Source organism: Camelus dromedarius, chromosome X, assembly GCF_036321535.1.
Source record: "Camelus dromedarius isolate mCamDro1 chromosome X, mCamDro1.pat, whole genome shotgun sequence".
Lineage (NCBI taxonomy): Eukaryota > Metazoa > Chordata > Mammalia > Artiodactyla > Camelidae > Camelus > Camelus dromedarius.
In genome coordinates, this window is record NC_087472.1 from 33,468,137 (window position 1) to 33,726,612 (window position 258,476).

Genomic DNA, 258,476 nt, shown 5'->3' on the forward strand with positions numbered 1-258,476 from the left:
GGCGACCAACGCTTTTCCCGCTTCCTTTTCCCTGGCAATCCGGCGGGCACCAAGTTAGAGGACCCACTATGTAACCACTCGTATACTGCCTAGTAACAGTGCCTGGGCGAGGAAAGCGCGCCAAGCGAGGGGGCGGGGCCAGAGAGCAGACGCGCCCTCGCGTAACGGCTTTGTAGCGTCCTGACTGGGCGGAGCCTTACCAGTCGGCACGGGCAGAGTAGCGATCGGCGCACAAGCGCGCGGTTTCTTACTCTCCACCTCAGACAGGGCAAACTAGCTTTTGCGAGCGAAGAGAGTACGCAGGTATCCCGCAATGGCCGGTGAGTTAGGTCAGCCGCAGGCCGGCCCGTCACATGCTGGGCTCGATTGGCCGAACCCTGAGAGAAATCGGGCTGGGGTCCCGGGAGGTGTGATCCGTAAGGTCGGTTCCCCAGGGCGCAGGTCCTGGATCCAAAAGATTCTTGAGCAAATAACGGACTCACCTCGTCAGTGGGTCACCCCCTCGGAGGTGGTGCCTGTCGCGGTTTTGGCCGTCCAGAGGTACCTGTTAGAGGATGAGCCACGCGACGTGGAACCTAAACCTCCGCTTTACTGCTATGATGTGACGATCTCGGACGGGGTGTACCAGGAGAAGTGCTACCTGGACCCCAGCCTGAATTTTCTCGTATATAAAAATATTCTCAAAGTTGGCATAGAAATGAGAATTTCCAGAGTCTCGTGTATTTACAACGAGAGAAGATTAGGCCAGGGGATCCTGTGCATAGATGACGTCCACTGTGGGGAGTCCCTAGACGCTATTTCTTTAGAAACTCCCTTCAGAAATAGTGCGCACCGGGAGATACCGGAGAGGCCTTTAAGGGGCGGGAAGAGTCATTACCTGGCCCTCTGGAATAACGAAGATCCGTATGGAGATATCTGGTTAAACAACAAGTACCCTGAGGAGCACAACTTCAACAGTAAGTAATTGGAGGGGACGACGGAGGGGTTAAAAAGTAGTTTTCAGGACCTTATTTTAATGGAAAAGGAAACGAAGGGGCTTTGGTAGTGTTAATTATAAGCCGGGAGTGGTAGTAGACAAGTTTTGATGAATGACGGCGAGATTCTCGCTTAAAGAAATTTACACAGCTCGTGTCTTGGTTTGATTGTAAAAGTGGCCATTCAGGAAGTGTCTGAATACATCTTAAACTTAATCTGGCGAATGTAGTGATGTTGCGGTCAGTATTCCTCGTGTGTTCGTTATAGGCTTGACTATAGTGGAATTAATCTTAGTTTTATTCCCATTCCAGTCATGGAAGTAGTACTTTCTGTGTTGGTTGGAGAGAGTATAGATTTGAATTCGGCATAAAAGTTGTAACTATTTGTGGTTTTGCCTGTTTTAACCTTCATTCAAAAAAGGATGTTCTGTGATTTATTCCTTAGTAATTTACATTTAATGAAACTCCGTTTTGTATATATTTGAGTGAAGATGTTATGTAAATATCGTTTTTCGAATGTGTAATTTTGTGGGAAGGCTTCGAATTCTCATTTTTGTGTTTCTTATTACGTACCACGGACAATACTGATATGAGAAGTTCGATTCTTCTGTGTCAGAAGTAGGAAGTTAACCCGAAAATGCTAACTCGTTTGTCAGCAACTGCTCTAAAATATATTTTATCTATAAGAGGTGAAAGTAAAGGGAATGATAGTACTATAGGTATATACGTGTGTGGAATGGGAAATAAATAAAGTGCAAAAAAGAAAATAAAAGTCCTCGAGCGAGAAAGATGATGATTTTCTACATTTACTGCTTTTCAGGTTTTTTTTTTTTTAAAGTTTCAGTCATAGTGCTAGATCGTAGGTCATCTTACTATGACGTGTAACAGCAACAAACTTGAAAGTGAAAAGATAACTGGGACGAAAACATGCAATTAAAGCAATATCCAATTATAAGGGAAAGATGTAGAAATGTGTCGCCAAGGATGATTTAAATAACTTAAGCTTTAAAAGCAAGATACTCATTTCAGGGACGAAAAAAATGGAATTTTTTTTATCTCAAGCATGGAATAAGGCAGTGGTGCATTACTACTCTAAGTGTTGATCATTTTTTTAGAACTGAATATACAAATGAAAAATTGGTGCTCTAGAAGAATTGAGAGGAATAATAATTTGTAAAAGTATATTTCATTTTTCTGATTATGAAAGTAATATCTATTCATTATGGAAACCATATTTTTATTACAAAAGACAGTATCCATGTGCTAAAAAATTCAAACTATATTTTAAAGTATATTGTATTAAAAGTGTAAGTCCCAAGTATAGTAAAGTGCTGATGACAAAGTCTAGAAGAGGGTATATTGGTATTCTTTCAGATTTGCTGTATGTTTGAAATTTTTAATAATAAAATGTTGAGGTGGAGTAAAAAAACCCTTTTTACTCCTCATATGACTTCAGCTTTCCTCTCAAAACTCCAAACTGTCAGCATTTTGTTGTGTAATTTTGGAGAAAAAATGAATTTTGTTAAATTGCATTGTTTGCCACTTGCACTTCTCTCAAGCATTTTTAAGTACATATATTTATACACTCCATGGTATAGTTGTGCCATGATTTATATAATCATGCCCATGTGAATGGGTAATTTATAATTTTAGGCAGTTGCTGTTTTTTTCTCTTTTAGATACAGTGCTGAACATCATTAGGATATACCCATATTTGTTCACTATGTTCAAATATTTCTGTTGAATGGATGGATAGAAGTGAAATTGCTGGGTTAAAGAGTTATTTGAATTTTTAAATTAAATGGATCTTGACAAAGCAGCTCTTGAAAAGTTTGTACTAATTTACATTCACACCAGCATATATACGAGAGTGCCCGTTTCGTGCTATTATTTTTAAATTATATCTTTAGACTTTTTCTAATTAATTTGTGGTAATATATTACTACTCTAAGTGTTGGCTTTCTTTGCTGATGGGTTTTAAGTTTTTGTCTGTTGTATACTGCAAATTATTTTCTCCCACTCGGTCCCTTTTCGCTTCACTTTGTGGTGCTATTTTGTGCTTTTAAAACTTTTCTATCAGGTATAATGTACACACAGTACAATAGAAAAGTCTTCAAAATACCGAGAGATATAGATATAGATATATCTGTGTAACCGTCCTTTCAGATCAAGTTATAGAGCATTTCAAGCACCCTAAAAGTTTCCCTCTCCTGGTTCAATACTCTACTCCAATAGTATCTCAGAGACAGCTTTTTAAAATGGAAGTTAGATCGTGCCACTCTCGTGCTTAAATCCCTCCGGTGGCTCCCCCATTGCACGTGGAGGAAAATCCAGACCTCCTAGGGGCGTCCACGTGGCCCTGGAGCGGTTGGCAAACTCTTTCCGTGAAGAGCCAGAGAGCTAGTAAATCTTTTTGTTTGCCAAGCCTAGGGCTTCTGCCGCAGCTATTCAACTTTTCCTTTGTATATGGAAAGCAGCCACAGAAAACATGTAAATGAATGGGTTTTGTTGTGTTCAAAATAGAACTTTATTTACAAAAACAGGCAGCAGGCCGCATTTGGCGCAAGGGCCATAGTTTGCGGACCCCTGTCCTGCAGGATCCGCTTCCGCGCATCCCTAACCGCTCTCCTCTAACCGCTCTCCTTCGCCTTTTCTTTTCAGTGATACCAGCCACTTGTTTAGTTGTTAAACCTCCAAGCTCTGTCCTGCCCCAGGTCCTTTGCTCCTGCTTTTTCTTCTTTATGGAAAGTTCCTTCTCATCCTCAGATTTCAGTTCAAATATATAAAAATATTAGAAAAGGAATATTTAAATATGTATTCCCTCCCCATTTCTTATTACCTCACCGTGCAAATTCCTTTCTTAGAATTTGTAACACTCTGAAATTGTTTTTTCTCGTCTCATTAGTTTATAAGATCCACATCCACGAGGGCAAGCACTTTTTTTTTTCATTGCTGTGGGCCATTTCCCCTATACTCAGAACAGTGCCTGGCACATAGAAAGCATTCAATCAGTGTTTATTGAATAAAGTAATGAATGAAATAAATTATATTGATGCATTTCCTAATATTGAACCACTTTTGTTTCTACTGGGTCATGCTTGTTATTTTTACATCTGTATATTCAAGTGAATTTGGTCTGTAAGTTTTGTTGTTTTTTAGGAGGGTACTATTTCAGTTCAATTTTGATATCAGGTTAATTAATATTAGCCTAGTAAGATGAGTTAGGAAGCTTGCTTACATATTTTTCTGTACTTACAGAAATCACGTGTTCACTGAAGGTTTGGAAGAATTTACCCCCTAAAACTATTTGAACCTGAGGCCTTGGGCCAGGACTGGGAGTTGGGAGTATGATTCCTTTTCAGTTTCTTGAAAAAGTGCTGAAAGTTCTTGAGTCCATTTATGAGAGTTGATATTTCACTAGGAAATCTCATTTCACCTAGATCTCAAAGTTGTGCATAATAGTCTATATTTTTGAATCTCTGTCTTTTACACTTCTAATGTTTGTGTCATCATCCTTTTTCATGATCAGCCTTGCTAGAGGTTTGTCTACTTTTTTTGGTATTTACTTTTAGGAAGTCTGTATGGGGGAGAAGTTTTTACTTTATTTCTGCTGTCATCTTTACCTCCTTTTACTTCCTTTGTTCATATATATATATATATTTTTTGGTACTGCCTTCTTGAGTGGACTGTTTGGTTCATGTGTTTCCTTGTTAATTTCTTCCAAAAGCTTTAAAAACTCTGAAATATCCCATGGGTACTGCTTTGGCTATATCTCCTAGGTTTTGAAGTGTAGAGATTTCATTGTTACTCATATTTTCTGATTTTGAATTTGAGTTCCTCTTTACCCCCAAGAGTTTAGAAAAAGCTTACTTATTAGATATGAAGTTCCTTATTATACTAAGTTTTTAAATTTTAATTAAAAATTTTAAATCTATTTTTTTGCCTATTTCTCTGCCGGGAATATTGGCTTCTCTTTATGGTGGTTTTGTTCATTTCTCCTTATATTTCTAAAAGTTTTTGATTTAGATGCTTCTATAATGTGTAAAGTTTCATAACTTCTTAATATCTTGCTGATAGATTTTACTCTATCAATATGGAATTTATCTCTTTGTCCCTTTTTGCCTCAAATTGTACTTTGATAGTACTATTTACCACTTCCACTGTCTTTTACTTATGATTTAGGGCAATGATTCTCAAAGGTGAGTGGGCATCCATATCACCTCAAAAGTGTTTCAAAATGCAGATTGCTGGTCCCCATCACCATTTTCTGATTCAGTACATACGTAGTAGGGCCCTAGAATGTGCATTTCTGATATATTTCACTGGTGGTAATTGATGCTACTGATTTGAAGGCCACACTTTGAGAATCACTGGCCTGGTGCGTGTATCTTTGTTCATCACTTTATTTCCATTTTGTTTTAGATTTGTTTCTATAGCTAAGATTTTGCTTTTTGACCCAAACCAATTCATTGTCTTTTGAGAGATTAATATAATTAAATTAAATTTAATATAATTAATGATGTTTGTACCTGTTCTTGCAATCCTATTTTATGTTTGTAATATGCCATGCTTTTTTTTCACTTTTTTTTACTTCTGAAGGATTAAACTTTTTTCTAGTGCTTTAGAAGTTATGTTATTGTATTTTAATTCTCCTTTTTTTTTTTCTGTTGGGGAGAGCTAATCAGGCTTATTTATTTATTTATTTATTTATTTATTTATTTATTTATTTATTTATTTATTTATTTAATGGAGGTACTGGGGATTGAACTCAGGACTTCGTGCATGCTAGGCATGCACTCTACCACTGAGCTATAACTCCCCCCCCCTTAATGTTTTAACAAAATTTAAACTTACCTTTTTATGTCAATCTCCAGGGTTTTTAAGAATTTATAATCTCCTCCTGAACAAGACAAGACGTTTAGGAATCTACTTGGTCATGATGCAATTTGGCAAACTGCTATATTGGATTTGAAAGTATTTGGTTTAGGATTTTTGCTATCAAATGTTTTGGATTTATAGTTTTCTCTTTTGTACTATTTCTGTCATAATTTTTAAGGATTTATCTAAGTTTATAAAATGTATACGTACAATTTCTATATTTTTACTGAGCTCTAGAACAACTTAATAGTTAAGAGAAAGAGCTATTCTTTGAAAATTGTCAAAATTTTCTTATAAAACCATGTGAACCTGGTGCAGTTTTGGGAAGTCTTCATTTGTGAATTTTTCATTTTCTTTCATGGCTATTGACCTATTCCAGTTTTCTTCTGGTTTTTTTTTTTTATGGCAAAGCTGGAAATTCATATGTTTCTAGATGATTTATCTATTTCACTGATATTTTCACATTTAGTGATATGTAATCATATATAATAATGTTTTAAATGTTTTTCTCTATGTTTATAGTTGATCACATTCCAAACATTATATTTTTGTTTTCTTTCTTCATGATTGCACTTATCAAAGATTTACTTTATTAACTTTTCCAGGGAATTGGATTTACCAGTTATACTGTTTTCTAATTCATTATTTTCAGTTTTTATCATTATTCCTTTCTGTATTCCTTAGATTTATTCTTTTTCAGTGTATGGTCCTGGGACCCCTAGGTGTGTTTCTCCAAGATCTTTTCAGGGGATTCACAACATGAAAACTATTTTTCATAATAATGATACTAAGGCTTTATTTACCTTTTTCACTCTTATTCTCTCAAAAGTATACAGTGAAGTTTTCCAGAGGCTGCATGACATGTGACATTGAAACAGATTGAATGCCAAGGAAAATATGATTTATCCAGCTGTCTTCTATTAAGCTAGGCAATAAAGAGATTTGCAAAAATTTAAAACAATGCCTCTCTTCTCACTACATTTTTGGTTTTGGAAAATACAGTCATCTTTCCAAAAATATACATTTTTATTATATATAACAAGTTTATTAGTGTTGTTTAAAAGGAATTAATGAATATTTTTATTTCTTAGTTTTACTTTATAATATGGTAAATATTGATGGATATTACCCACATAAACAAAAGCTTTTTAGGTCTTCAATAATTTATAAGAAATGTAAAGGGGTCCTGAGACCAGAAAGTTTGAGAGTTACTATTCCATTATTTGCTCAGTTTTTTACTGAGTATCTAGTTGATTTAGTTTCATTCTTTCTTTTGAAAATGAACACACTTATTTCTGTGAATTTACACAGATTCCTCATTGTCTATGTATAACCTGTAATTTCTTTTTTGCATTTGAGAGGTATGTGTATTCTATCAAGTTTGTGAGTTAAAAACCCAATCTGGGAAAATGTTAACTGGGCAGATGTCTGATCACGGCTGACTCTCTGGACTCAGTTATAGTGGAAACAGTGGCTCTTAGAACTCTGGTTTTATAAAACCATGTAGCTCTTGAATTTATTCTGGCCAGTAAAGGAGATGTATGTACCTTCATTAATCAAGAGTGTTCCACATACATTCTAGGTAATTCAGAAGTGATCTACAATTTGTTTGACCATATTAAAAAGGAAATTACTTAATTATGTCAGGTCAAATATTAAGACTTGTGATCCTGGGCTAATAATGTATTGGGATAATCTGGAGGGAAATTTACACGAGATATCCTAATATTGAAAATAGTGGGGGGTTAATGGTACAGGTATAATTATAAAATATGATTTAAACTCTTATTAAAAAGAAATTAACAAGTATAGTTTCCATGCTAAAGTTGAGTAAGTGATACATTATATAAATAAAAATGGAAGTGGAGGATGCCTCAGCGAAGTAAATATTGGAACACATACAAATTAAAGTTTTAAAAGTTGGGACTGTGGGCTATGAGAGAGTAGAATGTGGAGAGAATTGCAGATGGAACCCTTCTTAACCCAAGGAAGAATAAAATTAGAAATACAAGTTAATCTTTTAAAGATGGTGAATAGCTTTTTAAGCAGTTTTTGAACTTGCCAGCAGGCTTGGAGATTACATTTCAAGATAAATTATATGGTATATGAAAAGGTAATAAGTGCTTTGTAGAAAAATAAAATGAGATGGAGGATAAGTAAGGGGATCCGTTTTCAATAGCATGGTTAGGACTGACATCAATGAGAAAGTGACCTTTGAGCAAAACTTGAAGGAGAAAAGTCACTGGGGTATTGAAGAGGAAGACATTCCAGACTGAGGGAACAGCAAGTGCAAAGGCCCTGATACAGGACCATGTCTGGAATGTTTGAGAAAAATTGAACTCACTCATAGGAATTAAGGTGAGGGCAATACAGAAATATATCATGAACAATTCTATAAATTAAATATATAAATGCTTAATAGTAGGAAAATATTCCATGCCACTGAGTTTTTTCTTAAGGGAGCTGAGTTTCCATCCGAGTCTTCTAGGAAGTAATTACTCAGTTTGACAAGGTACAGGACATTCTAGATAGAACAGTGTGTTAGTTAATATAGGTATTTACCTATGTTCCAGGCACAAAGTAAGTCATATATATATATATATATATATATAGGCTATTATTATTAGAGATAACATCTATTACTAAGTTTTATATGTGAGAAGCATATAGACTGGCTTAGCTGGCAAGAAGGAGTTGCTTTGGGTATGAACTGGCTGGCATTTTTAACCAATAAAATAGACTTTTGAAATTACCACGACATATTAAGTAGGATCTTTTTTTCTTTTTTGTATTCTAGATACCAGAATAATTTCCCTTTCTCATCTTGAAATGATCTGGTCTAACAGAAGGACTTTTCCTGCACTGCTTGTGAGAATCTTGCATAAATCAAAACTGCGATACTATGGAAAACCCGATAAAAAGATGATTGAGCCTTACCAGGTATAAGTAATAAGATATTATATGTTAATTCAGCAGTCATAAATTATAACTTATATACCTGACTCCTAGTTAGAATAGTTTATGTTTAAATAACATTTTATAAGTTCAATTTAATAATTTTAAAAATAAACACAAATATATATTTCAAGGTATTTTTCTATGTAGTTTCTTATACAAAAAGAAATTCTTTCTGTATTAGTGCTCTTTAGTTCCCTTGATCCAGCTTGTCTCCATCACACCTTTTTCTGTATCTTCAACCTTTTCTTCTTTACTGTGCTTTCTACACCAGCATATGAACATAGTCTAGTCTTGCATTTAAAAAAAAGAAAAAATCTTTGACCTCAGGACTCCCCTATTCCCTCTCTCCTTCTTATTGTCAAATCTGATACTTTTATCTTGACTCTCTATGCCATATAATGCTGATTTTTGTCCCATTTTTTTAACTTAACATTTTACTGTATTTCTACATGTTATCAAGACTTATTTTAGGTGTTTTATTAAGCTTTTATGATAAAAGTTACACATACTTTTAGGGAAGTTGGAAAATGTGGAAATATATATAAAGCTGATAAATAATATCAACCCAAATCTTACCACTCAGAGAGAACCACTGTTAATATTAAAATGTGTTTTATTCCCTTTTTTGTATGTGTATATCATATATCTACACACATATATTTCACATATTTGCACATATCTATTATATCATATGTATATCATATATGCCATGTCTGTGCATATGCATATCATATATTGCATATGACCAACTTTGTCACATATCATAGTAAATTGTCTTAAAGATGCAAATTATATTGTATATAAAATTTTGTATAATTTAATATTTTCTTCAGTATTTTCTCATAGCACTAAAAATTCTTCATAACTTTTCATAGTTACGGATTATATCATACTGTATCATGAATTATTCAGTGATTCCCCTATAGTTTTGCTTCCTCATTCTTAAAATTTGAGCACCCTGTAGGTAAAACTAACAAATATGCATGTGCTTTTACTCTTTTTTTCTAGACCTTTTTGGAAGTTGCTGACAGTTCAGGCACGGTGTCAGTGATTATGTGGAATGCCCTGTGTCCTGAATGGTATAAAAGTTTGCGTGTTGGTTTAGTTCTTCTGCTTCAAGATTATTCTGTTAAAAAGAGTTATCCATTCAGGATTCAGCCTCTCCCTGTGGATCCACAGATCAAACTAATTTCTACAATGGGTTAAGTATTCAATGAATTTGTTGGCTATTTGTTGGCTATTTTGTTTGTATAAATTTGCAGAGTACTATGTCAGTCAAAATCCCTTAAAAATTACTGCAGCTGTCAGAACCTGACAAACCTTTAAATTCCTTTATCCATAAAATTTTTTAAGCAATCGCTTAATAAATATATTTGCTTATTATTGCATTTATTAAGAAAAATCATCTGAGATATTTACTGTTGTAAGTGGCAGCCATAGTCAATACTCCTTTACCTCTAAACACTTCAATAATATTTCACTCTATATTTCCTAAGAACCAGAACTTTCTATTACATGATCACAGTACAGTTATCAAAATCAGGAAATTTAAAATTGATACAGTATTGTTATCTAACCTATAGTCAATATTCAAATGTTGCCAATTGCTGTAATCTTGAAAGGGCTTGTCCTAATTAGCGCCTAATTAGTATTGACATCTTGGCATCACCCTAAATATTTTCGGAGCATTAGAATTAACATATTAAGTGATTGCTTTCAGATGTGGACATGATTTTTTTTGCATTTCCATTTTTCAAAATTGTAGGGCACATCACTCAACAATTTTAAGTATTGTTTTGGTTTGTCATAGTTTTGTACTGGACCTGTATTTCTAGGTATTCTAAAGTCCCTAGGTGATCCATTAAGCTTAATTACATAAAGAATGTTCAGATACTGTAGCCTTTGTTCATTATTTCCTTAAGTATATGCTTATTTAGGAAAATCTCATATGATTTTTTATTAAAATCTTAAGCATTTGGTAAATGTCAATTATATCTTGCTGGATGAACAAGTAGTTACTTACATAGTTTGGTATGATTAGTCCATTATCTCATTAGTCTTTATTATAGAAAGGTGAGAAATTAAACTGATATTGGTGCTGGAACTTAATTAAGAAAATGTAGTAAAAGTTAACAAGATGAAGCTGATTTAAAACATGTATTATTATGTCTACCAATTTATAAATTCTTTCCCACAACCAAGTATATCCAGGTGACAAAATTGCTTTAGTAAAAATTGAGACATTCTTTGTCAATAACACATAAGATAAATGATTTTGTTGATGTCACATAATAAATCACTGGCAGAGGAAAAGAAAGAAAAATACCATATGATATCGCTTATATGTGGAGTCTAAATAAAAGGACACAAATGAACTTATGTATAAAACAGAAACAGGCTCGCAGACATAGAGAACAAACCTATGGTTACCAGGGGCTAGCAGAGGTGGGAAAGGGAAAAAAAAGTCACCTGCATAGTGAAAATCGAAGCCTAGTTTTCCTGATACCTAACCTATTGTTCTTTTTACTAAATACACTGTTTTCTGGTATAGCGAGAGTTAATATAAATCACAGTTTTTACATGGCTGTGGACAAATCTAGAAATGTGTCTGTACTAATAGCTGCTTCTAAACCTTAAAAACATATGGAAAGTAGGACAATCGACAGCATGTGGTCAGTAGATAAACAGCCATTAAAACATAATGGTGAAACTGAATTGAGCTCTATGCTACCTCTGCTACATAGAATTACAGGGCCAGATTGTCATAATGGAAACTTTTTAAGATATGAGAGGCTATTTACACTTTCAAGTGAATAATTGCAAATGCAGAAATCATTTTAAAAATGGAAGCCTTGATGAGAAAATATTCAAAATGTACCTTTTAGTCTATAGAGCAATTTTACATATCCATGTTAACATCAGTCTCCATTTTATTTCATACCTTTTCGATAAGTAATAGGATTTTTCCCCCCTTTATCAGGGGTCAGAAAGCTATTTTTATTAAAAGCCAGATAGTAAATATTATAGGATGTGTAGGTAATAGAGTCTCCGTCACAGCCACTCAGCTTTACAGAGTGAAAGCAGCCAGAGATAAAATGTAAACAAATAGGCATGACTGCATTACAGTAAAACTTTATTTGCGAAAAACAGGCAGCCATTTGCAGGCCATGGTCTGTCGAGCCTACGTGTGTAAGTAGATCTCAATCCTGGTTGTACATTAGGATCACTTGGGGAGCTTTAAAGACCCATGAGCACCTCACCCTCAGAGATTCTGAATTAATTACTCTGAGGAGGAGACCAAGACATTGTGTGTCTTTAAAACTCCTCAGGTGACTCTAATGTACAGCCAGGGTTGAAAACTACTGATTAATGATCTTTAAAAATCCCAAAACTGAGTAGTGATCTTTTGAAGGGGAAAAAGACAGTTCTGTAAATCCTGCTAGGCATAAGACATACAAAGATAAGTAATACAGAGTTCTACTCTTTTTAAATATATTTTCATTGAAGTATAGTCAGTTTACAATGTTGTGTCAATTTCTGGTGTACAGCACAATACTTCAGTCGTATAGGAACATACATATATTCGTTTTCATATTCTTTTTCATCATAAGTTACTATAAGATATTGAATATAGTTCCCTGTGCTATACAGTATAAACTTGTTGTTTATCTATTTTATGTACATTAGTTAGTATCTGCAAATCTAGAACTCCCAATTTATCCCTTCCCATCCCCTTAGAGTTCTCTTAAAATCAGTCTAACGGGGTAACAGATATGTAAGATGAACAAACTACAGTAAAATGAAAGACTGTTGACAATAAACAGTAAGAAAAAATGATGAACAGAAGGGGACAGAAAATGAACAGAAATGTGGTTGAGCAAAGAAAGAATGGAGACTAAGAGAATGGGTTGGATGGGAGAAAGTGTGTAAGTAAGAGTTAGGAGTAGTAACAGGGGAGTTTAAATGTTATGAGAGGGTAAACGAGGAAGAGTATGTAGACGGGGCCGGGGTTGTTCAGTAAGAAAATAATTTGATACTATCACTGCCTTGTAGGTATTGATGTTGGAAGGCAAACCAATGAAGTAATTTACCTTGGTTTATTTTTTCATATTTACACATGTAGTTCCAAGTTATAGAAACTAAAATGTAATTTTTTAAAAGACCAAATAAACAGAAGCCTATAAAGATGACAATTCTACTGTAAAACAAAGAACATTATTTGCTGATAATGTATGGCTTTGTATATAGCCATTTTCTATATCATTCTGTCCTTTTACAAAATAGTATTCAGTTGGCATATCCCAAAAATAAACCTTTTAAAGTGTTGAGATTTTCAGACTGTAGTGAATAATACATACTGAGATAAGGATCAAGTGTTTTTGGTTTGGGGGGGAAGGAGGTTTTTAATTAGTTCAAAATCCTAGCATTTTAGAGCTAGAAGGGACGTTGAATATAATAACTATGGCAATGAAAGTGCTTTGTAAAATGCAGACTATTTTCTAGGTGCAAGGTAATATGATACAAACTTTCCTCACTCATATATAAAGCTCATAAAGGTAAAATGGATTTTCTGGTCACCTGGATGATAATAGGCAGGATGAGAAGTCAAATTATCTTCATCCTGGTTTAATCTTTGTTTACTACATAGCAAATTCTTAGAAAAATATTACTTACTGGCATTAAAGGAAATGGAAAGCCCAGATTGTTCTATAATGTAAAGAAATTGAATCAGAGGTTTAAAATCTTCCCACAAAGAAAATACCAGGTACACATCATTTTACAGGCAAGTTCTACCAACGTTCAAGGAATATATCATTCCAAAACTATTCCAGAGATTCTCTGAATAAGAGGGCATACTCTCTCTAACTCATTCTTTGGTACCAATATAACCTCGATAATCAAAACCAAAAAAGAATAGTATGAAAGAGGAAAATTAAAGGCTAACTTCAGCCTTGAACATAGGTACAGATATTCAAAATAGAGTATTAGCAAACTGAATTCAGTTATACGTAAAAAATGATCACACACTGTGACTAAGTTGCATTGTTCTCCAGCAATGCAAAGTTGGTCTTACATATGAAAATCTCGAAGTGTCACTTACCACATTAACAGACTTTAAAGATAATTGTCCTCCTAATAGAGGCACAAAAGGTGCTTACTAAAATTTTACACCCATTCATACATTTAAAAAGGAAAATAGCAAGAGAAGGAAACTTCCATAACTGATGAAGGATATTTACAAAATCAAAACAAAACAACAAGCACAGCTCTTAATAGGGAAAATTTAGAAATATTCCTTTTTAAAATGGGGAACATGCATGCCTCCCACTATTTCTATTTAATGTTGTACTGGCTGTCCTAGCCAGTGTGAGAAGACAAAATGCATTAAAAACGTAAGAATTTTGTAATTGAAATATAGTTGACATACGATATTATGTTAGTTTCAGTGATTTGTGATTTGACATTTGCATAAATCATCACCATGATAAGTCTAGTAACCATCTGTCCCCATACAGAGTTATTAAAATATTGACCATATTCCTTATGGTATATAAGCCATCCCCTTGGCTTATTTATTTTGTAACTGGAGGTTTGTACCTCTTAACCCCCATCACCTATTTTGCTCCCAACCCCCCAGCAACTAGTGTTTTTGTTCTCTGTATCTCTGTTTCATTTCGTTTGATTGTTTTGTGTTTTATATTCCACATGTAAGTGAGATCATATGGTATTTGTCTTTCTCTGTCTGATTTATTTCACTTAATATAATGCCCTCTAGATCCATCCATGTTGTTACAAATAGCAAAATTTCATTTTTTTATGTCCGAGTTATATTCCATTATAAATATACACCACATCTCCTTATCTATTCATCTATTGACAGATACTTAGGTTGCTTCCATATCTTGGCTATTGTAAATAATGCTGCAATGAACATTCGTGTGCATGTATCTTTTCAAATTAGTGTTTTTGTTTTCTTCAGGTAAATACGTAGAAGTCAAATTGCTGGATATATCATATGACAGTTCTATTTTTGATTTTCTGAGAGTCCTCCATACTGTTTTGCATAATGGTTGCACAAATTTACATTCTTACCAATATTGCACAAGGGTTCCCTTTCCTCCACATCCTTGTCAACACTTGTTATTTGTTGTCTTTTTGGTGACAGCCATTCTGAAAGGCGTGAGGTGGTATCTCATTGTGGTTTTGGTTGGCATTTCCCTAATGATTAGTGATGTTGAGCATCTTTTCATGTGCCTCTTGGTCATCTGTATGTCTTCTTTGGGAAACTATCTATTCAGTTCCTCTGCCCATTTTTAAATTTAGTTGTTTGCTTTTTAATATTTGTATGAGTTCTTTGTATACTTTGGATATTAACCCCTTATCAGATATATATCATTTGTGAATATCTTCAACCATTCAGTAGGCTGTGTTTTCATTTTGTTAATAGTTTCTTTTGCTGTGTGAAAGCTTTTAACTTTTTTGTTGTAGTCCCATTTGTTTATTTTTTGTTTCCCTTGCCTGAGGAGACAGATCCAAAAATATATTGCTAAGACTGATGTCAAAGAGTGTATTGCCTATGTTTTCTTCTAGAAGTTTTTCAGTTTCAGGTCTTACATTTAAGTGTTCAATCCATTTTGAGTTTATTTTTGTATATGGTGTGAGAAAGTAGTCCAATGTGATTCTTTTGCATATAGCTGTCCGTTTTCCCAACACCATTTACTGAAGAGGCTGTTTTCCCCTATTGTATTTTCTTGCCTCCTTTGTCATGGATTAATTGACCATGTAAGCATGAGTCACCAGGGCTATATGCTCTCAGGCTGCCCCCTGTGTGAGCAGTGTGGGCCCTCCTGTTGTGACTGACTACTGTGAGTGTGTGGTAGGCAGTGCTGGCCCCCGGCCTGGTTAGCTGCCAGTGCTGTCTTGTGTGGAGGCTGCTGGCTGCTGGTGAGTGGGACCGGGGCCCAGGGCAGCTAGCTGAAGGGCCCAGGTAGTCCTAGACTGGTGCTGGCCACTGGTAGGTGGGGCTGGCCCCTGGGGCAGGTGGGTAGGGGGGCTTTGGGAGAGGGGAAGCACAGCTGATGCCAGCCTACTGGTGGGTGGGGCTAGGTCACCACAGGGCTGGCTGCTTGGTCTGGGAGGTTCCCAGGACTGGTGCCAACCAGCTGGTGAGTAAGCCCCTGAAGCTAATAGACTAGCGGGAGGACTCCAGATTGGCACCAGTGTCCTTGTGTTAGAAGGAGCTCCCCAGAATGGCTGCCGCCAGTGCCTATGTCCCCATGGGGAGTCCCAGTTGCCTCCTGCTTCTCTAGGAGGTTCTCCAAGATTAGAAAGTAGGCCCGAGCCAGTTTCCTCTAAAACTACTGCCTCTATAAAGAAAGAAAGAAACAAACAAACAAACAAATAAATAAATAAAACTACTGCCTCTGTGCTGGAACTAGGGGTATGTGAGATTTTGCATGCGCCCTTTAAGAGTGGACTATGTTTTCTAAAGCCCTCTGGCTCTTCTGAACATAAGCCCTGCTGATTTTCAAAACCAGATTTTCTGGGGGGTCTCATTTTCCCAGTACAAGACCTCTGGACTGAGATGCCCAATGTGGGACTCAGACCCCTCACTCTTTGGGGAGGACCTCTGTGGTTATGATAGCCCTCCTGTTTGTGGGTCACCTACCTGGGGTTGTGGGTGCTGACTATACCACATCTCCGCCCCTCCTACTTGTCTCATTGTGGTTCCTTCTTCATGTCTTTATTTGTGGAAAATCTTTTCTGCTAGTCTTCATGTGTTTCTCTTAGTTGCTCTGTAAGTAGTTGTAATTTTAGTGTGTCTGTGGGAGGAGGTTAGTTCAAGATCTTCCTACTCTGCCATGTTATCCACCCACCAAAGGATTTTAAAGAAAAACACAAAACTGTCACTACTCACAAATTAGATCTTCTATAAAGAAAATCCAGAATAACACACAGTATTAAAGATAATAAGACACTGACAAAGCTAGCTATAAGATCAATATATAAAAAATTGATTTCATAAACAATAACAGAGTTAGAAATTATAATTTTTAGAACTTTAATTACCTTGTTAAAAATAATTATAAGGTATCTAGAAATAAATTTAACAGATGATATGTAAGACCTGTTTGGAGAGGATTATAATAATTTTTGAAAGACATTGAAGAATCCCTAAATAAATGGAGAAATATCCCATGTTCCCAGGTAGGAGATTGGTCTCAATTTCATAAGTATGTCAGCTCCCCCCAAAATGATCTGTAGATTCAGTTCTGTTCATCAGATTTATTTTCCTGGAACCAACAGATTCTAAAGTTTATAAGGAGGCATATAATTATCAAGAATAGTTAAGACACTTCTGAAGAAAAAGAATAAGGGGCTGAAGAGGGAGTGAGGACTTGTCCTACAAATATCAAGGATTATTATAAAGTATAACCATGTAGCATTGGTATAGATACAGACAAACTGACCAGCAAGTCACAATACAAAGTTAAAAAAAAAAACAGCCCTAGACATAAAATTTTGATATGTGGCAGATGTGCTGTGCAGATCATCAAGGAAGGAAGAACCATTCAGTAAATAGTATTGAGACAATTTCATCTATAAGGAAAAAAATGACACTATATCCCTATCTCATACTATATAAAAATCAATTCCAGATATATCAAATACTTAAATGTGAAAGGCAAAACTTTTAGAAGAACTTATAGGAAGTATCTGTTTGACCTTGGGATAGTGTTCAGTCTGTTTTCTGCTGTGTGCTTTATACATGTGTATATTCTTTTGTATGTATTAAATATCATATTAAAGTAATACATTTGTTTTTCAGAAATCTGCCTGAACCTTCGAGATCCTCCAACTAATATAATGATCATTCCAGAAAAGCAGGTGAAACCAGAATGGAGATTGCCAAAATTAAATTACCGCTTTATCACAAGGTAAAATAGCTTCTTGTAAAATATCTCAAATAATAATTTTCAGTGTTAGTCACTGAAACAATATATTATAATTTGCTCAAAATCTACCCCAAATTATGCTGTACCAGTTATATAAATGCAAATGTTCACAGTCATTATTGTAGAATACTTTTTCACTACCTAAAAATACAATATCTATTTAACAATTTTGCTTTTTTAGATCAGAGCTGGATGACATGCCAGAAAATCATATCTGTGATGTTGTTGGCATTTTAGTTTTTGTAGGAAGAGTCCAGCGGTCAAAAAAGAAGGGTAAGCTTTTGAAATTGAAAGTCATAAAAAGTATTTCAGTGAATAATTCTGTGTTCATATGTGCATAATCAGTTACCTTTATTTATTCTAATATTCTATCCATATAGAAAGCCGTGAAGATTTTTGGTCATATCGCTGGATTCACATCGCTGATGGGACTTCAGAACAACCATTTATAGTGGAACTGTTTTCTACATCTCAACCAGAAATCTTTGAAAATATTTACCCAAGTACTCAGTTTCAATATTTTTGTCATTTTAGTTTTTGAAGTGGGGGCATTAACTTAAAAAAAATGATAGACTGACTGTACCTAGTAGACTTCTGTAAACTGACTTACAGAATGGCATGATATTGTGTTAGCAAATTCAAGCAGTCTGACAGCAAGTTTAAATTTTTCTATATTAATATTATAATTGGTATTACAGATATTAACCACCTTCTGGTTTTCTATTCAGAATTAATTTAGAATTGAAACTAGCTTTTCAGAAAACAGGTGCTCTTATCAATTCCCATTGTTAGGATTTCAGACATAAAAGCTTAAGATTCAGTGAAACTAAAACATAGGCAGTCAATTCCCTTCATAGTCATTTGGAAATTGACTTAGTAGACCCCATTAAAGACAATGAAGACTTTACTAATGTAAAATTAAGTGGTAGAGGATTAGAAGACTGTATAATTAAATAATGACAGTGGTAAATAGGCCATTTGAATATTAAATTAATATTAGGTTGGTGGTATTATACTAGCTGGTCAATATTTTACTTACTTTAGTGTTAACTTTCCCCCTTGCATTCATTTATATATATAGGTATTTTTCCCACTATTTTTACTTATTTGAAGACATTTTAGGTATGTCATATATTTTATACAAGTTAGTCCTTAGATCTATTATGATATGAAAAAGTACATTTAATACTTTTTAACAACTTCAGTGATTTTTTTCCTTTTTTTTTGATTTGTAACATAAAGCTACTTTATGAATGGTATTTTACTATTTTGCAAATGATTATATGAATGAAATTCTGATTTTAAATGCTTGCCAACATTGGGAAAGTTCCCAATCTTGACTACGTGTAATTTTTTAAAACCATCAACAAGGTAGAAATTGTAGAACATCAAGAGACCTAGAGACCATCCATATACAGGGCGATTCTGCTACCCCTTTATTCTCTATTGCAAGACAGTATTACACACTATTCAGATATTACTTTGTTAGGGTCCACCCTCTGCTTGTGAGATTAAGCTTTTTAAATATATATGAATGGAATTGAACATCATCCCAACTGTTACTGGGGGAGAGGATAGAGAGTTTTGACCAAAGCCAAGGCATGGCTTCATGTAACTTCTTTGTGTAACTTCTCTCAGGGTATAGATAATTGGTAGTGATGACTCCTGCTGACAATTTAGATGAGTTTTATAGTCAAGTCACTCTCTCTTTGTAGCCACTTTAAATAACAAACTGACGCAAGTTTTGGATAATTATTTTTCATAGAAATGTTGCCAAGCATGCATGTTCTATTTCTTGTGATAATGTGAATTATATATTTCTAAGAAAGGTTTGTATGGACCTTGGTAAGATTTACTCTAGTACAATAGTTGACAACAATCACAATTTATTTTCATCTTTTGACCAAGTGTGAAGGAAAAAAATCATTAAATAAATGATGAGTATTAAGGGGGCTTTAGGCCTTTGAAGAGGAACATGACCAAGGGTCTTCTGGGATAATACCAGAATCCTTTGTTAGTAAGGCAACTTTTTTACTTTTGGTTAAGAAAAGTGAAGGACTCAGGGGAAATACTATTGAGTGTTTACTATATATCAGGTACTCATAGATGTTATCTCATTTTGTACTCCTAGTCACCTTTTAAAGAGTTGATGTTTTTACAAATTTACAGGTGTGGAAACAGGTCCAAAGGGGTTAAGTAGTGTGCGTTGGTGGTATAGTGGTGAGCATAGCTGCCTTCCAAAGGGGTTAAGTAATTTCCTGGATGTCAAACAGCTAGAAGGTCCAAATGTCTGATTTTTAACAACCATGAAATTAGAATTAGAGGTTTCTGTAATATTCCTATACCAACATCTTTAACCATGAATACTCATGTCTGTACAGTTTTTAAAATAAAAGAAAAGCGATGTCAATCTAGAGAATTATTCTTATTTGAAAAGAGTTTCTTCATTTTCATTGCTACAAAATAAAGAACTAGTAAATGTGAGAGATAGGAAATGAATTTATAGATGTTATCATGCTCTAGGGAAATATTTATTCTCAAATGAGAACTTACTGTTATTGTGAGATTACAAGTATTTATATTTATTTCTTCATTTCCTAATTTTTAAGACCATAGCTGTTTTGGTGTGCAATGAGTTGAAATTTTAAAATATTGTTGCATAAGCAAACTTTACCTAAGTAACCTGACAGTCAAAAACATTTGATAGCTTTTGAAAAAGTAGTTGAAATCTGAAGATGTTATAATCTCATTTCCAGGGATGCTTTTTAGTCTATCCAGTTGGTTAGCAAGAGAAACAGAAAAGAATAGGTGATATAAGCCCTGTCATTGAGGCTTAAAGTCTAATTAAGATTAACACAAGTAAAACACTTGCATAAGCAAATTCAAATTAATACTCTGTAGCCCTGTCTGGTGGGAGGAATCAGAGTAATTCAGGGATCCATGTTAGATGGGTTTATCAGTGAAAACATCTTGGAGAAACAGCTTTTTTTCTCTGTAGGAAATAGCTGTTCACACCCAGCTGTGTGCTCAATTAGAAAGACTCTTGCAGTCTTCAACTGTGCAGCAAGCAGTGACTTCAGTTAGGTGCAGCTGTTTTACTTTCTAAAGGACAAGTAAGCATTAGATCCTTTATCTAAAGGAAAAGGTTAAGTGTTGGATCCTTGTTGCTCCAGTTGTGGTCAAAAGATGGCAGCACTGGTATCACCTAGGAGCTCATTAGAAACGGAGAATCTCAAGCCCACACTAAAACTATTGCATCTGAATTTGCATTTTAACAATTGTCCCAGACGATTCCTCTGTTCATTAAAGTTTGAAAAGCACTGTGTTAGATTCTGATCTTGGTATTTCGTCTTTGAAATGCAGAAATAATTTCATAAGTGTTTTCATTTTCTACAGTGACATACTTTGTGTGTACACAGTTGAAAGTTGTCCGAAATGACGCTCAAGTACCTAAACTGCTTTACCTCACCACTACAAATGAAAGCCGAGTGTTTATTAATGGTGAGCAATTTCTTTGTATATAATTTATTGGAAATAGAATGTATCTTCTCTTCATTAAGTTAACTTTTCTATTATAGCATTCAACTACAAGATAGCTTTATTTTGAACTCCTTTATCAATTTAAGAATGGTTTAACAAAGACTGTTTAGCCTATGAAATATACTGCTTCCAGATTATTACAATTAAAGCAATGATTTTGTGACTCTCTGAGGAATTTTATTTATATCCTTTGGTTAACTTTAATTCTTGCTTGATGTAAGGTGGATAATTATACATTGCTTGATAGATTGAAGAATGGTAGACCTTGTATCACAATGTGGATTCAATCAACAATAGTTTTTAAATACTAAATAAAACAAAAATATACATCAAATTTTGGTCCGTGGATCTCACATTTTACCTTTTTTTTAGTGAAGTATAGTCAGTTTACAATGTTGTGTCAGTTTCTGGTGTACAGCACAATGCTTCAGTCATACATGAATATACATATATTTGTTTTCGTATTCTTTTTCACCATAAGCTACTACAAGATATTGAATATAGTTCCCTGTGCTATATGGTATAAACTTGTTTATCAGATTTGTGGCGAATTTTGTCTTTTGAAGAAGGCAATGTTCTGTCAAAGTTCAGCAGGTGTTCTGAGTGGATGGGTGGGTCCGTGGATGTCACTCTTGGTGTATTCATGGGAGAGGGTGAGCTAAGAGTGTCCTTCTACTCTGCCATCTTGGCCACTCTCTCACATTTTACTTATAAAGCAAGAAGAGTCTCACTACTCATCTACAAGTATATTATTTTTCTCTGTTCCCTCTGATAACAGGGCAAAATAATAAAGATAAAAGTTTTCAGATGAGTGAGGGAATAGTGTGGAATGGTGTATTTACTAGAATGCTGCCATTTTGGTTACTAGGAAATTTGTCAAAAGAAGAGTCCTAGGAAGGATGTAACACGCATCTTTGTCCATACTTCATTTTATCATATGAACATCATATCCAGAGTGAACCTTAATTCAAAACGACACATGCACCCCAAAGTGCATAGCAGCACTATTTACAATATCCAAGTCATGGAAACAACCTAAATGTCCATTGACAGATAACTGGATAAAGAAGCTGTGGTATATTTATACAACGGAATACTACTCAGCCATAAAAAAGAATAAAATAATGCCATTTGTAGCAACATGGATGAACCTGGAGATCATCATTCTAAGTGAAGTAAGCCAGAAAGAGAAAGAAAAATACCACATTACATCATTTATATGTGGAATCTAAAAAAAAGATGAACTCATTTACAAAACAGAAACAGACCCACAGACATAGAAAACAAACTTATGGTTACCAGGGGAGGAAGGAGGTGGGAAGGGATAAATTGGAAGTTTGAGATTTGCAGATACTAATATGTATAAAATATATAAACAACAAGTTTATACTGTATAGCACAGGGAACCATATTCAATATCTTACAGTAACTTATGATGAAAAAGAATATAAAAGTGAATATATGTATGTTCCTGTACTACTGAAGTATTGTGCTGTATACCAGAAATTGACACAGCATTGTAAACTGATTATATTTCAATAAATAAATAAATATGAGTATCAGTTGTAATATATACTAATAATATTAGATGTAAATGACACTTTGAAGTATGTTTTAAAAACATGAGTTTAAATGCTGATCTATATTCATAGGCAGTTTAGTTCATACATTCTGCCATACCTTCAGGTTAGTACATAAAAATCAGTTTTTTAAAAAGATGCTAACCATTTGGATAGTTAGAAAAATCCAGATTATTAGTTTTCTTTTCCTTCTGGCTTTTCAGTATCCTGTTGACAGCTACAGTTTAGTCCATGTAAACTCTAACATATGTCTAATTTCCTTTTTGACCTAGGATTTGTTAACTGTCTTTGATAATTTTTGTATTCATATTCAGTATAATTATCTGCTGCATAGTTAGCTTCTTTTCTTGGTGACATAAGACTGATATAATATTAAACTGTTTATATACCAAAAATAGTCCATGTGGTTTATTACAGTGAGTTGTTTTTTGTTTTTGTTTTTTTTTCTCATATTTTTGCACTTTACCCTTCCTGCAAAAAGGTCATAGAGGCCAGCCGTATATCAACGATCCCAAGGTAAAAAACTTCAATCAGTGGGTTAAAGCAAAGACTGATTCTGGAGAACTGAAGAATACTGTTATTGGTGGATATTACCCCTATCCACCAGTGCCAGAGACATTTTCGAAGTACAGTAGTTCCGTTAAAGGTACTGATGTAATCGCTCGTCCTTTATGATATGTTTATATGCTATATATATATATATATACATATATATATGGTTTATGCCATATCTATTAGTTATCTTTATTCTTTTATGGGAGTGAGACAAAGTGTACCAACACTCATTGATAATTTGATCTTTATCAAAACATATGTCATGCCTTGTAAAGGTTAATGTTTTAATTTTATTAGACTACAAGAAAAAAGGAACATAGACTATGACTAGGTAGAGATAATACCTTGATTTAAGGTCATTGGGATCAAATCTGAGTTGGTAGATCCCAACTCCTGTGACATTATTTAGACCAAAGATATCAAAGAAGTCACTGGACAGTTTGCTATCAAGATACTGACAACTGTATTATGCTACTCTTGTGGAATGATATATAGACAGTCCCTTGGTATCTGCAGGGCATTGGTTCCAGCAGCCCCCACAGATACCAAAATCTGGAGACACTCAAGTCCCTTATATAAAATGGCTCAGTAGAGAGAATACCATCGTTGGCCCTTTGTATCCATGGGTTTGCAAAACCTGTGTATATGGAGGGCCGAATGTGTTTTGGATATAACATAATTTAGTTCTCTGCCTTTAAATAAAAATGATAACCCAAATCAATGAGATTCAGAATAAGTACTAATGAGAGGCCTAATATTAATTTATTTTAGTAGAATCAAGATATGACAGTTGGAAAGTTTAACATAAGTATATTCTTTTTGAAAAGCTATGGAATAATTTCATGGTTTTGGAAAAAAAAGAGAAACTTTGAAATACTGACCTATCTAAATATTGGCATCCTCCTGTACTTCATAATGTCAGCAGTATGTAGTATATGCTGTATATAGTATGTAGAATATAGAAAATATCAAAATGTGTGTTTCTATGCAGTGGCTAGGTAACACTTTGTAGTTTCAACATGCAAAATTTCTGCTTCAAATTAAGACTCCAGACTAGAAGACTGTATCACAATTGAACTGATAAATGTGCCTATTTTACAAAAAATACGTAAGGGGGTGCCAAATATAAATACAAAGTCTCACATGTTTAAGTTATTTAGCAAGTTTATAATTTTCATGTTGTAAAATTACTTTGCAAATCTAATTGTTACTTTTGTCATTTCAGTTCTTTAACACAATTTCCTTGGAATTACTCTTTTGCAGTTGAGTCCCTCTTGACAGCTATAAGTGAAGTGAGGAAGGAGGTTGAAGGCCTGCAGTATAGGGAACAAAAGCGCATTGCAATTCAGGGGATAATTACTGGTATAAAGTATGTCCCCCATAACAGTGCAACTGAAAATGCCTCAGCATCTGAAACACTACGGGTATGGTGCCAGAGAAGAGTATAGCTCTGAAAGCACTGAGATTGTAATCACAATTGGTATCTTGTACATTTTATTCAGAACTCAGATGTATTTGACTCAATAATGGAAACCTAAGTGGAAAGAAATCATTTTTATTTATTTTTTGTTTCCTTTTTATGTCATTTATTTGGAGCAGTCTTGAAGATCACAGCCTCTTATACTTCCCTAAGCCCTCAAAACTTGGTATCTTGTTTTGGCCTTCTGTGTAATATAAGCCTATCATGATTGTCTTTTTAAAGTCCCACGTGGTATATGTGATTATATTCTTTTCCTACCTTTTGTCCAGGCCAGAACTATAGGAACACTTCCACTGGAAATTTTTAACTCTGTATCAGGCTTGGCAGTTTTACCCAGGTTCTATAAGAGGTAGCAGTGACTCTTGTAGGATAAATGCTGTAGAAGAGGCCACTTCTGGAATCTGGACAAAATCAAGACAAATAAGTTAATTTTTTCCATGAGTTTATCTTTTAAAAAATTATTTCTAGGATTACTGTTCATATGGAAATAAACATCTAATCCAACTTTACAATTAGACTAATATAAGAACAACTATTGTTTATCTTAACTTTTTAAAATATTTTCATAGCAGATGGATTAACGTAAATCAAATTTATAAAAGTATTGCTATGATTGCAAAGTTTTGTCACAACTCTTAAGATAATGAAAAACAAGTGAACTAAAATTGTAGAGTCTTGTAAGGGAGAAATAGTTTTTGTGAATTAGTTTCAAATGTTTTCTTTAAATTTTTGGTTTTAGAGTGCTAACCAACCCTCAACATCCCAAGCAAATAAAAGAGAAGATCAAAGTCAGGAAAGAGATGGTAGACAGAATCAAGAGGATAGTCCTGTGAGTTCTCAAAGTCTTCAAACTGCAAGTGCAGTTTTTAGCCCTAGCAAGAAGAAAAGAATTCTGCAAGGGCCATGTGCCAAACTGTAAGTCATTTGTATTAAGTATATACATAGAATGTTAATTAAAAATTTTTTTTTATCCTGTAGAATGAACAATTGTACTAAAAGTTGTGTCAGTTCTCTAGGGCTGCCGAAGTCTAAGATACAGATGTAGGCAGAGTAGTTTCCTTCTGTGAACTGTGAGAAAGAGTCTGTTCTGTGCACCTCCCCTAGCTTCTTGCGGTTTACTGTCAATCTGTGGTATTCCTTGGCTTATGTACACATCACCTCAACCTCTGCCTTCATTTTCATATGAGATTCTCTCTGTGCATACATGTCCAAATTTTTCTTTAAGGACACCAGCCATATTGGATTAGGGACCCACTCTGGAGTTACTGGTCTGTTCCAGTATGAACACATCTTAACCAATTACATCTTCAGTGACCATATTTCCAAATAAGGTCATATTGAAGATGTAATTGGTTACATATTGGTAGTCACTGTGGCATTTAGTGGGGACATAACACAACCCATAACAGTCTGCCCTCTAAAAATCTATGTCTGTCTCACATGCAAAATAGATTCACCCCATCACAACATCTCCAAAAATCTTTTTTTTAACATTTTTATTGATTTATAATCATTTTACAATGTTGTGTCAAATTCCAGTGTTCAGCACAATTTTTCAGTCATACATGGACATATACACACTCATTGTCACATTTTCTTCTCTGTGAGCTACCATAACATTTTGTGTATATTTCCCTGTGCTATACAGTATAATCTTGTTTATCTATTCTACAATTTTGAAATCCCAGTCTTAATCTATACCAACATCAACTTTAAGTCCTAAATGTCATATAAATCATGTATGGATGAGTTGCAAGGTGATTTATCCTGGGGCAGAATTCTTTTCCGTCTGTGAATCTGTGAAGCTAGGCATGTTATCTGTCCAAAATACAGTTGTGGAACAGACATAGGATAGGTATGCCCATTTCAAAAGGGAGAAATTGGAAATAAGAGGGGGATCATGGGTCACAGGCAAGTCTGAAATATAGCAAGGATGAATTCCATTTGATTTTAAGGCCCCAGAATTATCCTCTCTGGCAGAATACTGTGTCCTCTGGGCCCACTGGGATGGCTTCCCCATCCCCTTGGCACTGAGTGGTGGCCTGGGACTCTGGAACTGGGAAGGTGGTCCTGGCTTCTGGAATTGAGGAGGTGTCTCTGCTCTCTGGAACTGAGGAAATAGCCTCATCCTCATGGTCATTCTTCCCTTTTCTTGAAGGATAATACTTGACCACAGCTGGATATCTTATCAGCTCATTTCCTGACTATACAATTCCAGAAGTCCAGCAACATTGCTTCATTTCTTCCCACCTATGTTTCCTTCAGTCCAAGCATGCCCACTGAGTTGGCTGATTGGATCCACAAGTCACAATTTCTTGGGCAAATGGTTGTTTAGCAATGCCCTTAGTGTTGTCTCCAGAGCAAGCTTTCTTATTTTTTGCAATATGGATAGGCTGAGAATGTTTCAAGTATTGAAGTTCTGGTTTTTTTTTCTTAACAGCTAATTCCCTTTTCAACTTTTCTCTCCCCTTTCGTATTTTACCATAAGCAGCAAGAAGAAACCAGGCTGTGCCTTCATCACTTTGCTTAGAAATCTCTTCCTTAAATATGCAAGTTCATTGTATACAAGTTTCACTTTCCATCCAACAGAACACAGTTCAGCCAAATCTTCTGCCACTTTATAACAAAGATCATCTTTCATCCAGTTTTCAATAACACATTCCTTATTTCTGTATGAGGTCTCACCAGAAGCACCTTTTACATTCATACTTATAGTTCTGTTCATGACAATGCATGTATTCTCTAAGAGCTGAAACTTTCTGTACAGCTCTCTCCTTTTTCTTCTAAGCCCTCAACAGATTCTCCTTCAAAATTTGTGTTTCTACCAACATTCTCTTCAAGGCTATCTAGGATTTTTCTGTTATGCACCTCAAAACTCTTTCAGCATCCACTTAACACCGAAATACGAAGCCACTTCCGCATTTTTATGTATTTGTTACAGCAGCACACCACTTCCTGGTACCAAAATCTGTATTAGTTTTCTCGGGCTGATGTAACAAAGTACTACAAACTGCCTTAAACAACAGAAATTTATAGTCTCACAGTTCTGTAAGTCCAAGATCAAGGTGTCAGCAGGGTGGGTTCCTTTTGAGGGCTGTGAGGAAGAATCTGTTCTTTGCCTCTCCCCTTGCATCTGGTGGTTTGCTGGCAATCTTTGACATTCATTGGCCTGTGGAAACATCACCCCAATCTGAATGTGTGTCCAAATTTCCCTTTTTGATAAGGATGTCAGTCATATTAGAGTAGGGGCCCACCCTACTCTAGTATGACAGCGTCTTAACTAATTACATCCTTAGTGACTCTGTATCCAAATAAGATCACATTCCAAGGTACTGGGAGTTAGGACTTCAACATGAATTTTGAGGGGACACAGTTCAACTCATAGCAGAAGCTTTCTTATTTGCCATGCTCAGAATAGACTAATTGAACATGAGTTTAAAATAAGGAATTACAAAAAAAGATCCTTTTTGTCTTTTTTTTCCACATGTGAGATCATACAGTATTTGTCTTTCTCTATCTGACTTGTTTCAATTAGTGTAATACCCTCAGGGTCTGTGTTGTCACAAATGGCAAGATTTCATCTTGTTTATGGCTGAGTAACATTCCATTGTGTGTATATACCACATCTTTATTCATCCATCTGTTGATGAACACTTAGGTTGTTTCCGTATCTTGGCTATAGCAAATAATGCTGCTGTGAACATAAGGGTGCATATATCTTTTAAAATTAGTGTTTTCCTGCTCTTTTGGTAAATACCCAGAAGGGGGATAGGTTGATCATATAGTGTAGTTCTATTAATTTTTTGAGGGATCTTCATACCATTTTCCATAGTGCCTATACCAACTTACACTCCTGCCAACAATGTATGAGGGTTTCCTTTTCTCCACATCCTCACCAACACTTTTATTTGTTATCTTTTTGATAGTAGCAATTCTGACAGGTGTGAAGGTGTGAAGTGATACCTCATTGTGGTTTTCATTTGCATTTCCCTGATACTTAGTGATGTTAAGCATCTTTTCAAGTGCCTGTTGGCCATCTGTCTTCTTTGGGAAAATGTCTATTCAGATCCCCTGCTCATTTTAAAAATTGGGTTGTTTGTTTTTTGAGGTGGAGTTGTATAAGTTCTTTGTATATTTTGGATAGTAACCCCTTATTGGGTATGTGATTTACAAATATCTTCTTCCATTTGGTAGGTTGTGTTTTCATTTTATTAATGATTTTTGCTGTGCAGAAGCTTTTTAGTTTGATGTAGTCTCATATGTGTTTTTATTTTGCTTTTGTTTCCCTTGCCTAGGAGACATATCTAAAAAGATATTGCTAAGACTGATGTCAAAGAACATACTGCCTATATTTTCTTCTAGGAGTTGAATGGTTTCAGGGCTTATATTCAAGTTTTTGATCCATTTTGAGTTGAATTTTGTGTATGGTATGAGATAGTGGACCAGTTTCATTTTTTTTTGCATGTGGGTATCTGGTTTTCCCAACACCATTTGTTGAAGAGACTCCTTCTACCATTGTATATTCTTTGCTCCTTTGTTGTAAATTAATTGTTCACATATGCGTGAGTTTATTTCTAGGCTTTCAATTCTGTTTCATTGATTTATGTATGTATCAGGTTTTCTGCAAATACCATGCTGTTTTGATTACTTTAGCTTTGTAATATAGTTTGAAGTTAGGGCATGTGATACTTCCAGCTTTGTTCTTTTTTCTCATGATTGTTTTGGTTATTCAGAGTCTGTTTTGGTTTCATATAAATTTTAGAATTTTTTGTTCTATCTCTGTAAAAATGTCCTTGGGATTTTGATAAGGATTGCAGTGAATCTGTAGATTGCTGTAGGTGATATGGACATTTTATTCTTTCAATCCATGAATACAGAATATTTTTTATTTATTTGTTTATTCAATTTCTTTCGACAATGTGTTATAATGTCTTAAAACTATAATGTCTTATAGTTTTTATCATATAGGTTTTTTACCTCCTCTGTTAAATTTATTTCTAAGTATTTTATTCTTTTTGCTGCAATTGTAAATGAGATTGTTTTCCTAATTTCTCTTTCTCCTAGCTTACTATTAGTATATAGAATTGCAGCAGATTTTGTATGTTGACTTTGTCCTCTGCAACTTTACTGTATTTGTTTATTATTTCTAACCGTTTTTGTAGAGTCATTAGGGTTTTCTATATATAAAATCATGTCATCTACAAATAGTGACAGTTTTACCTCTTTTTCATTTTGATGCTTTTTATTTCTTTTTCTTGCCTAATTTCTCTGGCTAGGACTTCCAATAATATATTGAATAAGAGTGGCAAGGGTGGGCATCCTTGTCTTGTTCCTGATTTTAGAGAGATAGTTTTCAGTTTTTCACCACTGAGTATTATGTTGTAGGTTTGTCATATATGGCCTTTATTATGTTGAGGTATGTTCCTTCTGTACCTATTATATTGAGTTTTTACCACGAATGGGTGTTGAATCTTCTCAAATGCTTTTTCTGCGTTTATGAGATGATCATATGATTTTTAGCTTTGTGTTAAGGTGGTATATCATGCTGATTGATTTGCAGATACTAAATCTTTGCATTTCTGGAATAAATGCCACTTGATCATGGTGTATGATACTTTTAGTGTATTGTTATATTACATTTGCTATTTTTTTCAGGATTTTTACATTTATATTCACCAGAGACACTGGCTCATAATTTTCTTTTTTGTGTGTTGTCTGTGTCTCATGTTGATATTTAGTTTGATGTTGGTTTTTTAAAATGAATTGGGATGTGTTCCCTTCTCTTTAATTTTTTGGAAGAGTTTGATAAGGATAGGTATTAAATCTTCTTTGAATGTTTGGTAGAATTCACCTGTGAAGCTGTCTGGTCCTGGACTTTTGATTTTTGAGGAGGTTTTTTATTACTATTTCAGCCTCTTTACTAATGATCTGTCTATTTAGATTTTCTATTTCTTCATGCTTCAGTCTTGGAAAGTTGTATGATCCTAAGGATTTGTTCATTTCTTCCAGGTTGTCCAATTAGTTGGCATATAATTGTTCATAATATTCTTTTGTAAGCCTTAGTATTTCTGTAGTATCTGTTATTTCTCATCTTCCATTTCTGATTTTATTTCTCAGTCTTCTCTTTTTTTGTTTTTGAGTCTGGCTAAAGGTTTGTCAATTTTATTCATCTTCTCAAAGAAACACCTCTTAGTTGGATTGATTTTTTTCCATTTTTTAAGTCTCTATTTCATTTATTTCCTCCTGGATCTTTATTATTTCCTTCCTTCTACTGACTATGGGCTTTTTGTTCTTTTCTGCTTCCTTTAGATGTAAGGTTAAATTGTTTATTTGAGATGTTTTTTCTTTGTTGAGGTAAGCCTCTATTACTGTAAACTTCCATGTCTATTTATTACCTTACTCAAAGTTTTGTGTACTTTTGCTTTTTTGTTTCTGGTAGAAGAGCTCCATTCAACATTTCTTACAAGGCAGGTCTAGTATTAATGAACTCCCTCAGTTTTTGTTTGTCTGGTAAAGTCTTTATTTCTCCTTCATATCTGAATGATAACTTTGCTGCATAGAGCATTCCCGAGTGACAGTTTTTATCTTTCAGTATTTTGAAAATGTCATTCTACCCTCCTAACCTGTTGAGTTTCTACTGAGAAATCTGCTAATAGTCTAATGTAGGTTCCTTTGTAGGTTACCATCCTCTTTTCCCTGACTGCCTTTAAAATTCTTTCTGTGTCATTGCCTTTTGACAATTTTGATATAAAGTGTCTTAGAGAAGGTCTTTTCGCATTGAGACAGGTATTCTCTTACCTTCATGGACTTGTATAGCTAATTCCTTTCCTAGGTTTGGGAGGTACTTAGCTACTGTTTATTTAAAAAAACTCTCTGCTCCCTTCTCTCTCTTCTTCTTCTTCTAGGATATCCATTACACTAAGATTGCCCTTCCTAACAGAGTCAGATAGCTCTTGTATAATTCACTCAATTAAAAAAAATATTTTAATTCTCTTACCTCTTTTACTTGTATCATTTCTATATTTGTCTTCAAGCTTGCAAATTCTCTCTTCCATATGGTCTCCTCTGTCTCCAGTGCTTTGAAATGCATTCTTAAAATTGTTTGAGCTCATTGAACTACCTTTCTGAGTTTTATTGTAGCTCATTGAGTTTCATGACAGCTATTTTGAATTCTCTATCGGATCACAATATTCTATGATTTTAAGTTTGGTTTCTGGAAAATTGTCATTTTATTTCTCTGGTACAGTGTTACTGTGGTTCTTCATGGTACTTGATGAGTTGCTCCTCTGCCGGCTTATTTCAAGTGGCAAACACCTTTTTTTAGATAAACCTTTTTTTTTTTCTTCACTTAATTCTAACAATTCAACAGAAGTTAAGAGACCTTGCTTTTATTTCCAGTAGGTGGCACTATAGTATAAGTTTTTGATTTACTTAAGCTGCCTCTGGTTATATTTGAGAGTCAGCACTTTCCATTCTCCACCACCTTTGTCAGAGGTGTCACCCAGTGCCTTAGTTATCACAGCTTATTTCTTCAGGGTCTTTGGAGCCTTACTGCTCCTAGTGTGGCTGGTGTCACTGTCTGGGGCACCAGGGTGGTGGACTCTTCTGCCATGTCCAGGATCTCCTGAGTTGCAGGCTCTGCCACCACAGGGTTGGGGGTAGCCCAAGTGGCACAGGAATCTCTGCCCTGTTCAGTGTTGTCAGGTTCAGGGACTCTGCCACTGTAGGCAGAGAGCGGGGAAGGGTGGAGTCATGGGCGCCTCCATGGCTGAAGAGACAGGTCCCAGGCCCTACTGCTACTGCTGCCCAGATAACTGTGGCTGTGGTTACCACTGTGGCCAGGAGGCCAGAGTTGTATATGTCACCTTGCCTGTTGCTACTAGTTTCTCTGGGACTGAGGGTTCAGCTGCCATGGCTGGGGACCAGGATTATAGGCACCACCTCCACTTTTCCCCAAGTTCTATCTCCTCTGTGTGTTCCAGTCTATCCACCTTTAGATGAACAGATATGTGGAACTCTCTGATGTCCTGGTGTGTTGGGCAGAGGCACTTTTGTTGAGGTGTGGATGTTTTACTGATTGTAGATAAGAAAGAGACAAAGAAAACGTGTCCCTCTACCATGATGCTGACATCACTCTCCATTCACTTTTAGTGTAATTAATGATACAGATGGTCCCCAACTTACAATGATTCAACACATAATTTTTCAACTTTATGATGATACTAAAGTAATACACATTCAGTAGAAACCATACTTTAAATTTTGAATTTTGATGTTTTCCTGGGCTAGTGATATGTAGTGCTATACTCTCATGATGTAGGGCAGTGACAGTGAGCCACAGCTCCCAGTCAGCTATGAAATCAGAAGGGTAAACAGTTGATATACTCACAATCATTCTGTACCCATACAGCCATTCTGTTTTTTACTTTCAGTTCAGTATTCAATAAACTACATGAGATATGCAACAGTTTATTATAAAATTGGCTTTATGTTAAATGATTTTGCTCAATTGTAGGCTAATGTAAGTGTTCTGAGCACGTTTAAGGTAGGCTAAGCTAAGCTATGATGTCCAGTAGATTAAGTGTATTAAATTCATATTCAAGGTATGATATTTTCAATTTACAATGGGTTTATCGGGACTTAATCCCATTGTATGCTGAGGAAGATCTATATTTTGGGCTTATATCAATTTTCATACTATTTGCTGAATCAAATAGTTTTAATTACACCCGGTAATCTGTACCTCCCAGTCCCCTACCCCCGTATTGTCCCTCCCTCTTATTTCTAAAGGAGATTTTCACTAGGTTGCAGGGTTTTTTTTAAATATGTCTGATTCTACTGTTGTACTGCTTTCATTGTTTCTGTTAAGAATTAGGTTAATGTCTTGTAATTGCTCCTTCAAAAATATTGCATTCTTTTTCTCTATGTGCTTTTAAGATTTTGTCTTGGATTTTCAGTGGTTTAAATATGATGTGCGAAGTGGTTTTCTTTGTTTTATACTGCTTCTTAAATCTGTGGATTGATGTATTTCATCAGTTTTGGAAAACTATCTGCCACTGTCTCTTCAAATACATTTTCTACCTCATTCATTTCTCTCTTTCTGTGAATTTTATTTCATATGTTAGCACTTCTAACTGTAACCAACAGTTCCTTACACTGTATTGTTTTTCAGTCATATACATATTTCTTTTTTGTTTTTGATTCTGTGCTTCAGTTTGGACCTGTTACTCCATTTACTCTTTTAGTGTGTCCAGTCTGCTATTAAATTATCAGTTGAGTTCACTGAGCTCTTGTTGGGTCTCCAACCCAATTAGCTATACTGTGATTCAATTCCAACACTAACTACCCAGATTTAACATTAGACTCTATAGGTTTAAGAGCTAGTCCTCCACAAGATTGACCTTACTTCAGGTGCTCGCCTCAATTCAGCTGGTCCCCAGATCACCCTCACTTCTAACCAACTGGCTATAAATTCAGGGGTTCCCATGACCCCTTTAGAGTCAATAGCTCACCAGAATGACGCACAGATCTCAGAAAAGCACTATACTCAAAATCACAGTTTTACTATAAAGGATACAGATCAGCAAGAGCCAAATGAAGAGCCATGTAGAGCAAGGTCTGAGAGGGAACATGAAGCTTCCATGCCCTCTCCTTGTAGAATCCATGCATGTCACTCTACTGGTACATCATTGTATTTGAAATCCTGGCTTATTGTCAGGCTCTGTAGCGCAATGGATGGCACACTGCACTTCTATAATATCCTGGCTTGCTAACTCCAATGTCTGTATCACCTGTTGTTCTGCTTCCATTGGTGCAGTAATAGTAAATATGACCATTTAAGAGGTTGTATCAATGAATATATTAATGCAAATGGTAGATAGTGAACCGTGATGCTCTCTGTTAGATAGTAAAATGTAGTCAAAATACACTGACTCATTCAAAAGTTAGCACTGAGGAATAAAATATAATAAATGAGACATTAAAACTTATTCATTGCATTCTGTTGGTAATGTTTACTCTGTAAAGATAGAAAGTAAGCTATACCATGGTTAGATGAATTCTTAAAAATCTTTATCAGCATCTTCTAAGAAAAGCAGAAGGCACAACAGGGAAGACTACAATAACATTAATTATAATATTGTTATGTAAATGTGGGAATGGCATACTATAGAATCTATATGACTTTTTTCTAAGGTCAGTAAGCTGATGAAAAGGGCAGGGTTAGAGTACAGCTTATTGCCTCTGACAATTTTTATAATATTCTGCCACTCTCATCATATGCATCTTTATCTTCTTTTAGCTGTCTTCTCCCTTTCTTGCCTCAGATATCCTTGTATATTTCTTATACTTCCATTTTTCAGCTCTCTTTTTTCAGTTTCTTCAGTTGATACCCCTAGACATTGTCTACCTCCACTTCTGTCATTTATCCCCTCACCTTTAAGACATTTAAGGCATATAAATGAATGATTGTATATTTCAGTCAAAATCTCCTAAGCCACTTTTTAAAAACTCTATGAAATATAATGGTGCTGTTAGAGTTTGGAAAACTATTTTTTCTAATTTATTTCAGATGAAAAAAGTCACTTAATAGCACCATATATTTACAAGTCTATACATACTGTTTAAGGATCTCAAAATACGTACAATCTAACTATTCTTTAGTTATTTAGATTTCTCTCAAAATTGATGTTTTCAGTTGGCTAATTTCTAGAAATACCATGTTTCAATACTTGGGGGAAAAGTTGAAATTACAACTACAAATGTGTTTTTATTTGTTAGAGTTTTATAGTTAAATGGATTCATTCTTTCTTCATGAAAGCTACTTCTTTTAAGATAATTAATAATTCATAAGTAAAATAAACAATGCTATCATAAGAGACAAATCCTTTGATAAAATAAGTTGAGCAATATTATGTCACATTCTACAACAGAACATATCTGTTTTACTGTATGCTTTTAGTTTTGGAAATACAACAATACAAAAAACTCATAGAAATATGCTAAAAGTTCTTAAGAAGGAAATCTTTATTTTAAATGCAAGCTTATAAGTCAATAAAAAGTAAGTTAAATAAAATAAAGTATATATACATATTTTTATGACTGGGACGTTATGCTGTTCACCAGAAACTGACACATTGTAACTGACAAAAAATTCAATAAAAAATTTTAAATAATAAAATAAAATAAATGCAAGCTTCTCTCTGAAGCTTCAAAGTAAGATGCTTCCCTTTTCATCTTTTTAGTTCAATAAACAGTTATTGAGCAGATATTCTGTAGAGATAAAAAATAAATAAAATAACGTTTGTATTTTTGTAGAGCTTATAGTAGAATTTTGTAGAAGAGACAGACTGATAAACCAGTAATTTTAATACAGTGTGATGAGTGCTATGATAAAGTGTATTCATGATGCTGTGACAGAGTATTCAAGGATCAGTGAACCTTAACTGGAGATCAGGGATGGCTTCTTGTGGGAAATAATACCTGAGCTAAATTTTGAAGGAGGAATAGGAGTTAACCAGGTAAAGGAAAGGGGGAATAGGGTTTTTTTCTAGCTGAAAGAAAAGCATGAAGGTTTGAAGGCTTATAGAAAATTCTGAAATGAGGTTGGAGAGTTAAGCTAAATAGTTTTCCAGAATATTTGAACAAAGCAAATATGAAAATAAACTATTGAACAAATTTTTTAATCCCTGTCATAGAAAATGAAATATATATGCCCATCTTGGGTTAATATTTAATAAAGTTGAATACTTCTTTCTGTAGAATATTCCTTAAAAGAACATTTAAATCTGTTGCACTATTTGAATTATATTATTATGGATATTTGTTCATAATTTGAATGTATCTTCTTTAAATTTCTAATGCATTACTTTAAGAAACTATACCTATATATTTTCTAAATTTATTGAATTAGAATAACTTCTGAGTGGAACTAATTGGTTTTTTTCCCATTCAACTCTCTGTTTATAACTATTTGTTATCTTTTTTTCCTCTTTTATAGAATTCCTGTACCTCAGTCAGAACCTCCTGCACAAACAAAAGGAAATAAACTATCCGCGTCAGGCACCTCCCCACGTACGTTGCTTTGATGATGATGATGATGATGATGTTGATGATGATTTATAAAGTCTTTATGGAACACTATTATATGCAGATTACTGTTTGATTTGATTCTGCATTTTGGGGTCATGCCTGCCACTAGCATAGTATAAGTACTTTAAATAGATACATAGCTAGTTATTTTTGTTTCTCTTTTTTATTTATATTAGTTTAAGTCCTTGTCAAAATACTGGTCCCAAATTTAGAACAATTTGGTATCATCACCAAAGTGCAAGTCAGTATAAACAAACTTACTTATTAATTTGTTTCTTTGGTAGTACCTCCCTTCAAATGTACTATTTTTAATTAACAGAAGAATAAATAAAGTAGGAAGCTTAAGTTTTATTTAGTAATAAGTATAGGTAAAGCTTAAAAGATAGTTGTAGTTTCTTTCTTTGCTGTTGGGTTGACTGGTTTGAATTTGGGCAAAAAATTTGAAAGACATTCCCAAAACAGATTTATGAATGGCCAGAAAGGATGTGAACATGTATTCAACATCATTAGTCATCAGAAAAATGCAAATTAGTACCACAGTGAGATACCACTACATGAGTACCAGAATGGCTATCATATTCAAAATCTGATAACACCAAATATTTGTGAGGATGTGGAGCAACTGGAAATCTTGTACACTATTGGTGTGTATGTAAAACGATCCAACCACATTGAACAAAGCTGAAGCTATCAGTCATAAAGCTAAATGTACACCTAACTTATTATCCAGAAATTCCACTCTAAAACAGATTTTACAGACCCCTATATTCACAAAATACTTATAAAGGATGTTAATAGTAGCTTTATTTATAATAGCCCAAACTGGAAATAGCCCAGTTATTCATCCGTGGGAGAGCAGATAAACATGCTGTGGTATATTCATTCAGTGGAATACCACTCATCAGTAGTATTAAATGTACAAAAAAAAAAAACTACTGATAATATGTAACAGAATAGACAAACTCCAAAATATACAGAGTGAAAGAAATATTACACAAGAGAGTATATGCTGTATGCATTCATTTATTTTAAAATCCAGGACAATAAAAACTAATCCGTTGTGGAAAAATCAGAACAGCAGGTGCCTTAGGATAGGGGTTGAAGTAGAGGTGGGGATTGACTGGAAAGGAGCAGAAGGAAAATTTTGAGTGATGGCTTGAGAAGGGTTTCTGTTATCTAACCATTTACCTTTGTCAAGTGCACATAATTAAGATGTGTGCATTTCATTATGAATTTTATACAAACACGTTTGAAACAAATATTAAACTCAACATGCTGAATTGAAGCATTTATCAAAAAGTGAAGAGGTCTGCAATTTATTTGAAAAGAATACAAATAAGATGGATTAACAGATGAACAGAGATATGGACATACCACATGCATTAAAATAGGGGAACCTAGGTGTTGGATATATCATGTTCATTGTAAAATTCTTTTAATTTTGTTGTATGTTTGAAATTTTTCATAATAGATTTATGGAGAAAATACAGTATGAAGGAAATTCTTATACAAAGGGAAAAAAGAAACTCATGGATAGCATACCCATGTTACCCACAGTCAGGTTCCAATAATTATCAACTCTTGACCAATCTTGTTTCATCTATACTTTCATCCACTCATCCCATATTATTTGGACATAGATATTATATGATTTTGTCTGTATAAATTTCAATATATATCTCTAAAAGATAAGGACCATTTAAGTACTACCACAATATCATTATCATACCCAAAAACTTTAGCAATAATTTCTTAATATCATCAAATATTCACTTAGCTTTCCAATTTCCAGTGAGGTCATAAATGTCATCAAAAGCTTTTTTTTTCAGCTTATTTGAATTGGGATCCAAACAAAGTCCTCATATTGCAAGTGACTGATAAATCTCCTATGGATTCTTAATCTCTATCTCTTTTGCTTTTCAATGAAATATATTTGTTAAAGTAACCAGGTCATTTGTCCTATAGACTTTCCCACAGTCTAGATGCTGCTGATTTCATCTTTATAATCTTAATATGTTGCTCTATCTTGTTTATTTCCTGAAATTTGATGGTTGCATCTAGAGACCTGGGGATATTCAGGTTTGATTTGGTGGGGTCATGACTACTGTATAGGTGCTATCTTCTTGCATCAAGAGGCTCATTAAATATTTAAAATATTCTTAAACAGCCACTGGTGAATTCTACCAAACATTTAAAGAATGTTTTAATATTTATTGTGGTATATATATATATATATATATCAGACATTTTGCCATTTTAACCATTTTTAAGTCACGATTCGGTAGCAGTGATTATATTCACCATGTTGTGCAGCCATCACTATCCATTTCCAAAACTTTTTCATCACCCCAAGTACATATTCTGTACCCATTAAGCAATAACTGCTATTCTCTAACCCAGCCGGTGGTAACCTCTAATCTACTTTGTCTGTGAGTATGCCTATTTTAGGTAAATCCATAATATGGAATCATACAGTATCTGTCCTTTTGTGTCTGGCTGTTTTCAGTTAGCCTAATGTTTTCAAGGTTCATCCATGTTGTAGTGTGTATCAGGACTGTACTTCTTCTCATGGCTGAATAATATTCCATTATATATAGGTATAATATATAAACATATATATATATAATATATATATATGTATTATATGTATATGTAATGTGATATATGTATAAATACACAAACAGAATGTGAGATATATAGATAGATAAAATGTGATTTGGAGGTGATTTTTTGTGACATTTTTATTCTGGACATTAAACTGTTAAATGATAAATGTATCATTTTATTTATCTATTCATCTGTTTATTCATCTGTTAATGGGCACTTGAGTTGTTTCCACCTTTTGACTATTATGAATAGTGCTGCTATGAACATTACTAAACAGGCATTTGTTTTGGGTTCCTGTTTTCAGTTCTTTGAGGTATATACCTAGAATTTCTGGGTCATATGACAATTCTATATTTGAATTTTGAGTAACTGCCAAACTGTTTTCCATAGCAGCTGCACCATTTTACATTCTGACCAGAAATGTTTGAGAGTTCCAATTTTTCCACATCTTTGCTACCATTTATTTGCCTTTTTAAAAAAATATAGCTATCCTAGTCATTGTGAAGTGATATATTGTTGTAATTTTGATTTGTATTTCCCTAATGACTAATGATGTTGAGCATCATTTCAAGTGCTTGTTGGGCACTTGTATGTCTTCTTTGAAAAAATGTGTATTTTTTTTTTTTTGCCTGTTGCCTGTTTTTTAATTGAGTTGTTTGTCTTTTTGTTTTGAGGTTTAGGAGTTTTAAAATTATGAATATTAAACCTTTATCAAATGTATGATTTGCAAGTATTTTCTCCAGTTTTACAGGTTGTCTTTTCACTTCCCTGATAATGTTCTTTGATGCACAAAATGTCTCTTTTTTTGCAAAATTAATGTTAACTTATGATGAGGAAGTAATAAAATATTGATGAAATTAAAATTCCTAGGCTTTAGTAATAAGAAGCATTTAAATCACTTCTCCACAGTGGCACCAAAGTGATCTTTCCAAAACACTAATCAGTTTGTGTTTTTTGCTTAAAACACTTTACTAGCTTCCCACCATATATAAAATAAGGTCTAAACTCACTAGCAAGATACAACATATCCTTCTTGGTTGACTCTTGCTTATTTTAATGAAGTAAAATTCATCTTTTTGTTGCTGTTGTTAATGCTTTTGATGTCATATCTAAGAATCCATTGCTAAATCCAAGATCATGAAGATTTATTCCTGTTTTCTTCTATGAGTTTTATGGTTTTAGCTCTTACAAAGATAATATTCTTTCCCCACTGAATTGACTTAGTACCCTTGTTGAAAATCAAATTCTGTTCTACTTGTCTATATGTATGTCCCTATGCCAGTATCACACTGTTGTTTTGATTTACTGTGGCTTTGTATCAAGTTTTGAAATGGGGATATATGAGTCCTCTAGTTTTGTTGTTTGTTCAAGATTGCTTTACCATTCAGGACGCCTTGTAATTCCATATGAATTTGAGAATTAGTTTTACTATTTCTGCAAAATAGGCTTTTGAGATTTTGATAGGGATTTGTAGATCATTTTGGATAGTATTGACATCTTATTAGTATTAAGCCTTCCAGTCCATGAACGTGGGATTTCTTTCCATTTATTTTTAGGTATCTTTAAATTTATTTCAGTAACATTTTGTAGTTTTCAGCATACAAGTCTTTCACCTCCTTGGTTAAATTTATTCCTAGATATTTTATTCTTTTAGTTGTTCTTATAATTGGAGTAGCTTTATTAATTTTCTTTTCAAATAGTTTATTCCTAGTTTATAAAACTCACCTGATTTTTGTGTGTTAATCTTGAAAACCTGAAAATTTGCTGAGTTGGTTTATTAGCTCTAGTTACTTTCTTGAGAATTCTTGCAAATTTTCTATACACAGGATCATGTTATCTGCAAACAGAGGTAGTTTTATTTCTTCCTTTCCAGTTTGGATTTATTTTATTTCTTTATCTTATCTAATTGCTCTAACTGGAATTTGCAGTACAATGTTGAATAGCAGTGGTGAAAGTAGGTATTCTTGTCTTGTTCTTGCTCTTAGGGGGAAAACTCAGTACCTGAGTATTGAGTATTATGTAAGCTGTGGGGTTTTTGCAAATGCCTATTCTCGTTTGGAGGATATTCGCGCCTATTCTTGTTTGGAGGATATTCTCGTCTATTCTTCCTTTTAGCGTCAAAGTTTCTTATGAGAAATCTGTTAATGAGGATCCCTTATTCATGAAGGGTCACTCCTCTCACTTTTCTTTATTCTTTCCTTTCTTTATGCTCCTCAGTCTGGATAATTTCAACTGACCTACCTTCAAGTTTGCTGATTCAGCTTTCTGCCTGCTCAAATCTGCTATTGACTCCTCTAGTGAATTTCTCATTTCAATTGAAATTCTCAGCTCCAAAATTTCTATTTGGTTCATTGCTATTTCTATAGCTTCTTTCTCTTTCTTGATATTCTTATTTTATTCATACAGTTTTTTCCTAATTCCTTTCAGATCTTTGTCCATGTTTTCTTTTAGTTCTTTGAACATATTTTAAGATAGTTGTTTTAAAGTGTTTCAGATGTCCAATGTGCAGGCTTCTTCAGAGACTGTTTCTGTTGATTTATTTTTTCCTTTGAATGAGCCATACTTTCCTGTTTCTTTGTATGCTTTTGATTTCTTATGGAAAACTGGAAATTTGAATATAATAACATGAGAACTCTGGAAGTTAGATTCTCCTCAGGATTTGCTGAGGGTTTTAATTTTTAAAAGTTATAATTTATTTGTCTAGTGACTTTTCTCACATATTTTTTTCCTTAGGCTATTTCTTGTTGTTTGTGGTCACTGAAATCTCTGTTACTTAGCTTATATTCACCTATTGTTTTGGCAGAGATTTCTTGAAACAGCAGGAACTAAAAAATGAAATACTACTCCTTCCAGCCTTTGTAGATCGATTCTGTACTTGGGCCTCCTTCAACACTTGGCTAGATTTGCACTGAGCCTAGGAATCAGCCCAAGGTGAAAACTTAAGGTCATAGGTCTTTTCTGAGTATGCGTCTTGCCCTTGGCATGTACTTGTCTTTTGTCTTTTTCAGTTCCCCAGGATAATAGGGATGCCTTTGAATACTACATTAATTTCCCAACAAAATTTTCTCCCTGGCTTTTCCTTTCTGTTGGATCCCTAGCAGCCTCCAAAGGTCACCAATTAGTTTTTTTGTTTGTTTGTTTTTGGTGTTTTTAATAATGTTCTTAACTCATGGATTTAAACGTACTTGATGTGCTTTATTGCAATTACCATCCTCATTGCTGACTGCACTATCCCATCTTTGGCTAACAAGAAACTCTTCAAATTTGCTTATGAGTCCTTTTGAGATGACCCTAATAGGCTGTTATAGCTTTTTTGATATTGGCTTTGACAAGATATGTCCATGCTCATCTTGAACATTTCTTGCTCCAGCCATTTCTCCACAGAGCTCTGGTATTTGGAGACTATAGATCAGGCATTATGGGTGCTCACTGATACTGCTACTGTTATTATTTCTAGGCCTTTGCAGTGGACAGAGCTAGAAAATGTGCTCAATTGACTGGTTGCTTGGTTAGTTAAGACAAACTATGTCTTGATTTCATTTTTATATTTCCAATTCAAATTTACAAATACAGAATTTTGACTTAGAAGTTAAAGATTGAAGAGGCTTTTATCCACTGCAGGAATCCTGGCTCAGAAAGACCTTGGAGATGATAGAATCAGAATATTACATAGGAATTTGTTTGCTTTAACTCACCACACATAAAAGCAGTTCCAGAATAAGCACTCCAGCATTTCCATCAGCAGTATTACTATACACAGTTAAGATTTATTTTGTTTTTCAATTCTTTTGTCCTTTGAATATACCCTAATAATTTGATGCACAGTCAAATTATTGTAGTTTAAAGCCAATAATAATATTCCTCTCTGTATGGTTATACTACCAACTGGATAGATACTCAGGTTCATTTCTTCTATTTTGATGCTTAAGGATTACTTTATTCAAATAAGCATTTAATTTTTTTTAATTATTTTTATGGCTTGAAAGTCAAATGTACAAAAGAAAATATATTAAAAGAAGTTTAGCTTCTACCCCTGTTCCCTGCATCCTCTTCCTTCTCCCCTATTATAGATAACTTTTAAATTCATTCTGTGGTGTATCCTTCCATTGTTTGTTTTATAATATAAGCGGATATGTGTGTATATCAGAGAGAAAGTCATGCCCTCCCTTTCTTAGATAAATGTGGTACAACTGCCTTTCAGAGTAATTTGATAATACTTAATTTATTGAAAATATTTTATACCTTGTGACCTATATTTTGGGCACACAGGGAGATGTGTTCTAGGATGTGTATTGGAGCATTGTTTACAATAGGAAAATGAGAAGCTAAATGTTAATTAACAGAAGATGTATACATAAAATGTCATGTATTCATATCATATACTGAAATACTATATTTTGGTTTTATTTACTTCTTTGAACAAAGGCAACTCACTCAATCACTCTATGTATCAATTTGTCTACAAAATAGACAAGATCTCTTTATTTGCCTCATGAAATTAGCCTAAGACTAATTAAAAGTGTTTGAAAGCACTTTTTAAACTGTAAGTTTCACAAAGTTGTCATATTTATTGCATACCTCTGTAAAAAAATCTAGAAACTAAATTAAAATAATCAGTTAATTCTTATAGGCTGTATGAGTATAAGCCCTTAGATGTGTTAACTATATGAAGAATTGGTTTAAATTTTTACTTTTGAGTCTAAATGTTTTTCTTAATAAATGATTTTATCCAAGCAATATGGATAACTGCCTTTACATTTCATTTTTCTTTGTATGTTTTTTTCTTGACTATAATCAATATTGAAAATATATTGATAACTTTTAGTTATTTGGCACAAACCTTAAAGAAACTGATAATTAAATTGTCCAAATTATTAAAAAAAAAACTTCTACAGAAATGTAACTAGAGTGCATATTATCTCTGTTGATGAGCAAAGGCCAAAACTTACTCAGTTAATATAGAGTCCTAAGCCCCTAATACGGCATTTCTGTTATAGGGTAGTTTCTCAAGAAGTGGATGATAAATGAAGTTGATAGTGGTTCTTTCTAATTTACAAAGCTCCTTTACATTCATTATTTTTTCTTTTTTTTAAATTGAAGTATACTTAGCATGTAACATTTTAATTCCAGGTATACAACTTAATGATTTGATTTTGTATACATAGTGAAATAATCACCACAATAAGTGTAGTTAATATTCATCACCAAACATAGTTAAAAAATTTTTTTCTTGTGATGAAAACCTTTAAGATCTACTCATTTAGTAAGTTTCAAACATGCAATACAGTGTTAAATATAGTCACCGTGCCATACATTAATAAGTCTCCATGACTTATTTATCTTATAACTGGAAGTCTGTACTTTTTGACTCCCTTCACCCACTTTACCCATCCCCTAACTTTACCCTGCCTCTGGCAACCACCAGTCTGTTCTCTGTATCTATGAGCTTGTTTTTTTGTTTGTTTGAATTTGGTCTTTTTTTTATTCCACATATAAATGAGATCATATGGTATTTGTCTTTCTCTGTCTGACTTATTTAACTTAGCATAATGCCCTCAAGGTTCATCCATGGCAAGATTTCATTCTTTTTGTGGCTGAATAATATTCCACTGTACATACAACACATTTTTTATCTGTTCATTCATGAATGGACACTTACGCTGTTTTCAGGTCTTAGCTACTGTAAATAATGCTACAATGGACATAAGGGTGTATATACCTTTTTAAGTTAGTGTTTTTGATTTCTTTGGATAAATACCCAGAAGGGGAATTGTTGGATCATATGGTAGTTCTATTTTCACTTTTTTTGAGGAACCTCCATATTGTTTTCCATAGTGGCTGCACCAATTTACCTTCCCACCAACAGGATACAAGAGTTCTGTTTTCTCTACATCCTCCACAACACTTGTTATTTCTTGTCTTTTTGATAATAGCCATTCTGGCAGGTACGAGGTGATATCTCTTTGTGGTTTTGATTTGCATTTCCCTAGCAATTAGTGGTGTTAAGCATCTTTTCATGTACCTGTTGGCCATTTGTATGTCTTCTTTAGAAAAATGTCTGTTCAGATCCTCTACCCCTTTTTTAATTGGATTGTTTTCTGTTTATTTGGTTGATTTTTTTTTTTTTTGCTGTTGAATTGAATGACTTCTTTGTATATTTGTGTATTAACCCCTTATCAGATATATGATTTGCATTCATTTTCTCCCATTCACTAGGTTGCATTTTCATTTTGTTGATGGTTTCTTTTGCTGTGCAGAAGCTTTTTAGTTTAATAGAGCTCCTCTTGTGTATTATACTGCAGTTTTAATGAATGAATTGGATCTGTATGTGTTAACATGGTTACTAATGTATTCCCACATGTGTTTCATGATAGCTTTGGAAATTACTATGTCTGTAAATTCAAAAGTCACTTGTTTTTTGAATATATAGTTAATTTGTGTGGTTTGATTGTGCTAGGTATTTTGATGACTAAGTTTGACATCTCATCCTTTATATTTGGTAACTTAGATAAATAGATAAGACATACATTGAAAAGTTAACAGTAAACAATAATGGTGCTACTGAGATCACAAGACATTATAGATGGCTCTGACTTACACAGTCCTTTAAGAAGCCTGTTATATATACTTGCTACCATGTACAGAGCCTGGTCCCTGACTGAAATACCCTGTTCTCTTTCAGCCTTGTAGATCTTACACCAGCGTGGGATCAATGGAGGCAAGGGGGAAGAAGGGAAAGAAAATAGCTCCTCTCCCTCCCCACACCTCCATACACTCCTACCTATCACTCATCCACGTAATGAAATGCTTAGAGTAGATTTTGTGAAGAAACAAAATCACTGTGCCCACATGCGTTTATACTGTCCTTTTTCACCTCGAAACCTAAACTGATCTTCTCTTGAAATTTTTCCTCATTAAGACATAAATCCATTTTCACGAGAAATTAGGGTAAAATGAATCATTAAAATAACAATGATCACTATAATTATAATATATAATGACATATATAAATATAATTTTGCTAGGTAATTAACTGTATCTTAGTTATGCATTAGGCATAAAAATATAATGTGTTTCATATGGTAATTTTAGTAGTAGTCAAGCTAAAAATAAAAGAATTCAAGTGTATAATTTTCCAACTTATTTTTAGAAAAAAACCTGAACTCTAGATGTATTTTGTCTCTCTGCTAATTATTGCCTTTGAAATCTTGCTATTCACAACCAGTGACTGCCAATATCTCTTGTACTGATTTCATACCCATTTGTATTAATTATGAACATATAATTGGGATAGTTAAATTACAGTCCCAAGTTCCTAAATTAAAAAACAATGCATGATTTTTCAGAACTTTTTACATAAACACTACACTTTGCCAGTTCTTAATATTAACACTCAAATAAGAAAACAGGTATAGAAAATATTCTGACCTATTACTGACAGGGTCAATCGTAGGATTTTTTTTTCTATGAGATACATGAAATTACTTAATTTTTAAAAGATTGAAATGTAATATAACTTGTTCTTTGCATGCTATATTTTAGAACACATCAGTCAGGAATTCTCCCTATAACTTGGGTCGTTGTAATAGCTACTTATTGCTAATCTAATTATGTACTTTTATTAGTTGGGGGAGGGAAAATTCATTTCTAGAAGATAGATTAAGTCATTGACCACTCCTTAGTTTAGTCCTATTAATTGACTTTTTCTCTTGGCTTTGACTGATTCCTTTCCTCTTCATGTATGATTAAATTTTTATCCTTTTTGTTGCCAAGCATTATTATAGGAAGTTAAGTGTGTTCATCAACTAAATTTTGAGTTTAAAAAAAAACCTTTTTTTAATACTGCAGTATTTTGAATTCCTGGTAAGAAGTTCAACTTCTTCATCTTCTCTTACAATCCAGTCTAGTATTTTACCTTGTAATAAATGTTCAGTAAGTCTCTGGCTAGGTTTAAGAAACCAAAAAAGTAGTCTGGGAATATGGAATAAAGTTCAGAAAGCAGAAGTGGTATATTAACCACATGAAACCTTACTGTTGAAGCGCCCTTCTGTCTTAGCAAGGTTTTTTATGGCAGGAAAATAATGAACACCAAGGCACAGGCAGCCTGCAAAGAAGCAATTCAGCAGCATGGTTAAACTCTGGAACAGAGTTGCTGTCAGTTTGCCTCAGCTAGCCGAACTGACAACATGAGAAGTTTTAAAATCTATTTTTTCCAATTCTACTATATGTCTTTTCCCAGGGTGTATTACTCAATTAAAATATTATTTTACCAAATTCCTTAACACAGTATCTGGTACATAAGAGTTGCTCAATAATTATTTGCTGAATAAGTGAATGGATGAATGTCATAATATATAAGAAATTATATTCTGCCTTAGAAACTAAATGTGTTAGATAAATTGTACATAAATGATAAATTGGCTTGATGATAGAGAACAATCAAGAATTGAAGGGGTCTTTGAGGAAGGAGGCTATAGCTCAGTGGTAGACTGCATGCTTAGCATGCAGAAGGTCCTGGGTTCAGTCCCTGATACCTCCATTTAAAAAATTAAAAAAAAAAAAGAATTGAAGAGGTCTTTCATGTTACTTTAGTTCTCTCTTTGTATTCCATATGTTATTTACGTCTGAAAGGAATATCATGTAAGATAAATAAATGGTCCATTTATAAGAGAGTTATATCCAAGAAAAAGGCTGTATTTTATATTTGTTCAGGCTACTTTTAGCAAAGAGTAACAAAATTTTATTTTAAGCTTACATTCCATCAATAGTGAGTGGTGATCCAATCTCCAAAGGTTATTATTCTCATGAATTTGACTTAACTTGAATTTGTCACTGAATATAAAAGGAATATTTATTTATTTATTTAAGAGCATTTAGGAAATATAGAAAAAGTATGCAGAAGATAATTACAAATCTCATTAATTCCAGCAACAGAGAAAACAATGTCACTTCTTAATATTTTAGAATAAAAGTTTATTTTGAAAGTGAATTTAGTTCTTTCCTCACTTTAGTAAGAATTATCTTTTCGACATTATTTTGTAGGTGGTTGTTTGATTTTTAAACTTAATTAAACTATTTCTCATTAACCTGTGCTTTTTTTGTAGTGAATAACTTGATTGGTTAGTTTATAGATCAATTGTATTCATCTTATTGTGTCTTTAACAGGTCGTGAAGGTGCAAGCAGTAGTAACCGAGGGAAAGCCAGAAAAACTATAAGCGATAAATGGGAAAGTCAGATGTGGAGAGAGAAAAAGTTTGGCTTAATAGATCACCTACGTTACAGCCGTATTTATCCTGAAAGTATTCCACGGAAATTTGTTTCAGAACACCGAAATTTTCTTGCTCGGCAGTATAATTCTCAGCCTGCAAAATATGTACCACCAGAAGGAAGGCCCCAGAAACTTGATGATTTTAAGAGTGCCCGAAGCCTTGGACATTTTGAGGTAACCATCCTAGGTAAGTCAACTGTTCTTCTCTTTGAATATTATTAATTTGACATACTTTAAATATAGATGATACTATTTTGCTTTAAAAAATTAAGCATTTCCTCCCTCCCCCCCAAAAAAATTAAGCCCAGGGAGAGGAATGGAGGACTAATTCTGGAATACATTAAGCTCTAACTGTGAGCTTTTAAACATTGGCTAGTCCTTGGAAAGTATTTGGGAAGAGAAGAGTGGGGACCAAGGGAACTTTCCTCCCTGACTCTGACTGCTTCTAAAACTAATTTTCTTCTCTTTTAGCCACCAATTTCTTGCTCATATTCTCCGTCTCTTTCTCAGTGCATCTGAACCAATCAAGGGTAAAATGTAGGTTAAAGAGAATGGGATACTAATTGAGAGAAGATCCTGTGAACAGAGGTCTGTTTAGACCCTGGAAAAAATAAAATTCTCAAGTAACTTAGGTTAGAAAGAAGCTATTGAAAAAACTGTCTTGTCTGATAGAGGACAATAAGCTGATTTTCTCAGGTTGTTTTAAACTGACAAGTAGATATAGAACTTACAGAAATTTAAAGAAGTCAACACATTGTTAAACTTATTTTAAATATTTGTTTCTAATGAATGAAAAATGGACACACAGAAGTTAATTATAAAATAACATCTCAGCCAAAAAGAGCTACTTTCTGAGTCAAAGAAATTTTTTGATTTGTATTTGAAAGGAAGGTCTTGTTACCTTAAAATGAAAGAATGACAAATGCCATTAGCAAATTAATTAAATGCCTGAAAGAAAATGCATTTCATGGATTTTTACACCTATAGTAATGTAATGAGTTACCTTGCCCTTTATCAAAATTGCTTTTTACCCTCTACTCTCTCCCACTTCTTCCCTACCTCCTCACACATAAATATATACATATATGTGATTGTGTATATATATATATATATATATATAAAATTATGAAAAGTATGAATTCCCAATGACACTGTTAGACACTCTCATACCTAAGTTTCAAATGCTTCTTTGTGCTAGACTGCATTAGTTAGTCTCTTCAGATAGTCTATCAATCTTAGTTTTATATCAAGGAAACAAAAATTATAGCAGAGATTTCCCATACATCACAAAAAGTAACCATGAAAATCATGAGTTCATCTGGAATCATAGAAATTGAATATTTTCTTCTTTTCAACATGTTATTGATCCTCTAAACATCTTGAGTGTCTTATAATTGTAAACCTTTGTAGCTTTTCTGTGCATCATCTAAAAGCAAGAATCAAATGAGGAAAGCAAATTTGTCATTCTGTACAACCAGCTGTAATCCATGTTAGAATTGTGCTATTTTATATCCTACCATTTTTCAAAGGCTTACTTGGATTTACAGGGATAAAAGACAGTGAAAAATAAGCCACGTATGGATAAAACAAAACAGAACATTTAAAAGGAAACAGAGAAAGTAGGTATTACTAGGTACCTGTAAATAACAAATTACTACTATTCAGTAACAATTTTCTGTGAACTTTCTGGCAGGAAGGAAGAAAGGGGATTTTTCCTGATGAGATATTTAGTTTTAAAGGTAAAAGAAGCTTGGATATCATCTAGTCCTACCCCCTATCTAGGTGGAAGCCAGGCCATGTCTCTTGAGTCTCTAAACATACCTTCTATTGCAGAGAAGACACTCATATATAGGAATCCTGTTTTTCTTTCCTCTAACGAAACTCAAGTCTGAATTTACTATATGAAGTTACTGTATAAATAGTACAGAATAACAAATGGGTTGATATCTTCAAGTTCAGTTTTCTTGTTTAAAGATACGGAAATGCTCTTCAGATAGTTGATTCTTGCATCCATAGATAGATATCTATAGATATTGAGTATAATCTTTAGTCAAATCTTAATGAGGCATTTCTGTAAAGGAATATGTTTTCACCTTAATTATTATTATATGACCCAAGTACTTAGCTCTCTAATGGTTTAACTTCTTTCTTTCCTTTCCTTTCTTTCCTTTCTTTCTTTTCTTTCTTTCTTTCTTTCTTTCTTTCTTTCTTTCTTTCTTTCTTTCTTTCTTTCTTTCTTTCTTTCTTTCTTTCTTTCTTTCTTTCTTTCCTTCCTTCCTTATTTCTTTCTTCCTTCCTTCCTTCCTTCCTTCCTTCCTTCCTTTCTTTTCTTTCTTTTCTTTCTTTCTTTTTCCTTCTCTCTTCCTTTCATGACTTTATTTTTTAGAGCAGTTTCAGGTTCACAGCAGAATTGAGCAGAAAATACAGAGTTCACACATAGCCCTCCCCACCCACACATATATACTCCCCTACCCTCAACATCCTTCATTTGGTGGCATACTTAGTACAATCGATGAACCGGCATGGACACATTATTATCAACCAAAGTCCATAGTTTACATTAGGGTTCACTCTTGATGTTGTACATTCTATGGGTTTTGACAAATGCATAATCACATGTAGTCACCATTATAGTAATTTCATTGCCCTAAAAATCCCTTGTGCTCCATCTATTCATTCCTCCTTCTCTCCCTCTCCCCAAACCCCTGGAAACCACGATCTTTTTTATTGTTTCTATAGCTTTGCCTTTTCCAGAATGTCATTTGGTTGGAATCATACAGTTCGTAACCTTTTCAGACTGGCTTCTTTGATTTAGTAATATGTCTTTTAAGTTTTTTCCATGTCTTTCATGGCTTGATGGCTCATTTCTTTTTTTTTACTTCACATATATTTTTAAATTTACATATATGTACTGTTATTTGTTTCTAAGAATGTTTAGAGCTTTACCTTTTTAAACTTACATAGTTATCAAAGGAATAAAGCCAACGACAAAAGAATTAATTCCAAAAGATACATACATCCTGCTATTAACAACAACATTATTTATAATTGCCAAGATACAGAAGCATCCTAAGTGCACATCAATAGTTGAATAAAGAAGATGCAGCATATATTTATATGTAATGGAATACAACTCACCCATAAAAAAGAAGGATACTTTGCCATTTGTGACCCTTCATTCACTTTTTTTTTCCACTTCAAAAACCAGAATTTTATAACTGGCATAAACATTTTCATTGCATCAATAACAGCAAAATACCTAGAAATAAACTTAACCAAGGAGGTTAACTATACTTTGAAAACCAAAATGACACAAAGAAATGGAAAGATTTCTTGTGCTCTTGGATTGGAAGAATCAACACTGTCAAAATGGCCACACTACCCAAAGCAATCCACAGATCCAATGCAACCCCCATTAAAATACGACATTCCTCACAGAACTAGAACAAACAATTCCAAAATTTATAAGGAACCACAAAAGACCCCGAACAGATAAAGCAATCTTTTGTAATTCTTTTTTTCCCTCTTTCTTCTTTTTGTTCTCTTTTCTTATGGTTTAATGACTAGAGAAGCTCCTTTAACATTTGTTGTAAAGCTGGTTTGGTGGTGCTGAAATCTTTTAGCTTTTGTTTATCTGGGAAGTTTTTGATTTCTCCCTCAAATTTGAATGAGGGCCTTTCTGGATAGAGTATTCTTGGTTGTAAGTTTTCCCCTTTCATCACTTTAAATATGTCGTGCCACTCCCTTCTGGCCTGTAGTTTCTGCTGAAAAATCAGCTAATAACCTTATGAGCGTTCCTTTGTATGTTATTTGTTGCTTTTCTCTTGCTAATTTTAATATTTTCTCCTTATCCTTAATTGTTGTCAATTTGATGACTATGTGCCTTGGTATGTACCTCTTTGGGTTGATCCTGTGTGGTACTCTCTGCGCTTCCTGGACTTGGGTGACTGTTTCCTTTCCCAAGTTAGGGAAGTTTTCAGTGATTATCTCTCCAAAAATTTTCTCAGGCCCTTTCTCTCTCTCTTCTCTTTCTGGGACCTCTATAATGAGAATATTAGTGTACTTAATGTTGTCCCAGAGTTCTCTTAAATTATCCTCATTTCTTTTCATTCTTTTTTCTTTTTTCTGTTCTGCAGTAGTGATTTCCACTAATCTGTCTTCTAGCTCACTGATCCATTCTTCTGCCTCATTTAGTCTATTCTTGGTTCCTTCTAGTGTGTTACTCATTTCAGTGATTTTATTCTTCATCTCTGGGTATTCTTTATATTTTCCAATTCTTTGCTAAAAACTTCGCTCTGTGCATCTATACTCCTCTTGAGTTCTCTGAACATCTTGGCCATCATTACTTTAAACTCTTTCTCAGATAAATTGCCTGTCTCCTCATCACTTATTTCTTCTTCTGGGATTTTATCTTGTGCCTTGGCCTGGGAGATATTCCTCTGCCACTTCATATAGTCTATCTTTCTATTTGTATTTTTAGGTAGGCTAGTTATGTTTCTCGACCTTGAAGAGGTGGCCCTCTGTGGGAGACGTCCTATGCATCCCATCAGTACACTCCTCTCTTGTCACCCAAGGGTCAGGTCCAGCCAGTCCCAGTGTAGAGTCTGGCTTGTGTTTGTGGATTCCTTCCACAGGCTTTGGGATTGTTGTTTTCTTATTTCTAGTATCTGCCCCTGGTGGATGAGGCTGGACTAGAGACTTATGCAGGGTTCCTGGCAGGTGGAGCGGGTGCCTGCCAACTGCTGGTGAAGCTTGGTCCTGGACCTCTGGTGGATAGGGCTGTGTCTAGAGGCCTTTGTGGCTTAAGAAGTCTGCTGATGAGTGGGGCTGTATTCCCACCCTGTATGTTGTTTGGCCTGAGGCTTCCCTACAGGCTGTTGGGTGGGGCTAGGTCTTGGTGCTAATGATCCGACCAAGATGTCAGCCTCCAGGAAAGGTCATGTAGATGAACACTTCTGGAATGTCTGCCACCAGCTTTTATTTCCCTTGAGTGAGCCACAGCCATCCCCCATTTCCCCAGGATACCCTCCAAAACCAGCAGGCAGGCCTGCCTCTGCCCTTAGACCTGGCGCACGTGAGTTTCTGTGTATGCTTCCCAAGCGAATGAAATCTCCCTTTTCCCCAGTCCCACGGGGCTCCCGGAGCCAAGCCCCACTGGCCTTCAAAACCAGATGTCCTGGGGTCTCCTTCTCCTCCCAATGCCGGAACCTGGGCTGGGAAGCCTGACATGGGGCTTAGAGCTCTCACTCCTGTGGGAGGGCCTCTGCGACTTAACTATTCTTCAGCTTGTGGGTTGCCCACCTGGGGGGTATGGAGCCCAATTATATCGCGAGCTCACCCCTCCTACCGTCCTGCTGTGGTTCCCTCTTTATGTTTCCAGTTGCAGAAGATCTTTTTTTGCTAGGGTTGTCTTTTTTTCGATGGTTGTTTCGCATTCAGTTGTGGTTTTGTTGCAGTCACGAGGAGAGGTGAGCTCGTTGTCCTACCACTCTGCCATTTTGCTGGTTTAACTTCTTAATACAGAGAGAAAATCTAGAGAATTAAGATAAATGGTACTGCATCCACTGAGTCTTATAGAACATTGGTGGGAGGCAGTAGCCTATCAAAATCATCTGAGGGAGACCTTCCCACACTCCTTGGAATTCTTGTACACTCTAGAGAAGCAGCCCATTCAATCTCCCTGCTCTTCCTAAGGGAGACTTACTGCCATAGAGAGCCACTGGCAAGACTGTGTCCCATCTGTCAGGCACCTGGGAATAGAATAAAGGTTAAGAACCTCTCCTTTTTTAATAGTACTTACAGTATAGATATTCTCTGATTTTGATTAAGATAAGATTGCATATCGGACATGAAAGTGACAAATTTATCGTATCTTGTGAAAGTATGAATCCAAGTTTTATTATGAAACCAGACAAATGACCTTTATACTTTAAGCTTGGTATGAAGAATGAACTCAAAAGGGAGAAATAAATCTCTTCTTAATGTACTATTTGTTAAAAGATAGAATCCTATAACTGAAAGATTACCTTTTTTACAGGTATGACATCTTACTTCTTATGTTATGTTTTTATGATATATAGTTCTGCTGTAGTGCTTATTTTTTAAATTTATTTTTTATTGAAGTAGTTTGATATATAATGTTATATGCTACAGGTGTACAATATAGTGATTCACAATTTTTAAAGGCTATAATCCACTTATAATTATTATAAAATATTTGCTATATTCCCTGTTATACAATATATCCTTGTAGCTTATTTTATACATAATAGTTTATACCTCTGAATTCCCTACTCCTATCATGTCCTTCCTCCTTCCCTCTCCCCACTGATAACCATTAGTTTGTTCTCTACATCTGTGAGTCTACTTCTTTTTTGTTATACTCACTAGCCTGTTGTTTTTTTTAGATTCCACATATGTGATATCATACAGTATTTGTCTTTCTCTGTCTGACTTATTTCACTTAGCATAATGCCCTCCAAGTCCATCCATGTTTCCACAAATGGCAAAATTTCATTATTTCTATGGCTGAGTAGTATTCAATTATATATATATTCCACATCATCTTTATCCATTCCTCTCTTGATGGACACTTAGGTTGCTTCCATATCTTAGCAATTGTAAATAATGCTGCTGCAAACATTGGGGTGCGTGTATCTTTTGAATTAGTGTTTTGTTTTTTTCAGATACATACCCAGGAGTGGAATTGCTAGGTCATCTGGAGTTCTATTTTTGGTTTTTTGAGAAACCTCCATACTGTTTTCCACAGTAGCTGCACCAATTTACATTCCTACCAACAGTGTGTGAGGGTTCCTTTTTCTCCACATCCTTGCCAATATTTGCTATTTGTGTTCTTTTTGATGATACCCACTCTGACAAGTGTGAAGTGATATCTCATTGTGGTTTTGATTTGCATTTCCCTGATGATTAGCAATGTTGAACATCTTTTCATTTGCCCATTGGTCATCTGCATTTCCTCTTTGGAAAAATGTCTATTCAGTTTTTCTGCCCATTTTTAAACAAGGTGTTTGTTTTTTTGATGTTGAGTTGTATGAGCTGTTTATATATGTTGGATATTAACTCTTTATCAGTCATATCATCTGCAGATATTTTCTCCCATTCCATAGGTTGTCTTTTTGTTTTCTCAATGGTTTTCTTTGCTCTGCAAAAGCTTCTAAGTTTAAGATCTCATTTGTTTATTTTTGCTTTTATTTCTTTTGTCTTAAGAGACAGATCAAAAAAATATATGGCTGTGATTTATGTCAAAAAGCGTTCTGCCTATGTTTCAGGTTTTACATTTAGGTCTAATCTGTTTTGAGTTTATTTTGTATATCATGTTGGAGAATGTTCTAATTTCATTCTTTTACATGTAGCTGTCCAGTTTTCCCAGCACTACTTATTGAAGGGACTGTCTTTTCTCCATTGTATATTCTTGCCTCCTTTGTTGTAGATTAATTGACAATAAGTGCATGGGTTTATTTCTGGGCTCTGTATGCTGTTCCATTGATCTATGTGTCTGTTTTTGTGCCAGTACCACACTGTTTTGATTACTGTAGCTTTGTGGTATAGTCTGAAATGCATGATTCCTCCAGCTCTGTTCTTCTTTTCTCAATATTGTTTTTGCTATTTGGTGTCTTTTGTGTTTCTATACAAATTTTAGAATTATTTGTTCTAGTTCTGTGAAAAATGCCATTGGTATTTTGATAGAGATTACATTGAATCTGTAGAATGCCTTGGATAGTATGGTCATTTTAACAATACTAATTCTTACAACCCAAAAACATGGTATATCTTTCCATCTGTTTGGGTGCTCTTCAATTTTCATCAGTGTCTTACAGTTTTCCAAGTACAGGTCTTTTGCCTCCTTATATAGGTTTATTCCTAGTAGGTATTTTTTCTTTTTGATGTAATGGTAAATGGGATTATTTCCTTAATTTCTCCTTCTGATAGTTCATTGTTAGTATGTAGAAATGCAACAGATTTCTGTACATTAATTTTGACTCCTGAAACTTTACCAGATTCATTGATGTGCTCTAGTAGTTTTCTGGTAGTATCTTTAGGATTTTCTATGTATAGTATCATGTCATTTGCGAAAAATAGACAACATGTACATGAATACGCATGGCTATGTTTGAATAAAATTTTATTTATAGACACAAACTTGAATTGCTTATAATTTTGACATATCACAAAATATTCTCTCAATTTTTTTGAACAATTGAAAATGAAAAAAAAAGTTTCTTAGCTCATGGGTTGTACAAACCCAGGTAGAGACTAGATTTGACACTGCCCCCCAGCTCATAATTTGCTGACCCCTGTTCTATAATCCTGTCTTTAAATAAAACTGACTAAACCAATCAAGGCAGATAAACCTGTAGGATTTTTAAAGTTCTTCCAACATGAAGATTGTCCAGCCTACACTGATTGTACCTTCTAGCAGTTTATTATCTCTCTGCTGTATCTTGCTGACCTTTGGAGGACCTAGTAATTTTAAAGTATCTTATTCTGGGATCCAGAAAGATTATTCAGACCATAACCCTGTTACTTAGTCATTAGCTCTGACTGGTCTAGGGTGAATCATTATTGAGAATATTGAACAGAATTATTGATCTTCCTTTCCACAGTTCTAATGGTTCCCAGTAACCAACTGGGTACTGTGGGGATATCAGAAGCCTACCCTAGAAGTACCAATTCTTGTATTAAAAATTCTTGTTATGCCATCTCACTTGACTCAAATAAATAGTAAGTGGTAAAATCTCAGCCCACTGCCTATTATGTAATAACACACACTTTAAAGAGAAGATATTGGGATGAAGTAACAGACTAAATTTTCAGTGCCTTTAGCCCAGGTGCAAAATTTTAAATCTCTTGATCAATTTTAAGAATTATTTCTCACCTTAAAAATAGGAAGATGCAGGGGAGACTATAGCTCAGTGGTAGAGCACATGCTTAGCATTCATGAAGTCCTGGGTTCAATCCCCAGTACCTCCATTAAAAAAAAATAAATAAATCTAATTACCTTCCCCCCAAAACAAAAACCAAAAATAAGACACCTTTCAAAAGCTTGACTGGAATCATAGGTGGTATTAGTATATCGTTGGCTTTGCTAACACTAATGTAGTTACCCATGAAATGCTATGAGTCAATTAAAGCTTACATTTGCATTGAATTAGACAGTGAGGAACATAATTATTCAGCCAGCCTTTAATAAACCTCTGAAAGCCAACTGTCTCTTGGAAATCAAGAGATACAAACCCCAGTAACAATAGGTATAATTTAAGGAGAGCTGTTAAAATAGTGTTTTATAGATTTTTTTTGTCAAAAAATTTTATATGATTCTTCTCCTTTTCTGCAAAATGCATTTAAATGATAATTTTAAAATGTTAATAGCATTAATTGTAACATCAAAGTAATTTAATACACTGTAGTTACATGGAAAAATAAGGCTTAACTAATCTTGATTTTTTTTTTCTCCTATTAAAGCAACCAAGCAGGCCAACATAATTCCTGCCTTCCTTGGTTGAAGCCTACTTGAACAATTAACTGAGTAGCACTGCATTCACTCACTCTTGGTTCCCTCACTGGCTACATCCTCAAGATATTCTATCCCACCGAGTTACTTCCCATTCTTGTATTTCAAATGGAGCAGCACACTGGATTCTGTGGGTTGCAGAGCTGGTTACTCTTGCCACAGCCTTAATTCTCTCCCTTATTTTATTGCATAATAAAAGTAGTTTAACCCTTAAACCTTAAGTACCCACTATCAAATTTTATCAGCATAAGACACTTTTTTCCTGTGTTTTAACATCTTTGAAAATTGTTATGGATCTCACAGTTGATGCCATGCCTTTGTTTAGTCGGTGCCATTTTTCTTTCTTAGTAGTATATAAAATAATGATTATCTTAAAATCAATGGTATCTTAGATTCCACAAAATATGGTATATGCCAAGTACTATGCTAGGTGCTGGGATTACAAATCATGCTGCCCCCCAACACACTCACACACACACACACACACACACACACACACACACTCTTTTCACTGGAAAAGAAATTCAGTGGTAACAAAGAGTTTTGGAGGAAGATACATACATTGCATATAGTACACTTTACAAAAGAGGAATATGAGCTTATTTATTTGATTTTATATTTCTGTGTAATTTTTAATATAGTCCAGATAAATTATCATTTACCTGGATAGTACGTTGTAAGTTACTTAAGTAACACACAAACAATAAGTCACCATTGAAGTGCATTATTCACTGGGAGGATTATTCGTGGGGAGGATATTTATGTTCATCTCTTCTGCTATTTCAGGAATATAGATGAATTCATATTTGAACACAATGCACAAATGTCTTAAAGTCTAATATTTGAAAATTAGAGGTTAAAAATACACACATATACCTTCATTTCCTCAATTTAACAAATATTTGCTGAGCACCTAAGACGTGCCCAGCACTGCTCTAGGTGCTGAGGTTACATGAGTGAACACAACAGATAAAAAAGCTTATGATAAAATGTGACAGTGGTAAGTGTAGAAGAAAGAGGCTAAAGAGCAATGTACTAGGAAAGGGCTAAATTTTAAACAGAGTGGTCGGGGGAGGTCTCTCTGAGAAAGTAACATTTCACGTGAAAGCTGATGGAGGTGAAAGAGCAAGCCGTGTGGTTATCTGGGGAAAAAAAGAACATTCTACATACAGGAACATCAGGTACAGAGGCCCTAAGGCATGTTTGCTTATACACTTGCACTCTGAACCCTAGTTTTAGCCAAACAACTCAAGACAAATTTTGCTCATATGTTGACGCTAAACTCACAGTATTCTATAATTTAGAAAGCGACTCAAAATACTATCAATGACACTGGTAATAAAGCTACCTTCCTGAAAAATATCATGATTTCCAACTCCTGATATTTTCTCAATTTAAGACATACTTTTTTTTACATTTGCAAGTTGGAATGCATCTTATGGTCCATGGGTACATTTAATGCAGTGTTTCCTTTTCATTAAAAATCTGTCATTAAATTGATGGTGTATCTTTAGACTTAGATTTGGTATTCGAATCAAGGAAATGGGATCCCAGAGTGTGTACATTTACATGAGCTTTACAGCATTGCTAAGAATTATGAAGTAGTTCTAATTCTTATAATACTGAATTGAAATCCACAGTTAATTCTAGATAGTATGACTATTTCAGTTTAAGTAATCCTTAAAAAGCTTTAAGTAGCCCCTAGTTGTATGTTAAGTTAAATCTGTGGAATTTAGTGTCACTTGCCCATAAAAAGCAAAGCATGGACTTGCATTTCTGGATCAGTTTACAGGTTAACTGGAAGGATTTTGTTTACTTATCACCGGCCCATATGCAGTACTTAAGAATTGCTGTAGAGATGAATAAGAGAGATAATTCAGGTCATGGAATCTATAGGACTTGCTGACTAAATATCGGGGAAGAACAGAAGGGAGAGGTTGAGGGTAACTTCTAGGTTTCTGGTTTGGATAACTGAGTGGAATTCATAGTTTTCAGGCTGTGCTCCATGTGTTTACCCTTGCTCCAGCCAATATGGTCTCCCTTACTCTCTTCTATACTTTTGGCTAATCCCTGCCCTGCCTGAAATACCCTTCTCTCTGCGTCTTTAAATGCTACTCATCCTTTAATACCCAAGCTCAAACCCTTGCCCCTAGGAAGTCTTTTTTATCCACATCTAGTAGATACTGACCCACATAAAGAAATGACACAGAGGTCAGGATTTACGTTAGTTGTTCCCCTGTACTGCAAACTTTTATAGCCCTAATGGTGAGGGATTGAAGTTTGTCTTGTATATTTGAGGACAGATGGAACCTTGCTACTACCATCCCTGGCCTTGCCTGAGTCATAGATCCTTAAGTCCAAATGGAAATAAGGGAACCAGTAAGTCATCTCTGAATTCTGCTATCCTGTAGTGGCACCTGTCATGAATGATGAAGAAAACACTTTACATGTCTTCATTTATGTGACCAGGCTGTCCTCTGGATATTAAAATTTAAGCCTTCCATCAATATGTAAAACATTTGGTATTATTATCTCCAGTAGTGATGACAGAGTGCTCTGAAATGTCTCCTCTTTCAACGAATAGCATGTATTCATAAATATCGCACAGCAAAGGGTTTAGTCCCTAGTTTTGAAATAGTTTTTTTTATTACAGTTATGAGGCTATTTGGTGCACGTGAGGATCAAACCGGCAAACCTGGCCTCGTTAGCACTATGTACTAACCCCCTGCACTTCTAATCAGATCTGATTTTTCTCTAACAGGTCTGAACCATGAGATAGCCATCGATGTTGCATTCCTCCCCATGTATTCTCCAGAAGATTTCCGAGCATCTCAAATAGCCACATTATTAAGCTGCACGAATTATAGCTGTGTGTATTCACAGGAAGTAACTGGCAGTGACAGATTGCCAGGTCCAAGAGCACTTGCAGGTAAGACAATCTCAGTATCTTTTTACTCAGAAAATAAAATTAAAACTGCAAAGAGTCCTAACCTTAAGATGTTAGTATAGAAACAGTTCTAGCCTTAACATTTAATACAGTTTAAAGAGTTATTTGGGTAATGTACCCTAAGACTTATAAATGAGAATATATTTTTAAATACAATTGAATAGGTGAATGGTTTCTATTTCAGGCAGGCATTAAGAATGTTCTCTTATAACACATTTACAAATGTAATACACATGTAATATTCATTAGACCTGACTGGTGTGCACATGGAGCAGCGCAACTTCTCCTCTTCTCTCCTTTTCATTCAGGCGAGACAGTTTGTCCTTTCACCTTACGATTGCCTGAAATTTCAATACCGCCACAGTACAGTGCAGTGCAGTTGTTTTCTTTCATAAGTGTGTAGTTATTCAAGTGCTATGCAATAAATTCCTTGAGGACTGCTGGGAGCCTATGCAATCCCAATAGTGAAACTCTTCAACCAACTAATTGTTTAGGCTGCTACATACTCAACCAAACTTTAAATCATTTCTATATAGCTGTAAAATTATGTGTCCAATTATAATTACCCTATTCACTTGCTGTCGTCATTTCTACTTCCTAAGCAGGTGGGAAAGTTTCTAGCCATTTTTGTTGGGCTTATACAAATATTACATTTAAAAGAGCTTTAAAGAAAGCCTTTATTATCTTGGGATTTTGTGGTGGGTCTTTCTAAGCTGATGAAACTCTTGAGTGTATGTTGTTTTTAAACAAGTCTTATTGAGCAGTGCCTGATAATGAAGTAACTTTTGGAAGTAATCGTTACTGCAGACTGAACTTACCTAATTTTGTAAAAGATGAGGTTTTTTTTCTTTCTCCCACAGTCTGTTTTCGAGATGATGTATTTGTTAACTTGCAGTATTACTTCCTACGTTTCAGCTCATGAGACTTCCAGAAATTCCAGATTTCTTCATTAGTGCCCTAATCTGTACTTAAAATATCTGTGCGCTCCAGTTCTTTCTTCACTCAATATCCAATTCTGTCACATTTCTTCTGCTGTATGTATATGTTACTACTGATATAAAATATCAAGGCAAAATTTCCAGCTACCTACTAGTTGCTAGTGCCAGTGTTCTTCCAGCAGTCCCCAACATGGTCACATAACGATACCTGGTTTTTCATGACATAATAATAGTGTCCATTTAGCTCTGTGCAAAGCATTGTGCCTGGACAGTTTTCATAAGTTACAACTAACCGTAACAAGAGCCTTGCAAGGGAAGCATTATCCCCTATTTATGGATGATGAAACTGAAAATCAGAGAGATTCACCAGCATGGGTAACAGCTAGGATTTGAACCCAGAACTATCTGATTCAAAGCGTTTCTATTCCCTCCATAATTGCAAACTGAAAGACAAAAATAGGTACAGTATAATGTAATGCAGTGGCTAATAGCATTGATGTCATCTTTTAAACATTTTTATGCACTAGTTTCTTTTTTATTACAAAAGCTCTACATGTTCATAATTTTAAAATTCAAACAATACAAAAAGGCATAGGGTACAAGTGAAAGTTCTTATCCCTTCTGCCAACCCACTCACCCACTGTCTGGAAATAACCAGTATTCTTCGAATCCTTTAAGAAATTATTTTGCATATAACAGTATATATTCTCTCTCTCTCTCTCAAACACACACATGCACACACACACAAACACTCCTAAATACACACAAATGAAATTATAGTAAACATATGGTTTTATAACCAGCTTTTTCCTGTTAACACTGTATCTTGGATAGCTTTAATATTAGTATATAGAGAGCTACCTCTTTTGTTTTAGTAACTATAAATACTCCACTGTGTAGATATATCAAAATTTACTTAATCAGTATCCTACTGATGGACATTTAGATTGTTTCCAAATGGTTTTGCCATTAGTAAACAGTACTGCAATGAGTATCTCTCTATCTGTCCATCTATATGTATATATAATCTTTGCACACTTATACCTCTGTAAGAGGAATTCTTAGAAGCCACCGACTCAAAAGATTTATGCATTTAAAATTTTGGTAGATATTGTCAAAATATCCTTCAAGAAGGTTATGCCAATTTGCACTTTAACTAAAAGAAAGAGTGCCACTTTACTCACGCCCTGAGAAATACTAGGTGTTGTCAGTCTTATTAATCTTTGGCAGACTGATAGGCAAAGAAGTATTAAATCATTATTTTTATTTCCATTTCTTAATTATTTCTAAGCTTGAACATCTTCATATGTTTGTCGGCCATTTATATTTTTTCTGTGAACTTTCTATGCTATTTTTCTTTCCCATTTTTCTGTAAGAGCTATTTTTATTATTAATTTGTAACTGATCTTTGCATATTAAAAGAAATGAACCCTTTATTGTGTGTTGCAAATACTATTACCCAGTTTGACATTTATTCAATGGGAAGATTGTTTTGACATTTTAAGTAGTTTTATTTTTATGTACTCAAATATATCAATTTTTTTATTTTTGTGGCTGCTGGTTTTTATGTCATACTCAAAAAGGCATCACTCAGTCCAAGATTATTTTTTTAATTCACTGTGGGTTTTTTTCTGATAATTTTATAAGCTTTGCTTTTTTCAGTCATATATACTTTGTATTGTGGTAAAATATATAGAACATAAAATTTACCACTTTAACCATTTTTAGCTGTGCAATTCAGTGACATTAAGTACATTTACAATGTTGTGCAATCATCACCGCTATCCATTTACAGAACATTTTCATCATCCCAAACAGAAACTCTGTACCATTAAACAGTAACTCCCCATTCCTCCCTCTCCCCAGCTCCTGGTAACCTCTCTTACCTTCTGTCTCTATGAATTTGCCTGTTCTAGATTCCTCATATAAGTGAAGTCATACAGTATTTGTCCTTTTATAGCTGGCTTATTTCACTTTATCCTCAAAGCCCATCCATATTGTAATATATACCAGAATCTCACTTCTTTTTATGGCTGAATAATGTTCTGTTGTATGTATCTAGCACATTTTGCTTATCCATTCATCTAGTGATGGACACTTGAGTTATTTCTGTCTCTTGGCTATTGTGAATAATTCTGCCATGAATATTGGTGTGCAAGTACCTGTTTAAGTCACTGCTTTCAGTCCTTTGATTGACAAAGGAGTGGAATTGTTGAGTCATATGCTAATACTATATTTAACTTTTTGAGGAACATCAAACCATTTTCCACAGCAGCTGCACCATTTACATTCCCACCAGCAATGCATGAGGATCCCAATTTCTCCACATCCTCACCAGCACATGTTGTTTTCTGCTTTTTGATAACAGCCCTCTTAGAGTGGTCTCTCATTGTGGTTCTGATTTGTATTTCCATAACTACAAATGACACTGAGCATCTTTTCATGTGCTTATTGGCTATTTGTATATCTTCTTTGGAGAAATGTTGATTTAAGTCCTTTGCCCATTTTTGAATTGGGTTGTTTGGGTTTGTTGTTGTTGTTAATAGGGCTTCATTTTTGTAATTTAAAATTAATCTATTTGGAATTTTATTTTGATATAGGGAGTGACATAGAGATCCAGCTTAATTTTTTCCTAAGGGGCTAGCCATAATTCCCAAATCATTTATTGAATAAGACTGACTGATAGGGTATCCTAATTGGTATTATCTTTAACTATGATGTACAAGGATGTGTGTATGTGTGCGTGTGTCTATGTGTATATATGTGTCTATGTGTATATACACACTTTCCACCTCTTTGAAAGCATGGTTTCCATTGATAAACACTTCAGAAGCATAACATGTTATTGAAGGGTCTTAACACACATAAGGAAATAATTTTATTATTCTGTAGTTAATCAGGGTTTCCCATATTATTTTCGGAGACAGGAATACCACAGTGTATTACAAGATAGGGTGGACTGTGCTGCAGTCCCAAGGCAATTCCAAAGTCTCAGTGATTTAACGCAGTAAAAGTTTATTTCTTGCTCAAGCCCAGTCTGATGCAATCAGTTTTTAGCTTTCTTCCCAGTGGTGATTCAGGAGTCCTGTGTGCTTCCATCCTGTTGCAGCTACAACAGGAACAAATGGTTTCTAGGGTTGTCTAGGCACAGAAAGAAAGAGATGAAGGAGACACTGGCCTTTCATTGTGTCAGGCTGAAAGTGACGCAACATTTCCACTCACATTTTCATTTGCCAGAACTCATTTACATGATCCCAAACTAGCTATGAGGGAGGCCAGGACACTTTGTCTCCCACATGGCCATGGAGAGGAACTGGAGTGGTGAACACGTAGCATTGGCTTTGCCACACTCATCTTGTGCATTTGTGATGTTTCTAAAAATATACAGTTTTTGTAATTCTAACAATTTAAAATGAAATGTAGAGAAGCTCATCGTATAGGTAAAAATCTATAACCCTTTTAAAACAATTCCTTTGTGATGTAAATAATAACATTTTAATTTTATACTAGGTTTTCATAAATAGAAAATGATGGTTGCTGATATTTAATTGAGTGCTTACTATTGTGTCAGCTACCATTGTAAGTGCTCTACATGCATTTAATCCTCACAACAGCCTGTGATGTAGGTACTAGATGAGAAGATTAAGGCACAGAGAGATTGTCATTTGCTCAGAGTATTAGTAGGCAGAGTCATCTATATAGAAGACTTACTTATCCTTTATGCTGCAGGTACTACGTAAGTCATGATTTGTAAAAGTCAGTATATGATTGCACTTGGAGTTTTTAAGATTTGGGTCGCTGCTGTTAGCATCAAATCTGAAGATCTTGAAATCTTTCCAAAGCATCTGGATTAAAGTCTGTCTCACTCAAAGAAGAAGAAAATTATATAGTACCAGCAGTTGTTATTATATTAATTGTGCTTTAGTGAACTTGCACAATTTTAAATCCTTCATCAGACTTTGTGACATGCCTAGCAGAGGTGGCTTTCCCGTGAAGCTAATGAAACCTAAACTTGAGGAGCTCTCACTTGTATCAGTTCCTCCCAAAGCCCTTTTGGTATTCCTTTGTATTTCATACTCTTGTTCGTAAAAAAAGCGCTCCAAATAGCATACGCTTCAGGCTCCAGAAAACCTAGATCCACCACTGGCTGTTAGGCACAATTTTGTAGAGACGTCATTTTAGCACAAAAAGGCTAGGAGCACATGCCTTGATGCCAGACCTTCTGGATTAGAATCACCCTATGACTTTGCTGAAGTTAATTAACTTTTAAGTATTTTAGTTTTTTCGTATATAAAATGAAGTATTTGTCGTGTGTAGCCACTGAAGTCTGTGATGTAGTAGTTTGGTGGCGGTCGGTTAATGTTTTGAAAAAGATTCCTTAAATATGGTTTTAGCCAAGAAAAGGAAGAAAAGAAAAAATGACTCTCCCAGTTTTTGCAGATTGGCTCTGTGCTGTGGCACCCTTTCCGCGCTTAGCCAGGCTGTTTACAACTCTGTCTTAGTTCTCATTTCCTGCTCTGTGGAGACTGATGGTCAGCCAGAGGTAAACAGTGAGAGTTTTCTCAGACCTCTTCTAAGCATGCGTCCAGCATTGAGCATACATGTGGCCTCCTTGATTTCCCTGGATACATAGGAGCTCTTAAAAGCCCTTATTCTCCGATAGATCTCTTTTCCCAACCCTATCTTCCCCAGGCTTTTTGATCTGTCGACTGCTTGTCCCAACTTTTCACCCTGCACCAGCTGCTCTGATCAGTGCTTTTGCCTTTATATGCTTTCAACAAAAGCCGCTTGGAAAGCTACCCTAGTCATGGGGCTGCTCCAAATTGGGTGAAACAAAAGCAAGCCCTTGCATCTGACCTTGAGAGAGCTGCCGGACAGGTCAAAATACACAATCGCATCTTTGAGAATAAAGTCTGCTTTGCTCCCTCTGGAGCTAAAAACCTGCACCAAAAGTGTGAGTGGCCATCTTTATTCTGCTGCCCATCTTGGGAGTAGGCGGGCAATGTCAAACACCACTCTTACTGCAGTGCAGAAGCTTCTTTCTTCATTAATCTTTCCCCTGGTTGTTAAGTTTTTGTCTTGATTCCAGAGTTCTGCAAAAGTTGATCTGAGAGTTTTTGCCAGCTTGTAAGTTGCTTTCAGAGCCTTGAAAGTCCCTGCTCTGCCATTCTCATCACTGTCATGCACCTGATCCATTTTTGATAAAGCTTCTTAAGAGTATCCAAAGCTAAGTGTCAGTTAATAAAGCCACTTCAAAGTAAATATACTTTAGAAGAAGCTTCAATGACATATATTTATGTTGCTTTATGTCTTATAAATTTTGCAAATAATTGACAATTAAATTTCAAGATAGAAAAAAATTATCTTTGTATTTCCTTGAAATGTAACAATAAGTTGTCTACTTGGCACCACATAAATGAGTTTGAAAATATGTAGATTTACTTTGCTCCACTAAACAAACAAACAAACAAACAAATAAATAAATATGGCTTTCACGTTCCAGCCCACATCTTGACATTTTTGGTGACCATATCTGTTTGATGTAGTCACTATTATCAACAGAAATGACTATAACATAGCTTTGATGAAGGTGTGTGATGAATTGGAGGGAAGAGGGAGAAGATGAGGAACAGTGTTAATTATAAGGGAAAAAAATCAGTGTATGTGATACTAAATCCAAGTAAATATTTAACTATTTGCTTTTTACTTTTAGGTGATATTATAAAAGCAGCAAGTAAACTGGATAGAGCGCATATCGTCGCTATCTTGGATATCTGTAGCTTGGGCAACAATAAAGCAGAAGTCTATCTGCATAAAATTTATAGACCAGATAATACATCTTAAAAATTGCCAAATGAAATTATTAAAGATTATATAGAGGGCACAGCTTTAAAGATATTCTGTCATTTTGTTGGTTATTTCAGTAACTGGTTTTTAGCAAGAATATTACATAAACTCTAAAGTTAAGTTGCTTTATGTTCCTCTTGTATTTGGAGCTAACACACTTCATTCTAAATTCATTTTGAAAAGGTCATCAAACCATTTTTATGCATCAAGAAAATTTACCTTAATTCTTTCTATATGACTGTTATCTTGAATTATAGTAATTTGTGTTCACCATTCTATTTGTGAAGCGTACTTTTATTCTAAAGCCTCAGCATAAGGCATCCTGAGTTACAAGAGGCACTTTCCATGGACATTTAACATCCTCTGACTTCTATTCAGTTATAATGGGAAAGTCTGAATTGCTAATTTGAAGATAAAATTCTCCTAAAGTGGTCAACCTGCATTTCTCACAACAAAACAGTTTCTATCATTTTCACAAGCACACATAGATTGTTATGGTCCAGTTGCTTTGGTCTTCAGTTTGGTCATCTGCACAGTGAGCATGCTAAACTAAATTGTCTTAAGGTTTTCCACTCCCTAGTGTAACTTCATATCCTTTGAATTTCTAAATGTTTTGGCCAGTGTGTGATCTTTAAGCCAGAGACTACAGTATGTCTGTATTCTTGTTGTGTTCATTTGTAATTTTGTTACATGTAATGTGAGTTTAAATAGTAAAAATTTATTTCAATTTAACATTTTAAGTGCTCGAGTTGAAAGTATGAAAGAGTACTAAGGGAATTGACTTATTCTGGTTGTCTATTTTACTTCATTGTTAACTTTAATTGGCCATCCCACATTTGCAAGGCTCTGTGGTTACATCTATGTGGTTAGTTACATAAGCCAAAATGACCATGAATTAAAAAGTATTCAGTATTAAGATGAATCTCATTGCAGTTAAGCTACTAACTTGTAGGGCTTCCTTCTAGGCCTGTGATTCTGTGATTTCCCATGCTATACATTTTAAATGTGTTGGGTATCTCACGAACCTCAAGACAGATGCTGGAATTTGTTCATAAATGTGTTCAGTCTTTTGTTCTTTAAAATGAGTTTAAATGTTAATTAAAATAGTGAATCCTTCTTGTGTTAAACTTTTGAGTGTATTATTAAAGAAGTTTAAACAATAACTTTTTTTGGTTTCCTGTTTCATTTTGAATGTATTTGATGTCTTGCCTCCGTATTTTTGGCCTCTGGTAGACCTATATGTACTTGCTAAATGAGCCAGTATGATTCTTCCATATGGGTTGAAAAGTGTTTATCAAACAGAATCTGGGTTTTTGTATTAAGCTATATTAAGCATTAACAGGAAATTCAGTTTTAGGGGGGTAACATCTGGGGTTTTTCTTGATTCAATCAATACACTGGGAATTTAGCAGCAAGTTAATGGAAAGCAGTTACAAAATCTTCTTCTACATTTAAAATAAGTTGTCTTAAACAATCTACAGCAACCTAAAATCACAGGAACACACGTGAATGGCTGAAGCACTTCTGCTATTCTGCCTATGGCAAGTTTATCAGTAATTTTCTAACAAACCTTCTAGTGCAAAGGGCACATAATCATTTGGACCCTCCATTACTGTACTTTGCTCTCATTTTCCCCTATAAATAATTGTGCCTAATGTAAAAATTTGAAGTAAACCTGGGCAAATGTGCCCACAGTCTTGCTTTGAAGCCATCTGGTCCTCTGAACAACTCGAAAACACCTTGAGTTGATTTCAGCCACACCGGCCATCCAGCCTGTTGGTGCCTGTCCTTTAACACCATGCTGCTTTGGAGATAACCAACTTCGATTTTAAACTGGTGCAGACACATGGCAAGGCTCAGCGCTGTTAAAAAGGCTCAGAGCTCGGCATAGTATTGTCTTTTTCCCCTCCTAGCCCCTCATTTTTAGCACTAGAGAGAGCAGCTCTGTGTTTGTGGGATTCAGCGTTGTTAGAGTTTCTTTTGGGTTCTTGGCTGGGCAATGGATTTAGCAGTGCTTTTTGTTGCTGTTCCTTGGCTTGAAGTCACAAGGAGTTTCTCTGATTCTCCCGTGAGTTCAACTGGAAAGAGTCTGCCAGATGTGTAACAATAGGCAATTCAATTTTAACGCCACAGAAATGTTGGGGAAGGGGAAAAGTTAATACTTAAAAAGCTATTGACTAAAAACCTCAGGCTGCGATTTCAAAACTACACACTTCAACAGGTGTAATTTCTGTTCTCATTTTGAATGGGAAACATGAGCTCTTTTTTAAAATTTAGGATCTTTAAAAACAACTCCCATGGTGATGTATTTTATATTTTAGCAATGTTTCTATCCATATTTGGAGTTAAACATCTGTGTCCACATTTCCAGTTATTGCAAAACTGGATAGCTACTGTGGCCATTTCCTAGGAAAAATAGCAAACTACCATCAGAAGAACTTATCTTCAAGTGACAATATGTGCTCATTGATTCCAAAGCAACACAAATACACTACCGTGATGTCACTTCTGTGGTATCAACAAATCAATTCGTAAATTATGAAATATTCCATAGTCTACCACAGGACCACAGTGTCTCACTGAAGTTTCTAATTTTACATGATACATGAAATCTGCACATTTGAAATCCTCTGGTAGGCTATTAAAAGAAGAATCTGAGCACGTGTTCTCTCTGCCACTTTTATTTCTTTTTTGGAATTATCCTGCATTAATTTTATTCATATTAAGAAAAGAACTTTTAAGAAATTAGAAACCCTTATTTGGTGACACTAAGAATATTTGATGTTTATAGCTAGATGCCTTCTGCCAATATGGACTATAGATTATAACCAATTTTATTATTCAAAGCCATTAGTATGGTTTATAATTGAGCTGGTTGCTATTTCACTGTTACCTTTTCAGGTACCTTACTAATGCAGGAGACAAAACAAAATAAGGGGACCAGCTAGATGACAAATGAGAGTCAGATAAGTGGATATAGTCCATATAAATTTTGGAGGTCATATTAAAATACAGATTCAGGCATTTTGCCTGATTCTAATGGTGCAGTTCTTAACAAATTCCTGCTGAAAGGAAAAAAATCTAACAAAAAATTCTTTGCTCCCAAATCACAAAGGCACTATCTTAGGAACCTAATAAAATATGGGTGACTTTCAGTTATCTTTACCGTTGTATGGTCCTAGACATATTTGACTTTGGACGTCAAGAGATGTTGTAATATCAGATCTCAGTCATTTCTTTTATTTGACTTGAGCTAATATTAAAATTATTTTTTATTCCTTTTGAACATACAGCAGGTTAGAGTCACCCAGCCCAGAATTGGAAGTGGCTATGAATAATCAAAGCGTAACCTACATTCAATTAGAAACACAGCCCCATGCTTCCTCATCTTTAAATGATGGGTTTGCCATAGCTGGTGTTCAATCACATGGAAAATTTTGAAGTGTTCTTTGCCTAAGAGATGAGTAATTCCCTTCTCTATGCCTTTATTAATTATGTGCCTTTGCTAAGATACTTAATATTTATTAAGGTTTAAACTCTAAGTAATTGAAAAAATCCAGTAGTATTAAATGTTTGAAACATAGCAGTGGTTCTCAAACTTGGCTTCATATTGGTATCACCTGAGGAGTTTTAAAAATTACTATGCCTATGTGTCACCGTCACCCCCCAAATTTCTGATTGGGGTGTAGCCTGGGCATGAAGGCAGTTAACATCTCCTCAGGTGATTCTAATGTGCAGACAAGTTTGCAAACCACTGGTACATAGTACTGGGTCAAGCCCTTGTTAGTTTTGTTAGAGCTCAAGGTTTACCCAGTACTTTGAACTTACCTTCTGTCTAGATGCTATCGTTTCATCTACTGTCAGTGCAGCTTCATCCTGAATTGTGCTGATAAGAAGGAAAAAATTTTTTAATTGATAGTTTCAAAACAACTTCTATTTTTATAGAGTTCTAGCTTATCAGATCTGGGAAAGACTTGAGAGATCAACTCTAATCCAACTTCTTTCATTGTGTAAATGGAGAAGAAGTCCGGAAGAGGTCTTTATTTTTCTGAGGATCTAACACTAGCTATTGCAGTGTCAGCACTTGCACAACCTTTTGGTTTGTAAGATAACTTCAGAAATGTTCAGAGCACGACCTAAAGCACAAACAAACATCAAACCTTTATAGATTGGAAGTTGAAGCACAGCGAGGTTGACATAAAATGACAACAGCTAATCTGTCGATTCCGTGCTGTTTGTCATGTACAAGTTGTACGATCTAGAGTTCTTAAATTGTAAAGTGCATAAGAATTACTTGGAGAGCTATTTAAAATGGGAATTTCTAGATAGTTCCCTCCGATTTTGATTCAGGTTGACTGGGAGTCGGACCCAGGAATCTTCACTTTTAATCAATATCCAAGTGAGTCTAATGTTGATGTTCCACAGACAAAATTTTTAAAATACTGCATAAGTACTAGACCACTCGCCTTCCAGCAAATTACCTTAAGCATTAACAGGAAAACTGCATTGATGGGTATTTATTGTTCCAGGACTAATTTTACTTAACTGCAAAATTTTAAAAACAATCTAAAACTATCTTTGTAAGTTATGACTCTCTGAAAGCCATAAAAGGAAACATAAAAGCACTTCCACACAAGGCATATAATGCTGGTTACTATATAAAGTCATGCACATCAGCCTTCAGAGCAATTTAAAATAGTTTAACAAAGTTCTCTTTAATACACCAGCACTGCCACAAAGTGTTACAGAAAGTTGTCATTTTAAGAGCACATAGTGATTTTCCTTTAGAAGCAATTTAATAACTGGTAGAAAGGTGAAATCAAATCTCTAGGACTTTACTAATGAATTGCCTATTGAATGCTAATGTTGAATTTATCGCAGATGTCTATTAGCAATCAGCAAACTAATGCTTTTGACGATAACGCTTCTGTTTTCGGTTTGATAATTTTCTTTGTCTAGTGAATACAGACCTTATTATGAGTTTTAACATCAAAGTGGTAGTGCTAATAGTAAAATAAACCATTTGCCTTTACTCTGAAGTAGACCATAAGCTAATACACAAGACCTTTAAACTTTTCAGTTCAATTCCATGAGTAATTGTTAAGTGATTATTATGTGTATGTTGCTACTAATACCAAGTCTGTAGGGGAGGGGTACACTGATGAGGATAGAAAGGTTTATATTTGTATTGTGCATCTACTGGGATTTATTCATCAGGTTCTACTGCAGATTCCCTGAGCTCCCCTCCTCTGGTGTTAACTGTTGGTTCCTACCTTCAGGGTCTGGTCTAACACTAATACCTCAGGTGCCCAAGAACAGGAAGAAGCGAGGCAGGGTGTGGGGAATAGCTTCACTGACCATCTCCTTCAATAGTGTGTCCTATTTTCCTACTTTTTGTTGTCCTCTTGACTCTAGTGGTATTTCTGATTCCAGACTATTTTCCTTGGACTTCAGACTATCATTGTGCCTGCCTTCCTTTTGGCCTAGTGTCTTTCTGCTTCTCTGATAGCCTGATGCCTGTTTATCTAGTTTGCTGACTCTTGGCCCAATGAGACTCCTGATATCTCTGTTTATCTTGCTGTCCATTCATCTGCTCCTTCACTAGCCCTTGGCACACACTTCAATCTCCTTTTCCCAGCAACTTACCCAGACCAGTTGACCCCATAGCAATGTATGTCCAAGTGCAGTGAGTGTCCAAGGTACTCCTGATTAAAAACAGAGCTTGCAATAAAGGAGGCAATGAAATAAACAAATCTGTCTATACATTTGAAAGAACTAGAATTACAAATTCTAAATGTTAAAAAATAAACCTTGAGCTGTCTTTTGTTACAGTATAACACACGGGACATAAAAATTAATGGAATGCATCAACTCAGGTATCAACCAATCAGCAAATATTTGAGTGCCTACCATGGTAAAGGCATATAATTGAAAGGAAAGGATCTCTAGCAACTGGAATATGTTTACTTTTCGATGAATAAACAAGGTAGCAGAAGATACTCCTTGGGGAGCCTGTTAAGAAAAATTCCACAAAGAAAGAAGAGGAAAAAGAGCTGTGAAATAAATCCTACTAATACCGTAGCAATAAAATGATGGCTCTCAACTTACTTCCGGCTGAACTGGTTGATAGCATATTTTAACAGGGCTTGGAAAACCAGTTTGGTGTTTTAGAGATTCTGAGAGAGGTGACTTTCAGTCTTGTCACGTGGGATTCCCAGGAGTCCAGTTCCTCATTCCAGTCCACTCCATGTTTATGAAAGTTCATTAACTGGAACAGTAAGAAGGAAAAAATGTCAGTGCAGGAAGTCACCCAATCCTGAAAAGTTAACACGCAGAATAAAGTTGATGGTGTTATTTATTGCTAAGGTAGTCGTGGTTAAGGGTTACAGGTGTGCACAGTTGGAGGCGGAGCAAAAGGGAACGTAGATAAGTAAAGTGAAATAGAGCTGATGTATTCAGAGCTTACGTTGCTAGAGGTGAGATCAATTACCCACTCGCAACTGAAATTTCAAACTTCTGCTTAGCAGGGACCTGAGTGGACAAATGGTGACTGATAGTTGGAAGTATCAGCAAACATCTTAAATTTTATGCTCAAAGGAATGAGCAATGAGCCAGGAGAATAAGTCTAGTCGCTTTCGGCTGCTGGTAATTTTTACCTTTTTATTTAAAATCACAGCGTCTTTTTCAATGAACGCCTATGTGACTGTGACTTATTACAATGAAACCAGCAACCACACTATAACAGAGACATGTGAATGTGGTGTTTATGGACTAGCCTCACCAGTGGCTAATGCAATGGGGGTGGTGGCCATCCCTAAGAACAATAACTACCAAGCTTGTAACTACAACACTGAGTTTACCAATACAAAGAAGCCCTGGATTGCGCTGATAGAAAGAGGTAATTGTACATTTGCAGAAAAAATTCAAATAGCAGGCAGAAGAAATGCTGATGCTGTTGTGATTTACAATGGTCCAGAGACTGACAACCAGATGTTACAGATGGCAAATTTCGGTAAGTAATAACCGATTCCCAAAGAGGGATAATGTCTTTGTTTACCTTTAAATGATAATTCCATCTAGAATTACTCTAGGATCTGGCAATGAATAAGGTTGTAAAACAAGTGTGCTTTAAATTTTCTTGCCCGGCACAACTCAGAATTACTTTACCATTACTTAATGTTCGTAGTTGATTTGTTCCAAGGGCAAAAGCCATTCCTGAAGTGGTTCCTGTTTTCTTTCACGATATTCTTAGCTCTATTAGTTTTCTCAGCGTGTGTTATATAATTGCTTTTAATAAATGTGCCTTTAACTGTAAACATTAAAGAAAACATAAATATTTTGATTTCATTCTTAATTTGTGCTTTTCAGTTTGATTCAGTTTCTCACACATACAAAAAAAGGTTGTAGGTATTCACAAGTGTGCAGTAACTGCAAAGCCACATTATTATGATGAGACAATAGCATATTGTAAGTGTGTAAAATGTTTATAGAAATGAGAATTCAACTATCTGCTGTATGTATGAGATTTTAATCTGTTTATGGGACTAATACATATGAAACTACTCTGTAAGAAACATTATATGTTGAAAACAGTATGGCTGAAATACAATACCTCTGTAATTCACATCAAAAGTAATCTTCCCCTTAAAATGTATTTTTATGACTTTTTAAGAAAATGTAATCATCTAATTTATTAACTTTGTAAGGGAATTTACTTCTTAGTATTATTTTTATTTTATTCATTTTGTAAAATATGTCACTTTCCAAATAAGTGGTTTTAAGCCAGGGAGGAAGTAGACTTATGACCCAAGTTTTCTATACTGTATGTGGGTATAAGTATTTTTGACCCCAGACTTGACCAGAGTGGGGGAAAATGGTAATTTCAAACAGAGTAAGAGCTGGCAGAACACAGTATCAGGATAACTGGCATTATCATCATGAAATTTGGCTTCCGAGAAAATTAATGTAAGTTAATTCAAACAGATTTCAAAATTGGTAAAGAGAAAATCAAATTTGTGTTAAGAATAGTAGAGTGATTGGAACATCCAGGTTGTATATATACAACATAGTGATTTAGTACTAACGTTGGAAAAACAAGCTGCTTGTTCTTCTGGGTATCAAAAAACCAGGTAAGAAGGTCTTTAGCAGTACAAAATTATTGTAAATGTACAAAACTCTACTTGCTACTTTTTGAAATATATCCGGGACATTGCCAGAACTCAGGCGTACACATTGTTTTGAAGAGCACTCCATAAACATTCCTGGCATGTTCCTATATTTTTACAAGTAACGTTTATTTTTGTAGAAATAAAATGAGGCAGACTTCTGTTGAAAATTAGAAATTAAAACCTGATCTAAGGAACCTACTTCCTTTCTGTTTCAACTTAGAGATTCTGAATATTCTAGGTTTCCTTTTACGGGGAAAATCGCCTTCTGCTGTTCACTCCTCTGCTTTTTGTAAAGTATCAACAGTATCAAACTAGTAGTCATGTTTTCAAAACTTGCTTTACAACATGCAGTAGAGGACAACTGATGGAAAGTAGGTACCTAGACATTGAATTTAGAAGATTTACCAAAGACCAGTTACAGTAAATCTCTCTAAAAGGCATGCACACAGTCATTTGAATATATGTCTATTAGCAGAGCTTAAGAAACAAGGCAATTAAATTTTTCATTGAATATATACTTCCAATATGATCAAGGACATGTAATCAAAAACATTTTTAAAAACTACAGGATTGCCCCTGTTTTAAAATAAGCACACTGCATAATCATAGTAATTGTAGTAGTTAATATTTATTGCCATTTACTATATGTCAGGCACTGTTTTAGGGCCTTTATTTTATTTAATGACTATTGATCTTTAACACTGAATGATCTCAACCCCAAAGAATTAAAATTGTAAGTTAAGTGTTTTGCAGTTATAAGACCTGTCAACTAGTGTGTCATTGGAACTGTTTCCTCACAAAAATTTCCCTTATGTAGAAACTATTATATGATGCAGTTAACAAACACAGGGAAGGAAGTGTGGATACAAAAGCTCTATGATCAGCCTCGACCATTAAAGATTGAGTCATCCTTTTATAATATAAGCGAAGCTTTGTTGGTTTTCACTTTCATTAGTGTTTGGTTTAGGCACAGAGGGTGGGACCACAACTCTTCCTCCTCCTCCAAAAGCTCGTGGCTTTACCTTCCATCACCTCATCTTTTATCATCTCTGAAAACCACCTTTTCAGAAAACCACACTCTAGCCTCGTCAGGGCTGTGGCCCTTCCCTCCTTCGTTGGTTCCCCCAACTTCTAGCCTCTGGGACTACTTACTAGCCTTTCCACCATGTTGTGCCTCTTTACTTTCACTGATGTCAATGCCCTCCAACCAAAGACCACTAGGAACAGATTTGTAGTTGAAGAAGTTGGGTCTATGACTTACTGTGGCAAAGGGAGAATGCACACCCTAGGCAACAATGGGGTGTCTCAATAAGAGGGTGTGATAAAGGATGTACAGGATTCGGGCTGGCTTCAGATGATTTGAGGGAGAGTTTAAAGAAGCAGGTCATTGACCAGCCATCTCAGTTGGCCTGAAACTGAGGGACTTACTGGAACATTAGACTTTCAGTGCTAAAACCAGGAGATTCTTCGGAAAACCAGGTTGAGTTTGTCACTTTAGATGGCTTTGTTCTGGATTTGGATGCTGTCAGAAAATGGGGGTAATTCTGTGACTGGATTTCTAAATACATCTTACGTGCAAGTTGGGAAGATGATCCAGAAGCTACAGCTATAATTGGTGAAGAAGCAACCATCACTCACGTTGGCCAGGATGGGAGGTGCTTGGTCATTTTTGTGGCTTGGGTACTGTTCATATTTTGACTGGGTTCAGACATAATGATGGAGTGGTCTTGTTTTGTCTTGGTCCATCATGGTTACAGAATGGCCTTCTCTACTCTTGATGCTCTGTGAAATTATTTAGGTTCAGCAAGAAAACACCACAGCCTAATGGGTAGTACCAGGCCAGGTCCCAGATGTCATGGGCGACTTGCCTCCTTGTCACTGTAAATACACGATGCCCATGCCCTTACTGTTGTACAAATACATTCTCTCTCCCTTCATTTTACATATTGGTGCCTCGCCATCCCCTAGAGCCCAGCTTCAAGGTCCTCAACAAGCCTAAGGGATGCTTCTATACTCCTTGCCTCCCATGGTTTCATGATGTGGGTACAGAATATCTTTACTCCTGGACCCAGTCCATTCATACCCCTTCTACTAGCAGAATCTGTTTTCTGAAGGGTGCAACTCCAGTCTGAGAAGAGCTCCCACTGAGGAGGAATGGCATGTAGCCTAGTACTTGGAGGTAAACCTTTCATTTTAAGTTTCCCAGTTTGCAATGTGTTTTGATTTGGCATTGTGATGGGGTTGGAAATAGGATATGCTATGTAATTAAGTAATTAGGTAAATTTGTAACAACCCTTTCCAAATGCTTCAGAGACATCCAGTCAGTTCTGTCCCAGCTGTGCAAGGAAAGTCAGGACTCCTCAGTTATTAAAGAAGCAAATTCAGAATATATTAAGTACTTGCTTGCTGACCGAACAGGTTTTGAAAGTTATAGTATTAATAAGTAAATAGCCCTAAGAAACGATTAGATTTGAATGTAGTTTATTTCCACAAAGTCAGTAATTTGAAGGGAATAAAATGGTTCTTACGTTTTGACTGTTTTGATCGCATTCAACGAAATGGGTTTACGGGGTGACGTGTGCAGCATTTCAGAATCCCCCAAACTCACCAATTCCCAAGCAATTAAGTGCATGGAAAGGAAGGGTTTAATCAGAGCAGCAAACTCACATATTTTAGAAAAATGTTTTTCTAGAAATGAGACAGGAAATAAAAGCATAGTATATAAATGATGTGAGAAGATAAAAACTTCAATAAGGTTTAGATTCAGATGTATACATACAGGAAGTGTTGAATTCAAGAAAACTGATCAGTTCCACTTGAAATGAATCTCAAATCTGTCCAGGTGTAGCCATCTACAAGATTTCTTCCTCAGACCTCTGCAATAACCTCCTAAAGCATCTCCTGGCTTCCCTTGCTCCCCTTCCAAGCCTACTCCTCACACCGAAGCCAAAGTGACTTATTAGAAAAAAAAAAAGTCATACCCTGTTTAAAACCCTTCAGGAGCCTCCCAAGGCACTTGGAATAAATTCAGATGCTTTCCATGTCCTTACCCGGCCATGAATCAGCTGGCTCGTGCCTCCCACCCTGACCTCATCTTCTCTCACTTCCCCGCACTCCCCCTCACTGAGCTCTAGCCACACTGGGCTCCTTTCAGTCCCTCAATCCCACTAAACCCTCCCCTGCCTTGAGCCTGAAAGTACCTGAAACCTCCTTCTTCTTCACGCTCCCACATCTCATTAAACCTAGAGTTCAGCTGATTCAATCTCCAAGCATTTTTTTAAATGGAGGGACTGGGGATTGAACCCAGGACCTCGTGCACGCTAAGCATGTGCTCTACCACTGAGCTACTAAGCTATACCCACCACCCCCTCTAAGCATTTCTGAAATCCATCCCTTTTCCCACGTCTGCTGCTTCCATCCAAACCCAGGCCAATATCTCTCACCCATCTCACTGAAATAGCCTCCCTACAGGTCTCCCACCTACTCTGTCCCTCTACAGAGTCTGGTCTCCCACACAGCAGCCAGAGTGATCCCATGAAAAATGTAAGTCAGTTACAATTAGAATAAAATCCAGGCTTCATGCCATGTCCTACAAGGCTCTATGTGATGAGATCTTATTCCACAACCCTCTCTTCCACACGCCTGTGCGTCAGCCAGTCCAGTCTTCCCTCTGTTTGTAAACCAATAGAGAAACATGAGTGAGTTTTTGCACTTGCTGTTCCCTCTCCCTAAGTCATGTCTCTTTCATATTTTCACATAATGCTGCCTCCAAAAATATAACCATGTCACTACCACCAGTCTAGTTCAGGCTACTAGCATCTCTCACGCTGGCTCCTGCAAATGGCTTCCATCATGGGCTCCTTTTTCCACCCTTGCTGTCTACCCTGTGCTTTCTCAACATGACAGCTGGCATGATCCTCTAAAAATAGACGTCTGATCACCTTGCTCCTCTTCTTAAAGCCCCTCACCTAGCGACTTTTCCTTGTTCTTTGAATAAAATCTAAACTTTACCATGCCTAAAAGGACTTGTGTGCTCTGGCCTCTGCCTACCTCTCCAGCCTAACAGGGCCACTCCCCCCTCTCTCTCAGAATGCCCCTTTAGTATTCTCTCCCTCTGTTGTCAGCAATCCTTGGTTCCTAAGTCCTCTTACCCCAGCTACCCCTCTTCCATCACTCAAGACTACCTTCCCTAGACAGGAAGGACTTCATGTAAATAAATTATATCCGTTTCTACATAGACTTGCGGGTCCTACGCCTTACTCATTTAGATAATTCTTAGATATTTCAGAGCTCCTCGGATAAAGTCTCCCAGGGGGAATTTTACTTGTACCTGGAAACAGCATGGTTTAAGCAAACAAACCTGACTTCTAACTGGTGATAATATAAGTTTTTGACAGAACTGTGGAACAGCCAATTGGGAGAAATCATATTTCAGAGCATCCCTTATCACATCAAATAAGCAACAACCTATTCCACCTACGTTCAGAGCCTGCCATGATCAAATAAATGTTTAACAATATAATACTATTAGTTATAAAGTTTTAGATTTTTAGATGTATATCATATTTTTATTTAAATTTTAATAGTGTTTATTATGGTGTGCTCTTTTAACGACTTCACCATGAAATGACAGTGACACCATGTAATTAAATAAACTAGTTTCTGGCAATAATCAATACACTGGCATCTTCACAGTGGAAAGTACAAATAGAGGGAAAGGAATATTTGTTTTATAATTTGTTTGCTTTCAATTTCTATTTTAAGTTACTGTGTCAAGTATCATTATTCCTAATATTGGGGGCTCTTTTTTTTCCTTTCAGCATGGCACTGTTTTACCTTACCCTTTGTGAAGGCAATTGTTGACAATAAATATTCTATCAGCTATGTGCCAAACACTCTTCTAAGTGTAGTTAATCATTTCCACAATCCATGAGATACAAAGTGTTAGTATTCCCATTTTATATATAAGGAAATTGAGGCATAGAAATGTTGGTTAAATCCCCTCATGGCCATACAGCTAGTAGACTGCAGAACTGGGGTTTGAACTCTGATATCCTGACTCCAAAATCTCTGCTTTTAATCAGTACACATTACTACCTTTCTGGTGAGTATACACTATGCAAGGTATTGTATAAAAATGGTACAAAAACAAGATCATTGCCCTCAAGGAAGAAAATGTAGTAGGGATAACTGATATTTCTAAAACTAATAGAGGCAGAATATAAAAAGCACTATTAATGGAAGCATTAAGATGACTGGAGCTGAAGAGATTAAGAAATTATGAGGTCATGGTGTTGGAAGGGTCATCAACATGAATGTTAAAGTTATAGAAGATGATAGCAGAGAACTCAAAGATCAGTACTGAGCTCTAAAACGGACAGCTACAGGGTAGGCAGTCATAAAGTGGGGTATTTCTGTTACAGTTTCAGTAGTTGAGCAGATCAGGATGATAATAACGTCCAGAGTATGGCCACGGCAGTGGGGTGACTCTGATGTAATAGAGACAAAGGTCCCTGAAGTTGAGTCACAATGAGGCCAGATGTTGGACCATGGAAGTGCTTAGAGTGGAGAGAATGACTGCAATCCAAATGACAAAGTCTTCACACACGTGGGGAAATGACTGGGAGGTTGGTCCATGACCAAACAGGGAGGAAAGTGACAAAAGGTGGTAAAACCAAGTGCCATGAGTCTCCTGACTGTCATGAGTCTTCAAGAAATGGGTTTTATTCATGAGGGGGAGGGGGGAAGAGGCCTGGAAATCACTATGTGGGAGTGAGGACACCCCTTGTAGCCCTAAAATATGTGGGGTACAGAAGGATGAGCTGCCTCTACTAAAACTAACTGAGGGAGAAGTGGTGAGATGGGTCAGGGGCCATAAGATTTAGTATAACCCTCAGTGAAGATGAAATGAGGGAATTTTACCAGTTAAGCCTGTGTCATGTAACCAGAAATCTAGAAGACACAGTGGAAAATTTAGGGGGGAAAGCAATGGAAGAAGGTAATGAGCCATATGGAGGGGGAGCACAGAATTGAAGGTTAAACAAACTTGTTTCCATTTGGGGCAATGACTCAGGATGATATGAATGTGAAACCAGGAAGCATTAGTGTGAAGGCTTCAAACTAAATTCAGGAATAAAGTTGTCTCAGATAAACACAGGACTTTGTTCACCAGTTTAGAAGGCTGGCCTTGTATATAAAACATAAGAGAATTACTCGCAAGAGAGCAGGTCGTATTGGAGGAGTTGAGAAGGGCAGAGCTGAATCGGGCAGAGATGAAAATATGAAAAAATTGAGATCAGAAGAGTCGCAGAGCTGTGGCTGCAGATTACAAGGGAGAAAGAGGGGGCATGTTAATGTTTGGGCAGGGACGGAGAGCACACTGAAAGGTCACAGGTGCAGAATGATCCGAGTATAAAACTAACCAGCCCTAAGGGTCCAAATGGAACTTCTTTAAAGCCTTAGATCAGGGGTAAGTTGAGGCTTGAGTTGGGTGTTACATAGATATCTGGAGGATGTTTCATAAAAACATGAAATCCTTATAAAAAGATGAGCACGTGAAAAAAAAAACCTCTTTGGGGCCATTTTAATATATTAAGTGTTCTGGGAAATGATCTGTTTGTTATGACTAATGCTAATTACCTATCTTGGCATTTGAGGAGATTAGGCTTTTAGTAAAAACTGGTAGAAACCTAGTCAAGGCCTTTGGATGTCAAAATTGCAATGATTAAATGCCTGGATGCCCTGCATTTTAGAATTGAATTAAATCCAATCTACATTTACTTGTGTATATTTTTAGCTTTCAAATGGAAATGTAAATTGAGTTCTTTTCCTCAAAGCAGTCAATTCAGTGGAGGAGGCTGAGGAGGAGGAGGAGTGTAGAATCAGTCAAATAGGATGTTTGACATTATTTTAGCTTTAAAAAATGTCTACATGGACCAAAAAACCATTTGTCAAATTAATTTTCCACTGATTATTTTTATTAGCCTCATGTAGGATATAACCAGCATCTAAATGCTCAGTACCTTGTGTATAGTAAGATTAGCTGCAGTTGGAGGCCACAGTGGTTAATTCTGAGAAATTCAGTACCATTCCAACCATACAGGCAAATGTTCTTAGAAAATTAGTCTTGTCAAAAAGCCAGGATATGCAAAAATGCTGTATTTACCAAAGGGCTTTGTGGAGAACTCTTGTAACAGAACTCAGATGGAGAGAGGGGAGTTGCATTTTGGCTAAAGGAAGATGTGTGGTTTCTCTGACCACTTCACACACAAAAAATGTACCCTTTCTCCCCTGAAAACTGCAGCCCTTTGGCTCAACGAGGAAGCATAAAGAAGGCCTAAAGAGAAATACTAGGGCTCTAACCTGATACATATTACCACAAGATACATCACCCACCTGGGATGCAGGGGTGCGGTTAAATGCTAGGGCATAAAGCCCTGGGGTGTTTGTTATTCCTTCTTGTTTACACATCCATAGCCTGGGCCTGGGGAGCCTCTGCAGTGACTAAGAGTTAAGCTCTTAGGGAGACCAAGCTCTGGCTGACAACTGGGAATAAAAGAAGACATTAAAAAATGTTTTTTTCCCCTTTAAAAAGCAAGGGTTTCCTTATTCATTCAAGAAATATTTACTGAGAGCCAACTATTTGTCCCGTCTTCCCAAGTTTTACATTTCATAGTTCTCTCTCTCATCCCTCAACAGGATGACATGGGTATAGGGCATGGGCTTTGCAGGGGGACAGATCCAGATATGAATACCAGATCTACTATTGTTTTCTAGCTGTGTGATCTTGAACAAGTTACTGAACTTCTCTGAATTCCAGTCTTCTCATCTTTGTCCTCTCATCTCTAAAATAGGAATAGTATAGTACTGCCTGAGAGACTGGCTGCGAGGATTAAATGAGCTAACACATGGAAAGAAAGCCCTCAGCATGGTGCCTATTCCACAGTAGACACTCCAGGAGATGGAAGTCATGGGATGATGCTGATGAAGTCAGCCCCCTCTTGGTTTATTTTCCCTCTTCGCCTATCTGTCTCTTTCTCACTTTAAAATCTTGGCCAAAACTTCTGTTCTATCAGAAACCTTTCTTGATTAACAATTTACCCCAGTCTCTCCTTTGCTTGGCACCTAATCAACATTAATAAACATAGTTTAGGTCACATTCATTTGCTTTTTGTCTCTTTTTATGTATTCTTGTGTACTTATTTTTGTCTTTCCTGGATTCCCAATTAACATAGACTAATAGGTTCACAGACTAAACGCAAAAGAATATAAATCTTCCATGGACTCAGAAGTCCCTTCAACTGAAACCCTGTCTGGTGGCCATTCATTTACTGTTTGAGGACTTGCAGTGACAGACAACTCATGTCACAAGGTAGTTCCATGCACTACTGGACAGCTGAAGCTTTGAGAAAGTTATTTTTCAAGTTACACCAAAATATGCCTCCCTCTGACTCTCATACATTGTTCCTAGTTGTGCCCTCTTGAACAATATCAGACATTAGACTGTTCACTAAATGAAGTGGTCTTCTATATACTTTATATCATTCATTCAATTCTTAATCAGTGGTATTGACTTTTTGGTTTGAATTTGTTTCTTACCACTAAAATCTTTTTTTTTAATCTGTTGATGGGGAGGGGGCATTCCCTTTGCTTTTTGAGAATAACTTCACTTTTTGTGTCTTGGAGAAGGCTTTGGAGCCAGTCACCTGTGTAATGTGATTTGTTGGGTCCAAGGACTCCCCCCTGCCCCAAAATATCCTCCACCTTATGATATATTATCTGAAATTTTGTCCATCAATAAAGCAGCATTCCTTTGGGTTTTAAAAGCTATAAGGTCTTTGAGTCTCTGTTTGAAAGGCACATCCTGAAAGAGGTAACATCTTAACCTTAACAACTGATACCATAGTAGGGATGAATTCATTGATAGTGACTTGAATGCAAAATAGCAGACAGGATGAGGTGTGACCTGGAAGCAAAACTAGACTGTTGGAGATCCAGGCACCTCATTTCATTCATCTCAGGATACACAGCACTTAGCATAGTGACTAAATAACACTAGGCCCTCACTGACGAATGAATGTACAAATGAATGAATGAATATGGCTGAAAATGGGAGTATATGCTCTCCCAAACAGATATTACCAACTTCACAATTCTGTCTCCAGCCAACGGAGTGTAGTACCACCAAGAAATGGTGGAGTCCCTCAGCTTAACGACAACCTTGCTGGCTATTCACAGTGTTCTTTGTGTCTCCATCGCCCATCCCTGAAGCTATTTGGTGTCTCAACTCCAGCTGCCACTCGGGGACATGACTTCTTTGTTAGGCTGCTTCTATATATAAAGCTCTGGCAATAGGAACTGCCTAGATTACCACCAGTGATTCACACACCTACACAGAGAGCTTCTGCCCACACGGGGTCATGGAGTGAAGGAACCAGATTCCAGTTCAGGTCTTGTTTCACTGCACACTATTGTGGAATTAAAATTCCTCTCTCACTTATTCATATGAGCTATTGTGGACGTAGTGATCTACATCACACTATGTGAATTTGAGTAGAGTATAAGGAAAACACATTAATTCTCACCAGTGTTTAATCTAAGTTAAAAATGTAGGGTTGGCACTTAGAGGAGTGGGGAGATGATTAACTGCCTTCAGAGAATGGAAACTCTTTTTATGCAGTACATAAAAGCAACGATTTCCCTGCAAACAATCTTTGCCTATTCATTAAAGGATCTCCAGCAGTGCTTCTCTTTGGCATGATTGTAGTACCAATTCATTTGTGTTATTGTATTACTTGCAAAATACTAAAGCTGCATTTTGTATTTGGCTAAATTGTTAACAGAAAGGCCTATCTGACAGGAAATCTCTGAACTATGGAAGGGCATTTTTGAGAATATTTTTTCAGACATTCACAGTAATGTAATCAAAGCTAATGAAATACAGAAATCTGCTTCAAAGAACAATGTAAATGACTGTAATTAATAGTCCAATTGCTTTTATGTAAATGAATACTTTCTAAGGCACGAGAAAAATTGGTTTTCTTGTACAAGGTAACTGTTCCCAGTGCAGAGCTTATATACCCCATAAATTTTCTTTCATCATAGAATGAGTCCTTGTCCTCCTCCAAAATAATGAAATATTACTATATTCTATAATTCCAATTATAGAACTTGCCAACTTCAAGCAAGTCTGATTTAGTAAAGTTTTATTCTAGGTGCAAAATAATGTCATAATGAAAGTAGAGTTCTATTTTCCTTATTCTGTATATTTGCAATGTACCTTTGGCAGTGAAAAAAGTCAAATCTAAAAGGATATCCACATTGTTCATTTGTGAAAATTGTTTAAACTAATGGATAGCCTACTACTGCTTCTCTAAAGAAAGCGATGTCCACAGCCCACTAATCCTCACTCTGTGAATACTTAAAATGTTAGTAAAGTGGTAAATATTGACAAGATGTGTCCCCTTCAAGCAGTAATGCCTTACAAATCTGGTACTTTCGGCTTCCATTTAACAGACCTGTGCCCTTAACCTGTAATTACATTTTGAAAACATGAAGTTGTGGTGTTTTGTGGGGTTTTTGACATTTATTTGGGACATTTTTGTGCTATAACTTCTTATGGGGATATTTCCATTTCCTTACAGTAAGATCTTGGAGATAGTCCATACTTTAAAAAATGTCTTCTCAAATCACAGTCCTTATTTGCACTTTAGAGGAAGAAAATATTCCTCAAAGTGGAAGGGTAATTCAAGACTACTCTGCCTTCAGCCAAACAAAACAGCAAAAGTAAACAAACAAAAACCCTATTGTCCTCAGTTTACATTCAGATAAATTTAATTATGGCATAGATTGCAGTATTCTGATTTCTGAGAGGCTAAACAGTAAAGTATCATGTTCTACTGAAATATGAAAAAAAAATCATCTAAATTCCTTTACTGTATTTGTTTTCCTGTCTCTGAGTCCATTTCACCCTTGTCTTTGACATACCACTAACCTTCATAACAAAAGAAAAGCAGTGAAGACTAATACACACCAAAAGGCAAATTTCTAGTGCTCCAACAATTACTTTTGTACCTGGTATTATTTATTTTGTTAATGGCATAAGTAATTGAGGATGATGTCTCAGAAAACCCAGAGAACAATGATTTCATTGAGGGCATTGACTTAAATGAGTCCAGGAGAATTTTCAGTTTGATAAAAATAAAAACCTTTTGGATTCCTAGGGGTATGAAAACTGATCTTGGTGCCTTAGGGAGAAATTCATAAAGAAAACAACATTATTCTGACCAGTTCTATTTTTTGGAGTGCCAGTTGGGGCCAGGGAGAGCAAAAACAGTAGTCTCTAGATTTTGTCTAGTTTCATGATTTGCTTCTTCTGAAGCTATATGCAGGAACATGTGGCTATGTGTGCAATTTGAACAAGCAAACTGTGTACACCTCTATATGACTGTAAGGAAGTTCTGGGGAAGATACTTGGTGATATTTGTTACTTTTACCACAGAGGATGTTAAAAAATATTTTGATCTGTGAAAAATATAGAAATAATTTTTCCTAAAGAAACCACAGAACCTAAATCCCCATTCTTCTCCAAAAATATTTTGATCCAAGAAAAATATATAAATAATTTTTACTAAAGTAACTACTGAACCTAAATCCCCATTCTTCTCCAAAACATACACTCAATTTACAGGAACAGCTGCTGATTTATAGGATTTGGTCTCAGATAAAACCCTTGGGAGGGGGGCAGGAGGTAGGTGGCAATGCATCTTTGCAAACCCTGAAAAAATCTTGAATTATAATCCACCTTTTCACAGATACCCTCTTGTAGCAGAATTATTTAGTTGGTTTGTATAATAATGTGGTAATTACATAAAATATAATAATTGCAGAGTTATTTAGTTGGCTTACATATCTATGGAGAGACTACCTGACAGTAAGATCGTCTTGCTTCATAAAACACAGGGGAATTCCCAAGCACATACCGAAGTTTTCGTTTCTTTGTATCTAGATAACATTTAAAAATTTCCTTTTGAAACTAGCTAAGTGAGCCAGACTTATCTGTGTCAGAGAGACTCATGAATCTGTATTTAGGGTTAATTCATTGCATGTGATAGTTACAGTGGAATTCGTTTTCTCAACGCACTGTACCACCAGATGACACAGCATTTTTCTGTTCCAACCTTATGAAAGAAAGGCCCAGCAGAGGGCACGTTGAGCACTTATGACTTAATCCAAACACCTTGGTACTTGCCTCAAGCATATTTAAACAGTAACATGCGATATTGGCATCTGAAGTAAAATTTCCAGTGTCTTCTGACATCATGTGGCAACTCTTTCAATTAAGAGGACACGAAGCTACTCAGTCAAGTTCAGCCAAATAGATTAAAATAAAACAAAAATCAATCTGATTGATTACTTTAAAACCAAGCACCTTGAAGATGTGAATAAATTCCCAGAATGAATAAGACTAGTGAGTCCATAGATTCTCTTTAGTGGTTACATGCTCATGGGAGCAAGGTGATATTCAGAATATAAATATGCTAAGTTATGCCATTAATTTAATTATCTGCATGCAGCTAGTCCACTGGCAGTGTTTAAATCTCAGGCTGACTTTCTTTGATCACTCAAGCTACTTCAGAGTCACCTCTTATGGGTCTGAAGGGAATGCCTGCATAAAACATAAGATGAAAATGTGCTGAAAAATGCATTTCAAAGCCAACTCCAAGTGTCTTTGATAATCTGCTCTTTTGTATTATCTACATCACTGCTTCCCATCTAGTATCTGTAATTGAGATCTGACTCAATTCTTTTTTAGAGGCCTAATAAACAATGACCCTGAGGAAACTACATCCTCAATAGAATAATTCAGGTGCGTACCTAGCTTTAGGTGGAAAATGAAATTCAATTCAAAAAATAAAAAAGTTTATTCCAACATTTGAAGGAGAAAGCCAGGAAGGCAAGAATATTGTTTACATTTTAAGAATATAATTCTTCTAATAAGAGAAAGATCATCAGAGCTTTGGTAAATGACTACTACTTTAAGTGTGAATGTCTTCTACTCCTAAATACTTGACAAACTGCAATGAACCAGAAAGCTGCTTATTGCAAGACTCAAGTTCTCTTGTATTTTCTCCACCTTTCTTCTGCCTATACATCTAAGATGATACTCAACTCAGTTATTTATTTTCCCATCACAGCATTTAAAATCTTGCTCTTCCCTCTCTTTCTATTTTAATAACCTGTTGCCACAGTTAGTATCACATATGTTCATATGACACCAAAATAAATAAAAGATACTAGTTGAACAAGGCAACTGAATGTTCCACTTTTAACCAATTGTTTTGCTATTATGTGGAGAAGCCTGACTCTTGAATACCCCATAATATCGATTCATCTGCATCTATGTTCTCTTCCAAAATTACTTTATGTGCTTGAAACAATTCTTCCTATTTGCAAGTGCCACCCCCTGTCTTCTTCTGCCATCGTATATAATAATTGAAACGACAAAAAGTTAGTTTCTATAGCCTACCTAATTTAAAGGGGCTTTAAATTAGTCCCTTGGTTAAACCCAATATAAAATAAGACATTTATGGATAAACTAGAATCTATCTAAAGAGGAGATTCTTAGGCTGGGGTCCTTGGAGATGCACAGATAGGCCACACAAGGTCTTCATGCAGCTGAAGTATTCTATAAATTATCAATACATGGAGTTGACTTTTGAAAAATAAAGTAACTTGTATTCTCAATTTCGAGAGCAATGCTGTCCAATAGAACATTTTGCAGGGATACAAAGTTCTATCTCTGTGCTGTCCAGTACATAGCCACAAGCCTCCGTGGCTGTTGAGCACTTAAAATGTGGCTAATGTGCCTGGAGAACTAAATTTTTAATTTTATTTAATTTTAAATAAATTTAAAAACAAATGAGGTTATTGACTACCATATTGAACAATATAGCAGTAGATGAACATTAACATGGGGTCACTGGATAAGCTTCATGAGGTCTATAAAACACCTTGAAATTGTGCAAATAATTGTGTGTTCATTTATCCTGTACATAGGTTTCATCAAATTTTCAGAAGTAACTCTGACCCCAAAAATGGTGAAGAACAATTACAGCAGAAGCGGAAGTAGTTGCCCCTGTCTGGGCGCTATGCTTCCTGGCAACATAGTCAGAACTAGAAACATGGAGCTTTTTCTTTTAATTTATGTCGTAAGAAAACATCCAAATTCCTGAGCAAAAAACAAACAAAAATAAGTTCCTAGAGTTAAATTCAAGTAATGTGTTATACATTTCTACAACAACACACATTCTTCTTTTTTTAAAAAAAAACTTTGTATTTTGAAAAACTTGTAGATTCGTATGCAGCTATATGAAATAGAGATCCTGTATACCATTTACCCAGTTCCCCCAGTGGTATCACCTTACATTACTATAGTACAACATCACATCCAGGAAATTGACATCAATACAATCCACTCACCTTATTTAGGTTTTCCTAGTTTTACATGCACTCATTTGCATGTTCTACACAATTTGAACACATGTGTAGGTCCATATGATCACCACCACAGTCAAGATTCAGAACAATTTCATCACCACATTGCTCCCTCATGTTGCCTTTTTATAGTCACACATATCTCCGCCCCATACCTTCTCCTTAATTCTGGACAACCACTAATCTGTTCTTAATTACTACAATTTTTCATCTCAAAAATATTATATGAAAGAGATCATACTTTATGTAATTTGGGGGGATTGGCTTTTTTCACTCAGCTTAATTCTCTGGAGAGTCATCCAGATAGTTGCCTATATTCATAATTCATTCCTTTTTACTGCTGAGTAGTATTCTCTGGTATGGAATCTTAAAAATTCACCTATTGAAGAACATTTGGGTTGTTTCCAGACTTTGGCAATAATGAATGAAGCAGCTATAAATATTTGTATACAGGTTTTGGTGAACATAATTTTTCACTTCTCTGATAAAGTCCCGTGACTGACATTGCTGAAGCATTGGTAGTTGTATGTTTAGTTTTATAAGAAACTGCCAGACGGTTTTCCAAATTGCCTGCATTATTTTACATTCTCACCAACAATGGATATATATGTGATCCAGTTTCTCCATATTCTCACCATCATTTGGTGTGATCACTTCTTTTTAGCCATTCTGATAGGTATGAAGTGATACCACATTGTGCTTTTAATTAGCATTTCCCCAATGACTAACAACATTGAACATCTTTTCATGTGCTTATTTGCCATCTGTATATCATCTTTGGTGAAATGTCTGTTCTTGTTTCAGAAAAAAAAAGCATCCCAAATAGGAATGGGTTCTTTCTACATAGGAATTTGAGTAATACCAGTGGATAATACAGTTTTACAAAAGAAAGAAATGCTGTTCAACCAGGACTTTGTAAATTGGCTATCTGCTAAGACAGAAGCCATAACCTTAATTCTTAGTTACCCAGAGAAGCTATTTCTGTGGAGAACTAGGAAAATAGAATCCAGGAACAATACTTCGCTTTTTCATACCTTGACCATAGAGCAAATTGAGAAAACACAAAAGAATGGAGAGACAAGAGAGTCTTTGGTAAGTATCAGATTCAGCCATTTCATGAACACGTTTTCTGCCAAGTATCAGTTGTGCAGATATTTTATATCCTTGGTATGCTTTTGATATATTTATTTATTTTTATTTTAGGGGGGTAATTAGGGGTTTGAACCCAGGACCTCCTGCATGCTAAGCATGTGCTCTGCCACTTGAGCTATGCCCTCCCCTCTTTTGATATATTTAGATGTCATTTGTTGCCTTGTTTTACGAGTCAGAGTTGTGTACTCACCGGGACAGAGAGCAGTCTATATCAGCTCAGACAGGGTGCAGAATTACCTGCAGGCAGAACTGTTACTCTCCTCCCAGAAGTGTTTGAATCAAAAACCTGCAATGAGTATCTAGTGCCTAATAAATCAAGGCCAAATTCCTAGATACATTATTCAAGGTTAAAAAAGCTCTAACCTGCCTTTTCTGCCCTGTCTCCTACTACTCTGCCTCTTGTGCTCTAATTAAACTGAAATAATGTTCCCTAAATTCACTCTGCTCTTTCCTGACCCCGAGTTTTTGCTCCTGCTATATCGTTTGCTGAATTATTTTCTTTCACCATTGGTACCTATAAAAATCCCACCTATCCCTCAAGGCCCTGCTCAAAGAGACATTACTTTCTCCATGAAATCTCCCCTAATTCTTTAAGTCAAGAGCAAACATTCCACCTGTATAGTCACACAGGACTTTGTACTCGCTCCCAGCACGCATCTCTCTGACCACTTTTTTGTTTAAATATCATGCCAATGCGGTAACATGAAAGAATCAAACATGTTTTACTAAATGAAAGAAGTCAGTCACAAAAAGCTACATACTGAGTGATTCCATTTATACAGCATTCTAGAAAAGGCAAAACCATGGGGACAGAAAACAGGCGAAGGGTTGCCAGGGGCTAAAGGTGGTGGAGGCGTTGACTATAAAGGCATAGCTTGTGGAATTTGGGGGTGATGAAACTATTATATATCTTGATTGTGGTAGTGGCTACATGACTACATATTTATCAAAACTTATGGAACGGTACACTAAAAAAAAGAGAAGTTTCTTGTATGTAAATTATGCCTTAACAAAAACAGTGGAGAAAACTCATACCAGCAAACTAAGCAGGCTGCCCTCCAGTTCTTGCCATCAACTAACTCGCTTTTCAAATGTATTCTAATGTGCCAGGCTAAGAGTGGGTACTACGAAGAAGAAAAGTACATGGTTCCTTCTCTCAAGGAACTCAGTCTCTAATGGAAGAGATATGTAAGTAAATAAATGTAGCACAGCGTGGAAGATACTATATGTAATACAAGTATATGTCAGACACAGTGGAGGTATAAATGAGACAGTGGTCAGATGGAGCTAGATTGTTGAGGTTCTAGCCCTCCAAGTTTAGAAATTTCTATTCTATTCAATATACAATGAGAAGTGACATAATCATAGCTATGTTTTAGAAAGTAAAATATGGTAGTGCTATGAAGGATGACTTGGAGTTGGAGAGAGACTAAAAGGAGGGAGATTAATTAGAAGGCTATTTACAACAGTGTAAGAGAAAATTAGTATCACTTCTCTTCTCCACTAGTAAGCAACTGAAATTAGACTAGGCTTTCAACTAAAGCTTGTATTGTAATCTGGAAGCACATAGGCAAAAACAAAGACAGGGCTCAAAATATTTCTCCTGGTACAAATTACCCCTAGTAGACTAAGATACTCAGTGGAAGGATCTTGTTGCAACTAACATAAGACTTTGTTGACATTAGAAGCCCTAAAAAAGTTTATTATTCTAATGAATAAATTAGAGAATGGGCGAAATTTCTTTTCAATCACTGAAACTCCTAAAGAGAAAACTATAAGTCCTCTGTGCACAATGATGGTTATCGCTTACCATTTTGTACGTCAGACAGCCCAGAGGTCAAGGTTAGTAAGAATGTTGTTTTTTCCGAAATCCCTATATTGACTGCAGTGATCAGGTGGGTTAGCTGAGCACATTTTTTCCCGGAAAGTCTGCTTGTCCTTTGCTTGTTCATTGCTACCTAACACAACTTGCAGTGACAGGGCTAAGATTCTGTTAAAAACAAGGCCGGATGACAGCAGGCATTAGAAATCCACTTTGTTCCAGTATACTACTCTTAAGCAATTGACTATTACTACTATCTTGGAACTTGAAAACCTCTGTTGAAAATGCCTTATGTGGATCATAATCGAAAGCACTGATATAAGGTAGCCTGGTTCCTGCAAATTGTGTGCTGAAAAGTTTTCATCCTGCCTTGAGTCCAAACATACAGAAGGTCCTAAAACCAGCAGGGTGCTGTTCCCTAAACCCCTTGTAGGGCCCAAACAGATGCTCTCACTGGGTCTCTCAACACCTCAACCATCACCACCTAAGAAAAACAAAGACATTTAATGAACTGGTGGGATTGTTGAAGGTAAACTTGACGAACCTCTTCTTCAAACAAACAATAGCTTCAGGCTTCCAATTTCTGTGCTCTCTCTCTCTTTTCCCCATCGTTGAGCCACTTCACTGCCTCTGGTAAAAGGCTTTCTGTGGCTCCAGATTTGACAACATCCGGAATATTAAGCAGCCACTGACTTCTGCATTTAGACTAATTTGCTATAAGGAACATAAAGTATACTGATGCTATCTGCACCCAAAGTTGCACAGAGACAACCTAGAAAAAAGTATACGTACCTCCTGCTAATTGTAAGATTGTCAGCTAAAGGAGAGCTGATTTAATGAATTCCTGGGTGTGCTGTAGCTCAGTGGATTGGGGCATTTTTTCCTTTTGATGGTTCCTTTAGCATTTTTCCTCGCTAATGTTCCTATACTTTTTTGACTGCATGATTTGTGGTGAAGTCAAACCAAACTAATTTTTGGAGCTGTAAAATACCCTTTTGGTTGAAGGCCTGCTTATCCCTGGCCTGTTTCCTGCAACCAACATAACCATAACACTTATCTAATTCTGGTGTGACAGAACTTAATTAGCGTGTGAAGCATGAGTGGTAAGCCAGCTGATTTCAGTTGTCTCAACTATGTGCTAGCACCTGGTCACTTATTGCCAGATACTTGTTTACTCCGAGTTATTGATCGATTTTGAGCCCCAGCCAGCTGCAGCTAATCCTAATGCATATAGTTGGCAGCTGTGAATTTTTGACTTTGCCCCTTGGAATACAAAGGCTGCCTTTGCCCACAGTCAGGCTGACTTTAGCTTCTAAAGCGCAAGCCTTGGCCTCCATAGGTGATTGTGATTATGCACTACAATATAACTCTGTTTATTCTTAAAAAGCTTTCCAGAAGCCCCAGCTTTACTAGGAATTATCAAATTAGGCTCATATTAAAAAGGAATCCCATTCTGTCTGTAGGTTAAAAAAAACTTACTACCCATGTGCATTTTTAAGAACTTAACCCCTCCCTAATTTTGTAAACTGATCTTATCCGTGCCTGCCAGGCCCACTCCGTTCTACAATGATTCTGTCGTTTGTCCGAGGCAGTAGCAAAATCACAGATATTTCTTTTGGATACACTATCTGGTTTGGTAGGCTTTAATCTGAAGGAACATTAAGTAGTTCAAAATATATCTACACAACTTTGCATTATTATTATCCCTATTTCGTAGCTGAGAAAGAAGAAACTTCCTCGGTGTCACATAACCAGTAAACGGCAGAGTTAAAAATAACAACAGAGACTGGAATGGGGGAGTTCTGTGGATCGAGCCTACTGAGCAGCACAAATGGACTGAAAGTAAACCTCAAATATCTGTAGGGCACAATTCATTAGACACATTTTTTCCTCCCATTTTCCCCAAGCAATTGTTTTCCTTTCTTTTAATATATATAAATCTCTTGTAGTCACAAATTAAATTCTTTGGAAGTCTTCATCTTACTAGAAACCTGAAAAAAAAAAGAGAGAGAGAGAGAGGGACTACACGAGAACAGATGAGTTTCCCAAGTAGGCTGTCCTGATACTGCAGTGCTGGGTACAAACCACTCACGTCCATTGTTTCCTCCAGAATCTATCCCTGAAGTCATTGCTGCCCCCCTGCCTTGGGCTGTTCCTCACCCTCATCCCTCTTTAGCAATCTGAGATCCCCTCAGTCATCTTCCTAAACTCAAGATAGCTAATCTGATCCCCCAAGAGCGATTAAGTTGGCACAATTCAGCTCAAATTTTCTGTATTGTCCTCCATCAGTACAATTCCTTTCTGTACCAGTTTTTCATCAGTGAACATAAAACACCTTTTTGACACATGTATAGACATTCCCCTCCACACTCATGTGAGCAACTGAAGATGTAGAATTTACAAATCACAAAGCACTTGACTAAATGCACTTTCATAATCTGTGTTATCTAGGATTTCTGGGGCTGCTCCGAAGGAAATCAGGGCACTCTGGTGAGGGGGTTGTTCATAGGTTAAATGTGTTATGGGATCTGGCTGAAAAAATACTGACTCTTTCCACCCTGTAATATCCTCACTACGTATGTGGAGAGGTAGTACAGCAGAGTGAAAATGGCATAGATTTTGGAGTCAAATATACTCCCGTGTGAATTCCAACTCTGTCACTTACTAGCTGTGTGAACTTTGGCAAGATATTTCACCTTGCTGAGCCTCATTTTCCTCATCTGAAAATAATAGGATTTTATTACTTGTAAGAATCAAATGATATAATTAATACATGTAAATTGTCTGGCACATAGTAAGTTCTCAATAAATATAAGTTCCCTTCCTACCTCTACTTTTGGACATAATATTATATAGAGTGGGAAATTGTATAAGAAAAAGAATGTAGTTTTGTACTAAGAGATGGGGTCAAATCTCAATCCTGTCATTGGGTTATTCCCATAGGTGACCTTAGCGAGTTACTTAACCTGAGCCTGCGTCTCTTCTGTCATGTAGCATACAACACTCATCTCATAGGTATAAAGTGCCTGGCCCCTAGCAGGCTCTCGGTGCTAGCTATTACTGTTTCAGATAGGAGAAGACTGCTCTTAGCTTCAGATCTAGCCCACATACTGTTGTAAAGCCCTTCTCTGAAATTCTGTCTTTTATTTGTGTCCATGAAAGCTTTGTTAAAAAAAAATTCCCTGTTTTCTGATGGTTGTATATCCACTTGAGTTGACTGAGCTTTACCTGCATTTGCAAGTGATGGTAGATTATTTGAAGGTATGCTGCAGCATCACATTTTGGGTTTTTTGTTTTGTTTGGCTGCTCGCACTCTCCTCACCACTATCATCTTCTTGCTATCCACAGGGCAACTGCCCAGAGTGGAAATTTGTCGCCATCCATCCTCTACCCCTATATTGTTGAGCTGTGCGGCCACAACATTGCTTTAATGCCCAGACACTAGTTATCCCAGATGGTGTTTTGCCCTTTATTTAATGGTAATAAGCCAGATATGGTGTCTCGTTTCTTGCAGATGTATTAAAGGCTATCGTCCATCTCTGTACCTCTGCAGAAACCCAGTGTGATCAGAAACCTAATTGGCCACAGTGGTACCCTGTTGTTGCTTCTGCAGGATGCTGCTCTGTTTACCAGTTCATCATGAGACAGTGCACTGCTCAGGGCGGCTTTCAATTCAGTGTTGCTGATACATATATTTGGCAGGACTAGCCTCTGTGGTAGGATTTGAGGAATTCAAAAAGGCTCCTGGCCCAAGTCTATCTCCCTCACTGGTCACAGTGCCTGAAACACATACCAGAAACATTTCACATGAACTTTCTTTCTTAGGTGTAAGGCAATGTTAGAATGCAAATGCCACTCTCCAGAGGGAAGATACTGAGTCATTATCAGCTATTAATACTTAAAGCCAGCACAGCACTGGCATCCTGATTCTGTTACTAGCTGTATGAGCTTAGGAATTTGCTAATTCTCTCTGGGCCAGTTTCTTTTTCTGAAAATGGGGACCATAATGAATGGTTGTGAGAATTAAATGAGATAATGCATGTAAAGTAAATGCTCAATGAACAATAGCTGTTACTGGCCTTAGGTACAGGTGGACCCCAATGGAACACATCTAAGACTGGTACATTTGATTGGAGGATCATGAATAGGGTGAAGCCTAGTACAGGGAAACTGCTCAAAGCAAAAGCCATGGTGGAGCAGCGATACAGCCAGGGAACCGCATGGAAACCCTGGGAAGCTGGGGTTGGAAGAGTTGAGTGGGAGGAAGAGGAAGGATTGAAACAAAGTCACACTATTTTTGCATGAACCTTCCAACAGGAAAAGTGTAATGCCACTCAGGATGCAACACTCTGTGAGGTAGTAAGCTCTGACACGGGGAATGTTTAAGCAGAGGCTGGTTGCTGGCTACCCATCAGGAATACTCTAGGCTATCCCAGGGCTTCTCAGATGAATAAAAAATCACCCAGGGATCTTATTAAAATGCAGATTCTGAATCAGCAGGTCTGCGTGGGACCTGAGATTCTTCACTTCCCACAAGCTTGCTGATGATACTGATGCTCCCAATTAACAGATCTCATTCTTAGTAGCAAGTCTCTGTTGCCATTTGAAGATAAATCACAGCGAGACAGAGGGATACCGTCTGGGAAAGCCAGAGAGTTACGCAGACAAGGCTCCATAAAGTGGGAGGCCTTGGATGCAGTTATGATCTACCGTCTGGTTCTTAGCTTTGTAAGCTTTGAAACTTGATTGGTAGCATAACCAGAGACTGGGCTCCTGGGGACTGACTCACACTTAACCAAATTCACAAGAGACCAATATATCAGCCAGAATGCCAATTGATTAATTTATAATGAGAAGTATAACTTCCAAGTGGAACAGATACTAGTGTTTGCTGATCAGCACATAATCTCCCTGTAGGCATATTTACACGAGGAGCTAAATGATAATAAGAACGTTGCTTGGTGAGGATGGACTCACAGCAAGGGGAGTTCAAAGGATAATTTTAATGGTTCATGTCATCAAGCTATGAGAGTCTGATACCTCCATCTCCACTGTTGGGCTAGACCTCCAGAACAGTGCTGAGGATGTCAGCCTCCGTCCCAGTATCTCTGCCTCCTGTCTTGCCCTCATACAATACAGATGATCTATTTAAGCCTAGGTCTGACAATATCATTCATTTGATCCGCTGACTTTAATATAAATTCACAGTCTAGACTCATCGTTACAAAAAGTTTAAAATATGGAGAAAAGTTGAAAAAATAAGACAATGAGCACCTATACACCTATACATCCACCATCTGGATTCAACAGTTGTTATCATTTCGCCACATTTACTTTGTGCATGTGTGTGTGTGTGCACATGTGCACTGAGTCCACACTCTTTAATAGAGTTTTCTAAACTCTTCATGTTCTGGCACAACCTACTTGACCTGCTTCACTCCCCTTGGCTTCCCCTTTGCAACTTACATCCCTGATATACCTAACCACTGAGTGATAGTTCCTTGAATGTTCCCCAGGGTTCTCATGTAATATAGTATTGCATATGCCTGAATATCCTTACTCTCTTTTTTCTTGATTAACTCGATTTGTTCTTCAAGACTCAGCCACGTGCATGTTGCCATAGCACCCTGTACTCTTCTCAGTGATGACATGTATTACACTGTACTGTTATTGTTTATTGACCTCTCTGACCTTCCTAATACACTGCGAACTCATCGAGGCAGGGACTGTTTCATTTGTCTCTGTATACCTGTTAAATTCCTTTAACAAATGTCTTGTGCTTAGTAGGTGTTCAGCAATCAGAAAATCCAACTGCCTGCCAGATGGTGCTACCCAGTTACATCATGAGTACCTTGAATTCAACAGATCAAAACTGAACTCACTTCTCCTACCCACTTTACACATTTCAAACCGTCCTCCTAATTAAATGCCATCCAGTCTTCCAAGCCAAAAACCTCAGAGCAATCCCTAAGTCTTCCCTCTCATTCATCCTCCAAACAAGCCCTGGTGATTCTATCTTCCAAAATACATTACCAATCTGTCCAATTCTCTTTATCTCCACTACCCATCTCGTCCAAGCCACCTTCATTTCTCACCTGAAGCACTGCCAACAATCCTCTGTCTGGGCTCCCTGCTTCTATCCTTGTCTCTTCCAATCTATTATCCACAGAGAAGCCAGATGATCTCTAAAATTCAGAGCTGATTATATTACTTCCTGCTTAAACCCTGATTATGTTACTCCTTGCTTTTGGGTCAGGTTCAAGCTCCCTAGCTTTACCTAATGCACCCTCAAGAACTGACCCCTTTTCTTATATTCTCTGCCTAGAAAGGCTAATGCTCGCAAGCTCAGCACAGGTGCGACCTCCTCTGGGCAACTTTTCCTTACTTCCTAGTCTGGGTTAGCTCCTCTTAGCTATCACCTACTACTGCCCTAAGCATACCTCTATCATAACTCTTACACCACATACATAGAGCACTCTGTACACACTACAATGATCAGTACGCTTGTTTGTCTCATCAAAGCTAATTTATAAGCTTTTTGAGAGCAGAGTTAATGTCTTTTTAAAATCTCAGTGTTTAGCCCATGATTGGCATATAGATTGCAATAAATAATTAAGAATCAATGGATAGTAACAAATGTCTCTCCAAACTTCATTTTTGTAGATAGCTTATAAAAGATCTCTTTTCTTTTGGAGACATTCTTTCTTCAAAGTACAATATAGTCGACTGTCATGCAGGTGATATTGATTGAATATTGAATGTTCTTCACCAGCAATTTCAGACAATTTCTGGGATTGTACCATTTCTTTAAAATGGCAGATGCTACCCTTTTCTTTTCCCCTAGGTAGTTTTTCTCGCAGAGATTAATGTCATCAGTAGTTGGGGGTGCCATGCCCTTGGTCCCATATACCTCCCTTGACCTCTAAAGTCCTTTTCGATACCTATGGTTCATGTTTCACAAAACTGCCCATTTATTTGGATTCTAAGTTCTGTTTGCTTATGGTGTTAATTTTCCTCTAGGTTTCCCTCAAGCCACTGGGGCATTAAGCGCAGAACTGTCCCATGCTTAATCTTTGCAAACAATATTGATTAAGTAAATGTTGGGCCAGTGACTGAGGGGAGTGGTTGCTCAGGAATTTAACAAGTTTTGGGCTGAATAAAGTAAATTATATTTCTTTAAACTGAAAAAATGGCTAAAACTAAGCATCTTGAACATTACTCTCTCTGATTATTACCTCAAATTAACAACCCTAAGATTATTTTAAAAGTATTAGATCCCTGAACCTGTTTAATAATGTTAATGTTTAACAGATATTCTTACACTCTGCTAAGCAGTGTTGTAAGTGTTTTATGCCGTGAACTCATTTGATCATCTAGACAACTCTCTGGGGTAGGTACTATTATTATCCCTATTTTACAGATGATGAGGAAACTGAGGCACAGAGAGATAATTTCCCCAAGGACAAGAGTTATCCCTGTCAGCTGCCAGATGTATTCTCTCATTTTAATCGAATGCTTATTTATTGAGCACCTACTAAATGTGGTAACTGACAGAATAGACAAAACTACACTTAAAGTAAGAAGAAATCTTAATGCAATATTGACATGAGTGAATTGTCAAGGTGAGTCAGGCTCTTTTTACTTAGTGGGAAATGGAGAAAGAGTATGTAGTTAAATGGCGCAGACATACCTGTTTGGGTAAATCTGGTTTGTGGCAGCTGAAGAAAAGACACTTAGTTTTGAGGTGTATGAAAACAGTCATTCTTTCTTGAGAGCTAAGATGACTTTTAGAAGGGGCATCTGATACAGTTTGTTTATTTATTTGATGCAGTATATTTAGCATGAGGTAAGGGCAAGAAGGAAATACACAGGTATGACGCCTGTTTGGAGCAGGAAAAGAAAAAGGTTAAAAAAAAAAAAAAGTAAGGCGCTCTTTTTGCTTCCTCCCGCCCAGAGAATTAGTAAACAGCCTGCTTAAACACCAACCACCTACCCAAATTCTCTTGACTGCAACTCAGACTCTTCAGATCTGCGCTTTTTAGAAGTACTTTCGAGTTCTGGCACCTTAAGCGTGAAATGCCCTGTAGTCAAACGTTCTGAGGGAAACATATATTCTTGCAATTCAAAACGGACTTGCATCCTACCAGCGAGCTTTTCTGTTGGCCGATTCTATAGTTCCTCGCCTGCCCATTTTTCATAAAACGACACGCCACACCTGACCGACCACACAGCCACCGATCCCATTCTAACGCCGGCCCATCCTGTTACCCTTTTAAGAGGCGGATCCCGCAGTGTCCTTTCCTCCCTCCCAGCCACCTCTACCCCCAGTCGGCTGGGCGGAGCTTCGCGCTAAAGCCCCGGAGCCCGACGCGGCCGCAGCAGTGGCGAGGAGGACTGGAGCTGCGAAGAGCTGCAGCTGCGGCGGCGGCATCTCCAGCGACTTACGTGCCTCTCAGCTCCGACCCCGCTCGCCGCGCGTGCCAGTCTCTCCCCGCCCCCTCCCCACCTGGCGCGCACCTGGTCGAGGCCAGGGTCCCGCCGAGAGCCAGGAGGGCGCGTGCCAGGGGCCCGAGGGGACCGCAGAGCGCGCGCGCCATGGGGCCGCCGCCCGGGGCCGGGGTCTCTTGCCGCGGTGGCTGCGGCTTTTCCCGATTGCTGGCCTGGTGCTTCCTGCTGGCGCTGAGTCCGCACGCCCCGGGCTCCCGGGGAGCCGAAGCGGTGTGGACCGCGTACCTCAATGTGTCCTGGCGGGTTCCACACACCGGAGTGAACCGCACCGTGTGGGAGCTGAGCGAGGAGGGCGTGTACGGCCAGGATTCGCCGCTCGAGCCCGTGGCTGGGGTACTGGTACCGCCCGACGGGCCGGGGGCGCTCAACGCCTGCAACCCGCACACAAATTTCACGGTGCCCACCGTCACGAGGGACTGGGGCAGCAGCGTGCAAGTCTCCTGGTTGGCCCTCATCCAGCGCGGCGGGGGCTGCACCTTCGCGGACAAGATCCATCTGGCTTACGAGAGAGGGGCGTCTGGAGCCGTCATCTTTAACTTCCCGGGGACCCGCAATGAGGTCATCCCCATGTCTCACCCGGGTGAGTGCAGCTACCTAATTGCGCCCCATCAAACCCTGCCAAGGCCATTTTCTCTTATTTTCCTCAGTGTTCTCCCCGCCCCCCCCACCCCGGTCCCCTTGCTCCGAAGGAAAACGAGTGTCCTTTTTGTCCCCACCGAGTGAGGCAGGGTCCTCTCTTTCCCGAGATTCACCCTGCATAGGGGGTTGGGCGGAAAAATCCTTTAGAATTTGCCTCTGGTGGAAAAGGGTAAAAGCAAACGGAGTGCGGAGGCTGGCAACTCGAGAAGGACTGTTTGGGCTCTTTGCGTCGTCTTTTCCCGGGGTTTCACGAGGGTGTCTTGCGCTGGATTAATTGGTTGGTGGTGGTCATTGGCTTTGAAATGACTGGGGAGAAGCCTACTGGAGAAGCCGGCCTGGAAATCCCTTCCTCAATCATGTCTTGTTGACAGCCTCAGGCCCAAAGCAGATTTTTCCCTCCTCTCTCCTTGTTTTTCTCTCTGTTTCCTAGTATCAAGTACAAGATTGTGTTACCGTGCCCTGTTAACCTCATTGCAGTTTGGTAGAAACTTAGCTTAGCTTTTGGGTTATTCTATGCCCAGGGGTCTCGGGTTCCAAGTGATTGCTAGTATCAGTGCTTTCCTCTGCTTTTGAAAAATCTGATTTAGGTTATTGAGTGGTGAAACAGGTTGATTAGTATTATTGAAAAAAGAAGAGGTTTCTGCGTGAGGCTGGCAAAGGCCTAGACTTTGGAAAATGTAATCCAGGTAGGTCTTAAATTTGTGGAAATGAGGTGGGTTACTATTTTTCCCTCTTCAGTTATCCTTCCAGAAACCTTTTCCCCTATTTGTGATTAGGTATCCATACCATATGTACATAGTGATCCTAGGCCCCAAAACATAAAGGAAAAAAAAAACTGGGGGAGAAAAAGGCAGAGACACGTTATAGCAGTATATCATAGTTGTTGAGAGCTGGGCCTCCAGTCAGACCTTGGTTAAATTCCGGCTCCACTGCTTACTTGTCCTGTGACCTTGAGCAACTTATTTGAAGTCTTTAAGTCTGGGTTCCCTCATCAATCAAATGGGAAAGAACTAAGAAAGAACCACTCCCACACATTTGCCTTGAGGATGAGATGAAATAATGCCTGTAAAGAGTTTGACACCTCATCCTTTTCGGTAAAGGTTAGGGGATAGGATTAGCTTTTTAGGAGTCTCTGGAGAGATGAATCTGGAGGCTGTGTGTATTTTCTAAAAACACTGGCCCTGCCTAGAGAGCACTTGCAGTGAGTGGCTGGGTGGTATAATGGAAAGAGCACTGAACTGGAACTCGGGAGATTTGAGTTATTTTAGTCCCTTCTCTGTCTCTACCAGCTTTGTGACCTTGTACAAGTTACTCACTAGTCAAATGATAGTATAGAGGTAGGGGGAGGAGGAGGCCAAGTTGGCAGACCATGCAGAGACAAAAATGAACTAGATGAACTCTAGATGAATTCCAGCTCTAAAATGCTGTGATTCTTAGATTTTATGTTGATTAAAGGAGCAACTGTGTCTCTTTTGGTTGATAATTCATTGATTAGAATGAAATTACTTTTATAAAGGCTGTTAGAAATGAAGAATAAGGACAATTTTAAAGTCCTTACATTTTCAAGTTGGCTACCTAAATGCAAGGATTTGACTTGGCCTCCTGCACACAAGATTTATTTGCATGGATGATTTGGAATTGAAGAGTACTCTTTAATTAGAGGGTTCCTATTTAGACCACTTTCATCCTACTTCTGTTAAGGACATAAGCTTATATTTGTCTGGTAGTTTTAGGGGAAAATAAAATAAATTTGTGTTGAGCTCCCACTATGTGCCAGGAACTCTATACACATCTTACTTAGACTTTATTGGGAGACAGTATGGTATACTAGGAAAAGCCCAGGCATTGTAGTCAAGAATGGGAATCAAATTCTGGATTTACCACACAGTAGCTTTGTGTCCTTGGTCAGATTATTTAACTTTACTGAATCTCAGTTTTCCCATCTATAAAATAGAGCTAATATTTACATTGCTGTGATTATTAAGGATAACGTATGTAAACTACCTAGCAGAAAATAAACACTCATTTAAAGTTATTACAAGGGAGAGGGTATAGCTCAGTGGTAGAGTGTGTGCTTAGCATGCACGAGGTCCTGGGTTCAATCCCCAGTACTTCCATTAAAAAAAAAAAACTAAATAAACCTAATTACCCCCCCAAAAAAAACCCAAAACCAAACAAACAAAAACTAAAGTTATTACAATAGGCTAATGCTAATAAGATGCAAAAAACTGATGAACAAACATGTGCTTATGCAACTGTCAGTGTAAAAATGTTGGGAATCTAAGCATGGCTTTTTGTTTCAGGATACTGTAAAATAAATATAATATATTATTAAAATTATTAAAATATAATAGCAATATATTATTTTATTAATAAAAATAATACAAGAAATAAAGCCCTAAATATTGATCACTTAATTAAAACAACATTCAGAAAAGTGTTTTGATACTTTAAAAATGTATTATTATCTGAGATGATGACTGTAGCAGTGTTTACCCTTAGGCTAACTAGCTAAAAGAGCTAGCTGGTTCCTTGAGGTATGGAATTACATTTCTCCCTTGAAGTCCTGGAGAAACGACTTTTCAACACAAGGGGAAAATCACTTTGCATTTCATCCCTGTCTGTTGTTAAATATTTGTTTGCAAAGTGCTGTGTTGTTTGCTCTGCTCATTCCTGAGCACAGTCCCAGGGTTCACTGTAATCTCTGGTCAAAAACGATTTTCTCTGGGATCTTAGTGGCAAAGAGGTAGGACTGAAGTTTAAGTGTTAATTAACTTAATATATATTGCCATGAATTATACAAGGGCCACCAAATGTGGAAAAGCCATTGCTGTTGTCTTTATTTACAGAACCTTTCTTCACCCACTCTCACAGGGGCCTGTGCTTGAATTGTCTGTCCTTTGTTGGAGTTTGTGCTGATCATCCACACTCCCACCAATCACAGTCCTGTGACCAAGAAGACCCATTTGTTTCAAGTAACAGAACTAACCGGTTTAGAACAGTTGACTTAAAACTTTGGTGTTTTGGAGAGAAACTCCACTATATGTGAGCAATCAGTTAGGAAAATGACGCTGTTTTTATGCATACCACAATTTCCCAAAGGGTAGCTGGAGCCATACAGCAGCCCATGCAGTTTGTTTCTCTATGTTATTTTGGTTGCAAAGGGTCCAGGAGAATCCTGATTCACACGGATTAAAAAAATTGTAAATGACAGATTTTTTTAACAGCTGATCCTTCAATCTCTGGATATTTTTCATTCAAATTGATCCAGAGACTGGGGAGAGAATTCGGAGAAAGTTTTGGTTTCACCGTTTAATTACTAGTCACATGTCTCATCTTAAACCTGAAAATCAGATAACAAGCAGCCAAAACTTTGAGTAAGCACTAAAGCCATGTAAAATGTAGGACTGTCTCGGTGAAACACATTATGCGTGCTCTTGTTATATTGCACAACTGACTCTGCTGCTTTTGCCAAGCAGATGAGCCCGAGCCTTGCAAGCTTCCTAGTTGAACACAGCCCACGGGTTGAAGTGGTGTCAGTACTTCCTTGTACAATTTTCCTTGAGTCAACATATGCAGACACGAACTTATTGAAAGACCTGTGCAGAGCTGCAGGCTTCATAATCCGTGACGCATTTACAAGAACTTGAAACATATTCATGAGGATGGCGGGAGAAGCATTATTCCTGAGGTCTATAAAAAAAAGTGAATGAACCACACTGCTTAAATTAATGATTTGGTGGTCTCCCATGGGATACAGTTTGCTATATAAAACAGTAGCTTGTATGCGTTGTTAGAAGACAGTTAAGCATATGAAGAGGATGGCCTCTGCCACTTACTATTTTTAAAATCTTAGGCCAGTATTTCACTTCTGTAAGTCTCAGTTTTCTCCTGTGTAAGATGGGCATAATAATAAACTTGTCTGATAAGGTTAGTGGAATTTAATACAGATAGTGTTTGTTTAACACAGAGCCTGACCTTTAGGGAGCTTCTATAACTTTTTTTAGCACAATTAAGATAGTTAAATGTATTTTAGAAAATGGAACTTGAATTGTATGCTAGTGGTATATAATTTGAAAATGAATAGCCCAGAGTACTTCACAGTCCCTATTACCTGACATGTAACTGTAACCCTTTAGGCGTAAAGTGACTAGACTGAATTCTTTTTTTTTAATTGTTTTTTTTTTAATTGAGGCACTGAGGATCGAACCCAGGACCTTGTGCATGCTAAGAGCGCACTCTACCACTGAACTATACCCACCCCTCTAGACTGAATTCTTGATAAGAAAATGACCTTTTGGCCCACCTATGTTTTGTCATTCTTTTCTCAAATAACTGCTCCTTCAAACAGCCAATCTTTCAATTCACAAAGGACTTTGGAATAGGATTTTCCACTGATTTATGGCCACCCAATCCCTTCTCAACCATTTGACATTTAGTTTTTATACTGTTTTTTGTTTTTGTTTGTTTTGCCCCCGAGGAAGTTGACTTCGAAAAGAACCTTTTTTAGTAGAATGAGTGGTTCAAAAGAAGATGAGAACAGATTGGGTGGTGATGATTTACCAATGTAAAAACACCATTTCAAAATCTCTTCCCATGTGCATCCTTTTGGGCTTCTTGCAGTACTGTATTTGATACTGTTGACCACTTCTCCTTTTGAAACTTTCCCAAGCAGTCTCTTGCTTCTCTTGCCTCTCTTTGGTTTCATTTCTGTTATTCTACTAGTGCATTCATCTCACACCTCTTCCTCCTGGCATTCACACCCAGGCCTCCAACTCTCCTCTAATAAATAACCGCCACATCCAGTTGATAACATCACTTACAATCTTTTCATGTATGTTGCTTTCTCCCTGGCAATTATTATTACCCTGCTTTCAGTTCCTGTGTCTTCTCCTGGGAATAAATACTTAGCCTCCTAATTGGTCTCCCTGCCTCCGGTCATTTCTTCCCTCCAGTTCTTCCACATTGCCACTGGAACACAGCTCTGGTCACATATATGCCATTGCTCAAAAGCCCATTACTTATAATTTTTAGAATATGTCCCTCAGAACGGCATACAAGACTCTTAATAATCTAGTCCCAAGCTGCTTTTGAAGCTTTGTATACCTCTTGTCTTATGTTGATCCTTAAACATTCTCTACCCTTTCCCATTATCATTCCTTTGCTCGTATTTCTGCTCTTGCCTCTGTACCCTCTTCTTCCCAGCTCTGCTGGTCAAAACACTTACCCATCCTTCAAAACCCAACACAGACGCCTCCTCATCTTTGAAGCTTTTCTCAATTACTTCTTTTGCTCTTCCCACCACAGCCCCCACACCAAAACCAAAATAAGCTCTTCCCTTAGCTCCCATAGTCTCTTTTATAGTACTGTCTGCATTTTGCTGGTAGTTATTTGTTTATATATTTTACTTTCCTATTAGACTTTAATCATTTGAATGTTCTCTTAATTTTCAGATTCCCCATAGGAACCTTTGTGTTGTGTGTGCTCGGGAAATGCTTGTTGAGTGGACTTAAATACACAAAAATGTCAGAGGGTTGTAAGATTCGCTAGAAAAGTATCTAACAGAAGAAGATTGAAATTCAATTCTTTGAACATTTATCAAGGGTCTACTATATGCTAGGTACTATGTTTCTTGCCTGAATATACAAAGGAATAAGAATACATAAATATTTCAAGATTGCAAGCTCCCTAATTTTATGGTGGTTGCAATCATGGGCCACTTTATGGGATCTTAATGGCAAAATGACCTAGGCAACAGAGAAATAGTGCCAATGAGTATTTACATTGAATCTTCCCTGTTCTTTTTTTTTTTTTTTTGATGTTTTAAAACTTGATTTACACCATTCAATTGATGTCTCCAATTGAAAGACTTCCATTGAACATGCTGGTGAATGTGGAATTCCATAACATATAAACCTCTAAAAAATAAATATAGCTTGATCAGTGAGTTGTTTTTCTAAGCACATAAAGAATTGTTTCGCCTGGTCCATGGAAGATGTGTGTTGTCTCATATAGAATGCCACATTTAATCTCTGTTCTCAGACTTAAGTGGAGGAAATAGAGGGGAGTACCAAAGATATGTACTAAGTGATTTTCTTATCATAAAATTAACCATGCTTCTTGAAGAAAACTTGGAAAATACAGAAAAGTATAAAACTAAAAAGCTACATATAATTCCATAACACAGAGATGGTACCATTAATATACCTTCTTGTCTCTTTCCATGTATAAGTATGCTTTTGTATCCTACTTTTATCATACTGGTTATCTTTTTCATGAATATGAATACAGTAAAAAGAAAATACAATCTAAAGGAAAGCATAAAAAGCCATAAAGTAACCATTTTAGTATTTTGGGATGTTTTGTTGTCATTTTCTTTTGCTTTGCATATATATTATTTAAAGAATTATAATTATATACTTTATATACAGTTTTCTACCCTGCTTGTTACTCTAAGCATTTCCCCATGTAATTAGAAATAGAAAGAGAATGTTCTTGTAAGCTGAAGACGGTGGTCTTTGACTGGAAGGTGGAGATGGAGCTTCTCTACCATTAACTAGCAGAAAGGAAGTGTAGAAATGGTGATGGGGAAGGATGTCAATTGGAACTTTTAAAACAAAAATATGCCCCACAGAGATTTACATAAAAATACGCTTACTAGCCATAAACATGATCTGGCCTAACCCATATGCATTGCCTGTTGTGGGCTTGGTCTTTTGAAAGGGTTGATCACCACTTGTGCCTTAGTTCCTCTTCCATAATCTTCCTTTAGGTGCTGTCCTTGTCACAGATGAGGTTTGCACCCAGTGTCCTTGTTGCTTGGCTAAGTAGGGCCTCATTGACTAAAATAGCTTTTATTTTTCATGATGGCCACTGAACTGTAAACTATTGTTGGGGTTCTCCCCAAAGTTTACTTAGTAGGGTACCACAAATACTGCCTAGGAGTGAATAATTTTGGGTATCTAAATGGTACTGAAGAATAACGTACATACCAAAAAAGGTACAGAAATAATTCATGTATAGCATTGTGAATTTTCACAAAGCAAGCACACCTGTGTAACCAGCACCTAGCTCAAGAAACAGAAGAGGACAAGAGCCCCTGAAGACTACCTTGCTGCCCAAGCTGAGGAATTTTTGAAGCAGCACGATTGTCCACTTTGTCTCCTGAGGAAATGACCTCTTGCAGCATGTGGTAGGAGCCCAGGCAACCCACAGAAACAAATCCTTCACTACATTGGAGCTGGTAAACTAGTTAACTGCGGTGATCCTCAGCTACACACCGTAGGAAGTTACTTCCAAGCTCAGAGTACAAGCACTTTTTGACACAGTTACTAAGCCAGTTCAGAGTTACCACGTTTTGCTATTAACACTGGCTTTAAAAAAAAAATGGAGGTACCAGGGCTTGAACCCAGGACCCCGTGCGTGCTAAGCACACACTCTACCACTGAGCTATAACCTCCCCCCATTTAATACCCACTTCGAAGCCCTATGGGCAAAGCAGAACACAAGGGCGCTTTGCTATTATTCCATTTCCTGTTCTGTCTCTTTCCGCTGTATGTATGTCTTTCTATACATCATGACATATAATTACTGCTTGAACTTACCCATAGACTTGTTACAATATTGATTTCTTTGGAAAAGAAAGTTTGGTGATTCATGCCTAACTTGATGGAGGCTGTTAGGTGCAGAACCTAGTCACGATTTACTTGGTTTTAATGCTTGAATGCTCAGGTTAGGTACAAATCAGTGATTTTGAGTTACCCCTGTTTATTTTGACCTTTTCTGAAAGAAGATGGTGCTTGAACTCACTTGTTAATATGTGTGTTTCTCTCAAGATATTAATCATTCTCATTTCAGATAAAATGTTGAAGTAGCTTTGTTAAATGCTGCCTGCAACTAAAAAGTCTTAGCTTTTGAAAAGAAAGTATACTAAAATGTTAACCTTGGTTATTTCTGGTTGGTGGAATTATAGGTGATTATTGTTCTCTTCATTATTTTTCTGTATTTTCTGAATTTCCTATATAATGAATATGTTTTATACTTGTAATCAGAAAAAAAATCAGGTATTTTAAAAACTTGAAAATACTTCTATCATGTTGATAAATCCTAAAGAAAGCATTAGTAATGTGGCCATAGCAACAACAGGAACAAAGCATATCTGATAATAGAAGTCATTTACAGACTATTATGAGAATTTAAAGAGAAATTACTTTGGTCTTTTGGCTATATCTTACCCACATAATTGTTAGAGTGGTCCTTTCTCAGTAACACTAATTGGTTTCTTCATATGTAAAATGAGCCTTGAACACTAAAGAACTTTAAAGGCTGACCTTTTTCTGTTTTAATATGGAATAGAATAGTTCTCTTTATGCTTTGTATCACTATTTATATTGTTGTCTTTCCCCCTTTACACCTACCTCACCTTTCTTGGTATTTTTGTTTCTTTCCCATAGGAGACCTGCTTCAGCTCACTAGCCCCCTTCAATTTCTATTCTATTCAGTACTTTTAAGATTAGTGCTAAATTTAACACCTTAGCATGAAGAATCCAATATATTGGCAGTTTTCACCCATGACACACTGAGTTCATCTGATGACAACAGCCTTTGTCATTCTAGAAAAAAAGGAGGAAATTTTGTGATAATTAAGGAAGAGGGAAATCATAGTGTTCTTATTTTACACTTTGTTAATGATACACAGAACATACAAGCTCAAAGTTGCATTTAGGACGTCGTTGAAACTGAATTACAGATCTTCCTAGACTTATGGTGGGATTATATCCTGATAAAACCATCGTAAGTTGAAAATATCGGTAAGTTGAAAATATTGGTAAGTTGAAAATGTACTTAATACACCTAACCTACTGAACATCATAAGTTAGCCTGAACTACTTTAAACGTGCTCAGCACACTAACATGAGCCTACAGTTGGGCAAAATCATCTAACACAAAGCCTGTTTGATGATAAAGTGTTGCATATCTCATGTAATTTATTGAACACTGTACTTAAAGTGAAAAACAAAATGGCTGTCTGGGTCCAGAATGGTTGTAGATGTATCGGTTGTTTCCTGTTGTGATCGCGTGGCTGGCTGCTTCTGCCCAGCATCAGGAGAGGGTATTGTCCCTCACATCGCTAGCCCAGGAAAAGATCCAGATTCAAAATCTGAAGTATAGTTTCTACTGTATGCGTATTGCTTTTGTACCATCATGAAGTCAAACCATCATAAGTCAGGGATTGTCTGTACTTGTTTTTAAATTTAGCGTTTCCCTTGAAATAATATTCTGCTATGTGAAGCTCCACAAGTTGGTGGTTTGCACAAGAAACTCAAACTCAAGGATAGCTTCTGTACCACTTCTTTTCCTCTTAGGATACATTTTGTGTCCTACTTTTCTTCTCGCTTCCTTTGCCTTTCATAGCTTGATTAATTCTACCTTAGATTCTTTCTCTCTCAGCCCCATCTTCCTTTTTAAAAAGACCTTGAGCTTCCTTCTATGCAATTCCATTTCTTTTGAGGTGAAATTAAGCATTATAAGAAACCAGTACTCTCAATATCTGATGAATTTGAATGTGTCCATAACTCACTCCCACAATCTCCATAAAAACCTCCCATCAACCATGTAATCTTCCTGATTAAATATGCATTTTTCTTGTGTCCCAGTATTTAAGTTAAATTTTAAATGCTTTAGGGTTTGGGTTTTTTTTTGTTTTTGTTTTTGTTTTCTTTTTTGCTTTAGGTATTTCCGTGATTTTTTTTCTGAGAAGTTTTAGTACAAGTATGGCTTAAATAACCATTTATATTTGCTTTGAAGTTTTTGGTCCTCAAAGCATTTCACATGACAATAATCTGTGGGCTCACTTGGGAACGCAGACACTGCTGAGCAGCACTACTATGGGAAAATGTATTCTCTCTAGTTCCAAACAACTGATTTACAAATGAATTTTTGAAACACAACCCATCAGTGTTTCTGTTGTGGTTATTGTTCATAATGATAGCTCTACAAAATATAGCTTATTGTGTTCTCCCCAATCATGCTGGTTTAGAGAGCTTTCTCTGCTTACTCAGGTTCTTTGTAATGTTCACCAAAGATCTACCTCACCTTTTCCATGTGTTTCACCTTAAGGACTCTGCATTTTGCTTTCCTAACCTATGATCATTTCAGAAGTTGGCTTATTTTAATAGCATTTGTAACGTTCCCAAAAGTTTTAAAACCATAACTTTGACTTGTGGCTTAGTGAACCATTAACAGATTTCCAAGTCAGTACATCTTTCCTTACTTTAGAGGATTTCAACAGTCATTCAGATGAAGGCTAGAAAAGTGTGATTCTATTGAGTGAGGATTTCGTAGAGCTACAAGCAACCTATATTTAACACAAGTCTGAAGTGCGTTGAGTTGTAGGAGGGTTTTGAATTCTTGTTTTCCACCACCATCATTTCATTTTGGCAAGAGAACAGGATGTCTAAAAGAAAGTGAAACTGGCTGGTGCAAAAACACCAGTCACCTCCCTCGCTCTAGCCCTCCACCCGCCCCCTATCCATTTTACTCCTTCTGTCTGGCTGATGCCTTTTGGTTGAACTGGCAGACAAGACAAGGAAAATGACATACCTTGAGTAACGTAATTAAAGGCTAGCAAATTATCCTTTGATGGTAAAGAAAGCTACATTGCTCTATTTTTATTTCAACCCATTGTACCAAAGATGAATGTGTTCCATCTGAAATTGGGAGATAGCATATTACAATGGTAGAACAGGTGTCCTTGAATCAGATGGCTTTGTTTGAATTCTAGCCCTACCAATTAATAAATATGTGATCTGGACTTCACTTATCTTGTTCATAAAAAGGGGGATAATAATGCCCATTTTCTATGATGTTGTAAATAAAGTGCTGGGCATGCAGTGGACATTTTGTAAATGTTAGTTCTCTTGAAACTTAACAATTTTTTTTATTAAACATACTATTTCACCTTTGGTTATTACAGCTGTTCACTACCACATTTTGAAATATGTAATTGTTTTATATGTAGAAGTAGGGAAAAAACTGTGACAATCCAAATTGCTATTTTTCTGGCGGTTTCTGAGAAATACGGGTAGAATCACATAATCAAGAAACTGAAACAACTTTTGTCCTTCTCTCCTGTGTATTTCCATCTTAAGCAGCAGCAAGACATTAAAATCAAGATGTGAAGCTCTAACAATAGAAATGACTTTGGACCTTTTGATGGCAAAGTGGTAAAGATCGGGGACTTAGGAATCAGATGGATTTTGATTTGAATCCCAACTGTATCATGCAGTGGCTTTGTGACCTTAGCTAAATTAACGTCTTTTAAGACTCAGCTTTTTCATCTATAGAATAGGGGATGATATTTGTACCTACTTCATAGGGTTACTGTGAGGGATAAATTAGATAATATATAAAGCACTTTTTACACAGCCTGGTTCATTAAAGAATAGCTTAACCACTCCTCACCCTCATGTACAGTCCTGTCCTGGAGACTGGCAATGCGTACCACTGCCGGGCTTCCCAGAGCCTCTGATATGCTAAATAAACACGGTTTAACCTTGTTCAATGTGTTGTTTTCTAAACTTATTTATTTATAGAACCCCTTTCCTATCAAAATACTTAACAACTGAAATATAATTTGGAAAACACTGATTGCCATGCACTTGATAACTTTTCCCTTCTCTCTCCCTCTCTCTCCCCTCCACTCCCCTCCCTCCCTCCCTCCCTCCGTCTCTCTCTCTCTCAGACTGGCCTCATATTTTACCTGTATCAAAGTTCTGTCAGTGTCAAGGAGTGACTAGACCAATTATCTCACTCTGATAAGAACAGAATGTTTTCAACTGTGATGACAAACATTTTAGTTATGTGTCTTGGTACTAATATGGTGCCTTTTAAATCAGGTTAATATGACAAGTGTAATTATACAGGCTAGGCTTATTCTCCTTATTGACTTTCAGAAACATTTTAATGTGAAAGGATGAAAACACCAAGGAGACAGGTTTGTGTTTGTTTTTATCAGTCTTTAGGCCTTAGTACAGGACTTAGCTTTTATAATACTTCATAAAGGAGGAAATTTAATATTCTCAATTAGTAGAATATTCTTAGTTTTGGATTTCTTTTAACTGAATGATACCAACATTTATAGAGGCATGCCAAATTCTCTTTTTCTCCAATTCAGATACCTAATAGAATACTAATTGGATGTCTGTAACCTTTGCATCCTTGCGTTCATGTGGCAAAGTCACAATGAATACCCCATCTCTCAACATAATACTCTTCCTAATTTTAATGATTAATGTAATTTCCAAACTAATTCCCGTATTACAAACTATACATGAAGAGAGTATGTACAAAAAGAGGTTCCAATTTCTACAAAAGTTTGAACACCCCCTTTATGACGAGCATGGTGGCTGGAGGTCGTGGTAGGAGACAAGTGAATGGAAAGTAGCTAAAGATAAACAATGGCCTGGTCCTTTCTGTCTAGCTGACATTTTCGGCCTATATTGCTTTTCTTTTGACTAATAATGATATTTTAGTTTGGTACTCAAATATCAATTTAGGTAGGGCTTTAAGACCTACACAAAAATGTTCCTCCCCAGAGTTTGGCAGTATTTAAGGTACAGAGTACGTTTCCCTCCCATACATTCTTGTACTAGTTTATCTGAAAGTTTGAGTATAAAGTGGCAAGTGGTGGAGGCCATGTCCCACTTGTATTTGAAGTCTAGGCTGTGTCCTGGTTTTTTGCTCATTTCCCACCCCCCCAATACAGCAACGATTTATTCAGTGGAATTCTCCTTCCCAAGGTCTCACATTACAGGAAAACAGAACTGACGAATAGAAGGACAAAAGATCACCATAATTTCTAACATTCATTTGTATAAATTTTTCCCTGAAACCCCTAAATCTCCTGTCTTTTTAAAAACTGCCTAACAAGTATCTAATTGTTTTCAACCTGTTGTGTATATACTGTTAGTCAGTAATTGCTTTACCTTGAGCCATTAAAAATCCTTATCAGATTCTGAATAGCTCTGGATGTTGCCCAATTTATTATCCCAGAGGGTTGACTGCATTGATGCTGTGGAGTTTACTGACTAGCATTCCTTCAGAAAACATTCATAAATAGCAAAAACAAATGTTGAATTTGGTTTCTAGAAACTGTACTACCCAAAACAAAAGATATGGCAATAGAAAACTTCTTTAGCATAAACATTTTAGTACAATTACAGGATATCCTATTCATCAAATAACATACATGCTACAATTTCTGCCTGGTCTGGCAATAACATATGTTATTATTTTCTTTTCCTGAGTATCAGTACAAATTTAAGGTTGTATAAACACTCAACCTGTTCCAACCGCTTCAAGACTCCTTTTTTATGTCCTCTGCACTTCCTCATAAGTGCCCAAACAGCCAGTCTCCTAGTGAACCAGAATGACTGGGTTCTAACTTGAGCTTGGGGCTAAAATGGCATCTGTCGTAGCTCCTGAATGGAAGTGTGAAACCGAAGGATAGTCAAGCCCCGGCTCAGAGAGGGATTATTGCCACCATTAGTGCTGCTCTGGCAGTATGGTGATTTCAGCGGAATCAGCACTAGCAGTAAGCATCATGCTAAACTCAAGGTCTGTAGAGTAAGATTAGTATTTAATTTCTTATCTGTATATAGATAATATGCCCTTGCTGTAGGCAGATACGTTGTGCCAAGTTATCTTTGAATGTAGGGAAGAGGCACATCTTAGACTCTGTTCAGTACAATTACCTTTAAGGATGAAGTTGTTTTCAGATTCAGTCAAGATTCAAATGATCACTCAATATAGCATACTTAAAACTGCATTCATCAAACATTTATTTGACATGTGTTAATGCGCCAGGCACTCTATTAGACACAGTTACATCGATGAAAGACCCAGTCCCTAACCTGAAGGAGTTCATAGTTTAGTGAAACTCAAATAAACCAGATAACTTAAGGGAAACCTGCAATAGTGTAAAAGCTGAATATCTAATGCAGATGACTCAGGATCTTGTGAAAGGAGGCTGAACTTTATTCTGTAGGTGAAACTGAGCTCTTAAAGGGCCTTTGGCAAAGGAGTACTAACGAACATTTTTCCTATTTAGAGAAATTTATTTGGGAGCCACAAGGGGAATGAATTGGAGGCCTGAGACTGCTGGCTTGGAGACTAGTTAGGAGGTTGTTACAGTGATTTAACTGAGACACAAAGGTGACAATGGAGATGTGTTAGTCACAACAGGAAAGAAATGGGCCTGTTTCTTATGTGGCTAATTTTTGAACTTCTCTATATGAAGTGTTTACCGATAAAGACAAAATAATTCTATTGGCAGAGATTTTCTATACAGGGTGAAGGATTGGCATTGATCTGTCTAGAGTGACGTCACCATCTTGAAACTTCTTGACCATAACATCATCAAACTATAATCAAACTCCAGCCCAATAATTCTAAAAGTATGGGCCACAGACCACAGGCAGCAAAAGAACCCACAGAACTTGTTAAACTGTGGGTTCCCAAGCCCCACCCCAGACAATACTGAATTAAGGAATGGGGCCCAGGGAGTTCAGCGTTTTAACAAGTTTCCCAGGTCATTTCTCAAGCATATTAAAGTTTGAGGGTCATTGATCTAGCCCAACAGTTTTCAAAACAGGATCTAGGAGCACTGGTCCATGAGATTCTTTCAGGGGTCCGTGAGCTCAATACTATTTTCATAATACTATGTAGCCATTATTTGCAGTATTCACTGTGTTGACATTTACATGGAGGGTGTAAACACAATAGTGGAAAAAACTGCTGGCACCTTAGTGCAAATTGAGACAGAGGCACCAAACTGTAACGTATACTATACCTCTATGCATTTACAGTAAAAAGAAAATACCAGTTTCACTTAGGAATGTCCTTGATGTATCAGTAAGAATAATTAATTTTACTAAATCTCTAAGCTGTCACACACACATTTTTTTTTTGCATATTCTGTGTGGTGAATTGGAAAGTAGGTGAAACGTGCTTGTACGACTGAGTTGTAAGCTCAACTACGTGCTTTCTCCAGAGAACTCCTTTTTAACTTGAAAGAACTACTGACAAACAGCAGTTATTCAGACTTGGGTATCTGGAAGCACTTTTTTCAAAAATTAACTAAGTGAGCTTGTCATTTCAAGGAAAACAAATGACAGCATTTGTTGCTAATGCTAAAATTTAAGTGTTCAAGCAAAAATTAGAATTTTGGAAAACTTTCACCTACCACATGAGCTCGACAACTTCCTAAAACTTCAACTTCTAATGAGATCAATGGTGATATTAATAACCATGATTTTTTGATATTGTATAATCTTGAAATGAGTCACCATTTGTAATATTTGCGTAATTCAGTGAACCAGTACTTTCCAGATGACTAATGCATGGTGTCACAGAACCATACATGGATAAAGGATCCATTCAATATGCTGGATCAATGGTTTTTATTTAACTGAGTACATAGAGTTTACTGATAATGGTTTTAAATTCTACCTTGTACCTAGTGTTTAAGAAACCGCCACTTGTTGTATTTTGTTGTAACATCAAAGATGAACATGTACAATTATTTGAAAATGCTGTTAAAATATTCCTCAGTTTTCTAATTACGTATCTGTGTGAGTACTGATTTTCTTCATAGACTTCAACCAGAAAAACAGATCACAATAGATCTAATGCAGAAGCAGATATGAAGATCCAACTGTCTTCTGTTAGGTCTGGTATTAAAGAAGTCTGCACAAATGACAGTGCCACTCTTCTTACATTTTTGGGAAAATATAGTTATTTTAATACAAATATGTTCATTGCATTGATATGTATTTACAGCTGTTATTTTAAATGAATGAATAAACATTTAAAAAAATTCCTCCATTAACTTCTAATATGGCTAATATGAACAGATATAATCTATATAAACAAAAGTTCTTTTGTTTTAAAGAACTTTAAAGAGTATAAAGGAGTCCCAAATCCAAAAACTTTGAAAAATGCTCATCTAGCCCTTGGGTTCTTAAAATATGCTAGACAGACCCCTAGTAGAAGTCAGAATAGTCCAGGCAGGACTGGGTTTTTTTAATAATAATTCTAAGAATTGTTTACTGGTGAATATGACATGTCATCTACAAATTATGCATCTGTGCCCTTCTGAACAGTATTGCTTCTGACTTCCCAGTGTTTTTAATATGCTGTTTTCCTGAGGGCTCCATCTGCCAGAATTTTTTTTGTGTGTTGTGTGCTATATCGAATCTGTGACCCATTCCCTAATGTAGTATTACCTTCAAAAGCTACAGCAAAGCTATCTGGGGTTGCAGGGCAGAAAGAAAGGCAGCGTGCTGAACTACACAGGTAGTTGTGCTTCTGTTCCATTTGTTGGCTTTTAAAGTGGTCGTCTTCACTACCACTGCCCCTCCCTCAAAAAGATGATTTGTAACAATACAAAAAATTAAAGAACCATTGCTTTAACCAACGGGCAACCTGTACTAATGCCTATTTCACATTCTGCAATAGACTAGAATTTAATTAAAGGCTAGTTAGGAGCATAATGACATATTAAAGGGGTGTGTAGTACTGATTTATCCGATTCCAGTAAACCACAGACATATATTGCCAGACACTTTAAAGAAATCATTTGTTTATGTGTTTGTTGGGATGCAATGAGAGAACAAATGACTATAGCTCAATAAAAAAAGTTTTTAAAAAAAGTCCACTTGAATTGGTTCCAGATTTTCTTTCTTAAAATAATTTACATTTATTTTATTTTATTTTATTTTATTTTATTTTATTTTATTTTATTTTATTTTATTTTATTTTTTAACATTTTTGATTGACTTATAGTCATTTTACAATGTTGTGTCATTTCAGTGCAGAGCACAGTTTTTCAGTTATACATGAACATACATACATTCATTGTCACATTCTCTTTCGCTGTGAGCCACTGCAAGATTCTGTATATATTTCCCTGTGCTACACAGTACAATCTTGTTTATCTATTCTACATTTTGAAATCCCAGTCTGTCCCTTCCCACCCCCCACCCCCTTGGCAACCACAAGTTTGTAGTCTGCCTGTGAGTCTGTTTCTGTTTTGTATTTATGTTTTGGTTTTTTTTAGATTCCACATAGAGCAATCTCATATGGTATTTTTCTTTCTCTTTCTGGCTTACTTCACTTAGAATGACATTCTCCAGGAACATCCATGTTGCTGCAAATGGGGTTATGTTGTCGCTTTTTATGGCTGAGTAGTATTCCATTGTAGAAATATACCACAACTTCTTTATCCAATCATCTGTTGATGGACATTTAGGCTGTTTCCATGTCTTGGCTATTATAAATAGTGCTGCTATGAACATTGGGGTGCAGGTGTCACTTTGAAGGAGGGTTCCTTCTGGATATATGCTCAGGAGTGGGATTCCTGGGTCAGATAGTAAGTCTATTCCTAGTCTTTTGAGGAATCTCCATACTGTTTTCCACAGTGGCTGCACCAAACTGCATTCCCACCAGCAGTGTAGGAGGGTTCTCTTTTCCCCACAGCCTCTCCAGCATTTGTCATTTGTGGACTTTTAAATGATGGCCATTCTGACTGGTGTGAGGTGATACCTCATTGTAGTTTTGTTTTGCATTTCTCTGATAGTGATATTGAGCATTTTTTCATGTGTCTATTGGTCATTTGTATTTCTTCCTTTGGTTCCAGATTTTCTAATGGATGAAATACTTATTAGAGAATTATATTGGAATTCATCACACCTAGATCTTGTTTATTTCAAACACAAGTGAATTCAGAAGTGCTGACCTCATTGTATTACCAGGATGTTGGGCAGAATTGAATGTGCGCTTAGTTTTAGAAGAGCTACTTTGGCCTTCAGTTGCCCTTATTACTTGTATGTCTCTCACTGTGAATACTTCTTTTCTAGTATTAGAAGTGGGAAACTGGTTGAAAGAGATACTAGAATAGCTTTCCTCACCTCTTTGTATTTTGTGTTTGAATGGTAAGGTGCTATAGTATGCCATCAGTATGCTTAGAATATTTCATATATTGTAAAATGTTTTAGAGTTTACATTTTGACACATTAATATTAAAGTGGAGGGAAAAGATCCAGAAACACAGAACTCCCTACATAGTTTGCACTTGATAAATAATTTGTTTAATGAATTTCTCTGTGTTCACAAATAAATAAGATTAGATCGAAGCCCTAATATCATTAGTTTTTTTGAAAGAAATGAATCAGGATCCTAGGATCAAATTTCTATATATTACGAATAATGACTAGAAGATTTTTTTTGCCAGTGGTACCAAGGATAGATAACCTTTATTAATTATAATTGAATTACATTTTAACTGAATTATATTCAGTAACAGTAGTTGAGTTGCTACAGCCTATTTTATTACCTTGGTTCCCAAGATAGGCACATGGCAAAACCTTTATTCATTGTTGAACATTAGAAATTGGAGTCTGAATTTCTTCTGCTTAAATATTATCTATTTCTGATCTGTCCCTTCTCCAAAAATACTCGAGATAGCAGAGTGAAAATGTGAAAAACTTGAGCTACATTGTGTTAGTAATGACTTTTAAGTAGGAAGTTCAAGGATTCCTTATAGAATTGAGTGACTGCTACATCTGTGGTATCAAGGTAAGTTTCTTTTAACTTAATACTAGACCCAGAAACTTGTGTTTAAGCAGTTAGAGTCCAGATTACCTTTTCTTGAGCACTAGATTGTCAAATATAAAATGGTGTTAATACACTAGAGTTGTAAAAATGACAGCTTTTTTTTTCTTTTGCTTTTCAACTCTGAAAATTTATTGGCTACAACACATTAAAATTCAAGAATAAATCCTTGAAATAAAGTGCAGATTTAGAGAGATTCAGATCCTGAAACGATAGCTGTTCTGTGATCAAGGTTTAGGCCATAAAGGTTTGTTGTCCAATTAATGATCAGTTTTCCTCATCAGACACTTTTAGCGTATTAAAGATTTTTCCTTTTCTTTTTTGTGGGGGATGGGTGCTATGGTTTTTTTTAATGGAAAAATGAGATGAAATTAGTAGTTGATTTGGAAATTCCATAATGATAGAAGAAGAAATGTAGTCATATTCTTTGCCAGAATTGATTTTAGACGCTTAGTACAGCCCTATCTCCTGCAGGCAGAAGTGGCAGTCTGATTCCCACTTTACTGTTATTTTTGCCACATTATACTTCTTCCCTCTGTCAAACTCTAGTCTCTTTCTGGTTACCAATTTTTAAATAAAGAGTACTGTCAAGTTTAGAAATAATCAAAACAAGTACAGTTTGTTATATTACAAACTATTGGACATTGAAGGACAATAAGTTGCCTTTTTTAGATAGGAAGCTGTTCTGCTAACCCAGTATCTGTTCAGAAAGTGATTTGGAAATTCTCTTTTTCTGCTAGAAGCCGTGAAAATGGATTCGTACAATTCATTTCACTGGCTTAGTTCATATTCTTCCTAGTGGTGAATGGCTAATATATAGGAGAATTTTGCAAATGCCTAAAGTGTAGGGACTATATTTTATTCCTTTCTGTAGCCCTGAGGCCTAGCACAGTGTCTGGCATGTGTACAGATAGTCACAAAATACTTAATGAGTTTAGGGCCATAACTGATCCAAAAGAAGTTTAATTGAATGATAGCCTTGATCTTATTAGCTCTATGTTTTAATCAGCTGAGCTGTGCAGCCCATATTTGGTTTCCTAAGCCTGATACTTTCCAGAGGAGATAGTTGTTAGAGTGAAATTTTGGACAGAAAAGTGGGAAGCGTGACCATTTGTGTAAGAGTCTATGTATCAGTAAGTCAACATTGGTTTTAAAGATGAGCTATAAGAATGGTTTAAGGAAATAGCAATAAATAAAGCTTGTGGTAAAACGATTTCCATTTATATGTTGTTGGACAACTGTAAGAGAATAAACTGATAAGCAGAATCCTGCAGCATAAAGAACATAGATCCAATGACATAGGTTAGTTTTCTGTTAATGGAACTTGTTCTCCTGAGTGTCTGAACTCTTGTCTTCAAGGAAGATCCGTTCTCGTAATCACTGAAGAAGTGCTTTGACCTTATCTAAGAAGGGAATAGCAATACCTCATCCTTCCAGATAGCCAAAGATTGTATTTTAATCATCTCTTTGAAAAAAAATACCGTTCTTCACATTTTCTAAATCCTATTTAAGATGAGAAAAACTTCTGGCCTTTATGTGTTCTTTTCACTTTCTATTCCTCAACACACAAGAAATCAGGGAAATTAAAGCTTCACAGTAAGTTCTGAATATGACCACATGTATGTTGCTTATAATGAATGGCTAACTTTATATGCAGAATATGTTTGTGGTGCTTTAAAAAGATCCCTTACAGAGTCACTGATTTTAATTTGAGAGGAGAAGGATCAGCTGAAGCATAGTAACAGCCCCTGAATCTCCTGTATTTTAAGGACAGAGAAAGCATAAGGGAGAAAAAGGCTCCGCTTGCCTGCTTTAGCAACACACACATGCACACACCCTCACTCACACACCCCAATCAGAAAAAGGTTTTTTTCTCTTCCACAAAAAGAAGTTTGATCTTCTTTGGAGTCTCAGGGTACGTATCTTCTTTTGTGGTCTTTACCAGAGCAGCAAGTAGAAAAACAATTCAATTTGGGATTGTACATGACATTTGGACTAGTTTATCAAAGTAAATAAGAAGAAGTGAAAAGAAGAAGCAAAGTTAATTTTGCTGTAAGTTTTGAATTATGAACTACTTGTATTTAAGTTTTGATTCTGTAATGTCCAGTGGTGTGCTGGAATCAGCTGGCTCAGCTAGTTGTACCCATATTTTACCAACTCCACATGCAAATGGCCATGGGTATAGTAAGGATTCAATATGTTAATGCAGGTAAAACACTTAGAATAGGGTCTAGTTTATACGTGAATCTTACCTGGCAACTTCAAGTACCCAGGACATGGCCAGGATTCAGGAAGTAAACAAAAATGTCATTGAGCAACCAATATAAGTATCAGAGGGCTCTTGGACTGAAGCCCTCAAGCTCTCTGGAAGCCTGTTTTAGTCTTTCCTTAGACCCAGGCTTGATTGATTTTTCAGAGTTGACAGTGCATTAGAAGTATAAAGTTAGAAAGAGGGCAGAGATGCTGCTAGAGACCCTCCCTCATCCAAAGAAAATTACCCAAAGTGAGAACTCAGTGAGTCAGACTGGATGATCTCTAAGGTCCATCCCAGCTCCAAAATGACTTTGGTGAAAAATCGTAACAGTTTGGGGACAAATAACCCAAGTATCCTATTAAATAATGGCTTAGAAAAATGATCCACTGTCAATAATAAATCATAATCAAGAAAATAGGGCGGTAGAGATGACTTTTTAAAATGTTCATTCAAAACTGTTAAGTATTTGTGTAAAATTTTTTGTTACTTGGAAGTTTTACGTATATGGAATACCTAATTCCCTGGCAATACCAGGTAGAGGAAGGCATTACTAGTTAATTAAAAGACGGTCTCTGCGCTTAGAATGTTCTTAGTTTGGAGAAGGAGTATGGCATACCAGTTGAAATGCAAAGGATAATGAAAGTGCTGGCTTAGCGGTTAAGAACCAAGTGACGGGAACAAAGGGGGAACCGTTACATTCTCACTTGGAACTAGGGAAAATAACACAGGAGGCTACAATTGAGCTGAGATGTGAGTAATACATAGACCAGCAGAGAAGGAAGGGGAATGTCAGAGCAGCTGTTGGGCATGTTAGGCTGAGGGAACAGAATGAACAAAAGGAAAATTAGGAAAAGTGAATGACAACAGCCGATCCCATGTGGCTGGATCTAAGTGTTCATGAGATACTGGTGTGGAAAGGTGGGTTTGGGACCAGATCATATAAGGCTTTAAATGCTAGGCCAAGGAGTCAGAAATTTAATGAATTATAAGGAGCCACTAAAGACTTTTGAGTAGGGAAGAGGCATGATCCAACCAAGTGATGGCAGAAGTCAACTGGCAAAGTAAACACTGATGAAACTTTAAGGAAAGGGGGAAAATTGGAGTTAGAGTGACCAGTTTGGAGGTTACTGAGGTAATTCAGGCAAGGAAATTATAAGAGCCTATATTACATAGGCAGCAGGAATGAAAAAGAGGATTTGATAATGAGAGATGTCAAGAAAGTAGCATCTACATAACTAACTAGGTTAGCAGTGAGTATTCAAATGTGATTCTGAGGTTACTAAACCAGGTGACCAGAGGCTTATGATGCCCTTAACTGTGATTGGGAACAGTGGAGGGGGAGCAGTTTTTAAATAGCTGCAGGGATTCGGGGAAGACAAGATACATGATAATGCTTAGAAGTAGATCTTTTGTATGATCAGAAATCTCAGTAGGTAGTCAGACTACATATAGAACGTATGAATATGAATTGGGGTGACTGAAACACAGCATTGTTCCTTATGTGTAGACAATGTACATTTCTTAATTATCCTTGGTTTTTAATCTGACCACAATGGCCAGTATGTTCCTGAGCATTCAGCCCTGCCACCCACCTCATATCTTCCAAAAGAATGAAAACTTATTTTTATTAGTCAAAAAAATTTAGAAGGACATATCTGTGATTTAAAAAGAAATCGTTAAAATTATCATATATTCCCAAACCTGATTTTTAGAGTGATCTATGCTTTCAAAGATTATACAGGTTACAATATCAGAAATGAATGCTAGGTTATATAATTAAAACTTTATAACCAGATATATAAAATAGAGAATAAGTTTCTACCATATAGCACAGGGAACTATATTCAATATCTTGTGGTAACCTATAATGAAAAGAATATGAAAAGGAATATATGTATGTACATGTAAGACTGAAACATTATCCTGTATACCAAAATTGACACACCAGTGTAAACTGACTATACTTTGATAAAAATAAACAATATAAACATTAAAATGCAAAAAACCTTTATAACCAGAAATTTTCTTGACAGATGGCTTGTAGAGAAAAGACAAATAATGAGAAGAGAATTGAAATGATTTCTGTGCTTTTAGTGCCAAAGCTAGAAATTTAAAGCCCCTAAATAAATAGAAAAATGAACTACTCTCTTGCAAAACAGCCAATTCTCTAGACCCATAAGGGATATTTGAGTTATATACTGATAGAGGAAAAAGATGCAACAGAAGACAGTTCAGGCTCATTCACTTCCCATTGCTTTTGAGACTCTCCTCATGTAAATAAGAAAAGAGTGAGTTGTCAATGTTACCGAACTGAGTAATGGCAAATGAGTCAGTAAAGTTATAAAAGGATTTAACTAAATGGCTATCATAGGTAAAAATAGTGTCTTTTAGAACTTCAAGGATTTTTAATAATACCCTATGAATATATTCTTTGAGTTAGTAACTTCAAGTGAGGAGAGAATTTTGATCTTTTGAAAACTTTGGCCACTGGGTGCCATGAATTTGAGGGATTACTTGATAGTCTGCAATATATATTTCTTGATAATCTGCAGTATGCATTGCCACGTAAGGTTTGTACTTTTAAGTTGATACAGAAAGTGTGAATACTATTTTAATATTGTACGTTTGTATTCTAGTCTAAAGGGCCTTTTAGAGTTGTGTGTGTGTGGGGGTGTGTGTGGTCATACTTATTCCAGATGGGAGTTTGGTCATTAACCAAGTTTAGTATCTTAACCTAGTATCAGTGGGAGATTTCTCTGGTTGGTAATCTCTTAACATTCAAAGAACTCTCTTCTTTTCCTAAAGATTATTGGTATCAGGTCATTTAAACTAGAAGGAATATAAACCTTGATAAGCATTGGAATGGTGTGAGTAATCTGACATTTCTCACATTGGGAAAGATGATGTCTGTCTTTTATTTTTATCACAAGATTTATAAAGTTGGAGTAAAAAGGAAGGTGTTACAGTGATTTGGCGTTTACACTAAGCCTCAAGACGATTAGACTAAGTAATAAATTTAGTCTAATTTCAAATTTTACTTTAGTTGGAGTTGAATAGAAACACATTTCTATCAATTTTACCTGTTACATTCATTGCTAACCTGATTAGGTCCATGCAAAGCCTTAGAGCACCTTGGGCAAATTTTTTTTAAAAGGTCAAGTTTATTGAGGTGTAATTTACATACAGTAAAATATGCCATTTAAGTAAATACCACCACAATTAAGATAGAGAATCTTTTCCTCACTACAAAAAATTCTGTCAGGTCCCTTTCTAATAAATCCATTTTTTGCACCTGGGGCAAATTTCATATTGCTTTCGAGGGTATAGAAAAATGGCACATGTTGTACATTTGGGCTTGTAATCATTACTTGTCTCAGATTTCTAATCCTGATATGTAAATCTTTATACATTTTAGTAGCCAGCTTATGAGATAGTCTGTCATTTTATAAATTGGGAAATGTATAGTCAAATATTTCAGTCTTTCCCAAATTTCATATTCCCTAGAATGTAAGCCTGACTCCCTACCATCCTAATGACAACTTGTCTTTAAGAAAGCCTTCTAAGAGGCAAATTTGGCCCCACACTCAATACTTTTGAATTATAGGTGGCAAACCTGAGGAGAGGGGAGGTATTTGTTATATATCATAGCTTCCTTTCTACTGTGAGTTCCTTAAGATCAGTAACCAAGCCTCAGCATGTTTATATCCCCTATAACTTACATATGCATATGTCCCCAATAAATGTTAACTGAATGAATGAGTATCCTTCCTTTGTCTCATTGGGAATCATTTAAAATCACTTTAACAACTGAATTTTTACATTATGAATGCTTTACCAAACTAAAACTGAATTTCTTTTCTTTTACAGGTGCAAGAGACATTGTGGCAATCATGATTGGCAATCTGAAAGGCACAAAAATTCTGCAATCTATTCAAAGAGGCATACAAGTAACAATGGTCATTGAAGTAGGGAAAAAACACGGCCCTTGGGTGAATCACTATTCAATTTTCTTCGTTTCTGTGTCCTTCTTTATTATTACGGCAGCAACTGTGGGCTATTTTATCTTTTATTCTGCTCGAAGATTACGGAATGCAAGAGCCCAAAGCAGGAAGCAGGTTTGTAATGGTCCTTCCTTCCAATTTAAAAATATTTCACTCTTAATTGTAGATTCAGTGTCATGAGTTTTAATATACTTCACTTGCTATAAATGATCCACACGTATGTTTTGTGAAAACTGGTAGTTTTTAAAAGTATGTCAGCTTCCATCCTCTCAAATCTTTTATTTTCTGAAATTTGTCTATGGCCTTAATCCTGCCTGATTGTCTTCTTAAGTCCTCATCAGGGAGCACAGCCAGCATTTAAGTATATATGGGTGTAAATACATATGTTCTTTTATACATTGTTTCCTAAATTCCAAAAACATTTCATATGCAATATGGAAAATTTAGAAATCAGAAAGCACAAGGGAAAATAACCTTCACCCAAAACCTCATATAACAACAGTGAAAAAAAAAACCTGTCATCACCCTCTCAAAGATAAACACTGTTATTTTACACGTGTGTGCCTGTGCATGTGTGTGTTCGCATGTGGGGGCAGGGCTAGGAAGAGACAGTAGGCTGAATATCATGACTAGACGAGTTTAAAGATAAAGATCTAATTGTGCACAATATAGTGCGAGGCTCCAAACAGAGTCACATATTCACAATTTCTCCCATATTTTAACAACTGATGTGCAAACCCATACAAAGTATAGAAATAACAGAACAAAAATACCAAAGCTTCTTTGAACAGGGAGGTACTGATGGCTGTATGGCACTGATTCTACCACCTTTAAATTGCCCCTCATCCTCTGATATCCTCATTTCTCTCCTTACCCAGCTTAACTTCCACCCCTCCCCCGATCAAGGCATACATCTTCAGTTCCCTTGGCCCTTCTCCCTCTTTGTTATACTTGCTGTCAAAACCCAACCCTGATTAAATACTGCTTCCCACCTACTTATGCCTGCTCTTTGCAGAGCTGAAATAGCAGGAAAACACTGATATCTATACAGGCTAATCTCACTTTAAATGTACGGTCACAAACTCAGAGTGAGCCCTTAATGCTGCCTGACAATTGTACTGTGTTTTTCTTAGTCTTTCCTAGGTGACTAATCATACATATTCCTTTCTCCTTAAACCTCGAACACCTCCTCCAACTTTATTCTCAATCAACTTGTATTTTGAATCTTATTCCACCGAGAAAATTGAAGTAATTAAGAGTACTTCCACAGCAAGCTTCCACCACATGTCCCATCTATGCCTCTGTGTCTATATGCTGTATCCTCCACCTTGTCTTCTGTTACTGTGGGCACACAGACATGCTATTATTGCTTCCATTTTCAAAAAACTTCTCTTGACTCCAGGCTAGAAACCTTGGAGTTAATCTTCATTCCTCTCTTTCTCTCTTCCTGTATAACCTCCATCAGCAAGTCCTGTTATTTCTACCTTCATTATATATCCAGAATCCAATTACCCCTCACCGCTTCCATTGCTTCTACCCTGGTCCATGCCACCACCATTTCTTACCTCCTCTCCCTCTCAAGTATTCTCAACACAACAGCAGAATGATGTGCCACTGCTTCAGAATGCTTAGTAGAGATTTAATGCTTTCAGCTGATCACATAGTAGGGGCAAGATTACATTTTAATATGTACTGAGAAGTTCCTCCAAAGGCAGTGAAATTCTAGCCACTTCATGCACTCTTCAATAAGCAAAGGTGAACCCAATTTATCTGAGAGTGAGGGAGCAGTGAGGACTTCTATATGGCAAGAAAGTTAATTAAATTTAGGAACAGATGAAAAATTGAAATCTTATTATAAAACCTTCATAAAGATTTAGACACCAGCATATGGTAATGAGTGATGACTATCTCAATGTTTAAAGTTAATTGACTTCTGTTCTTCTTAGAGAAGCAGCTTATCACATTGGTGGCAGGTTCAGCCTGTTACTAGCTGTGGTCAAAAGGATGTTTAAAATTCCTGCACCAGGCCATTCAACAGTTTCACACTGTGTTAATATTTGGCATTTGTATATCATGCTGATTTTATCTCTGAGGTTGGAAAGAAATTGGTATCCACTATGACAAACTATTCAAAGGTTATAGTAACAATGACAAGAAAGTTTGGTTTGCGGATGTTCATGGTGGGGTATGTATTTCTGTACTCCAAGTGCTATATTAATCCTTTTAACGTGCCATTAAACCCCATCAGCCAGCAATATAGTTTATAAAGTACTGCCTGGTGTTGCACAAGCTCCATTGGATATTTAACTCTGGTTTCATTGCTCATTTAAATAATTTTCATAGTTTTTAATACATTTTAAGAAGATTAACTTCTGTGCAAACGGTCAAGAATAACTTTAAAACTTCTCACCTTTTAGAGAAGGCTTTTGAGTGGGCATCTTTCACCACTTAATGGGCTATATATGGTTATCCTTTGGTGACTAAAGGATTAAATATATAACTGATAATCCCTTTTGCTTATATATATTTGAGAGTACTAAAATGTCATTTACATGTTACATAATTTTCCTGACTTCCTAATTATTTTCAAAAGGTAAAGCTTGATGCATATGATGGTTAAAACTATCACAAAATATTTAACTGCATTATACCCATTTTACTGGTAGAAATGGTACTGAAACTGAGTTATGGAAAACTTTACCTTCATTAGAATATTAGGAATTCACTAGAATATTCAGGAATGTCTTCCATCTGAACCATTATAACATAGTATATATAGGTCAAGCAAACTGATAAATGTATAACTATAAGTTTTGATGATCAAAATACCCCAATATAATGGGCAGCGTATAGTGGCCATTTGCCTGACATGTCATAGTATGATGTGTAAGAATATACATCATCCCTGTTTTTGTGGATGGAAAGCTTTTAGACAAGAAGAAAAGTATCAGTGGGTTGTGAATAAAAATAATATATTAAGCATTATGTGGTGGATTCATGTTCCCCATGGGAACAACCCTAACCTAAGACAAGGAAGATTGTGGAAAACCTTATGGCATGCTCAGACTAAACTGAATTTGGGAGTGACCACTGTATACTTGATTCTGGCATGGGATACCTAGCATTTTTAGGGTACAGTGCATGTACCCTAACCATACACAAGTACCAGTATTCAATGGAAACAAGGCATGTATTGGAGTAAACATTGGTCAGTGAACAAAAGAGGGCTCTGGGTGAAATGGAAGCTGGCCTTAGTATAATGGAACAAGCTAGATTTATTTTTAATTAAGAGTAACTTTCAGGAAAAAAGAATTGTACTCTCTGAAAGACAGATTGGTAGGAACCATCTTCCAAGAGTAGAGGAAAAAATGGAAATCCACTAGGAAGGCTGATAAAAACTTTTCAGTGTGGTCACACAGACCCAATACATAATGCTAGAGAACGTTAGCACTCAGCACTGGGAAGGAGCATACACTCTGATACAACAGTCTGTTAACTATTTTACTTCAAATGGAGGCCCATAGAGTCATGGGGTGATGGCCTTCTATTTTTACTTACGGAAGCACAGGAAGAGCCTCTTTGAGACACATGCAGATCCCCACATTTATGGAAATTTTCTGGGTGCAATTGTAACTTACATTGCTGATCTCTGACAGACTTTGACCAAAGGATGGTCCAAAATAAGACAAACTATAGGCATAGGAATAATACTGAATGATACCCATGTATTCCCCATGTGAGGGAGATGGCCTTGCAGCACAACAGTCAATGGGAACCTAAATTATATAATAGTGTGAGTTGAGACAAATGATTGACTTTGTCCTCAGCTAATATGAACCTAGAAATGACAGAAGCATCACCATTGACACTTTTCCATAATAATATCTGATATGTGGGCAAAGGACAGTTCTAGGAATATTTAATAAACATTTCTGTGATACTTCGTATTTATTTTGTAACCAAACCAAGCTGTATCATAACCATGTTGTGATATGGTGTAATACTGGTATTGTTGGTAAGATTCAACTGCCTTATATAAATAAATCTTGTGATAATCGAATGTATTGGGAAACTGAACTAAAACTTCTCCAGGATGTGATACCAATGGAGAGTGATTGGTCTGAGGAAGAATTCGATTTAGTTCATTACTTTAAATAACTCTGTACAAGTTTATCACAAAGTTCAAGTGGCCATAGATCAAGGGAGTAAACAGATAATTTTAAATTGATACATCAATAAAGATGTTTTCAATGGTCTTACAGACTGGAAGAATTATTTCTTTGAGCCTGTTTTCATCCTTCATTGCCTTCTGCAAGTATTAGATAAGATTGTGTTGTTCTTACTTACCTTATATATAAATGCTGTATGAATTTAAAAAACCCACATGACTATGACTGTTTTGTTGTTAAAAAGACCTTGATCAAGAGAGAGGAGATGGGTTGTGATGAAAGAGATAACACAGTAGATCTAGTTGCTTATTCCTTGCAAGTCTCCCAGGGAACCATGCTTGGCCCTTGGCCAACCCTGGAAATGTGGCCCTCAGAGTGGTTTTATTTTGTTTGTTTTGTTTTATTTGCTTTTCTGTTTTCCCCCCAGTTTTATTGAGATATAATTGACATACAGCACCGTGTAAGTTTAAGGTGTACTGCATAATGATTTGACTTACATACATCATGAAATGATCACCACAATAAGTGTAGTAAACATCCATCATCTCATGTAGATACATCACTAAAGAAATAGAAAAAAACTATTTTTTCCTTGTGATGAGAACTCTTAGGATTCATTCTCTTGACAACTTTTATTTATAATGTACAGCAGTGTTAATTATACTTACCGTGTTGTACATTACACCCCTAGTACTTATTTATCTTATGACTGAAAATTTGTACCTTTTGACCACCTTCATCTAATTCCCTTGCCCCCACCATCCGCCTCTGGTAGCCATGAATCTGATCTCTTGTCTTTGAAGTAGAATTGACCTACAATACTATGCTAGTTCCTGGTATGTAACAGAGTGATTCAATTTTTCTATGCACTTCAAAATGATCACCATGAATAAGTCTAGTTGTCCCTTGTCACCATAAAAGGATATTATATAATTATTGACCATATTCCACACACTGTACTTTTCATACCTGTGACTCACTTATTGTGTAACCAAAAGTTTGTACCTACTTAGCTCCTCATATGCGATGGAATATTACTCAGCCATTAAAAAAGAATGAGATCTTGCCATTTGCAACAACATGAATGAACCTAGAAGGTATTATACTAAGTGAAATAAGTCAGACAGAGAAAGAGATATACTGTATGTTTTCACTTATATGTGGAACCTAAAGAACAAAACAAATGAACAAACATAACCAAATAGAAACAGAATCATAGATACAGACAAGAAACAGGTGGTTGCCAGAGGGGAGAGGGGTGAGGGGAGGAGAGAAATAGGTGAGGGAGGTTGAGGTACAAACTTTCAGTTACAAAATAAATGAGTCAGTGTTCTTAAAGTTAGTGATTGATGATTTTGTTATACACATCTGGAACAATGGACCGTTTTGTACTAGCTTGTCATGGTGACTTGGCACAACAATCAAGATTGATAATATGTACCTGGTTTCATTGCTGGGGTCCTGAGTTTTGGGCAGCATGGCCAATTGCTAGCAGAATTGTCTCATGACCAGTCCCCAATATGAGTGTCGGACCCTGAGACTCAAATTGGCTTCTTGGGCAGAAATATGTCACACATGTCCTTGTAGTTTTCTGCCAGAGAGATTGTGCTCTTATGTGGGCTCAGATGAGGAAGAACTTAGCTATATTATTATCTTAAAATTTGTCCTTGAACTTAAGGCATGGCTAAAAATATCTGAAACATTTCTGGTTACAATAAATTTTCTCTTCTCTCCTAGTATATAAAATTAACTGGAAGACTTATCAAGTGTCTGCATACTGTACCACTATCAACATATACACATTTGTAGTAGATGTGTTTGTATATATGTATCTGTTCCTGCCTAAATTTGAGATTTAGAGCCCTGTACAGAACCATTATTTTGATTCTTATATAAGAGCAGGTTAAACAAATTCTTGTCTGAGTAGGACCTAGTTTTACAGTCTTTCTCTGACCTAGTTCCTGGGTCAGATTCCCCCTTTTCTCACTGCTCTTCTGTACAGTGCATTTCCTCCCACCGTTCACGGTGATCACCTTCATGTGAGTGGTCTGTATTCCTAGTTTTGTAGTTCCCTAGACTTAATGGAAGCTATTTTATAGTCTGCACCTCCTCTTTCCTTTAGGAACACTTCCATTCATATATTATGCAGAGGGTTTGGGGGGCTTTTTTAAAACTGAAATGTAATTGACATACAATATTACATTAGTTTCAGGTATACAACACAGTGATTTGATGCATACGTTTTCACTGGGAAAAAATTAAATATCTTTCATTGCTCATATATCTAAACAGCCATATGACTCAGACATTGATTTTATTGACAGGAATATATCTGAGGAAAATAATTCTCTTACTATAATTCTTGATTTTACATACTCTGTTTTATGAACGCTGAGTCAAATTTCTATAAAAAATTTTATTAAAAAAAGAGTGGTGACTTAACAGGAAAATCTAGTTTGCTTATATCCACCCACTTTCCTTGCTTTTGCATACCTTGCCCTCCCCTATCATGTAATTAGGTTTGACTACATGCCTAGTGTTTTTCTTGTGGGTTTCAGTTAAACTAAAAGCTGAACGTCTTGGAACCAAAACCCAGGCTGACAAATCACAGGACTGAACATTTATTTTACTTAATTGGGTATAAATTCACAAATGAACTAGGTAGAATATCTTTGCCTTCACTGTAATTTAAAAATTGAATGTCGTAATATAAGAATTGGCCTGACTTTTCATTTTCAGCCCAAATAAGGTGTCAGTCAGAACCACAAAAAGACTATGTAGCTGAGATTCTTCAAGGACTGGAAACATCACAACTTTTGAAAAGAATAGTGACATTAAGCTTCTGTTAAGAAAATTGGCCAACAACCAAGCTGCTTTGAAACAATCTTCTACTCTAACTGCCAAATAGCCTTAGACCAGGTATCTCTTAGGATTGGGGAGGAGGCAGGGAGAGTCTGTTGATATAAAATACTTGTTTAAAAGATTTCCCCAAATCACAGGAAGTAGCCAATTTAGGAAGGATTTGAAGATTGGATAATAGCTGACTTTGAGGGGTTTTTTTTCTTATTTCTTTCATTTATCTTCTTCACAAGGAATGTGAAGCGTTTTAAACACTGCTATTACACAATGGAGGCAGTGTACTATGGTAGAGAGATCATGGGCTTTAAACCCTGATAGAACCTGGGCTTGAATGAATCCTAGCTCTGCAACTAACCAGCTGCCTGGACTTCAGTCAAGCTTATGAGCATTTTCTTGTCTATAAAATTTGGATATTAAAATACCTGTTCCATAAGGTTGTTAATGATTAAACAAGATGACACAAGTAAAAAGCTTAGGGTTAAACCTGACACATGGTAGGGGCCTAATACATTTTCTCTAAACCTTTTGTTTCCTAAATTTGATAGAGGCTTTTAATGAGTAAAACTGACTTGGATGAGAAAATCATGAAAACCTGTTTTTCTGAATTCAGAAGCTATTCTTCGAGCAACTACTAGGCATTGTGGGAAATTTTTTAAATGATTAAGGCCCAGTCCTCCATCCACTCACAATCTACTAGGAGAGAAAGACACATGAACAATACAACACAACTACAGAATATAAGAGGTAGAAGCAATGTGCTGTTGGAATTTGTAGGGTAGGAGGGAATTCTCATATGGTGGAGAGGTACCGAAAAAGTGTCCAAAGTACTTTGTGTAACAAAGTAGATAGACTCCTGAAGTTCTGTTTTTTTAAGAAATAAAATGTAAATTACAATTTGCATTGGGGCATATTGTCTTTAAAAGTTAATATATTCGGACACCCAGAAGTTTGACTTTAATGATATTATCCAAACATATTTAATATAAACTACTTGGTCATAATTTTGTTCTCATCTGTCAGGTTTTAGAGGAATGGATGCATCTTGGAAACTCTTGCTATCAGTGTAACAGTGAATTTTGAGTTCTAATGGCAGCTTTACAAGTGACCTTTATTCAGTCTCTGAGGATACAGTTTCTGCTTCTTAACAAAACCACATGTTGTACATACATATCTGAAGAAGTCTTTTCTTTATAAAAGCTTGGTGGGAGTTATTGGGAATATCCAAAGTTCCTTTTAAAATATTTTTTAAATTCTGGGACTGCTTTGTTAAACATTGGTTTATGCTATGCTGCAAATCTTTTAGAGATTCTTTATAATCAAGTCCCTTGCTTAGGATCTACTGGTATCTTGGATTTTTCCCTATATTTTTGTATCCCTCTACACACTTTTTTTTAGCACTGGTCTTATAAGTTCCACTTTTCTCATCAGCATAGACTTGGGCATTACATTTAAAGTTTGCCTTCAATCCCACCTCATTAATTTGCATCACTCTTGGATATGATCAGAGTTATATAGTTCATCCCTAGTAAATTGATAGACACTAGCAGTGGAGATTCATGCATTTATATTTTGTTGAATATTCTGGAATGAGAAATCAGACTATATAGACTTAATCAAGTAGATACCCTAGAGATCTATCACTTCCCCAAATGTGTCGTAGAGCTCATTGCTTAAAACCTAAATCAGAAGTGCTGTAAAGACAACGTGCAAAATGATTGTCAAAGACTTGTCATCAACTACATTTTTTCTCTTGTCCTGTTTTCTCTTCTTGGCTCTATTTTTTGTATCATTTGCATTTTTCTCTTCTTGGTGTCTAAATAGCTCATGCTTTATATGAAAAGAAAGTAGTGATGTTTGGAAGTCTGGTCGAGGGCCAGAGCCCTGTGGGCATACTGATTTTTCATTGTAAGGACTGGCCACAATTTGACAGACCATAGAATTCAAGAGTTAGGAAAACGTTAGAAGATTTTGGATGGTGTATCATAATGGAATCTTGGAATGTGAAGAGCGGACTTCCACTAACAGCTCTATCATTTGGACAAGTTATTTTACTTTTCCTGGCCTCTACTTGCTCAACGTTAAAATGGAGATATCTCCTTTAGGAGGTTATTGTAAGGATTAAATGAGGTAAGAGATATCAAAAACAATTTTAAATTCTAAAATAACTAGATGAAAATATAAGGAAGTAGTAGTACTAGCTACTAAACAAGCTCAAAGATTTAATGACTTGTCCAGTATTATTCATTTAGTAAGTGACAAAATCAGACTTTGAGTCTGGGTCCATTTGAATCCAAAGCCTATGCACTTTCTACCAAACATGACACCATTCAAAAAAGAAAATGGAAAAAAAAAAAAAAAGAAAATGGAAAAGATGCACTTTGAGTTTCTCTGGGCTTTTGAAAATAGAAAAATTCCTTTGAACATTCATAGCATCTGAATCCATTTGGAATAGAGACACACAGCTTTACCGTTGTGGCCCAAAGCTGCTGTTTAAGAGGCTAAGGAAACATAAGTGAAAAGTTTCAGTAATTTAAAAAAACCCTCTTGATATCAGATAGATGGACATTTATTATGGTTAATTAAATTTTATATTTTAAAATTCACTTATACATTGACTTTTGTCTGATATTTATTAATCCTCTCTACCCTTTTTATTGTATTTCTTTTAAAAATAGTTTTTCCTAATACTTGCTATTTTTTTTATTACAGAGACAATTAAAGGCAGATGCTAAAAAAGCTATTGGAAGGCTTCAACTCCGTACACTGAAACAAGGAGACAAGGTGCATTTATGACTTTTAAATGCTATTTGTTTTAAAGCAATGCTACTAAGCCATTGTTAAAAGATAAATGTTCTTCCAAAATATGACTTTTTAACCTATTTGATACTGGAGGTAGGCTGAATAATGGCCCCCAAAGGTATCTACATCCAAATCCCTGGAACTGGTAAATGTTACCTTTATGGCAAAAGGGACTTTGCAGATGTGAATAAGTTAAGGATCTTGAGGTAGGGAGATTATCCTGGATTATCCAGGTGGTTCCTATATATAATCACAGTATCTTTATGAGAGAGAGGATAAGGGACATTTGACTACTATACAGTAGGAGATGTGACAATGAAAGCAAGAGGTTGGAGTGATAAGAAAGAGGCCATGGTCAATATCAGTAAAAGAATAAGTTTGTGTCATTTTGAGACACTAAGTTATGGTAATTTGATACAGCAACAACAGGAAGTTAATACAGTGCTTCAGTACAACTTTACTTGAACATCCATTTTCAGATTTAGCACAGTTGAAAACTATCATTGATATATAAAACATGTATCCAAAGAAAAGCTATGGAAGTTTGTACTATACTTCAATAAAAAATAGCTATAGAACTTACTGAAGTAAAAAATACCGTGTAAATGGCACCAAAACCATTATCTACTTAGGTATAAATCTTACAAAATATGTACAAGATCTGTATGCTGAAAACTGCAAGAAAGAAAGAAATCAAAGAAGCCCTAAATAAATGGAGGGATATACCACGTTCATGGGTTAGAAGACTCTCTGTTGTCAAAGATGTGAATTCCTCCCAAACTAATCTATAGATTCAATGCAGCTTCAGTGAAAATCCTACTTGTATCTTTTGTAGAAATGGACAAGTTGATTCGAAGTTTATTTGGAGAAGCAGAAGAACTAGACTAACCAAAACAATTCAATAAAGAACAAATTTGGATGACTCACATTATCTGATTTGCAGAATTATGTTAAAGCTACAGTAATCAAGCAAGTGCGGTATTAGAGAAAGAATAGACCTTTAGCTCATTGGATCAGAAGAGAGAGTCCAGAAATAGAGCCACATATATATGGTCGATTGATTTTCAACAAAGGTGCAAAGGCAGTTCCAAGAGGAAAGGGCAGTCAATTGTTGGCTCTCCACATGCAATGAATGAATATCCATATTCCAGAAAAATGAACCTCAATCCATACTTCATGCTGTCTGTCAAAATTAACTCAAAATGGATCACAGACCTAAATATAAAACCTAGAACTATGAAATTTTAAAAGAAAACTTTGGAGAAAAGCATCTTCATAGCTTTGGTTAGACAAAGATTACTTAGATATGCCAAAAACAAGTCCATTAAAGAAAAAAATTAGAAATTTGACCGTCAAATTAAGAACTTTTGCTCTTTGAAAGACACTGTTAAGAGAATGAAAAGGCAGGCCACAGACTGGGAGAAAATATTTGCAAATCACATATCTGATAAAGGACTGTATCCAGAATATATAAAGAACTCTCAAAATTCAAGAGAAGAAAACAATCTAGTGGAAAAATACATAAAACAGGTATTTTACCAAAGAAATATATGGCTGGCAAAAAAAGCACATAAAATGATACTTAATATCACTAGTCATTAGGGAGATGCAAAGTAAAACCACACTGAGATACCACAGCACATTCATTAGAACGGCTAAAACCAATTCAACTGACAATACCAAGAGCTGGCTGGATGTATAACAACTGGAACTCTCATGCATTTGCTGGTGTGAATGCAGTGTACAGCCAGTCTGGAAAACAGTTTGGCAGTTCTTTATGAAATCAAACATACACTCTCCAAAGAACACAGCAGTCTCACTACTAGGTGTTTACCCTAGAGGAAAAAAATACGTTCACACAAAAACTTGTTCACAGTTGTTCATGGCAGCTTTACTTGTAATTACCAAAAACTGGAAAGAACCCAGATGTTCTTTAAATGGTGAATGGTTTTAAAAAACCGTGGTACATCCATATCATGGAATACTATTTAACAATAAAAGGGGGGAATCCTTGCTGGTACATACAACAACGTGGATGAATTGCAAATGCATTATGTTAAATGAAAAAAGCCAGACTCAAAGGCTATGTAGTGCACAATTCCACTTACAATGACATTCTGGAAAAGCCCAAACTATAGGCCCTGAAACAGAGATGAGTGGTTGCTGGAGGATGGGGGTGAAAGGAGGGGTTAACAACAAAAGGGTATAGAGGACTGTCCTCTATAATAGGGGTAATAGGACTATCCTATATCTTGATTGTGGTGGGGATTAAGCAACTGCGTGTTTGTGCAAACTTGCAAAACTGTATACTCAACATTGCAGTGAATTTTACTGCGTGTGAATTATATCTTACTTTTTTTGATGGAAAAACATAGCCATAGACCTTACAGCAGCGTGTGAATTCTGAAACCAGGAAAAGGTTTAAATCAGTGCTACATGTTTCCCTTTGTACTGTTCCTCTTTGGTTGACTTTATTCTTTTACTTTTTAAAGTCTAAATATTGCATTTGATTTTCCAATTTCAATTACGTAATAGAGTGTTATCATCTATAGTCACTGTGTTTTACATTAGATTCTCAGACCCTATTCATCTTATAGCTGAAAGTTTATACCCTTTTACTAACTTCTCCCTATTTCCCCATCCCTTACCCCTGGCAACTACTTTTCTACTCTCTGTTTCTATAAGTTTGACTTTTTTTAAGATTCCAATTAAGTCTAAATAATTTTAAATCACTTACTGAAACAGTCAGTTTAGTGATGTCCTGCTCCTCCTTCTGTAGGAATTGATGCAATTTAAATACATGTATATTCTGATCTTGCTCTCTAGTCTAATGTATTTTCTCTTATCCATCAGACTAACAGTAACTGTTTGCTCATAGGAAATTGGCCCTGATGGAGATAGTTGCGCTGTGTGTATTGAACTATATAAACCAAATGATTTGGTGCGCATCCTAACCTGCAAGTAAGTTTGATTTTCTTTTATGTCATTAATAAGACTAGCTGATTTACAAAAATGGTTGCACTGGGGGAAACTATTTTGGATGTTTCCAATGTGATATAAAGAAAGTGTTTATTTTTTTAACTTATTTTCATTAAAATATAGGTGAATGCTTTATTTTTAATATCACTGGCATTGGTATAAGGCTAATTATATAAAGTTTCCATAATCTGGTGCAGTTTGGAAGCTAGTTCCATAAATAACTGAGAGCCTAGCCAGCACCACTGTTTATTTAGTTATTTGTGTTTTGGGGAGGAGGTGGAGGGTGTGTGTGTGTTTGGTACTGGATTATTTAATTCAAAATAATTCTGACAATCTTACTGAGAAAAAAATAAAATCAACATATGAGTACCTATTTGGAAGTCTTCATTCTTTTGGTTTCTTATTGTCCCTCTCCTGGAAGTTGTCTCTTCCTTTTAGCTATTAAATGGTGGCATTCTCAGAACTTCTCACATTGCCTAATGTATCGGAATTATGTTGCACTTGATACTTTATTGTACTATATTGAGAATGACTAACTGTTAGGGAATAAAAAGATAATGAAGATCTGAATTACTGAACAAAGTCTTAGGTCAGGTAGCTTCTTAGCCGTTTTTCAAGTAAGTAGTGTTGAAAATAATTTTTATGAAGCTAGGGTAATGAGGCTTTTATATTTAGGTTCCAAATTTTGTTTCTGTGGCTCCTTCTTAGGATTTATGCTGTAATAGTGTGTTTAAAAGGGGCGAAAATACATAAGTTAAAAGACTAAGTAAAATTATAGGGCTAACCTCTTAGTATTTTAGGCAAAGTGTTGTTGCTATTTCACAGCTGATAACCAATTTTTTTCCTTCATTAGCCATATTTTCCATAAGACATGTGTTGACCCATGGCTGTTAGAACACAGGACTTGCCCCATGTGCAAATGTGACATACTCAAAGCTTTGGGAATTGAGGTAAATGTTGCTGAACTATTTATATGAAGGAACTTAAGTGGTGTGTTATTTATATACCTGGGCCTTCAGGAAAACAACATTCATATTTTTTAGCTATGTAATGTGATAGACTTGCAGTTTATAACAGAAATTGGACCGACTTACATCACAGTGACAGTGAGGTGCCATGTTGTACCACCTCCATTTTCCTTCTTTCTTCTTCTCAAATGTACTTATTATTTGGTCAGAATGTGAAGTGATGACCTGAACTGACTTCTGATACATACCCCTTGCTCTTTTTCACTCTTAGCAACCAAACCAGTAGTTAAATGAGCATGTAAAGTTTGAGAAAGCATGATAAGTATTGAATTGTAGTGTATTTGGTAAATAAACACTGCCTATTTCACAATACACAACAGAAAGTCAAGCTCAACAAAAATCTTCCTGACTTGAGGAGATATATAGATGATGGTGATCCCCAATTCCCCTAGGGGACAGCATAAGAATTTTTTTTTTGAGTGCCCACCTTGTACCAGGCATTATATTATAAACTGTTGGGATCACCCAGATGAACATGTCAGATGTGAAGGCAATCTACCTGTAACATCTTTAACCCCATTGGACCCAGTTCTTCCAGTTGCTCTGGCTGGGGCAGCAAGAAATTTTTTTAATCATCAAAAGGGATTATAAACAAGGACCTACTGTATAGCACAGGGAACTATATTCAATATCTTGTAATAACCTATAATGGAAAAGAATCTGAAAAATAATTTATGTGTATATGTGTGTGTGTGTGTGTGTGTGTGTATATATATATGTATATATATATATATACACACACACACACACACATAAGTGAATCACTTTGCTGTACACCTGAAACTGACACGACATTGTAAATCAACTAAACTTCAATATAAAGGAGGGAGAGGGTTATAGGTTTAAAAGGTTAAGAAGCATTGCTCTAATAAGTCACCTGTGAAGAAACTTTGTAATGATATGTCAAAGAAGCATATGGATTCTGAGAGCCTCTTAATGCGTTCAAATGCTTTCCACAGGTGGATGTTGAAGATGGATCAGTGTCTTTACAAGTCCCTGTATCCAGTGAAACATCCAATAGTGCCTCTCCTCACGAAGAGGATAATCGCAGTGAGACTGCATCGTCTGGTTATGCTTCAGTTCAGGGAGCAGATGAACCGCCTTTGGAGGAACATGTGCAGTCAGCAAGTAAGCACCACGCTGAGGGGCAGCAAGCACCCCACAAATGATCCATTGTGAGTTATACCGCTGGCAGAGTACTCCAGTTTTTTGACATTTGTTCCATTCATCCATTAACACATTCCAGTTTTTTTTTCTAGTAAGAGTGAGGTAGTGCAGGAGGCACCCCTACCTTAACTTAATATGTACATATTCAAATATACCTGAAATAGATGAAATGCATTAAGAGTGAGGATTATTCATAGAAGAAAAAGGTTTTTTATTGGAAAGCTTCTCACCAGTGCATTTAAGAGGTGGCTTATTAATTTACAGAGGCTAAGGAGATACTTTAAACTTTAGAAGCCATTGTTTATTGCAGATCAATCAGAAATTAGGATAAATAAATTAAGATAAGGCAGTCCTGGCATGATAAAGTAGAATTCAGTTTTCAAAACCTTGATCTATACACAACTTGTTCAGGACCCATGTTTGGCACAGATGGGAAACTGTTTTAGAATGATATGTGCTGCCACCTGTTGATTATTTGCCATGAAATGAACAAACCATGGAAACTAAAGTTGAATGTATTGATTTCAAAATTCATGTGAATCAGTATTTGCAACTTAGTGATGTAATACCAGCAGAGAAATTTTAGGGAATTTTGTTACTTTTTTCTTTAGAGAAAACCCCTATACAAATTACTTTCCCTTTCTTTAACTTCCACCTTTTCTTCATGGTTGTTGTTGGTTTGATAGTTATTTTCTTGATCCTCATTTTGAGATAACCTAATACTGGCATAAAAGTAGAAGGAAAACAAAATGTCAAGATGACTTGTAAAAGTTTCAGCTTCCTATGACATAAACCTTCATCCTCAGTTGGTTTATTAGTGCCATAGATACCATTTCTACATATGTCACGAGGAATGCCATCATGTAAATGCAAACCTCATATTGTAATCTAATCTTCAGACATTTCCTAGAGTACAGAGTAGTCATAGGAATCTTAATAATCGGTGGCTTAGTCTACCTATAATAAATAATCGTTGTTTATTTGCCCCTGATGATATTTTTTTTTTGTTCTTGTAACTGTGTGGTAATAGAATTTATTGAAGATAAAGGAGAGTGAGTGTACAGGGTAATTCATTTCATTGCCAGGCCAGTTTTTTAAAAAGTCCCAACCTACTTTTTTTTGTGTTTTGCTCTTGTGGGAGAGGGTAGGAGGCAGAACAATTTTTTGCAGAGAATTTGAGAAGCAAATAAAATGACGATCCACATCCCTTTTCCTGTATTCTTTATCTGTGTGAATGGTAGTAACACCTTCCCAAGTGCCTCAAACCAGGAACTACAGAGGTCATAAATTCTTCCCCCTCTTCTTTCCTATTGATTCAATATCATCTTTCCTCTAATCCATCCCCTAATTTCCAACCTTAATTCAACAGCCATAGCTTGAGCCGCTATCTTCTCTCTGCCCATTCTTTCCACTCTTCCTCCCCCAAGAAATTGGAAAAGCCCAATCTAAATCCTGTTCCTCCTTTAAAACTTGCTCCACTTTAAGAAGCCTCCCTTGACTCACATGTGTGGCCCTACTGTCTGCTTCCATAGATCTTCTACCATTGCACTTATTGCACTGAATTTTAAAAGTCCCTTTGGGTAGGGACAGTGTCTTATTATTCACTGTTGGTATACCCAGCACCTAGCACAGACTGCCACATAGTAGACATTCAAATAAGTGTTGAATGAATGACTACATAGGAAAGATTTAATTTTATCTATGACTATATATTAGTAGTTCGGGTGTCTTGCCTATTAACCATTGATTATTGGTGATAGTTGATTTAAATAACGTTTGGTAAACATACAGTTAATTACTTCATACCTATGTTTTCCATCACTGTGCTCAATTATATTAGAGCAACTGGCTTTCAAACTTAAGCATACATTGAGTCACCAGGAGGGCCTGTTAAAACAGAGAGGAAACAATCAGTTTCTGACTCAATAGGTCTGGAGTGGAACCTGAGAATTTTCATTTCTAGTAAGTTTCCAGGTGATACTGATGCTGCTGGTCCAGGGACCACACTTTGAGAACCACTGAATCAGGGCTCTAGTTCTTAACCCTGGCTGCACATTAGAATCACTCAGAGAAACTGTAAACATTGCTGATATCTGGACTCCACTCCAGAATACTTAAATCAAAATCCGTGAGATGCAGGGCCCAAGCACAGGTTTGTTTCTTTTTTTTTAAATTTCAAAATAATTTCGGCCTGACTGAAAAAAGAATTCAAAACTATTACCTCTGTAGAAATGAGTTTGGCATTTTTTTTTAGATTCTACATATAAGTGAGATCATAGACTATTTGTCTTTCTCTGGTTTATTTCACTTAGCACAATGCCCTCAAGTCCATCCGTGTTGTTGCAAATGGCAGGATTTCCTTCTTTCTCATAACTAAATGTTATTCCACTGTGTATATATCACATTTTCTTTATTTGTTCATCAGCCAGTAGACACCTAGGTTACTTCTATGCCTTGGCTTTTGTGAATAATGCTACAGTGAACTTGGAGGTGCAGATATCTCTTCAAGATAGTGATTTCATTTACTTTAGATATATATACAGAAGTGGGATTGCTGGATGATATGGTAGTTCTAGTTTTAATTTTTTGAGAACCTCCACACATGTAGAGCTATACCAATTAACATTCCCGCCAATAGTGCATTGGGGTTTTCCTTTTCTTCACATCATTGCCAATATGTATTTCTTGTCTTTTTGATAACAGCTATTCTAACATGTGTGAGGTGATATCTCGTGGTTTTGATTTGCATTTTTCTGATGATTAGTTATGTTGAGCATCTTTTCATGTACCTGTTGGTCATTTGTATGTGTATGTGTTATTTGGAAAAATATCTACTCAGTTCTGCCCTTTTTAAAACCAGATTATTTGGGTTTTTGCTATTGAGTTGTATGAGTTCCTTATATATCTTGGATATTAGCCCCTTATCTGATATGTAGTTTGCAAATATTTTCTCCCATTTTGTAGCTTGTCTCTTCATTCTGTTGATTATTTCTTTTGCTGTGCAGAAGCTTTTAGTTTGACATAGTCCCATTTTTTGATTTTTGCTTTTGTTGCTTGTGCTTTGTGGTGTCATATTTAAAATCATTGCCAAGACCAGTGTCAAGGAGCTTTTCCCCTATGTTTTCTTCTAAGAGTTTTATGGTTCCAGGTCTTAGTTTTAAGTCCTTAATCCATTTAGAGTTCATTTTTGCAAGTAGTATAAGATAGGGATCCATTTCATTCTGTTGTATATTTATCCAGTTTACCCAACACCATTTATTGAAGACTGTCTTTTCCCCATTGAGTGTTCTTGGCTCCCCTGTCAAATATTAGTTGACCTCATACACATGAGTTTATTTCTGAACTCTCAGTTCTGTTCCACTGATCTGTGTGTCTGTTTTTACACTAGTACCATACTGTGTTGATTACTATAGCTTTGTAGTACAGTTTTAAATCAGGAAGTGCAATGCAACCCACTTTGTTCTTCTTTCTCAGGATTACTTTGGCTATCCAGGGTCTTTTGTAGTTTCATATGAATTTTAGAAATTTTTTTCTATTTCTGTGAAAAAATGTCATTGGAATTTTGATAGGGGTTATGCTGAATCTACATATAGTTTGGGGTAGTATGGACATTTTAATAACATTAATTCTTGTGATCCACAAACATGGGATATCTTTTCATTTATTTGTGTCTTCAGTATCTTTTATCAATGTCTTTCAGTTTTCAGTGCAAATCTTTTATCTCCTTGGTTAAATCTACTCATAAATATTTTATTGCTTTTTGATGCTATTGTAAACGGGATAGCTTCCTATATTTCTCTTTCAGATATTTCATTGTTAGTGTATAGAGATGTGGCTGATTTTTGTATGTTGATTTTGTAAGCTGCAATTTCAGTGAATTCATTTATTAGTTTTAACAATCTTTTGGTGGTATCTTTAGCATTTTCTCTATATAAGGTCATGTCACCTGGAAATAGATAATTTTACTTCTTCCTTTCTGATTTTGATGCCTTTTATTTCTTTTCCTTTCTAATTCCTCTGGCTGGGACTCCCAGTACTATGTTGAATATGAGTGGTGAGAGTGGGTACTATTGTCTTGTTCCTGTTGAGTATGATGTTAGCTGTGTGTTTGTCATATATGTCCTTTACTATGTTTGGGTATGTTCCTTCTTTACCCAGTCTGCTGAGAGGTCCACATTGCATTTAATTGTCTTTTTTTTGTCTCCAATCTGTGACTCTTCTTTAGTCTTTGTCTTTCTTGACCTTGACACTTCCGAAGGCCACCAGTCAGTTATTTAGTAGAATGTCCCTCAATTTGGAATTGTCTGCTGTTTCCCAATGACTAAATGAATTGTCCATTGTCTATTTCTAGCAAGAATACCACAGAAATTATGTTGTGCCCTTCTCTACTTCATATCATATAATGAGGCACATGATTTCCATGTCTTATTACTAATTATTTTAACTTTCTTCACTTGGTTAAGGTGGTATCTGCCAAGCTTCTGCTTTTAAAGTTATTATTTTTCCCTTTGCAATTATTATTTTATAGAGAGACACTTGAAGACTATACAAACATCCTGTCTCATCATACTTTTACCTACTAATTTTCACAATCATTGATGCCTCTTGCTTGCAGTAATTATTACTGAAGTGTGTGCCAAATGGTGATTTTCTGTTTCCATCCTTCTTTCTACATCAATTAAGCTTCTATTTTAAGGAAGAGCTATCCCTTTCTCCATTTATTTATTCAATTATTCATTTATAATAGTATAGACTCATAGATATTTCTTTGACTCCATAATACTATTTTCATGATTATTAGATTGTCCTAGATTTAGTCATTGGGAATTCCCTCAAGTTGTTTTGTTTCCTTTCAACAGACCCCATCCTTTTTTTTTTTAACATTTTTTATTGATTTATAATCATTTTACAATGTTGTGTCAAATTCCAGTGTAGAGCACAATTTTTCAATTATACATGAAAATATATCCTTTTTTTTTTTTTTTGAGTACATCCTTGCTTTCTGGTACCACAAGATGTTCTAGGCCAGGGATTGGCAAACTTTTTCTGTAAAGGGCCAGAGAGTAAATATTTTAGGCTTTGAAGGCCATAGATCTTTGTTGCTTTTTTTGGGTAGGAGGGGATGTTTTATCTTACAACCTCTTAAACATGTGAAAACCACTCTTAGCTATGGACTTGGCTTGCAGGCTGTAGTTTGCTGACCCTTAGGCTAGAATCTAGGTTAGTCTTATACTCTCCTTGCCTTTGCCCTAAAATCAGTTATTTCTTCAGAGTGTGGGGGCTTTTATTGGAGAACAGTACTTCAAAACTAAGATCTGGGCACTAGGTATGCTAAAATTATTAGAGGAGCAGGGAATGTGTTGCTAACCAGAGTATGTTGGAATTAGATAAGAAAGGCTTCTTAGACATGCCTATTGAATTTTGTCTTAAAGAAGAGGAGGTAAAAATCATCCTAAAATTGCCATTTCTTTTTAAAGATGAGAATCTGCAGCTGGTAAACCATGAAGCAAGTTCCATTGCAGTGGATGTTGTTCCTCATGTTGTCAACCCAACCTTTGAAGAAGATGAAAGTCCTGATCAAGAGACTGCTGTTCAAGAAATTAAATCATAAAATCTGTGTCAATAGAAAACTTGAACCTTTAGTGATAACAGAACTGCCAATCAGGGCCTAGTTTACTATTAATGAACTGGATAAACTTAATAAAATAAGAATGATACTGAAAGTGCTGAGATGACTAATATTATGCTATAGTTAAATGACTTAAAATACTTAACCTATTAACTTTTTTCCACAAACTCATTATAATGTTTTTCATAGGCAAGTTTCCTCTCAATAGTGGTAGCAACATTTTTAAACATTCAAAACTCTCATCAAGTGGTCATGTTTTTCATTTATAACAATTTTCTTATAAAAACATGTTGCTTTTAAAATGTGGAGTAGCTGTAATCATTTTATTTTATGATAGTATCTTAATTAAAAATACTACTACTTTAGCTTGGGCTATATGTGTCAGGGTTTTTCTCCAGGTGCTTATATTGATCTGGAATTGTAATGTAAAAAGCAATGCAAACTTAGGCTAGTACTTCATGAAATGTCTATTTAAGCTACATTAAGTTGATAGAACAAGGTTAAAGCAAAATATTCATTTTAACTATTTCTTGTTTTTAAAATTAGGCTAAATGTACTTCATGTGAGTGTCAAGCAAAGTTTATCAGAGAATATGGACTGGACTGGATTGATTGGTATATTAGTGACACCAATTTGACAAAAGATTATAGACAAAAACTTTCCTCACAAAAATGCTGTATGACTATTTCTCAAACTTAGAGGATTTTCAAAAGCAGAGTATATAAATCATCATACTACTTGAAAATGATTATGAATAAGTCACCCCAAAATTGGTAATTGATCTTTGTGTATGAACTTCTCTACAGAAGTTAGTCTGTAGAAAATGTTGTCCAAACAATGTTGACTTTGAAAATTGAGTTTACATTTTACCTCAATGGGCTAAAATAACATTAGGTAAACTAAAATTCTGTCCATGTAGCTACAAATTTCGTGAATGCATTTTCTTGGTGTTTGAAAAAGAATTGGGGGGGGGGAGAATTCCAGGTGCCTTAATATAAAGTTTGAAGCTTCATCCACCAAAGTTAAATAGAGGTATTTAAAAATGCACTTTATTTGTATTCTCTGTGGCTTATCTTTGGTTTTAGAGTTGTTTCCAGTGCAAATTCCAGCAGAATTTAGGCAAAAGCAGAAAAGACATGTATTTTTGTTGGCTAAATGTAGAATGGATGAACCATTGCATTCTTGTACACTGATTTGAAATGCTGTAAATATGTCCCGATTTGTATTGATTCTCTTTAAATATAAAATGTAAATAAAATATTCCAATAAAAGTTTGTGTCTAGTGTTTCACTCCCATATGCTAACTTTTAATATATGTTTGGATTTGGGAGGGAAAAAAATGGTTGGATGTAAATGGTCATTGATCTATTTGATCAATAAAAACTAACACTTTAGTGTGATAAATATTTACATATTGCATTACATAGGGAGGAACTGCTCCCGTTATAATATAACTGAACTTGCCATGAGTTGTTTTTAAACGTCAGCAAGGTAAATAATGAGGTTTGACCACTGTTAATATAAGGTTAGAAAAAGACCATGATGCCAGTCCATCTTTTTTGTTTGTTTTTTGTTTGTTCTCTTTTGTTTTTTATATACATTTCAGGTTTTTTTGTTTTATGGTTTTTTTTATGCTAGCCCATCTTTATATGACCCAAGACATAAGGCCATTTAATTGCTTTATGAATTTATCTTTTCCTTCAGCCTTCTCTTTGGCAGTATGATTGTTAGGATGTTGTTAATGAGTTGAGTGCATCTCTTTATTTTGCCAAACATGCTAAGAATAAACAGATGCTTAGAACACCTAAGAACCATGATTATCAAACCAAGGTTTATGTATGTCTTATGTGGCAATATGCTAGGGGTATGTGTGTGTATGTGTGTGATGCCATGCAATAAATTTGGCCTATATTCTTAGGAAGTTAATTATTTCAAGCTCTGTGGAGGTGTTTTTTTTGGGATTTATAATTTTTGGAATTTTAATACCTGGATTTAAGTATAATCTACATACCAAAAATTCACCCGTTGTAAATTTATGGTTCCGAGGTACTTAGCAAATGTATAGAGTTGTGCAACTATCACCACAGTCTGGTTTTAGAATATTCCATCAGCCCCAAAAGTCCCTTCACACCCATTTGCACTCAATTTCTGTCCCCATTCCCAGCCCCAGGCAACCATCAGTCTACTTTCTGGCTCTAAGGATTTGCCTATTCTGGATGTTACATATAAATGGAATCATATATGGCCTTTTGTGACTGGCTTCTTCCACTTAGCATAATATTTTCAAGGTTCACCCATGTTGAAGCATGCATCAGTACTTCATTCTTTTTCATTACTGAATATTTTATTGTATAGTTATTCCACATCTGGTTATCCACTCATCAGTTAATAAACACTCAGATTGTTGATAATGCTGCTAGGAGTGTCCACATCCAAGTCTTTGTGTAGCTATATTATGTTCTTGATTTTATTGGGTATATGCAGAGGAGAGGAATTCTATGTCACTTGTGAATTTTCTTCCTGCTATTATCTTTTGATAATAAAGAGTTTGAGCAACAGATTTTATTACTTTCACATAAAATATAAGCTGATTGCTTTAACAGTGGCAGTAGATATACCTGTGTGTATAGTAGTTTTCAACTTAAAGAGGGGTTTTCTCAGAGTTCATTTGTAAGATTATAGAAGTCAGGTTGTATTATCTTATACATAAGAATATACATGGTTCCCAGGTAAATCAGCAAAAATACATTTAAAGATACAATTGGATTGCTAGGAATAGTTCTCCTCCCCAACCCCCCACATCTAGTTTTGGTTCATTTACTAAATATTTTAATTAAGTTCTATAATATTTGGAGAAATTTTATCACTTTAGGTTATAGCAAATTTTGAGTTATTTACCTTACTCATTGCTGCTGCTTTTTGGAGTGGAATTTTAAAATATTTAAAAACATACTAAACAGTATAAAATTTAGATTTACATGCTACATGAAATTCATGATTATGGTGGGCACTTGGACCTCCAAGAAAAATGTTCATTCTCCTCTACCTTAGAGATAACTCAGTGAAAAGTTTGAAAAACACCACCCACTAGTTCTTAACTTTTTTTTCTCCAGAAACATACAACCTCATGAATATGAGACACTTGTGGACAGGCCTAGATTTGGATGGTTAAAGAGCAGTAGATAGAAGTAGGGTTTAGCATAGATAGTTAATGGCCATTTCTCCTCAAACCGACATCCTAGTTCTGACCCATTTCCTTAGAAAATTTTAATGGGAATTCCCTGATATGAACTTTTTAAAAAAGGCAATTCAATCATCTAAAAAAACTTAATTCATTAATAGAGCTTGTTTTTTGCATTCTTTTTTATTGAAGTATAGTCAGCTTACAATGTGTCAATTTCTGGTGTACAGCATAATAGAGCTTATTTTTTAAAAGATGCTTATGTAGCTCTTCATGGAAACATGATTAATCACCCCCCAATTTGCTGTAAACTTTGATTTTCAAATACCTAATTTGCTTTCAATCAGTGCATCTAAAACTTTAATATGCCTACAAATTACCCAGGGATCTTGTTAAAATGCACATTCTGATTCAGCAGGTCTGGAATGAACTCTGAGATTCTGAGTTTGTAGCAAGCTCCCAGGTGATGCCAATGCCGCTGGTCCCGGGAATGTATTTTGAGTAGTAAAGTTTTAGATGGCTCGCCTCTAGTAGTGCTCCAACTGTTTTGAATCTTACTGTTTCTAAACCTGCTGTAGACTGTAAAGCATCAACTCAGCTTGTGAAATTCATTTCAAATAAGAATCCAGTAGAATCTTGAGTGAAAGCCTCAGCCTTTCCATGGCACAGGGTTTGGAATTGCTATTTGAGGTTTCCCAGTACCTTTCACATAGGTGTTTGAAACTACGATTTACAAGGCTGAGTCAGCTGGAAGACTGACCTCTGGATAAATGAGGTATTATTCATCTCTGCGTGCTTTAACTTTGTGTCCATACATATGTGGCTTGGATAAATCAGAAAACAAGAATAGAAGCAGACAGATGAGTTGGGAAGTTATTACAATATTGTAGTAGGAAAGTGATGTGAGGCTTATCTAAAGTGATAATAGGAGGATTTGGACTTTTGGAAAAAAAAGTAGGGGGTATGTGTATGTGTCTGTGACAGTGGAGGTGGTGAGAGTTTAAGACTATTCCAAGGTTCCTTAATGAACTCTAGTGTTCATAGCAGCACTATTTACAACAGCCAAGACATGGAAGCAAACTAAGTGTCCATCAACAGATGACTGGATAAAGAAGATGTGGTGTATATATATACACAATGGAATATTACTCAGCCATAGAAAAGAATGAAATATTGCCATTTGCAGCAACATGGACAAACCTTAGGAATATCATACTAAGTGAAGTCAGATAAAGATAAATATTATATGATATCACTTGTATGAGGAATCTAAAAAATAAGACAAATGAATATATTTATAAAACAGAAACAGATTCACAGACTTAGAAAACCAACTTTTCCCAAAGGGGAATGGAAGGGAGGGAGGGATAAATTAGGAGTATAGAATTAACAGATACACACCACTATACATAAAATAGATAAGCAACAAGGATTTACTGTATAATACAGGAAACAATGTTCAATATTTTGTAATAACCTATAATGGAAAATAATCTGAAATATAACTGAATCACTTGGTTGTACACTTGAAACTAAAGCAATTTTGTAAATCAACTATACTTCAATTTTTTTTAATGTGAAAAAAAAAGACTATTCCAAGATTTTTAGCTTAAGCATCTTGGTAAATAGTGATGCTCTGAACTAGAGAACCTAGTAGGAGAAATAACTTTGGGCAGGGGGGTGTTGGAGAAATAAATTTGGCTTTGGACATGTTTGAGGTATCTATAAACCATATTCATAGGTAGTACATTGTCATGGTTTGTAGTCAGACAATCTAGGTTCAAATCCCAGCTCTGCCATTTATTTAGTTATGTGAACTTAGGCAAGTTACTTAACCTCTCTGAGCCTCCTGTTCTTCACATGCAAAGTAAGGATGTAAAAATGTACAAACGTATTAATGAGGGTTAAATGACTATATATACATAGATAGACATAGATATTACCAGCACAGTGCTAGCAATGATATCCAAGGCAGTTTGTAATTCCATTTCCCTAAAAACAACATACGTTGACATACACAACTGAGTGACATGCTCCTTTTTGTTAAAGGCACTTTCAGAAAAATACTTTAATTTGCACAGGCTTGAAATACAGTTCATGATCAAGCTAAAATGTTGTATCACAGGAGTAGTTTTAAAGTGTTTTCTTTACATAATCAATGAAATGTTTGTTTACTACAGCAGGAGCTCTCTAAATGCCCTGCTCTGAGCCAAAAGTGGGTCTGATTCTACAACAGGGAGCATGTGGGTACATCTGAAGGGAGTTGCAGACTAAAGAGGCAGAGGAACAATTGAGTTCTGGACAGCCCTTGCCACAACTCTAAACTTTAAGGGTATTGGAAAAGAATGTGGTTTGATGAGGAAGGAAATAAAAAGGGGAAGGAGGTAAGAAGAAAGAAAGATAAAACCTCACATATCTCTACATTTGCCAAATTTACTGATCTTTCACCAGGAAGATAAGAAAATATCTTCCTTAGTTCACATCCCAAATTAGGATGGCTTTTCCCAAGGATACATTGCAGTTTGGCTCTTGGAAGACTGGCTCTTGGAAGACTGCCTCTTCCCATCCTCCGCAGAAAGCTACCATGGGACTAATGACTGCATTTTAGTAGAAGAGAATCCCAATTTGACCCTTTTCTCACCAACAAGAAAAAATTCCTGCTTGTAGCACATGCCTGCCTCTTCTGAGCTGGCCCACATTTTGGGAGGGTTAAGCCAGAGACGCTTCTCCAAGGCAGGGTTATTTGGCTCCACGACTTGGCATCCGGGTGTGACCCACCCCATTTTTTTTTCAAAGTCGGATCCTTGAAGCTTCATTCTCAAAACAGCTTGCCAAACGCCCCTTGGTTTTCGTACACGCCTCCCAACTCCTTCCTTCCTATAAGCTTGTTTTCGCTTTTAGCGCACTCTTTAATTCTGGTGAGCTTAGTTAACTGCAGTTAGTTAAAACGTCCCTCAAATAATTCCTCGCATTGATGTCTCGCAAACCACTGACCTCATTCATCTTAGTATTCAAGTAGCTGTGTATCATTGCCAAGGTACAAAGTGGTGCAGGTTGCCCTGAAAGGGATTTTTTTTTCCCCTAAAGTGCTTCAGAAAAAAAAAATTGCTCATAAATTGTTTAGAACCTGTAAAGCGAAGTTGGACGAGACGTTTTCTGTGGCTGATTACAGTAGTTAAAGAAACAAGTTAGGAAAGGGAGGAGCGCACGGCGTGAAAAACAGTGTGTGGCTTCTGGAGATTTTATATTCTTCCTGAACGGGCAGAAAGAGCTTAATCTAAGGAAGATTTTGAATCCGGCAAGGAATCAGTGTGACCTTGGATAAGTCACCTAACCCGCCTGTGCATTTGTTTATTTATGTGCAAAGTGGAGAATAAGACCTACTTTGTGAGACTTCTGTAAGGATTACGTGAGATACTGTACGTAAAATCACTATAGTCATAGTAAGAACTCATTAAACGTTACTTGCGGCTACTGCTCCTTCCCAGAATGGCCGTTCGTCACTCCCGAATTCCAGAAACTTTGTTTTCTACAGTTTAACACCTTCGGCTGTAAAACGATGAGAAGAAGCAACACTTTTACCCCTGGGGCTCACTTATTTGCACCCAAAAAAAAAAAAACCCCGCTTTAAACTTTCAATAGGCAAAGTTCCACTTAACTGGTGGCGGGACCCGCTTTGAGAGCACTCCCACCCAATTCCCACCCCCAGTGGATTGTGGGAAATGTAGTCCTACGCTCCAGGTGCCTGCGTACAGAAAGGCGGACAGAAAACTACAATACCCAGAAGGGAAAGGAACGGGACTATTTCCCCGTCGGGCGGTAGCGCTGTGGGAGGGAATTGGCAGTCTCGCTGCCTACGTGGGAGAGAAGGGAGGGTTGGGGGAAGCGTGGAAAATCAGAAGCTGAGCGGCTGTCGTCTGGGGTAGATTTGGTGGGAGGAGAAGTAGAGGGGAAGAAACGGGTGGAGGGGTGAGGTGAGGAGGGCATTTGGGTCGCTGCTCTCGGGCGGCACAAAGTTCTTCGCTATGTGGCTGAAGCCCGAGGAAGTGCTCCTGAAAAATGCGCTGAAGCTGTGGCTGATGGAAAGATCCAACGACTACTTCGTGCTGCAGCGGCGTCGGGGCTACGGGGAGGAAGGCGGCGGGGGGCTCACAGGTAAGCTGTAGCCATCCTCCCCTCGCCCTACTCCTGGCCTCGCGGCCGTGTTCGCTAGGACCTAAAAGGTGGTGAGGAAACAGTTACTCGTCGCCGCCCGCCGCCGGCTGCCCGATCCTAAACCCTGGGTGGGGGACACTGGGGTTCCTCTCCCGCCACCACCTTCCCGTCGCCCTCCCCGAGTCTTGAAAACGCCTCCCTGGACCAGCAGTCGCTCTTTGGGTGGGACAGGGAAAAGGAGGAAGGGTTCTTTCTGAGGCCAAAAAAGGATCAGAGTTAAAGGAGGGGTTCTTTCTGAGGCAGAGTACCTGCCCTGTCGCTTCCCATGGGGGAGGGCCTGGGGACAAGCGTTCGACTGGAACAGGTCGCATTTAGGCTGGTGACTGTGGCCAGTTCGCAGTTACGGACTTAACTTTTTTCACACCCCCCACATCGATAATCATCACCCTTGTGGTGTAATTGTGTTGGCGGCGGGAGTGGGGAGTGTGATGGTGAGGAGAAAGGGAGGAGTTCCAATCATATCTCCAGGGATCGGCATCAAATTAGAGGGATCAGCGTCAAATGAGGGATTTACGGAGTCTGGAGGAGGGTCGGAGTGCGGGGAGAGGGCAAGGGGTAGGGCTCAGAATTGTTGACCCCTCCCGATTTAGTATCTTTCTCTTTGCCTCCAAGTTTTCCATCCTTGGGATCCCCTCTCAAAGTAACTGTCGTAATTAATTTCTCTCTTGAGTGTTTGGCGCTGCCCTTTCTTTCAAAGCCAAGGTTGTAAGCAAACCAATTAAACAAACGGAAGTTTCTCTTCCCGCCTAATCCATCCTGCCTTCCCTTCTTTGATTTACAAATCAAGAACTCTTTCCTGGTCTACTGTTTAAAGCCTCCAAGGAATCTTGTTTTGAGTCCAGTCGTCTTCGGCAGGGGCATTCAAACTTTTGGTCCTTGGGGAGGCCAGAGCTCTTTTTCATGACAATTTCTGGTTTGGTATTGTGGCCTTTAAGTTATGAACCAGGCTTAATTCAGCAGCGAGATATAACAGGAAGAATCCAAAATTCTGCATTTTAGACCCATCCTAATCTCTTGTTGAATGATTGATGTTAGACAAATTATTCCATGTATTCAGCCCTATGTACCTGCTATGTGTCATGTGGAATCCTAGGGTACAAAGGTAATTAAGATTCAGTTTTCTGCCTTTGAAGGGCTCATAATCTGGTGGGGTTTTATTTTTTTTTTGCGGGGAGGTGGGAATGGTAATTAGGTTTACTTAATTGTTCTTGGAGGAGGTAATGGGGATTGAACCCAGGACCTCATGCATGCTAAGCATACATTCTACCACTTGAGCTATACCCACCCCCTAAAGACTCATAATCTGGATAAGTGGCAGAGGGTCAGGTTTACGGGAAGTAACCAGTAAACCGGGCAAATTATAACCAGGAACGACTAAACCAGGCAAGTTGCAATTAGAACCAAATAACTAAAGGATTGGTTAAAGATTCATGGAGGAGATAACATTGCTTTTTCTCTTCTGTTAAATGGTGTCTAACTCAGAGTTGAGAGGACAAAAGATAGTAAGTGCCAAATCCATGTGTGTTGTTAGGATGGTGATGAACATGTGCTGTTATTTTCTTCTTTTCGACATCCCCTGCGTGGAGAAAATTCTGAGGTTCTATGGGACATTGTTTTTCAGTTCTTGCAAGACATGTTCATCCTATCCAGCTTCTAAAAAGGACCTCTTGAAAATATGGCAGCAAAAATTGCCTCATTAAACTTGACATTTTGTCATTTTCTGATGTTCAAAAATTATGTGTTATTTTGCAGAGGAGTCGTTCCATTTAATAGATGTGTGTATTTTGCAGATTAAAAATTGAGATTCAATGTTCATAATTACCCAGTGATGTAATTTACCCACTTGAGTCCACTCAAAACAGATCAGAATATATTAAAATAGATTTTACAGCCCAGTGTTATAGCATAATATTTTGGTTCCCCATAATTTTACGTGACCAGAATTTTCTGGTGTTCTGTCCACATTTACCAAAGAAGTATATTTCACTTTGTACAGCTGTGTTCCTGAAAGTAATAGGTAAATTAGATTTTTGAGACTCAAATCACTGTTATGTAGTATTTATATTGTTTTTTACTTGTTGCACAGTCCCTTTAAATAATCACTCCTTGTTTTCTGTGTGTGGTTTTTCATTTGACATCCTTTCTTAAAGCATGGATCAGTTACACCAGTTTCTTATCTCTCTCTCACCCACTCACATTTACTCTAGCCCCATATCTCTAGAATAAGAGAGGATTTGTCTGAAGGAATAAACCAGGATTTCTACCATACATGTATGTTGAGAATAGCCATAGCTCATCTTTGTGGTCAGTTCGTATCGCCGCATGTTTGTTTTACCTGTGGTATTGTCGAGATGCTTGAAATTACCAGTGAGAGCTGCCACTATATTTCATGTAAATTAAACGAAATGGATCAGAATGGAGCAAAGAGATGTTTTTAAGGTTTGTTTGATTCTTTTTGGTCCAGAGCAAAAGTGTGGTCTTATTTTTATGGCTGCTCAATTACTGTATTCTTACTTAAAATTCTGAAGCCAAGAGCTTTCCTGTGCTTTCACCACAAATCCACATTTGGATTAGCTCTCACGGGAGTTTGACTGTGTGCCAGCATAAGCTTGTCTTTTCCATTTTGTTTGCTAAAATCCAGTGTTATGTGCTACCCCTTTAAAAGATTCATTTATACATTTTTTTGATGAAGAAAAGATAATGACCATCTAGAAATGTTAAAAGTTGTACTTTCTTTAAGATTTCATTTTTTGGCCATGTGGTAATTGGCAATCAGCAACAGCAATAGCTGTGGATTTGGTGAAGTTGGTTGACTTAATTTTTTTTAATTCTAATAATGGAATTGGAGCAACAGAGAACCCTAAGATGGTTAAAGAAGGAATAATAAGGATGATGACTTTTCTCTGGCACCTAAATTTAGCACCTGGCTTTATGTAATTAAAAATAATTTATGCATATTTGGCTTATTAAGCACAAATCAACAATTTACTTGGCAGATGGGAGCTACTACATGAGTGAAATAATGGGGCTACCTTCTATTAAGTACTCTAGTGTATGGGATTTAGGAAGATCTGCCAGTCAAGAAGCTTTAATGTAGATAGTTTGTTCAGAGTATTTTACTCTTGAATTTTCCATATCTGAATAGTGTAAGCAGGTTCTTGTGTGTTGGACTTGACAGTCTCCCTTAGTAGATACCGTTTTTTTTTTTGTGATGTAGAACAAGACTAAGATAAAAAACATGAAAATAGACGATGTTTCCTTATCTTTTCTTTCATCTTGGCAGCATACTTTGAAATTGAATCATCTATAATTACTAGAACATGGTAACATTTGAAACGAGCTTTCCCTTTCAAAATGTTTTATGATATTTATATAAACTTAATAAATCACTGTGTAAGTGATTTGTCATAATTAAACATACACATAAAAAAAATTGAGGTAGCCTTTCAAAAAAGTTCTTAATGATCATCACTCAAAAATACAAGGCTTTTCTCTCCTTTTTCCCCACCCCAAGCTCAAGAACCCAACTCTGAAAATGTTCTCAAGTTTTTCTTAGCAAAATATCATTGCATTCTATGCTCACAAAGGAAATATCTGGTAAAATTTTGGCCTCCCAGGTACCTCATTACTGGGACCCGGGTGCCCAAATGGTGGCCTTGACATTTCATTTTACATAAGGAAATATCAACCCTTTCACACACACCCCCCACTGTGAATTAATAAATACCATTTTGGCTTATTAAAGAGAAAATCCTATAGGGCAACCCCTAGGAAGGGCAAATCACACTGTGTGCTCCTCTCCTTTCCTCCCTCCCTGGAACAGTTTGAGCCATGTGAAATCAAGTAAAAGATTACTTTTAAAGATCTCTTAGAATTATAAAGGACAGCTGTGTAGGAGTTTTTGCAATATGAAGGATGGTCAGTGTCACCACTGTTTCTTGGTAATAATGGAAGGATTATTGACTGCTTACCTATAAGCCTCGGGCCTTTTTTTCAAATACCTGCTGATACACTGCTCTTTCTCCCTTCCCCCTCCCCTGCTTGCTGCTGGGGTCTTCCTTAAGCATAGGCTGGAAACCACCACTCCAGTTCACCTTAGGGTCATGAATCCTCAATCCTCAAGAGTTGAGTTAAAGTTATAATAATGTGGATTGTGTGCAAAGAGGTTGATTTCTTATTTTTTTTTTTGGTTAAGATATTGGAGATTTGTAATGTAAGTAGAAAATTAATATTTGCTGTCAAGTAGATTTCATTCTAATGAAAAAAAGACTAAAAAGTGATGACACTGGCCATCCTTCATTTTTCAAAACCTACAGAGCTGTTCTTTATCATTCAAAGAGATCTTCAAAGGTAATTTTTTATTTGATTTCACCTAGATCAAAATGTATCAGGGATGGAACTGAGCACAGTGTGTTTTGCCTTCCCCGAGGGTTACCCTATGAGATTTTTAAAAAAATAAATCAACAAGCCAAAATCCACAAGTGCATTAATACACCACTGAGTCCAGCAATTCCACGTACCTCATTAACCTTCCTCCTTTATCTTCCCTGATTCCTTAATATTTCTGTCTCTATTCAGTGGTAATTGCTTTATAAAGGCTTTGTTTTGTCATCTGTAAAGTGGGAACAAAACTTATCTTTCCTATCTCATGGCACTGTTATGTGAGTCAAATGAGTTTTGAAACCTGTGAGCAACTATATAAACATATTCATTTATCTGTTAATGAAGGAATAAGATGTTAAGTGCCATTTTCTGTACCAGAAGACCAAATGAGGATCTATATTTGTACCATTTTCCCTAGTAATTACTTTTCCCATGTTGTATATAGAAATTGATTTGGAGTAGTAACATTGAGTATATACAACATGCAATGATATCACTGCAAAATCAAAACACTAGTTAATCACTCAAGAGTTTTGGTATGATGATGATTATGCATTTATGGTTTTTAATCAGAATAATGTATAAGAATTAGAATAAAATAGTAGAACAGCATTTCTTTTTGATCTACAATTGCTCAAAACCTAAAAGCCCTCAAACAGTGCTTCTTCAGATATAAGCATCACTTGTCCTACTGAGTGGTATTGAAGAGTATATGTAACTTTAGTTATATTAGTTTTATTTTTAAAAAACGTCACACTTGAAGAAGAACTAATGATCCAGCTGGTGAAAGCCCATGCTTCTGGTGGACAGTTGTGGAAAAAGTATGGATTTTATATTATCTTTACATTAGAAAATTTGCCTGCTTTTCCACCTTTTGCTGCTGCTATATGAGCAGAAAATGTAAGAGTAATGTACAAGATACATTCATTCAACAGATAACAACCAACAGTGCCTTCTAAAAACCAAGCACTGTTTTAGGTGCTGGAGTTAATAGCAGTGAGTGAAACAAAATCCCTATTCTTGTGGGGCTAACATTCTAGTTGAGAGAGGCAAATAAGCAAATAATATTTGGCTGGTGGTGGTAAGTGATATGAAGAAAAATAACTTAAGATACAGTGATAAGGGAGAGGAGGGGTTAGTCTTTTACATAAATTTGATCTAGGAATACCTCTTTAAGGTGACCTATGAACAGAGACCAGAGGGACTAGAGTCTATGATCCAAGCAGATACTTGGGAGCAGAGTAAATATACGTAATTCTTTTCAGGAATTTCGCTGTGAAGGGAAGCAGAGAAATGAGGTGGTAGCTGGCTACTGCCCTGGGTGTTGCGTATACAGTGGTGAATAAAACAGAAATAGTTTCTCCCTCACAGACTTTATAATCTGGTGGCACAGACAAATAGTTAACAAGTAAGCAAGCAAGTATGTAGTTACTAGGGTAGTCAATATCAGCCTAGTTTGGGTGGCTTATAGTCATGCATGAGGGTTATTTAAAACTTCCAAAGCAATTTTTCAGGGCTAGCTTTACTTCGGTGTAAAGTATGCTTATCTGATGTCCTGTTAAATAATACAAAGATTTCTTAAAAGCAGTGATTAATAACAATAGGTGGTATTCTGGTGGCAGAATTCCAGTGTGACATCTGTGGAGCAACTTGCCAAACCCCATTTGGATGGTTTTTAATTAAATCAGCCATCTCTGAGCACGAGCAATATCTGGGATGCGGTCTGGTAAAGAGAAGTGGGGAGGACATTCTAAGTGGGAGGAATAGCATGATAGTGCAAAAGCAAAAGATGGCACTTGTTGGGACACAGCAGGTGCTCCAGATTCATTTATTTGTGGTTGAAAATATGACACTCAGTATATAGTGCCCTTAGCAACTGGAAATGTTGTTGAAGAGCAATGTCCTCATCTATAGACGAGGAAAACTGGAGATAGAAATTAAAGGGACCTGAGAATTAAACCTTTGTTGTTTTTGTCTCCACTGCGCTTTCACCTTCAACCTACGTGGTCTTGTTTTTTTCTCTCTTACTCCAGTATAAAAAAGTGAAGTTTTAAAACAAGGTAACATCATATTTGTTGATTTTTATCATTATATTAGTCGTCCTCTTGTTTTAAACTAACCAAAATCATGGCCACCTTTAGTTCTTCTAATTAATGTTTTTTAAGTACTATACTATATATGAGTTTATTCATTTACTGCCACACTTGCTTTTTGCTCTGCACCTAGGAATTTAGATGTTGTATTTTCTTTAATTGTCTGAGGGCTATTTTTTTGTGTGCATTGATGCATAAGTCTTGAAGTATATTAAGGTGCTGTATATTTCCCTATATTTTAATCTTTAGAAGTATAGCTGGGTTTGATATTGATAATGCGTGCATTCTTTTTCCCCCCATTTATGACATTTATGGCATCAATTACTTTCCTTAAAAAATTCTAAATCCTTTAATGAGTAAAGATTACAGTTAGGAAAGGGAATGAGTGCTTACATATATCTGCTTTTCAAGCAAATGTCTTTAAAAGGATGCAGGGAGAGGGAAAACAGGACAAAAGAAGAATTATTTTTATTCACTTTTTCCAAAGCTCTTAAGTGTAAAATTGGCAGCTTTCAAAATGTCAACAGTGGCTATTGGATTATTGTATAATAAGCATTCACAGTCTTGTTTTAAGGATGTAGATCTCGTAGGAAAAGCAACAGACTCAGGAAAACCTACAACCTCTACTGAGAACACTACTTTCTCCTGTTTGAACGTACTACTAAGTGTGTTGGCAGTTTACTAATTAGTTTGTTCATTAACATTTAATGAACTTGAGATTATAAAAAATTCAGTAAAGGTATACTTGTTTGACTTTGTAAACATGGCAACTTAGAACAAGATACAGAATCCACTATAAAGTTCCAGCAATCATTCCTATGGCCGACATCTATAATCGCACATTTTACTTAGAGTGGAAATTAAATCTTGTTTGTCATTAAGAAGCTCATTTTAGTCACTCTTCTGCAGCTTGAGCAGTGTTGCCTTACACAGTGCCCTCAATCTCGTTTACAAGCAGAAAGAGCCACTTGTCAAACGAAAGCGTACTAAACCAGCACGTCGATAATGAGTACTATCTTCAAGCTTTGGCTGTTTTATAGTGTCCCTTCCTCCAACACTCAGCCCTTGGTCCTACTTGTTCATCATTATCATCAACCTAATATAAAAAGAAATGTTTATCAAATTTGCAGGTGTCTGAAAATTGAAAGGGACAATTAATACCATAGATCAGTTTTCTCAACACAGGCTGCAGGTTAGATTCAATTGAGAACCTTAAAAAAAAAACAAAACTAAATGACACTAGAGTATTTATGGGTAAAATGATGCAGTGTCTGGGATTTACTTTAAAATACTCTAAGAGGGATAAATGACAGATGATTGACAGAATGTTGATAGTCATTGAAGTTAGGGCACATAGAAGTTTTAGTATATTATTCCATTTTTTGAAAAATTTTATAATACAAAGTTAAAGAAAAACATAGAATACCCAGGCCCTATCCCAGATGAGTTAAATTAAAATCTCCAGGCTTTCATAGTTTTAGAAGTCAAGCCTGAGTAAACTGCATTTAGGTGTTTTTTTTTAATCAGCTGTACAGAACAGAGAATACCTAGATTAGTGCTTATATTTGTAGAAAAGATCAAAGTAGGTTAGTTAATCACATGCTTAGTAATGATAATATGATGTAGCGACTAAAAAAGCTAGTATGATTTTTGACTGCATTAATAGAATCATGGAGCCCACAATATTTTTAAAAACCCTGCATTTTTTCAGATCTTCTCTGGTGTTCAGGTTTGAATGACACATTTTGTAAGAGGCTTTGACAAATAGGTATGTTAAGAGAATGGTAGAAGAAGTAATAAGAAGCCCAAACAATCTCATACAACAAACAGGTGAAAGAACTAGGTATATTTTAAGCCAGAAGAAGAGAAGAATAAACAAAGGGATACTGGATAACTGTAATTACAATATTTGAAGACTCATCATATGACTAGACCATATGTTTTGTATTGTCCCAAAGTTGCAAGGAAGTAGCATTTTATTTATCCTAAGAAAGATCTTTCTTTTTCTTTTTTTATGTGTGTAAGTAAGAAATAATCTTTATTTTTCTATCATAAAGGTTAAAAAATGTTTATTGTAAAATTTTCAGAAAATACATGTAGATGTAGAAAACAAAATAATGATCACCCATCATCCTGTTGCCCAGAATAACAACTGTAAACAGGATTGGCCTAATTTGTATGGCCTAGTGCAAAATAAAAATGCAGGGCTCTTTGTTCAAAATTAAAGAATTTTAAGATGGTCGCATCAGAGTATGCAGCCCTTCTGAGCATGAGGCCGTATGGACAGGTCTCAAGCTCATGAAGCCAGCTCTAATGATAACATCTGGATATATACAGTTCATCCTTGAAAAACATAGGGTTTGAACTGCATGGGTCCACTTATATGTGGACTTTTTTTCAATAAATACAATAGTACTAAACGATCCACAGTTGTTTGAATCCGAGGATACAGAACTGCAGATATGGAGGGCTGATTATGAAGTTATATCAGATTTTTGACTGAATGGGGGTCAGCATCTCTAACCCCTGCATCATTCAAGGGTCAACTGTAAATCCTTTCATATTTTAGAAAGAACTTTCTAATTAGTAGAAATTCCCACCAATGCAGTAGGCTGCCTTGGGAGAACTCTGGAGTCAAAAAGGAAAAAGCTAGGCTTTCTATCAGGGATACTGTAGAATAGATGAATGCGTTGGTGGTTGTACTACATGACCTGTTAGGATATTTTTCATCTCTGATGTCAGTGGTGCTCTATGTCCATCCATCCAAAAAGAATTGGTTCATGAACAGTGATCATTACCTGCAAATTGTATATTTTTTAAAATCATAGGACCTTGGTTTTTTGTTATCCTGCTGTGTCATTGAATAAAAAACATTTCACATCAGTTATGGTGATGAATTGCCTTAAGAAGTTTGTTGCTACTTCTATGGCAAGATGCTACCAAAACCACATGGACCTTTAAAAGGTCTAGAACATTGGTAACTTCCTCAGTTCTAGACATTCAAAGAATAATTTGGATTTTTTAAATTATTTTTTTGGGGGGTTAATTAGGTTTATTTATTTTTAGAGGAAGTACTGAGGATTGAACCCAGGACCTTGTGCATGCTCAGCACATGCTCTACCACTTGAGCTATATCCTACCCCCCGAATTTCTTGGTATTTTAAAAATCTCTTGTTCTATCAGGCAGCCGACAGACACTATATATTCTCTTTCCAATTTACTGTTGCTATAGAACTTCCCATATATAGGCTGATTCATGGCCTTGGATGTTCAGTCTGTCAGATGATAAACCTTTGTGTTTAGGTTGAAAACCTTAGAAAAGCAACCCAAAGTTGTCTGCTTGTTTTCTTGTACTTTTAGAACCCAGACATTGGCACATATTAATCCCTAAATGACTTGCAGGGACTTGATGATGATTATAGCTTAATGAGCTGAAAGACTTCCCCAAGCGGCTGGAAATGTATTCTAGCGCTAGCTTCCAAATTATTTGTTGCATGGTTTTACAATAACTGCCTGATTTAAAAGTACTTACAAAAACTGAACAATTTCTTTTCTACATAGTGTAAAGCACTTATAATCTTTCAAATGTTTCTGCTGCTGCTGCTGCTGCTGCTGCTGCTGCAAAAAATGACCTTTGTGCAGGTGATTTTGAGCACTTTGTCCCCAATTTCAGACTTTCTATCAAACAGCTGTTATCATGTTACTCAGGAATGCTTATTTGTGGCCTCTCTTTTCCTCTCATATCTTCACACATCCATACTCCCACTGTTAATTTCTCAGTTGAGCCAAATTTTTCTTTACCTGTTTGTTCCTTTTCCCATTGTTCTAATACTGCTTTCCTAGTGTATATAAAGAAAGAAATAGAATTTAAGCTACTTTTATTTAAAATGTGGTAAAGGTGACATAAATGATTTTCCTCGCAAATTTGAAAATACTCTTTTGAAAGCTTAGAATTTAAATTTTGGGAAGGCAAATCCAGCAACTAAAGTGGTGCTGTGGTTAATGAATGCTTTTATTTGAACTTATAATTCCTTTATTTTGACAATTTTGTCAAGTTATATGTTTATTTATATACACAGACATTCATACACTTGATTCCATTTTTTCAACCTGAAGATAGTTTACCTCTTTTGGTTGTCTTTTACTAACACTCTTTTATCTTTTTCTTTTTTTGAATATTTTCACTTTCCCATCCTCAAAGTGAGAGTATTCTCCTTTTCTCCATTTCCTGAATAATTTCAGTTACATTGCTCCGAGGAGGTTATCTGCATATGTTTAACTCCCACTTTTCTTTCTTTTTCTTTGACCACGCCCACTTTTCTTTCTTTATCCTTGATCTCTTAGCCAGACCTCCAATTTCTCACACTTTTTTGCACTGAGAGTGATATAATTATTTTTCCTTTTACCTCCAAACTCTCCACTAATTCCCTGATTATTAGTTGAAAGATAATCGCTTCCTGTGTCTCTCCTCCTCATTCCCATTCTCTCTTCCCTGGTACCTTCGCTTTCATAATATTTGTCTGGATGTTCATATTTCTTTTTCTTGGCCTTCAGTTCATGTTATGGCTTGTTTCATATCAGATAACTTCTTTTCTCTATAATCTGCACATGTTATTGCCAAACTCTTCCTTGATACTTTACCCCCAGTATCAAAACCCTCTGTCAGATTGCTAGTTGATATGCTGCATTTGTGACCCCTATTTTTACTTTCCACCAATTCCTACATCTACTCTCCCACCCTTTCCTTTCAGTTGATCCAAACTTCTCTTTATTTCTTTGTTGTATCTCCTACTCTTCTAATTTTCCTCCCTCTGTGCTTATAATAACTTCCTACCTCACATCTGCCAACCTACCTATATTGTCATTCAAAGCTTGCTTGAAATCTTAACTCCTTTTAAGTGGGGAAAGATAGGGAGATAGCCAAAGGCCTGTTTTAAATTGATTTAATTCTTTCCTCAAAAATCAGTATGCTCAATCAAAGAGAAATGCCTCATAAAGTAAAACCAACACTCAACCAATCAAAGCTTCCAGAAAAGGAAAGTAGATTTATATATTTCAGCCATCCCATTGATACAGTTAAGTCCACACATTTTGTTCCCATTGTGTCCAGCAATGTGTTGAAAGTTGGGGATACAAACCCAGTGGTAGAAGACATGGTTATTGCCCTCAGAGAACTAATACTCTAGAGAAGGAGGCAAGATTAATGTACATGAAGCGCTTAGAAAGTAGATGTAATAACTAGCCTAATAATTAAGATGCTAGGTTGTGCCATATAGAATTTAAGTGCTATAAGTAATTAAAGAAAAAGGACGGCATAATTGCACAGAATTGCCAGTGAAGATTTCTTGGGGGAAGTGGGTCTTGAAGAAAATGTAGAATTTGGGTTAGCTAGACTGGGCTACAAGACTTGCGTTAGCATTTCTAGGCAAAAAGAGACTTACTTGCTTAGCAAAGACTTTAAGGGAGAAGTTAGTTGATTGTTTAAGAAAATGGCAAACTTTATTCTAGGGAGGAGTAGGAAATATTAGATAACAAACTAAATGATCAAAGCCTTGAACTCCAAATTGAGGAATTAAATGTTAAAAAGAAAATCTTTTACCTAAGCATTTTAATTAATCAAGGTTTTTATCTTGTATAAATATCCAACATTTTTTGGGGGGGTGGGGAGAGGTAATTAGGTCTATTTATTTAATTATATTTTTAATGGAGTCACCAAGGATTGAATCCAGGACCTTGTGCACACTGAGTGTGCACTCTACCAGTTGAGCTATATCCTCCCCTCTCCAACATTTTCTTATATAATAGTATTTACTAACACTGAGTGGTTTACTGTGTGCTAAGCATTGTTCTAAATGTTTTATAAGTATTTTATATGTAACAATAACTCATTTCAAATGTACAATCACCTTTTGTGGTAGGCTCCATTTTTACCTCCTTACTTTACAAATGGCGATGGGGGAAAAGGTAAGTACAACTGGCTCAAGCTGACACAAGCACATACCAGAGCCAGGATTCAAACTTAGGTAACTTCTGGTACCAGAATCTACATTCTTATCTGCTATATACACAACCTTGTAAAGGAGGTCAATAAGTACTGCAAATATATCGTGAGGTTTAGACAATTGAACCTGATTTATTCTTTTACTGAAAGATAGTTTTTTTCAAGCACTGCTTACACTGGAACACTGTAATCTCTTCATCCAAAGTATTTTTTAAAGAAAAATCTCTATAAGGAAGCTTGGACTAGAAATTAAAAAAAAATCTATTGGTTAGTCATATGAAGAGATACTGATTTTACCTCTTATAAAATCCTTATTTCAACAGTCTCTTTTTATTGCAACAGGGCTTCTGGTTGGGACTCTTGATTCAGTCTTAGACTCTACTGCTAAGGTAGCTCCATTTCGCATCCTACACCAAACACCAGATTCTCAAGTTTACCTGTCAATTGCATGTGGTGAGTATGACTTTTAAAACATGGAATACAAACAAATAAGGGTACTAAGAAATTGAGTATTTAAATTTATTTATATGTATCTTTTGGTTTAGAAACAAGTTAAATGTACAACTCTACTTTGAGAGAATAGAAAGATATATAACTGTTTATGTAAGAAGGATTACAGATTATTATGTTTTTTAAAAAATCCATTAATGTGATGGATCTGAAGCATGTGTTAGAACAGTGCTGATTCTGAGCAAATTTTGGTCAGTGCTACTGCTAAATGACTCACTCCTTTCTGCAACCTGCCTCTTCTTAATGTAACTGCAAGGAAGATGAGAACTTCCCCATGCAGTACTTTGTTTCATCCATCATAACTCAGATGAGGAGAATCAAACCCGAAACTTAAAGGTTGATCTCTAAGAAAATATAAGCCTGAAAAAATGAACCCTTTTTAGTTACATACCTACTTTCTCACAAAAGGCATCATATCATTGAAATATGAAGGGATATCTTACAGGTAATGCTACATATTAATCCATGCTGGGGTGGTTCAGTTGCTTCCACATATACCTGTTATGGTAGAAAAGGAATTAGGATGATTCTTCCTAACAAAGCAATTCAAAATTAGAAAAATACATATTCAATGACAGTTTGTTACTTCTTTTATGAGGCCATTATAATGTTGGTCTAAATTAGAATCCCAGGTTTATGGCTTTTTTTTTTTAATGTTGGAAGACTGCCTTTTTTCTTTCTCTCTTCTCAAGTAGATATACTTTAAAAAAAAAACAAAAGCATGTGAATTTCTGGATAGTTCATATGTGTGAACATACAGCATACAATTAATTTTTTAAGATGTGTGGCTTGTTTTTTGCATCTCCCTCTAAATTTCCTTTAGTGCTTCTGGTGAGTGTTTTCTCCTGGCTCTCTTAAAATGAATGCCATCTAAACTAAGTGAAAAAGATATTACACCTGCTGATATCATGAGACATCTATAACCTCAACTCTAAATCTGGTTGGTAGAAATTATTTAGAAAAAAAGTCCTTTTTACTTAAAAAAAAAAGGATTCTTATGTAACTTATTCTCCCAAATTAACCTGATGCAGAAATATAGTAGTTACCTACTAATGAAGCTTCTTTATACCTAAAGGACCAAAATAAAGGCCTTAAAATTTCCCTGTGGCTTTTATTTGTGGTTCATTAAAGAAGGATATTATACATGGTATGATGACTTTAGTAACATGAATACAACTCTAACTGAATTGTAGGAAATAGGCAGTTTTGCAGTGTCAATAAATTTTTGACATATCACTCTCCATATATCATAAAACATACTGAGAAGTCAAGATATTTCTCTTGAATAAGATTTATATAATCTACAATGCCGGAGAGATCTTAAAGGTATGTGGGTTATAGGGGGAAACTGAAAGATACTGAAATGTTCTTCCAGCTAAAGCAACCCAGAGCTAACTGTAGTATTTAATCCTACCCTCAGTAAGCCACCTAACACTGGTTCAGCAGGTCACTTGGATTTACCCTTGCTACAGGGTTTCTAACCTTTTTCATGAACTTTCTTTAAGTTGGCTGGGCCTTTTAAGAAGAGTTGACTCTAAGCAAAGGCTTCATACCTTCTGAAATAGAGTTGCTGCGGTTAAAATCCACATTTATACAGTGTGCATAGGGTTGTCATGTGCACACTGTTTTCAGTCACACAGATTATAGATATAGTACTAACTGTGTTATTTGAAGACCAAAGATTAACGTATGTATATATGTGTATATGTATATATATATATATATATTCTGGTACTCTATATAGTCTCTTAAAAGAACTAGTTACCATAGGCACAGGCTACTGGCATCTTGTTTTCAGAATTTTATATCTTTTCTCATGAGTTGCATTTTCTTTTCTACCCTTTCATTAAATATGTTATTCTTTTTACTTATAATGAAAGATAGTGTTCATACCCACATATAAGGATAAAATAGAGAATAAATATAGTACCACTGTTCCTTTATGATGCTCATTTTTGAAAATAAGCAAATATAACTTTATCTTTTAAACTAAGCTTATAAATATCAAAAGCAGATTTTTTTGTGTGTGTGGAATTTTCTTTGAGTCTTTCATTCTTTTTTGTTACTAATCAGGAGCCAACAGAGAAGAAATAAACAAACATTGGGATTGGTTAGAACAAAATATCATGAAGACCTTGTCTGTGTTTGATTCAAATGAAGATATTACTAATTTTGTACAAGGAAAGATAAGAGTAAGTGGCATGGATATATTCTGCAGATGGAATACTAAAATCTTTGACCCTCTTATTTGAGGATCAAAGCTGCATTGGAAGGTCATTGTTTTACTGGCACCTTTCAGGATTGGCAAAAGCAGGCATATGAGTATCAGAATCGGAGCTAAAGAAAATTGTAAAGTTAGTGGTTAGTCTTTGGTGCCCTTGTGAGTGCTTAGATATTTTCATTTCAAAATCTCTAGAGTTTGGAGTGTGAAAGAACCCTTCACTCAATCAAAATAATGAGCATCTGTATTTTGTAGTAGCTCCTTGTGGCACATTAGAAAAATACTAATTACAAAATTAAAGAAAATCTGCTCTGCCTCTGTACTAAGAGAAGTGTGTATGTGCACATTTATATGTGTATATGTGTCTATATCATATATGGATATGATATACACGTGATATATGTAGCTGAAGAAATACAGTTATATTCCATGAACTGTTTAAATATGTGAAATATATTTTTATTGGTAGGTAATTATTAATTTTCAGAAAATATTTTGTCTCCTTTAGGGATTAATTGCTGAAGAGGGAAAACAATCTTTTGCGAAAGAAGATGATCCTGAAAAATTTCGAGAAGCCCTTTTGAAATTTGAAAAATATTTTGGTTTACCAGAACAGGAAAAGTTAGTGACGTATTACTCATGCAGTTATTGGAAAGGACGGGTTCCTTGTCAGGGCTGGCTATATCTTAGCACCAACTTTCTAAGCTTCTATTCTTTTTTGTTGGGATCAGAAAGTAAGTGATTTCTATTGCTTACTATGACTTTGAACCTGCAGACAGACCTATCTGTGATGGTGTTAGATTGCATATAAAGTAATAGGATAGATATAAAGGGTAATTAAACTGTACATTAAAAAGTTCACTTCATCTAGGGAGAGAATGCTTTTAAGACTGATAGCTTAACATAGGAACCATTAGAAGTGTATATAGAATGCCTTACATATTGTGGGAAGCAAATGAATATTAAATGACAGTGGTGATCTGGCATAGAACTTCTTTCTTTCCCCGTTATAAACTACCAACTCTCTTCAATCCATATGTTAATCCTTGTTTTAAACATACAATATAAATATAGTAGCCGTAGTGCCTAATGGCTCACAGCTACAAAGAACTATCAAACAGAACTGTTCGTAGCACACGTATAGCTTTTACATCAGTGGTTATGTTATTATGTAAAGTAACAGACTTAAATATGAAATCAGAAGAAAATTTTAAATTATTTAAAAATTATATCTGTTCATAGAATCATCCGTTATTGAATGCTCATTGTTATGCTTCAGAATTTTAATGAAACTTGAACTCCAAAGTATTTTAGTTGTTCATAGCATTTTTCAAGTGGTTACCTATTGTTTTTGAAAGACCTGATTGGAAAACATTAGTCAACATTGCGAAATTTAATCATATCTCCTTGTTATTCTTATTTGCAGTAAAACTCATTATCTCCTGGGATGCAATCTCAAGACTTGAAAAGACTTCAAATGTTATACTGACAGAGAGTATTCATGTGTGTTCCCAAGGAGAGAATCACTATTTTTCAATGTTTTTGCATATTAACCAAACATACCTTCTTATGGAGCAGCTGGCAAACTATGCTATAAGAAGACTTTTTGATAAGGAAACATTTGATAATGATCCAATCCTTGATGATCCTCTACAAATCACCAAAAGGTATTCAAAACATAATTCATACTTACTTTTTATTCTTTGACCAGAGGACAGTAGCATTGAATAACATTAAAAGTTAACTTTTCTATGTTATATGAAAACTTTTCTTCGGAGTAATCATTGATGTGTGTGTGTATTTTTGGGGGGGGTTATTCATATGCATTTTACGAATAGTATCCTCTCCATGAAGTTTAATCCTAAGAAGTAGTAGAAGTTAAGCTTGAAAATAATTTCTTGAGATCCTCATAGGATTTGCTCTGGAGTGCTTTTAGAAGTGTAGAGATTGTTGTGTGTGTGGTTAATCTAACTCTAAATTTCTCTAAGATAGTCTAGATAGTTTCAGGTCTGAAACTGTTTAATGTATTGTTTATTTTTAAACATAACTTATAGACAGTGTCATTTTTTTTAAAGGGAAAGTAAGTGGAGTCAGTGAAAAATGGGCTTTAGAATGACAGTAGAGCAACCCTTGGACAAGTCATAATCTCTCAGGACCTCAGTTTTCTCAACTGTCATTTCTACCTCAGCACTTGTGAGGAATGAGCAATATAATGTGTGAAAGCACTTTGTAAAATACAAAACACTAGATAAATATTAATCATTATTAGTGCCTGCATCAGAAGTATCTGTCTGGTAGCTGTTTGCCACTATATTTGGTTTGCTGAAACCAACCAGAGCCCTTATATCCTGCTCAACACTTGGAACAGTTGACTGAAATCAGCATGCCAAAGGGGAGGGAGAGTGGAGAGGATCCAGAAATAGTGAAAGCTGCTTCTGGCAAGGAGGCTGAGGGTATAGACTGTATGGGAAAGTGTAAAATAAGAGGAACCTAAGTCCTACAGATAGACCAGAACAAGTGACCTGGAGGGTTGTGTGATTACTGCATAGCCCTTACTGGGTACAGTTGTCCCTCTTGCCTATTCTTAAACTATTCCTAAAATCTGTATATATAAGGGTTCCTTTGTGAACCTTCCTGCTTTTCTGGAAATAGATCAGCCAGGTGAATTGTTTTTACACCTTATTACCAAAATTAGGTCCCAGTGTGCATTATTTATAAATAGAGCTCTATAAGGATTAAGAATCCAGTTTATGTTTTATTATAGTGAGGCATTTGTTTTTGTAGTTCCTTGATTGGCCACCATAAACATAAACTTTTAGCCATTTAATTTCCCTTAGAATATTCTAAAAGGCCATCTATCAATTCGTTACCAAGTCTATATTTGAATGAAGTACAGGAAATTGATTTTTGGCCATGTACATTTTTTAAAATAGCCTATGGAGAATTATATATATCTAAATCCTTTTCTCTAGTAAGTTAAAAAGAACCATAGCTTATTTAGACTTAGTCTCCAAATGACTTTTTCTAAAATGGAATATCTACTGCTCCAGCTTATTGTTTTTACCATATATATTACTTTTACAATTTAAACAATATGGAAGCATAATAACAGCAGCTGAATTCGATGTATATCCTTTCAGGCTTTTAAATACATGAATTAAAAAAAATATTTGCCAAAAACATGAATGGGACTGAATATCACATATTATTCTACAATCTGCTTTTTTCCCACTTAAAATAATATATCATGGACAGCTTTTCATTCATATAAAAGACATTATTCTTTTAAATAATAGTGAAATAATCTACCATATTACAATTTAAGTGAAGTAAAAATTAATGTGGTTTTCTGTTCGTATTTATCAAAATTATTTTTGAAAGACATGATGAACTGCCACATATTCAAATAGTATATGCTGGAAAGATAAATTTAGTTTTAACTTTGTTGGCTTTGAGGTATAACTTGCATAATTTACTTACTACCCCAGATGGCACTGCTGCTTAGCACAAGTGTTTAATGCCTCTAGAAAAACTACTATTTTAGGCAATTATATTTTATTTATATATTTATGTATCAGTTAACAAGTCATGTGTATTTATTGACACCCATCTTGCACCCAATACTGTGTAAGCAATGTTGTTTTGTGATCTTGCCTCTACTTTGAATTTTTTAAACATTCATTAAAATTTTTGCTTCACTTAATTTTAATAGTATTTTGTACAGTATTCTCTAAATTTTGATGCCATAAATTTTCATTATTTTATTTTGCTTGAACTGGGTAGTTCTCTTGATTTTCTGATAATCAGTTACAGAAATTATTGTCTGCCAAGATTGGTTTTAGCCATATTCACATATTAGGAATATATAATAATATAATATTAATCTCCCAGCAAATCATCCCTTAACAGATGGTTTGAAGACCTACGTCCTCTCTAACTTTTGTGCATTGTAATCTACTAATAATACAAAATTGGAAAAGACAACAAAGAAAATGAATTTGTTAGGAATCAGTGTGCTTCTTCCATTTCATAATTTGTTGAAGAACATAGCGTATATTGTTTAATCTTTTTGCTTTACAGTGCATTTAGATTAATCAATACGAATGTGTGTATACTTGTGAAGTCATCATTTGAAACCCCCACTTTTTTTCTTTCCTTTAGAGGTCTGGAAAATCGAGCCCACAGCGAGCAGTTTAATGCTTTTTTTAGGCTGCCCAAAGAAGAGACTTTGAAAGAAGTACATGAATGTTTCCTATGGGTACCATTCAGCCACTTCAACACTCATGGAAAAATGTGCATCTCAGAAAACTATATCTGCTTTGCCAGCCAGGATGGCAATCTATGTAGTGTAATCATTCCATTAAGAGAGGTAATGTAAATTTGGTTACATATCAGTTTTTAGTTTGAAAACGTTATTATTCACAGAGTAAAATATTGTAATTCTGTAAATTATTTAAAACTCAATATGCAATGTCCTTTTAGTAATTTTTAGATAATAATTTTTTTAAGCTTAGTATTATTCTTCAGGATAAGAGTACCATTCTTCAGGATAAGTGTACTAGGATAAGAGTTTTATAGCTCGTATTGAAAATGAAAATAGAAAAAACTGAAAGTTTATAAATAAGATAAGGGTTTAGGATGACTCAACATGGGAGTATGATCACGCAGACATTTATGACATGAATACCAGAGTGTATACTGTTGCATTTGATGCACATGGTCAAAAAGAATAGAGTTGATAGCTTTTGTGTAAGTCAGAAATCAGTTATCAGCATTGCAGCATGAAATTTTTACTTTTGTATTGTCATTTCTAAAAGTTACATGTTAGTTAAACCTTTTACTTAAGAAGTGAAATAACTTGCACCCAGGTTGCTTGTGTCAGTGGTACAACTAAGTACCCAACGTCTATTTCTTAATACATCCTAACTATAGACAGAAATTTTTAGCCACAAAAAATAAGCTAAATACATTTTGCCCAACAGTGTCAGCAACAAGGGAAAACGTGATTCATTTATAATATGTTTTCACCCCCCAGGTCTTAGCTATAGATAAGACAAATGATTCCAGCAAATCTGTCATCGTTAGTATCAAAGGAAAAACAGCTTTTCGCTTCAGTGAAGTTAAAGAATTTGAGCAATTGGTGTCAAAACTCAGGCTGAAGTGCGGGGCAGCTTCAACTCAGTATCATGATATTAGCACAGAGGTAATTATACAGCAGTCAAATCATTTTGAAAACAGGTTTGTATTTTGTGTGGTCCATTCTTTCAAAAGGAATTCATAGTACCTTTCCTATTTATACTGAGGTTTAGTTTTTTAAAAAGATGAAAACCAAATAAATTATATTCTCTCACATAAAACGGAAGTGAAAATTAAGGACTTCATCCTTTTTTAGAAACTCATACTTTTAAAAAATTATTATCATTTGATTTTTTTTGACTGTATTTGCTGTTTATCATATATACACACCTTGTACTTTCACATAACATGGCTTTTAACAACTCCAACTATATCTGAGAATTCAACAAGGCCTTGAAAATGGACTCTAAGTCAACTCTTATTGCTGTAGAGAGACAGCAGTTTTAAACCAGTCTGAGTAATTTCATTTAACATTAAATAGGTCAGCCTTATTTATATAATCTAGCCCAAAGCAAAATAGTGACATACCTGTTTACTAGTAAAATATTAGAGAAGGCAAATATTCTTGGCAAAGAGTAGTTAAGAGCCTGAATTTCATGCTTGTCTTTCATGGAAATGTAGATAGTTTCAGTGCCAAGGAACCTCATGTTTTAATAGCTTGATAAAACATCACATTATAAAAATTTATATTTTAATTAAAAATTCAAAGAAAAAATTAACATTGGCTTCACTGGCTATATTATTTTATTTGAATTGGATTATAGAGGCTTTTACTTCTTTCTCTAGAGCAGAGACTGAAAATATTATGCCAACTCAATTAGAATCAGGCTTGACAAGACTAATTTCCTTCGGTAATATAAAAGTAGAATGAAAAAATGTAATAAAAAATACATATGTTTCAGTTCTAGACATAGAACCTTTATATTGGCCATCAAGAGTTGTCTTGTTCCAACTTGCTTATCTTTGATTCTCTTCAAGTATGTACCTAGGATATACTGTAATTTGATGTGAGGACACAAGTAAAATCTGATCACTCTTGGTAGTTTCTCTCTCAGTGCTTCCATATTCTTGCTTATGTCACTTTTGTTTTTCTGTCCTATTCCATTTCAGATTCAATCTGTGTGTTAGATTTAATGCTCTGCTTATCTTTCCTTCTTTAATTTATCTGTGTCTCTTAAACCTGAAGAGCTGGATTTTTTCTCCTGAAAACTCTCAGGTACCTCTCTAATAGTTGGGTATGCTCAGTTGTCAAGAAAGGATTCTGTTTCAAAATGAGTTTACCATCTTTTCAGATGTATGTCAAAGTTTTAAGGTTGTCTAATTTCTCTTACCCATTTTTAGAGGTTTTAGTAAAGATATATACAAAATACCAGTCAGTATACTGGTTTGCTTGGAAATGTATTTTTTAATTGTCATAACATTTTTACTTAAGATATTAATCTCAGCAATGAGGAATAATATTGACTTCTTTTAGTATTATCTGTGTATGTCTACCTTTATTTATAGCACATTTAAAAAAGTATTAAAGATAGAACTTTTTAAACAAGAGCTGGTTCCATTTGATTTCTAAACCACAGAAATTGTGGTTACATTATTTTATAGCTACACCTAGCATACTGAAACAAAAAGAAAAAATTACATTCTGTAGTTTTACCAAACCTGGTAAAATTTACACAAACAACAAGCCTTTTTAATCTAAATCTCAAAGAAGTCTAAATTGACAGATCTAAATATGAATACAGAAATGACTTTAGGAAATTTTTCTTTAAGTACATCAAAGTATGATATAAAGAACAAATGCTCCCAGAAGTAATTTGGATTATACATAAATGTCAGTTCTGTCCAAATTTTTAAATGTGTCAATTAAAATTCTCCACCTTTTGTTAGGCTATGTTAAAATCTGGTGCATACCCAGGTTTTGAAAAATTCTAATCAAGTACTTAGAAAACACAATAATCTTTTATTTTTATTAACACATATACTCAAGAAATATTACCAGATATGGAAACTTTTCAAAACTATACTAAATGAAAGAAAAATGGGCTCATTTAGCTTAATTTTAAGCCAAGTGGCCTAAGAAGGGAAAGTACTGCTAAAGATCATTTACTCAATGCTTTGAAACTACGTTATAAGTGGATCGTAGGAACTATGGAATGTCAAGAAGACGTAGAAATTGAGCTATGCCTTGAAATGTTTAGAAGGGCAAATATCTTCTACAGATTATCAAAGTATGAATAAACAAACTTGTTTCATTAGTTCTCATAACCAGCACTAAGTTTTTCTAATTAGAAGTAATGACTTCCTTATTTTACATGATAATGCAGATAAGAATAATAGTTTAACCCATACAACTGGTATTTGTTTGCCTCAATTAAAATAAAGTGATATGTTTTCTGTCACTATAACATAAATTAGACAGAGATGTTTAAGCTGTATGGAGTGGATTTATTTCAACATTAGGAAACCAGAAGTTTTATTAAAAAATGAAATTAGCACTAATTTAAAAGTATGTACTATGAACAGGAACCTATTTTAAGGTAAGCTTGTGATATCTGAAAGAAATGTTTCTTTGCACTTTTTTTTTTGTAATTTTTGGTTTTACAGCTCAATTCTGGCACCCAGCCATCATTATTATGCTGGGTTTGTGAGATATTCTAATTTAAATCTAATAGTTTGTAGAAAAGTTACACATAAAGAAATATTAATCTTTACTCTATCTTTCCTTCACTTTTAGAAACTGTATGCTATTTCTAAAGTCAATGACAGATACCAAAGACCAAACCAGTCTAAGAATACCTATTACAAAGTCAGCAACCTATATTGCTTGCTCATATGATTGGATTTTCCTCAGATACTAAATGTCTGATGAGTGCCAAATTTAAAGCTGTCACAAATGTGAGCACCCAAATGGTTATATAGAATTGGTATGACCGTGGAGTAAAACCCTCCCATTCAAAAGAGCCAGACCAAAAAAAAAAAAATTAAGAAATTTAAACTTAGTTTCTTGAATAACCTACTTTATCATACTCTTCAAACAATGCAAATATTAAATTGCTTTAAACCAATGTCTTTGAAGGTGAATATGTTAATGTAATTTAATGAATACCTAAGAGGTAATCATGGTTAGAACTGGCACACTTGCCATCCCTTTTATGAATTTATGTTTGGGGTTTCATTACTTAAGAGATTATTTTTCTTTTCCTTCTTGGCTACTTTTCCTGTAGTTTTGGTGTACCACTAATAGATAAACTGATGCCTTAGTCATATGGCTTCAAGTAAGGGAATGTACTTTACTTGAGATCTAGACTACCACCATGAAGTTTTAAATCGATTTTGCAAAGACTTAATCCCTCATGAGAACAGCAAAATTTAACATTAATAGTAAAGTAGACTTATCAAAACAAACTTTTTAGGAAAGAAAACTTGTAACATAGGACCTATACTCACTAATAATTATTTTTTCTTTTGTAAGCTTCTTCTATCCTACCCCTATATTCAGACATTGATTTCAATACTCCTTTTTAATTTTCTTGAATCCTCTTAATTTCCAACCCTTCTAGGTCTTGTTGGCTTTCTTGGGTTTCAAGCTGAAATACTACTGGACTGCTCCACCATAAGCTGCTACTTTTTCTCCACCTTAGACACGGGAATTGTTTTCAAGTTTCTTAAGCTACTAAAGTTAAAGGGATGATATTAAGTGAGCCTTTTTTTAGTACTTCTAGTGGTAACCCCAGACTTCTAGTATAGTTATAATCCACAGAAACTGTGATGGACATGTTTTAAAAGTAAAGCTTTGGAAACCATAAAATTAATGTGGAAATACACAGGACCTAGAATAGCTAACACAGTATTGAAGAGGAAGTGCAAATTTGGAGGACTCACAATTCTCAATTTCCAAATTTACTACATAGCTGTAGTAAACAAGACAGCGTGATCCTGGCATAAAGATAGACGTAGATCAATGTAATAGAATTGAGAGTCTAGAAATAAACTCTTACATTTATGGTCAATTGATTTTTTTCAACAGTGTCGGATAAATTCAATGAGAGAATAGTTTATCCAACAAATTGTACAGGGACAATGGATATCCTTAAGAATGGATATTTTTAGCTGTGACACAAAAACACATGACAAAAGAAAAAAATAAAAGCAACTTGAGCTACATCAAAATTAGAAGTGTTTCTTCTGTAAATAATACCATCAAGAAAGTGAAAAGACAATTCACAGAATGAAAGAAAATATGTGCAAATTATATCTCTGATTAGAGAAATCCATCCAGAATATATAAAGAACTCCTACAACTCAACAATAAAAGGCAAAGAACCTAATTTTTTTAATAGTCAAAGAATCTGAATACACATGTCTTCAAAGAAGATAAAGAAATGGCCAGTAAACACATGAAGATGTTCAACATAATTAGTCATTAGGGAACTACAAATTAAAACCACAGTGAGATACTATTTCACACCCACTAGGGTAGCTCTAATAAAAAAAAAAAACAGACAATAGCAAGTGTTGAGGAGGATGTGAAGAAATTGAAATCCTTCATACATTGTTGATTGATTCTTTGTTTTAATCGTTTCTATCTCTGCTATTATTCTCTGTTTGATGGGACACAGTTGTCATACTTAACTTTTTTATCTTTTTAATTAATAGACTTTATTTCTTAGAGCAGTTTTAGGTTTACAAAAAAAGTGAGAAGTACAGTGAGTTTGTATATACACCCACCTGCCCTCAATCCTGCCCAGTTTTCCCTATTATTAACATCTTGCATTGATATGGTACATTGGTTATAACTGATAAACCAACATGGATACATTATTAACTAAACTCCATAGTTTACATTAGGGTCCACTCTTAGTGTTGTACAATTCTATTGGTTTTGTCAAATGCGTAATATGTATCCACCATTATCATACAGGATGTTATCCTGTATTTTATCTTATTATTATATTATTATACAGAATAATTTCCCTGCCCTAAATATCCCCTGTGCTCTTCCTGTTTATTCCTCCCCTGAACCCTTGGTAACCACTGATCATTTTACTGTCTCTGTAATAATGCCTTTTCCAGAATGTTAGTTGAAATCTACCCAATGTAACCTTTTCAGACTGGCTTCTTTTCCTTAGAAATATGTATTTAGTGTTCCTTCATATCTTTTTGTGGTTTATAGCTCATTTCTTTTTTTTAATTAAAAAAAATTCAACAAATATTTATTAAACTTTAACTATGTGTGTAAGGAACTGCCAGGATTTTTTCCAGATTTATTGAAGTAGTTGACATATAACATTGTGTAATTATTTGATATGCATATATATTAAAATGATTACCACAATAAAGGTGATGCCTTAAGCTTTGTTCTTTCTCAAGATTACATTGCCTATTCAGGGTCTCTTGTGGCTCCATATAAATTTTAGGAATTTTTTTTGCTATTTCTATGAAAAATACCATTTGGATTTTGATAGGAATTGCCTTGAGTCTATAGATGGCTTTGGTTAGTATGGACATTTTAACAATATTAATTTTTCTGATCATGAAAACAAGATATCATTCCAATTATTTGTGTCTTTTTCAGTTTCTTTCATCAGTGTCTTATAGTTTTGGGGACATAGATTTTCACTTTCTTGGTTAATTTATTCCTAAGTATTTTACTGTTTTTGATGCTAATGAAAATGAGATTGTTTTCTTTATTTCTTTTCAGATAGTTCATTGTTAGTGTATAGAAACACAACTGATTTTGTATCCTGAAACTTCACTGAATTCATTGATTAGTTATAACAGTTTTTTGGTAGTCTTAAGGCATTTCTCTATATAAGATCATGTTATCAGCAAACAGAAACAGTTTTACCTCTTTCTTTCTGATTTACATGACTTTTGTTTCTTTTTCTTCCTTAATTTTTCTGGCTAGAACTTATAATACTTTGTTGAATAAAAGTGGTGAGAGTGGGCACCCTTATCTTGTTTCTGATCTTAGAAAGTTTTCAACTTTTCACCATGGAGTATGATGATAGCTTTGGGCTTGTCACGTATGGCCTTTATTGTATTGAGGTATGTTCCTTCTATGCCCACTTTGTGAGAGATTTTATTATGAAAGGATGTTGAATATTTGTCAGAATAAATTTTCTGTATCTAGTGAGATGATCATAAGATTTTTACCTTTCATTCTATTAACATGATATATCACATTTTGATTTGTATATTTTGAACCGTCCTTGCGTCCAGGGATAAATTTCACTTGATGATGGTGTATGATCCTTTTAATGTGCTGTTGAAGTCAGTTTGCTAGTATTTTGTTGAGAATTTTTGCATCTATACTCATCAGGGATTTTGACCTGTAATTTTCTGTTCTTGTAGTGTCCTTATTTGGCTTTGATATCAGGGGAATGCTGGCCTTGTAAAATGAGTTTGGGAATGTTCCTTCCTCTTCAATTTTTTGGAAGAGTTTGAGAATTAGCATTAATTCTTGTTTAAATGTTTGGTAAATTTCACCTGTGAAGCTATGTGATCCAGGGCTTTTTGTTTTTGCTGGGAGGTTTTGGATCACAGATTCAGTTTCCTTATATATTATTGGTTATGTTCAGATTTTCTGTTTTTATGATTGTCTTGGTAGATTGCATGTCTCTAGGAATTTGCCCTTTTCTTCTATGTTGTCCAATTTGTTGGCATATAATTGGTCATAGTAGTACCTTATGATCTTTTGTATTTCTGTATTATCAGGCATAAAGTCTCCTCTTTCATTTCTAATTTTTATGTTTGAATCCTCTCTCCCTTTTTTTTCTTGGTAAATCTAGCTAAAGATTTATCAGTTTTGTTTATCTTTTCAAAAAACCAATTCTTAGTTGTGTTGATCATTTCTTTTTATTGCTGAAAAATATTCCATTGTCTGTATGTACCACAGTGTTTATCCATTCACCTATTGAAGGACAGTATAGTTGCTTCCAACTTTTGGCCGTTATGAATAAAGCTGCCATAAACATTCATGTGCAGGTTTTTGTGTGGACATAAGTTTTCAACTCATTTGAGTAAATACTTGAGAGCACAATTTTTGAATCATGTGGTAAGACTATGTTTAGCTTTTTAAAAAACTGTCACACTATCTCTTAAAGTAGCCGTACTGCTTTGCATTGCCACCAGCAAGAAAAGAGAGTTCTTGTTCCACATCCTCAGTAGCACTTGGTGCTATCAGTGTTTTGGATTTTAGCCATTTTAATAGGTGTGCAGTGGTCTCCCATTGTTTAAATTTGCAATTCCCTAATGACGTATGATGTTAAGCATCGTTCATGTGATTATTTGCCATCTTTCTGTGGTGATCTTTTGCCCATTTTTTAACTGGTTTCTTTATTTTTTTAAACAGTCCCGTTTAGTTCTTTGAATATATTTATAATAGCTGCTTTCCACTCTTAGTTGCCAAAATCCAAGAAGCAAGCCTCTTCAGGGACATTTTTTGTTGGTTTATTTTTAAGTTCTCATTTTTATTTTTAAGCCTGTCTTCTCATATCACCCCCTGAATCAGTATAAACAATTAGTGGTCAGGCCATGATGGGTCAGAAGTGTTTAAATGCCTTGAACCATTTAAGTTTTCCACCTTTTGCTCAGGGGATCTTTGTGTGAAGATATACTTCAAACTTTAGGCAGTTTATAAATCAGCCTTAGCTTTCATTTCTTATTTCCAAAATCAGCCAGAGTTGACTGACTGGGGCCTTCTCCTGTCTCATTTCTTTCTTGGGCCAGGTTCACAGTCCTGTATATGCATGCACACTTCTAGATACCCAAGATAATGTTGGAACCTTTCAAAGTTCCCCTATGGTCATCTGATTCTCAAGATCTTCCTTTTAAATTTTTAGTCAGTCTCTTGTTTGCCTCAAATTGAAATCACAGCTCTTAAGCAGCTGTAATGTTATTAGCAGATTGCTATGGTTTTCTGGAATGCCCTGGGGATGGGGCCCTTTACACAGAGCTGAGCTCTGAATCAAATCAAATTATAACAACACTCTGGGAATGGAGATTTTCCAGGGAGCTGCTGGTTTGGTGAAAATAGTGTTCTGGGGATGGGGCTTTTAATAAAGCTCCAAAAGATCCATTGGCTGTGATAATGCTGGCTTTCATGGATACCGTACCTCTGAGCTTGGGAATGGGAACAGCCTCAGGTTTAAACTTTCCAGACTCTGGTGTTCTTACTGAGGTTCATTTTGAATTGATGCTTTTCAGTTCTTTCTGTGCCTTTGGTTAATTTACAAAATTCTGAACTGTTCTTTTTTTTTTTTTTTTTTAATGTTTTGCCAGTATTTTGTTGCCTGTGTAGGGGAGTTGGTCCACTAAGATCATGAGTTTGACGTTCTAGACATTGGTTTGTTGACATCTCTAATTTTGTTAGAAAAACAATGTTCTTCTGAAACATTGCTTTAATATGTGTTATGTATATAGATTGTTGTTTATAAATAACGGGTTAAACATGATCGCTTTTTCTTCTTGCAGAAACCTTTATGCATACATTTAGGACAATTATATTGTTTCTTTTTCAGGTTCCTATTAGTTCTGATTCTGTAGACCCATCTGATAATACTGAGGTACAGTCTTTGACATGTCAGAGAGAATGCAGTAAAACTGTGAACACAGAAGCCTTAATGACAGTGTTTCATCCTCAAAATTTGGAGACTCTTAATTCCAAAATGGTAGGAGAACAAAATATTTAAATCTATAGACTGAAACAGTTGATCAAAAATAAAAATCTTAAATCAGACTAGAAGGTATCACAACTGAAAGCTCTTTTGGGAGCTTGAAAATCGATTTTCTAGCAGATAGTACTGTTTCATTCCATTACACAATAGGGCTGTTACCAAGAATTAAGATAAAAGATGGAAGTTGAACCTTAGGTTTTAGTTGCATAAATTTCTAATAATCATTCCTTATTGGGGTGATTTGATGAGATTGATGATTCAAAACTTTACCTCTTAAGTGTAATGCTTTTTAAATATGCATTTAGCTAAGAACTAAAATAGTAAATTAACGCTGTTATACTCATATGGATTTAAAAGATTTTAGTGATGACAGTGGTCCAGTATTTGGCCTGTCTGTGAAGACTGATTTTGACTTTCTATGTTCTTCATTTCCTTGGGAATTGTTTCATGGGGAAGAGAGTTATTGAGTTATTTGAAACTTCAAACTAAGTTTTTTCACTGTGTTTAGTTGCTTTGATTGTTTTGTTACAGTTGAAAGAAAAGATGAAGGAACAGTCGTGGAACATCCTATTTGCAGAATGCGGGCGTGGTGTTAGCATGTTTCGGACCAAAAAGACTCGAGATCTTGTTGTAAGAGGGATTCCAGAGACCTTAAGAGGAGAGCTCTGGATGCTTTTTTCAGGTATTACATTTATTCACTTTATTCATTTAGCAGACTTTACCTATGCCCGTTCTAGGAGTTATACACCAAGCTAAATAAAAATAATTACAAAGATGGCTAGGACAAAGTCTTACTCTTCATGAGTTCAGACTAGTCAAAGAGAGTAAGGTAGTTACATGTACTTACTTATATATCCACACATCCATTGTGTGAGCAGTATAGTTTATTAGACAATATATGGGTAATTGCAGGGGATAGGGTGGGAATTTCTTAGTGTCAGAGGAAAGTTAAGGGGAAAAGACAGTTTATGAAAATGTTATTCTTTTGGATGAGATTGATGTCATGATATTATAAATTCTGGTGTCAAGCTTTTCCTTTTCTCTTGTTTATACTCTGTTACCATGTGAGCATAAAGCTAAGTTTAAGGGTAATTCAATTCTTCATGTATGTATGCAAGTAGTAGCCTTATTATAGCCCTCTTTTGAATGTTAATGTAATCATGTTTACAGGTGCTGTTAATGACATGGCTGCTAATCCTGGCTATTATGCTGAAGTGGTCGAACAGTCCTTAGGGACCTGCAACTTGGCTACTGAAGAAATTGAGCGTGATTTGCGTCGCTCCCTGCCTGAGCATCCAGCCTTTCAGAGTGACACTGGCATATCTGCGCTGAGGCGGGTACTCACTGCTTATGCATTCAGGAATCCCAAAATTGGATACTGCCAGGTATGATTTCATTATTAGCTCAACTGTTTACATGTTCCAAATGATAAAATCACATCAAATCCAACTCTATTAATAAGGACAGAGGTTGGACTGAGATTATAGTGGCTATTATTAATCTAAGTAGAATGGTAGTGGGAATACTTAGAATTGATATTTCATTATTTTTGTTTTACATTTAACAAATGTTTATTGAATTTCTGCTCTGGAAAAGATACTCTGCTGGTGCTCAAGACTGCTGGGGACACAGCAGGCTGGGCTGGTGTTGCCGGTAATAAAAGAATTTACCAGAGACAAAGGACAGCTTAAAAAACAAAAGTTTAATAGATATGCTGCTACAGGCAACAGCAGGCCACACAGAGGAGGGGTGCCTGTGTGAGTACCAAGGGTGAACATGCAGGGTCTTTTATTGAGGAAGGGGCTGTGAACACAAAGGGATAGGGCAACAGATTTGTGATTGGCTGTAAGTGAGGTAAGACTTGTCAGGGGCTACTCTGAGTAATGGGATTTATGACTCTGATAAGTACGAGATATGCAGTGATGCCTGTCTGCCTAGGGTATTGTGATTAGTCATTTCCTGGGGGCGGTTAGTTTTGTTATGATAAACACACATCCAGGAAGATGTTTTTATCCTGAAGTGGGGAGTTGGAGGTGAAGGGTGCCAGTCAGCTCCAGGCACATGGAGGGCCCAGGAATGGGGGTTTTATGGCTTTAGAGAGGCTTCAAAGAGACTTCAGAGAGCACCAGACAGCTCCACAAAGGCGATATAAAGATGAATCAGATAAGGATCCTTCCCTTAGAAGTGTACGGATTGGAAAAAAAAAAGTATATGGATTGGTAGGTATTAAAACATATTCATTGACAAATGAAACACAAATGAGGTAAATTATCAGAAATATATGAAGTCGGGGTTTATAATAGGGGTAAGTTGTTTTCATTGGCAGGAACAAAGAAGCCTTCTTTGAAAAGGTGGCATTTATAGGTCTTGAAATTGGGGAGTTTTGGGTGTATGGATATGGAATGAAAGAACATTCTTGGTGGAGGGATCAGTGTAACCAAACACAGAGGTAAATGTGGAATACATATAAGGCCATATTCTGTTTAGTAGAAATGCAGAGGGAATTAAATGAAATAATTGGAGGAAAAAAATGAGGTAGATTGGGATAGGTCAGGAGTTTCAATTTTATATTGTAGGCAGTGGAGGGATCATTGAAAAAAATTCCTTTAGGAGCTCACTATATTGGTTAGGGTGTGCTAGACTGCTTACACAGATAATGTCAAACAGATAATAGCTCAAACACAGTAGAAGTTTACTTAAAGGAATAAACCAAGGAGAGCAAGTATTCAAGTCAGTAGGTAGCTCTCCTCCATATGATTGATTTTTCAAGGATTTAGGCTAACAGCAGACTCTGTCATCTTCAAAATGTGGCTTCCAAGGTGCTCTTTCATTGCCATTACTACTCACAGAAAGGGGGAGAGAGCGTGGAGAAACAATTGTGGGAGATTTTATTGGCTAGGCCTGGAAACTGCATACATCACTTCACCCACATTTTATTGGAGGATCTTGCTCTCATAGTCACACCTATTCACAAAAAAATTCTGCAGAATGCAGTGTGGCTGAGCCCACATACATTTAGATACTATGGAAGAAGAGGAGATTGGATTATAGTGGATAGCTAGCACTCTCAGCCACACATTCATTTATAATGAGGTTGAGCACTCAGAATGATTACAGATCAATCCTGTGTATCCATGGAAACTTATCAGATAGACAGGTATTTTAATGAAAAGCAATTTAAGTGAATGGATCATCTAAATGACAAGTATTTCCCATGTTTTAGGATCTCTGAAAGATTAAAAAAGAAGCATAATGCTGCTTTTCTCAAAGAGCTTACATTCACAGAGACTGTGATGTTATCTATAAGTAGTATAGAGGCAGCTTCAAAGTAGGCAATACTTGGTTGTGACTTCTAAAAGATAAGAGCAAAGTTGAAGACGTGGAGGGCCAGAGGAAAGTTATTCTGAGTCAGGTAACACTATGAGTAATACCATTCGGATGAGAGTAAGCCTGCATTGGAGATCAGACTGGCTAGGTTCATGCTGGAATCAAGAAGTAAAGTAAAAAATTTGAATTTAATATGGTAAACAGGGTTTATTGCTTTGGATCAGAAACCCATGTGAGCCATACTGACTCATTTTGGCTGGCTGACTGTCTTGCTTTATTTATCTTTCCTTCTCCCCACCCTCCCTCCCTGCCTTCCATCTCTCTGATCTGTTTTCTTCCTTCTTTTCTCCCTTTCTTTTCTTTTTTGATTCCTTTTTCTTTTCATCTATCTAGAGAAATTCACCCATTATTTTTTTTGGTATATTCACAAAGTCATGCAACCATCATTGCTATCCAATTCCAGAACACTTTCATCACCCCAAAAAGAAGCCCCATATCCATTAGCAGTTACTCCATTTTTCTCCCTACCTCCAACACTAGGCAATCACTAATCTACTTTTCTGTCTCTATGGATTTGCCTCTTATGGATCTTTTATCTAAATGGAATGATACAGTATGTGGTCTTTTGTGTCTGCCTTATTTCATTTAGCATATTGTTTTCAGGGTTCATCCATGCTGTAGCATGTATTAGCACTTAATTCCTTGTTATGGCTGAATAATATTCCATTGTATACATACACAACATTTTGTTTTTTCAGCAGTTGATGGGCATTTGGGGTTGTTTCCATATTTTTGCTATTATGAATAATGTTGCCATGGATATTCACATACAGCTTTTTGTGTGGATGTGGTTTTTGATTCTTTTGGGTATTTAACTAGAAGTAGAATTGCTGAATTATATGGTAACTTTATGTTTAACATTTTGGGGCACTGCCAAGCTATTTTTCAAAGAAACTGTACCATTTTACATTCCCACTAGCAATGTATAAGGGTTCCAATTTCTGCACATCCTCAATAACACTTATTGTCTCTCTTTTTTATTATAGCTATCCTAGTAAATGTGAAGTAGTATCTTATTGTGGTTTTGATTCACATTTCCCTAATGTGCTTGTTGGCCATTTGTATATATCTTCTTAGGAGAAATGTCCATTCAAATTCTTTGCCAATTTTTAAAGTTGGGATATTGCTGAGTTGTAATGGTTCTTTATATATTCTGAATTCCAGTCCTTTATTAGATATAATATTTGCAAAATTTTTCTCCTGTGGATTGTCTTTTTCACTTTTTCGATGGTGTTCTTTGAAGCAGGAAAGTTTTAATTTTTATTTTTATCTCTTTTTCTTTTGTTGTGTGCTTTTGATGTCATATCTAAGAAGCCATTGCCTAATCCAAGGACAAAAATATTTACTTCTATGTTTTCTTCTAAGAGTTTTATTGTTTTCATGTTTAATTTTAGATCTCAGCCATTTTGTGTTAATTTTTGTGTGTGGTGTATGGAAAGGGTCCAGCTTCATTTTACTTGTGGATAGCCAGTAGTCCCAGTGTCATTAGTTGAAAAAAGCTAATCTTTCACTCATTGAATTGTCTTGGCACCCTTGCTTAAAATCAATTGGCTATAAATGTTAAGGTTTATTTCTCGACTCATAATTCTATTCTATTACTTTACATTTCTGTTCTTATGCCAGTATCATACTGTGTTTTTTTACTACAGTTGTGTAGTAAGTTTTGAAATTGGGAAATGTGAGTCCTTTAACTTTATGTTTTTCCAAAATTGTTTTGGCTCTTTTGGGTCTCTTGCAATTCCATATTAATTTTAGGATCTGCTTGTCTTTTTCTGAATCAGAAAGAAAAGGCCAGCTGGAATTTTGATAGTCATTGCATTGAATCTGTAGATCAACTTGGGGAATACTATGTATTAGCAATATTAAGTCTTCTAGTCCATGAACACAGGTCATTTTTCTTTTCCATTTATTTAATTCTTTTAAAATTCCATTCAAGGTTGTTTTGTAGTTTCCTATGTGCAAGCTTTATACTTCCTTTGTTAATTTTATTTCTAAGTATTTTACCCTTTTTGGCATTATGGTAAATGGAATTGTTCTCTTGCTTTTATTTTTGGATTATTCATTGCTAGTATATAGAAATACAATTGCCATATATATAAATATAAAGATCTATCTATATATATATATATATATATATAGAGAGAGAGAGAGAGAGAGAGAGAGAGAGAGAGGTCTTGTATCTTGCAACCTTGCTGAGCTTGTTTGTTCTAGTAGATTTTTTTTGTGGATTCCTTAGGATTTTCTACATACAAGACTGGAATCTGAATAGTGATATTTTTACTTCTTCCATTCCAATCCAGATGCTTTTTTCCCCCGTCTTTTTCTTGCCTAATTGAGCTGGCTAGAACTTTGAGTACAGTGTTGAAGAGAGTTGGTAAGACTGCATATTCCTGTCTTGTTATTTATCTTAGGGGGAAGTAATCAGTCTTTCATCATTAAGTATGATGTTAGCTGTGGGAGTTTTGTAGATTCTCCTTATGTTGAGGAAGTTCTCTTATATTCCTAGATTGTTGGGTGTTTTTATCATGAAAGGGTGGCAGATTTTGTTAAGTAATTTTTCTTGTCTATTGAGATAATCGTATGATTTTTCCCTTTTATTCTAGTAATATTATTGTTGACCTGAAACAAATAGACTGCCAGATATTTCTTCAGCAAAGATGGGTTTATTTGGGATAAACAGAGATTTGCAATTTGGAGTCTACAACCATGGCAAGCCATGGGCAAGTTCCCCAACGGCAAGGGGAGGAAAATGCTTTTATAGAGGGATAAGGAAGTTGGAAGGGCTATAATAATATCCATGGCTTTTCCTTGGCTGAGTCCTTGCCAGGAAAGACGAGGAGTCTTTCTCCTCCCTGTTGGGCTCTGCCGTAGTGGCAGGGCATGAGAGCTCTTCCTTCTGGTCACCCAACTATTTAACTGAGGTTTCTGTATTTTTTATATCGTGTATTACTTTGATTACTTTTCATAAGTTTTACCACTCTTGTGTTTCCAGGATAAATCTCACTGGGTCACAGTGTGGAATCCTTTTTATATGTTACTGTTCAGTTTGCTAGTATTTTGTTGAAGATTTTTGCATTTATATTTATAAAATATATTGATACATATTTTTATTATGATATCTTTGTTTGGTTTTGGTATCAGGGTCTCAAAGATTGAGCTGGGTAGTGTTTCTTCTGCTCACATTTTTTGAAGAGTTAATGAAGGATTGGTGTTAATTCTTTAAATGTGTGGTAGAATTTGCCAGTGAAGCTATCTGTTCCTAGAATTTTCTTTGTGGGAAATTTTCTCATTCAGTTTCTTTACTTGCTACAAGTCTGTTCAGATTTTTCTATTTTTTCTTGAGTTGCTCTTGGTAGTTTTTCTAAGAAATTGTCCATTTAATCTAGGTCGTCTAATTTGTTAGCATACAGTTGTTCTTCGTGTTCCCTTATAATCCTTTTTATTTCTGTTAAGGTTGGTAGTAATGTTCTCTATTTCCTGATTTTAATTTGAATCCCCCCCCCACCTCCCCCTGCCTTTCTCTCTTTCTGTTTTTTATCATTTTGGTTAGGCTACCAAAAGGAATTTCTAGTTTTTTAATATTTTCAAAGAACCAACTTTGGGCTTTGTTGATATTTCTCTGCTTTTTTTCTGTTCTCTATCACTTCCTGTTTGTGCAGAGCCTCAAGATTAGCCAGAGGTAAGAGCTTAGGTCCTTTTCTGTTCTTTCCTGAGCATACACACAGCTCTGGGCAGGCATAAAGCCATATCAATGCAATTGGCCTTCTAGATTCCCAGGCATATGTTAAGAGCGTTGTTCCACAGCCCCCCAAGAATATCTCATCTCCCAGCTTTTCATTTTAACTTTTAATGACCTACTATTTGGCCCAACTGTTATCCACTGCCTCAGGCAGCCACATGTTCAGCAACTGCTTCTGATTTTTTGAAGGAACATTCTAAGGGAAAGGCTGTTTGCCCTGGGTGAGCTCTGTGTCAGGTCAGATAAAGACAGACAATGAGTGTGTTCTTCCAGGGAACCACCAGACAGGTCAAATAATGACAGTTCTCTGGGAATGGGGCTTTGAAGAAGCTCTAGCCCCATTCTGTTCCCTCTCGTGGCTTCTAGGTGCTGATTTTCACCATGATTGCTGAGTGTTGGTTTTTAAGGTTACTGTGAAGCTGAGGAGGAGGGATGAGACTAGGGCAATTAAAAATACCATAGAGCTCACTATTTTTACTGAGAGTCAGCCATTTTATTAAATAAATGCTTCCTGAATTACTATAAGCTTTTGGTGAATTTTCAGAGTTCTGAAAAAATGATTTTGACAATTTTTGCTAGTCTTATTGCTTTTCTAGAGGAGAGCATTTTTGGAGGGCCTTACTCTGCCATTTTTCACTGATGTTTCTCCCATTATGGCTTCTTTTTTTTTTTTTTTTTAACATTTTTTCATTATGGCTTCTTGAACAGGAAAGTGATGGAGTAAAAATTGAGCTTGAGGTCAAATATTGTGCCAGATATGGCAGTGAATTGACATAATTTATATACAAATCTATAAGAAAAGTATTGAATTATAAAAATGAACAATGGGCATGAAAAGATTAGTCACAGAACAAAAAAATATAGATTAATAACAAAGTCTAAGAAACAAAGTTCAACCTCAAAGAAGTTCAAATTCAAACCATGAGATACCATTTTCGCTATCAAATCAGCAAAGCCAATTATGATTATTACAAAGGAGCAGTGAAATAAGCATTCAAACACTGTAATTCAAACTATAAATCAGTACAATCTTTCTGGAATATAGTTCGGCAATAATATCAAGTCATTTAAAAATAATCTTCTTTGACCAAATAACTTCATTTCTATGTATCTTTCCTGAGAAAATAGTAAAACACTTAAATGAAGATTTATATACAAAAATATTCATTTCAGTGTTATATATAATAGTGTAAAGTTGAAATCAACCTAAATGTCTAATAATAGTAGAATGATTAAATAATTTATAGTATATTCAACTTATTAGATTATTTTACAGTCATTAAAACTACTGTTTTAGAAGAATTATTTAATGGCATTGAAAATGTATAACATAATGTTCAGTGAAAAAAATCAAACTTTAATATACAGTTTGGTCTAAATTTTAGGAGAAAAGGGAAAGAAATAAAAGCATACAAAAAATACATCAACTTGTTAACGCTGGTGATCTCTAGGTAGGTAGGGTACAGGAGATTTAATTTTCTTCATACCTTTCCATTCTTTCCAGGCTCTATACATTAAAGGTTTTATTACCTTTATAATAAAGGCTATGGCCAAATGTTGTCTAAAAGTAATGATCTGACATTTGTATGGAAGATAGATTAGAAGAAGGAGAAAGTCAAGATGGTAGTGGGGGTGGAAAGGATAAAGCAAATCTAAAAGACATTTTCTAAGAAGAAACTCTAGGATATGAAGACAGATTGTATCTGGAAGATAAAAGGTTTCTAGCATGATCAAAATTAAGATATCAAAGAAGAGAATCCTATTTAATAGAGGAAAGAAGATGTTTAGATTTGGACACAACTGAGGGTGATTGACATCTAAGGAATATTCTCCTGTAGGTAGTTGAAAATACAGATGAAGTCTGTTTCTCCGATTTTAATATGTCTTGGAAAGTATGTACGGTTTTTTCAAGATTTGCAGTAATTAATATTTTCTACTTGTTGAAATTAGTCTAAATTAGAAAGGTTTAATTATTGTGTTCTGTGTTCATGATATTACTGCTTCATTTTCCTTGAATTGTATAAAATATATATATACATATGTATAATTACTGATTAGCAGATATTAGTCTGACTTCACCTTGTTTTGCTTTGGACTGGCTCAGAGTTCTCATGTTTCGTTATGATTAGTCTCATAGTTGTTATTGTTGAAAACTACTGTGTTTGAAGAAGAAATGTAATTGTTACCTGAGCAATATTTATTATTTTTATTTTTCTATGAATTTTAGGCAATGAACATTTTGACTTCAGTGTTGCTTCTGTATGCAAAAGAGGAAGAAGCTTTCTGGCTTCTGGTTGCTGTATGTGAACGAATGTTACCTGATTATTTTAATCGTCGAATCATTGGTAAAAAAAACTCACATACACATATACCTATACGAACACTTACTTCTTTTCTAAACAATTTGTAGACCTCTTGTCTATACAATTATCTGTCAAGTGGAAGAACTGATCAATTAAGTTTTGAAGTATACAAAATGCAAACAATATCAAAGTGTCATGTTTACTGACATGTTCAAGAGAAGAGCTTTTCGTACTGAATATATGACTGGAAAAATTGTTTAATAGGTTTTGTTTTAAAAATAAAATACCTAGTCTGTTTCTTTATAAAAATACAAATTTTAAGTTTACTATCTCTGTATTGCTGAAACAGTGGTGATCTGAAGCATCTGGAGCTACTGAAATTTTTTTAATATGAGAGATAGATTTTAATCATCTTAAAATCTCCACATTTATATGAATTGTATAGATATATACAAGGTTTGAAAGAAGGATTAGGTTCTCAGTTTGTAATTATATAATATTTTCTTCAGTTATCAAATATTTATAGAGCTGTGAGCCCCTACCTTAAAACTATAGGTGGTCTCTCCTTTGCACCCTCATAAGCCTTCAGTATCATGGCTAGGTCATTGATTGGATTGTCTTGTGTTAGTTATTTGTGTATTTACCTTAAGTTCTATTAGATATTAAACTCTTTGAAGATGAGATCATTTCATTAATTGTTGCTATCTCTTACAGCACCTATTACAGGTTTCTGCACATAATAAAGATCCCATAAATAACTATTTAAATGAATATGAATTGAGTTTCTCAAGTACCTCTTGATGCATGATACTGCCAGCAGATAAAAAAAAATGTGTGAAATATAGAAAAGGCACTGAAGAAGTTCATAATTTAAGGAAGAGAAATGAGATATATCAGCATACTAATAGAAGTGGGAAGATATCAGAAACAAGTCCTTTTAAAAGGTGTTCATTTTTTAATTTCTTCATGTGTTCTCCAGGTGCCTTGGTGGATCAGGCAGTCTTTGAAGAACTTATCAGAGATCATCTCCCCCAGCTGACCGAACACATGACCGATATGACATTCTTTTCCTCAGTTTCTCTCTCATGGTTCCTCACACTTTTTATTAGTGTGCTACCTATTGAAAGTGCAGTGAATGTGGTGGACTGTTTCTTCTATGATGGAATAAAGGCCATTTTACAACTGGGACTGGCAATACTTGACTATAATTTAGACAAACTGCTGGCATGTAAAGATGATGCTGAAGCTGTGACAGCTTTAAACAGGTACTGTGAGAACTATAACATATAAATCTGGAGAGCCCCTTAGAGATTATGTTGTTCAATTTCCTTGTTTTATACGTGAGGAAACTGAGCCCTAGAAACTTTAAACAGTTTGCTCAAAGTCACAAAGTTAGTTGAATGAAAAGCTAGGCCTAAAGTCTGCTCTTCTGTTTCCAAGGAGAATATAATCAAAGTCAGTTACTTTGAAGTAAACCAGTAGGTTATGTACACATTCACACTAGTATTGTTGATTCAATATGCTGGGACTTTCATAGTCCCAATTTGAGCTATAAAGTGTATAAGAACAATTTGAGGAGGGAAAGGTGGTTGATAATATTAAATATCCAGTGGGGGAAATTGTTCTGGTTTCCAGCTGGTTTCAGTCAGGTAGGCTGAGCTTTCCTAGTGCCTTTTCTGTGGATGCTATTTTGTATTGAAACGCGCGCACACACACACTATGTTATGTATATGTTAAATGAATGAATATTTGGGTAGCTGCTGTAATGGTGCAGTAAATCCCATTTATGTACAGAATAAAATACAGACACCTGACACTGGCATTTAGAATTCTCTATGTTAAGGCTTCAATATATCTTTCTTAAATTATTTCTCCTTACATGCCCCTATATACCCTATATTCCATCCTTACTGGGCTATGTGGTGTTTGCTGAGTACTCTCTGAGCCTATCTGCTTCCCCTGTGCTCTCCTCCCACCTCTGAAATCATTTCATCATTGTCCCATTCCCCGCTCCCATGTCTTCCTAATTCCTCACCATCTTCAAATTCTACTTCCTCATAAGACCGTCCCTTGTCCTCTCAGTTGAAATTAATCTCTAACTAGGGAGAAATTAGTTGTCATTTTCCCTACATTTTACTTCTACTAATTCTTGTATTACTATCACTTTTGGATAGGTTCTTTGACAATGTCACTAATAAGGATAGCCCATTGCCTTCAAGTGTGCAACAGGGTTCAAATGTAAGTGATGAAAAAAGCAGTCATATTAGAGTGGATATTACAGATTTGATTAGAGAGTCAAATGAGGTAAGTTTTTTTATACCATAAATATATAGCATATGATACTATAGTTATATTTCTAGTGGTATGTTAAGAGTAAGATGATACAAGTAAAGATACGGTCATTTAAAATCCGACTTCACTTTAAAAATGAGTTCTGTGAAGAGAAAGAAAAATGCTGTATGATATCGCTTACATGTGGAATCTAAAAAAAAAGACACAAATGAACTTATTTATAAAACAAACAGAAACAGACTCATAGACATAGAAAACAAACTTAAGGTTACCAGAGGGGGAAGGGAGTGGGAAGGGATAAATTAAGAATTCGAAAGATACTAACTACTATATATAAAATAGACAACAAGGTCCTACTGTATAGCACTGGGAACTGTATTCAGTATCTTGGAGTAACCTATAATAAAAAACAATATGAAAATTAATAATATATATATATAACTGAAACATTAATGTTGTACACCAGAAATTGAAACAACATTGTAAACTGACTATACTTCAATAAAAATAAAAAATTTAAAAAATGAGTTCTGTGAAACTGTTCCGAAGTTATATAACCTCCTCTGCTTCAGTTTGTTTTTCATTAAATGAAACTATATTCACATGGGTATCTGTCATTATATAAAAAGCTGAAAAACATTCTCTTCTTAGAGAATAAGAATTTTACCAATGTTCTTGTACTTAGTCTAGACCCATAGTAGATGGAATCCTCTCCTGTGAATATACAGAAAAACTGAAACGTGGGAGGTGAAACTTTGCATAATCACTGAACAAGTTAGGAAAATAGCTAGAAATAGAACTGAGGCCTCTGAGAATTGAATCTGATGAAATTCAATTGTAAGAGAAGTGGATATTTATTATGAATGAGTATCCACTGAAATCGTATTTCTTGCAGAAATATGGGAATATGCGCTGCGAAGATATACATAGTATGCGGTGTCGAAATAGATTGTATGTGATACAGACCCTGGAGGAAACAACAAAGCAGAATGTGGTGAGTATCCACCCAGTGGGGGACAACCAATTGGAGTAATTTCCCCCTCAAGTTCCTTTAAAAAATTATCATTCCATGTGAAGAAAATAAAATGACTACACATTTGAGCTAGATTCTTGCCACACCTTAGCTTACTGTAAATTTTTTGAGAGAAAATAAGTAATTTTCTTCTGGCTGAATTTATTGGTTTCTCCAACATGTTTTGTGTTATTTGACCTTTAATACTGAATGCTGTGATGTAGGCATTTAAGCGTAACCTATTTGTGATGTGCTTCATCAATAAGAACAGCTGACCTACATAGTAGTCTGTGCTGCTGCTATGTATTATTATCCTTGGATCCCTAAGGTAAAGTGAAAAAGGTATAAAACAGGTTGTTTTAAGTACTCCTTTGAAATATTTGGATGGCTACATAACAAGCTGTTTATATCGGTTGCCTCTGGTGAGTGGGATTAATAGATTGCTGTTTGGAAGAGGGATCGTTTTACTTTGCTGTGTAAATCCTTCTGTACTATTTGAGCTTTTATCGTAAGCATGGATTGTTTTTGTAAACCTACTGGCTTAAAGATCAAGTCCTCAGAGATACAAAGCTGGGAAAATTAACATTTCTGAAGATTCCAGGTTTAGATGGCAATTAAATAATTCAGTGATGTTACTGTGAGAGAGTTACCATAGAGCTCCCTTGTTTATCGTTTTTATATATTAACTTTAAAAAAGATACCAAAGTAATACGTGCTTATTGTAAATAATTCAAACATTATAGAAATGTAAAAAAGTAAAAGTTTTCTACCCCAGGAGTAACCAATATTAAAATGATTTTGCATGTATCCTTCCAGATATTTTTTCTAAATACCTATAGACATAAATGTGTATGTGGGGGGGCAATATAGTTTTTAAAATATCATATCAACTACTTTGTTCTGCAAGTTTTTTCACTCAGAAATATCTCACGGTCATTGCATATCATTGAATATCTCACTTTTCTTAATGCACTGAATAGTCTACCACAGTATGGAGGTCTTATACCTAACTATTCCTTGTTAATATGCATTTAGTATCTCTCTCTCTTTCACTTTTTGCACTCTTACAAGTAATACCTTATCTAAACAACATGGGTTTGAACTGCACAGGTTCACCTACATGTGGATTTGCTTGAGTAAACATGTATTACAGTACTACAAGATACATGGTTGGTTGAATATGTAGATGTGGAACCATGGATATGGAGGGCCAACTGTAAAGTTATATGCAGATTTTTGACTGTGCTGAAGGTCAGTGCCCCTCAACCCCCATGTTGTTCAAGGGTCAACTGTATATCTAATCTTACACATTTGTAAGAATATTTCTGTAAGGCAGATCCCTGGAAATGGCAGCTGGTTCAAAGTGTGTGCCCATTTAAAAATTAGTAGGTTCTTCTAAATTATCCTTCAGAAGATTTGTATTGGGGGATGGTATAAAGTCCTGGGCTCAATCCCAAGCACCTCCAAAAAATAAATTAATACCTAATTACCCCCCAAAGAAAAACAAACACTAAATAAATAAAATGGAAAAAACCCAAAATATTTGTATCAAATTATAATCCCACCAACAGTGTGTAAGAATGCCCTTATCCCTGTACTCCCACTAACATCGCATATTAAAAATCTTTTAATTTGGGCCAATTCGATAGATAAAAAAACTTAAATCTCACCTTTTAATTTCATTGATCACATATGTTTATTAACCTTTTTCATTTTTTTTCTTAGTTGCTTATTTTTAGCATTTGCCCATTTTTCTATGAGGTATTTTTCTTATTGATTTTTAGGAGCTCTTTGTATATTAGTGGTATTAATTATTTGTCAGTTATATTTGTGGCTAATATTTCCCCTCAGTCTTATTGTTTCTTTCATCTTTTTGATGGTGTATTTCAGAGTATATAAGTTTCAAATTTTTATGTAGTCAAATCTCTTTTTTCTTACATGTTGTGTGGGTTTCATGTCAAACTTAGCAAAGCCTTCCCAATATAAAATTATACAATTTATAAACATACTTTCTCATATTGGCTTATAGTACTGGTATTGCTTTTTTTTTAACATTTAGATCTTTAATACATGTAAAGTATTTATTTTGTTTATAGTGTGATATAGGACTCTAATGATATTTTTTTCCAACTGACATAGCCCATTATTTGAATACCATTTATTGAATAGTCCATCCCTACTCTACTCTGCCTTTTTTGTATAAAATTTCTATACTAAAGTGTTAAATTCTAAATTGCTTTTAATCTTTTTAAAGTTGCGTGTTGTTTCACAAGATGTGAAATTGAGCCTTCATGAATTGGATGAACTTTATGTCATCTTTAAGGTACTATTTTCCTTCTTTAAATCAAAAATAATACTCTTAGCAAAACTTTACCACAGCCACTCAACTATTTTGTTTAGAATTATTTTAATAGACATGTTTAAAAGAAAAAAAATCTTATGAAGTTACTTTTTCTGATTTAATGACTTTCCTTTTTTCATTTTTTTAAATAGAAACAGTTGTTTTTTTCTTATTATTGGTGTTTGAGTTCTCCAGTATTGAAGCACCATGATCCCAGTCTGCCATATTTGGAACAGTATCAGATTGACTGCCAGCAGTTCAGAGTGTTGTATCACTTGTTGAGTCCCTGGGCTCATTCTGCAAACAGAGACTCACTAGCTTTATGGACATTCAGACTGTTGGATGAAAACTCTGACTGCCTTATAAACTTCAAAGAATTCTCCTCTGCAATTGGTAGGATTATGTCCGACAATTTTCTTTTTTAAAGTAAAAAAATAAGAATACCTCTAGAAATACTTAGTGCTGCCTATTACTGCCAACTTAGATTTTATCAGCCTAATTTACATTGTCTCCAGCTTTAGCAATAACTGGACCATTTTGTGTGTTTGTTGCTAAATCTAAGCATATTGGTATTTTGCCCCAACCCACCCAGAAAAGCAAGCTGTTGGGTGTTTAGTGGCTAACATGAAGGAAGAGAATGTCCTGATTTTCCCACACTTGCGCACATTACCGCTCAGTAAAAATCCAACCACATGGCCTAGAAGAGTGGTAGAGAAATACTCAAGGAACATTCTGTTCCTGTAGATAGTCCACCAGTTATATCATTCCTTTGCCTTTCCAGACACCCTAGCATGCTTTCTTATCAGGGATTGCCCCTTGAAGAGGAGTTCTCTCTTCAAATGAAACATAAGGCCTCAGTCAAAAGAAAAAAATTAATTTTAGGTTGAGGTTGTGGGAGAGTTCAGCAGGAGACCATTTAATTTTTTCCCTCTGATAAGGGGTATTTTGCTTACATACTTCAAGGAAAGAATCTGGCTGAGGGGTAGTTGTTCAACTGTTAGCTTAAGTAACTGAATTCTAACTCCTGGCTAGTGTCTGTATCTTAATTAATCTATGTTGCTGGAATTGATTGAATGTTCTTTGGATATGTGATTATTTGCAATTTAATTTTATTGAACAGACATAATGTACAATGGAAGTTTTACTGAGAAGCTTAAGTTGCTTTTTAAGCTGCATATTCCTCCAGGTAAGAGTTTAACAGTTGTTTGTCATGTACAGGAATTGACTCCATTTTAACCAGTATAATTACAGGTATCATTCCATTTTAACAAATAACATAATTTTCCAAATGATATAAGATCATTGCTTCATTTTGGCCCATGAATCATATTACCAATATTTTTGCTGATAAATAGTTGTGCTGAAACCTGTGGAAGAGATTCTGTACAACAGATTGGTTCAACAAGTTTCCTTCCTGTTAGTGGTCAGTCAATTTAATGATAAATAGTTTGTGTATAAGAACTATCTGTTATTTGAATATTGGTATAATGTTGAATCTTTATTATTGTTGTTGTCATTTGAGAGTAGAATTTAACTTTAGACAAACTGCCGAACTTGTGAAGTGCTACAAATTATTCAGAAAAATGAGACCAGGCAGCAGGGATATTAAAAATTTGGAAAAGGAAACAATAAAAGCTAACATTTATTGAGCACTTGCTCTGTCGAGGCATTTGCTTTACATGCATTCTTTTATTTCATTCTCATGATACCCTTGAAAGGTGGTATTATTCTTTGAATTTTGACAATAAAGAAACTAAGAGTCTGAAAGATTAAATTAATTGCTGAAGATTACATAGCTAATAAATTGTGTACCTGGGATTCAAACTGAGGTCTGACTCCACGCTCAGATTTCTTTCTTTCTATTCTACTATCGACTGAAAAAACAAAATCCACAACTTAAAAGTTGAGAGTTGTGTTTTATTCAGCAGACTTTCTGAGGACTTCATGCCTGGGAGGTGGCCTCTCAGATCACTCTTAGAGACTGCTCCGAAGAGGTAGGGGAGGAGCCAGGATATATAGGAGTTTTTGCCACAAAGACCAGGTAGTCAGAACATCAAAAGATCACTGGTAATTAAAGAGAACTGGACATCTCAAGTTAATGACTTAGCGCTTTTCCCTGTATGGGAAAATGCAAGAGTCTAGGCTAGTTGAAATCATTCCTTTGCTATCTAAGGCCAGTATCCTGTGCCTCCCATCCTGTATTCCCTCAGGGCTTACTGTCAGGGCGGCTGCAGTGTGATGGCTTGATGACTGCAACATCTTTGTTTACTGATATGGCGATCAACGTTTTTCAATCACACTGCCATACTGCTTTAATGTTACCACAGCCTTCCACTTTGTTTCCCTCTGACGTTAAGAGGCTGCCTTGGCTGCCTTTCCCAGACCAATCCATATTTTGGGAAAACAGTCTTAGGCTTTAAAGGAACATTGCAAAAGTACCTTTTAGCTTAGATAGGGTAATTCACCAAAACAACAACAACAAAACACCTCATAATTTGTATAAAACTACATGTGGGTTCTCTTTTAGAATCTTCCAAGGATAGCTGGGAACTATTCTTTACCAGACCAAAAATCTAAAAGCCGTCTTTAGCCCTTCACAAACTCAAATCACAAACAGCATTAAAAACAAAGGACAAACCAAAAAATTTAATTATGAAGAACTTTGCATTGTCAAGTCAAATTGTCATTAGAATGTCTGATATTGCCGTGGAATGAATATACTTTCCGTAGAAGGATCAAAAATAGAAAAACACTGTTAGAGCAGTCAACTTCATGTTTTCTTTATTACTAAAGATGTTTTCAAATGACTGAGGCCACGTTTTCAGAGATTTCCAAATGCCAGATTTTTTTTATTTCAACTTGTAATGGCTCTTGAAAAACTATTTAAAAATCAAGTAATTTGGAGAAATAATAGAACTCAAAGTGCTCAAATACTCCTTGTTATTTGCTATACAGTATAGTTGTACCACTTCCACATTTCTTCACATATGTCTTTCTTTTACAGGGACCCTTTGTTTAATTCTCTGCCCCCAGATTTAATCGACCCATTATAGGGCTTGTTTCTGTCTCTTATTGTTATAAATGTGATTTGGGTTATCTGTTTTCAGCTTATACTGAAGTCAAGTCTAAGGACCCCTCAAAGTGCGATGAACTTTCCAAGGAAGAATTACTTTATTTCAGTCAGCTCCATGGTAAATATCTGTTTAAAATGTATCTGTTGTGATGGCTAGTCTCTCAGAGATCTTCCTGGCTTAAATATTCTTTACCCAGCTACCACTAGTAAAATTTGGGTTAATTATACCTTATACTTCTTTTGTGCTGTCATAGCACTTAGCCCAGCCCTAAATGCATGGTAAGTATGCCATGAATATTTGACTGGTTAACTAAACTACATTTTGGGTTGTGATTTATGGAATTTCTTACTTATTGGAGAATTAGAAAGAAAATGCATTTTATTTCTACTTTTGTAGCATAAATTTCTAAAATGTATCAGACTGTTTTTCATTCTTTGTTAAAATGCAATGAAGACAATGGAATCTTTGATGATTGAAGGTCATAGCTATTATTCAAACAGTGAATCCTTAATATAAATCACTGTAGGTGTGGGAGACAGGGATGAGTCTGTCTCAAGACATAATTGAGAAGTATTACAAGCTTATTTTTGTGTCTCTTGCTCCTTTTTCATAAATATGAATGTCTTGTAGAAGGATGTCTTTTTTAATGTATGTTTATGATTACTCTGTGTTAGTGTTTGAACATTAAGTTCAAAGAGACCTTTACCAATCATCTAGTCAAGTCCCTTAATTATGTAGAGGGCACTTGAGGCCCAGAAAGGAGACATGACTTGTGCAAGATTTTTCAGTGAGGTTTTACCACAGTCAGGACTAGTAGCTCAGGCTTTTGACTTCCAGTATGTTTTTATCCTAGTAATAGAATTAATACAATTTTTTTATTCTTTTTTTTAAATGGTGGTAATAGGGATTGAACCCAGGACCTCATGCATGCTAAGCGTGCGCTCTACCACTTGAACTATACCCTCCCCACTGAAGTAATACAATTTAATTTGAAGAAAATCATAAGGAAGAAAATACCACATACCACCTAGAAATAAATTGTATTTATTTATTAATGTATACCAATAAATATTTGATATATTTCCTTCTAAGATTTTTTTCATACGGATTTTTCCTCAGTGTTCTTGTAAAAGTTCTTAATACTTTGTCTTCTAATGATAGGAGGTCAGATAAGCTATAATTGGTTTGCTGAATTGAAGAAAATAACACGTGCTTATAAGTCTTTATATAAAATATTATTTTATTTTCAAAAGGTATTTGTTAAATATTTTACAAAATGTGATTGTCCTCTTTTCCTCTAGTTTCCAAGCCTGCAAAGGAGAAGGAAGCAGAATCAGTAAAAAAAAGCCCTGAAAAAGGTATATGATCTAGGAGTTACTTAGTTTAAGTTACTGTTTTTGTAAATAGTGTTAACTACACAAAAGGGAAACATGGATTTCCTTTAAAGTCTATTGATTTGTCCTGAGAGCTTTTTCAGTTCCTTTGTGTTAGTTTCACAATTTATTCTTTCTTCTCTTGATAGTCTTAGAAGTTATAGAAAATATAATAATATATGACCCATATTAATTTAATTTTATTATTCTGAAAATATTTACTTTAATTACATAAGTAATAGATAATCTTTATAAAAGAAATTTAAATGTACTGAAATCCTCATACCCGCCCCCCCAACCTCACCCTGAAGTAAACATGAAAACATTTTGGTCTATAATTTTTCTAGACCTGTTTCTATGTATAAACAAATATAAATAGACATCTCTCTTTTTTAAAAAAAGAAACATTTCATAAATACTCTTCTGCAGTTTGCTCTTTTGATTTTATGGTATATCATGAACATCTTTTCATGTCAGTACATTTGGATCCGTCTTTTTGATGGGTACAGAGTATTCCACTATTTGGATGTACCATCAATTATTTCAGTAACTAGCTCAATATTGATGAACATTTAGGTTGTTTCCAATTAATTATACTGCAATCTATGGTCCAACAAACATTTTTATACTTACATTTTAGGATACTTTTGCACCTGTTTCTTTAGGATAAGATAAATTAATAGAGGTATGAGAATGCTGGGTCACAAAGAATGTGCACATTTAATATTTTGATAGAGGCTGTCAGATTGTTCTCCAAAAGTCCATCATTCTTCCTGTGTTTTTGAGTAATATTTAGTTAAAAATAAGGAATTGCTGAATATGCCAGCTTCACCAGGTTGTTCAGTATATCCTAGTTTTTCAAGAGATCTAAATTATTAGTAATAAAGTCACATTAATAACATTATAATTAAACTATTCAAAGGAATGAATGAATAAGTACTGTTTTGAATTTTTGAAAAAGAGCCACCATAGACCACTTTGGTATCTGCATATTAAGAACATCATATAGAACCTATTTTAAACTTAGTGGGATGCATGAGAAAGTCTACATGAGCTTTACATCATCAAGCCAGGGTGTACTGTTTAATCTAAAATGTATTCTTCTCCCTCTCTACTCACATCTTCCCTAGTCCCCAACCTTTCAAAAGTAGGTTTTGGTTGAATGGAAGTGGAGTATGTATTCTGAGAGACAGTGAGTGAAATAAAAGGTTTAGTCAGATCAAATTCTGGAGTAAAACAAAAGTAGAGTTTTATATCTCAATGAAATATCTTTCAATCATAATTGTTCTTTTCGGGTATTAGGAAAATATAGTTGAATTTTCATTATGAAATGGTTTTATTCCCCTCATTCAGGAAAAGGAAAAGTTGATATTCAAGCATATCTAAGTCAGTGGCAAGATGAGCTTTTAAAAAAAGAAGACAACATTAAGGATTTACCAAGAATGAATCAGGTATAGTATTTTCAAAGAAAAATCCTGGTTTTCTTGTGAGATTTTTTTTAATGAATGTGGGTGTATCCAGATCTAAAATAAAATAGCTAACATGCTATTGTAAAAATAAATAATTTTTGTATTCTCTCTGTAAGTTTCATATGAGCATAAAAGAATGGGAGTAAATTTTTAAATTATTTTCTTCTTTAAACACAAATGCATCTAGAGTTTCAAAACAGGTTTTTAAATTAAATTTTTTTTAATTAAAATCTTTTGGTGTAGATACTGAGGATTCCCACAACTTTACCAAAATGAGAAATATGAAATAATTTAGTTTTTCTCAATGGGCTAATTTGATAGTTGAGTAAGTACTTTTTTAAAAAATTAATCAACATGATATATTTATTCTAAATTTCTAATAAACAAACAGTACTACAGACTTAGGAAGAAAGATAAATAAAACTTAAAAGTTTGGTACCATATATTTTTATACCTTTTTATTTGCTTTTTATTTATAGATAAACTTTTCCAGTAGGATGATTGGTTTATAGGACTTTTGTGTTGGAATAATTGTTTTTCTTAATTGACAAATAGCTTCTAGAAATATCTAGGGTCAACTAGCAGACAGTCCAGTTTATTTCTCTACTTGGGCTTCACCTTAGCCTTTAAAGAGAAACATGGCCAAATGGGCTCCTTCCTTAGAGCTACCTTGTACTACTAGGTAGGTCCCCAAACATTCTTCCTTAAATTTAAGTCATCCTAATTGTGCTGCCCACTCTATCTTTTTGGGGAGATCAGGGGAACTCATTCCCAATCTGTTCAGTAAGATTGGTTAATGAATGAATGATTTCCATGTAAGGAAATGTGAGACTTTGCCTAGTCAGAAATACCACTTAACATTGAAGGAATGTTGGCAGATATTGTCCAGGAATTATTATATATATAATATATGTATATGATTTTCTATTATTAGGCAGTAAATGAGAAGGCTTAGTGGAATTTCCTTTCATGGTTCATACCCATCTTTCTAGAACCAAGATTTATTTGGGGATTAATCATCAGTTCTTATAACTTCTGTGGTGAAAGTTATACGGTACAAATTCTTAATAGAAGACTATTCACTTCTAAGTTCTCTTTATATTTGCTAAATCTAATATCAAGTGTGATTTTTCTAACTTGTGTCTTCTAGTCACAATTTATCCAGTTTTCAAAGACTCTATATAACTTATTTCATGAGGACCCTGACGAAGAGTCATTGTATCAGGCCATTGCTGTTGTAACCAGCCTTTTGCTCAGGATGGAAGAAGTGGGAAGGAAACTACAAAGCCCTCAGTCATCAGCCAAAGGATTCTCTAGTGCAGTGGGTGCTTCCAGAGGATCCAGTGAGGGACAAACAGAGAGCCACTTGGAGAAAGAGCCCTCCTCTCTCAGGGAAGACCCTCAGTGGTCATTTGCATTTGAACAGATTCTTGCATCTTTGTTGAATGAACCAGCATTGGTAAAGTTTTTTGAGAAACCCATAGATGTAAAAGCCAAACTAGAAAATGCAAAAACCTCTCAACTAAGTTCTAGAACCAAGATGTAAGTCTCTTAACAGGAATTGCCTATTATAGACAAGTTTACCAAGGTTCTTGTAGCTGTCAGCTTGATTCCTGGGAGTAGAGATCAAGGATTTATCTTGTTACCAATGTGTCTGAAGTTTTTAAAAAAAGATACTTGGAAGCACAATGATTCATTCCTTTGTGGTAATATTCAATTTTGATATTCTCTAATACAAATATACTTTTTATATTTCACAAGATGAGCAATATCGGGGAGTATGCTAAATATTGCCACCAGAGGGCACCACCACCCCACTTTTAGTAAGGAAATCACTAGTTTGTGCTGCTTTTTACATATGAATTACTAATGATTTTTGAAAATGTGGTGTTATGTTTGTGTATTAGTGATGCTGACTTGTCATATTGATAAATCCTGCTTTCCAAATTGCCCCAGTTCTGTTAGAATGCTTTAGAAAGCAGGCTCTTAGATCTATAGCCTTAATCAATTATCTAGAAGATTGCCATATGGGAATCTCATTTTCAAGTTATCTAACTGAAATAATATTAACTTTTTAAAGTTAATCTCTTTCAGTCTTCTGATAATAAATGGTTTTTAAGTAACTTCTACATTCTCCCTACCTGAGCAGTTCAGAAGCTGCTGACTCACACTTCTAGCTCTGTTACTGATGAAAATAAAGAACTCAAAACTCTGGGCTGATATAAGGAAGAACAATATTGGATTTGGATTGGAGCTGTCTAAAGCCAGCCAGTTCAGAAGGGTTAATGCACAGTACAATTAACTGTGTATAAGATCTCTCATTAGACTGAAAAATTACTTGAAATTCTGAGCACTGCTGTTTGTGGCATTTGTCTAAGAGTACTTGTGACTGCTTTGGTTCTAGTTTCAGATTTGGGATTCTCACCAGTCGTATTTTAAGTTACATTAGAGAGACTGAATGATTGTATCAGTCTGGCAAATTCATAAAGGATACAGGCATACATCGTTTTATCGCACCTTGCTTTATTGCTTTTCACAGATACTAGTTTTATTGAAAACTGAAGGCTCATGGCAACCCTGCATTGAGCGAGTCTATCAGTGCCAATTTTCCAATAGCATTTGCTCACTTTGCATCTGTCACATTTTGTTAATTCTTGCAATGTTGGAAACTTTTTCATTATTATTATATTTGTTACGATGGTCTGTGATCAGCGATCTGTGATGTTACTGTTAGACTCACTGAGGGCTCAGGTGATGTTTAGCACTTTTTAGCAATACAGCAGTTTTAATTAAGGTATGTGCATTGTTTTGTTAAACATAATGGTATTGCACACTTAATACACTACACTGTAGTGTCAAACGTAATTTTTATATGCCCTGGGAAACCAGAAAATTCATGTGACTCGCTGTATTGCAGTACTCGCTTTTATTGAGGTGATCCAGAACTGAACCTGCAACATCCAAGTTGTGCCTGTACTTGTGTGTAATGATCATTAAGATGATGTATAGAGTTTCCGGCATCTGTCTAAACAGTTGTGATCAATCTGATTTAGATGTCTAATTTCTATATACTTTATGCTGCTTATATTTCAGTCATTACGATGAAAGTTCATTTAGAGATAATGGGCTTTGTTAGCACTTTAAAGAAAACACACACACACTCGTCCAATCTTCTGTGCTGTTTCTGACAAGAGCAATTTATTAATCAGTTGACTTAGGAAATTATGGGAAGAAGCCATCTACTGGAACTTCTTTCTTCAAAAAAAGACTTTGGTTTTAAAGCCTTTTGTCTTTTCAGATTTGAAACAGTGAAAGGGCAGACATCCTTTAGAATGACCCAAGAAGTCTCCGTTTTTGGAAAAGAATTGGTATAGTGAGCCTTTGGCAAGATTCCACCATGAACAGGGCCTAACACAGAGGGCCTCATCAGCACGGAATATTCAAGAATATTTTCAAGAGAGATTTTCAGAGAGATTCAAAAATTTTCAAGTTGACTTTTTGAAAATTTTACAAATTGGGCTTGGCCAAACACTTACTAGTGGTGTCTTTAAAATTATTTTGTCAACCTCATCTTTTCAAGGAAATTACCACTTAAAGAGATAGTTGGTAAATAAGCATCTGTGCCTTTTCTCAGAAATGGTTTGCCTGAAACATGTACACATTTTAGAGTGAGCAGTTTATATGTGAACTATCACACATCAGCTATTAAGCAGTGATTGTTCAATTACACTACAGTAGCTCTAAAAACCCAAGGTTCTATGCTTATATACAGAGGCACTATTGCACATACTTTGTTGAATATTTATCAATTGTATTTACAAAAATGATACTTTCTTAAGATCATATGTTAATGTTTGATATGACTTTAAAATCAAAATATTGAAGATTACTTAGTATTGTATTTTAGCCTAGATTAATTAAAATTGAATACCTAAAGAGATTTTTGAGTTGCAGAAAGATTATAAATGCAAGTTAAAGAGACATTTATTTTCTGAGTCTGAAGGAGAAATAAGCTGAACACATAGTTTTGTAGTTGCTACCTTGTTAAGCAAATGGGTTGTTCTTAATATTTAAAATTTTACATAGTTGTGTCACACTGAACCAGTGCATTATACCTTATACATTAAATGTTATGAGATGGCTTTACTTGTCTTTATAAAAATAAATGTTATAAATCTGTTATAATAAACATGAAAAATGGCTTACTTAAAGATCTTACTATCATTATGATGACATCTTTTTATTTCTACTTAACTCAGTTACCCCTTAAGGACTTCCCTCCTGTGTTAGTTAAGGTTCAGTTGCAGAGAACAGAATTCACCATGATTAGTTTAGGCAGGACAAGATTTATTGCCAGACATAAAGTGGCTTACAGAATTATCAAGAGGACTGACTCTAAATTGAGCTTTTGAGAACAACTTCCAAAGCTATACCACAGAACCAGGCCACCAAGGGAGTTGCTAATTCTTCTGCAATCAGGAAACTGCTGCTTCTACTGCCATGATGAAAAGCCAACACTACAGCTGCTATCTCCAGAAGTACCCTCCACCTGCTATGATTTATACCAGCAAAATAGATGCCAAGTATCCTGCCTCTCAGCACCCACAGTCTAGTGACTATATTGCAGTAGAACAACCAGACATCTTCACAACCACGTTTACCAGCAGAAATGGCATAAGCATAGCCTCCATTTCCCTTCTGCCATTTAAGTCTCATGAGTGTGCATCTGGCTGGCCCATAATATATCCAGAATCCTAGTTGCAAGGGAATCTGGGAAACGTGCTCTTTGCTTTTTAGCCTCTGCAGTACAGGATGGCACGCTGAGAGGCTGGAATGAACACTGAGCAACGTATTTGATTTCTATTGCTCTGCAACAAATGATCACCATTTCAATCATCTCACCCATTCTCTCACCATTTCAATGGGTCAGGACTCTGGGCTCAGCTTAGCTGTGTCCTCTGCTTAGGATCTCACAAGGCTGCAAAACCAGGGTGTCAACTAAGCTGGCTCTCATGTGGAGGCTTAATTGGGAAAGGATCCACTTCGGAGCTCACTTAGGCTGTTGGTAGAATTCATTTCCATATAGTTATAGGTCCTGAGGCCCCACCTTCTTCCAGATAGTCGGCTAATGCCCCCCCCCCAGTTCCTAGAGGCTTTGCTAGGCTCCCCGCAACTGCCCTCAGCTTCTTCAGGCTACCCAGCCTTGCCATGTGGGCTTCCCCCAAATGGCCACTTCCTTCATCAATCCAGCAAGGAGAGTCTCTAAAGCAAGCCTACCAGCAGGACAGTGTCTTATATACATTATGTATATATGTATTATGTGTGTGTGTGTGTGTGTGTGTGTGTGTGTGTGTGTGTGTATGTATATATAATTTCTTATATACATAATATATATTCTACCAGCAGGACAGTGTCTTATAATCTAACAGTGGTGACATATCCCCTTTGCTGTAATCTGTTGGTTAAAGGCAAGTCACAGGTCCCGCCCACTTTCAAGGGGAGAGACTTACACAAGGGCATGAACATCAGGAGGCAGGGATTACAGGTGTGCACAGTAGAGTCTGTCGACCACAAGCACCTACCTATGTATCCACCTCTTTTCCCATGCAGCACCCCCTTCTTCCCATACTTCTATATAACGGCTAATAGTGTTAATAGCATGCTGCTGCCTATCATGACAAATCTCCTTCATACCGACAAAAATGCACAAATCCTCACTCCTAAGGGAAAACCCAAGTTTCTGTTGGTTACTTGAATCAATCGAGGGGTAATGTCCATTCGTCCGTCCTAACTCAGTCTCAATCCCATCTTGATATTCTGTAACATGTGGACTGAAAAAAAGTTAATTATCATCTACTCACCTTATATAAAATTGTAGAGGAAAAGGGCATAAATGGTTTATTTTTTTCTGATTTCTTATTTTTAAAAATTTTTATTGAAGTACAGTCAGTTTACAATGTGTCAATTTCTGGTGTACGGCATAATGTTTCAGTCATACATATACATACAGATACTGGGTCTCATATTCTTTTCCATTATAGCTTACTACAAGATATTGAATTCTTTGTGTGATACAGAAGAAACTTGTTCTTTATCTATTTTATATATAGTAGTGAGTATCTGCAAATCTCGAATTCCCAATTTATCCCTTCCCACCCTTCCCACCATCTTTCCCCCTGGTAACTGTAAGTTTGTTTTCTATGTCTGTGAGTCTGTTTCTGTTTTGTAAATAAGTTCACTTGTGTCTTTACTTTAGATTCCACATATAAGTGATATCATATGGTATTTTTCTTTCTCTTTCTGGCTTACTTCACTTAGAATGATGATCTCCAGGTCCATTCATGCTGCTGCAAATGGCATTTTTTATGGCTGAGTAGTATTCCATTGCATATATATACCACAACTTCTTAATCCAGTCATCTGTCACATAAATCAATTTTATATAATTATGTACCTAAAAGAGAAAGGGAGAAACTATGAGTAGCTACTATAGCCCTCATTTCTTCAACTGGTCATGAGGCCATGAGTGGTGTTTTTTGGGGGGTGGTTATAAATTATCATTCAATAAATTAACTTCTTTTTGGTGTACACATCTGTGAATTTTGAACATGGGTGTATATTCCTCTAACCATCACCACAATTAGAATACAGAACAGTTCCATCACCCAAAAACCTCTCATGCCATCCCTTCACAGTGACACTCTCTCCCCAACCCTAACAACCAATCATCAGTTTTCTGCCCATCATACAAAAGACCAGATGTTTGCTTTCCCAGAATCTCCACCCCTGGTAGCAACATGACCAAGGATTGGTCAATCAGATGTTTCTGCCTGGAATTTCTCAATATATAGCAGAGCAGGAGGGAAAATGGAGAATGCATTCCGGTGGCAGGGGTGGCATCTTCACATCAACACTTTGGTTCTGAAGTAGGACTTAAAAGTACCTTTGGATGCCCAGACTACATCCTCCTTTTTTGGGTGGGAGGAGCTTCATGGATCTGTGAGCCCAACAGTTCAATAAAGTCTTTTTCTGCTTTGCCAGCCAGAATCCATTTCTTTGGCTATCTAAAGTAAGATTGATAACATGTGACACTGGGAGCCCGGCCACAATCCCTCGAGGCAAGGCAAGCAGATTATCCTGGTAGCTATATTCCTAGGCTTACAATCACTGGCAGAAGGGCATTGTATCCTTAATCTCACATTATACTGCAGCTTCCATTTCTGTCATCAGAACTACATCTTTTTCCCCTTCCCAGAAGCACCAAGCAGTAGATTTCCTAGCTTCTAATTCGACTTGTCTTCCTTTGCAGGTAATGTCTTATTCTTTGTGGCTGCTTTTAAGATCTTTGTGTTTCTAGTGTTCTATAGTTTCTTATGATTTATCTAGCTTTAAAAAAAATCCTGTTTGCTATTAATTATTAAATTTTGATTATCACCTATCATTGTCCAAGACCTGCATACTTGGCACAGGTCAGACAGGCAAGTTAAAATGAGGATGTAATAGAAATCACCTCCCACCTCCCATACACACACACATCCTTCAGCTCTTTGGTGGGCATTCATCTCTGTGATTTCCCCTTGGGATACAGTATTGACAGGTACACTGAATTCTACTTGGCCTTTTCTACCATAAATAACCCTTACTGTACTGGTCAGGGAGCAAATGTGATAGATCTGCCAGTTGCTGAGTAATGCTGTTTCAAATGTTCATTCATAAACTAAGAACCGTATAATGCATTTGCAGATCCACTGAACCTAGTGCAAATGGATTCAGGATAAAATTATGTTTCTTAACTCCATAAGCCCTGACTCTGACCAGTGGATGACCGTTGTGTTCTAAATGCTCCCCCCACCCAACCTCCTTGCCACCAGCCCCAGATGAATATGAATTCAGAGTCAGTATCCAATAATTTCTGGAAAGTATGAGTGTTTCCAGTTGCCCAGTGTTGGCTACCCCAGTAAGCAACCACAGGCCCCTCTCACTAGAAGAAGGAAAGAGGAAAGCTAGGAAGAAAGTCTACAACACATGCTTATGGTATTGCTGAGTTCTTCCTCAATGGTACCTGGCTTTCCCTCCCAGGGCCTCTGGGTGTGTGAACTGATTCAGGTCTGCAGACTTAGGTGAGAGGCCATGAATCTCCACCATAGTTACTCAAATTAGATCTTTATTTACCAGACAGAAACGTTTTGGATATACAGACGAAGTAAAGAATTAGTAGACTGCTCATCTAATTCCAGCTAAGGGATCTGAAGAACAATTAGCCATTACCAAACTTCTCTGCGGGTCAAAACATTCAGATAACTTCTCTGGCCATGCTTCCGTCACGCAACCCACGCTCAACCCTGTCTCTGGTCATTGACTGTTGCTGCTTGGTCCCTTCCATTCTAAGATCTCATCGTTCTCATTGAAATGAACAAGTTCCTTTCAGTGGCAGCATCCCTCACCGCTATCTCTGGTCTACTGAAGACTACCACTGTAGCATGTTCCAGGAGTAACAGGGCTCCTCTCATCAATGTATATTTCCATGTCTTGGGGAAGAGAACATCCCCTAGGTCCTATTGGGGGACTTGGTTAGGATGTAGATGAGTGGGTCATGTATCATAAATGTATTCCAATGTTCCTATTTCCTTAAGTCTTTGGAGTACTTCCCCTACATTATACTAAGGATATCTGGCATATCAACTTCATTTAATATGGGCTAATTTTCAGCCTTGACTTCAATCAACCAAGTAAATAGAACCACTTCCAATTGTGCAAGCTAGTAATTGAATCCAGAATCTCTGGTAAGTATTCAGGTGTTGATATATTTAACTCAATCTAAAGTTACATTTTCCATGGTATAGCATCCTCAAAATACATTCCCACACATATTCTCCAAATTTCTGCCATGATAAACTAGCAAAATTTCTCAGTTTCCTCCTTCCAGCTCAGACTTGTATTTGTCTCCTTGGAGCATACTGTGATCTAACTCTAGTTATAGGTCTGGAAGCAAAGAGAGGTAGTAGGGATGGCACATGAGGAAAATTGACATTTCCTTGCAAAGTAACTTTAGGACGTTCAAGCAAAACAGGGCCAGCCTCATCAAACCAGGGATGCTTCCACAGGCAAAGAAGGCTCATTGGTGAAGTACTTAGAGTCATCTGAATTCACCCAAATAGCCTAATTTCTATTCTAGAGGGGCTCACTCTAACCAAATAAATGCTCTTACTTTCACAAAAGTGACCCCTGACAAGGCTGTGAGTTTAATGTATATTGTAATTCAAAAACTCAAAAGGTAAGACTAATTTTCAGCTATGACAGCTCTATGTCAACAAGAGCTAAGAGAATAGAAACTTGTTTTGTTTCTTGAGCTGGGAATTTAAATCCTAAGATTGCCACTTTCTTAAATGTCTAGAGCACAGTTTGAAGTCATCCTACTCCATAGTTCTTGGGTTTATTATTACTGCCAAAATAACCTGTAGGAGCAGCTACTTAGTCCATCAAGCCTTGCCTTCAGTAGGCACGTCATTGTAGATGCACACCAGTAAGAATTCGGTTGGTTTGCCATTATGTGTCATCAACAACCAGCATCTCATCTTCAAATATTAACAGACTTATCACTGCTTTCAAATCTAATCAGGCTGTCTAATCGATTCCAGTTTCCCATTTTCTTGAAACACTATCACCTCTGAGCACTTGTGGTAGGTACTACATCCTTCATTGGTCAGGGTTCAGTTTCAGAGGACAGAAGCCACTCAAGTTAGTCTAAGGAGGAAGCAATTTATTACAGAGTATCAAATGGTGTGTAGAATTGTTCAGGAGGGCTGAAGAAACATGCTGTGTTGAGCTTTCAAGAATGATTCTCAAGGCTACACAAAACCAAGACATCAAAGAGCATTGCTGTATCTCCATATAGTCAAGAAATTTCTGGCTCTGGAACCTTGTTACTATTACCACAATCTGGAAGCCATTACTACCACTACCAGCTGCAGAAACATGCCACATACAGTTCAACTTGCGCCAGCAAAAATAGGTGCCACATGCACTGCCTGCTGACTCCCGCGTAGTTAATGACTGGCCCCTGGGACCTCTGTTAACCCTCCCAGAAAATAACTACACATCTCAACTCCTGTGTTTGGTGGCAGAAATGAAGCCAAAGCCATGTTACACCTTTCCAATCTCATGCTTGTGCATCTGATCAGCTGAACCTAAATCATATTCAGAATCTCAGCTGCAAGGAATTCTGGAAAACGTGTGTGTGTCTGTGTGTGTGTGTACTTTCTAGCAACTACATTACATGATGACACCTTAGTATGAAGGTGGAATGGAGTTGAACACCAAGCCACCATATCTACCCTAGCCCTCATCAAAGATTTAGTATATTTGGCTTGCACCCCAATTCCAGGATCACAGGAAACTCAGAGTTCTTTCTGTGATTTTGTCTCTATTGTCTTGTGTGTCTCTGAAATTTTTCTCTGTTTCTAAATGCACAATAGGCTTTCTGGTGCCTCTAATCAGAACCTGGCCCCAAACCCCACCCCGCTCAACATCTTCTAAAATTAATCAAAACCCAAAAAGCACATGATGATTTTTGTATTCTTCCTCAAGATTTGTGAGGTTATAGGAGAGAAAGGCCATATCAAGGAGCACATGGACATCTGCCATCTCACTGGCCCCAGGACTTTTCCTAACTTTTTCTTGAAGCTGATCACTCAAGTTCACGTCCTTCCACAAGTCCACACTCTCCATATATTATTCTCCATGTGATACTTTTAATAATTCTATTTTCATTCCCATGACTCTGGTTTTATTTTACTTTTTATGTTTCAGCAAACTTTTTAGTCAGTTGGGATTTCTCCTACTATTTTTAGTGTTGTTCTTGTGCCTGTGGTCATTCTTTTATAGATTATTTGCAAATTTTCCCACCATTTTGGAGAATTTAAAAAGAATTTCTGGTATCTTTTTGGAATTTAAATAGTGTGAGTCCTTAAAGTGGTTTCTAGTGGGGTGGGGGGAATCCATTTTCCTAACATGCTGAGTACATTCAGAGTGGCATAATATGTTCATTTTACTCAAATGCACGGGCAGCCTAGGTATGGAGAAATAGCATGAACAAAGGATTTTGTAAGCCACTGCCAGTGGCAACTACCAAAATTCACCACTCCTATCAATTCAAGCAAAGCTACTGCTCCCATATCCACAATTTTGTGTACCAAGCCTCTTGGACAGCTTCTCCAAGTAATTAGGAATGGAGTATCCAGGAAAGTTGGGCAGACAAAAAAGTGGAAATATTTCAGTTCCCTCAAGGAATGAAGCCACGAGCCTCAGCTCCTCTAGTAATTTACCTGAACAGCTTTTATGCCAGGTCTCCAAGGTTTTCTCCCAGAAATTTCAGGGGCTTGTTCCTGCATTTCGAAAGGCAGGCTATTCTACTGAGGTTCCTCTCACAGTGCTTATTAAAATCCAAATGTATATAACATTTTACAATTTTCAGAGTGGTTTCATCATTTAACTACCCACTCAAACCTCATTTCCAACAAACCTAAGAGGTTGACAGGCTAAGGACTGTCCCCATTTTCAAGACGAGGAAATGAAATCAGTTGTCCGACATATTACAGACAATAAATGACAGAACCTGAACAAGTACCTGAGTCAAGTCTCGTGATTCCAGTCCCCTTTCCTTCCCACAACACTGCCCTCACCCCAGAAAATATTCACTATTAATAAAATCTGATAGTTTACAAAGAATGGATTTTTATTTTAAACCTTTCTTACCTATGGAAATTGTCATTGATTTTCCAAAAGCGGTTTGATAATTAAACAAAGTCCCATGGATCTGTTTGAGCAGGGGAAATGTTCCATTAGCCCAAGGCAAAACTCCCAGGGTCACAGTTTCACAACATAATCCCGTCACTTCTGGGTGTCCGTGAAAGAGCTACACACAACTAGAAGCTCAATATGAAATTTGAGTTAAAATTGAATTTGCCCTCCCACCCCGACCCGAGATCCTCAGAGATCAGGGGAAGGTGAGGGAATTGAACAAATACACCGTCTCTGTCCAGCGTAGACATAGGCTGGGATGAGACTCTGACCCTGGGCAAACCTTCTTAGGTATTGTGGGTTCAAGGGGGTCTTCTCATGCCTGAATCCCACTCTTCCCCCTTCTTCTCTCCCAGGCTTTCCACTGAGAAAGCTATATTCACAGGGAGCGATTAGAACAGCAAGCAAGTGTCATTAACAACAGCTTGATTCGAGAACGCAGCATATGCTTGGTAACCCCTCTTCCCCTCTTTCTATCTTTCTGTTGTCGGGTTCTCTGGTTTGACAAATGGATTGGAAAATGCAATTTAAGCTACTCCTTTCCCGCTGAATCTGAGATGCTAAGGTCTTCAGAACAAATGCAGCCTGACCTAATCATCCGGAGTGGGTAAAAACAACATACAGTCACTGATGTATGGTGCTTTTCACCGTGATGACCCTGCTCGGTGGCAAGATGTAGCCTAGTAATTCATCTCAGACCAATCAGATTAGCAATTCATGTGCCATAAAGTCTCAGAAAGAGGTTTATCAAACACCAGAATTGTAGGTGATAGAATTTGCTCTTCACCAGGGACCGAGGCTGAAGCACGGAGAGAGGGTTAAAAATGTTCTCCTTCCCTCACATTAGAGAGCGTGTACTTGCTGCTACACCACATATGTCTGCTGGGGAGGAGTTGATTTCCAGGCTGGCTCCCTCTCGCGTTGCCATGGTGATGACAGAGTGAAGAGCGGGTAACAGCAGAAAGAGAAATTCAGTGACACCCAGAGATCCTGTACTCCAGGGGGAAGTAACATGATTCCTCTTGCGGCAGAACCAAGCTTGCCAGGGTTTCTGTGTAACATAGGGCCTGAGGAGGCGGTCTGTGGGCTCAGTGATTTGTTATCTCAGCAGGGTTCATGCAGTTGCCAGTGTGTCAGAATGGGAGGAGCCCAGCCTCTGGTACTGACACCCAAGCCTGCATTCTCTCCCCACCATAGTCACGTCAAGGGACCCTGAGAACTATTATCATACTGCTTCCCTTTGTGCCTGCAAACAGGTGCTGCTGTCAGGACCCACATGGATGACACACATCAACACCTCCCAATCTTCATCCTGACTCAGGGCAGAGTTGCCCTTTTGAGCCCTTGACGGCTCCGTCCAACATGAGCAGAATGGCTAAATCAAGTTGGCTGTGAGTACGGGACAGCAGTTAATTTCTCAGCAGTGCCTGCAGCTTGGCTGGGGAGATAATGTTCATCTCTCCTCAAACCTGTCATCTGACATTTCATTCTTGGCATGTGTTGAAGATGTGGCTGTCTTGGGTCACCGGTCCTAGTCACTTGCTGTCATTTCTTTGAGGAAAAGAACACAGTTTGACAGTTAACAAGGGAGACAGCCTTGGCCCCGGTAGAAGCAGGAAACCCACTGTCAGAGTGCAGTGATGTGACTTCCAAACAACAAGCCGCATCCTGCGTTATAGGTGCTTCATGTTCCGCCAGAGCTCAGGGCCCTGGATGATTGCTAGGGCCGGTAGGAAGGCAATGGACTCAACACAAGATTCTGGGATCTAGTCTTGACTCCTGTACTGACTTGCCGTGCAACCTTGAGCAAGTGACTTCTCTTCCCATCATCTTCAATTTCCTCACTGAAAAATGGGACTATCTCCTGGGGAGTAATGAGAGATTCAAATGCGATCACAGAGGTCAGGCTGCTCTGAAGCACAGAAAGAGCCCAGCACATGTGCAAAGCAAGCTTACTAACATTCACAGGCCAGTGAAGGACAAGGATGTGCAGTCCAAGACTCTTGAAACTATGCATGGAGAAAAGCCAGTGTCTCGCCCACAAGCCTTAGGTGTATTGACAGTGCCTTCCTTGAGGCAAGACAGTGGGCTTGGGGACCCCAGGGACCTCAGAGAGCTAGATAGTGAAGTTACAGGGAGTCAAAGATGTAACTACTAAAATGATAGCTTGTGTAAAAAAAGGAAAATGATTATATACTATATGCACACATATGTATACGCGTGTGCACACACACTACACACACATTTTTATCTCACATCTGTAATGTGCCAAGGACTCTGCTAAGTCCTTGACATGTATTATCTCATTTAATCCTAGCAATTATCCTGTGAAATTACTATTACTACCATCCCTATCTTATAGATGGAGAAACCGAGGCTTAGAGACTATTTTGCCCACCATCACTTAGCTAGCAAAGACCCAGTATTTGAAACCCAGGTCGAGTCTGACTCCAGAGCCTGTCCCCATAACTGCCTGGCACTAAGTTGCTGGCCATAGAATCCTCTGGGCGTGCGGGTCTCCCCATCCTGTGCCTATTTCAGAGCTCAGCCACCAGGGGGCGCTGCCTGCCCTACCGTTAACGGACACCAGTTGAATTGCTAGGGGACGTGGGAGCTGGCTGTTCTCGCCCAGGGCTGGAAGACTTCTGGAAGAACCCAGACCCTGACTCCAGGTTGCTCTTGGCTTTTCCCTCAATCCCTTTTAATTCATACTTGGCCCCAGTCCCCAGGTGTCCCCCATGGTGGGGCTAGAAGTGCCTTTGCATGACAGTTTAAGGGCTTTTCTTCCATGCAGGCCACGGGACAGCAGGCAAGCTGCCTGCTGTGACAGGACTCTCAGTGGGAAGGAGTGGAGGGCGGGAGGAGCCGAGTGGTTAAGAGCCGGGACTCTCTCCCCCAGCTGCCCCACTTCCTGACTGTGCCTTCACCTCTCAGAGCCCGTTTCCCATCTGTAACATGAGGACAGCACTCCTCCCAGTCCTGGGGTTTGCTGAGCCTTGTTCGGGATAGAGTGTGTGTGGTGCTGAGCTCAGTGCCTGGTGCATCTCAGGAGAGTTGGATAATTGGTAGTTCCTCCCTCTGGGCCCAGACTGTCCAGCCAGAAGGAAGCTTGCCCAGCCAGGGCTAGTCCACTCAGAGGCGGCACAGCGCTGAGGGGTGGGAACAGAAGTCCCTCATCGGCCCCTGGCCACTGCTAGGCCAGGACCCCAAAGAGCCCAGGCTCTGTGAGAGGTTGCCACTGCCTGGCAGGAGGCCCCCAAACGGCCCTCCCTTGTGACACCCTTCAGCAGTCCTGAGCTCTCCTTGGCCTGGGGGGTCTCTCTAGCCAGCTGGAACTGAAACCTTTTCTCCCTCACCCTCCCACAGATTTCATCCTTCACCGAGCCCTGTGGATTCCACCTCCTGGAAGCCCTGGGGCTCTGCTATGAGACAGACAGGAATTCCAGTCCTGCTACTTATCACTGGCGTAACCTGGGGCAAATGCTGTCACCTCTCAAATGTTGGCTCAGCCATTGATTCTTTGTGTGACCTTGAGCTGATTCCTTCACCTCTCTGAACCTCAGTTTGCTCATTTATAAAATGGGGATAACAATACTACTTATGTCTCAGGCTTGTTGTGAGGATTAAACAATACATGTAAAGTGCCTGGTGGGTAGAAGGCGCTACGAATTACCAGCTGGGTAATTTAGAGCAAGTTAAAAAAAAAGAACACTCTAAGCTTTAGTTTCCCTAGTTTTACCTGTCCCTCAGGGTTGTCATACTAAAGCAGTTAATCCAGGCAAGGTTTGTAGCCATGCACCCAGTCTGTAGTCAGGACTCAAACACTGTCAGCTGTTGTAACTGTCACCCTCCCAGCCACCCTGCTGCCTTGACCCTTCTGGACAGGAAAGTCCCCCTCGTTCAGCTCAGTGGGTGTTACCACCTCCTACCCACCCACCCCCCCAACTGTGCCTGTGTGGTTATCCGGTGGGGACTTTGTCTCCACGCCTCAGTCTCCCGTTGTAAAATAAGTGGCCTGTGCTCGGGGTTCTGACCTGTCCGGGGCCTGGTCTTGGTAACTGAGTCTTACCCCCGGCTGGGCAGGCTCATAGCAACCTCCAGACCAGCACACAAACCCAGGGACAAAAGCCTTCCTAACTCTTTGTTTTCCTCATTCATAAATGGGCATAATAACTGTGTCTCTCCCCGAGGATGGCTGCGATCACAGTACCGGAGGAGCTCGTGAATGTAACCTGAGTAGCAAGTGCCTGGCTGAGTGCGCTGCTACCGCTTCCTGAGGACTCCCTCTTGGCCAGGTTTTCTACCTGGGTTTATGTGCTTGCGTAGAGGTTGCTACAAGCCTCGCGAGCTGGGGAGTAAACCAAAGACCTAGTAACCGACACCAGGCCCCCGACAGGTCCAAACAGTGAACACAGGCCACCTAACAGCTTGGACTGGGAGGAGGACTGGCCACCATTTTACAACAGGGGCCAGGGGCGGAGAGGAGACAAAATGCCCAGTAGACAACACACAGGTACAGTTGGGGGAGAGGGGGATTGGTAACACTCACTGGGGTGGGGGAGGGGGCTTTCCTTGCCCAGAGACTGAGGAGCAAATAGGCAACTCTTTTAACGAGCGTGTGTGTGTGTGTGTGTGTGTGTGTGTGTGTGTGTGTCTGTCTGTCTGTCTGTCTGTCTGTCTGTGATACAATAAAGGACGACAGAGATGGTAGGTAGAGGGCTGAGAGCAGAGGGCTGACCTTGACACCGGAAGGGAGTGGATTGATAGAATCAGCAGTGGCAGATATGGGATTGGAACCCAGGTACATCTGCCTCCAAAGCCCATGCTCTTAATCATTACAATGTTAATGCCCGGCACAGAGCAGGTGCTTAATAAAAATTTGTTTAATGAAGGAATTCATACTGCCACTTCTTTCTGGAACTGCTTCTCTCTCCATCTCTACCTGAGCTCATCCTTCAAGGTCCAGCTTTCAAATGAGGCCTCACACTCAACCGATGTGCCCTCTCTGTGTTGTTACGGTTGTGAGGGAAACGGGAGGCATCAGTGTGGGGGTAAGGACGCAGGGAGCACGAGGAGGGGCCAGCTGGTGTGGAGCCAGAGGAAGGACGTGGAGTTTTGCAGATTTTTGCCCCTGAGTTTGTGTGCCAGATTTGAAGTTGCTACAAGTACTTGGTACGCCCATAACAAAGTAACTCACACTGGGCTCTGATTAGTCAGAACAGTGAACTCCAATCACTTAGCAACCATGTGTGGGGACGAGGACTGGAAGCCATGTCAGGGCAGGGGCCGGGGAGGGAAGTGACACAAAATGGCTGCCACTGACCAACTGCACATGCGCAGTAAGAGGGAGGTAGGGGGATGTGAGAGGAGCTCGTTCTGAGTTAAGAATTACTGCTCCAAAGGTTTTAGGGTTTTTAAGCCACTGGGGATTTAGGGATTTGTAATTCTATGCTATATAATACCCTAAAACCAAGGATATTGGGATTCCAGGGATTTTAAACCCCTACTACCTACGGTACAAAGACTCGAGCAATTTTTGTGCTATGAAATGCTGGGAGCTTAGGACCCAAAACAAGGATTTTAAACGGAACACTGAACATGTTAAAATACTAATCACCCTTCGACTTCAAATCAATCTTTGTTTAACCCTTGGGATAGTGGTTTTCAAATAATCTTCCCCACAATCTAGGGATCTCTGAAGGTGCCTCCCAGAAAGAGGGTGGAGAGGATTCATTTACAAGAGAGGAGACACCAAAGTAGAAATCCTGCATTTCCCATTGTGGTTCCCACCAGGGCAGATCCATCTTTATTTGGTTTGTTGAGCTTCTGCATTCAATTCAGAAGAAGGGTGTTCCTGCTAAAGCACACAGAAAAATAAGTTTTGAAACCTCTCTCCTGGGAAAAAAGGACGGGAAACTTGTGAAAGTGAGCCTGAAAGCCACATTTGACCTCTGTTTCTTTACTTGTTTATTTAAGGAGGGACAAACACTGCAAAGGTGCTTTGACTGGTAAACTATCAGATGGTGCCAGAGATCAGGTGGAGATGACTGACAAATCCGTGGTGAGTTGAATAAACTAGTCATTAGCTGACTCTAGTCTGTTAGCTCATTTCTGCTATAAAATTCATAATAACCACTACTACAAATATGATTTCTGTCAACACTACCACTGATTGTGTGCTTTTACTATGTGCCAGGAGTTGTGCTAAGTATTTTACATATTAGCTCACTGAGTCCTTACAACAACCCCGAGAGGGAGTATCATTACTTTCTCCGATTTACAGATGAGGAGACTGAGGCTCAGAGTGGATAAGTAACTTGCCCAAGGTCATACAGCTAGCACCTGGTAAATTCCACTTAACATACAAGCAGAAACAGAATGGATGACAGGAATTAAAGTGACCAAAGGTCAACTGCCTGGCATCCTTAATTAAGAAAAAAAGTTAAATTTTGACCAATAGATGGCACCAGTGGGTGATTTTGGCGGTCTGCTCAAGGCTGTGTTCCATTCAAGGAAGTCCCAGCCAGGGCTCAGAACTATCTTATATTGAGAGAGGAGAGAAAGATGGCCAGCATTTTACTCCTGAATCAGATCATGTTACCCCCTCCTGTCTGTAGCTCAGCAAGGATGTGGGAAGCCAGGAAGTGAGGGGACAGAGGTGGTTCTACCAAGAACTGCTTTTGGAAGACCTGCTAATCTCTTTCCTTCAGCAATTCCTGAGCCCCTCCCTTGTGCCAGGCAGGGTGCTGTGCAAAGAAGCCACACGGAGATATCAAACACAGCCCCATCTGGCTGTCCAGGAAGACCGACAGGTGCTATGGTCGAGGAGGTACTGAATGTATTGGGGCGCCCAGCCTGGGCTTGTGGGTCTGGGGAGCCTTCTCACAGGAGAGGTGGCTGAGCTAATCCTATTGGATGCCTGGGAGTTTATCAGACATACAAAAGTGGAAAAGCATTCTGGACAGAGGATTAAAGCCACAGAAACATTAGAAAGCGTGAAACATTCAAGGACACACAGCATTGGCTTCAGCTGTTGAGAGATGAATCTGAAGAGACAGGCGAGAACCAGGCAATTGGAACCAGGCCTTGCATATCAAGTTGAGCACTTGGTTTGTGAATGGATGAGTAGAGAAGCTATAGCTTCTCAAGCGGACCTGTGATTAAAACAAAAAAAAGTCCAACTGTTGATGAGGCAATGAAGAACCACAGCAGGGCTTTGAGCAGGGGCACAACATGGTGTGATCTGGTGGCCAATGTGGAGGAGGAATTGAAAGGGAACATGCCGGATGGAGGCAAGAAAATGAGGTGGAGAGTGATTGGGACAGGGGTAGCTGAGGGCCTGAGCTGCAGCAGAGACAAAGGGAACTGACAAGATAAACTTGACAGGAATGGTAGCCTCCCAAGCTCCCTCCCCACATACACACACTCATCTCCAAGGCTCGACTGACGCTGCACCTCTCACCTTCCCCCACTCCCAGCCCTACTTCCAACTTTTAAGCTGCCCTCTGGGGGCCTTTTTGTTCCCTTTCCAAGCTGTCTTTCAGTTTTAATCAAGCCTGATTTCACACGTTGACCAAGAGAGCCTGGCCCTCCATTGGGCCTCCAGTTGTACAGTCCCATGGAGAAAGATCTGTGAACCGACCTCAGAGCAGTAAATTGGCCTTGAGCTGGTCTCTGACCCTCTGCCTGTGGGTTCACAACATGGGCAGAGTTCAGTTAAGAAATCAGTACAGTTCCAGGAAAAAGGTAAACATCATCTAGTTTATTTTTCTCCTGATTCATCTCATGCCAACACACAGACCCCAGTAGATAACAGGCAAGAAGGGGGAGGTCCCCAAAGCAAGCTGATTCTCTAGATGGCCCCTTCCCTTCCTGCCAGGTCCATCAGAAAGGCACCCCAGCTGTGCCTGGGTCAGGTGTTGGTATTGTATCCCTGGAGGTGAAGCCAAAAGTCAGGCATTCCACTGGGAGACAGGACTGGGTGACCACCTGCAAGGCTGGGGAGTCAAAGAGCCCTGAGGAGTGACAGTTCCCCTCCTCATGCACATGCCCTGTCTTGATCTGCTTCCTGGAGGCTTCATAAAGCAAGTCTTCCTTCCCCTAGAGTTCCTAGGACCCTCTCACTGTCAACATAACAGCAACCCAATGAGTTGCTGGAGGCCCCGGGCTCACAGGCCAGTTGGGTATAGCCCAGGTGAGCTCGTGACCTGGGGACCCAACTTTCAATCCAGAGACCCGTGCCTGGAGATTCCTGGCTAATTGATGCCCTGGAGCCTTGCTAGGCATGCTGAACCCCAGTCAGACTCTCACCGGCTCAGATGGGACAGGTCTGGGGCAGGAAAGGAGGAGGAGCCGTGGCCATCTGTGGAGCTGACCCTGGTACCTTCACACCCCCTTCTGGCCCCTTTTCATCTGCCTCATCTTCTTTGTCCTCCTCTTCCTCCTCTTCTTCCTCTTTTTCACTGTCTGAGTCCTCATAGAGGTTGATGGTCGCCTGAACAGGGAAGTTCTGTAGTAAAATCTCCCCATCACTGTACAGGTAGTCAAAGGAGCGGGATTTAGGCCAGAAGAGCCTGTGGACGGAAAAGAAACATGGCCCCTAACTTAGACAGGGCTCATATGTGCAGAAGGGTCCATAGGGCCAAGAAGGAAGCCAGCCCCTAAACTCCATCTACCTGCAGTAATGAGGGGAGAGGGAAAGGAAGAAAGAGAGCTTTGTAACAGAACTTTTGGGATTGCTACAGAATGGCTGCAGGCAGGAAAGTGATGTCTGGTGGGCCTAGAGCTGTGGAGAGCCCCATCCCCAGCATGTATCCATCCTGACACACATCCTGCCCCACTACCTCAGAAAGCCTCCAGCCAAGAATTCTCTAGCCCTGTGTCCTCCATCTCTGACTAAGGTTTTCTTCACTGATCCCTCCCATAGGGGCTCATTCTTAGGGTCATTGCCAGTGACTCTGGGGAGGCAACCTTGGCCAAGTCCCTTAATTTCTTTGAGCTTTATTTTCCTGGTCTATGAAATAGTGATCATAGCAGTGCCTCCCTCCTCCTGCTTCACATGGCTGTTGTGAGAAATTAAAGAGCTAATGGAGCTACGTCAGATTCTGAGCTTGGTGCCAGAAGCTTACCTGACGGGGTGATGGAACTCGGAGTCAGCCTTGGTGACCTTGGCACCTGTTGCCCCACCAGTGGCCTGTCCAAAGCAAAAGCTAGCATGTGGCCCAAAGTACATGGCCAGATCACTGCCTCTCCCATATCAGGGGCCAGGAAACTGTAGGTAAGATGATGTGGGAGAGACCTTAGACATCTCTGGGGTCCAGCCCCCGCCTCCTCAACAAGGTGGTCTGTCCTGGTTCTGGTTGAAAAACAAGTGGACAGAGTCTGGGGTGTTGTTTGCTCTCCTGTCCCTGTTCTAACACCTGTTTGGAGACCATCCAGGGGACACAGTTCTACCGGAGCAGCAAATATGCAGGGGTGGGTGGGGGTGGAGAAAGAGCCCTGGGGCTGGGTGCCTGCATCCCTCCCCCACTCTGAGCCTCAGTCTCTTCATCTTCCCAGTTGCCCCAGAAACCTCATCTCTGCCTTACTCCTAGAGCTGTTGTGGGAATCACATGTGGGTGAGGCTGGGAATGGGGCTTTCTTGGGTGGGCAGACCTGGATGGAAGTCAGGGGCTCTCTGGGAAGGGGCCCGGTCAGCGTGAATGCACTCAGCTGTGTGCGCGCGCGAACACATCGAACAAGGGCTCAACCTCACCAAACCCACCGATTTCCTCACCTGCCTTGGGAGGTCGTTTGTAGAGGTCAGCCAGGGCCTCCAAAGACAAGCTCCTCTAGGACAGAGAGGAGAGATCAGTTGGTGGAGAAAAGAAGAGACTGGAACGCGGGCTCCCTGAGATAACAAAGGAGGCCAGCAAAAAACTTGGCTCAGATTCCACCTCCCCCAGGAAGCCTTTCTTTCCTAAGGACCCTGAGGCCAGGTCAGGACAGATGCCTCTCCCCCGTCTCCACTTCAACAGTGTTATCACACTCTTTGGTGATTGTCTGTTTACTTGTCTTAGAGCTTCTTAAGGGTAGATTGATGTTCCATCATATCTAAATCCCCAACACCTAGCTTAATGCCTGGTACACAGTAGGTGTTTCAGTAAATGTTTGTTGACTGTTACACAAAAGAGGGTCAGGTGGAAAATATCTCTCCAAGAAGTAGAGCTCACAGTTCTACCCTCTTCCTGGGCTGGGGAGAGGGGCCAGAAATATTCCTAGGTTCACTGCTTCCCCACTAGACTTCCAGAGGTAGGAAAAAAGCAAATGAAAATCTTATGGTGTGGTCAGGAAAGACAGTCTCCCAGTCACAGGCCTCCTGGGACTTTGGCACTCTTTCCCTGCTCTGCAGTCTAGGTAACATTCAACCCAGGTTTTGTGGCAATCTTCCCTCAGCCCCACTGGGGACTGGACAACTTGGCCCACAAGTCAACTTTGGTGGAGACCACTGTCCCCAAGTCCCCTCCTGCTAGCCAGAGGGATTAGCGAGGTGAAAAGTCGTTTGAGATATCCCAGTCCGAGGGGTGGAGGGGACACCCTGAGGGCTACAAGGCCTTTGCCTTTTCCCTTCACAGAGAACAGGGGTGCCCCGGACATCTCATTTCCCTTTGCCCCCCCAGGAACCCCACTAAGCCTGAGTTCAAGTTGCCAAAGGCCAAGTTCCACTTACCTTTCACTCCCATCTACTTCTTGCCCAGAGGAGAGAAGGGGCGATGGGCTTCCCAGGCCGAGGAGTGCCAGGGGGTCCTGCACTGGGGCTGGAGCCGCGGCCAGGGTCGGGGCTGGGGTGGCAGCGGCCACGGGAGCAGTGGGGTCCATCCTTAGTGTGTGCATGTCACGGCCAAGCAGAATGTGGGGGCTCCTACTTCTCAGAACCGCCCGCACTCTTTTGGCCTTTCCTGGGAGACCCTTTTTAAGGCCTGCCTGGACTAATAAATTATTCAGGGAAGAGCAGGAATGGGATACCTGGGGCAGGGGGTTGGGGGATGGAGATTTAGGAAAAGGGCTCAGGGGAGAGAGCTGTGTTCCTGGGTGTGAAATCTCTCCCAGTTGAATAAACAGAGAGTCAGTGGGGGGTGAGGGGTTTTCTTTACCTCCAAGTCAGAAAGGAAAACACAAAAGGGGCAAATCACACACCATTTGTGCGAATTCCCCAAGGCAGTGGCAGCACCAGACAGGGGGAAGGAGGGAAGCTGGCTGGAAACTGCATCAAGTTATCAGGCACAGAGGGCTGAGTAGACTGGCCCTTAGCAAAAGCCGGTCCCAGCGAGAAAGGACAGCTGACTCGGCTAAGGCGAGTGAGGGATTCGCAGGTTATTTCAGCTCCAACCTCAAAGAGATTTGCCAGGTGGACCTGATACAAGGTGACTGCCATGAGGATACCACCCGCGTTAGAGGAGAGAAATAGGAGGTTCTGGGTGGGGCACGTCCAGTTGCCTGTGGGGTGAACCTCAGGTCTTCTTTCCACACCCTCCCCTTTACTGGTCAGTTCGTTTGCAGAAGGGCCTGAATCTCCTCTCCAGCCTCAGCAGGAAGGGGTCCGGTAAAGGAACCCAGGCATCATTTCCAGGGTTTCCGGGTACGATGCCAGATCTCAGAGCTCAGTTTCCAGTCTGGGATCCAGGGTGCCGGGGGGGAGGCAGAGCCTGGCCCAGCTGCGAAGGCACCGCAGGACCATCTCTGGCCCCAGGGCCTCGGTTCCCTCACGTGTGAGAGGAGGATGCGAGCCCAGTGGTCCCAAGGGACACAGTCAGCCTGCACACTGTGACGAGGCTGGGCCGATGCGCACTGACCGCGGACGAGCTCAGCGGCTGAGGCACAGTCCTCGGCCTCAGCCAGTCTTCGGGGCCTTTGCCAAAAGGCTTCCAGTTACAACTACTGGCAAGTTCCTTATGCTTTAGAGGTCCTGAAAATATGCCTCTTGACCTCTGTGTTGAGTACCAGCACAGATTTATTTAGCTTCTTGGATATTCATCACAGCCAAGTGTGTAATCGTCAAAAATTAGAAACCACCTCAATGTCCAATCATAGGAAACCAGTTATTAATTAGGGTAAGTCCTTGCAGCCGAATCCTAAGCAGGCATTCACAATCATGTTCCAGGAAGCATGATTATCAACGCAGAAAGGTTAAAAGATCAGATGCTAGAACAGTGTGAATAACTGGATTCAAGGACTTCTTTTGTCTATTCACCTACCGCCTACCTGCACCCCACTTCAAATTCCACCTCCTCTGAGTTCTTTGTAGGAAAGGAAAATTGGAAACAACCCAAATGTCTCACTTCGGAACGCTGGCTAAATAAATCATTGAACGGTTCTACAATTTCATATTAAAATTGGCTTGGTAGAAGACTAGGGGAAAAGGTAATATATTGAAGCGTGAAAAAAAAAAAAAAAAGAAAAAGAAGCCTGTGCACTATAACTTGGAGGTTGATCCTATTTTGGTCAGGAAAAAAAGGTGTAGAATATACAGTATGCAGAAAAAACAGACTTGACTGGTTAGACGAAAGGAAAATGTTACAGTGATCGGTTCTGGCAGTAAGACTGTAGGAGATTTTTAACTTCCTTCTTTAGGCTTTTCTGAATTTTTCTACAAAGTTCCACAAGCCCTGGTGGTAAAAAGTTAAGACCCATAAAAAGAAAAAGAAAGAAATGCTTATCCACAGAGGAGACAAAACTCTTGTGGAAATGACAGCCATTTTCAAATATCTGAGGATGAGACTGCAGTAAGATTGCACTTGTTCTGTGTGACTCCAAAGGGTAGGGCTGAGGCCCAGGGGTAGAAGCTACAGGGAGATACATTTTGCCTCAGTCAAGGGAAAACTTTGCAACAGCCCAGCCACCCCCTAACCCAAAGGCCTGGCACTGGCCCTCAATACACAGAGGTTTATTATATGCTGTGAAATGAGCCTCCTCAGACTGGGCTGAGCCTCTCTGTCCCTGAGTTGTGTAAGTGCAGGCCGGATCCTGGATCCTGGATCCTGGAGAGGAAAATCTTGGTGGGGGCGGTGGTTGGTGAGGAGGACTACTGGGGAACCTGAGTTTCTACAACTCTCTGAGGGTTCTTGCTAAATTTACCTTCGGGAACTGAGAATTTTTTTTGCACTGTGTCTCTGGCTCCGATGAGGGGTGAGACTGATCTGGAAGGAGGTGGCATGCGAAGGAGAAAGAAGCAGCCCTGTAGTCACACCCGGGGATCTTTTTGACCTCTAGGCGGCCATGGACTCTGAAAATAGGCAGGAGGGAGGAAAGAAAGGCAGAAGAGGGAGATACTCGTCCTGAGCCTGGGGCTCATGCCCAGCCAACGCTGAACTTGTGTTCTTCCAGCCACAATCTTTCACAACTGGGGCTGTCCGGAGCCACAGGCCTCGGGGGTTCCCTCATGTCAGCTCCCAGCTTCCTCTCGCGGAGCCCAGATAGCCTTCAGGCCTATCATAATGGATCTTTGTTCTCTCTGCACAATTGCTCTGTCTTGCTTCCTCCTGAGAATTGCCCCAACCTCATTCAGCTTGTGGAAGATGAAGCCACTGGCCCCTCTTGTTGGCCACTCCCAGGATTTCAGGCCTACAAGGATTGCTGGGCCCAAGTGGGCACCTGGCTGTCTTCCTTTGCACTCAGCACAGAACAGGAGTGAGGTGGCCAGCAAGGCGACAAGAAAGGTCTGGAACAACCAAAATGAAGAACTTCCTGTCAGGGCAATTATGGTCCTACCTCTGTTTTCCCTAACAGCCCTGTAGTGCTTCTGGGTTTTGTCAGTCGTTGCTTTGGCAGAGCACTCTGAGAGGACTTGGTGCCTCCAATGGCCAGACCCTGCGGGACATTGCCAGGCGAGAGAATGGACTAGAAAGAGGAGCAGACAGTGCCTCAAGGTGCTTACAGCCCAGGGAGGGAGACAAGACCTGCACAGGGGAAGACAGATTCCATCAACCTCAGCTGTGCCTGGTACCCCTCTGCCACCCTTGGGCACGTTCCCTTGTAGACTCCCCAGCCCCAGCCTCCACACTTCCCTGGGCCACGTTCCAAACTTCCTTCAGCTCCCTCCCATGTACCTGCCCCTCCCTCTAGCCCTCTCCCCGCTTGCACACAGAACAACCTCTCCTCTCACTTCCCTGAGAAAACAGAGGCTTTCAAGCGTGAATTACCTCAGTGCCCTGCCCCACCCCCCCAAACTGGCCTGCCTCTCCAACTTCCTTCCCCTCCAGCCCTCCCTTCTCAGGGGACAAGGTGCCCCTCTCGTTAAAGGCTAATCTGTTCACCTGGGCCTTGGCCTCATCCACCTTCCTCCTCTGTGCCCTTCCTCCAGACATTATGGTCCTTCTCTTCAGGAAACTTCAGCTTCTTTCTACCCTCTCTTTCCCTTCAGATCATAAAATGCCTTCTCTGTCATCCCCCAGAACAGGGCCCCTACTTCCCGAGACATGTTCTTTTGCTCCCCGAACTTGCTAGCTCTCTGTCTCGCTCTCAATCTCTTTCTCTCCCCTCCCCTCCCTCCTTCCCTCTCTCCTATCTTTCCTTCACCTGGAGATTTGTTGAAAGTAGAGTGTAGAGTTTTCCCAACTGCCTGTTCGTGCCTCAGCTTAGTGCAGTTTGGCCGCAGCCCCGTCCTCCTCATGAAAGGGCGCTACCAAAGGTCACCAGTGACCTCCTAATTGCCAAGTTCCGTGATCTCTTTGAACTCTGCATAGCCAAAGGCACTGTTGGGCAAGTCCTTATTTCTAAAATTCTCCTTCCTCTCTTGGTCACTCTCTCCTGGCTTTCCTCCTACTTTTGGAACCATTCTTCTGGGTATCTTTTGCTGACCTCCCTTCCTCTGCCCACTCCTCAAATTGCTGGTTCTCAATTACAGTCCACAAGTCAGGCTGATACACAGTAATGTTTTCAATGGGTCACCGCCAAATGGGAAAAGCACCAAAACTGAAGTTTATATATATGTATATATGCATTAATGGTGGTCCTAGGGATTGAACCCAGGAGTTTGTGCATGCTAAGCGTGTACTCTACCACTGAGCTATACCACCCCCCCAAATATCTTCCATTATAAAAAAGTGTCCTTTATTATGACATGATGCCCTTCTGTTTTGTTTTGGGTTTTTTTGGTGTCAAAATATATATAGTCTCTCTCTTTCTCTTTTTTTATTTTTTTGAAATGCTCGCAGTGGTGGAACGTTTCTTTAATGTCCCTACTTGGCAAGATAAAATGTTAATTTCTCCATGTCAGTCCCATTCATGTTGATTGAATGAATGAAAGACTGAGAATTATATTTCCAGCCTGAAACGTTCCTGACAGGCGTCTTGAACTCATACCTGCCTCGGGAACAAGCGTCACACTGGCCCAGCTACGCAAGTGAGAAGCCTCCTCCAGCAAGCCCTGCTGACTGTAGTAGTCACCACCGCTCACATTTGCCTCCTCTGTGTTCCCTCCTCTCCAGGTTGTTTCTTCCATTTTGGCTTCATCCGTCCTCGCTCACCTGGATGCCTGAAACAGCTTCCAGATAGGTTCCCCCATCCTTGACTTGGCCTTAACAGTCCATCCTTCTCACAGCCATCCCAGTGATGTTTCTAAAACACAGCACTGAGAGAAACAAAACAAACAAACAAAAAACCCCAAAACCCCCACAGGGCTGAGTATGCCCCTCCTGTATTTAAACACTTTCAGTGATTCCCAGTTGCCTATGGGAGATGTCTAATCTCCTTTGTGTGGCAGTTGAAGCCCTTTGCTGCCCAAGCCCAGCCTGCCTCTCCAGTCTTCTGCCTCCAGTGCCCCCCACGCACCCTCCTCAGCAGCTCCCCTGTAGAGACCTCCCCTCTATGAACAGGCCACGCCTTTCACCTGGAATCTTTTCACAGTTCAGGGCCTTTGGAGGTCTTAATCCCACCCCATAGAGGGCTTATCATGGAGAACACTGTGGGTCACAACCAGTGGCAGGGCTTAAAATCAATTTAGTGGGTTGCAGCCAGCATTGAACAAAATGAATGAATAGCAAATAGAGGAATGAATTGCATGGGGGTAAGGGTGTATTATTGTTCTGTGAAACTTTTGTTTTAATGATATATCTAGATCTAAATTTAAAGATACACAGATGCATGTCCTGGGTCATGTTGTAAAATACATGTCTTATTGTGGGTCCTGGTCACAAAATTTGACCACACCACAGGGACTAGATGTTATTCTGTGATTCATTTACTTAGTGCCGTTCATGTTAGAGTTCTTGCTCTCCAAATGGGCCTAACCTCACCAGGGAGCGTAACAGAGGTCAGGAGAACAGGTAATCCCTGGGAGACCTCGTGGAAGAGGGGGCAGTCTAGCGGGGCTGGGCTTAAGTAGGCAGAGAGAAGGGGAAATGTAATCTTGGCACAAAAGTAGAGAGTAAGGGGATAGAACATTTGTTAAACATTTATGTACTGGGCACTGTTTTAAGCATTTTGCATGGATTAAGTCTCACAAACAACCCCATGAGGAAGACACGATTTCAAGCCTCATTTATAGGTGAGATTAAAGAACTTGCCTGAGGTCACAGAGTTGAAAGTGACAAGGCACGGATTTGAACTTGGGGAGTCTCTGGGCTCTGAACCACCACTGGGGGCTGGTGCAGAGAAGCCCCCTACTCCGTACAGGGGATATGGAGGGTCTAGGCCAGCAGGAAACAGGAGGAGGACCTGGAATGCCAGGCTGAAAGTCCCTGAACAGGCTCTGCTCTCACCTCGGCAAGAGACATCTTCCTCTCTCCCTCTCGCCTTTGCCTCTGGAGTCAGGGTCCCTGGGGTTGGAGCAGGAAGCCTCAAAATCAGAATGGGGGCCAAGTGGAGGCCGGAGGCAAGGCAGGGTGTGCTGTGAGAGAGAAGGGACGGGGGAGATTCTCTTCCCACCCAAGCCTGTCCCCAAAGCAAAAATAGCAAATGGTGCCGGGGACCTCTGCCCTCAAGTCCAAATGTCCCAAATGTGCCAAGTCTTGGACCTAGCCCCTTGGATGCCTGGGACAGGGGGTCCCCTCCAGAGAACAGTTTGTTGTCGGGTCAGCTCTCCGCCTGCACTTTCTGCCTCTTGGCCGCCATTTGAGCCTGGGTGGTGGCTCATGTGGTGCCGGGCTCTCTGGGCAGAGGCCCTCGCAGCTCCCCATTTGCTCCTCATTTGGATGGCAGGGGCCTAGAAAAACAGAACTCTGGGGGAGCAGGAAGGGTGGGAGGGAGGGTGCCTGGGTGGGTCACTCCCAGCTGGGCTCCTTCCCTCCTCCATTTGCTCCATCCAGCCCCATCCCTGGCTCCTCCGGCCAGCCTCCCCAGCCCCTCTTCTGCCAGCCAGCCTTCTTTCCCATCCTGGCCAGAGGCCTGGGGAAGGAGCAGTGATGCCAGAATTCTCAATAGTGCATTCTCTTCTCTTATCTGTTTATAGTCTTGGCGTCCTGCTGATCCTGCGTAAGTAAACGACACACACTGGGAACTAGCAGCAGGTACTCTCTTAGGAAGCCAATCCTGACAAACTAATAACCACCACCGCAACAAAACAGGCAACATTTATTGAGTGCTTATGATATGCCAGGTGCTGTGTGAAGCATTTTATTGCTTTATTGTTTCATTTACTCCTTCCGGAAATCCTATGAGGCAGGTACTCTCATTCCTCACATTTCAAGACAAGCAGGATAATGGAAAAGAATCTGAAAAAGAACGTATGTATGTACATGTATAACTGAATCACTTTGCTGTGCACCTGAATCTAACATAACACTGTAAATCAGCTATACTTCAATTAAAAAAAAAATCAGGAACCTGAGACACAGAGAGACTAAGTGACTTACCAAATAGCTAGTGATAATGGATCTGAGATTGGAATTCAAGTCTGTTTTGCTTCAGTGCTCTCTGAGATTTTAGAACGTGGCTGTGTGGAAGGTGTGGTCCATTTGACAGCTGCCCCCGGTGTCAGGCTTTGAGGCCTGTGCACTGCTATGGAGTGAGGCAGATGGCAGAAGGGGCCAGTGGAAGTAGGTGATGGTGCTGCAACCTGAGCGAGTCTCCACCAGAGCCATCACCAGGGCTCTGGGCCTGGGCCTGATCTGCCAATGGCAACCCCTCCGGACCCCCAAATGAGGGCGGCTGGAAATGCTGTCAGTGCTTCGTGCATGCCAGCTCCTGACTCAGCCCTTACTAGCCAGTGCTATAGAGTGGGTGGGCTACCACTCCAGCGCAGGTCCTTATCATCTTATATCTGTATTTCCGCAGTAGACCTTAAAGTGGAAAAGTCTGGGCTTTAGAGTTGGGTGGACTTGGGTGTGTGTCCTAGCTTGAGCACTTAGCTGTGTGGCCTGGGCCAAATGACTTGACCCCTCATCTCTCAGTTTCCCCATCTGTGAATGAGGTAATAACGGTGCCTACCTCACAGGGTTGTCATGAAGAATGAATGAAAGCGTGTATAGACTGTGCAGCCTGATGTGTATTTAGGACTCAACATATGTTGGCTGTTACATTATGATAATTATGATAATTAACCACTCCATCACAGTGGTTACTCAAAGCGTAGGCTTTGGAAGCAGGCCTGGGTTGGAATCCCTCCTCTGTAGTTTATCATCCAGGTGACCTTAGGTAAGTTAACCCATCTCTCCAGGCCTCAGTTTCCTGGACATGAAAACAGTAGTACCCATCTCACAGGGCTGGAGTGAGGATAGAATGAAATACTGTAGGTAAATTGGCATTCATTCTCTTTGTCCCACACACTTTCAGGTGTTTTCTGCACACTTGGCCAGATTCAGATTCAGTTAAAACACAACCTCCATTCTGCTCACATGCCTGCCTCGGCAACCCATGACTGACGGAACAAGTCGGACATTCACAGTTTTCCCTGTTTTCAGCCTCACTTCTGACTCTGCCCAGCTCTCCATCCTCTCACTTGCAGCAGTCTGGTTACTACACTGGCCCTGCACATGATTGTCACTACCTCCCTGCCTAGGTCTAGAATGCCTTCTCTCTCCCCCGTGGCTTAGTTTCTACCTCTCTTTTCTAGGTCTTCCTTAAACCCACACTTACTCCAGGAAGCCTCCAAGACATGCTGATATCTGCCTGCTTCCATAGCCTTATCATCTGAGCTGTCTTTCCAGATGTGAAGCAAGGCGCTCTATTGAGGCGATGGGGGGAGGGACTGTGGCTTTGTCATCTCTCCTCCCTCCCATCAGCACCTGGCACAGGACTGGGCACCCAGTGGCCACTCATGCCATGGGAATGGAATGCCATTTGACACAGGGTCGTTGGTCTGAAAAGGACGAAAGGATTCAGTCTAGCAGAGCCTTGGGGCTCTAGGCTAGGGTGACAAATAATTATGACAGGCGCATGGGCCAGGATCAGTTTCTCCATTAGTATTTTGGCCTTGCAAGGTGGAGTAGCCAAGATCCCAGGATAGGGGAGCCTTAGAGGGTAGCTGTTGACTTGGCTGGGACAGCTCAGGAGCAAAGCATGTCAGGAGTGAGAAAGTGCACAGCAGAGGTCCTTGTTGGGGAAGGAATCTAGAAATTATCTCCAGTAGAGAAATTCTCTTCTTCTCTATCTTCCCAGCTGCCTTCTCTATTGACAGAACGTTTCTCAGCGTGTTTCAAGTTTCATCTCCACTTGCCATCTTTCCCTCTCCTTCCAGCCTCGGTCCAGAGCAGCAGCCCTAAAAGTGTGATCCAAAGACCCTTGGGGGCCCCTAAGACTCAGTTAGGGGGGTTTAATCAAAGCTGCTTTTATGATAATACTGAGACATGATTTGCTGTTTCCACTGGGCTGACCTTTGCACAGATGGAGCAAAACCAACCTTGGGTAAAAGTGCTACCACCTTAGCAGGGGTCAAGGCAGTGACACCAAACTATGTTCCTGTTATTCTTCATCATCAGTGTATTCTCAGCAGAAGAAATGTCAGTTTCGCTTAAAAATGTCTTAATGAAACAGTAAAGATTATTCATTCTTATTAAATCTTAACCCTTTGAGTACATGTTTTAAATAGTCTGTGTGACAAAATAGGAAGGATATAGAAAGCCATCCCACTACATGCTGAATTATGATGGTTGTCATGAGGAAAAGCACTTGTGTGATTGAATTGCAAGCTAAACTAGCCAGTTTTTCATGGAACACTTTTTTTTTTTAACTTGGAAGAACAACTGACAGAAAAACTATGGATATTCAGACTTGGGTATTTGCCCAGCATTTTGTTGAAAATGAATAAACTGTCCTGTCATCTCAAGGAAAACAACTGATAGTATTTGTTGTCACTGATAAACTTTAAGTTTTCAAGTGAGAAACAGAATTTTGGATAACTTGTAACTGCCACTGTAAGCTCAAGAGTTTCTCCATACCCTAAAGACATGTCTGATAAGATTAGTAGTGATATTAATGAATGTGGGCTTTCATATTTTATAATCATGAAATGAGTCAACAATTGGAAGATCTGTATAACTGGGCGGGCCAATATTTTCCAAATGACTAACACATGATGTTACAAAATCATGCGTGGATAATAGATCCATTCAAAGGGCGTTAGGCCAATGGATTTTAATGTAACAGAGTACAAAAGGTTCATTGATATGGTTTCAGATTCAACACTGCAAATAAACATTAAGAAATGACCTCTTGTGAAGTTTCGATGCAGTATCAAAGAAGAATACCCACAGTGTATTTGTTTTCTGCCATAAAAAATTACCACAGACGTAACAACTTAACGTAACACCCGTATCTTATTTCACAGTTCTGTAGCTCAGAAGTCCAGCGGGGTTCACCTGAGTTCTCTGCTTAGGATCTCACAAGGCTGAAGTCAAGTTGATGCTATCTGGAGGTTCTGGGATGAAAAACCTTCTTTCAAGCTCAGTCAGAACATTAGGGAAAACTAGTTCCTTCGGGCTGTAGGTCTGAGGTCCTGAAGTCCCGTTGCCTCTCTGGCTGTCATCCAAAGGCTGCTCTCTGCTCCTAGAGGCTGCCCATTTCTCCTCACGGGACACTTCCACGTTCAAACCATCAAGGGCAAATCAAATCCCTCTTAAGCTTCCAATCTCTCTGACTTCCTATTCTGCCACTAGCCAGACAAAGCACTCTGCTTTGAAAGGACTCACATAATTAGATTAGTCCCACCTGGAGAATCTCTCTTTGCCAAATAACTAACATAATCATGGCAGTGATCAACATCTTAAGTACCCACTCTTAAAGTGAAGAAAACTTATACCAAGTTAGAGTAATTTGGAGGGTCATTCCTAGAATTCTGTCAAAAAGCTATTAAATAACCCCCTTCTCTAACTACATATCTTTGTGAGAATAGATTTTCTTCTTTACTTTAACCAGAACAGCATATTATAGCAGATTGACTGCAAAAGCAGATACAAGAAGAATCCAGCTGCTTTTTTATTCAGCCAGATATTAAAGAGATTTACCAGTTAGCTTGCTAATTTTTTTTGTTCTGGAAAATAGTAATTTTTCATAAATATATGATATTTTGACCATGCAATGGGTTTATCATTGTGATTTTAAGTTTTAAAATAGTTTTAAAGCTGATCAGTTTTAATGTCTAGTATGTTAAATCTCGATAGTGACAACCTATAAAAATGAAAGCTCTTTTGGAGTCTTTAACAATCTTTTAACTAATTTTTTTCATTTGTTTATTTTTAAATATGCACACATGTCATTTTATATTATGTGTGACAAAATGTGAAAGGGCATATAAAATTCACTCTTTCAGGTATGCAGTCCCATGAATTGTAGACTTATATGATAGTTTTTACAGTGCCAACACCCGAAATAATTCCACATGCCACATCCTTGTAGTCAAGCCCTTCCCCCACCTCTAACTCTAGGCAACCACTAATCTGTTCTTCATCCCTATAGCTTTTTCAAGAATGTCATATAAATGGAATTACATAGTAAGAAGCCTTTTGTATCTGGGTTCTTTCACTCAGCAGAATACATTTGAGCTTCATCCATATGGTTGCCTGTATCAATAGTACATTCCTTTTTATTGCTGAGTAGTATTCCATTGTACAGATGTGCCGGAGTTTGTTGATCCATTCACTAGTTGAAGGACATTGGCTTGTTTCCTAAATAATTTTTGAAAGTGTAAAAGGATCCTGAGACCACAAATTTGGAGAGAGAGAGATGATGGTAATGGATGGTAATGGATGTATCATCTTTACATTGAAAACCAATAGATAGATGAATGAGCTATATAGTGGAGGTAGGACTTAAGGGTTTACAGATCAAATGCCATGCAGTATGGCGGGTCAGAGAAAGAGAAAAGGGTGAAATGAAGTCTAACTCTGAGGTTTCCGGCTGAAACAACTGGTTTTCTCAAAAGGAGAAGATTGAAGGAGAACTGGTTTTAGTTCAAAGGGAATCAAGGATACAATTTTGGACATGTTGAGTTTGAGATACCCAAATGGGAATGTTAGCATATAGGGGTCTGAATTTCAGAGACGTCTGGGCTGAAAATGACTGTTTGGAAGTCATCAGACTGTACAGGGTAATTGAAACCAGGGGAGACAAGTGAGACTTTCAAGGGTGGAAAGGCAGAGTGACTAGGTCAGGCTCCTGAAAGACACCTATACGGAGGAGGAGGAGTCAATGAAGAAGTAGCCAGAGAGATAGAAGGAATATCAGGGGAGTGCTGTATCACAGGGGCCAAGAGAAGAAGGCAATTCAAGAAGGGCAAAGTTAATAGGGGTATTGAATGCTGTGTAGAAGTCAAAAAAATTAAGGACTGGAAGGTGGCCATTGGATTTGATGACACAGGGGTCATTCGTAAACTTGATGAGAACTTCTTGGCTTGGTGGAATAGTGGGGTAGACTCCTCTCTGCCCTTAATTCCTTCTCCCATAGTCCTTTCTTTCCTGCCCCTTTGCCCCAAGAATCTCTCTTATTTCTCCTTCTAGACTCCTCCTTTCATAGCATCATCTCCTCCCTCTTCCTCAAGACTCTGCTTTATACAGATCTCTCTGAGATTTTCCTCCTCAAATACCCCTCTCCTACCTCTTCTCCTGCTCGCCTCCAGAAGCCATCTCTTCCCAGATCTCATTTTCCTCCCTTTATACTCTCACTGCTGACTCCCTTTCTTAACCAGATTCTGCTTTTTGCGGACAGCTATTTTTTCCTATCTTCTTTCAGACTCCTCAATTCCTCCACCTACCTAGGCTCTCAGCAGGAGTCTTAGCAGATTACTAAAGAGCCTCCTAGGCTTCACACCAAGGAGTCACAGTCTTTGGCATGATTCCACCAGGATCTGATAGTACCGACCCATAGGAAATGCAGTGTTGGAGCCTACTCCTTGAGTGACTGCCAATCTGGTAACCACATCCTGCCCTCATCCGCCCTGGCACCTGCCGCTGAGATTCTGCCTTTTCCTATCCTCAATAGCACAGACTCACTGTGAGCTGATAAGGTGCCCCTCTACCCCAAATTCTATCTTGCATTCAACTAGCATTTCTACTTGTCAAAATGCTTTCATAGACTTTAGCCCAGGCTTGGGAAGTCAACTGGGTGAAGCCTGGAGAAAGATGTGAAGGTTTGCCCCAGGTCACACAGCTGGTTAGAGGATTAGGCTGCTAGCCCTCCTGCCCCTTCAGTCTTGCTTACTTTCTTGCCCACAGACTCCCCAGGCCTGAGCTCAGGCATGGCAGCCCTTTTAGCCTGTCCCAGCCTGCCAAGGGGTTGCTCCCTGGAAAGACCCCTGCTCAGGAGCACTGCTAGGGGATCAGGATTTGTACCTGCAAGGCAATTATGGGCCACCTTGGGAAGGAGGATGATTTCTGATTTGCTTCACTGAATTCACATGAGGTAACAAATCTGGTTGTTTGCTTTGATATTGTTTCTAAAATGGAGTAGAGCCTAATGATTGAGAGCCACCCTCCAGAGCTGGCTCTTAAAACCCAGGCTTGTTTCTGCTCTGCTGTAACTCAGTCAGATGGTGCATATGAAACCCTCAGCACAGTGCCTGACACCTAGAAAGTGTCCAAAGAATAGTGGCCACTAGCCTTATCATTTTTATATAGCAATCCTTGGAAGAAAGTCAGTGTGGTACGCTGGCAAGTTTACTGAACCAGACATCTAGAGATGCAGATTCCAGATCTAACTATTACTGCTCAACTTGGGATGCTGGGGGAGTCATTCATCTCATCTCACTGGGCCCAGGCTTTCTCCTCTGGAAATAATAATAGCTGCCCGACTTCTGTAATATGTTGTATTAGCCTTTAAAGCATCCATGCTCTCTGACCTAGCAATTCTAGTCCTTGGAATTTGTCAGCTTTATGTGCAAAGATGCTAGGTTATAATAGTGAGAAAATGGAAATAACAAAAATGTCTAATAGTTAATGGTTAAATAAATTATATTTCTATATGATAGAATACAGCACACCCATAAGAGGATGAGGCAGATCTGTTTTGTCATTGACCTGAAAATAGGGCCATGTCAGTGGACCATGTCAATGTTATATCATTAAATTATTTAGAGGTGATAGAAGGTTACAGAATTGTAGGGAATAATGTGATTCAGTTTCATAAAAAATATTTCTATTCATGTCTTCTACCGTACATCAAAATGTTAATCATCATTAAGCTATATCTCTTGTTTGTGGTATTAGGAGGACCTATATTTTCTTCTTTATACTTTGTTTTCTGAATTCTTTGCAATAGCCTCTAGTATGTCTCTAATCAGAAAAAAAAAATAGGGAAGCTTTTTTTTTTTTTTTTTTTTTTCATTTAGGGAGGAAAGCCAATCGCCATACTCCACTCCACAGAACTTTTGAGAGACTCAGGTGACGCAGAGCGTGCTCTAGATGTTGTGGTTATGAAGGAGAGGCCCACCTTATAAGGACCAGGAGCTGCTTTTTGAAGCCACCAGGGTCTGAACCTACAGTACACATGTCTTCCTTGTGTCTTGGAGTCAATCTGAAGGGCGAGGTAGGGCTGGGAGCTCTCTAGAGAAAAAGCTGGATGGAAGAGCCTGCAGGGGTGTAGGCAGTGCAGGGCTGCTTAGGAACTACTCACCGGGGCCGTTTTTATGAAGCTTACTTCTTGCCGGGCCTCAGGGCCGCTGGCCAGGAACACTTAATGGGGGTTAACAGAGCCCCCTCCTTTCCCCACCCCAAAGCTGAAATGTTCCGAATTCCTCCTTGGGCCAAAGCCCTCTCCTTCCAAGACCTCTCCTGGGCTCGCAGAGGTCACCACACAAAAGCCCAGCTGGAGTTTTTGACAGGAAAAACACAACACTCACCGAAGGTTTTTTTTTTTTTTTTTAAGTACCTCAATCTTCCATAGCTTCCAGGGGTTTAATTCTGATCTGTAATAAGTCTCTGACCCAAGGCTGAGATTTGCAGATGGATTTTGCAAAGCTGCAGCGAACAATTAGAAATCCTCTATCACCTCAGCCTGGGGCCCCTTGCAACCTCCTCCCCTCCCTCGGGAGCCCTTCCTTCCTCTCCAGGGCCACACATCTCCTCCAAGGCTCTGCAAAAGAATCTCCTCGTAAGTGCCTCAATTCTTATTTATTTCCTGCCTAGGTGGGCTCTGGTTCCTGGTTAGCATCAATTTGGCCCAGGGCTGCGAAGCCTGGCTGGGCCACCTCAGGGCCCGAGGGAAGGGGGCAGGAGGGGGAATTCAGGAGGCACTTGGGTTGGGAGTATTTGTTCCCTCAAGGCTACCACAAAGCTTCCAGTCTTTGAAACTGTGGGGCCAGGGGACGCACTCTCCAAATTAGATAATAATTTCTGAATGGTGCTTTTGAGGGCAAAAGGACTGAGATAAAGGGATGGAAGGAAAGGAGCTACAATTTACCCCTCTGCTTCACTGCAGGGGGCTGAGGAAGATTGGAAGGGTGCTCCCTCATAGTTCTAGTGCCTTCCTTGGCACTAAAGCTCAGGGAGTGGGCAGAAGATAATTTCTGAGTAAAGTCATAAAGTCTCCCCCTTAAGCCCTTAGATAACTCTCTCCCTTCTGTCTGCAAGTTTGTCATTAGAAATTCTTTCTTTGAAGAAAATCCTGCCATTTACAACAACACGGATGGACCTCGAGAGCATTGTGCTAAGTGAAATAAGCCAGAGAAAGACAAATCCCGTGTGATCTCGCTTATAAGTGGAATCTAAGATAAACAAACAAACAAAAAAACCCCAAAATGGAGCTAATAGATACAGAGAACAGATTGATGCTTGCCAGAAGTGGGGGTGGGGATGTGTGGATGAAATGGGTGAAGGGGGTCAAATGGTACAAACTTCCAGTTATAAGATAAATAAATCCTGGGGATGTCATGCACAGCGTGGTGACTACAGTTAACAATCCTGTATTGTATATTTGAAAGTTGCTAAGAGAGTAGATGATAGAAGTTCTCATCAGAGGAAAAAAAAGAACAAATTTGTGACCGTGTGTAGTGAGAGTTATTAAACTCATGGTGGCGATCAGTTTGCAGTATATGCATATATCAAATCATGGACACCTAAAGCCAATACAGTGTTATATGTCAATTATATCTCAATTAAAAAAAAAGAAATTCCTTCTTTGGACTGAGACATTATTCTCTTCAAGAGGCCTCTTTGAAAATGGAGTCGGAACCAAAACATTAACAGTACTCAGAGCCGGGGAGATTGTAGGTGATGTCTGTTTCCTAAATTCTGCCTTTCTGTGTTTTCTAGCATGCTAACATGAGAGTGCTTTACTGTGATGATCAGGACCAAAATAAACTTCTTTTTAAACCAATTAGAAAACCTCTCAATCCAGTTGTTCCCTGAGCTGTCATCAACCAACTGATGCAGAAGGAAAGGTGAACTGCTCCAAGAACAAGCTTTCCAGAAAGTAGGGCTTCAAAGGAATGGCTTTGCCACATACTAGAGCCCTCGGTTGCGGGGAGGTGAGGTGCGGAGAGGACAGCAAGTGTCTCAGATTTCCTTGAGAGGCCGTGAGACTGAAATGAGGTTAGTTGACAGAAGAGAGCTGTAGTGGCCTCCATCGCCCCCAGAACACCACATCAGATCCTTCCTAGAGCATGAGAACCCCACCTGTCTTATCCCACAGAGTCTTATGAGAGTGCCCTCCAACGAAGGGTACCATGCACCAGACTGTTGGAGCAAAAAGTGGGGAATAGCAGGGCAAGTACCCAGGCAAGAAGGGGTTAATTCAGGAGCTGCTGTCAGTCTTGACCCTCCTAATCCTCTCCTGCAGTTCCAATCCCTCCCCTAAGGAAAATTAAGTAAGAATCCTAAGCGAAGCCTTCTTGCCCAGCCCTTGGGCCATGGCTTGTGTTGGCCTCATGCCCAGAAGACAAATTCAGCTGGCAAGCCTAGAGTTCTGTGTTCTTCCCAAGCCACCAAGGCTTGACTTCTAGGAGAACCCCTTGAAGAGAGGAGTTATTTTGAAAGCTGCCTGCTTCTAAGAACAGCTGTTCAGTCTTCTAGATTTGTCAAAGTGGCTTCCTGTCCCCATTCCTTTATTTGAGACTTAAAACTTTGGAGATTTTTTTTTTTCTCATCAAAATTAGGGGCCTGAGAAGTTAGGGGACTTCCTCAACAGGTTCCAGGCAGAGGCGAGATATGAAGTTAGTCTTGATTCTCAGGCCAAGACTCATTCTCTAAACCCTCCACTGCTCATCACACAAAGAAAAGTAGAACCCAGACTGGCTCACCATCCAACCACTTGCTAGTTTTGTCCACCTCTGACTTCCAGACCCTGGCAGGAAGCCGACCCCACTGGGCCATTTTTTCCCATTTGAATAAGCTTCAATGACTTGTTCTTCCCCCAGACTCTTTAGATTCCAAGCCTCAGTGACAATATTTTTAAAATTCTGCCTTCCCTCAGCCCCAAGCCACTTTCCTACTTAACTCCTGCTGAGTTAGGACTGGCTCTGGGGAGAGGCTCTCCTCTTGGGGACACTGTTGACTCCCATGGGAAACCCAAGCTGTGCTCTTCTGCCACCACCCCAGGAAGGCCAAAGCAGGAGCTGTTCCTCTGGGAGGCAGGGAAGTCTTCTCCCCACAAACCTCAAGGTAGCTCACCAACCCTCTCTGAAAGCTCATATGTGGATAGGAAGCACAAAGGGAAAGTATTTAACCCAGCTTGGGTGGGAAGAATGGTCCAGGGAAGGTTTCACGGAGAGGACGAGTCCTGAAAGATGACTAGCAATTATCCAAGCAAAGGGTGGATGGTTGAATAACATGGTTAAGGGTCTGGAGACAGAGAGAAAGGCAACTTCAGAGAAGCACATGTGCAGGTATGATTGGATTGTGTGTGTGTGTGTGTGTATGCACAGAGGAGCATAAAGTATGAAGTTGGAGGTTACTGGTTACAGGTGAGCCTCAGAAGAAAAGCAGGAGTCAGACTTTGGAGGGCTTTCCTGATTTCCTGGGCAAGACGCTTTGAACTTCATTGTGAAAGCAATTAAGAGGTCTCAAAGTTTTTTAAGCATGGCAAAGAGGTGGGGTGGTACTAATGATTTGATTGACGTTTTAGAAAGATCCTTGTCTACTGGATTGATTGCCGGGGCAGGGCAGAAGTGGAATTAGAGAAACCAATTTGAGGTACCTATGAGATTTTCAACTGGAAAAGAGGTAATAGTTACAGGATTTGAACTAAAGTCCAAGCAGTGAAGATGGAATTAAGTGGAAGCATTCAGGATGTATCTTGAAAATAGATCTGATAGGACTTTGTAAGTGATTACACATTAAGAAGAGATGAGGAACCAACCAAGGGTGACTGGCTTGGTTGCTGGATGAATGACGGTCCCACTGAGATAGGGAACTCTGTATAAGAAATAGTTTGGGGGTGGAGAGAGAAGACTAAAGGTGATTTCAACTTTGCAAAATGTTGAGTTGGAGGTACCATTAAACTGTTCAGATGGGGTCATTCCAAATGCAGATTCATATACAAATCTTGAGTTCAGGAGAGAGATCTATGTCAGATGTATGGATTCAATATTCATTGGCATAGAGACAGAGTGGATGTGATCACCCATGGAGAGTGTAAAGCACACGAAGAGCAGTCTAGAAGACTAGATGAAACCCTGGGGTGGAGGGATTAGGCAGATTTAGAGAATGGGTAGAAGAGACAGAACTTATAAAGGAGACCTAAAGGAATCATTTTAAGGAGCAGGGAAAACTGGGAGTGGTGCTACAGAAAACAAGGGAGAAGACAGATATATGAAGGAGAAGGACCAGGTGAGATGACAGAGATATGACGACTGGATTTGGGGACCAGGAAATTGGAGTGACCTTGGTGAGAACATTTTCAGTGGAGGGCTAATGGCCGAAGCCTAACTTCAAAGAGTTGAGTAGCGAGTAGGAGGGGGAAGAAGTAGAGACATCAGTATTAAAATGGCTTGTTTAAGAATCTTGGCTGCAAAGAGCATGATGGGGCTAGGGCAATAGCTGCAGAGGGAGGAAGTAGGGTGGAGAGCTCAAAGAGAGTGCTAAGTACTTGATGTCATCACCAGGAGATGCTCACCAGGGAGAAGTTGAAGGACTTCCAAGCAGCTCTGAAGGCCCCATTGAGGTACACAGTCATGATCAGGATAGGTAGAATTGTGCCCATTTTAGCAATAAGAAAACCAATGCACGGAAAAGACTTGTGCGGTGTCACAGCTGATAAGTGACAGAGCTGGGAGTCAAATAGATTGCCCTCTGCACCTCCTATCAAATGTTTTTTGGCCCCTGCTGCGCGCTGCTTTGCATCCACATTGACATTTTCATATCCATCACTGATGAGTAGTATCGTCTATCAACCATGCACCCAATGCTGCAGAGGAACCACCCAAATCTGATGTATGGTTTCTTCCCTCAAATTTCTTAGAATTTGGTGGAAGCGACAAGATACCCAGCAAATGCATATACATATAAAATGGTGAAAGTCCATCTCTATTTCTCTCTCTTTCTCCTGTGTTCCCCAACCCCTCTTCATTTCCCTTCCTCTTCCTCTGATTCTCTTTCAATCTTCATTCCCAACATTGGGCAGCTCTTGTCCCTTACTCTGAATGGTTATTGACTCATTTAAAAGATTATATCTTATAGTCCCTTAAACCTCTTTACCATTTATATTTATTCATTTGAAAGACATTTTTGAATACCTGCTCTGGGTGTGTAATGGGTGGGTAACGCACTGTGCTAGGCACTGGAGATGCAGAGATGGATAAGATGCAGTCCTTGCTCTCAGGTAGCTCACAGACTAATGGGGGAAGAATAGAATATAAAGAGGAAATTACAGTATATTGAAATAAGTATTATCTGTATCTCAGTTTCCTTATCTATCCAATAGGGATTATTGGTACCTACCGCAAGACATTGTGATGATTGAGTTAATATGTATAAAGTGCTCATAATGGTCACATAGGGTACACTCTATGAGTGTTACTATTATTATTATTATTTAGTAGTAGTAGTAGTAGTAGTAGTAGTAGTAGTAGTAGTAGTAGTAGTAGTACTATGATGGAGGTGAGTAAACACAAGATACCATAAGAACACAGAGAGAGGAGGGGAACATGACCCAGGCTAGAGTAAAAGACATCTGAATTGAGCCCTAAAGGATGAGAACATTCTGCACAGTAGGAACAGCCTGTGTTCAGGTTTGGAAGCAAAAAGACAACATGACATGATTGAGGAACTGAAAGTAATTTAGTTCAGCAAGAGCTGAGTATGAGGAGGGGAATGGCAAGAGATGAAGCTTGACGGGTCATCGAGTACAAACAAGTTTGGACTTTATCCTTTAGCCACTGGGGAGCCACTGGAATGTTTTACGCAGAGTAGAGACTTGATCAAATCAGTGTTGAAAGATCACCTTAACAACAGCATGGAGAATGAATTGGAGGAAGCAAGATTGGAAATAAGACCAGTTAGGACATTGCTAGATTCCAGGGGAGAGAAGATAACGAAGCACTGGACTGTGGAAGGAGCAGTGGGGATGGAGAGAAGGGTGCTATGGATTTGAAGTGTCGTCAAGAATTGGTGAGACAGTGACGGTAGAAGGTAAGGGAGAGAGGTGTTAAGAATCACTTCTAGGCTTTGGGTCCATTGCAAGGAAATAGATAGGGGTATCATTCAGTGACCAGAGGGAACCCAGGGAACAACCGTTTGGAGAGAGGTGTAATGGGAGAGGTGATGAGTTCTCTTTTAACATGTCAAATGAGAGGTGCCTATGGGACTTCCAAGTGGACCATTTAAATAGGTGATTAATCCAGAAATCTTGAAGCCCAGGAGGAATGTCTATGCTGAAAATACAGATTTGGGAGTGCCAGTGGATGGGTAGGAGATTAATTATGTCATGGAGGTGGATATGTTTAATATTCACATTTGAGAGATGATTAAAAAAAGAAATTATAAAAAATTTTTTTATTTTATTTTCTGGGGTGGGGAGGTCATTAGGTCTATTTATTATTATTAAGTTTTATTTTTAATGGAGGTACTGGGAATTGAACCCAGGGCCTTGTGCATGCTAAGCATGTGCTCTACCACTTGAGCTATACTCTCCCCCTGAGAGAGAGAAATTTTGAAGGAGGTTAAAATGGAACAGCCAGATTATGGTGGCTTGAAAAACTAGTGGGCTGGAGGGTCTTGTAGTGGATAGAGAGAAGGATGTACCCTTGACCCTTAGTGTCTCGAACTTGGTAGGAGTGTTGTGCAGGGGCTCACTGAACACTGCAAAATCCTGAACAGCTCTGAGATTCTAGAGCATTGACTCGGATGCCTGCCTCTTACAGAGCCCTCTACTCTAGAGCAGGGAGCCTTTCCTCTGTCCATCCTAGTGTCCCTAACAGATAGTCTAGGGAATTTCAGGCCTCCCTCCAGGCCTTGGAAAATCCTTTACTCCAGAGTCCTGCCACATCACCTGAGAGGCCTAGGGATGGTGGGGCATCTATTAGGAGAGCAGACAGGAAATGTCTGGGTGTGTGATCCGTGCTGGAGGCCTTAGGCTAGCCTGTGGAGGGGGATTTGGGAAGGGCTGGGAGGACTGGAACTCTCAGCGTATGGACAGAAGGCTTTGTTGCCTGCCCCAACCTTCCATGGAGTAAACTTTCATTTCACAGATGACCCAGGGCTAGATCATTACTCTCTATGCCTTTGGAGACTCAAGAGGCCTCTAATAAGTGGGAGTCCAAGGCTGTATCTTAGGGCCTCTTCCTCCTGACCCAGTCTCCTGGAGTTTGGCCCCAGTGTGCAATCCAGGGGCCCCATGGCTCTGTTGCTGGGCAATGTGTTAAACAGGAGGCCTTGGAGTCAGAACCGTGCCAGCCAACAGCCTGACCTGGAGTTAACACAGTCACCACAACCGACACTGCCATCACCACCTTCTCGGAAAGCAGCCACCTGTCTGGCCCTTGGCTTTGTCTAGCTGCCAGTCCAAAGCATGTGCCTACGCAGGAGGTGATGACATTTTGGCTTCACTTTCAAAGTTTTTTTTTTTTCTTTCGCATGTGTTATTTCTAAAGATAACAAAGGTCAAAAGGCATCCAGCATTTTCTGGTTTCTCATAAGCTTCTGGTCAATATTTAATCTGGTTTATGGATTTTTTTTAGGTCTTCTAGATGCCTTCTTGAGCCTGCTTGTGGCCACCCACAGACACTTGTAAGGAGGAGAGAAGTCGGCCTGGCAGAGACGCTCTGAAATGAGCCATTAGAGGCCGGGAGCCAAAGAGCAAGAGCAACAGCCAGAAGACAAGAGAGCGGGCCCTGAAGACGCGCCCACTTAGAGGTCCGCCATGGCCTCTCTTGGCCTCCAACTCGTAGGCTACATCCTGGGCCTTCTGGGGCTGATGGGCACCCTGGTTGCCATGCTACTCCCCAGCTGGCGAACAAGTTCTTATGTTGGTGCCAGCATTGTGACCGCCGTCGGCTTCTCCAAGGGCCTCTGGATGGAGTGTGCCACACACAGCACAGGCATCACCCAGTGTGACATCTACAGCACCCTTCTAGGCCTGCCTTCTGACATCCAGGCTGCCCAGGCCATGATGGTGACGTCCAGTGCAATCTCCTCGCTGGCCTGTGTTATCTCTGTGGTGGGCATGAGATGCACCGTCTTCTGCCAGGGCTCGCGAGCCAAAGACAGAGTGGCAGTAGTAGGTGGAGTCTTCTTCATCCTTGGTGGTCTCCTGGGCTTCATCCCTGTCGCCTGGAATCTTCATGGGATCCTGCGGGACTTCTACTCCCCACTGGTGCCCGACAGCATGAAATTTGAGATCGGAGAAGCTCTTTACTTGGGTATCATTTCGTCTGTGTTCTCCCTGGTAGCTGGAATCATCCTCTGCTTCTCCTGCTCATCCCGGGGAAATCACTCCAACTATTATGATGCCTACCAGTCCCAACCCCTCGCCACTAGGAGCTCTCCAAGGCCGGGTCAACCACCCAAGGTCAAGAGTGAGTTTAACTCCTACAGCCTGACAGGGTATGTGTGAAGAACCAGGGGCCAGAGCTGGGGGGTGGCTGGGTCTGTGAAAACCAGTGGACGCCCCCCACCCCCCGGGGCCACAGGTGAGGGACATTGCCACTGGATGATGTCAGAAGGTTCTGCTGAGGATACACTGACTTTGACCACTGGATCAAGCAGAGGCAGAAACGGGAGCTGGTGTGAGAGCATGCAGGTTGAACTGTCCAGATGCTGGCCAAGCCAGAATTTCTGTTTCTTTCACCTTGGTTCCCCATCCCCCACCCTGAATCCCCAGCCCTCAACTCTGAACTCACCCTTCTACCCTGGGCTAGGTCCTTCTGTCCTGTGGTTTACCTGGGAATCCATCCAGAATCCACTAATCACATCCGACTGACCGACCCTCTCTGTGATCAAAGACCCTCCCTCTTGCTGAGGTTGGCTCTTAGCTCATTGCTGGGGGATGGGGGTGGGTGGGTAGGAGGGTGGCTTCTATGGGGATGGCTCTGACCTCCTTCTCAAGCCTCCCTCCAAAGAAACTGACTGGCCAGTAACAGGCCCTGGAGCCTCCATCCCATTCTTGTTTATGACTCCACAGTGTCTAGACTGGTTTGTGTATGAACTGAAATAAAGCCATCCCACAGTACTGAGGGAACAGAGAGTAACTAGGTGTAGGATGGGAGGGAAGGGCAGCAGCCGAGGACCAAAAAAAGACCAGAATCACTGCCCAGAGAAAAGTAAAGAAAATATGGTGGAGCATTCAAGGAGGCCGTAGACTGATCCTTCCAAGGAACTCCCTCAGAAGCTACAGCTCCAACTTTTGCTGAAGCCCCTGCCTCCCTCTGACTTGGCGTCCTGCTAAACAACAAGGCTAAGGGGCCTATGTAATGGTTTGTTTAGGAACAGGAAACTTGCTTTTCCAGAGATGGCTGTGGGCTGGGGGATGACAGCTTGGGTGCTGTTGGGGACTGAGGAAGATATCACCCCTCAATGCTGCCTCGGAAAGAATAAGAACTTGAGTATCTGAGAAGCCGGGTGAACATGTGTGGAAACTCCAGTGGGGAGGGGTTCTTTTGGGCCCGAGAGAGGCTGCCTCCAGAGAATCTTCAAGCCTAATGGAAAATCAGGCCAAAGGCTGAGATCGGGCCCCTGGGGTCTTCCCACAGAGCGCTACAGAGCCTCTGAAAGACCACAGCTCCAGATGGGCCCCCATCAGTCCTCTTCCTTATCTCCCCACCATCCTTCACCCTGCACTGCAGAGTGGCCAGCAGGCATCCAAGGGCTCCAGTGTGGAGTCATCCTGCCCAAGGTGCCTTGGCCCTCATCTGAGTGAGAGCTGAGCTGCTGCCTGGGATTTCTGTTGCGATGGAAGAGTAGAGAATGATTTCCAGGCAGACAGTTCCAGCTCCAAGGTCTGACAATGCACCACTTCCCCTGGGACAGGCGTAGGGGTGAGAGTCACAAACAAACCAAAGGCATTTTCCCTCAGCGGCTTGAACATGACCAGCTTCTGACAAACTCCAGTACACCTCCCCCAACCTCAGTGCCAGCAGGAGGGGCCCATCCATCATCTGTAACAGGCTTTTCACATTGCTACCTTCTTGCCTATATTTAAGCTGCTCTCTGACGCGGGAAGGCCCTCTCCCCTTAGCCAAGTCTTCCTCAGGCTTGGAGAATTTGCTCAGCGCCACCTCCTTCACTGAGCCTCATCTGACCACTCCGTCCCTCTCCTACCCTTCCATCCTCCAACCCTCAATGTCAAAATCACTCTTTGATGCTTATCGTTCACAATTTTTGATGGATAGTTATCTTTCCAAGTGTATGTATCTGATTTCACGAGTACATTGTAAACTCTTGGAGGGTAGGGGCCGTATCTTAGACCTGTCTGTATCTCCCAGACTATCTATAAGAGTACTGGGCACACAGTAGGTGATCAATAAACACTTGTTGATTGCATAAATGCTTTATTAATTAAATTTAATTCAGACTGGGCAGGTATGATGGAGGGAATTGGGCTAAGAGGAGAGTAGAATGGAAATTGACCTTTTTACCCACTGGGTGGATAGAAAATTCTAGACTTTACTGGAGACATTAAGAAAACAGGATCCCCCTGCCCCATAGAGAAACAACCATTTCATTGTGTCCAGGGATCCTCCCTTTTCACAACAGTTGTTTCATTTAAATTATTTGCTAAATGGCTATGGGTTACACCATCCATCTCTGAACCACCATTATGAGGAGGGTGAAATAGATCTGATGATCTCCATTTGGCAGATTGGGAAACTAAGGCCCACATCAGTAAAGAGATTTTGCCAGGGCCACACTGCTGGTGTTAGTGCCCCAGTCTCCTGACTCCCAAAATAGCACTCTGCCAATCTAACGACATTCACCACCTGTAGGAAGAACCCGCCAGAGGTCCCCACGTTGTCTGAAAACAACAATGTGTGGCCACGAAGGTAACATCGGGGACACATAGGCTCTCTTGGTCTCCTGTGAGGGGGATCTGGGAGAGTAGGTCCAATTCACTGCTTGGAACTGCCCCTCCTGCTGTGCTGGCCAGCTGGCCAGCTTGGGCCCAGCGAGCTGTCCCATCAGGGGAATGCCAAGCTTACATTTGAATAAGACATGACATCTCAGTTCCAATTCCTCTACTTCTGGACATGTGGGAGTTTGAGAGGCCAATGATTTGGCCCGGTTCCAACCTCACTGGGAATTAACAAAGGCTGATTCATAAAGATGTTAATGGTGGCAACATCAACAGTAACGGGCCCTACGAGATTCAGCCTCCTCAGTCTCCGGACCCAGTGGGCCTCAGCACACAGGAGCCAGTTATAAGAGGCACGACCCACGCAGTCTCAGGGTGGGCCTTCTTTGTTGCAGAGGCTAGGGCTCTGGTATCCAAGACTGTTTAGACGGAATAGTGGCAGGCAGGAATAAGGATGGAGAGAGGGTGCTCTCTGAACAGAAGTGTAATAAGAGGTCATATCTCTGGTCTGATGCCAGGAATCCCAGAGCCCTTGACTGGGGGGTCCTGGAGGTTGGACAGTGGATTTGCCACGCTGACTCTGCTATGCTGAGTGGGCGGCAGTCTGGTACAGGCTCTGATGGCCCACCACCTGGCAGCCAAAGTTTCCAATCCACAGTATCCTTGAGTTCTCCAAATACCCCCAATAAAGCAGGTGTTTTACAGGGGACAAAATGGAGGCCCAGAGAGGTGAGTAAATTCCCTAAAATCACAGAGTGTCCGAGTCTGAGCATGAGCTTGGAACCTATTCCCACAGCAGCGTGGGTCTGGGATTCTGTCTCAGGAGGGGCCTGTTGCCCTTTGGATTCTTGCCCCACTCCTGTCTCCGTCTGTTCCTGAATATGAGGGCTTTTGAGGAAAATAAGGCACTGAGCTTCCCTTCATCTTAGGCTGAGGCTGGCCTGAGAGGTCCTCCTTCCTTTTAGTCTAGGAAGATTTTTTGGAAGGAGTTAGATGTCCATCCTCAACAAAAAAACTAGGGCAGACCCAATAAAGAGCAACTCTTCCCTCTGGCTGGTTGAGCAAGAGATGTCTTGCTCTAAATAGTTTCCCAGAACTCTCCCCGAGTCTGGGTCCAAGCTGAATGCTTTCCACTCACCGCACTGCCTTCCATCATAAAGTAATTTAGATTAGCCGTAGACTTAGGGGGTTGTGAAGGCCGTTGGGTTCGTTCCCTAGCCTCCAGCTTCCCACCCTTGCACAAGGAGAGATGTTTCTGCCCTCCCTCATTCCTCTGATAATGGCGTGACTCATGTTTTCTCCTCCTGGGGTCCCTAGTGACCCACTGCTAAGGGACCATCAGTTGAGAGGAGGAGGCTGAAACTGGCTTCTTGGTGGAAAGACAAGCTCTAACTTTCTGTGAGACCTTCATCCAGTCAGTCAAATGGTCACTCAGCCAGTTCTGTCACCAGCCAGCTAGCCTGCTGGCCCGCACTGATTGCAGTCTCACCTGGTGGCAGGCAATGTGCTGAAGGCAACAAGTGTGAACTAAGCAGAGTCTGTGCCTCATAGGAGGTGACAGTTGATCTAAGGGAGATAAGACATGCACACCAACCAGTGGGACAAGGCACAATATGGCCTGTCCTGTGAGAGATAAGGAAAAAGGGCCATAAGACAGGGGTGTGTCTGGGGCTCATTAAAAAAGCTCTGTAAATCCCCTCAAATCCCAACCCCTCTGAAATGAGGGTCCATAAGACAGGGGTGTGTCTGGGGCTCATTAAAAAAGCTCTGTAAATCCCCTCAAATCCCAACCCCTCTGAAATGAGGGTCTGGCACTACTTGAACTTCTGGGGGAGGATGATCAAAGGGGACTGCTTCCTCCGGCTGAAGGACCATGGGAAATAGAGAACTAGGGGAGAGGGTCGTGCTCAGGAGGAAACAGGGACCTGCCGCACAGCCAGTGGAGCAGCTCTTTGAGTCTTCCTCACAGGACCTCTAAGTGGCAGTGATGGCCAGAGGGACCCTGGGGCTCAGCCTCTCCTCCCTATCTCCTTCTCCCAGGAAGGTCTCCAGAAGCTGCTGGGGGCAGCAGAGGGAGGGCCCATCCAGGTAACCTGAGGTCTTTTGGCTCTGGACCAGAAGAGAAACACAGGAGCTGGAGGAGGGAGCAAGGAGAGAGGATGCCAAATGAGGCCTTGCAGGGTCAACAGTTCTCTCCCATTCAGCCCTAGGCTCATGGACAGGGGGTCCATTCGTGCCTGCAGCTGCCCACTCCGGGACACGGAAGCCCGGGACGGGAAAGTGCATGCGCTCCTCCTCAGCCCGCTGAGGCCCGGCCTTCGCCTTACCGGATCTTGCTGTTGTCCCAGTGAGCGGCTCCCAGCTTTGATGAGAAATTCTGTTATCTTGACTGGAGGGGTGGCGGGGGGAGCACTTCAAACAGGAAGTCCAGCAGGTTATCACTCTCTTTTGCCCTAAATGGTGGCCCTCTACGTGCTGTGATGTGATCACTGATAAAATATTAACAGGCTGTTATCAGGCACAGCAATACAGCAGCTGTAATCTGACCGTGACCACCCCCTCCGCCTCACACAACTCACCTCTTTCCTGACACTTGCGGCTCAAGGATTCCTAGTTAAAACTTACCTACATTTCCTTGCTCTAGGCCTCTTTTTTCGACAAGACAAACAGGAGTGTCTTAGGGCTTGACAAAGGGGGAAGTCACCACACAAGAGCAAATCATCAGATCCTGCTTTCCTCTCATCCCTAAAACCCCATTGCTCCAGAATGCCCCCTCCCCGCACCACTCCACAAGGCGCTTCCCGGGAGGGCTTTGAACAACTTTCTATTTGCAAACACGACCTCGTGGAGAAAACACTGAGGAAATTCACCTGCTTTCAAACAGATATTAGGGAGGATAATGGGATGGGAAATTAGACGCTAAATGAGTATGAGTAGGGTGACAGGCAACCCAGTGTTTCAGTAGTAACTCCTTTTCTCCAGTAACCCTTTCAAAGTCTGTGATATTTAACAAAGTTCTGTGTGGGTTGCTCAGGAGAAAGGCCAGTCACACCACAAGCACAAAGAGAAGATGCTCCTTGCAGCCTCTTGACTTGGACTCATTTCTAGAATTTCCCAGTGGGATGCAAGGGGGTGGATCAGCATCCCCACAGAGGATACCTGATGATATTGTAAAGACCCTGCTCTCTTGGTTCAAAGGCACTGAATGCCTTGATTAAAAAGTAAGTATGCTTTCTGGGAAGAAAAATACATTCAGCCACAGATTAACCATTAACACCAGAATTTGTGCTAGTTTCTCAATTTAGCCCTTAAAGGAGCCAGAATGAGAAGATGAGTCCAGTGAGCTTTTAAAAGAGAACACTAATTCAGAGACACTGGATGCTGGAATTTGGGGGACCAGGGGACTTCTCTGAGTAACACATGTACCCTTCAACTAAATGATTCAACAGCTTCAAAAATGGACATGAGGTAGAAATCAAGGAAAAAGCAGACAAGATGAGAAAGGTGGTGTCATCTTTCCCTTGGCAATTCCAAAGGCACCTCAGGTGGTTAATTTTACTCTTCTGTGTGTAATAATAAACCAATATGTTCTCAAGTGTCACTTTCTCACTCCCCAAGAGACTTGCCCAACTCAGCACTGTCAGAGGGGGTGGTGCAAGGGAGCCAGTGAGAACACTCAAAGGCAGAGGCCAACAAGTCCAAGACCTCCTGGAGTGTAAGAATAGGATCTTGATGGCTGTTTTGGTATCAGGAAAGCTGCCAAGTGACAGCCCTGAGTGAAAAACCCAGTCAAGAGGAAATGAATTTCCACGTTGTTTGGAGGGATATTCGTTACATAAGTGAACGATTTCCTGATCACGAGGGCAGTTAAACATTGTGTGGGATAGTGGAACTTTCTTCCTTGGAAATTCCTATTCGTGTGGGCTGGCTGTAACATTTTCTTGTCAAGAAGAAGAAGACAAGACTGATCATTTTCAACATAGCATGGTACAGAAGGGAGAGCATGGACTTTGGAGTCAAACCTGGGTTTGGTTTGGCTTCTGCACTTTCCAGATGTGTAGTCTTGGGAGAGACTCTTCAATTCCTTACACTTTAGTTTCTGCATCTGTAAAATGGGAATGATGCCTGCCTCTCAGTGTGTAGGTCCTCAACAAATGGTTAACTGTATCCTAAGCATGTTGGTGACCTAGAAAGTAGTGCCAAAGTCACACTAAAATGTGTATCTCTTTGGGAAAAGGAGGCAGATGATAAAGTATATTTTCTACCACAGATTGGAATCTACATTAGCAAGGGGATATTTTTCCCAGGCCAAATCTTCTCAAGATCCTTCCCAGAAGTCTGAATGAATAACTTGAAGATCTTGAATAGGCTTCTGCTCATCAAATTCCATTAGCAGAAGCCAGAGGAAAAGACTTGAGAAGTTGGAGAAGAGAGAGGTAATGATGGCTCTTTGACCTTCATGCACATTTGTGAAAATCTGAGGTGGGACAGAACCATGATCTATCAGGTCCTACTTCTAAGGAAAAGCTTAGTCCAAGGGAACTGCAAACTGGGGATAATTTCCCAAACTCAAAGACAGTTGGGGAGATTTCAACAGCCACTTTCTGAATTCATATCCTACGAAGGCTCTACTGTTAAACAGATTTGGCATAGCCCCCCACTTGCAGGCATTCCAAACCCTTGGTTCATTCTCTTCCTTATGCTCCAAATTGAATAATTCACTATTCTTCAAACCCTCTTGGATGTTCCCTGATTCATCCTCGACCCAGACTTGTGACTTTTCTTATACTATTCCCTACATGTAGAAAACCCTCCCCCCCCAACACACACCTCCTCCTTTCCAATCCTTACAGGTTTCCATAGCCCACCTGGAAGATCACGCCTTTTGGAACACTTTCTTGAGCCTTTGCTTAAAGGCATCTTGCCTGCAC

At 37.8% G+C, this 258,476-nt stretch overlaps 5 protein-coding genes across 10 annotated transcripts; 4 read left to right on the plus strand and 1 right to left on the minus strand.

Moving 5' to 3' along the window:
• The first annotated feature begins 313 nt into the window (after window positions 1-313).
• Window positions 314-68,180, plus strand: RADX (RPA1 related single stranded DNA binding protein, X-linked). The gene is made up of 15 exons (XM_064483176.1): window positions 314-956; window positions 8,650-8,792; window positions 9,819-10,011; window positions 17,641-17,749; window positions 17,949-18,040; window positions 18,148-18,270; window positions 21,164-21,268; window positions 23,369-23,533; window positions 24,706-24,866; window positions 25,662-25,837; window positions 36,921-36,994; window positions 46,539-46,567; window positions 48,751-49,075; window positions 61,182-61,349; window positions 68,019-68,180. The coding sequence occupies exons 1-15, from the start codon at window positions 314-316 to the stop codon at window positions 68,147-68,149; spliced, it is 2,637 nt and encodes an 878-aa protein (XP_064339246.1). The 3' UTR covers window positions 68,150-68,180.
• Window positions 68,181-74,433: 6,253 nt separating this feature from the next.
• Window positions 74,434-149,765, plus strand: RNF128 (ring finger protein 128). 3 transcript variants are annotated; one of them, XM_010987747.3, is made up of 7 exons: window positions 74,434-75,164; window positions 127,731-127,978; window positions 137,602-137,673; window positions 140,570-140,652; window positions 141,524-141,620; window positions 142,658-142,826; window positions 148,343-149,765. In XM_010987747.3, the coding sequence occupies exons 1-7, from the start codon at window positions 74,759-74,761 to the stop codon at window positions 148,474-148,476; spliced, it is 1,209 nt and encodes a 402-aa protein (XP_010986049.1). In that variant the 5' UTR covers window positions 74,434-74,758; the 3' UTR covers window positions 148,477-149,765. The 3 variants fall into 3 exon arrangements, with proteins under 3 accessions (XP_010986049.1, XP_031302061.1, XP_064338957.1); XM_031446201.2 differs by lacking the exon at window positions 74,434-75,164 and adding an exon at window positions 102,155-102,878 and having other exon boundaries at window positions 142,658-142,873; window positions 148,343-148,448; XM_064482887.1 differs by lacking the exon at window positions 74,434-75,164 and adding an exon at window positions 102,158-102,878.
• Window positions 149,766-155,529: 5,764 nt separating this feature from the next.
• On the plus strand, window positions 155,530-210,098 carry TBC1D8B (TBC1 domain family member 8B). 2 transcript variants are annotated; one of them, XM_010987748.3, is made up of 21 exons: window positions 155,530-155,830; window positions 168,710-168,820; window positions 170,951-171,069; window positions 171,607-171,832; window positions 172,525-172,765; window positions 175,260-175,467; window positions 176,134-176,301; window positions 184,757-184,906; window positions 185,444-185,594; window positions 186,083-186,297; window positions 194,266-194,383; window positions 195,321-195,606; window positions 196,516-196,645; window positions 197,529-197,627; window positions 199,900-199,968; window positions 200,139-200,379; window positions 201,107-201,172; window positions 203,094-203,177; window positions 204,362-204,418; window positions 205,787-205,884; window positions 207,053-210,098. In XM_010987748.3, the coding sequence occupies exons 1-21, from the start codon at window positions 155,701-155,703 to the stop codon at window positions 207,446-207,448; spliced, it is 3,363 nt and encodes a 1,120-aa protein (XP_010986050.1). In that variant the 5' UTR covers window positions 155,530-155,700; the 3' UTR covers window positions 207,449-210,098. The 2 variants fall into 2 exon arrangements, with proteins under 2 accessions (XP_010986050.1, XP_064338960.1); XM_064482890.1 differs by lacking the exons at window positions 196,516-196,645; window positions 200,139-200,379; window positions 201,107-201,172; ... (2 more) ...; window positions 205,787-205,884; window positions 207,053-210,098.
• Window positions 210,099-225,464: 15,366 nt separating this feature from the next.
• Window positions 225,465-228,558, minus strand: RIPPLY1 (ripply transcriptional repressor 1). 2 transcript variants are annotated; one of them, XM_010987754.3, is made up of 4 exons: window positions 228,410-228,558; window positions 227,456-227,531; window positions 226,830-226,894; window positions 225,465-226,274 (listed from the first exon to the last, which is right to left on the minus strand). In XM_010987754.3, exons 1-4 carry the CDS (start codon window positions 228,556-228,558, stop codon window positions 226,016-226,018), a joined length of 549 nt encoding a protein of 182 aa, XP_010986056.3. In that variant the 3' UTR covers window positions 225,465-226,015. The 2 variants fall into 2 exon arrangements, with proteins under 2 accessions (XP_010986056.3, XP_064338739.1); XM_064482669.1 differs by lacking the exons at window positions 226,830-226,894; window positions 227,456-227,531.
• Window positions 228,559-248,443: 19,885 nt separating this feature from the next.
• Window positions 248,444-253,020, plus strand: CLDN2 (claudin 2). 2 transcript variants are annotated; one of them, XM_064482891.1, is made up of 3 exons: window positions 248,444-248,669; window positions 249,906-250,064; window positions 250,217-253,020. In XM_064482891.1, exon 3 carries the CDS (start codon window positions 250,399-250,401, stop codon window positions 251,089-251,091), a length of 693 nt encoding a protein of 230 aa, XP_064338961.1. In that variant the 5' UTR covers window positions 248,444-248,669; window positions 249,906-250,064; window positions 250,217-250,398; the 3' UTR covers window positions 251,092-253,020. The 2 variants fall into 2 exon arrangements, with proteins under 2 accessions (XP_064338961.1, XP_010986051.1); XM_010987749.3 differs by lacking the exon at window positions 249,906-250,064.
• Window positions 253,021-258,476: the final 5,456 nt, after the last annotated feature.

Bases quoted from the DNA above. Each gene is read 5' to 3' on its own strand.
- RADX (XM_064483176.1), top strand. From the start codon at position 314: ATGGCCGGTGAGTTAGGTCAGCCGCAGGCCGGCCCGTCACATGCTGGG. The intron at 46,568-48,750 runs GTAAAATGAATC...GTTAGTTTATAG, and splicing joins CATTTTCACGAGAAATTAGG to ATCAATTGTATTCATCTTAT. The intron at 61,350-68,018 runs GTAAGACAATCT...TTTTACTTTTAG, and splicing joins AGGTCCAAGAGCACTTGCAG to GTGATATTATAAAAGCAGCA.
- RNF128 (XM_064482887.1), top strand. From the start codon at position 102,386: ATGGGGCCGCCGCCCGGGGCCGGGGTCTCTTGCCGCGGTGGCTGCGGC. The intron at 137,674-140,569 runs GTGCATTTATGA...GTTTGCTCATAG, and splicing joins CACTGAAACAAGGAGACAAG to GAAATTGGCCCTGATGGAGA. The intron at 142,827-148,342 runs GTAAGCACCACG...TTCTTTTTAAAG, and splicing joins GGAACATGTGCAGTCAGCAA to ATGAGAATCTGCAGCTGGTA.
- TBC1D8B (XM_010987748.3), top strand. From the start codon at position 155,701: ATGTGGCTGAAGCCCGAGGAAGTGCTCCTGAAAAATGCGCTGAAGCTG. The intron at 184,907-185,443 runs GTAGGAGAACAA...GTTTTGTTACAG, and splicing joins AGACTCTTAATTCCAAAATG to TTGAAAGAAAAGATGAAGGA. The intron at 200,380-201,106 runs GTAGGATTATGT...TTTATTGAACAG, and splicing joins AGAATTCTCCTCTGCAATTG to ACATAATGTACAATGGAAGT.
- RIPPLY1 (XM_010987754.3), bottom strand. From the start codon at position 228,558: ATGGACCCCACTGCTCCCGTGGCCGCTGCCACCCCAGCCCCGACCCTG. The intron at 227,532-228,409 runs GTAAGTGGAACT...TCTCTGTCCTAG, and splicing joins GAAGTAGATGGGAGTGAAAG to AGGAGCTTGTCTTTGGAGGC. The intron at 226,895-227,455 runs GTGAGGTTGAGC...TGCTTTGGACAG, and splicing joins TGAGGAAATCGGTGGGTTTG to GCCACTGGTGGGGCAACAGG.
- CLDN2 (XM_064482891.1), top strand. From the start codon at position 250,399: ATGGCCTCTCTTGGCCTCCAACTCGTAGGCTACATCCTGGGCCTTCTG.